The following is a 241,654-nucleotide window of genomic DNA, read 5'->3' as shown; positions in this document are numbered from 1 at the left end:
ACCCCAACTGGTTGCAGTAGATGGTTGTCCCTCCCTGAGCCTGGTTCCTTCATGTTAAAGGGGAATTTTTCCTTTCCACTGTTGCGAAAGCGCTTGCTCATAGGGGGTCATATAATTGTTGGGGTTATCTCTATTGTATCATTGTAGGGTCTACCTTACAATATAAAGTGCCTTGAGGTGACTGTTGTTATTTGACGCTGCATAAATAGAAGTGAATTGAATTTTAAAAAGCAAAACTTGTGGAAGTTGTTTCATGGAATGAAATTGATATTTTACTGCTCACACCAGAGACCCAAGTTTGAGTCATACGTGTCACAGATTTTCACGCATAATTTGTCCGTCCATTCAGCTCTTTCTGCTTATCTAGCTCAGGGTCTGGGTGGGAGCAGTAGTCTTTTCTGTTCAAATACAGAAAACACACAGACACATCCAAATTTGCACCTAGAGCAAATTTAAAGTCACTAGTTAACCTAGAATGTATGTCTTACATCTGTGGAATACAGCTTGAGTTTATGCATTGTATGTCTGTGAAGGTTCTCAGTCATCCAGGTCATCGTAGTCTAAGGAGCTTGCAAAGAAAAGCGTCTGGACTTCTTTAAGTTGCTAGATGACGTCTTACCTCTCATCTGAGAAGCTTCTTCAGTTCTAAGGTCAAATGGGGGAGAGTCCCAGATTTAAACCCAGTGGGAGTTTCCCCCCAAAGAGATATTCTATTCTATTCTATTCTATTCTATTCTATTCTATTCAAAAGGACCCCTATCCTCTAATCCAGGGGTAGGCAACTCCAGGCCTCAAGTGCCGGTGTCCTGCAGGTTTTAGATCGCACAATGGGTTAACACACCTGAATCAAATGATTAGTTCCTTACCAGGCCTCTGGAGAACTTCAAGAAATGCTGAGGAGTCATTTAGCCCTTTAAATCAGCTGTGATGGATCATGGACACATCTAAAACCTCCAGGACACCGGCACTCGAGGCCTGGAGTTGCCTACCCCTGCTCTAATCACATGAGCCAAGGTGTGAAAACGGGTGTGGGTCCCAATCAGCCAGAATTTCGGGTGAGCTCATTGTGAAACCTGACCCCACCTTATCATGTGATTTCCTGAGGTCAGATGGCCCAGGATGTTAGTGGGCGTTAAGGTGTCTGGGGAGGGAACTCAAAACTGGATTATACAGTGGGGCAAAAAAGTATTTAGTCAGCCACCGATTGTGCAAGTTCCCCCACCTAAAATGATGACAGAGGTCAGTAATTTGCACCAGAGGTACACTTCAACTGTGAGAGACAGAATGTGAAAAAAAAATCCATGAATCCACATGGTAGGATTTGTAAAGAATTTATTCGTAAATCAGGGTGGAAAATAAGTATTTGGTCAATAACAAAAATACAACTCAATACTTTGTAACATAACCTTTGTTGGCAATAACAGAGGTCAAACGTTTACTATAGGTCTTTACCAGGTTTGCACACACAGTAGCTGGTATTTTGGCCCATTCCTCCATGCAGATCTTCTCGAGAGCAGTGATGTTTTGGGGCTGTCGCCGAGCAACACGGACTTTCAACTCCCGCCACAGATTTTCTATGGGGTTGAGGTCTGGAGACTGGCTAGGCCACTCCAGGACTTTCAAATGCTTCTTATGGAGCCACTCCTTTGTTGCCCGGGCGGTGTGTTTTGGATCATTGTCATGTTGGAAGACCCAGCCTCGTTTCATCTTCAAAGTTCTCACTGATGGAAGGAGGTTTTGGCTCAAAATCTCACGATACATGGCCCCATTCATTCTGTCCTTAACACGGATCAGTCGTCCTGTCCCCTTGGCAGAAAAACAGCCCCATAGCATGATGTTTCCACCCCCATGCTTCACAGTAGGTATGGTGTTCTTGGGATGCAACTCAGTATTCTTCTTCCTCCAAACACGATGAGTTGAGTTTATACCAAAAAGTTCTACTTTGGTTTCATCTGACCACATGACATTCTCCCAATCCTCTGCTGTATCATCCATGTGCTCTCTGGCAAACTTCAGACGGGCCTGGACATGCACTGGCTTCAGCAGCGGAACACGTCTGGCACTGCGGGATTTGATTCCCTGCCGTTGTAGTGTGTTACTGATGGTGACCTTTGTTACTTTGGTCCCAGCTCTCTGCAGGTCATTCACCAGGTCCCCCCGTGTGGTTCTGGGATCTTTGCTCACCGTTCTCATGATCATTTTGACCCCACGGGGTGAGATCTTGCGTGGAGCCCCAGATCGAGGGAGATTATCAGTGGTCTTGTATGTCTTCCATTTTCTGATGATTGCTCCCACAGTTGATTTTTTCACACCAAGCTGCTTGCCTATTGTAGATTCACTCTTCCCAGTTTGGTGCAGGTCTACAATACTTTTCCTGGTGTCCTTCGAAAGCTCTTTGGTCTTGGTCTTGGCCATGGCGGAGTTTGGAGTCTGACTGTTTGAGGCTGTGGACAGGTGTCTTTTAAATCAAATCAAATCAAATCAAATCACTTTTATTGTCACGTCACATGTGCAGGTACATTGGTACAGCACATGTGAGTGAAATTCTTGTGTGCGAGCTTCACAAGCAACAGAGTTGTGCAAAATACAATAATGTAAACAAGCAAAATACAAGAATGGCTACATCTGAAACTAATAAATATATGTACAATATATAATAGTATATGCATTTCTGGATGTGTATACTAAATATTTTTCTACGTGTGTGTGTGTGTGTGTGTGTGTGTGTGTGTGTGTGTGTGTGTGTGTGTGTGTGTGTGTACACATATTTTACAAATTAAATAGAGTAAACAATAAATAAAATATATAAAAATATACAGAGTTGAGACATGTGCAAAACAGTGGCATTACTGTACAGTATGGAGTGCATAATGTTAAAGTTCCAGTAGTGAAGGTGAGGTGTCTATGACGTGTTCAGCAGTCTGATGGCCTGGTGGAAGAAGCTGTCTCTCAGTCTGCTGGTACGGGACCGGATGCTGCTGAACCTCCTTCCTGATGGAAGTAGTCTGAACAGTTTATGGCTGGGGTGACTGGAGTCCTTGATGATCCTCCCCGCTTTCCTCAGGCACCGCTTCCTGTAGATGTCTTGCTCACCTCCAATTATCCTTTCAGAGCACCGCACTACTCGCTGGAGAGCTTTGCAGTTGTAGGTGGTGCTGTTGCCATACCAGGTGGTGATGCATCCAGTGAGGATGCTTTCAATGGCACAGTGATAGAAGGTCCTGAGGATGCGGGGGCTCATGCCGAATCTTTTCAGTCTCCTGAGAAAGAAGAGGCGCTGCTGAGCCTTCTTCACTGTTTTGTTTGTGTGTACTGACCACGTAAGATCCTCAGCCAGATGTACACCAAGGAACCGGAAGCTGCTCACTCTCTCCACAGCAGCGCCGTTGATGGTGATGGGGGTGTGTACTTCTCTGCACCTCCGGAAGTCCACTATCAACTCCTTTGTCTTTGCGACGTTGAGGGTGAGATGGTTGTCTTGACACCAGTGGGTCAGGGCGCTGACCTCCTCCCTGTAAGCCGTCTCATCACCATTGGTGATAAGACCCACCAGTGTAGTGTCGTCCGCAAACTTCACAATGATGTTGGAGTTGTTAGTGGCTGTGCAGTCGTAGGTGTAGAGTGAATATAGGAGAGGGCTCAGTACACACCCCTGTGGAGCACCAGTGTTCAGTGTGATGGGGGATGAGGTGATGCTGCCCAGTCTGACCACTTGGCGTCTGTCAGACAGGAAGCTAAGGATCCAGCTGCAGAGGGAGCTACTCAGTCCTAGATTTTATGCAGATGATGAGTTCAAACAGGTGCCATTCATACAGGTAACGAGTGGGGGACAGAAAAGCTTCTTACAGAAGACGTTACAGGTCTGTGAGAGCCAGAGATTTTCCTTGTTTGAGGTGACCAAATACTTATTTTCCACCCTAATTTACGAATAAATTCTTTACAAATCCTACCATGTGGATTCATGGATTTTTTTTCACATTCTGTCTCTCACAGTTGAAGTGTACCTCTGGTGCAAATTACTGACCTCTGTCATCATTTTAAGTGGGGGAACTTGCACAATCGGTGGCTGACTAAATACTTTTTTGCCCCACTGTAGATGGCAGACAGTTGGTGTTGTAAACCACCGCCTCTGTTCAAAGATGGTCGCTCACAGTGGACATAGATGGCTTCTTTCACTCCTCTTTCAAACCATCTGTCCTCTCTGTCCAAAATGTGAACATTGGCATCCTCGAAAGAGTGTCCTTTATCCTTAAGATGCAGATGAACTGCTGAGTCTTGTCCTGTGGTGGTGGCTCTTCTATGTTGTGCCATGCGCTTGTGAAGTGGCTGTTTGGTCTCTCCAATGTAGAGGTCTGGGCATTCCTCGCTGCACTGTACAGCATACACCACATTGTTAAGACTGTGTTTTGGAGTTTTGTCTTTCGGGTGAACAAGTTTTTGTCTGAGTGTGTTGCTGTGTCTGAAATGTACTGGGATGTCGTGTTTGGAGAAAACTCTTCTGAGTTTCTCTGATACACCGGCTACATAGGGGATGACAATGTTGTTGCGTCTGTCTTTCTTATCCTCCCTCGCTGGTGTCTGATCTTCTTTTCTGTGCATCTTTGCTGACTTTGTGTTAGGAAATGTTAGTTTGCAGTACTGTGGTGAAAATTTCAGTATTGTACTATGCTGGGCTGCTACTGGTACAGTACATAGAAAATAATCACAATTTAGGTTAAAGTGCAACAGTTTTTTTTAAGTTCTGTTTTCTTGGTTGCCATGTTGATGTTTCCTCATTTTGTCTGGACGACATACATGTTTCAGGCACAAATATACTCCCTATTAAAATACATAACTTACAAATCTGCTGACTGTCATGAACAAGGTCACAATTTATGTGACAGTTTGTGAACAAAAACAGATTTTGTGACTTTTTCACATTTAGTTATGTGAGGGCCTAGACTTCACAGTAACACCTCTCTGGCTGTCAACAGAGACTTCAGGAAGCGACTTCAACACAATTGTGGAATCCAAGAAGATTCAAATTACACTTTCTCTACAGAAATGTATGCTAAATTTTAGCATACTCAAGAGAACAATGCCATATAACTATAATTGTTTTGTTTTTTAGCTCAGCACCATCAGCATTAACAGGGTTGCTATGTTTTTGTGTCAGAAATCTCCAGATGATATTGATTTATGGAGTCAACGATGATGTATGGAGTCAACAACATTACAAAACTCCTCCTATCACCTAATGTTGTTGTGTGGTGTCTACAAATGTGACCAACAACCTATTTTATGAGCAAAACAAAGCTAAAAGTAGTGTAGTGACTGAAGTAGTGAATGAACCATAGTCTGGTAGGTATGGAGATACCAGTTATGATTAATGTATTGACCGTATTTTATAACACAGCTGTTTCCATGTTCCTTTTCCACAGATGCTGTCATTAAGACCATTGTTTCTCAGACCATACCAAACTAAGAAATGATTTCCGTGTCACTGACTCTATGAAGTGAAATGGAAAACAGCACTCTGTCATTTTACTTTCGCTTCACCATGTTTGCAAACATTGGACATTACCGCTTTATAGCCTTTATTTTTTGTCTTCTGCTCTTCATCTTTACCATCTTTACTAATTTTCTCATGATAGTGGTAATATCCCAACAAACAACATTACATGAGCCCATGTATATTTTCATTGCATGTTTATCTGTTAATGCTTTGTATGGGTCTTCAGGTTTCTTCCCCAGATTTCTCATGGACCTTCTGTCTGACACTCATTTGATCTCACGTCCTGCTTGTTTCACTCAGATCTATGTAATTTACTCATATGCATCCTGTGAACTGACTGTTCTCAGTATTATGGCTTATGACAGATACATAGCTGTTTGCCTTCCTTTACACTATCACACAAAGATGACTCTTGAAACTGTTGTGAAGTTGACAGCACTGGCTTGGATTTTTCCTGCATTTTCTCTTGCAGCATGTCTTTGTTTGTCTGCCACACTTCCTTTATGTGGTAATGAGATCCACAAAGTGTTCTGTGCTAACTGGAATGTAGTCAAATTGTCTTGTGTTAACACTGCTGTCAACAATGTTGTAGGTATGCTTTTGACTGTAGCCACAATTTTCCTTCCCCTCTTTTATATCCTCTACACCTATTTACGAATTGTGTCTATTTGCTGGAGAAGCTCAGCAGAATTTAAGGGTAAGGTATTAGAGAGCTGTCTGCCACACACAATTTCATTTGTGATTTATTCTATTGCTGGATTTTGTGATGTTGCCTTGAGCCGGAATAATCTTGAAGTGACTAATCCATTTATAGCTGTCATTTTATCACTGGTGTTTGTTGTGATTCCTCCAGCTTTAAATCCTCTTGTGTATGGCCTTAAATTACCAAAAATTAGAAAACATATTTTAAGGTTGTTCTAGTATGAATGATGATCATTTGGAAGACTATGATTCTACATACATAAATGATTTATGACCCCATTATATTTTGAAACAGAAAGACTTTTTTTGTGGCAAATCTTGTGTTTATGATGCCTACACCTTTTTCTTTATATATGAAACAACCTGAAATATGATCAGTCTGTCTCTGTTAGTGGGCTGCTTACCACAGGTTAGCAGTAGTTAAACTTGACCCACCTGTCTTAGCTAATTATAGGTAATAGCTAATTTTAACCTTCAACCTTTCTTTTAGTGGAAAAATTCTTGAAATAGTAGTTTAGTAGTAGTAAATGATGATGAAAGCTAACTGATCATCTGCAGAGTAATGGTTTGTGAAGAGTTTCAATCAAGCTTCAGAACATCACAGTACAAAAAACAGCATTAGTAAAGATTGAAAATTATGTTCTTATGGCCTCTGACAGCGGAATCATCTCTGTGCTCGTTCTTTTAGATGTCAGTGCAGTGTTTGATAATGTTGACCATAATATTTTATCACAGCAATTTGAGAGTACCATAGGTATTACAAGTACTAGGCTGCAGTGCCTTAAATCATATCTATCTACCAGACTGGAATTTGTTCATGAAAATGTGGAGTCCTATTCACACTCTAAGGGTAATGATAGAGTTCCACATGGTTCTGTGGTAGGACAAATTCTTTTTATATTCCACGTTTCTCTTAAGCATATCATACATTATCAGTGCTATGAAAATTATAACTAGCTCTATCTATCAATGAATGCCACATACCATATTTTAGTGATTCTAAATTGATATGAAACTGAGCTTATTATACTTGGCCATAAAATGTTAGAAATTGGGTATCCAACTAGATACTCATTCTATATAAACATGCAACAATAAAACCAGAGGTTAAGTAAGTAACTATTAATAATAGTGAATTTACTTATACAGCAATTTTCAAAACAGAATTACAAAGTGCTTCACATTTTGAATAAAAGCCACAGATACATGTGTTAGGGTCCCTGGGTCGTTGACCCAGTGTTTTGTGTTTTTGGTTCTTTGATTTTGTTATTTCATTATATTCTAGCTTTGTTTTATGGGTTTTAGGATTATTCTTAGTTAAGATTCTCTGGGTGGGGTTTGGTTAGAGTTTTAGTGTTCTGGTTTTCTGTCTGTGTTCCATAGTTGCTGTCTCCCCTGTCTGCTGTATCCCCACGTCCAGTCAGTGTCTGTGTCTGCCCTGGTCCCACGTCTCTGTTCCCTTTGTTATAGTGCCTGCCTGTGAGTCTGTGTTATGTTTCCTGTTTTACTTTGAAAGTCCATGTCTGATGTTAATGTGTCTGGTTTTGCTTCCCCTTGTCTCGTTAGGCCTGATTTGCCCCACCTGTGTTTCCCTCCTGTTACCCATTCCCTGATTGCTCCCTCTATGTATTTAAGCCCTGTGTTTCTTTGTGTCTGTGTTGTGATCTACTCTCATTTATGCTGTGTGGTCCGTCTGCCTGGTCATGTAAGTTTATTTGGATTTTTGTATTTTTGTTATGTTTTGCCACTTTTTGCCATCCAGCAATAAAAAGCTGAGTTTGAGTTACTTTCCGCCTCTGAGTGTCTGCACTTTGGGTCCTTCTACTTCCACTCCTACCTGCACACAGCCTTAATCTGACAATTTTTTTTGCACATGTCGAGGAGCGTGTCAGGCTACATTTCACTGTGTGTTATACTTGTATAACTATGCATGTGACAAAGAACCTTGACATGTTTTAGCATACAGATATAAAGACACATAATCAACCATGCGGTCAGACATTCCCAAATAAAGCTAAGGAATGCTGTTCCAGGTTTTTTTTTTTTTTTTTTTTTTTTTGTAATGCCAAAGATGAAAAAGCACTGTCAGCTCGGGGTTTAAAATTAGAGTGTGGGACAGTTAGGAGACTCTGGTTAGTGGATCAGAGAGCCCTGCTGCAGTGATAAGGTCTTATATAGATGAGCTTATAAGTATGGGCCTGTTCATGCACACAGCAAATCCAGCATGTCCAAATTAACACTGTCGGATTTGATTTCAACACTATTAAAGTGTCTATATGAGTCCACACCAGAGAGTGTTAATTTAACTCTTTTTGGAGAGTTGGTACGTTAACTCTGATTTAGTGTTAAACACCAAATCTGTCTGGAGTTGATAATTTAACACTTGGTGTTAAGAGTTTATATATTAACTCTCAGAGTATTTTAGTTTAGCTACGTAAGAGTTCTTCTAATTAATTCTAAAAAGCAGGAATTTTACTGTTCTGAACTTCTAGAAATTTCTTTTGGAAATAAACATTTACTAAAAAGACTGGTTTTTGAAAAACATTTATTCTGAACTGTGCACCACAATTTCAAAACATTTTCTGAAAGATGTAACAGTACACAGCAAATTCAAAAGTGTTAAATGTTTTGGTGTTAATAGTCTTCTTGCAAAAGTAGAGTTAATTTTACTCTAAGTAGAGTCACATTCTTTCAATGTAACTCTGAGGTGTAAAATGATAGTAGTTAAAATCGAGTGTTAAAAATGAGTGTTTCTCTGTCAAATCTGGAGGTGTTAACAATGGAAACATTAACTCTTGACCTCTTAACTCTGAACTCCTACAGGGGCTATGACACCAACAAAGTAAATTCACAGACTCCGCCCCCAGCACCATAGCCTCCAATCGAAGCTGAAGTGAAGCTGTTTCAGAACCTTTTGCTCTACATATTTGAGTTGTTTGCCATGCTTGGTAAGTCACTTTTTCAAAGATTGTTTCAATTATTTCTATTAGCTTTTACTTCTGTTGCTCTTTGGAGTTGAGACAAAGCTGTGTGAAAGGTATTAGCCATGTTGCTCGGTGATAGCATAATATTCTGTTTTAGCTAGCTGAAAGGTATTGTTTGCGGGCAAATACCACAGCCTTGAAAAAAAGCTTGCATGTGAATTTTCAGTCAAACCTTAGGTCAAATACACCTAAAACAATGTCTAGAATGTGAAATGTTGGTATAATGGTGCTACTTGAAGCCTGAAAACGATCGCCCATAAAAAAAAAAAATAAAAAAAAAACCACACACACGAGCAAACAGCAGTAGCTGACGTCCTGACTGGGTTCTACGTTAGCATAGATCCCTCCAGAGTTTTGTGCACACGGTTTAGGTAAAAATTAAAAAGATTGAGGTTTTACATTTAGTTCAGTATTACCTGTTGCCTGTGTCTTTGTCTTTTGGGAAAATACTTTACACAAGTAATGGCTCAGAGAGGATTCTTTTTTTTTTTTTTTTTTTAAACTGTGCTGCAATTGTTTACTGGATTATTTGTGCCATTAATTAATGTCAACTAATTTTTATTCAATCTCCGCACAGGATATGCTTGTGAAGATGGAATATGGGGGAGAGCAGAAGTGCGTTGAAGTTCCACAAAGTGATGAATGAAGGACATGCATATTGTATTGAAGAAATAAGTGTTGAGAATGCTGTTATTTGCATTTACCAGCTCACCTATGTCAGACCTTTTGATAAACACAATTCTAATGAAAGTGAGAACATGTACACTGTTACATCTTTCAGAAAATGTTTTGAAATTGTGGTGCACAGTTCAGAATAAATGTTTTTCAAAAACCATTGCGTCTTTTTAGTAAATGTTTATTTCCAAAAGAAATTTCTAGAAGTTCAGAACAGTAAAATTCCCGCTTTCTAGAATTAATTAGAAGATAACTCTTACGTAGTTAATATATAAACTCTTAACACCAAGTGTTAAATTATCAACTCCAGACTGATTTGGTGTTTAACACTAAATCAGAGTTAACGTACCAACCCTCCAAAAAGAGTTAAATTAACACTCTCTGGTGTGAACCCATATAGACACTTTAATAGTGTTGAAATCAAATCCGACAGTGTTAATTTGGACATGCTGGATTTGCTGTGTACACATGTTCTCACTTTCATTAGAATTTTGTTTATCAAAAGGTCTGACATGGTAAATGCAAATAACAGCATTCTCATCACTTATTTCTTCAATACAATATGCATGTCCTTCATTCATCCCTTTGTGGAACTTCAACGCACTTCTGCTCTCCCCCATATTCCATCTTCACAAGCATATCCTGTGCGGAGATTGAATAAAAATTAGTTGACATTAATTAATGGCACAAATAATCCAGTAAACAATTGCAGCACAGTTTTTAAAAAAAAAAAAAAAAAAAAGAATCCTCTTTGAGCCATTACTTGTGTAAAGTATTTTCCCAAAAGACAAAGACACAGGCAACAGGTAATACTGAACTAAATGTAAAACCTCAATCTTTTTAATTTTTACCTAAACCGTGTGCACAAAACTCTGGAGGGATCTATGCTAACGTAGAACCCAGTCAGGACGTCAGCTACTGCTGTTTGCTCGTGTGTGTGGTTTTTTTTTATTTTTTTTTTTTTATTTTTTTTTTTTATGGGCGATCGTTTTCAGGCTTCAAGTAGCACCATTATACCAAAATTTCACATTCTAGACATTGTTTTAGGTGTATTTGACCAAAGGTTTGACTGAAAATTCACATGCAAGCTTTTTTTCAAGGCTGTGGTATTTGCCCGCAAACAATACCTTTCAGCTAGCTAAAACAGAATATTATGCTATCACCGAGCAACATGGCTAATACCTTTCACACAGCTTTGTCTCAACTCCAAAGAGCCACAGAAGTAAAAGCTCATAATAATAATAATTGAAACAATCTTTGAAAAAGTGACTTACCAAGCATGGCAAACAACTCAAATATGTAGAGCAAAATGTTCTGAAACAGCTTCACTTCAGCTTCGATTGGAGGCTATGGTGCTGGGGGCGGAGTCTGTGAATTTACTCTGTTGGTGTCATAGCCCCTGTAGGAGTTCAGAGTTAAGAGGTCAAGAGTTAATGTTTCCATTGTTAACACCTCCAGATTTGACAGAGAAACACTCATTTTTAACACTCGATTTTAACTACTATCATTTTACACCTCAGAGTTACATTGAAAGAATGTGACTCTACTTAGAGTAAAATTAACTCTACTTTTGCAAGAAGACTATTAACACCAAAACATTTAACACTTTTGAATTTGCTGTGAGAGCTTTATATGTTACTAACAGGGTTTAAAGTGGATTCTGAATTTCACTGGGAGCCAGTGAAGGGATGCAACAACAGGTGTAATATTTGAGTCGTGGTTTGATTCTTGGTGGTGTGTTCTGCACCAACATGTGACCAGTGGTGTTCTATACTGCAAATTTTGATATTGATCCAATATCAAGTAAATACAGGGAGGGCATTGGCAATACCAATAGAGATACCAATCCTTTTAACCTATAAATAAGCTTATATAGTGAAAAGGAGTGTTTAATGATTTATGAGAATTATCATCAACATGCAAGTTCTGAACAAATTTCAATGATGACTAAATCTCTGTGATCACTAAATCACAAAACACACCTTTCAGCTTTTCGTGTATTTTGAAACTGTTATGGAGAGCTGGCATCTAAATGTGCCTGTCTCGATAGCACTTTGGGGCAAATTCTGTTGTTCAGATGTGCTCTAAGCTATAAATAAAGCAGACGTGACAACAGTGACTTGATGTTACTGATGAGGGGGCTGATGTACCGGCTGACTTCCTTTTAGAAATTGTGAGAGCCAAACATAAGAACCTTAAAGATAACTTGTTACTGTTTAGGCTACATTTGTTTTCTGTAAAGAAATGTAACCACAGTACATACTAACGGGGTTTGGCGGCGTAACCCAACGCTGAACGCTAGTCGTTGCACGTGCAAATCCGCAAAAGATGCAAAAACGCCCCCTCAAAAAAATTCTCATCCATTCATTCATATTATAAAATGAAACATATATGGCAAAACAATTTCTGTTGTATGTGTGAAAAAAGTGCAGAAATTGTATTTTCAAAAGTAAATGAAAAAAAAAACAAGAAAAAAAAACAAGAAATGAAAGCATCCCTAGCTTGATGCACCACTTCAAGCTAACTGCGTAATGCCGTTAACCCAAAGCGTATATAAACCTCTGGTGACATACTCTTTGAGGGAGACAGTCGACAGACAGTCTTCTTTTTACTGTGACACTAATTTCTACAAATGTAATGTTCTCTTGTTGGAAGTGTGAAATGACACCTTAAAAAGGTAAACTATTTTATTATGGATAATGTGTCAGTGGTTACTGTTTTTACTCTCTCAGGTTTAAGTGGTATAGCAAACTACAAGATCACTATCTTTATTTTTACTTTACTGTGTTACTGTGTGATTTGGCTGGTAAATTTGACGATAATTGTGACAGTCATTGTGGATAAAAGCCTTCATGAACCCATGTACATCTTCCTCTGCAATCTGTGCTTCAATGGACTCTATGGGACAGCTGCATTTTATCCCAAGTTTCTCTACGATCTTCTGTCCACCACTCATGTCATCTCTTATGCAGGATGCCCTTTACAGGGTTTAATGGTGCACTCTTCAATTTGTACGGACTTCTCTCTTCTAGCTCTCATGGCATATGACAGATACGTGGCTATATGTCGACCTCTTGTGTACCACTCTCTGATGACTACACAAAGAGTTTGTATCTTTGTATTTTTTGCTTGGATTACTCCCTTTTACCTGATATTAATGAGTACAATAACAACAGCAACATCGAGGTTATGTGGCTCACACATACCAAGAATTTACTGTATAAACTGGTTAATTTCTAATCTAGCTTGCTCTGCCTCTGTAGCTACAATTATTATTCCTGCTTTTAATTACACCTTTTATTTTGGTCATGCCGTTTTTGTTTTCTGGTCTTATGTACATCTGATCAAAACGTGTCAGTCATCCAAAGAAAACTGGAACAAATTCATGCAGACATGTGTACCACATTTATTCTCTTTAGCAGTCGTTGTTGTGTCTTTTCTTTTTGATATGTTATACATGCGATTTGGCTCAAAGGAAATACCACAAAGTTTTGAGAATTTCATGGCAATGGAGATTCTCTTCATTCCACCAATTATTAATCCCCTCATGTATGGATTCAAACTGACACAAATTAGAAACAGAGTTTTGAATTTTATATGTGGTAAAAGTTCAGCTTTTATATTAAAGTCATGAGTGTGTCTGTTTATATTTGTACATATTTAATTCAAGAGAAATGTGAACTACATTGTTAATTAATAGACACTGTGACATAGGCATATTATTTCTAGGTTGTCTTCATTAATTGAAATATAAGCATCAGACCTCCCTTTGGGTTTGAACATATAAACTAAACACATTTCCTGTACATTCATTTATTTACACTTTTTTCTTTTCTAATAAAATGAGTTTTATTTAGTTACATCTTACTTTGAAGTCCAGCTTCTTTTTCTGGTTGACTGAGATGTTTTCTTTCACCTATAGTTATACATACCTACCTTTGGTCCAGAATTGCATTGTCGGGTAATTACTGAAAATCTCAGCCACTAATTTATTTACTAAAATAATAGTGTTGTTTTTTTCTTTCAGTCTCTTTTTGAGCTTGATGGTTCACTTCACACCTGGGGTTCACTGTTCAGGGTTGCCACCACAACAGGCCCTTACAACTGTACAGGCCACAGATCAGTACATGTTCCTTACCTCAGCAACAGAGGTGAGAAACACAATCCATTCAGGCTTAATGACCCCAGCCACACTTGTGATGCTGCTGAAGCTCTGTCAAGTTAAAAAAACTTCCTGAACTAGGCCTCTCCATACCTTAAGTCTGAAAATAGTCTTTTTTCTTTACATATAAAATTAAGTAATAATTGGATTTATATAGCGCTTTCAAGGCACCCAAAGCGCTTTACAATTCCACTATTCATTCACTCTCACATTCACACACTGGTGGAGGCAAGCTACAGCCACAGCTCCCCTGGGGCAGACAGAAGTGAGGCTGCCATATCGCGCCATCGGCCCCTCTGGCCATCACCAGTAGTTAGTTGATCAATCATTTGTATGAATTGTGAAAAGGATTAATGAACTGGCACCAACAGTTGAAAGCAACTAACTGGAACCGAGTGTTATTGATTTTTAACCCAGTGAGTTGTCTTTATTAAAACAGAATGACACACTTTATTCGAGGAGTGTACAGACTTGCTTTAGCTTTTGAATTAAAATAAAAAGGCTAAATAGTATTAAACACCAAGATAAAAATCAATATAAAGCAGCTAAGCATACATTGTGGGGGTATTAAAACTAGAGATGGACCGATCCGATATTACGTATCGGTATCGGTCAGATACTGACATAAATGACTGGATCGGATATTGGAGGGAAATAAAAAATATAATCCGATCCATTAAATATCAAAAAAGCACCTCACAAAACTTGCGACACACCGTAACTCGGCTCATAACTGTAGCACGTTGGAGCAGTGTGCTCACATGATAGAGCAGCTGTGTGTATTTGTAGCTGCCCTACCAAACCAGCATTTCATCTCCGAGGAAGTTATCCCAGAGAGAAGTAAAGCAAGTGTGTAAGTTCGTCTCTGAATGTTTGTAAAGCATTCCCACGTTAAGCTTAACAACCGATATATGGAGCGACTGCCTCTTCTCTCTCCCTCCCTCTCCTGCTGCTACTTCAATCACGAAACTGATTAATGATCAGCTGATCGGCTTTTCTGTCGCGAGTCCGTCTGTCTTTGTTTTTGGCCCACTTTGCACCAGAAAGAGGAAACCAGCGGCTGAATAACAGCAGCACGTTTAAGCTTGATAAGCTGTTGTTAGAATTTATTTAATATTACTTTCTATACCAAGATCCTTTTCTACATAGCTGACAGCTGGTAACTGCGCAGGGGCGGATCTAGCAAAGTTTAGCCAGGGGGGCCAATACGGCATGAACAGGGAAAAGGGGGCACAAAGACATACTTTTCTTTCTTATTCTCATTTAAAATGTCTAGCTTTTAATAAATAATTATCTGAATCTTAAACCAAAGTTTTAATCTGATGTAAAATGTATAGAAGTCCATTACTGTATATAGTAACTGTTAAGTCTAATATACCCTAGTGAGCTAGTACTTTTTCCTTTGGGAAGACACCATCTGTGCAGTCTGCAAGTCTGCAAAGATGTTGAATCTATTTAATTATTCTTGAAAAGTAATTTAATTCTGTGCATTTTTTTTCCACACTGCATCAAATTAAAGTTGATTACGTCGATTAAGCATCATGAGGGTGGGCCCCTTTTTTTTTTTTTTGCTGGGAGTTTGCAACCCTATTAGTTAGGTTGCTTAATATTTCTGCTAAGTACTCTGTAAAATACCAGAATAGGAAGGATGGAGTAGGTTTAAGTTTATTAGATTGATATTGCTGAACTATGAAATATTTTGGGTGCAGTGTATTTTTTACATACAGGTATAACAGAATAGATTTAGTGTTGTTGTTTATTTAAACGTGAGTATGAACTCATACAAAATGCAGCAAGATATTAATAAACAGTTTTATTGATTAAAAAACACACTATATCGGATTCATATCGGTATCGGCAGATATCCAAATTTATGATATCGGTATCAGACATAAAGTGGTATCGTGCCATCTCTAATTAAAACCAAACATTATACTATTTATAGTATCAACTGAACCTTATCCTTGCAAACTACAAATATTGCTCACAAAGATTTAGACAGATTTGTGAACAATATTTGAGAGTAATTGGTCTTCTGTGCATGTAGAAAATGTTTCAGATCTTTGAGTTCAGCTCATAAGAAATGGGAGCAAAAACAAAAGTGTTGCATTTATATTTTTATTCAGTGTATAATGAATCTTGTCTTCTATTTACATTTCCCTTAAGACACCCAAAACACACTTCTGAAAACATTTTATTACAAATGATGGTACTGATGGAACCAGTCTTTACTTTCAGCTGGATGGGTGAACTGGGGCTGACCGAACCCCCAGCAGTGGAGCCTTCAGTGGCGTATCACCTTCACCCTAACCGCAGGGCAATTTCAGCTTCTTCTAGCATTTCTTTGCCCAACAAGATAGATCGCCTCACGGCATCTATTTATCAAAGGACGTACAAATATGTTGCACAGTCAGTATGCTCGCTTAATGCAGTCACACTGCTATCAGCATATCAGGCAGAAATTCTGGAAGACATGGGCCTTGACTCGGGTTCCCCGAACCCAGCCCTCTAGGATGAAATCTGCATGGTTAATGATCTCATTCTTCGCTCCTCCAGGGGAGCAGTCCAAGGGTGTGGCCGCGTTATGGGCCTTGCAGTCTCGGGTGAGAGAGCCTTGTGGCTAAACCTGTCAGGCCTAGGTGATGCTCAGAAGGCTGAGGTCATGGATGCAGCCTATGACCCAACCAAGGGTCTCTTTGGCCCAGCCCTGGAGAGAATGAGAGAAACAAGCACCCGCAGAAAGCAGGAGGGAGAAGTATTCAACCTCTGCTTACCCAGAAAACCTAACTCTCAGCCCCAGCAGGTGCCAAGAGCTGGCTTTGCAGCAACAGCAGCAACTGTGAGAGGGAGACAGAGTGGGGTCAGAATGCAGAGAGGAGCAGGAGGCCAGCAGGGTGCCCACCAGGCCAAGGTAGAGAACCTTGGGGCAAGCATTCCTTTGCAGCAGTTGCTGCAAAGAACAAGCCGTCACACCCCGGAGAGGGGAAAAAGAAGCGGTCAGCCTAGCACACCTGCAGCATTCTGTGTCACCCCTCTTTTCTTCCCCAAAGAGAAGGAAGGTTTTAGAAGGAGTAACCAAATCACTCCAAAGTTCAGGGTCTCCGGAAGTTTCCAGTTCACCAGGAGCACCCTCTCAGTCTCCTCCTGCAGTTCAGGGAGGACAGACTTGTGGACAAATGGCGCAGTGTCACCAAACACTTCTAAGCACTCTGTCTGTGTCACCAAGCACTGCCCAGAGTCATCAGACACTTCACTGTGGTTTGGGGGTAACAAAGGAAATAAAACGTGTATTTCTGCAGCCAGGCAGTTTGCCAAGGGCAGAATGTCCCCCAAGTTTCAAAATAAGGGACAGTGACGTCATCAGCGAGAAAGCGGTGACCAGCATCGCGGAGCATGACGTCCGAGCGGCACTGAGGAGAGTGAACACAAGGAAAGCGGCGGGGCCAGACGGCATCACCGGCCGTCTGCTGCGCTGCTGTGCTGACCAGCTAGCAGGTGTGTTCACTTACATCTTCAACGAGTCCCTGGCGAAGTCTGTGGTCCCCACATGCTTCAAAAGATCCACCATCATCCCTGTGCCCAAGAACAGCAAACCCTCATCCCTGAACGATTACCGGCCAGTTGCACTGACCTCGGTAGTAATGAAGGTGTTTGAGAGGCTGCTGAAGAACATCATCTCCTCCTCCGTCCCATACACCACAGATCTGCTGCAGTTCGCCTACAGATCCAACAGATCCACAGAGGATGCCATCGCCCACGTCCTACACACCACTCTCAGCCACGTGGACAAGAAACAGGGTAACTATGTGCGAATGCTGTTTGTTGATTACAGTTCAGCGTTTAACACAATAGTGCCCTGCAGACTGTTCACAAAGCTGAGGGATCTGGGACTTAACAGCCGTCTGTGTGCATGGGTGTTGGACTTCCTCACTGGCAGAACTCAGGTGGTGAGGGTGGGCAGGTGCTTCTCCAACAGCATCACCATCAACACAGGAGCACCTCAGGGATGTGTCCTCTCGCCACTGCTCTACTCCCTCTACACTTCAGACTGTGTGGCCACCCATGGCTCCAACACCATTGTGAAGTTTGCTGACGACACAGTGGTGTTGGGTGCCATCTCCAACAACGATGAGGCGGCCTACATGGATGAAGTGAAGAATCTGGCATCGTGGTGCCAGGACAACCACCTCCAGCTGAACGTCAGCAAGACCAAGGAGCTGGTGGTGGACTTCAGAAGGGGTCAGCACAGAGACTACAAGCCCATCATCATCAATGGAGCTCCAGTGGAGAGGGTGCAGTCCTTCAAGTATCTTGGTGTCCACATCTCCTCAGACCTGACATGGGCTGCCCACATTCAGGTCCAGACCAAAAAGGCTAGGCAGCGCCTGTATCACCTACGACAACTGAGGAAGTTCAGGGTCTCTCCAAAGATCCTCAGGATTTTCTATACAGGCGCTGTGGAGAGCATCCTCACACAGAACATGACATCGTGGTTTGGGAACAGCTGTGTGAAGGACCAAAAAGCTCTCCAGAGAGTGATCCGTACAGCAGAACGCTGCTGCAGGATTGCTCTCCCCCCGCTTCAGGACACCTACACCAGGAGATGCCGGACTAGAGCAGCACAGATACTGAAGGACCCGTCCCATCCAGGCAACAAACTGTTCCAACTTCTGCAATCTGGTAGAAGGTTCCGCATCTTCCGGGCAAGGACAGAGAGACTCAAGAGGAGCTTCTATCCCCAAGCCATCCGTGCCCTAAACACACACACCCGCCCTCTCACATCATCTATAATTGACTGAGACAGGACTCTCTTCCAGACACTCTAAACCAAGGCACAATGTACATTTCAATTCCTTTAATTTTAAATATGTTTATATTGTCTATCCTGTAAAATAGTCAGATGTCTATTCATATTAATGTACAGAATTCACCTGCTTGCTGCTACTACTGCACATTATTCACCCAGTGTATATACTATATGTATGTATATATATATATATATATATATATATATATATATATAGATATAGATATATATAGATATAGATATATATATATATATATATATATATAGATATATATAATGTTCTTCCTCTACACCCCCCCCCCCAATTTTTGCACATGTCGAGGAGCGTGTCAGGCTACATTTCACTGTGTGTTATACTTGTATAACTATGCATGTGACAAATAAAGAACCTTGAACCTTGAACCTTGAAATAAAAACAAAAGAAAATCACTGCAATTTGTCTTTGTTCCCAGCGGGGGGAGCTCACGCTCTTCCCGAGGGGGAGAGCCCCAACTCCTTCCGGGAGACAGGGGTGACGTCACGCTACCGCGTCTTCAGAGGCCCACTCGCAGCGCGGCTGGAGCGGTGGCGCGCATGCGCAGTTCATCCCTGAGTCTTGTCAACCATTTCCCATGGTTACAGACTACAGTTTGCGGCAAAACCACCGAGATTTGGTGGAGTGTTGGCTTCTGTGGCCAGTCGTGATTCAGCCAATGTGCTGGAGGAGGAAATATCCTCCCTGTTACACAAACAGGCGATTGGAGCGGTTCCGAGCGAAGAAGCTCAGCAGGGCTTTTACTCCCGCTATTTCCTCATCCCGAAAAAGGACGGAACGTCGCTCCGTCCTATTCTGGATCTGCGTGTGTTAAACAAGCATTTGAGAAAGTACACGTTCAGAATGCTCACACACAAGACGCTTTGCCGCTCAATTCACACAGGCGATTGGTTTGTTACAATCGACCTATCAGACGCATATTTTCACATCGCCATTTATCAGGAAATATCTCAGGTTCGCTTATCAGAGCGTAGCATACGAGTTTCAAACTATCCCATTCAGGCTATCCTTAGCTCCAAGGGTGTTCAGCAAATGTGTGGAGGCAGCGCTGTCTCCGTTAAGGAACAGCGGCATCAGAATATTCTCTTACATAGAATATGTAATATGTAATGTAATATGCTCACGATCGCGCGAGCAGGCGATCAAAGACTCCGAGGTGGTAGTGAATCACCTCATGGAGCTTGGGTTCACAATCAACCTGGAAAAGAGCCACTTGGAACCCGCACAGCTCAGAATAGACTCCATCTCTTATCGTATCGCACTTTCAGAGCGGAGGATCGCATCCTTCACTCACTGTCTTTCCCGTTTTCAGCTGGGGAAAGTCGTGCAGTTCCGACTCTGTCTCCGCCTCCTTGGCCTCATGGCCTCGGTGATATCGGTGGTACATTTGGGGCTGCTTATGATGAGAGATTTTCAGCGGTGGGTCGCTTCTCTGCAGCTGTGCCCTCACCGACATCTCAGTTGTGGTGTAAAAATAACGCAGCCGTGTATCGCGGCTCTCTGGCCTTGGAGGAGCCCGACAGCTCTCGCGGCGGGGGTACCGCTCGGGGCAGTATCATCCAGGGTGATGCTGACAACAGATGCATTCCTGTCAGGTTGGGGTGCAACTATGATGGGCAGAGCAGTGAATGGCGTTTGGTCACAGAGACTCGCTCTGAATCACATAAATGTGCTGGAGCTCCACGCGGTGCTCCTAGCCTTACGGCATTTTCTGCCGTATCTCCGGGGTCAACATGTTTTAGTGAAAACAGACAACTCCACTGTAGTTGCTTATATCAACCGCCAGGGCGGCACCCGTTCCCGGCAGCTACACAGGTTAGCCAGGGAAATAATTATGTGGAGCAGCACTCGGCTCCTCTCCCTTCGGGCAACTCACGTGCCAGGAATTCTGAACAGGGGGGTGGACCTCCTGTCCAGAGGAAATCCACTGTTCAGAGAATGGAGGCTTCACCCACAGGGGGTGGAGCAGATTTGGCAGAGATACGGCCGGGCTGCCGTAGATCTCTTCGCCTCGCGAGAAAACACACAGTGCCCTCTGTTTTTCTCCCTGCCAGACACACACGCGCCACTGGGTGTGAATGCGCTGGCCCATCCATGGCCGAAAACTCTGCTGTATGCTTTCCCTCCCCTCAGCCTGATCTCCCCAACACTGATCAGAGTGAGGGATTAGGGGCTGTCTCTGATTTTAATAGCTCCACGGTGGCCATCCAAACACTGGATAGCAGAAATCATCCAGCTTCTGGTGAACGAGCCATGGCCACTCCCCATCCGCAGGGACCTTCTGTCTCAGGCGCAGGGGGGAGATATACCATCCCCATCCAGACCAGGTTGCTCTCTGGGCCTGGCCCGTGAAAGGTGGACCACTGGTCCCTTTATGGGATCTGTCAGTCGTTTTAGACGCCCTCTCCCACCACCCCTTTGAGCCTATTGGGGCAGTGGGGTTGAAGTTTCTCTCTCTTAAAACCACTCTGCTGTTGGCTCTAACCACAGCCAAGCGAGTTAGTGAATTACAGGCTCTGTCTATTCACCCCTCTGGTCTACAGTTGGCCCCGGGACTCACTAAAGCACTCCTGAGGCCTAACCCAGCCTTTGTCCCTAAAGTGTTGGAAACGTCATACAGGTGCTCTACAGTAGAGCTCCTAGCTTTTCACCCCCTCCATTCTCTTCAGAGAGGGAGCAGAGGCTGAACACTTTGTGCCCTGTCCAGGCCTTGGGGACTTATGTTGACAGAACAGCTGGATTCAGGAAGTCGGATCAGCTGTTTGTTTCCTGGGCCTCCCCTCACAAGGGCAGGCCCGTATCACGCCAGAGGCTAGCTCATTGGATTGTAGAGGCCTTAGCTCTGGCTTATAGCTGTAAGGGCTTGCAGGCCCCCCCCGGGACTCCGAGCACACTCCACTAGGGGTGTGGCCACATCCTGGGCGTTGTTCAGAGGAGTATCAGTCCAGGATATTTGTGCGGCAGCAAGCTGGGCTACGCCGCACACGTTTGTCCGGTTTTATCGGCTGGATGTTGCACAGTCATTGTTACGGCTGCACAGCAGTCGTGTGGTGTATTGAAAAAAAGGATCCAAAATGCAGGTACCGGCTGGGGTGCGAGTGAGTGTTTATTTACAGCGGTGAGAAGGTGACAAAACAGGAAGAGCAGAGCGGGGAGTAAACAAACCTAAACTGGGAAAACTAAAGAACAAAACTTAAACCAGACACTCACGGGAGGAGGAGCGAAATGCACAAAGAGAGATGGCAGAGAGACGCAGAATGAATACCAGGTAACAGAATAATGCAGACTGACATGGAACTAAACAGACGACGCGACAGAGAGCACAGGAAAACACAGGGCTTAAATACACGGGGAGTAATCAGGGAATGGGCCACAGGAGGGAGACACAGCTGGGAGCAATAAGGCTAACGAGACAGGGGAGAGGTAAAACTGAACACACTGACATGAGACATGAACTTTCAGAATAAAACAGGAAACTAACAGACACAGAGAACCAGACAGGACACTGAACTTGACAGGCAGACTCATGAGCAGACACAATAACACCATGGACAGACAGAGGGAACACAGAGAAGTGGGAGCAGGCAGGCAAAGAACAGAAACCTAACAAATGGCAAAATCACAACAGAATACACACTCGGAATGAACAAAAGCATAAGGAAACACAAAACACTGAGTCCTCAGACTCAGGACCATGACAGTCATCCCTGGCTCAGACGGTGCTGAATTCGGGTGCCTCAGGTTCGACCTGAGATCCTGGAGTAGCACTGGAAAGTAGCTTCGGGAGCTGGCGCAATCCGGGAGTGGGCCATATCTCCCATAGTGAAACACCGAGCGAAGTTAGAAAAAGTACGTTGGGTTACTTAACGTAATCCCTGGTTCTTTGATAACAGAGTGAGGTGTTTCACCAACACATCCCTCCTTGCTTAGGCACGGAAAGAAATCTGCTTGGAATGAGTTAGGAGGAGCTGGTCGGCTGTGTTAGTATGAGGGGGCGGAGCCCTGAGCACGGCTCGACAGGTCTGTCATAGACAGACGTGGTGTCATTGGAGCTTCTGTAGTTGGTCACGCCGAGACGATTCCCATAGTGAAACACCTCACTCTGTTATCAAAGAACCAGGGATTACATTAAGTAACCCAACGTTTTGAAATGACAAATTTTTTCCTTAATTTAATATTGATAATAAAGCTTTCAAAACCTTCCTGGCCCTACGTGGAAAAAGTAATTGCCCCATATCTCCAAAAGTTGATTCTGTTCATCTGGACGTAGCGTTTTGTGGGAGAAACGTTTCGTCACTCATCCAAGTGACTTCTTCAGTCTCAGCTGACTGCAGGTTTCCCCAAATCTTATAAACAGTAAATTTGCATAATGACCAGTGTTGGGACTAACGCGTTATTAAGTAACGCGTTACAGTAACTACGTTATTATTGTGGTAACGAGCACGGTAACTAGTTATTATGCCAAAATCAGGAACGCGTTAGTCGTTACTGGGATTTAGATAGGGTCGTTACTCATTACTTCGTGTGGTGGCTATCGCGGAGCTTCCACAGATTCAGTAACATTACAAAGTGGTGGAGGCCAGCAGGTGGATGAAGGAAAAGGGACGCAGAAGGAAAAGAGACCCGAGGCGGCTGCCGGTCCAAGTGTGAACTGAACTTCAGGTAAGAAGTTATGACCTGCAGTCTCTCTGGGTCAGATATGAACCAAGTTTAGGTGGAGTTTATTTTCGTTATTCTGACTTTTTCCGTACTGCGTGCTAGCTAGCATGACAGAGTTTCTATACAGCTGGGTGGGTGCTATGAAGTTAATGATGCTGAACTTTATTTTGTTCATAAGTTATTAGAGTTGCCAACCGTCCCGTCTGGTATTCAGAGAAAATATTACGTGTTTCTTATTGAGGTGAAAAGGAACAGTTTGTCCCGTAATTCAGCTACAATGAAAAAGGCACAAAGCTGGAGTTATTCTGTGTTTACGCTGCACAGCTGCCTCTTCTTCTTTCATTCTCCCCCCTCCCTCTCCCATTTCTACTTCAATCATGAAAACTGATCAATGATCAGCTGATCGGCTCTCTTGTTTGTTTATCGCCCACTTTGCGCCGAAAGAGGAAACCAGCGGATGTCGCGCTAAACAACAGCAGCACGTTTAAGCTTGATCAGCTGTTGTTAGAATTTATTTAATATTAATTTCTAGTATCAGCTGATGTTTGCTGGAGCCACAGCTGCAAAAAAGCTGCTGGTCATTATATCGGTTTGGTTATCTGGTGAGAGGGAAACATGAAGATGAAACCAGGAGATGTCCTTACTGAATCATCAGAGCTGAACAGGTGATGGAGAAACAGGTTTACCTTTTAGGTGACATGAATGAGTTGAAGGGAAGTTATGAACTGTTTCTGAGAGATAAATAACACCAGGATCCTTTTTTAGGTAGCTGACAGCTGGTAACTGTGCAGGTGCAGATCTAGCAAAGTTTTGCCAGGGGGCCAGGTAGGGCATTAACAGGGAGAGGGGGGCACAAAGAAATACTTTTCTTTCTTATTCTCATTTAAAATGTCTAGCTTTTAAAAAATAATTATCTGAATCTTACAACAAACAATTGATAGATTGATGCATATATACCATCAAAACAGTGTACATCACTGTCACAACAGTGTTTATTTTCATTCAAAGGCTTTATGATTTTTCCTATAATGGTGGGCCAGTCTCTAGTTAAAATGCTCGGGCCAATTTTCTGTCCCAGTCCAGCCATGTATGCAGCTCATCTGCAGTCTGGTGTTGCCTACATCTTCCTATTCAGAAGGCAGAATTTCCGAGTTCTGAGTACAATCGAAAGCACCACGACTGCAGTTTTTGTGTTGGATGTAAAAGGCGCACATGACGCTGTGACGTAGGCTAGAATCATGGCAGCAGTCAATGACAGTCCAGGCGTGGGATTTCTCTCGTGGAAATATGCACATTATCTTTTCCTTTCTATTGGTAGGTGGCACAGTGCACTTGTGGCAAGTAAGCAAGCTAGAAGACTGGCAAAGTTATGGAAGCAACACATTAACAAGAGAATTCTGAGTAAAACCAAAGTTACTTTCCCTGGTAACTAGTTACTTTGAAAGTAACGAGTAACTTGAAGTAACTGAGTTACTTTTGAGAGAAGTAACTAGTAATGTAACTAAGTTACTATTTTAAAGTAACTTACCCAACACTGATAATGACTGAAACCAGCCCACTGAAGGAACAATGGGCTGGGAGGTCAGTTCCTTAATCATAATTATTCAAATTCTCATGACCATTGATCAACAACCACTGACCAAAACCCACTGATCAATGGCCATGAGTACCATTCACAGAGAGTTGGGTACTGGCTGCAATCACAGCATTGTAAGATGGCGAAAAGGTACTGCCAAATCAAAAGAACAGTTCCCTCAAGGTGCTTTATTGTAAGGTAAAAACCCTACACTAAACTCAAACATTCAGATAACCCCCTATGAGCAAGCAGTTGGCGACAGTTGGAAGGAGAAACTTTTAACAGGAAGAAATGCCAAGAAAAGGCTCAGGGAGGGGTAGCCAACTGTTGTGACCGATTGGGGGTGATGGGAGTAAGACAAGTCAAAGACAAATAATAACGTTAATAATAACTAATGCATAACTGATTAATAAAGATAGGCTGATCATATTTAAGATTGAAACATTAATAATTGGTAGGACTTCGTAGAGTAGTCTTGTAGGAAGACAAGTTGGTGGTTTGGAGGAAGTAATCACTGACATTAACTCAGAAAAATCAATTGGCGAGACAGACTCTAAATAACTATCAATAGCATTGAAATAATAATTATATAATATGATTATATCATGAAATATAGTCTTTCAGTAATTTTATTCTCTAAAGGTAAAGATTTGTGAAGAAATCCATGAAGTCAGAATCAGAATCAGAATCAGAATACTTTATTGATCCCTGGGGGAAATTATTTTTTGTTACAGTGCTCCATTTTAAACCAACATTAAGACAAGACAGACAATACGCTAACTAAGAATAGTACAATATATACATATATATACATACATACATACATAAGTCACTTATAAATAAATATTTTGGAAAAGAAGTCATTGCTAATTAATATTATGCTATGACTTTTTTGTCACCCTGGCTACAGTGCTGACAAGAAACCTAAGGTTGTTTTCTTTTTTTCTTAACTTCACTGGAAATATCTGCCGTAGTCCTTGGTTCAAGAGATCTTCAATTCCCACCTCTGTCAGAGCTTCAATAGCATTCAGCAGGAGGGCTGTGACACTGAGTCTGAGGACCTTAGACCCTAGGGTCCCCTAGGCTCATTAATTATTTCACTCAAGGAGTTAAAACAGCACTTACATCATGTTAACTATGCAACTGTTCCTGCCACAAACACTATATCAACCCTGGGTCCAAACCCTGCAAGGTATGTGCAAGACAGTCTTCTTTTCCCGTCTAACATTAATTTGTAAAAATTTAATTTACTTATGCAGGTCTGAAATGACACCTAGTAAGGTAAACTAATATTTTACTATGGATAATGTTTCAATAATTACTGTTTTTACTCTCTCAGGTTTAAGTGATATTGCAAACTACAGGGTCATTCTCTTTGTTCTCACTTTACTGTGTTACTGTGTGATTTGGCTGGTAAATGTGACGATAATTGTCACAGTCATTGTGGATAAAAAACTTCATGAACCCATGTACATCTTCCTCTGCAGTCTGTGTTTCAATGGACTCTATGGGACAGCTGCATTTTATCCCAAGTTTCTCTACGATCTTCTGTCCACCACTCATGTTATTTCTTATGCAGGATGCTTTTTGCAGGGTTTTGTATTGCACTCTTCAGTTGCTGCTGACTTCTCTCTCCTAGCTCTCATGGCCTATGACAGATACGTGGCTATATGCCGACCTCTTGTGTACCACTCTCTGATGACTAAACAAAGAGTTTGTATCTTGATATTTTTTGCTTGGATTATTGCCTTTTATTTTCTGCTTATGAGCACAATAACAACAGCAATATTGAGGTTATGTGGCTCACACATACCAAAGATCTACTGTATAAACTGGTTAATTGCTAATCTAGCTTGCTCTGCCTCTGTAGCTAAAATTGTTATTCCTGCTTTTAGTTACACCTTTTGCTTTGGCAATGTCTGTTTTGTTTTCTGGTCTTATGTACATCTGATCAAAACATGTCAGTCATCCAAAGAAAACATGGGCAAATTCATGCAGACATGTGTACCACATTTATTCTCTTTAACAGTTGTTGTTGTGTCGTTGCTTTTTGATTTGTTATACATGCGATTTGGCTCAAAACAAATAGCACAAAGTCTTCAGAATTTTATGGCAATGGAGTTTCTCCTTATCCCACCAATCATGAATCCCCTCATGTATGGATTTAAATTAACAAAAATTAGAAAAAGAGTTTTGAATTTTATATGTGGTAAAAGTTCAGCTTTTAGATTTAAGTCATGAGTGTTTCTGCAGAGAGGGGGAAAAAACTGTTTATAATGTACATATGTAATTCAAGAGAAATGTGAACTGTATTGTTAATCAATAGAAAGTGTAACATGTACATAATCTTTCTAGTCTCGAGATATAGGATGCATTATTTAACTTGGAACACAAATAAAGGCAATTTAAAATAATATTTCGTGTTTTTCTTAGTTTGCATTTTAACGCTACTTTTATCTAAGTTTCTTAGTTAAAATCAAATACAAAATACAAAATCAATTTTCAATTTTATTTAAAACATTTAAATTTAATTTCTATTTTTGATTAACAGCAATATTTTGTTGCAACTAGTTTACCTGTATTTACCTATAATACCCTTAATCCAAAGTTGGTGTTTTACACTGTGTTAACAGTATTCAAATGTACGGTGAGGTTATTGTTGAAATTTTCAAGCAGTTAGTCAGTTCTTACTGCTTCTTTTCAGGGTTATATATATATATATATATATATATATATATATATATATATATATATATATATATATATATATATATATATATATATAACCACAACGCATAAAACAGGCGCTTGTCCGTCTGTAGTGTGGTTATATTAAATATAAGAGAAAGAGAGAACTTTAAGAAATGAATATAGCCACTAGAGTGACCATCAAAACCATGAAAAAATATTGCCGTAAACAGTTTATTTTGCGATAGCGTAAAATTAAACGATAGATGTTTTTATATCGTCATCCGATATATATCGTTATATCGAACAGCCCTACCTACAACATCATCTTGCAGCAGATGGAGTCACTGTGCATCATTCAACCATTCGGCGCATTTATGTATGCGAGAGTGATGCAGAGGAAGCCTTTTCTCCGCCCACAGCACAAATAGAGCCGCTTAAGGTTTGCTAAAGCACATTTGGCCAAGCCAGCTTCATTCTGGAATAAGGTGCTGCGGACTGATGAAACTAAAATTTAGTTATTTGGGCATAACAAGGGGCGTTATGCATGGAGGAAAAAGAACACAGCATTCCAAGAAAAACATGCTGCCTACAGTAAAATATGGTGGTGGTTCCATCATGCTGTGGGGCTGTGTGGCCAGTGCAGGGACTGGGAATCTTGTCAAAGTTGAGGGACACATGGATTCCACTCAGTATCAGCAGATTCTGGAGACCAATGTCCAGGAATTAGTGACAAAGCTGAAGCTGCACCAGGGTTGGATCTTTCAACAAGACAACGACCCGAAACACTGCTCAAAATCCACTAAGGCATTCATGCAGAGGAACAAGTACAACATTCTGGAATGGCCATCTCAGTTCCCAGACCTGAATATTGTTGAAAATCTGTGGTGTGAGTTAAAGAGAGCTGTCCATGCTCGGAAGCCATCAAACCTGAATGAGCTAGAGATGTTTTGTAAAGAGGAATGGTCCAAAATACCTTCAACCACAATCCAGACTCTCATTGGAACCTACAGGAAGCGTTTAGAGGCTGTAATTTCTGCAAAAGGCGGCTCTACTAAATATTGATTTCATTTCTTTTTTTTTGTGGTTCCCAAAATTAATGCACCTGCCTGATTTTGTTCATTTTTTTTATTGTAACAACCAACGATTTATACAGGGAAATAATGACTATTAACAAGGTTGCCCAAACTTTTGCATCCCACTTTATTTATAGATAGATAGATAACAATGTCACAGTGTGGAGAGAGGAGAATGTGGAACCAAGAGCACATGATGGAAGCGGAATCTGAATTTACACTAAAGGCATGTCATTTATTTAGGCAGAAAAACAAAACAGGGAAAAACATGGCTCTATAACTAAACAGAGCAATGCCTGACCTGGGGAAAACTATGCAAATACACCCAAAATCAGAACACTAGAAAAACCTTGGAACCTCGGGAAAAAACATGGAGGAATTACAAACGCAATAACAACAGGTAAAGGAAGACAAAGGACTACATACACAAAGGATAATGAGGGGGCGGCAACAAGGAGGGAAACACAGCTGGGGCTAATCTTACACACACACATCCACACATGAGACCAGGAGGAAAACCTGAATACACTATACTGTATACAAGACAAGGAACTATCAAACTAAAACAGTAAAGATGAGAGAAAAACAGAAACATGGACTAGATGCTGGAACCGGGGAAAAGCAGACATGAAAACTTAACTAGACATGATACATGGAACACAGGAGGAGGCACAGGAATAAAACCTGGGAACAAGAAATCACTAAATACAAAAGAACTAAGGAAGCTAGAAGTACAAGACACTGAACTAAGTATATAAACACAAAAAGCGGAACACTAGAAAAACCTTGGAGTATCGGGGAAGACACGGAGGAAACACAGATGCAATGACAACAAGACAAGGAAGACAAAGGATTAAATACACAGCTGGGGCTAATCACACACAAGATGTTGAGGAAGCAAAACTGAACACGCTACAGTGATCCCTCGCTATAACGCGGTTCACTTTCCGCGGCCTCGCTGTTTCGCGATTTTTCTTTGGGGGGGGGGGGGGTTTACAGCGCATTGTGTTCTTCGTCCTGATCGGCTGTAGACCATCGTCAATCAATCTCCTCCGTGCCGTGTCTCCTATCCACAGTATTTCTGATTTCGCGCCATTACCCCGATTCATAGCGGAAGCCGGTTTTTTTACTTCCGCTTGCGCTGTTGTTGACAGTTGCCGGGTTACACCTTCACTGTTGATAAAGATTTCTCTCACTGCAGTTTGTTTTACCTGGAGTAAATGGCAACACATCGAAGGTGGATACACAGTAGAGATGTTTTAAAAAGCAGCGAGGACAGTTCAGTTGCAGTGCCTCACCCGTCACTTCTCACGGAGTGGGTAGATGACATGAAACTATGGCCCGATGTTAGCTACATCGACATTATTAATTACCTTGTATTTTCCGAAGGCGTTGATGGCGAGGAATTACGTAATTACAAGAGCACCGAGGCGTATAATTACCTGCACAGCAACAAAATTGATAAAGTACTGCTCAACAAACAAGGCGACTTTATTTTTCTTAAAGCAGCTGTAGAGCCGAGCCAGAGTATTAATCAAGCGAAACACTTAGCATGGGCAATGCTAAGAGAAAGTGGAGTAGTGGAGACAGTCGGCTGTTCCTGTATCGCCGGATTAGGGAGATCATGTAGTCATGCGGCTGCTATTCTGTGGAAGGTATATCACTTATCTGGATATCACAATGTTTAAATCACTGAAACAGAAACACTGGACTGGTCAAAGGCTGTGATTAAGGAGTCACGCTACTGCCATCTAGCCAAGTATTACGTGGAGCACTGTTTACATGTGAAAGCCACTCGTTAACTTTGTGTGGGCTGTATGCTGTACAATCACATGAAGATAAAATATAAAAAAAATAAAAGACTGCACATTAAGGTCAAATTTACAAGACAAGAACAACTATAGTTATAAGAAGTGACACAGAGTAGTATAATACATGTTTGTTTATATATATGTATATTTGTACACACACACTACTTTGAAAAAAATTAGACTGTGGATGTATATTTCTGCATCAAAAAGTAACTGACTATTAATATGAAATGGATAATATGGGTGACTTTGCCAGTGTTTATATCTGTTTTGGATATGATTCAGGTGTATTGACCCAGGGTCATATCTATAACATGCAGGACACCAACCGTGTACTGCTTTTGTTAGTGTAAACTTCCTCATTATGTTAAATCTTGAGTATTGACAGTGAGAAAAAACTATTAATGTTTGTTACAGGTGCAGAATGCTGCGATCAGTGGAAAGACAGGGCTTGCGTGTACAGACGAGCAGCGCAGGTGGAATGCAGGGACAGCAAAGAACCTTGAACCTAAACGTCTAAGCCAGATAAACTTCAGACATCACAGGGCAGAGCAGCAGTACGATGTGAACTCCCGGACTGCAGTGACACAATCTCTCCCTAACACACCATATCACCTTACACATCAAGACTTTATTGACAGTGTTAGCAAAGCACCAGTGAAGCCACTTTTCCTCCTCAAGAACACATTAATTGGAAAGTGTTGCAATGGCTCGCCATCTGCAGGTCCTCACCGCAACAGTAAAGTTGATCAGCAATTTTTTCAGCCACACCAAGCACACAGTTACAAACTAAGCTGTAATCCATGCAGGGCATTCTACCAGGCATACATTCAAGTTTCTGAAGAGCAAGCAGAACAATTACAAGAAGAAACAAAAGAGCAAAGTGCATCTGATTTGTGGCACAACTGCAGGAAAATCAGACTTACAGCAAGCTCCGCTAAAAAAGTTCCAGTACGTGCCACCACAAAAAATGACAAATTTTTATCTGAGCACATGTACCCTTCCTTTTGTGGGAATTATGAAACAAACTATGGTAAAGAAAATGAAGTTAAAGCTTGTCATCAGCTGAAAGAACAGGGTATGAACATCCTTCACATGGGTAGTGTTATTAGCATCCAGGAGCCATGGCTCTCTGCGAGTCCTGACGGGGTCATTGACTCAGATGTGCTTCTAGAAATAAAATGTCCTGTGCAGACTTATCCTTCACTCACGGAGCAGCTTACCCAGAAATGCAGCGATATCAAACTGGTAGATGGAGAACTGCAGCTGCAGAAAACTGGCAGCAGAGGCTATTACATGCAAGTGCAACTTACAATGTTTTGCACAGGGCTCAAGACTGCCACACTTGTGATCTGGACACCTACTGAGCATGTTTCATTTACAGTGCAATATGATGAAGCATTTGTAAAGGAACAAGTAAAACGCTTGAGAGGGTTTTACTTCTCATATTTCTTACCTCGACTTGTAGAGGAGTATGCAGCAGGACGGTTTCAGTTAAATGAGAGATACTTGAAGATAATGGGCAAGGTTTAATACATGTTACAACTATAAATGGGACAGTCAGACACCAACATGTCTGCAGAGTTTGGTCTCTGTCTTGTGAATGAAAGGAGACATTCAATATGAAATCTGTTAAATATTTCGATACAACTAAAATGTACGTAGTTGTAACATATGGTGGGAAATGAATGACAAACTGACAACATTAAATGTTGTGAATAGTTCTGTATTTCTGTAATCTTCCAACACAAAAAAATGTCAAGAATGCACAACTAATTATTGTAGATTTGAGAAAAAAAATTTTTTTTCATTTAAGAAATTTATCACATTGTGGTTGAATAAAAAAGTAATAATTGTTCAATTGATTGATTGCAATTGTTTTATATATACACATACATACATACATACGCACACACACACTGTATCACATAACCTTTCATCTAGAACACAAGATAAAAAAGTGAGACCTGGAATTATTTACTCTCTACATATATGTACATCAAATTTTAAAATAATTACATTACACTACACAACTTTATGTCCTGAGTGACCATCTTAATATCCCCGAGTCCACAATTGTATCACGAATGAGATCCTCTCTGAAGTTCACTAGAGCAGCACATATTCTCAGTATCTTGTCTACTTTAGGAGCCATGCTTATAGGAACAATTTGTGAAAGTATTTTGTAGACTTTCAAGCGTCTGATTGCTCTTTCAACATGGATTCTTACATTTGCAATCCGACGTGTGTATGTTACCTGTTCCTCAGTTAGCGGTCTACGTTTTTTTGTGAAAGCGGGTATTACTAATCTAACTTTTCTCTCAAAGAGTAAGTCTTTAATTGTAAAACCTCTATCTGCCATGACTTCATCACCAGGTTTTAGGTATGTTAATATTCCAGAGTCCATTGTGATAAATTTGTCACTACATCGGCCGCCATATGCCTAATTTTCACCAGCATGTTACCTGTCCCACCAGGGGAAACAACACACTGGACCACTGCTACAGTCCATTTAAAGGCGGCTACAAAGCCATCTCCCTACCGGCTTTTGGGAAATCGGACCACGCCGCCATTTTACTCGCCCCGGAATATAAACAAAGGCTTCATCAGGAAGCTCCGGTGACGCGAGAGGTCAAACGTTGGACTGTCCAATCAGAGGCGACGCTGCAGGACGTACTCGGTGATGTAGACTGGGACGTATTCCAGGATACTTCCGCAAACATTGACGAGTTTGCGGACACAGCGATTAGCTTCATTGGAATGCTAGTGGATACCATCATCCCCTCGACTACAATTCGGACCTTTCCCAATCAAAAACCTTGGGTTGACTCTACTGTCAGGAGAGCTCTCAAAGCACGGACCACGGCCTACAATATGGGGCTCACATCGGGCGATATGACCAACTATAAAGCAGCTTCTTATGGTTTAAGGAAGACTGTGAAAGCGGCTAAAAGGCGTTACAAGGACAAGGTGGAGTCGCATTTCCAATATGGCGACTCCCGACGTATATGGGACGGGCTACGAACAATCACAGATTATAAACCCAGCACGGTGAGATGTACGAAACCGGAGTTAGCTGATGAACTCAATGCTTTTTTTGCGCATTTTGAGGCGCCTCAGTTTCAATCTCAGAGCCCTGCACCCGCCCCCGCTGCTGAACCAGCACCACTGATACTCTCTGAGCATGACGTGAGGAGAGCTCTGAGGGCAACCAAGATAGCATACCGGGACGTGTGCTAAGAGTATGTGCAGATCAGCTAACTACAGTTTTCACTAACATCTTCAATGCCTCCCTGGCCCAGCAGGTAGTCCCCACCTGCTTTAAAACATCAGTGATTGTTCCGATCCCTAAGGACACCCGCCCAGCCAGCCTAAATGATTATCGCCCAGTGGCCCTAACATCTGTAGTGATGAAATGTTTTGAGAGGCTCATGAAACCCTTTATTAGTTCTTTCCTCCCTCCCGACTTGGACTCATTGCAGTTTGCATACCGGACAAATAGATCCACTGGAGATGCTGTAGCACAGGTCCTGCACACCACACTGAGCCATCTAGATGAGGGACGTGGGAACTATGTGAGAATGCTGTTTATAGACTACAGCTCAGCGTTCAACACCATAGTGCCCCACATCCTTACGGATAAGCTCCGGGATCTGGGATTCAGCACATCCTTGTGCAGGTGGATTCACAGCTTTTTGACTGCGAGACCACAGTCGGTGAGAATAGGGGATGTGTACTCTCATACCCTTTCACTGAACATAGGGGCCCCCCAGGGATGTGTGCTTAGCCCTCTTCTTTATTCCCTCTACACCGCGGACTGCACGGCCAGATACCCCACTAACTCCATTGTGAAGTTCGCTGACGACACAGTGGTGGTAGGACTCATCTCCAGGAATGACGAGAGGGCCTACCGAAGCGAGGTGGACGGATTAGCAAAGTGGTGTGTGGCAAACCACCTCTCCATGAATATCAGCAAAACAAAGGAGATGGTGATTGATTTTAGGAGACAGAGAGGCGAGAAAACTCACACCCCAATTCAGATCAATGGAAACCCTGTGGAGAAAGTCTCTAATTTTAAATACCTCGGTGTTTATATCAACGAGGACCTTAACTGGAACACACATACGGACTTCCTCATCAGCAAAGGCAGACAGCGCCTCTATCATCTGAGGCGTTTAAAGAGGTTTAAGATCTCCAAGAACATCCAGAGGAGATTCTACACCGGGGTCATTGAGAGCATCCTGTGTAATAACATCACGGTGTGGTACGGGAACTGCACAGTACAGCAACAGAAAGCCCTGCAGAGGGTCGTGCGCACAGCTGAACGCACTATGGAACATCTTTACCAACACTGCAGGACATCTACGCTGAAAGGTGCAGATCCCGGGCCATCAGGATCACTAACGACTCCAGCCATCCCGCTTACAAACTGTTCAGGCCACTGAGGTCAGGGAAACGCCTCTGTAGCCTGAAAACAAGAACTGAAAGGTTCAGGAGGAGTTTTTACCCACAAACAGTGAGACTCCTCAATCAAAACATAAATCGGACAACATGATGGACAATTCCATACACAGTATATAATTTTCTTTTGAGTTTTATCCTTATTTTTATTTGTATTTTATCATTTACATCTGTATTTATGTAAATACGTACACTATAGCTCTTAACTATTACAGCGTAATATTTTGCACGATATTATACATTTTTATACTTTTATATAGATATTTTTTTATTATAAGTTTAGTAAGATGCACAGTCGGGGGGGGAGTACTTTTTAGCCAGAAAAAACATTTCACTGTGTGTTGTACTAGTTATAACTACATGTGACAAATAAATAAAGAATTGAATTTAATTGAATGCCGCAGACACAAACATGATTAGTCCACTTGGTGCAACAGCAACCAAATATTTGACTGTGTTGTGTGAATAATAATGGCTGTATGATTCCCCTCTTGAGCCCAGATTTCTGGGTTTCTGTAAAAGGGTCTCACTGCAGTCTATAATGCATGTACTATTTGGAAAGTTCTTCTTGAAGGCTTCAGGCATAGTTGCTTGAATAGTTTCTTTTGGCAGCCATGGAATTAATGGTCGGAGAACTTCCTCCAGCTTGTCTAACCAGTGTGAGATGATCTTGCTGGCCATGCTTTGTGATATATGAAACTGGCGGCTTAGGTCACCTATTACACGGTTACTCTTTAATTTCATAAGTGTCATGAGGACTTGATCTCGGACAGGCATGGTAAATTCATTGTTGTCATATCCTTCCAGTGTCGACACAAGTGTGTTAAATGTTTCTAAGGCTATCCCAGTGTACAGCAAAGCATCTGCATCATTTTGAAGAATGAAATATGCAACTTCATCACACTGAGTCATCTTATCCTGCACATCTTTTCTGCGAGACCTGTTGCAGTATTGATGGTCTTGTTGCGAAGGATCCTCCCACTGTGTGTGGACTGAGTGCAGATGTGGCTCAGGGGGTTGTGTGGAGATGCTGGCCTGGTCTAATTCCACTGAACGTAACACTGTGGAGTCTGAATAAGACAAAAATATGATGTACAGTCAAACTGTTAGCATAAGAGAAACTGTAAAGTGTCACTTAGCTTATTATATTTTTGAGTGAAATTTCTCATTCTACATTTTTTCACACAAATGCAAAATCATAAATGTCAACATAAAATGTTCCTAAGTCCCCTAAAAATTTGTCACAATTTTATTCAATTAATGTGATTAGATTTTATTTTACATTCTTAAAAAAGTCACAACTGTTGGTATTTTTGCAAAGGTTTCCTTTAACGTTTTTACTTGAGTTTTCTCGACTTGAAAAAACATGTTCTTTATAAACACAAACCTAAGACTTTTACAGCCCTTGGAGCTAATCTTTTGGCATTATTATTATTATTATAAACTTTCGTTAAAATTTAGACTTTGCTGCTAATAACCAGCTAGTGCTGATACTAACGCCATTCACCATAGGCTATTATTTAGTAAAAGTAAAGAATTGCGTGTTTAAAATGCGAAACGGTGGCAAACCACATTTACACTTTCACTTACCGGGTACAGATTCTGTGTTTTTGTTCGTATTACTGGAAGCTGTCACACTCAAAGTGGTCCGAGTGAGCCTTCTTCTTTTCTTCGGTGGGGGTCGGTCATAGCCCAGATAAAGCTCCGGGTCGGGGTGTAGCTCTGTGGGCTTTTTATCGATAAAATGAAAGGAGCAAACATAAACTCTCTTTGGAGGGTGTTTGAGTCTTAAAGCTGCCAGCCACGCCAGTTTCCGATCCTCCTTCCGCGGCATAGAGTGCAGTGCGTAGGGCGGTGGGCACGGACAGGCCTTTCTAAGTTGTTGATGCTCAAGGCAAAATGTTTCTAATGCGTTTTTCAGTTTTCTTGAATTATTGTGGCAGCCGACGACAGCACACGTTGAACCCGAGCTCATCTTTGAACAGGTAAAGCCACTTATTACCGCACAAAGTAACTGATTTTGTTGTTAGCAACGACTGAACGCTGGGTCTCGCTTTGAGTAACCGGAAGTATAAAACCGGACAACGGAAGTAGTGGTCTGTCATGGCAGCCTACGTACGCTCTTACAGAAACCTGGGGGGGAATTATGTTAAAATGCTCTTCATAGACTACAGCTCTGCATTTAATACCATAATTCCCTCCACACTCACCACCAAGCTGGAGCATCTGGGACTCAGCTCATCTATGTGTCAGTGGATCTCCAACTTCCTAACTGGCAGACCACAGGCAGTAAGGATGGGCGGACATGTCTCAGCCTCCACCACTCTCAGCACTGGAGCCCCCCAGGGGTGTGTTCTGAGCCCCCTGCTGTACTCTTTGTACACATATGACTGTGTGGCCACTACCAGCTCCACCACCATCATCATTTTTGCTGACGACACCGTCGTGGTGGGCCTGATCTCTGATAACAACGAGACGGCCTACGTGAAGGAGATTAGGAATCTGGAGAACTGGTGCCAGAGGAACAACCTCCTTCTAAACGTCAGTAAGACAAAGGAGCTGATAGTGGACTTCAGCACTAAGCAGGAGAGGAACTACCAGACCCCCGTCATCAACGAGTGCCCAGTGGAGAGAGTGGACAGCTTCAAATACCTCGGAGTTCACATCACGCAGGACCTGTCATGGTCCTGTCACATCAACACCGTGGTGAAAAAGGCCCGACAGCGTCTCTACCACCTCAGACGCTTGAGAGACTTCCAACTGCCCTCCAAGGTGCTCAGGAACTTTTACTCGTGCACCATAGAGAGCATCCTGGCGGGAAACATCTTAACCTGGTTCGGGAACAGCACCATGCAGGACAGACGAGCTCTACAGAGGGTTGTGCGGTCAGCTGAGCGCACCATCCGCTCCGAGCTCCCTGACCTGCACTCAATCTACAGCAGGCGGTGCTGGACTAAGGCCAGGAAGATCGTGAAGGACCTCAGCCATCCCAACAACAGACTGTTCTCTCTGTTGAGGTCAGGAAAGCGATTCCGCTCCCTGAAGACCAACACGGAGAGACTGAGGAGGAGCTTCTTCCCGCAGGCGATACGGTCTCTCAATCACACCACCACACAGTACTGACCCACACATATGGTTCTTACACACACACTGGACTTTCTGGACATTGTTTTTGCACAACACTGGTCACTATATTCTTCATTTCCAGTTAATACTTGTACAGCTGCTGTTATTGTGTATATATTTATTTATATTTAGATTTCTTCATACATTCTTATATAGTTCTATATTGTGTATTGTGTATTTTGTTGTACAGTTATTTTATTTTCAACTTTAATTTATATATTTTATCTTATTCTTCCCAGTTAAATTTACCCTTCATTCTAATTTGTGTTGTACAGTTATTTCATTTTTAACCTTAATTTATATTTTATTCCTTCCTAGTTAAATTTACCCTTTTTAATTTTTCATATTTATTTCCTATCTTATTCATAGCCTTTCCTTTTTTGTTTTCTTTAGGTCACGAGCAGTTGTCCAAGCATTTCACTACATATCGTACTGTGTATGACTGTGTACGTGACAAATAAAATTTGAATTTGAATTTGGATACAGTACAGAGTGTGTTCAAGAAACTCTTCTTGCAATCTCTTCTTCTTAAAAACTCCTTTGTCCCACACGCCATCAGACTGTTTAACTCCTCTCTGGAGGGGAGAGGGAGGGGAAACAGGAGGACAAAGGAGGGGGGAACAACTAAGCTGTAGTGCCTCTTCACCTCACTGTGCAATACCTTTTGTGCAATACTTTTGTAAATAGTCAACAGTGCAATAGACCTCAATACTTGAAATGTGCAATTCACTTGTATTTTTATTTTTTATTCCTATTTATTCTATTTATCCCCTTCGTATATTTTATTTATATTGTCTCTGTATTTATATATGTGTGTGTGTGTGTGTGTGTGTGTGTGTGTGTGTGTGTGTGTGTGTGTGTGTGTGTGTGTGTGTGTGTGTGTGTATATATATAATATTCTGTAACTCTGTAACTTCTGTCGGTGCTGTGCTTTTTTGGAAATCGAATTTCCCAGAGGAACCCACCCGAGGGATTAATAAAGTTCTATCTCATCTTATCTTATCTTATCTTATCTTATCTTCTTAAACTAAATGCATTAATTTATCTTACTCCTCATCATTTGCTCAGACTTGTTTGTAGAACTGGTATTTTAATTAATTTATTTTTTTAAGTTAACTCAACTCAAGGAGTGAAAGCACCACTTACATCATACTAACTACGTAATTGTTGCTGACAAGAAGTGTATATGAACCTCTGGTGACATACTTTGTCAGGGAGACAGTACACAGACAGACTTCATTTCACCCTGACTTTAATTTGTAAAAATGTCATTTGCTCTCAGTTTGGAATGACATCTACTAAGGTAAACTACAAATATTATAATGGATAATGTTTCAGTAATTACTGTTTTTACTCTTGCAGGTTTAAGTGATATTGCAAACTACAGGGTCACTCTCTTTGTTCTCACTTTACTGTGTTACTGTGTGATTTGGCTGGTAAATTTGACGATAATTGTGACAGTCATTGTGGATAAAAAACTTCATGAACCCATGTACATCTTCCTCTGCAATCTGTGTGTCAATGGACTCTATGGGACAGCTGCATTTTATCCCAAGTTTCTCTACGATCTTCTGTCCACCACTCATGTCATCTCTTATGCAGGATGCCTTTTACAGGGTTTTGCATTGCACTCTTCAATTTGTGCTGACTTCTCTCTCCTAGCTCTCATGGCCTATGACAGATACGTGGCTATATGTCGACCTCTTGTGTACCACTCTCTGATGACTAAACAAAAAGTTTGTATCTTTGTATTTTTTGCTTGGTTTTTTCCCATTTATCGTATGCTCTTGAGCATGATAACAACAGCAGTGTTGAGGTTATGTGGCACACACATACCAAAGAATCTACTGTATAAACTGGTTAATTAATAATCTGGCTTGCTCTGCCTCTGCAGCTAGAATTGTTATTCCTGCTTTTAATTACACCTTTTATATCGGCCATATCCTTTTTGTTTTCTGGACTTATGTACATCTGGTCAAAACATGTCAGTCATCGAAAGAAAACTGGAACAAATTCATGCAGACATGTGTACCACATTTATTTTCTTTAATAGTTGTTGCTGTGTCTTTTTTGTTTGATATGTTATATGTGCGATTTGGCTCAAAAGAATTTCCACAAAATGTTGAGAATTTCATGGCAATGGAAATTCTCCTCATCCCACCAATTATTAATCCCGTCATGTATGGATTTAAATTAACAAAAATAAGAAACAGAGTTTTGAATTTTATATGTGGTATAAGTTCAACTTTGAGACTAAAATTATAAGTGTTTCTGCACAGAGGAAACTTTTTTTTAATATATGTACATATGTAATTTAAGAGAAATGTTTATATTTCTATGCTTAAGATAGAAGATGTGTTATGTAACTTGGAACACAATAAAATAAAATTTACAAAAATAATATGTTTGTTTCTTAGTTTAAATTAAAGTTTCTTAGTTAAAATCAGACAACTATTTTCATACCTGAAGCCTTTCACACATCTATGCTATGCATTATATTTGGTGTCCTATATTTATCAAAAGTTTTTTTCTTTTTATCTTTTAACATCTGAATCTCTGTGAGTTATAAAGAAGAACATGAGCACACAAGGCTAGATGCCTGATAGCTAGATGCCCACCAACTGTCACAGCAGTGTCAAAAATGTTTTACCAGTGGATTTATAGTTTTTATATCTTTTTCATTAGCTTGCATGTATTGCATGAATTAATCACATATATTAAACTACAACCACTTAAGATCATATAGACATTGCAGTCTACAGAAGCATATGCATCAGATCGTTCTCCTGGATTTTAAACATTTAATAACAATAAAGGAGTGAAACTACGCACACTTTCTACACAATTTTTATGTATTTAAGTCTGTGAACGCACACAGTCTCCCTAAAACCCCCAAAGTCCAAAACAAAATGCTTCCGGCCCAGTTCGATAACCCTAAACGGGCCGTCATACAGTGGATGCAGTGGTGTCCTGTGGGCATCGTGCCTGAGAAAAACAAACTTAGCAATCTCTAAAGTCTTCGGGACAAAGGTGTCAGGCAGGCAATGGTGCACATGACTAGGAACGCGAAGCGAGCGTAATTGAACGTTAAGAGACAGCACTGATGGTTCGAAGCACGGGGGAGGGGCTCTCGAGCAAGAATTCACTGGGAACGTGGAGGAGCTGACCAAGAACCACTTCAGCTGGAGACACGCGATCCTTCTTAACTGCAGAGCGCAGCCCAAGCAAAACCCACGGGAGGCAGTCAACCCAGTTGTCATCCTTTAAGGAAGCACGAAGCGCAGCTTTAAGTGACCTGTGGAACCAACCGCTCACACATCCCGGTAGCTTGCGGTTTGTATGCAGTGGTGCAATGGACCCTGACCCCCAGTCTATCGGCTATGGCCGACCAAAGCTCCAAAACAAACTCAGGGGACCGGAATGCGAAACCCAAGTTGACAAAAATGCTCTGGCCACCACTGCTACAGTCGCGGACACCAGAGGTATCGCTTCTGGCCACTGGGTGGTGGGTGCAGTCAACGATGGTCAAAAGGTGCGTGAAACCTTGTGACTGCAGCAGGGGGACCCACCAGATATACATGCACATGATCAAAACATTTGCCGGGGATGAGGAACTGCTCAAGGGGTGCCTTAGTGTGTTTATGGACCTTCGCATGCTGGCATGGAGCACACGTTGCTGCCCATTCCTACACAGATTTATGATGGCCTGGCTAAACAAAGTTAGACCTGACCAGTTTAACAGAGGCCCGGATCCCTGGATGAGGTAGAGCATACATCGAGTCAAAAACGCGACAACGCCATGAAAAGGAAAACACCGGGCGTGGGTGGCCGGTGGAAACGTCACAGACCAGGAGAGGACCGCCATCCTGCATGGGTCTGTCCTCCAGCATGAGGCCTGTCTGCACAGATTTAAGTGCAAGGAAGTCTGGGTCACCACTCTGATCAGCAGCCATGGCGGAGTAGTCTATGCATAAACTGGAGAAACCAGCGCATGGGACAGTGAACCACGTGGTTGGACTTACCAGCCACATGTTGAATGTCCGTGGTAAACTCATAAATGGCTGCCAAATGGCGCACTCCACGTGTGTGGTAAAGTTATGACCTTAGAGAAAAAAACAAAAATGACGCATCGCCAGGTGGAGAGCCAGTAGCTCCCTGTTGAAAATGCTGTATTTGCGCTTGTTGTCGCGCAGCGTGCGGCTGAAAAAGGCAAGCGGTTGCCAGCAACCTGACATTCGCTGTTCTAGCACAGCACCCACCACTATGTCCGACGCATCGGCGTTCAACGCAATCTGCGCCGATGGGTGGGTCAGTAGGGCAGCATCAGTTAATGCATACTTAGCATCGGAAAATGCCGGGACATGTTCCGGGAGCCAGTCAACAGAGTCATTAGCCTTTTTACAGTGTACAGTGGCTGCAGCAGGTGCACTGCTCTGGGGAGAAAGCGGTTATAAAAGTTCATACGCTTTTTTCAGTGTCAATTTGAAGTACATTTTAAGCACTTTCAAGGTCCCTTTTCAAGCTTTTAAAAACTGTTTATCTTGCCAATCTGTTATTTTCTCATTTTGACATACTGTATCAGCACAATTTATCTAAATTCAGGCAAAATTTAAAATATGAGTAGAAAGTGATGTTTTTGACTGTAAAAACCACAAGCATGTTTAACAAATCATTGTCATAAATGCAAATAGAAATTGTACATTTTTAAAAAATATGCACAAGTTTTGCAAACAACAAAGTTATATGGTACTATTTACCTAAAAATTCAGCCAAAGCTCAGACGTTTTTTATATAACCATTTAAAAGCATTTACAGAACAATCAGCTGTTCTGCATCAAATAAGAAGGCACACAAATTGTTTATGTAACTCCAAAAAATAGTTTGTGTCCACTATAACACTGATGAGAACAGCACAGGGATAAATCCTGCAGGTCTGACAGCAGGTGTGTCACTCAGCATTTACACTGCAATCTGCCTTTGGTGGCTTTTTTGCAGCAACTGTGACGTTCACTAGTAGAACTGACACACAAAACAAAACACCCTGGTTCCATTGCCAGACAAAGTCCGGGCTGTTTCAGATTTTCCGTGTATGACATCTGTTAAGGCACTGCAGGAATTTTGAAATAAATGGTGGTGAAATAATGGTGGTGTTCTTTCTTTAGTGTGAACCACTGCATGTCAATTTTACAGTCGTCTAATGTCCATCACTGGTCTCTCATCATTCCCGTTGGAGAGCTGTGAGCCTCTCCACGATGTTATCCATCCATACTGAGATGTTATCCAGCTTGCTCATAGAGCATGAGGGTCCACAACAGCTGTGAGCTTGTCCAAGATGTTGTCAGATGTTATCAGATGTTGTCAGAGTCTCAGTACTCACAGCAGCCGCAAGCCCCTCCAAGATGTCATCCGTGCTGCGTCTAATGACCCCATTCTGAGAAGCCACGGCTCGCTCCATCGTTCCAATCAACATAGCGGGCAGCCTTGTGGGGATTTGGACAGCCGTTTCCGCTTTCTTTAGTCTTGGATAAGCCAGGGATAGCAAGGACAGCATGCTCTCCATGAGCTTGAGAGCAGTATCATAACCCAGGCCAGAGAGAGAGAGGAGTTTCTCGGCCCGCTCTGCATCTGAGAGGGAGTAGTGCCACAGCAGCAGTGCCTCGAGAGGAGTGTATTTCACTTGGGTGGGGGGATCCCAGAGGAGGGTCATAATGCAGCGGGTGGACAGTGGATCCAGCGAGTCCACCACATGATGGTATTTCGTGTCGTTGGCTGAAACGCCACGAAAATCAAACTGAGCTTCGATGTGCACGAACCATGAAGGAAGGTTGTAAAGCCAAAAATCCGGCAGCTTAACCACAATAAATGCAACTATAGGTGGAGGTGGAAGTCTGGCAGCCGCCGATGCTTCCAGGCTGGAGCTGGCTCCGTGTGCGAACTTTTGCATGTTCGCCTCAGATGTCACCAATGTGGAGGTAGGTAAGGACAACACGAGATATCTCAATGTTTCATTCAATTCAATTCAATTCAATTCAATTTTATTTATATAGCGCCAAATCACAACAAAAGTCGCCTCAAGGCGCTTCATAGGTACAGAGAAAAACCCAACAATCATATGACCCCCTATGAGCAAGCACTTTGGCGACAGTGGGAAGGAAAAACTCCCTTTTAACAGGAAGAAACCTCTGGCAGAACCAGGCTCAGGGAGGGGCGGCCATCTGCTGCAACCGGTTGGGGTGAGAGAAGGAAGACAGGATAAAAGACATGCTGTGGAAGAGAGACAGAGGTTAATAACAGATATGATTCAATGCAGAGAGGTCTGTTAATACATAGTGAGCGAGAAAGGTGACTGGAAAGGAAAAACTCAATGCGTCATGGGAATCCCCCGGCAGCCTACGTCTATTGCAGCATAACTAAGGGAGGATTCAGGGTCACCTGCTCCAGCCCTAACTATATGCTTTAGCAAAAAGAAAAGTTTTAAGCTTAATCTTAAAAGTAGATAGTGTCTGTCTCCCGAATCCAAACTGGAAGCTGGTTCCACAGAAGAGGGGCCTGAAAACTGAAGGCTCTCCCTCCCATTCTACTTTTAAATACTCTAGGAACAACAAGTAGGCCTGCAGAGCGAGAGCGAAGTGCTCTAATAGGGTGATATGGTACTACAAGGTCATTAAGATAAGATGGGGCCTGATTATTTAAGACCTTGTATGTGAGGAGCAGGATTTTGAATTCAATTCTGGATTTAACAGGAAGCCAATGAAGGGAAGCCAAAACAGGAGAAATATGCTCTCTCTTTCTAGTCCCTGTCAGTACTCTTGCTGCAGCATTTTGGATTAGCTGAAGGCTTTTCAGTGAGTTTTTTTGGACATCCTGATAATAATGAATTACAGTGGTCCAGCCTGGAAGTAATAAATGCGTGAACTAGTTTTTCAGCGTCACTCTGAGACAGGATATTTCTAATTTTAGAGATGTTGCGCAAATGGAAGAACGCAGTCTTACATATTTGTTTAATATGTGCGTTGAAGGACATGTCCTGGTCAAAAATGACTCCAAGGTTCCTCACAGCGTTACTGGAGGCCAAGGTAATGCCATCCAGAGTAAGAATCTGGTTAGATATCATATTTCTAAGATTTTCAGGGCCGGGTACAATAACCTCAGTTTTATCTGAATTAAGAAGCAGAAAGTTAGCGGCCATCCAGGTCTTTATGTCTTTAAGACATTCCTGCAGTTTAACTAATTGGTGTGTGTTATCTGGCTTCATGGATAGATAGAGCTGGGTGTCATCAGCATAGCAGTGAAAATGTATGCTATGTCTTCTAATGATGCTGCCTAAGGGAAGCATGTATAATGTAAACAGAATTGGTCCTAGCACTGAACCCTGTGGAACTCCATAATTAACCTCAGTGTGTGAAGAGGACTCCCCATTTACATGCACAAATTGGAGTCTATTAGATAGATATGATACAAACCACTGCAGTGCAGTACCTGTAATACCTACAGCATGTTCTAATCGCTCTAATAGGATATTATGGTCGACAGTATCGAATGCTGCACTAAGGTCTAGCAGGACAAGCACAGAGATGAGTCCACTGTCAGAGGCCATAAGAAGATCATTTGTAACCTTCACTAAAGCTGTTTCTGTGCTGTGATGAGCTCTGAAACCTGACTGAAACTCTTCAAATAAACCATTCCTCTGCAGATGATCTGTTAGCTGTTTGACAACTACTCTTTCAAGGATTTTTGATATGAAAGGGAGGTTGGAGATTGGCCTATAATTAGCTAAGACTGCTGGGTCTAGAGATGGCTTTTTGAGTAAAGGTTTAACTACAGCCAGCTTGAAGGCCTGTGGTACATAGCCGATCATTAGAGATAGGTTGATCATATTTAAGATCAAAGAATTAATTAATGGCAGGACTTCTTTGAGCAGTTTTGTAGGAATGGGGTCTAAAAGACACGTTGATGGTTTGGAGGAAGTAATTATTGAAGTTAAAAGAAAAAGAGTCTAACTTAACATCAGTGGTACTAAGAGTAGCTGTAGATAATATTACATCTGTGGGATGATTATTGGTAATTTTTTCTCTAATGATGAAAGTTCATGAAGTCATTACTAGTTAACGTTAAAGGGATGGTTGACTCAAAAGAGCTCTGACTTTTTGTCAGCCTGGCTACAGTGCTGAAGAGTAACCTGGGGTTGTTCTTATTTTCTTCAATCAGTGATGAATAGTAAGATGTTCTGGCTTTGCGGAGGGCTTTCTTATAAAGCAGCAAACTATTTCTCCAGGCTAAATGATAATCCTCTAAATTTGTAACACGCCATTTCCTCTCCAGATTACGAGTCATCTGCTTTAGGCTACGTGTTTGAGAATTATACCACGGAGTCAGGTACTTCTGATTAGAGACCTTAGTTTTCACTGGAGCTACAGTATCCAGAGTCGTACGTAGTGAGGAGGTGAAATTATTAACAAATCAAATCAAATCAAATCACTTTTATTGTCACATCACATGTGCAGGTACATTGGTACAGCACATGTGAGTGAAATTCTTGTGTGCGAGATAATCGACCTCTGTTAGGGTAGCGTTCAGATAGCTGCTCTGCTCTGTGTTGGTACAGGGCATTGAAGATGATAACAGTGGGTGGATTATATTCTTAAACTTAGTTACAGCGTTTTCAGAAAGACATCTACTTTGATAAAGTCTACTCTCCACCGCTGTGTAATCAATTATTGTAAATGTAAATGTTATCAGGAAATGATCAGGCAGGAGAGGGTTTTCAGGAAACACTGTTAAATGTTCAGTTTCTATGCCATATGTTAAAACAAGGTGTAGAGTGTGATAAAAGTGGTGGGTGGGTTCTTTTACATTTTGAGAGAAACCAATTGAGTCTAATAACAGATTAAATGCCATGTTGAGGCATGTTATTAAGTCATGTACTTACAGAGACTTGGAGGAGAGAGACCTAATATTTAATAATCCACATTTCACTGTTTTACTCTTTGGTTCAGATGTGGATACTGTATTGTTCTTTCTTTGTAATTGTTTATGTTTAAGTTGTTTGTTGCTGGTTTTTAGTTTATTATTTGTCTTTTTGGAAGCTGACACAGTCTCTATGGAGATGCGTTTTTGGGGGGGTAGCAGGAGGAGAGAAGCTGCAGAGAGGCGTGTAAGACTGCAACTCTGCTTCCTGGTCCCAACTAGGGATGGGTACCGGTGTCCGGTGCCATGATGGCACCGGTTCTGACATAAACGGTAGTAACCAGACCGAAAAGCAGCGCACATTTCGGTGCTTTATTTCGGTGCTTTTTTTTCCTGAGCTGTGATACACTTTAGATTCTAGCCAATCATTTTACGTTTCCGAGGATAGTAGGCGGGGCCAGGTACGTACGTACGTTCTGTTAAAGCAGAGCTACAGATTAAAAATGTCCAAGGCGAAGCGGTTAAAAGTCTGGCTGTACTTCATAGCAAAATATGCAAACTCAGCAGCCTGCAACAAGTGCTTTAAGCTGATACTGTGATACTGTCAAAGGAGGTAACACCTCAAATCCGATGAAACACCTGGCGACGCATAGCGTTTTTTTAAAAGCCCAGAAATGCGCCGTATTTGATAGCTTGCTGCGAGACCTCACACCGAGCACATCTACTGCGGGTGGGTTGCCTGTTATGCAACATCCCCCAAAAACACGAAGAGGAGAGTCCTGGCCCCTAGCCCTGCCAGTGTAGCAGAAATGATGACGGATGATGATGGCAGCAGCAGCCGTTCTTCTCTGCGTGAGTAGGCTAACCACGTTATTACATTAATGCATGTAAGGTGAACTAGCAAACATCATCATAGCTACATGCTGCTGTCTTCTTGTTTGATGGCAGATACTCCCTTCACCCTGGCTAAAAAGGCTAAAATGACCAAAGAAAAAGTAGAAAACAGTTAAACATGAGAGGTTTAGGACAAAGTTTGTGTTTTTTCCATTGTTTAAGCACTGCTTCCAGCCAAGAGTGATACCATATATGCCCCATAGCTGCAGAAAAGGCTAACATTGTTATATTTTTACAAAAAACAGCTGAACATGAGAGGTTTTTGGACCAATTTTGTGTTCTCCATTCTTTAAGCACCGGTTTGAGCACCGTTTGAGCACCGGCACCGTTTCAAAAGTACCGATTTGGCACCGGTATCGGATAAAACCTAAACGATACCCATCCCTAGTCCCAACTCTGGATAGTCATATTTTGGGGGGTTTAATAAATTTGTCCATATTTCTAGAAATGAGAGCTGCTCCATCCAAAGTGGGATGGATGCCGTCTCTCCTAACAAGACCAGGTTTCCTCCAGAAGGTTTGCCAATTATCTATGAAGCCCACATCATTTCTGGGACACCACTCAGACAGCCAGCAATTTAAGGAGAACATGCGGCTAAACATGTCACTCCTGGTCTGATTGGGGAGGGGACCAGAGAAAACTACAGAGTCCGACATTATTTTGGCAAAGTTGCACACCGATTCAATATTGATTTTAGTGACCTCCGATTGGCGTAACCGGGTGTCATTACTGCTGACGTAAATTATGATTTTACTGAATTTACGTTTACCCTTAGCCAGCAGTTTTAAATTTCCTTCAATGTCGCCTGCTCTGGCCCCTGGAAGACAATTGACTATGGTTGCCGGTGTCTCTAGCTTCACATGTCTGAGAACAGAATCGCCAATTACCAGAGTTTGACCCCCGGCGGGTGCGTCGCCGAGTGGGGAAAAACGGTTAGACACATGAACGGGTTGGTGGTGTACCTGGGGCTTCTGTTTAGGACTATGCTTCCTCCTCACCGTGACCCAGCTGCCCTCTTTCCCCAGCTGTTTGGGGTCTGCCGGGGAACAGCTAGCGGGGCCTATGCTATCTTCGGCTGCACCAGCTACAGGGGCCTGGCTAGCTACGGGTGAATGAAGGGTGCGAAGCCGAGTCTCCAATTCAGTAATCCTGGCCTCCAGAGCTGCAAATATGCTACATTTGTTACAGATATCATTACTGCTAAAGGAGGCCGAGGAGTAACTAAACATCTGACACAATGAGCAAGAAAGTGCAGGAGGGACAGGTGAAGTAGCCATGGTGCTAACGAGTTGGCTACGAGCTAAGCTAAGCTAGCGAAACAGTACAGAGACAGTGAGTGAATACTTTGGCTATAACTTAGGTAGTGAGTACACAGAAAGTGTGCTTTGGATGAAGCACGTGAAGATTATACTATGAAAGAAGAATGTATTTAAAGGCTGTGAATTAAATTGCTAAGCAAATAAGCTACTCAGAAACACCACTGTGTTTGAGCAGGAACAGGAAGTGATACTCTACCGTAGAGCGAGCGAACATCATTGATAAGTATTTGAAGGAGTAGCAACAGAAGGCTGAAGGCAGCTTGAAGCATTAGACTGTGAGGTGAGGCAGCGTTTAGGAGACTGTTCCAACTTTAATCACTGCTTTACACAACTGAACATAGAAAGCGCCAAAACCTTCATCCCCTCACTTCCCCTAACCCTGGGTGTGGGTGGAGCCACCTGGTGGTCCGCCCCAGTGCGTCCTGAGATTTGATTTTCACCCAGGTGTCATCCACATATCTGAACCAATGACTTGGTGGTGTTCCAGGGTAGGATAACAAAGCCATCTTTTCCACTTCTTCCATCTAATTGGCCAGTATAGGAGAAACTGGGGAACCCATGGCACACCCATCGTTCTGCCTGTAGTACTGACCCTTGTATGTGAAATAGGTGGAATTAAGACACAGTTACAAAAGCAAACACACTTGGTCGGTGCTGAGACTGGTCCTGTTGCTGAGGTTGGGGTCATCCTTTAATCTCTTACGAACTACCACCACTCCAACTGAAGAGCTCTCAAACTAAACATGAGAATCCCTAAACTGGGGAAACCAAGCAAATAAAAACAAAATCTGGAACACTTGAAAAACCTTGGAACTTTAGGAAAAACATGGAGAAAACGCACACAAACAGGTAAAGGAAGACAAAGGACTAAATACTCAAAGGATAACAAGGGGATGAGAACCAGGAGGGAAGCAAAGCTGGGGCTAATTACACAAACACACATGAAACTGTGAGGAAGCAAAACTGAACGCAAGACGGGGAACTATCAAATTAAAACAGGAAACATGAGAGAAAGACAGAAACGTGGACTAGACGCTGAAACTGGGGAAGAGCAGACATGAAAACTCAACTAGACATGACACATGGAACACAGGAGGAGGCACATGAATAAAACCTGGGAATAAGAAAACACTAAATGCAAAAGAACTTAAAGAAAAACACTCAATCAAAGAATATACAAAACCCAGAATTACAAAAACAACTGGGTCCCAGAACCCATACCATGACAAACCAGCTTTTAGATTAAAGTCATGAATTTCTCTGCACACAAAAAAAATGTTTTTGTGTATGTGCATATCTCATTGTTGTTGATAAACAAACACTGTGACCTGTATGTTATATGGCTAGATGCACTTCATTAGTTTGCAGATATTGCACTGATTGAAATACAAGTATCAGAGCTTCCTTTTGGTTTTTACATTTGTGAATCAAAAATACTAATTTTACTTGATTTTGTTTTGTAAGTGAAAAAAAGGTTTCAGTTAGTTTTTTTTCTGAAGTTTACCTTCATATGTTTAAGTACAATGTTTACTTATACTTAACTGTAACAACCTTAGCCACTGTGTTGCTGTTTTGCACCGAAAATGAAGGTCTTAATGCATGTGTAGAGAGTTTGAATAGACTGTACCAACAAACTCAATACCCCATGAATCACCCCCCAAAATTCCTCGGGATGCTGCTGAAGCTGTTCTTGCAAGCCCTTCTCCTTAAACTAAATTTATTAATTTATCTTACTCCTCATCATTTCCTCACACCTGTTTGTATTTTATGCAACTGCTGAGATCTGGGAAATGACTACAAAGAGCTTGTATTTTAAAGCTCTCATGGCCTATGACAGATTACATCATGCTAACCAGTTCATTGTTGCTGACAAGAAGAGTATATAAACCTCTGGTGACATACTTTGTCAGGGAGACAGTACACAGACAGACTTCATTTCACCCTGACTTTAACTTGTTTAAATGTAATTTGCTCTCAGTCTGGAATTTTATTATGGATAATGTTTCAGTAATTGCTGTTTTTACTCTCTCAGGTTTACGTGATATTGCAAACTACAGGGTCATTCTCTTTGTTCTCACTTTACTGTGTTACTGTGTGATTTGGCTGGTAAATGTGACGATAATTGTGACAGTCATTGTGGATAAAAAAACTTCATGAACCCATGTACATCTTCCTCTGCAATCTGTGTGTCAATGGACTCTATGGGACAGCTGCATTTTATCCCAAGTTTCTCTATGATCTTCTGTCCACCACTCATGTCATCTCTTATGCAGGATGCCTTTTGCAGGGTTTTGTATTGCACTCTGCAGTTGCTGCTGACTTCTCTCTCCTAGCTCTCATGGCCTATGACAGATACGTGGCTATATGTCGACCTCTTGTGTACCACTCTCTGATGACTACACAAAAAATTTCTATTTTTGTATTTTTTGCTTGGCTTATTCCCTTTTACCTTCTCTTAATGAGCACGATAACAACAGCAACATCGAGGTTATGTGGCTCACACATACCAAGAATCTACTGTGTAAACTGGTTAATTGCTAATCTAGCTTGCTCTGCCTCTGTAGCTAGAATTGTTATTCCCAGAGGTGTGGACTCGAGTCACATGACTTGGACTCGAGTCAGACTCGAGTCATTAATTTTATGACTTTAGACTTGACTTGAAAAAATGTTCTAAGACTTGTGACTTGACTTGGACTTTTACACCAATGACTTGGGACTTGAATTGGACTTGAACCGGTTTACTTGAAAAGACTTGATATTTCACCCCAAATATAAAATTTAACACGCATATTATATAGAGATTGAAAATGTGACGTCATTCACGGGTAGAACCGCAAAGGATTCTGGGAACTCGTGGCAAGAAGTACTAGCGCACGCAGGCTTTCAATTAAAATCAGTTACACAGAGATAAAAAGAAACACAAAAATGTCAAGAAGCTGTTGTATTATTAACTGCAATAGCCGGTCGCATGACAGCCACGGGAAGCCGACGGGTAAAGAGATCGGTTGTTATCGGATTACGACGTTTAAGAGAAATTGTTCGAGCCATGTTTCCGAAGTGACAAACAGGCGACGGATGGCCTGGATTGCAGCCATTCAAAGATCAAATATAACGTCCCAGAACACTCCAGCTCACAGGTTAGTCTGCTCCAAGCATTTCCACAAAGGTCAGTCTGCTGTTGTAGTTAATACGTCATTTTCATAACATAATTGGTGATATAGGTTACAAGCAAGTCTGGCGCTGAACAGAAATTGTCGCGCTATGCTCCTTTGTTTATTGTGCATAAATAGTGAATTGTCCTGACACAATATTGCGTTTCGCTTCTGTTATTATGGTACATTGACAAAAACATATACTTTTATTCACAGGATAAAACAGGTTTTTTGTATCACTAATTGCCCAGTACGATTACAGCATACAGTATTATTGTCACTGCTACATTTCTGTGATGCGTACCAGAAATTATTTCCACTACTAATTAATTACCGTTGAGCTCAAAGGTCCTATTAATAAACGGTTAACGAATGTGTATTTATGAAGACGATTTGTGAGACTGGTAAACTTATATGATACGTACGATGGTCTTTCGTTCTACACTGTGCGTTTCAAGGTCCTGTACCCATCCGGCGGTAAACTGTACCTGGGCTTGTTGCAGTGACCGGAAGTTACTAAACTTCATGAGTGTATGCACTCACTCCAAGAACCGTATGATTATAAATATGCATATAAATATGAGATAGCTGACTTCATCTAACTAGCAAATGTTTTCCAGGCTACGTTGGTGATGCAGTTTTTTTTTAATGTGTGTGATATTTTTGTCATGCGATTTTAAAGCCGGTCCTACAACCGCATCCAAGAATAACATGCAGCTTATCTCAGAACTGTCGGTGAAAATTATTCTTGGAGCTAGGTTTAATTGAGCTGCATTCTAAAGAGGTGCAATTTCACAATTTGTGTATATTTTCTAAGTTCACTATTTTGTCATGTGTTGAGAAAAACACAGATTTAAAAATTACATGGTCTAATATTTACATTTAGCATAACTGCAACATGCTTTTTTTTGTTTTTTTTAATGACTCGAAAGGACTTGAAATTCAAAATTTCAGACTTGTGACTTGACTCGGACTTTTACACCAGTGACTTGAGACTCGACTCTGACTTGCCTGACATTACTTGAGACTTGACTTGAGACTTGAGGATAAAGACTTGAGACTTACTTGAGACTTGCAAAACAATGACTTGGTCCCACCTCTGGTTATTCCTGCTTTTAATTACACCTTTTATGTTGGCCATGTTGTTTTTGTTTTCTGGTCTTATGTATATCTGATCAAAACATGTCAATCATCCAAAGAAAACTGGAACAAATTCATGCAGACATGTGTACCACATTTATTCTCTTTAACAGTTGTTGTTGTGTCTTTGCTTTTTGATATGTTATACATGCGATTTGGCTCAAAAGAAATAGCACAAAATGTTGAGAATTTCATGGCAATGGAGTTTCTCCTTATCCCACCAATCATGAATCCCCTCATGTATGGACTGAAACTAACAAAAATAAGAAAAAGAGTTTTGAATTTTATATGTGGTAAAAGTTCAACTTTTAGATTAAAGTCATAGGTGTGTCTGCACAGAGGGGAAAAAGTGTTCATATATGTACATATTTAATTTAAGAGAAATTTGAATTACATTGTTAATCAATAGACAGTGTAACATGTACATGACCTCTATAGCATAGGTGTCAAACTCTGGCCCGTGGGCCAAATTTGGCCCACAGCCTAATTACATTTGGCCCGCGAAGCCATACCAAATTATTATCAAAGCTGGCCTACTGGTATTATACAGCTAATATATATATTGTTTAGTATTAAGCTTTGGTTGTTCCATATTCAGTTTTTCAGCAAAACGTGTTTGAGTCCATAAGAAAAGATTTATTCTTATATCTGGAGGAAGATTTTTTTTTCAATGAATATAAATGTTAGCCCACGACTTTGTTCCAGTTTTGAATTTTGGCTCACTTTGTATTTGAGTTTAAAACCCCTGCTCTATAGTTTATAGATAGAAGATGCATTATGTAACTTGGAACACAAAAAAAGAAAATTTACAATAATATTTTGTGTTTTTCGTAGTTAAAATTTCTAAATCTGATTTTAAGTAAGTTACTTAGTTAAAATCGGACTTTTAGTATTTTCATAGTTGTGGCCTTTCAGACACATTATACTTGGTTTCTCAAAACATATTTATCAAGTTTATTTCTATATTTCTATCTTAAAAAATCTGAATCTCTGTGAGGAAATTCAGGAGAACATGAGCATACAAGACCAGATGCCCACCATCTATCATAGCACAGTCAAAACTAGTTTATAGTGGATTAATAGTTTTATATAATTTTCATTAGGTAACACTCTGGAGGCTCGGGAGAACCACCACAATCACTACTACAACCAATACTTCAGTCATTAGCTCAGTTCGTAGCTCAAGCATCTGTTCAGTTACCAGTTCAGTCTTCAACTCAGCCATCTGTTTGGTCAACAGTTCAGCTATCTGTTTTGTCTCCTGTTCAGTCTCTAGCTCTGTCTCTAGTTCAGTTACCAACTCTTCCTGCAGCTCAGCCATTAGCTTTGTCATCTGCTCCACCACCTGCTCAGCTACCTACCGAAGCTGGTAACCCCGGCTTCGTCTCAGCCAGGGGTCTTCGCACTTTCTGGCCTGCATCTGCTCCTGCTGGTGGCTCAGGTGAGCAATTCCAGCACTCTGCGGCTCCCATACCACGGAGTGTCTCATCAACTGGGGGTCTGGAGAACTGCTCCAGCCATTTTTCTTCTGTGCTGGGAGTTCAGAAGAACCGCTCCAGCCGTTCCTCGTCTCCACTGGTGGTTCAGGAGAACCATTCCAGCCATCTGCTTCATCTCTGCCAGAGGACTCCGTGTCCGCTGGTTCTGTTTTGTCTCTGCCAGAGTACTCTGCGCCTGCTGGTTCTACTTCGTGTCTGCCAGAGGACTCTGTGGCTGCTGATTCTGCTTCTGTTCCCACTGGGGGTTCTGGAGAACTGCGCCAGCCATTGTCCGTCTTCACTGGAGGGTTGAAGGAGCCGTTCCAGCCATCCTCTGCCTTTGGCTGGAGGGTCTGAGGGGCCCGTTTAGTCATCCGTTCCTGTTGGAGGCTCCACGGAGTCCATCCAGCCTGCAGCGCCACCACCTGCTCCATCGCCGGTGGCTTCCACACCGTCGCCTCCAGCACCAACACCTACGGTTTCCAGACTGTCACCTGCAGCGCCACCACCTGCTCCATTGGTTGCGGCTGCCAAGTCACTGTCTGGGCCAGTTCTGTCGCCTGTGGTTGCCCCGTCTGGTCCTGCCTCGTCTAGTCCTGCAGCTGCCTCGCTGCTTTCCAGGCACGTCCTGTTCGGAGAGCATGTCCACGTCTAGCACGGCTGGCTTGTCCACGTCTAGCACGGCCAGCTTGTCCACGTTTGCCACCTCAACATCACCGGCCACTTTCCAGGCCGCTGGCTGGACATCATCGCTGTCATGTGCGGCCTCCTGAACTGTGTCGCCGCCACTGCCTTCCGCATGGTCGTCCTCCAGATTTGCGTCGCCTGTGTCGCTACCGCTGTCTTCCACGCGGCCAGCCTCCGGACTGGCTCAGTAATGGACTGTTGTGTTGTCGACCTCGGGGTTGTCCCCCTGAACTTTTCTGCCATGGGTTCCTGTGATGTCAACCTCCGTGTTGGCCTCCTAAATTGTTTTTGAGCCCCGGCATCATTGGTGAGCATTTGGATTTGGACTTGATCTGACTTGATCGGATTTGAGCTCCAGCGTCTCTTGTGGACTTTCTGTTTAAAGTGCACTATTTGCTTTTGAAGGTCCTGCATATTGGATCCTTCTACTGCCTGCCTGCACACAGCCATGACAGTAACTCTTAGTGATGCTGCAGTGTTGGTTTGACTTTGGGACCCGAAGCGGAGTGTGGACCCGGATTACCCGGGGTGGCTGTAGCTCAGGTGGCAGAGCAGGTCAGCCACTAATCAGAAGGTCGGTGGTTCAATCCCAGGCTGCCTCCTGGCTGCATACCAAATATCCTTGGGCAAGATACTAACCCCACGTTTGCCTACTGGTTGAACGTCTGGTGTCCTGGTGCAGCCACAACAACCTGGTGCTGAATGCCCAGAAGACAGTGGAGATTATTGTGGACTTCAGGAAGCACACAGCCCCACTCCCCCCCATCATCCTGACTGACACCCCCATCACCTCTGTGGACTCATTCCGCCTCCTGGGTACCACCATCACCCAGGACCTGAAGTGGGAGCCCACCATCACCTCCGTCATTAAGAAAGCCCAGCAGAGGATGTACTTCCTGAGGCAGCTGAAGAAATTCAACCTGCCAACACGGACGATGATGCAGTTCTACACTGCAATCATCGAGTCCATCCTCACCTCCTCCATCACCGTGTGGTACGCTGGAGCCACTATCAGGGACAAACAGAGACTGCAGCGTGTTGTGCGCTCTGCTGAGAAGGTGATTGGCTGCAGACTCCCATCTTTGCAGGACCTGTACACCTCCAGGACATTGCGGCGTGCAGCTCGGATCTCAGCTGACCCTTCTCACCCTGGACACAGTCTGTTTGACCTGCTCCCCTCAGGCAGGAGGCTCCGGTCCATTCGCACCAGAACCTCTCGCCATAAGAACAGTTTCTTCCCCTCTGCTGCTGGACACATGAACAATAACCATATGACTGTTCCCGCTACTAACACATGACCCTACGCTGTGTTCACTGCATCATTCCATGATTGGCACTGATCACCACCTGCACTCATGTATATATCTTTCAACGTAGCACTCTTAATTCTTATTCTCATGTATATATCTCATGTATAGCTCATGCACATATCTTTCTACGTAGCACTTTTAATTCTTATCCCTACTTTTATTTTTTTCATGTCTATTTAAGTGCTATTTATGACACTATGTTTGCACTGAAGCACCGCAGCAATTTCCTAATGTTGTAAACCTGCTCAACTTTTGGCAATAAACCCCTTTCTGATTCTGATTCTGATTCTGATTCTGGTGGTGGTCAGAGGGCCTGGTGGCGCCAGTGTCCGGCAGCCTCGTCTCTGTCAGTGCGCCCCAGGGCAGCTGTGGCTACAATGTAGCTTGCCATCGCCAGTGTGGGAATGTGTGTGTGAATGGGTGAATGACTGAATGTAGTGTGAAGCGCTTTGGGGTCCATAGGGACTAGAAAAGCGCTGTACAAATGCAGCCCATTTACCATTACTCAGTGAGGCTCCTGACAATGGCAGCAGTAATGCTCTGACTGTAGCTTACCAAAGTTGTACAAAAAACATTTTTTATAGATTTTTGAGCACTGTGTACCACATAAAATCGGTTTGAGGTCAGTAAGCACCCCCAGATACAAACCATAAAGTGCACTGGATTATAAGGCGCACTGTCAATTTTTGAGAAAATTAAAGGATTTTAAGTGCGCCTTATTGTGCAGAAAATGCAAGGCGGGCTCCGGTAACCCTATTCCGGGCAGGGTGAACTGTTCCCTTGGTCTTGTACTTATAGGGCTCTTCTAAATTGCTCTTTGTCTGGTCCCTCACCCAGGACCAGTATGCCATGGGAGAGCCTACCAGGGGGCAAAAGCCCCTGGACAACATAGCCCTGTGATTCTTGGGACACACAAACCCCTCCACCACGATAAGGTTGTTGGGTCTGCGCTTTGCAGGCCCAGCTGGTTTAGAGACTCTGTCTTGCTTTCCCGTGAACAAAGCAAGACAGAGCTCGATCCATTTTAACTTGCAAGGGGAGCTTATCAGACCAGGGTCTTGGAGCTGCAAGCTCCTCACCTGATCCCAGACAGCTCCAAAAACATCGGCCCCCTCTCGCAGCTCTTTTATTAACTCAGTGGTCACACATAACCCACTGTAAAATCCCCCCTATGGTGCGTCATAAAACAAAGGCATTCAGTGTATGTTTGTGTGTGTGTGTGTGTGTGTGTGTGTGTGTGTGTGTGTGTGCACGTGAATGAGTGTGTGCACGTGAGTGAGTGAGTGAGTGTGTGTGAATGTGGGTGTTTCTGTTGGACTTCCTGCTCACAAAAGGGTCATCTCCCCTTACGATGTATATGGCTCAATTCCTGTAACGGTCTACCATACAGAAACGCAGGTGAGGGGATAAAGAGTAAGAACTAAAACATCCCCACTAAATAACAAAGCAGAACACACATAGGCAGTGTTGGGGAGTAACGGAATACATGTACCGCTGTTACGTATTTAAAATACAAAATATGAGTAACTGTATTCCGTTACAGTTACCGTTTAAAAAGGTGGTATTCCGAATACAGTTACTTTGTTGAAATAAATGGATTACACTGCGGTACTTTCCTGTTTCATTTCGTCGCGGGTCAGGACTGTTTGGATTTTGTTTGACAGCTATGTTCTGTTGTTCCAGGCGGCAGCGTTACGGTTGCCATGGTTACAGGGTGACGCTCTCTTTCTCTCTGCGACTGTGTGTTTCCTGGGTGAGAGAGTGCCTTTTCGTTGTTGTTGTTGTTGTTGTTGTTGTTGTTGTGCTAAGCTAACAGGCAGAATGCTACAAGCATAGCTCTAAAGAATGTAGCATCATGGGCAGTGTAGTCCGTGTTGCAGGGAGAATGGACTGCCATACACGTTATGGGTCTGTGAGCGCGAGGAGGGAGAAAAAGGGGAGTGGAAAGGTACGAGTTGTCATCGAGCAAAAACGGGAGCTGGAAGCATGTAAATATAATAATAACCACTGCAGCCAAGAAGAGTGTCTGACGAGCCCAGTTGTAAGTAAGCTATTAAGACTCGACTGTACACCGTGTTCGTGTTTTCCTCCGAAAACAATAAGTTCTGTTGGAGCAGCCTTTCAACGCCTCTCTCTGTCTCTCGCAAGAAAAATTGACCCACACAACAAAGTAAAGCTATTTTTCGGCTACAAGCCGACAGGGACCCCGCCGTATTAGTCAGAGGTCCCTTTACTACAGTTCGGAGTCGTGGACCTTCAGTAATAGTAATAAATCACACAGCAATAGTACATTCACGTTGTTGTAAAAAGCATGATAATATATTAAGTAATCCAAAGTATTCAGAATACGTTACTGTCATTGAGTAACGTAACGGAATACGTTACAGAATACATTTTGGGGCATGTATTCTGTATTCTGTAATGGAATACATTTTAAAAGTAACCTTCCCAACACTGCACATAGGATGTTCCTACAGTTACACTATAGCCCCCCCTCACCATTCAACAGGCTGGGGAGGGGAACAGAAACAGAACAATGTCTTTTATCCTAAAGCTTGAACTAAGACTTACAAATTTAAGTAAAGCAATGACAGCATTTAACTATTTCAACCAAACAAGGTAACATTTCGCGGAGGAAGCATAGCCAAGTGACAGAGCCTTACACTTGGGTGGTCTCAGAATCTCATCTCTGCTTTTTCAGATGATGTGGTTTTGTTGGCTTCATCAGGTTATTGGCTCCAGCTCACAATGGAATGGTTGACATGGGCTGCCCACATTCAGGTCCAGACCAAAAAGGCTAGGCAGCGCCTGTATCACCTACGACAACTGAGGAAGTTCAGGGTCTCTCCAAAGATCCTCAGGATTTTCTATACAGGCGCTGTGGAGAGCATCCTCACACAGAACATGACATCGTGGTTTGGGAACAGCTGTGTGAAGGACCAAAAAGCTCTCCAGAGAGTGATCCGTACAGCAGAACGCTGCTGCAGGATTGCTCTCCCCCCGCTTCAGGACACCTACACCAGGAGATGCAAGGACAGAGAGACTCAAGAGGAGCTTCTATCCCCAAGCCATCCGTGCCCTAAACACACACACCCGCCCTCTCACATCATCTATAACTGACTGAGACAGGATTCTTCCAGACACTAAACCAAGGCACAATGTACATTTCAATTCCTTTAATTTTAAATATGTTTATATTGTCTATCCTGTAAAATAGTCAGATGTCTATTCATATTAATGTACAGAATTCACCTGCTTGCTGCTACTACTGCACATTCACCCAATGTATATACTATATGTGTATATATATATATATATGTGTATATATATATATATATATATATATATATATATATATATATATATATATAATGTTTTTCCTCTACACCCCCCCCCCCCAATTTTTTTGCACATGTCGAGGAGCGTGTCAGGCTACATTTCACTGTGTGTTATAGTTGTATAACTATGCATGTGACAAATAAAGAACCTTGAACCTTGAACCTTGACAGCTGAGTGTGAAGCGGTAGGAGTGAGAATCAGCACCTCCAAATCGGAGGCAATGGTCCTTAGCCAGAAAACGGTGGAGTGCCCACTCTGGGTCAGGGATAAGTTCCTGCCCCAAGTGGAGGAGTTTAAGTATCTCGGGGTCTTGTTCGCGAATGATGGGAGAAGAGAGTGGTAGATCAACAGATGCATTGGTGCTGCAGCAGCAGTGATGCGGATGTTGCACCACTCCATCGTGGTGAAGAGAGAGCTGAATGTAAAAGCGAAGTTGTCAGTTTATCGATCGATATACGTTCCTACCCTCATCCTATGGTCATGAGCTATGGGTAGTGACTGAAACTGATACAAGCAGTGGAAATGGGTTTCCTCCCTTAGAGATAGGGTGAGAAGTTCAGCCATCCGGGAGGGGCTGATAGTAGAGTGGCTGCTCCTCTACAGTTCAGGAGGTTAGTTGCGAGAACACCGGCTGAAACAATGCATTTCAGGGTGGCAACCCAAGGTCGACGGCACAACAGTCACGGCTGGGGCAGCAGTCGTGTGGTGTTGTCAAGAAGGACCCAAAATGCTGGCACTTGCTGTGATACATGGGAGCTTTCTTGTGGACAGTGAAAATAAGAAAAGCCAGGACAGAACTAAACATTAACCTAAAATGGGGAAACTAATAGCAAACAAAACCCGAAACCATAACTCATGGAATAACGCACAGGGAAAAACATAAGGAGGTGACACCAGGGATGACGAGCAGAGAATGGAGAGCTGGAATAAAGGGCAGAGAGATGCTGGAATTATCAAGAAACAGATGACGCGACAAGGAACACAGGCAGACACACACTATAAATACACAGAGGGACACTGGGAAATCACACACACAGGTGGGAGACACAGCTGGACCTGATTAACCTGACGAGACAGGGGAACACTAACACCAGGCCAATCCCCTTCACCAGCTGTGAAGGGGATTGGCTCTGCTCAGGCAGCGACAGCAGGGTGCAGTCCTCAGTAGTGATGGTAAATTTGATTCTTTTTACTGAATCGAGTTTTAATGAGTCACTCACCAAAGTGCAAAAAATGTACATTTTCACTCAAACTTAATTTGTTTCTCTTTTCATGTAAATCCTACTGCTAAGATGAATGATTCTAAAAGAAAACAACTATTTTATAGAGCAAAAAAGAGCAAAAACATTTCTAAAATTAAGCAATTAAGCAAGGGGGTTAGTGAGTGAGTGAGTGAGTGAGTGATTCGTTAGCTCTATGATTCAGCAGAGGAAGGAGGGGGTGAGCGAGTCCTGAGTGATTCGCTTTCGCTTACGATTCAACACAAGAAGGGAGGGGGTGAGTAGCTCGAATGTGCTGTTAGCATGTTAGCAGAGCGATGCTACTGTGAACCGAGGAGCTATTTTCTTGATGTGAGCTTCTACTCAGGGTTTTTTCTTCCAGTTCAGAGCAGAAATTTTTTTGTTCAGATACTGGATGTTGTGTTTTTCTTCACAATTTTAATTAGAAGCTAGATATATTGCTGCTAACAGCAACAGGGATGAGTCAGTGAGTCAGTTGGGCTTGTGAATGATTCATGAGTCAGTAAAGTGATTTGTTCATGATTTGCGCATCACTAGTCCTCAGTTGGCTCAATGAACTCACCGGAGCTTCCAGCAGAGGATGGGGGTGGCTCGCCCGAGATCTCAGTGGAGACAGAAGGCTAAGATGGTTTGATAGAGCTTCAAGTGGAGGCCGCCGTAGACAGCTGAGATGGCTTGCCTGAACTCTCAGCAGAGACAGGAAGCTGAGACGACGCAAGTACGCTGTCTCAGCTTCCTGTCTGCATGCAGACACATTTATACAACCACATTTGCACATGACTATAAAAAGGCGGAAGAGGAAGTAGTTCCTTCCAATGTAGACAGTCCTAATGATATAGTTTCTTTCCACTGTGTTCCTGTTAATGATAAACTACAAATCTACCCTAAATTACTAAAATATCGATATTTTAATATGAGAATCGATTCTAGAACATAAATGACTGGCATCAGAGGAATCAATATTTCAGTATCGATCCACACATTACTAGTACTTACAGTATACTTGTTTCATTGTCTCTTGCAAAAAACCCGACTTGTTGCCTGAAAAATGCCCGCAAGTACACGGTACTGCACCTTAACAAGACCCACGCCCCAGAAAGTACAGTGTACTTACGGTGTTCTTGTTTCGCTGTTTCTTGCAAAAACCTACCTTTGGTGTCCTCAAATTGCACTTGTACAGGGTACTTCCGCCATAGTGGCAGATCATGTTATAAAGTGTTACCTTTCATTAGTTTGCATAAATTCATTACGTATATTAAACTATAAACACTTAAAATCATATAGACATCACAGACTCAATGGTTTTTACACAATTAAATAAAAAAAATGAGTGAAACTAAGCACATTTCCTGCACATTATTATTTTTGTTTGTTTGTTTTGTAAATGCAAACATTAAGTTTAATATCTCCTTTTGAAAACTGAAAAGTTTTGTTGCATCTAGTTTACTTGTAGTTACCTATAATACTCTCAGTCCAAAGTCGCTGTTTTACACTGTGTAAACAGTATTCAAAAGTATTCTGAGGTTATTGTTGAAAATTTCAGGCAGTAAGTATGTTTTTTTCTGCTTCTTTTCAGGTTTAAACATTATAAAGAGGCCTGGTTGTTAGGGTAAAATACATTTTCATTTACAAAATATGTTTCACTGGATTCATTTCTTTTACAATCTAAAAAGAAAAGCAAGACTCAATATAACCCAGCTGTATTATGTTTTTTTGAGGGAAGGGAAGAATGCATTGCTTATCAAATGTATAATAGCCTTAATCACTGTGTTGTCTTTTACACTGAAAATTAAGGTCTTGTTGCATATAGAGAGCTTGAATAGATTGTAACAACAAGCTTGAAACTCATGAATCACCCCCTAAAATTCCTCGGGATGCTGCTAAAGCTCTTCTTGCAAGCTCTTCTTCTTAAACTAAATGCATTAATTTATCTCACTGCTCATCGTTTGCTCAAACCTGTTTGTAGTCATTTCCCAGATCTCAATAGTTACATAAAATACAAAGAAATTAATTTTTAACTCAACTCAAGGAGTGAAAGCATCGCTTACATCATACTAACTACATAAATGTGGCTGACAAGAAGTGTATATAAACCTCTGGTGACATACTTTGTCAGGGAGACAGTACACAGACAGACTTAATTACACCCTGGCTTTAACTTGTAAAAATGTCATTTGCTCTCAGTTTGAAATGACACCTAGTAAGGTAAACTAATATTTTATTATGGATAATGTTTCAGTAATTACTGTTTTTACTCTCTCAGGTTTACGTGATATTGCAAACTACAGGGTCACTCTCTTTGTTCTCACTTTACTGTGTTACTGTGTGATTTGGCTGGTAAATTTGACGATAATTGTGACAGTCATTGTGGATAAAAAACTTCATGAACCCATGTACATCTTCCTCTGCAATCTGTGCTTCAATGGACTCTATGGGACAGCTGCATTTTATCCCAAGTTTCTCTATGATCTTCTGTCCACCACTCATGTCATCTCTTATGCAGGATGCCTTTTACAGGGTTTTGTATTGCACTCTTCAGTTTGTGCTGACTTCTCTCTTCTAGTTCTCATGGCCTATGACAGATACGTGGCTATATGTCGACCTCTTGTGTACCACTCTCTGATGACTAAACAAAGAGTTTGTATTTTTGTATTTTTTGCTTGGCTTATTCCCTTTTACCTTCTCTTAATGAGCACGATAACAACAGCAACATCAAGGTTATGTGGCTCACACATACAAAGGATCTACTGTATAAACTGGTTAATTTCTAATCTGGCTTGCTCTGCCTCTGTAGCTAAAGTTATTATTCCTGCTTTTAATTACACCTTTTATTTTGGTCATGCCGTTTTTATCTTCTGGTCTTATGTACATCTGATCAAAACATGTCAGTCATCCAAAGAAAACTGGAACAAATTCATGCAGACATGTGTACCACATTTATTCTCTTTAACGGTTGTTGTTCTGTCTTTTCTTTTTGATATGTTATACATGCGATTTGGCTCAAAGGAAATAGCACAAAGTTTTGAAAATTTCATGGCAATGGAAATTCTCCTCATCCCACCAATTATTAATCCCCTCATGTATGGATTTAAATTAACAAAAATAAGAAAAAGAGTTTTGAATTTTATATGTGGTAAAAGTTTAGCTTTGAGATTAAAGTCATGAGTGTTTCTGCAGAGAGGGGCAAAGAAATCTGTTTACATATGTACAGTATAGTGTTAATCAATATACATATTACCAGACTGTCTTCATTAATTGAAATATAAGTAGAATTTTCTTTTGGTTTGTACATGTCTAAATTAAAAACACACACACACACACACACACACACACACACATTGAAATTAAACACATTTCCTGTACATTATTCATTTCTGTCTTGCATTTTAAAAGGGGTTTAATTTCGTTACATCTTTTTCTGACGACTATCTTCTTTTTCTGGTTGACTAACATGTTTTTTCTCACCTAGTTTAGTTACACTTAACTATAATACCCTTGGGTCTAAAATTTTATTCTCAGGTAATTATCAAAATGCTACTAAAGCTCTGCCAGAGGTGGGAGTTGAAAAACTCTCTGACCTAGGCCTCTGCACACCTTTACTCTGAAATCAGTCTTTTGGGTTTTCTTTACATCCCAAATTAAGTGGCTGTCATCACACCAGGCTACAAACCACTGTATATCAAAAAAGCAAATGCTTATGTTCTCTTCCTTGTGAAGCAAATTGTGAAAAGGAGTAACCTGACCTGTGCCTGGGACGATCTTAAAGGAGCGCTGGTACTTAAGCAATTAAAATTAGTAATACTGTTCCAGCTGATAGCAATGAGTTCTGTTTGTACAAATGATACCATTTATTTGAAACGTCGCCACTCAATTTCATTTGCTTTTGAATAAAAATAAACAAATAAATGAAAAACAAAAGGCTGGATAGTCCCAAATGCAGAGCAAAAATCAACAAAAGCAGCCAAGCATAAGTTGTGGGTCTTCAATGCAATTTAAAAATAAAAATGTCATGCTATTTACAACAGCAGCTGTACCCTACCCCTGCAAACTGTAATAGATCTTGCCTTCTGTTTACATTTATTTTCCTTTAAGACACCCAAAACACATTTATTATTATTTATTTCTGTAAATTCAAAAGGTACTTTTACTATAGTCACTTACCAGAGTATTGCTTTGTTGATTTTCAGGGGATTTTTTTTTAAATAGATCAACAGAGGTTGAATTCCCAGGTGTGTTTTGTTGTTGAACAAAAGGCAATAATTAAGAGGAGGTGTAGAGGCACAGCAGATAATGATAGAGATGTAGATGCAGTAGCTCTATTTTCTGTACACTCACATATAATCACACACACATATTTTTAAAATGATAAGGCATTTGAGTTCTCTGATCATGGATAATGTGTCTAATGTAAAAAGTTTTGTTCTATTAGGATTTAATGACACGATGAATTTCAGAGTACCCCTCTTCATAATAACTTTACTGCATTATTGTGTGATTCTGTTTTTCAATATCTCTCTTGTGCTGCTCATTGTCTTGGATGAAAGTCTCCATGAACCTATGTACATTTTTCTTAGTAGCTTTTGCATTAATGCACTTTATGGGTCCACAGGTTTCTACCCAAAATTCCTTTCAGACTTACTGTCATCTTTTCATCACATCTCATATGAAGGATGCATGCTACAAGCTTTTATCATGTACTCATTTTCCTCCTGTGATTTGTCCATTTTAGCTGTCATGGCCTTTGACAGGTATCTGGCTATATGTCGACCTCTGCACTACCACTCTTTCATGACTATGAGGAGGCTCTCTCAGCTGGTGTGTTTCTCCTGGCTGACACCTTTCTGCATTTTCTCCATCAATATCCCAATAACATCAAGAGTCAAGTTATGTGGTATAAACATTCAGAGAGTCTTATGTCCAGACTGGTTAATTGTTAAACTTGCTTGTCCTGAAGTCAAAAGCAATTTCCTAATGTTGTAAACCTGCTCAACATTTGGCAATAAAACCCTTTCTGATTCTGATTCTGATTCTGAAAACCTTTTTTAAAAAAAATACTGGTCCATATGCAACACTTATTGTTTATATATTTCATGGCTTTTTCATAATTTGGATTTACACGCATCTTATTAAAACATGCATGAGGTCCAGTGAAGACAGGGTAAAGTTTATGCAGACATGTGTGCCCCATCTGACCTCTTTGATCATATTTCTCTTTGTAATGGTTTTTCAGTCGATATATGGGCGATTTGACTCCACAGATTCATCTCGAATCTTCCAAAATTTGATTGCTATTGAGCTTCTCACTATTCTTCCAGTTATGAATCCTCTCATATATGGATTCAAACTCACCAAAATACGAAACAGAATCCTGACTTCAGTTTATCTTAACATAAAATAACAACACACCCATCCAATATACATTCTGCAAAAAAGAGCAAGAAGGATAATAAATAAAGCTACTTCAAGAGAACCATTAAAATCCACTTTTTATCAAATTAAATATTCTCAAATTTAAAGATTTGGTTGACCTCAGAACTGCGGAAACAATGTACAAAGAAGCGAATAAATCTTTGCCCCACAACATTCAGAACCTGTTCCAAATAAGACCAAATACTCATGACCTGAGAGAAATCCTTATGTTCAGCAAGCCAGTAGTAAGGACAAATGTAAAATATCAGAGCATTGCAGTCAGAGTTAGTGTGTGGAACACCTGTACAGATGAAATCAAGACAAGTACATCAATACAAAAATTCACACGATTATTCAAAAATAATAAATTGCATGAATATAGGAAATCTTCCTCTCAGTGACTGAGTTGTCTAATTGTGTCCTCATTTTTTATAGATCAAGGCCTTATTACCCCAAGCTTAAGTGTTCATTAAGGTGTTTGTCAATAATAATAATAATGGATTGCATTTATATAGCGCTTTCACATAGATATAAAATAAGCTCAGAGAGTAAGCGGGTGTTAAGGACAGGGTGATTAGTTTATGTAAAAATGAAGTTTGTTGTTATTCTGGTTTACATGCTGAAAATGGTTTTATTTGTGTATGTTCAATGTGTTAGACTTGTACATAGTGTAGAATGTTTAGCTTATTTTAGAGTTTAGAAATGTGTTATCATAGAATGTAGAACTATTGTAGAGACATTGATACTGCCCTTAAAGGGGAGGAGCTTCTTCCCCCAGGCTATTCGGGGCCTGAACCAGGTGTAGGACTGGACTCTCCCAAACACGTCACTATAAGACTGGACTCTCACACACGTCACCACACGCACCACCACACATTTCCTATAATCCTATAATTTATAATCCTTATCTTTATAATCTCTTCTGCTATTTGCACATTCTTTACTGTAAATTCCCAAGTTAATTTGTAAATTTTTGTAGTAAACTGTAAATTGTAAATATTGTAAAACTTTTCTTCTGTCATTTAATGGTCGGGCATTGTACAGCTACAAGCATTTCACCCCCATGTCATACTGTGTATGGTTGTGTGTGTGTGACAAATAAAATTTGAATTTGAATTTAAAGTAATAAAGGCCTCACTGTGTTGTGAACTTAGGAGTAGATTGTAGGAGGCCTCTCCCCCACTGAGTGGAAATTCCCCAGAGGATGTTTTAGGGTGGGGGTCTCAACATTTATAACTGGGTAACTGTGGTCTGGAAGGGAGAGGGGTTTTATGACCTCTAGGGAGTTACCTACACCCACAGTGTTTTAACTGTCACGCACACACATCCACACGCACACTCACTCGTGTGCACTCACACATACACACAGGTATGTGTACACAGTCACACACGAGCACTCATATAGGCACGCGGGAACGCGCACATGTAGGCATTCACAGGCTCGCACACACACACAAGTGAAAGTATGTAAACATAGTACTTAGTTTTATGGCACCTTGTAGAGGGTTTAGAAGGGGGGTCACTGATACAAAACTGCATGTAACAGACAAAGGAGTTGAGATCTGCAGAGGAGTTCCAGGGTCCTGTACATCTCCCTTCTAGAAGGTGTAATCAATAGGTATAATCAATAAGTGTGGTCAATGAGTGTGAATTAATAAGTGTTGTGAATTGACTACTGAGTCCCCAGTGTTCTTTCTGGAGGCCTGAGGAATCTACGAACCGGGTGAAACTGTGAAAAAGTAACAGTTTTGGTGCCGAAACCCGGGATTCGCTCGAGGTTCAGAGAGGACGAATTGGCAGTGCTGAGGTCGTGAAACGAGGCGAACAGAGAGCCGGCTCAATCATCTAAAAGGTAAGCACCACCTGTTTATTTTTGAAGTGTGCATATTGAATAAATTCTAAATTATCTGTTCTCTAAGTTGAACGTATCACAGTGTAAATTCACTCAGTAGAAAAAAAGGCGGCTAGCGTCCGCCTCAGTGCGTTAAAGCAAGAGACTTTTGCTAAGAACTCAGGTTGATGTTTAGCGTACTGTGAGCGACTAAAGCAAGAGACTTTTGATAAGAACTCAGGTTGATGTTTAGCGCCCCGTAAGGACATCTCGGTGCGTTAAAGCAGGAGACGTTTGTTACGGATTAATAGAATCTGTGTTTCATCCATGGCGGTGTCTGATCCGTCTTAGTTATTAGGAAAAAAGTGGCGGTGCTGTGCTCGTCCTCGTGTGTTAAAGCAGGAAACTTGTGTTACTATTAGTTAGAAAGCGGGGCTGAAAGGCTTTGTCGCCGGCTAAGGGCCATGTGCGCTCCGAGTTTGGCAACTCCACCCTTGGTCGGACGCGTCCTTGGGATTTGCCGGGCACCGGGGGCGCCCTAAATAACTAAAGCTAGGTGTTGGATCCTAGTCACGGTTGATAACATGCATGAGAGTGGGGGCAAGTTGCTTTGTTAGTGAGAGAACGACTGCTTGGCTCAGCCCACTGACTGCAGTGTGTGTAGACTGTGTAGTTGTGTGAAAGCGCCGTTAGAGTCGGCGTCTCGTCTGAAGTACGGGAGTCAATTAAAGTAACAAAAAGAATTCGTGTCTAAAAGTGTGTGTTTGTGGTGTGCAGAAATCGCGGAAGGAGGCCGTGTCGCGAATTGTTGCAAACTGTGAAGTCAATTGGGGGGTTTAATTTGGTTTTATATTTTTTAGGGGAAGAGAAACTGCGGTATCGAGTCCGTGGCGCAATTTGAATAATTTGTGAGGTGTACAAGAGCGGACGGCACCCGCTCTGTGTACCGCTTAGGGCGTTGTCCGGAATAAGCAGAGGAGGAAGTGTCCTGCTGTGAGTTGAGAACTGGACTGCGAGAAGTAGGTGTGTGAGTGCCAGCCTTAAGGGGTGGGCTCGTAGGTGAAACGAAGGAGGAGTAGTAAGGAGGAGCTCGGAGGGTCCCGATGAAAACAAACGACGACATCTGGTGGTAAGTAACGGAATTCCAGGTGAGTTAAAAATAATGGCTGAACAAGAGGAGATTATTGGACTTGGACTCAGCCATTCTGTTTTCTCGGTTGTTGATTGGACAGGCAAACGGTGTGCAATTTCCTCCAGGCCCCCAGGTGGAGTCTTCTCCGTCTTTGTGGTGAGCTTTTGTGGAGTCTTCACTGGTCAAGGCCGGTTTCTCTACTGGCCAGGCCGGTTTTTTACTGTCAAGTGTTCCTCTGACTGTGAGGTGTCCACACTTGAAAAAGACCAGACTTTGAATTTCACTCAACTTTATTTAGACCAACTAGTTTGATAGCTGGTAGGTAGCAGCAGGTAAAAAAACTTTCAACACAAAAATAAAGAACATTTCATTAACCATTCAGATAAATTACACAGAAGACAGATGAAATAACAAAATACACTTCAGTAAAGCCATTTACCATGTGGTTAACTGTGTTAATTTAACTGTGGTTCTTAAATAAATATACACAATGTGTCTTCTTTGCATTTAACACTTTTTTATAAACAATTGTATTTTAAAGTATACATTTTAGAGTTCACAAACATTTTAATAGACTTTAACTAAGGATTTTCTTTACAAAGAATTATTTTCTTTAAATCAAAACCAAACATTTATTCACTAGTTTTACGATCCACCCAAGGATTTGGGGTAACTATTTTTAATATTAATTAACATAAATATGTGGGAACACTAACTGCACAAACAATTTATTCAAACTTAAACATTCATTTTTGTCAATATAATTAAACTTAAATGCAGCAACTATTTCCCTAAGCGTAAAACATTTGCACAACTGAGCTTCCATAGTCCCAGATACATCTGCAAAAGCAAAATGTGAACTCAAGAGCTTACCGATAGCCTGTCTTGTTCAAAGTCTTCCTCACAGTGGAAAAGTGCTTTGTTTGCCGTCCTCTCAGTATGTTGCACCCGGGTCAAATGACTGCTGCATGCATTTAAAGGTTTACTCGGCACGCCCACCCTTGATTGCTCTAATGTGGCTCACCTGGCAGGGCGGCGCACACCAGGCCGTGCTTAGTTGTTGATTGCACCCAAGGTCTAATCAGCGGCCATGGGTAAGCAGCAGCACCGAACAGGTAGAGGGCAGGAGGAGGGAAAAGAGGAATAACAGCCACACCTACTAGGTCAGCGCGACAATTAGAGAAGGAGTGAGGAGTCCAACAGAGGGAGAAATGCAATGGAAAACTGTTGATAAGCAAAAAGAGAAATTAGGGAAGCATTGAAGATCACCATGACTGGACATCTGACAGGTAAGAATGATAAAATACTGGAAATGGGGAAGGAAATAATGAGTGTATGTGATCAAGCTGGAATAAAAGGTGATATGCGATGTTCTCTCGCAAAGGCTTTATTGGAAGCGGCCAAGGCATCCGAGGAGAAGGAGGAGAAACTCAGGAGAGAGTTGGATGGAGCACATACTTTGGAGAAGAGGGGAGTTAAGAAACAAATAAAAGAGGAGGAGGAGAAACGAGCCAGGCTGGCTGTATGGGGAATCAGCTGCCAAGGACTGGAGCACTGGATGAGGGAACCTGTGGAAGAGGAAGGTAAGTTGAGACCTGGTGGTCTTCCACACCCTCACCCCACATCCCCTCTTTTTTCAGCACGTCCTCCACCATATTGTGGTAATTATCCAACATTGAGTATTGAGGATGGCAGGATGGAGAATGAAGAGGGAACAGTGCTGCGCCTAACTGGAGGGCAGGCGGAGTGTGATTATGAGGACCAGCACCGCCCTAAGCCGCAGCAACAAAATATAGTAATAGGACCTACAAAGACAGTGCTACCTGCTGGTCATACTCAGACCAACTTGGAACAAAAAGATGGGGAGGACGAAGAAGGAGAGGAAGAACAGCCTGGTGCAGCCGGAGCAACAGCTAGGACTCCTCTGGAATTATTACTTGAAGAGGTAGAGAAACTGGTGGACATGGTGAGTACACGGTTCGATGAAGAACAATTTTGGGAAAAATTTAAGAAGCAAAAGGTAAAAGCTAAAGGGAGTGGTGTTTTAGGTCCAGATGTGAGGAAGAAGGTGTATTTTAAGGCGCAAACACCTAAGGTAAGAGCTGTTGACACCTGGGATGGATGGATACAGGGCACTCTGGAAGAGGATATAGATGAGTGTAGTGTGATTCAGAGTGCAGGAGGGGATGAAGATGACTCAAGAGGATGGCCCGCATTTGGATCTCGAAGAGAACGAGAGGAGATGGAGGACCAATGGCTTCGCAGTGGAGGAGAGCTTGGAGGTCATCCGATGTGGAGAAGAAGTCAAATGAAAGCGGCAGAAAATCCCCAGGGGGAAGTCCTGCGACACCCCAGTTCTGCATTAGGAATGCCCCTAGTGGTTGCAACAGGAGGTGAAAGAAGATATAAACCATACGGGGTAGGGGATGTTACATCCCTGGGGCAGATGCTCCCACCCATCATTGATGGAGGCGCGGGTTGGCTGAGATAACTTGATAGAGTGACATCAGGCACACAGCTCGCCCTGGGGGATTTTTAACCCAAATATTTATCCAATGAATCCCTAGACATATTATGATGGTTTGCAGAGTGCACCCATGGCCAGCTGGGGAGGTAATGTGTGGGCCGGTAGAGGAAGGGCAAGAGGTCGTGGTGGCTCGGTGGGTGTGAGAGGCACCCTGGGGTATGGAAGGGGAGCACCTGGAGCGGGTCGTGGGCCTAGAGGTGTCTGTTGGGTGTGTTGTCAGCCTGGGCACTGGGCCAGAGACTGTCCACAGCAGCCACAAATACAGCAGCAAATGGGCCCGCCTCAAGCAGGAAGGGGTGGTCCATACTATCAGGCTCCAAACCCACACATGGTCCCCGGACCAAGACCTCAAATGCCGACCTGGGGGGCCGGCTGGGGCAGCCAGGACTGGCAGCAGTGACACACCCCACAGGGAGGCCGAGGAGAGGGGGGAAAGGCAGACCCCTTACTCTCACTGACGGTGAATGGACTGACTCTGCCATTCCTTGTTGATACAGGAGCTACTTATTCAACCATCCAAGAAGTTCCTGAGAACATTAAACTATCTGGGGACGAGGTCAGCGTGGTTGGCTTCTCTGGGGTTCCAATGACATTGCCAGTGACTGTTCCGTTAAAGACTGAAATTGGAAAGCAAGCAGTGGCTCATCCATATGTTATTTCAGCGCAGGTGCCTGTGAACTTGATGGGGCGAGACCTGCTCATCAAACTGGGAGCTGTGATCATTTGTGGGCCCGATGGTTTAACAATGACTTTGAAGGATGGCACACAGCTTCCTTGTGTGGCCACAAGTACGAGAGGACAGTGGCTGCTGTCTGAGGACATTGATCGTACAGCAGAAATTTACTGGGCCCGGCTGACGACCTCTGACGGCATCCTGGCACACTTCCAGCTCTGGCGGCCCTGGATCATGGCCCTGGACATGTATGCTCCACCTATTGACCCATACCACGTGACACTTTTTTACGATCGCGAAAATACTGAGTGGTACGAAGACCTGTTCCATGAATTCCTGGAAGGGAAACAATGGCAGGTCTCTACCAGGGGTATTTATGTTGGACCGCAGGGGGTAGCAGCCCTGGTCCACTTGGCGGAGGAACAAAAGAGCTGGTTCCGAATGGGTGATGAATCTGTGCCTCATGTGTCTCTAGCGGTTCATTCTGGACATCAAGCAAAGGACTTGGGTCCCATGATACGTGTAGCTTCACGAGCAATTGATTGGCAACTCACACAGATTCCTGATGTTTCCTTCTCCCCAAGTACTAAAACTTACAGAATTTCAACATCCCACACAGATGACACTATATTGGAACATCGTCACATACGTAGGACACATGGCAGGGAACTGACAGATCATCCAGAGGCGGTTAAAGGCCTCTCACAGTTGCCTCACACACTGTGGTCACAGGGGCCTACGGATGTTGGCTTAACCACCTGTTCGCCTGTGACCTTTGAACTTAAATCTGACATTCCAATATGGCGTCCGCAGTACCGACATTCACCACAGGCAGAGGAAGGCATTGCAGAGACTATTGAAGGGCTGTTAAAGGTGGGGGTGTTGGAGCCTTCCACGTCTCAATGGAACACGCCCATTTTGCCAGTGGAAAAGCATGGCACAGGTAAATACCGTATGGCTCATGATTTGCGGGCTATTAATGCAATTTTGAAAACTAAAACTGTGGCAGTTCCTAATCCATTTACTGCATTGACTAATCTCTCCCCATAGCAGCGTTGGTTTACATGCATTGACCTGGCAAATGCCTTTTTTTGTTTACCTTTGCACCACTCTCTGCGTGATGTGTTTTCTTTTTCTTACAGGGGTCAACAGTTAAGGTATACTCGGTTGCCACAGGGATTTGCTCTGTCACCGGGGATTTTTAACCAAGTGTTGAAGCAGATGTTGGAACCGTGTGTGATGCCGGCTGGCTGCACTCTGGTTCAATATGTGGACGACCTCCTGATTGCCGCTCCCACGGCAGATGCTTGCTTTCAGGCCACCATGACCGTGCTCAGGAGACTGGCGGAGGCGGGTTTTAAAGTGAGTAAAGACAAATTACAGTTGGTGAGACCACAGGTGACTTTTTTAGGGAGAGAGGTGAAACAGCATATGGTGGGGTTGATGGCTGCTCATAGAAGTGCCATTCTCTCCCTCTCGCGACCGGAGACTGTGAAAGAGATGCTTTCTTTTTTAGGTCTCACAGGCTACAGCCGGCAGTACATTCCAGACTATGTGGGCCGTACTAAGCCTTTGCGTGATTTGGTGAAGCAGCATGGCATGAGGGACCTGACTGCTAAGTTGAACTGGACTACTGAAGCTGAACAATGCTTCATTTCTTTGAAACAGGACCTTTCTCGTGCAGTAGATTTAGCTGTGCCAGATTACAACAGGGACTTCTTCTTAGATGTTTCTGAAACAAAAGGGGTGGTGAATGGCGTTTTGTTTCAGAAAAAAGGGGGAGGCAGACAGGTTTTAATGTACATTAGTGTATGTTTAGACAACATGGAGAAAAGGCACCCTACATGCACTCAGCATGTAGCTGGAGTGGCAAAGGCCATCCAGAAAGTAGCACATATAGTCAGAGGACACCCACTGAGAGTTTTAACAACACACAGTTGTTAAAACTGTGTTGTTAACATAAGCCACCACGGCTTATGTTAACTCACAGGCCTTCACCATGACCCCACTTAGACAACAGAGGCTCAGCAAAGTGCTGGAGGCTCCAAAATTGACTTTCATACATGAAGGGATAAACATGGCAGACCAAATGGGGTCAGGGGAACCGCATGATTGCGCCCAGGCGGTCTGGAGAGAAGAGAAAACGAGACCAGATCTCAAAGCGGAAGCCATGGAAGGAGCAGAGGATCTCTTCACAGATGGCTGCTGCTTTAGGGATGAGAAGGAGGGGCTCAAGGCAGGCTATGCAGTGGTAAGTAAGAGAGGGGAGCAGCTGGAGGTGATCAAAGCAGCAAAGCTGGAAGGGCAGCAGTCAGCGCAGAGAGCAGAGGTGGTTGCACTGATTGAAGCTCTGAAATATGCTCAAGGAAAAAGGATAAACATTTACACTGATTCAGCCTATGCCTTTGGAGCTGCACATGTGGAGCTGAGTCAGTGGAAGAGAGCGGGATTCCTCACTACCAATCAACAACCAATCAAACATGAGAAGGAGATGAAGGCCCTGGAAGAAGCCCTGGAAGGACCCCTGGAGGTAGCAATCATAAAGTGCAAGGGACACGATGATTCAGCCACTTGGGTTGCTCGGGGTAATCGAGCAGCGGATGAAGCAGCCAAAAAGGTGGTTGGCTACACGGGGATCAGACAAATGGTAAGTGTGGGAATGGATTGGGAAGAAAATCCAGGGCTGGAACGCGAAGAGATCATAAAAGAACAAGAGAAGGCCTCTCCAGAAGAAAAGTCACTCTGGAAGGAGAGAGGAGCCATAAAGGTAAGCAACATTTGGAGGGGGCCAGATGGAAGACCAGTGCTGACTGCAGATTTGGCAGAGAAAAAGATCAGAGAGGCTCATGGCCTTGGGCATGTGGGTGTCGCCCAGATGGAGAGGAATCTCTTTCATTGGTGGCACCCATTCCTGAAGGACATGTTGAGGGAACATGTGCGAACCTGCCTTATCTGTGGCCAACACAATCCTAAACCTACAGTGAAACCAGAGATGGGTAAGTTTCCCCTGACACAGAGGCCGGGTCAGGAAATAGTGATTGTCTACACAGACATGGTGACACCAGTGAGGGGTTTTAGATACCTGCTGGTATGTGTGGATAGTTTGACAGGGTGGCCAGAGGCGTGGCCAGCCCGGAGAGAAGACAGCACAACAGTCATTAAGTGTTTGGTAAATAATTATGTTCCCTGGCATGGATTCCCAGAGAGAATTAGATCAGATAATGGGACGCATTTTAAGAATAAACATTTGCAGGAAGTGGAATCCATGTTAGGGTTGCAACACAGGTTTGGGACAGTTTATCATCCACAGTCTCAAGGTAAGGTTGAGCGAATGAATCAAAATGTAAAAAATAAATTGGCTAAGATCTGTGCACAGACTAAAATGGATTGGGTTGATGCATTACCAATAGCGCTCATGAGCATTAGATGCTCAGTAAATCAGTCCACCAGGTTTACTCCTTATGAGTTGTTCACTGGGAGACAATTTCCTGGCCCCACTGCAGGGGTGCCAGCTTTAAGACAAGAAATGCCTACATTTGAACATTTAAAGCAATTTAAAACACTGAAAGCTCTTGTCTTAAGTTTTACATCACCGGTGACTGCAGGCCAAGGACAGGAGCAGACGGTGCCAGAGGCAAAGTGAGTGTGACTGAAGGTCTACAAACGAAAGTGGAACGAGCCCAGGTGGAAAGGTCCATTCGAGGTGGAAACCAGGACCTCACACGCGGTCCGACTGAAAGGGAAAGGCGAAACCTGGTACCACTGGAGCCAGTGTGCTGTAGCGGAAGAGCCTAAGAGGTCGGAAAGGCTCTCTGCAAAGGAAAAGAGGGGGAACTCGGCTGAGACCCCCCACATGGATCCCAGCCCAGGGACAGAATAAATCCCTGATCCATGCAACGACTGAAGACCCCGGAAGTTGAAGAAAGAAGAGTAAGAGAGAATCACCCGACTCAGAAGATAAAGGGTTAAAATAATAACAACAATAACAACAAAAAACAAAAGTAAATAAAAAAGCAAAAAAACGTAAGTAAATAAAAAAGCAAAAAAACAAAAGCAAAAAAACAAAAAAACCCCAAAAAAACCCCATAAAGAACAAGTGAAATTAAATTGGATAAAAAGCGATGACAGAAATAACCAAAATGGGGTTATGGGGAAAGTGGAGAGCAATGGTAGTGTTAGGAGTGATAACTGTTGTAATTGTAATTGTGATTTTTCTTGAAAGTGAATTGCCCAGAGACAGATCTGAGTCCACTCCAGGGATACCCCCTTCACAGGCCACGGCGGAGCGAACCAAACGCAGCGAAACAGGTAAATCTGATGAGTGTTTGGATTATTATGGCGGTATAGAGCTGGACTACGTTAAAGGGTCCGCTACTTCACAACACAAAAATGTACATTATTCTCTTGTACATGACAGCAAATGAAGGCCTCATAACATTAACTATAAATGCACCAAGACAACCAAGTCTCAGTAAAAAGCATTATTGTTTACTTAAATTTGACCTTTAGACTATCAAAGATCTAAAGACAACTAACACATATTTTACCTTTTAAAAATTTATTAATATTGTTTTTTGTTTTTTACATTTTTTCAGATGTAAACTAAAATGCATTTCCACTTCTGGTTTTAGCTTTAATCCAGGTCATCTTATCGTTTGAACTTGAGGTGTCATAATGCCATATCTCTAACACGTTCCATTAAGATGTAAATTGTTCAATTTATTGTCATTTACAGTAAATAGGTTTATGTTTCTCAAATAACAGACTCATATTTATATCCTTTTTTCAAGCATAAAATGTTTGAGTCTCATGAGTGACGTGTTTACTGTGGCTCAAAGTTTAGCCAGTTTTTCGGGTGCCTCTGTAGTCTTGCTCATTGTACACTTATATCACAAGGCTAATTCAGAAAATATAACTGACATGATGTCTATATTTAAGAGAATATCAGTTTCACAGTTTGCAAATTAATTCAAAGACAGGGGAAGAAAGAAGTGATTGCTTAGTAGGTTATAGATTCATGCTGCTTTAAAACTACCTTCTTTCCACAGAGCTGCTGTTAAAAAATAAAGGCCTGATAGTACTATATACACAGCAAGTGTGTTTTTGTTTATGAGTTGGCACCACACATTGTACAAGGTTCATGTTAGCACAGAATTCTGGGCCCTATGTATAAAAAGTCTCTATATATGTGACACAATGTGATGCGTGGAAGGAAGAGAGGACTCAAACACAGGACTCGCAGGCTGGTGAAGGATGTGGATGATGTTTGTTGTGAAGCCAGGATGAACAGAACATGAGAAGACGGACTGACTATACCAATTGAATAAATGAATGAATGAGTGAGGGAGTGAGTGAATTAATAAATTAATGGTTGGCTGGCTGACTGGATGGACTGAACTGAAAACACACATGAGGAATGGACGGAATGACAAGACTGGGAACTGAGGGCTTAAATACACAGTGTGGAGTTGTGATATGATGTGATGACATTAGGTTGCTGCATTATAATGTGAATGTATAATATTGTTGTCAGGCCTCTGTGTAACTGTAGGAGAAAAATAGTTTGATAGAAACAGCACTGCTGAGCCTGTTAGGCCTGAACACCTCCCTCTGCAACTGGATCCTGGACTTTCTGACCGGAAGGCCTCAGTCAGTACGGATCGGGAACTGCACCTCCAGCACCACCACACTGAGCACTGGGGCCCCACAAGGCTGTGTGCTCAGTCCTCTGCTGTTCACACTGCTGACTCATGACTGTGTAGCAACACACAGTTCAAATCACATCATTAAATTCGCTGATGACACGACCGTGGTGGGTCTCATTAGCAAGAACGACGAGTCAGCGTACAGAGAGGAAGTGCAGAGACTAACGGACTGGTGTAAGGACAACAACCTGTCTCTGAATGTTGACAAGACAAAAGAGATGGTTGTTGACTTTAGGAGGACACGAGGCGACCACTCACCGCTGAGCATCAACGGCTCCTCTGTGGAGATCGTTGACAGCACCAAATTCCTGGGTGTACACCTGGAGAAGGACCTCGGCTGGTCCCTCAACACCAGCTCCCTGCACAAGAAAGCCCAACAGCGTCTCTTCTTTCTGAGAAGACTGAGAAAGGCCCGGCTTCCACCACCGATCCTGACCACCTTCTATAGAGGAACTATTGAGAGCATCCTGAACGGCTGCATCACTGTCTGGTTTGGGAGCTGTGCCATATCAGACCGCAAGACCCTACAGCGGATAGTGGGAACAGCAGAGAAGATCATCGGGGTCTCTCTACCCTCTATTGAGGACATCTACACCACACGCTGCATTCGCAAAGCCACCAGCATTGTGGCTGATCGGACACACCCCTCTCACACACTCTTTACACTCCTGCCATCTGGAAAAAGGTACCGAAGCATTCGGGCACGCACATCCAGACTGTGCAACAGCTTTTTTCCACAAGCCATCCGTCTCCTCAGCAAAAAGGGACTGACTGATAAACACGCACACACACACATACACTAACATTATCACTCAGCTTAACTCAAATACCTCAAAACATTGAGTCTGGACTGACTAACCAACACAAAGCGCAAACACACTGACCTACACCACCAAACCATCGCACACACCAACCTGTAAATGCTCTTTTGCACAATATTATTACTAGATATATTATATATTATTTTTTTTTTTGCACTAACTTGTCTTGTAGCACCTTGGTTTCTGGAGGAACGTTGTTTCGCCTCACTGTGTATTTTTAAACTGTATATGGTTGAAGTGACAATAAAGTTGAACTTGAACTTGAACTTGAACTTGATTAGAATAGAATAGAATAATCCTTTAATTGTCCCACAAGGGGAAATTTGCTTGTAACAGCAGCCAGAAAGACACATATAGAAACAAACAGGACACAGAACACAAACATACACTTATCCCTGCTGGACAACATCTCCCACCCCATGCAGGAGACTGTGACAGCACTGAGCAGCTCCTTCAGTGGCAGGCTGCGGCACACACGGTGTGGGACGGAGAGATTTCGCAGGTCTTTCCTCCTCACTGCTGTCAGACTCCACAACAAAGACTTTAACTGATCAAACACACACATCCACACACTCTGAGTGCAATACTCTTTTTCTGACAAAGTTGTATTTTTACTCAGTTGTATAAAGCATTTGCATTCTATTTCTATCCTAATGTATATTTTATTCTATTTATTGTACTGTATATAGTATTTTATTTTATTCTATAATTAATGGGAGGTGAAGAGGGACAGCAGACATTAGTCAGGTACAGACGCAGCAGCTCAGTGCTCTGTTATGTTGTTATTTTAAAAAGGTAGATGTGCCCTCTGATCATGGATAATCAGTCTAATGAAAGAAGTTTCATTCTGTCAGGATTTAATGAGATAATGAATTTCACAGTACCCCTCTTCTCAGTTACTTTACTGTATTACTGTGGGATTTTGTTCTTCAATATTTCTCTTGTGCTGCTCATTGTCTTCGATGAAAGCCTCCATGAACCTATGTACATTTTCGTGAGTAGCCTTTGCATTAATGCACTTTATGGGACCACAGGTTTCTACCCAAAATTCCTTTCAGATTTACTGTCATCTTCTCACAGAATCTCCTATGAAGGGTGCCTTTTACAAGGTTTTGTCATGTATTCATTTGCTTGTTGTGATTTGTCTATTTTAACTGTCATGGCCTTTGACAGGTATATGGCTATATGTCGACCTCTGCACTACCACTCTTTCATGACTAAGAGGAGGCTTTCACAGCTGGTGTGTTTCTCCTGGCTGACACCTTTCTGTGTTTTTGCCATCCACGTCCTGCTTACAGCAAGACTCAAGTTATGTGGTATAAAGATTCAGAGAGCCTTGTGTCTAAACTGGTTAATTGTTCAACTTGCTTGTCCTGAAGCTGACACTTTTTCAAATAACATCAGTGCATATGTGATAATTGTCATTTATCATTTTCATTGGCTTTTCATAATTTGCACTTACATATATATTATTAAAACATGTGTGAGGTCCAGAGAGGACAGAGTAAAGTTTACGCAGACCTGTGTGCCCCATCTGACTTCTGTGATCATAAATGCCACTGTACTGGCTTTTGATGCGATGTACTTGCGCTTTGGCTCCAGAGATTTATCCCAAAGCCTCAAAAACTTCATCGCTCTTGAATTTCTCATCATCCCTCCAGTTATGAATCCTCTCATGTATGGATTTAAACTCACCAAAATACGAAACAGAATCTTGAGTTTAATTTATTTGAAAGGGAAATGATTTACATTAAGGTTAGATTTCCTTATTTAAAATAATTCAAAAATATTCAAAACAGATGCAGCAATATAAATACAAGTCTTTCTGAAGGCACTTGATTCAGAAACATTTAGTCATGTTTGCCTTGTCTAAGGAAAAAGGATTCTGCATGAGTTTTTAAGTACTGTTGTAAAATTCATCTATATACCATTCAGAAATCATCACAAATTGATATTTCATTTCTTTGCCTTGCTGTGTCTTGATGTTCAAGGTATATTAGCTGATATATGTGCAAGTTGATTAAACAGGTTTATTTCAAAGTGTTTTAGGTTTAAAGTAAACAAAATATTGTATGAAATATTCTGTTGTAAAGGGCTGGTTAGTGCAGGCATCCCTGTGTGTTACATCTCAGTTTATCACAAAGGTCAGTTAACAATGCTTAATGTTTCTTTTTTTCAATAAACACATTACATGTATAAATATAAGGATCAGTGTTATTAGGTTGTATTTTTTCAGTAGTATTTATGTATTTATATGGGGTTTTTTATTATTATTATTTTGGAAAAATAGTAATAGTAATTGAACTGTTACCTACTTTTATTTGGCTTTTTTTTTTGTTTTTAAATTTATATGTAAATTTCTCTCTGTACATTAATTAATGACACCATAATTCTGAATTTTTAAAATCTGATCAAATATCCCCATTGCTTGACATACTGTAGTATTTACTACTTTAAAAATTAAAGTTTTGTTTAGCATATCAAGCATAAAATTGTGCTGTTGTTTTTTTGAAGTTTTTCAATCCCATAGCATAAAAAAACCCCAACAAAAACCAATGCAATAATAGTATTTCAACAGTAACTCCCTTCTCTTCTACTCCTTCCTCGCCTTAACTAGGAAGGAGGCTCTCTCAGCTGGTGTGTTTCTCCTGGCTAACACCTTTCTGCCTTTTCTCCATCAATGTCCTGCTAACATCAAGACTCAAGTTGTGTGATATAAACATTCAGAGAGTCTTGTATCTAAACTGGTTAATAATTAAACTTGCTTGTCCTGATGTTGACACCTTTAGAAAAAACATCAGTGCAAATGTAACACTTATTGTTTATCTGTGTCATTGGCTTTTTAGAATTTGGATTTGGATAAAAGAACTTCAAAATTAAGAGTTTCTTGTTCACCAAATAAAAATAGAGCAAAATAAAATTTCAAAAATGTACATTATTCTCTTGTACATGACAGCAAATGAAGGCCTCATAACATTAACTATAAATGCACTAAGGCAACCAAGTCTCAGTAAAAACATTATTGTTTACTTAAATTTGACCTTTAGACTATCAAAGATCTAAAGACAACTAACACATATTTTACCTTTTAAAAATTTATTATTATTGTTTCTTGTTTTTTACATTTTTTCAGATGTAAACTAAAATGCATTTCCACTTCTGGTTTTAGGTTTAATCCAGGTCATCTTATCGTTTGAACTTAAGGTGTCATAATGCCATATCTCTAACATGTTCCATTGAGATGTAAATTGTTCAATTTATTGTCATTTACAGTAAATAGGTTTTTGTTTCTCAAGTAACAGACTCATATTTATATCCTTTTTTCAAGCATAAAATGTTTGAGTCTCAAGAGTGACGTGTTTACTGTGGCTCAAAGTTTAGCCAGTTTTTCGGGTGCCTCTGTAGTCTCGCTCATTGTACACTTATATCACAAGGCTAATTCAGAAAATATAACTGACATGATGATGTCTATATTTAAGAGAATATCAGTTTCACAGTTTGCAAATTAATTCAAAGACAGGGGAAGAAAGAAGTGATTGCTTAGTAGGTTATAGATTCATGCTGCTTTAAAACTACCTTCTTTCCACAGAGCTGCTGTTAAAAAATAAAGGCCTGACAGTACTATATACACAGCAAGTGTGTTTTTGTTTATGAGTTGGCACCACACATTGTACAAGGTTCATGTTAGCACAGAATTCTGGGCCCTATGTATAAACAGTCTCTATATATGTGACACAATGTGATGTGTGGAAGGAAGAGAGGACTCAAACTCAGGACTCGCAGGCTGGTGAAGGATGTGGATGATGTTTGTTGTGAAGCCAGGATGAACAGAACATGAGAAGACGGACTGACTATACCAATTGAATAAATGAATGAGGGGGGTGTAGAGGAAGAACATTATATATATATATATATATATATATATATATATATATATAGCAGCTGGATAGCGTAGTGGTTAGACTACACGCCTTTGGAACAGAGGATCGCAAGTTCGATTCCTGCCTGGGGCGTCTGTATCCAGTAAGGGTCCTAAGGCTAGACCCCCTATGCTAAGCAAGCCTACCGCAGACATGAGCGAGACAGATAAATATGAAGGCATGCCGGCTCGGACGTCGCCCGGATCAACAAGGTCCGCGTCAGGTGTTGAGGAACCAGGGCACCCTGACGAAAAGTGGGCTACTGGAACAAGAAGGCATCGGTGGGCAAGGGACGAAAACAGGGCGTTGTTGGAATGCTACTACGCAAGTAACCCCGGCGGAAGGGGCTACATGAATAGGATGAGGGACCTATGGATTCTTCGATACCCAACATCCACAATGACGGCGAAACAACTAGTAGCTCAGTGTTCCAACATTCGAAAGAAGGGACTGCTCTCACAGCTAGAGATTGACGAGGTACAACACAAATGCTACGGCAAGGAGGAGTCAGGACGCCAGGTCATGGGGGAGATATCATCACCCCCACCCGAGATTGGGTACATAGCCCCAAGTGTGATAGGAGAAGGATCGTTGAGTGCGAGAGGAACTGACCTGAAAAATAGGATCATGGCCAAGCTTGAAACCTGGATCCCCCGTAGCCGGTTACCAAGATTACGTGAAGTACCCTCAGAAGGTCTGCTAGATGATGTTAATGCAGCACTACGGGCAATACCTACAACCACGATTACCGACACTAACAAGCTGATCTACAATACGGCAGCAGTGATCAGTGAGATGCTTGGCTACAAGTTGAACAGCCACAAGGGGCAGTACCCTCCATGGAGAAGGAGGCTAGAGGGCAAGATCAAAGTAGCACGGAGAGAGGTTAGCCAACTAACGGAGTTGCAGAAAGGTGCGACGAATAAGGTGCCTAAGAAATACAGCAAGCTGTCCATACCTGAGGCCTTGGAAACTGCCAAGCAAAGACTCACAGCCTTGGCCAGCCGCTTGAGGAGGTACACCAGAGAGATAGAAGGCAGGAGAATAAACCAGCTGTTCTCCACAGAACCAGCAAAGGTGTACTCTCAGTGGCAAGGGAACAATAAGAGAACAGCACCACCAAGGCTGGAGACGGAGCAATACTGGAAGAGCATATGGGAGAAGGATGCAACCCATAACGGCAATGCTCAGTGGCTAGAGGATCTGAGGGCAGACCACAGCGACCTCCCTGAACAGGGTCCAGTAACCATCACAGTGGCGGATATCCAAGAAAGGGTCTCCAGTATGAAGAGTTGGACAGCACCAGGGCCCGACATGGTTCACGCCTACTGGCTGAAGAAGCTAACTGCACTCCACGAGCGTCTGGCAGCACAAATGAACCAGCTGCTAGTTAACGAGAGACACCCGGAATGGCTAACCGAAGGTCGGACGGTCCTGATCCCCAAGGACCCCAAGAAGGGACCGGTCCCCTCCAACTACCGACCAATAACCTGCCTCAGTACTACATGGAAGCTCCTGTCAGGCATCATATCGGCTAAGATGAACAGGCACATGGGTCAATACATGAACGGGACACAGAAAGGAATTGGCAAGAATACCAGAGGCGCAAAACACCAGCTACTGGTAGACAGAACAATCAGCCGAGACTGCAAGACCAGACTGACCAACCTGTGCACTGCCTGGATTGATTACAAGAAGGCCTATGACTCAATGCCCCACAGCTGGATACTGGAATGCCTAGAATTGTACAAGATCAATGGGACCCTAAGAGCCTTCATCAGGAACTCAATGGGGATGTGGCGTACAACACTAGAGGCCAACTCCAAGCCCATAGCACAAGTCACCATCAAGTGCGGGATCTACCAAGGAGATGCTCTGTCCCCACTGCTGTTCTGCATAGGCCTGAACCCCCTCAGTGAGATCATTAACAAGACTGGCTACGGATACCGACTACGGAACGGAGCAGTTGTCAGCCACCTCCTGTACATGGATGACATCAAGCTGTATGCCAAGAGTGAACGAGACATCGATTCACTGATCCACACTACCAGGCTATACAGCAATGACATTGGAATGTCGTTCGGACTGGAGAAGTGTAGTCGGATGGTAACAAAGAGAGGGAAGGTAGTCAGAACTGAGGGGATTGAACTACCAGAAGGCAACATTGCAGACATAGAGGACAGTTACAAGTACTTGGGGATCCCGCAGGCGAATGGGAACCATGAAGAGGCCGCTAGAAAAGCTGCAACCACCAAGTACCTGCAGAGGGTCAGGCAAGTCCTGAGGAGTCAGCTGAATGGTAAGAACAAGATCCGGGCCATCAACACGTACGCCCTGCCCGTGATCAGGTACCCTGCTGGGGTAATAGGCTGGCCAAAGGAGGAGATAGAAGCCACTGACATAAAGACAAGAAAGCTCCTTACCATGCATGGAGGGTTTCACCCCAAGTCCAGCACCCTGAGGCTGTACGCTAAGCGGAAGGAAGGGGGCCGGGGACTGGTGAGTGTCAGCACCACAGTCCAGGATGAGACAACGAACATCCAAGAATACATTGGGAAGATGGCCCCAACTGACCGAGTGCTCAGTGAATACCTCAGGCAGCAGAAACCCAAGAAAGAGGAGGGAGACGAGGAACCATCATGGAAGGACAGAGCCCTGCACGGTATGTACCACCGGCAGATAGAGGAGGTGGCTGATATCCAGAAATCCTACCAGTGGCTGGACAAAGCTGGACTGAAAGACAGCACAGAGGCACTAATCATGGCAGCACAAGAACAAGCTCTGAGCACAAGATCCATAGAGGCTGGGGTCTATCACACCAGGCAAGACCCCAGGTGCAGGCTGTGTAAAGATGCCCCAGAGACAATCCAGCACATAACAGCAGGGTGCAAGATGCTAGCAGGCAAGGCATACATGGAACGCCATAACCAAGTGGCCGGCATAGTGTACAGGAACATCTGTGCCGAGTATAACCTGGAAGTCCCGAGGTCAAAATGGGAGATGCCCCCAAGGGTGGTGGAGAATGACCGAGCTAAGATCCTGTGGGACTTCCAGATACAGACGGACAAAATGGTGGTGGCTAACCAACCGGACATAGTGGTGGTAGACAAACAGAAGAAGACGGCCGTAGTGATCGATGTAGCGGTTCCGAATGACAGCAATATCAGGAAGAAGGAACACGAGAAGCTGGAGAAATACCAAGGGCTCAGAGAAGAGCTCGAGAGGATGTGGAGGGTGAAGGTAACGGTGGTCCCCGTGGTAATCGGAGCACTAGGTGCGGTGACTCCCAAGATAGGCGAGTGGCTCCAGCAGATCCCGGGAACAACATCGGAGATCTCTGTCCAGAAGAGCGCAGTCCTGGGAACAGCTAAGATACTGCGCAGGACCCTCAAGCTCCCAGGCCTCTGGTAGAGGATCCGAGCTTGAAGGATAAACCGCCCGCAGGGGCGTGCTGGGTGTTTTATATATATATATATATATAGTATATACACTGGGTGAATGTGCAGTAGTAGCAGCAAGCAGGTGAATTCTGTACATTAATATGAATAGACATCTGACTATTTTACAGGAGACAATATAAACTAGAGATGGACCGATCCGATATTACGTATCGGTATCAGTCCGATACTGACCTAAATTACTGGATCTGATATCGGAGAAAAATAAAAAATGTAATCCGATCCATTAAATATCACGAAAGCACCTCACAAAACTTGCAACACGCCGTAACTCACCTCAGAACGTTAGCACGTCGGAGCAGTATGCATCACGTGATAGAGCGGCTGTGGCATGTGGGACCTGTCGGTGGTCTGGATAGCATGTGGAGCTTCGCTAGCAACCCGGCATTTCATCTCCGACAAAGTTATCCCCGAGAGAAGTAAAGCAAGTGTGTAAGTCCATCTCTGAATGTTTGTAAAGCATTCCTGCGTTAAGCTTACCAAACGATATATGGAGCGACTGCCTCTTCTGGCTGCTACTTCAATCATGAAACTGCTTAATGATCAGCTGATCGGCTTTTCTGTCGCGAGTCCGTCTCTCTGGTTTGTTTTTGGCCCACTTTGCACCAGAAAGAGGAAACCAGCGGCTGAACAACAGCAGCACGTTTAAGCTTGATCAGCTGTTGTTAGAATTTATTTATTATTACTTTCTACTCGAGGATCTTTTTCTACGTAGCTGACGGCTGGTAACTGTGCAGGGGTGGATCTAGCAAAGTTTAGCCAGGGGGGCCGATAGGTCATGAACAGGGAAAAGGGGGCACAAAGACATACTTTTCTTTCTTATTCTCATTTAAAATGTCTAGCTTTTAATAAATAATTATCCGAATCTTACACCCAAAGTTTTAATTTGATGTAAAATGAATAGAAGTCAATTACTGTATATAGTGACTATTAAGTCTAATATATATACCCTAGTAAGCTATAGTACTTTTTCCTTTGGGAAGGTACCATCTGTGCAGTCTGCAATTTTGTTGAAGAAAGATGTTGAATCTATTTAATATTTCTTGAAAAATAATTGATTTCTGTGCTTTTTTTTCACACTGCATCAAATTAAGGTTGATTACGTTGATTAAGCATCATGAGGTGGAGCGTGAGGGGTGGTTCCCTATTTTTTATTTATTTATTTTTGTTGTTGCTGGGAGTTGGAACCCTATTAGTTAGGTTGCTTAATATTTACGCTAAGTACTCTTTAAAATACCAGAAAAGGGAGGATGGTGTAGGTTTAAGTTTATTAGATTGATCAGTATTGCTGAACTATGAAATTTTTTTTTTTTGCATACAGGTATAACAGAATAGCTTTAGTGTAGTTGTTGTTTTAAACTTGAGTATGAACTTATACAAAATGCAGCAAGATATTAAAAAAAAAAACAGTTTTGTTGATTAAAAAACACTATATCGGATTCATATCGGTATCGGCAGATATCCAAATTCATGATATCGGTATCGGTATCGGACATAAAAAAGTGGTATCGTGCCATCTCTAATATAAACATATTTAAATTTAAAGGAATTTGAAATGTGCATTGTGCCTTGGTTTAGAGTGTCTGGAAGTTGTGATATGATGTGATAACATTAGGTGGCTGCATTATAATGTGAATGTATAATATTGTTGTCAGGCCTCTGTGTAACTGTAGGAGAAAAATAGTTTGATAGAAACAGCATTAGAATAGAATAGAATAATCCTTTAATTGTCCCACAAGGGGAAATTTGCTTGTAACAGCAGCCAGAAAGACACATATAGAAACAAACAGGACACAGAACAGAAACATACACTCATCCCTGCTGGACAACATCTCCCACCCCATGCAGGAGACTGTGACAGCACTGAGCAGCTCCTTCAGTGGCAGGCTGCGGCACACACGGTGTGGGACGGAGAGATTTCGCAGGTCTTTCCTCCTCACTGCTGTCAGACTCCACAACAAAGACTTTAACTGATCAAACACACACATCCACACACACTGAGTGCAATACTCTTTTTCTGACAAAGTTGTATTTTTACTCAGTTGTATAAAGCATTTGCATTCTATTTCTATCCTATTGTATATTTTATTCTATTTATTGTACTGTATATAGTATTTTATTTTATTCTATAATTAATGGGAGGTGAAGAGGGACAGCAGACATTAGTCAGGTACAGACGCAGCAGCTCAGTGCTCTGTTATGTTGTTATTTTAAAAAGGTAGATGTGCCCTCTGATCATGGATAATCAGTCTAATGAAAGAAGTTTCATTCTGTCAGGATTTAATGAGATAATGAATTTCACAGTACCCCTCTTCTCAGTTACTTTACTGTATTACTGTGTGATTTTGTTCTTCAATATTTCTCTTGTGCTGCTCATTGTCTTGGATGAAAGCCTCCATGAACCTATGTACATTTTCCTGAGCAGCTTCTGCATTAATGCACTTTATGGAACCACAGGTTTCTACCCAAAATTCCTTTCAGATTTACTGTCGTCTTCTCACAGAATCTCCTATGAAGGGTGCCTTTTACAAGCTTTTATCATGTATTCATTTGCTTGCTGTGATTTGTCTATTTTAACTGTCATGGCCTTTGACAGGTATCTGGCTATATGTCGACCTCTGCACTACCACTCTTTCATGACTAAGAGGAGGCTTTCACAGCTGGTGTGTTTCTCCTGGCTGACACCTTTCTGTCTTTTTTCCATTAATGTCCTGCTTACAGCAAGACTCAAGTTATGTGGTATAAAGATTCAGAGAGCCTTATGTCTAAACTGGTTAATTTTTAAACTTGCTTGTCCTGAAGCTGACACTTTTTCAAATAACATCAGTGCATATGTGATGATTGTCATTTATAATTTTCATTATGTTTTCATAATTTGGACTTACATATATCTTATTAAAACATGTGTGAGGTCCAGAGAGGACAGAGTAATGTTTATGCAGACCTGTGTGGCCCATCTGACTTCTGTGATCATAAATGCCATTGTAATGGCTGTTGATGTGATGTACTTGCGCTTTGGCTCCAGAGATTTACCCCAAAGCCTCCAAAACTTCATCACTCTTGAATTTCTCATCATCCCTCCAGTTATGAATCCTCTCGTGTATGGATTTAAACTCAGCAAAATACGAAACAGAATCTTGAGTTTAATTTATTTGAAAGGGAAATGATTTCCATTAAGGTTAGATTTCCTTATTTAAAACAATTCAAAAATATTCAAAACAGATGCAGCAATATAAATACAAGTCTTTCTGAAGGCACTTGATTCAGAAACATTTAGTCATGTTTGCCTTGTCTAAAGTTTACATATATCTTATTAAAACATGTGCGAGGTCCAGAGAGGACAGGTTAATGTTTACGCAGACCTGTGTGCCCCACCTGATCTCTTTGATTACTTTCCTGTTTTTTCTTGATCCAGTGTACATGATATCTGGCTCTACACGTTTACCTCAAAGCCTCCAAAACTTCATCACTATTGAATTTCTCATCATCCCTCCAGTTATGAATCCTCTCATATATGGATTTAAACTCACCAAAATACGAAACAGGATATTGGGTTTATTTTATTTTAAAAGAACTTCAAAATTAAGACTTTCTTGTTCACCAAATAAAAATAGACCAAACTAAAATTTCAAAAATGTATATTATTATCTTGTACATGACAGCAAATGAAGGCATCATAACATTAACTATAAATGCACCAAGACAACCAAGTCTCAGTAAAAAGCATTATTGTTTACTTAAATTTGACCTTTAGACTATCAAAGATCTAGACAGCTTACACATATTTTACCTTTTAAAAATTATTGTTTTTTGTTTTTTACATTTTTTCAGATGTAAACTAAAATGCATTTCCACTTCTGGTTTTAGGTTTAATCCAGGTCATCTTATCGTTTGAACTTAAGGTGTCATAATGCCATATCTCTAACACGTTCCATTGAGATGTAAATTGTTCAATTTATTGTCATTTACAGTAAATAGGTTTTTGTTTCTCAAGTAACAGACTCATATTTATATCCTTTTTTCAAGCATAAAATGTCTGAGTCTCATGAGTGACGTGTTTACTGTGGCTCAAAGCTTAGCCAGTTTTTCGGGTGCCTCTGTAGTCTCGCTCATTGTACACTTATATCACAAGGCTAATTCAGAAAATGTAAATCAAATCAAATCAAATCACTTTTATTGTCACATCACATGTGCAGGTACATTGGTACAGCACATGTGAGTGAAATTCTTGTGTGCGAGCTTCACAAGCAACAGAGTTGTGCAAAATACAATAATGTAAACAAGCAAAATACAAGAATGGCTACATCTGAAACTAATAAATATATGTACAATATATAATAGTATATGCATTTTTGGATGTGTATACTAAATATTTTTCTACGTGTGTGTGTGTGTGTACACATATTTTACAAATTAAATAGAGTAAACAATAAATACAATATATAAAAATATACAAAGTTGAGACATGTGCAAAACAGTGGCATTACTGTACAGTATGGAGTGCATAATGTTAAAGTTCCAGTAGTGAAGCTGAGGTGTCTATGACGTGTTCAGCAGTCTGATGGCCTGGTGGAAGAAGCTGTCTCTCAGTCTGCTGGTACGGGACCGGATGCTGCTGAACCTCCTTCCTGATGGAAGTAGTCTGAACAGTTTATGGCTGGGGTGACTGGAGTCCTTGATGATCCTCCCCGCTTTCCTCAGGCAGCGCTTCCTGTAGATGTCTTGGAGGGAGGGAAGCTCACCTCCAATTATCCGTTCAGAGCACCGCACTACTCGCTGGAGAGCTTTGCAGTTGTAGGCGGTGCTGTTGCCATACCAGGTGGTGATGCATCCAGTGAGGATGCTCTCAATGGCACAGTGATAGAAGGTCCTGAGGATGTGGGGGCTCATGCCGAATCTTTTCAGTCTCCTGAGAAAGAAGAGGTGCTGCTGCGCCTTCTTCACTGTTTTGTTTGTGTGTACTGACCACGTAAGATCCTCAGCCAGATGTACACCAAGGAACCGGAAGCTGCTCACTCTCTCCACAGCAGCGCCGTTGATGGTGATGGGGGTGTGTACTTCTCTGCACCTCCGGAAGTCCACTATCAACTCCTTTGTCTTTGCGACGTTGAGGGTGAGATGGTTGTCTTGACACCAGTGGGTCAGGGCGCTGACCTCCTCCCTGTAAGCCGTCTCATCACCATTGGTGATAAGACCCACCACTGTAGTGTCGTCCGCAAACTTCACAATGATGTTGGAGTTGTTAGTGGCTGTGCAGTCGTAGGTGTAGAGTGAGTACAGGAGAGGGCTCAGTACACACCCCTGTGGAGCACCAGTGTTCAGTGTGATGGGGGATGAGGTGATGCTGCCCAGTCTGACCACTTGGCGTCTGTCAGACAGGAAGCTAAGGATCCAGCTGCAGAGGGAGCTACTCAGTCCTAGATCCTGCAGTTTCCTGTCCAGCTTCGAGGGAACGATGGTATTGAATGCTGAGCTGTAATCTACAAACAGCATCCTCACATACGTGTCTCTCTTCTCCAGGTGTGACAGGGCAGTGTGTAGTGTCAGGGCTATGGCATCATCAGTGGACCGGTTGTGGCGGTACGCGAACTGTAGAGGGTCTAGTGAGTCGGGTAGTGCAGAGCAGATGAAGTCCCTGACCAGCTTCTCGAAGCATTTGCTCACGATGGGGGTCAGGGCTACAGGTCGCCAGTCGTTCAGTGAGGAGATGGTGGAGGATTTGGGTACAGGGACGACGGTGGCCATTTTGAAGCAGGCTGGGACTACAGACAGAGAGAGGGAAAGGTTGAAGATGTGCGTGAACACTCCAGCCAGCTGAGCCGCGCATGACTTGAGGACGCGGCCGGGAATCCCGTCCGGACCTGTAGCTTTGCGTGCATTCACCTTCCTGAAGCACTTCCGCACATCCTCCTCAGACACAGTGTGCGCACTGATGTCATCCGTGGTGCGCACACTGTCCGGTCTCATGGTGTTCGCTGTGTCGAATCTAGCGTAGAATACGTTTAGATCCTCACACAGAGAGGCCGTGGTCTGCGGTGTGCTGGTTTTCCCTCTAAAGTCTGTGATCGTGTTTAGTCTCTGCCACATACTCCGAGAGTTGTCAAACTGTTGCTCCACCCTGTCCCTGTACTCACGTTTGGCTGCTTTGATCGTCTTCCGGAGTTGGTAATGTGCGTGTTTGTAGTCCGATGTGTTCGCGGAGGCAAAGGCGGTGCTCCGTGCCGTGCGAACATCTCCGTTAATCCAGGGTTTTTGATTTGGGAAGGATTTAACTGTTCTGGATGGGACGACATCTTCCACGCATTTCCTGATAAATCCGCAGACTGAGTCTGTGTACTCATCAATGTCCCTAGCAGCCACGTGAAACATTTCCCAGTCCGCGTGATCAAAACAGTCCCGCAGCGCAGACACTGATTGGTCCGTCCAACAGTGCACCGCCCTCCGGGTTGGAGCTTCCTGTTTCAGCTTCTGCCTGTAGGCGGGCAGGAGCAGGATGGAGCGGTGATCTGATTGGCCGAATGGGGCGTGGGGGAGGGCTTTGTACGCATCCCGGAAAGAGGTGTAGCAGTGGTCAAGTAGCTGGTCTCCATGAGTGTTAAAATGGATGTGTTGGTGGAGTTTGGGTGAGACTTTCTTCAGGTTTCCCTTATTAAAGTCTCCGGCTGTGATAAACGCTGCCTCTGGGTGTGCGGTTTCCTCGCTGCTGATCGCGCTGTACAGTTCCCTGAGTGCTCGGTCAGTGTCGGCTTGTGGGGGAATGTAAACAGGCGTAATAATCACTGCTGTAAATTCCCTCGGTAGCCAGAATGGCCGGCACTTAATCATCAGGTACTCCAGGTCCGGTGAGCAGAAGGATTTGACCGGGTGCACGTTCGCATAATCACACCAGCTGTTGTTGATCATGAAACATACACCACCGCCTCTGCTTTTCCCAGTAAGATCCTGTGACCTGTCCGTGCGATGCACGGAGAACCCCGGTAGTTGTATTGCGGAGTCCGGTACCTTGTCCGATAGCCAGGTTTCTGTGAGGCAGATCACGCAGCAGTCCCGCATATCTCGCTGGAATGAGATCCGTGCCCGAAGCTCGCACAGCTTGTTCTCCAGAGACTGCACATTAGCCAGTAATAAACTGGGTAACGGTGGTCTGTTAGTGCGCCGTCTCAGTCGAACCAGAACGCCAGATCTTCTCCCTCTGCGTCGGCGTTTGCGGCCTCCAGGGCCAGAGAACAAAGGCGTCTCAGGTGAGATGAATGGGGGGTCTGCAAACGGAGCGTCCGTGTTGCAAAACTTGAACTACGGAAAGTTATAAGAAAGACCGTCTTTTATGTCCAGTAAGGTTTGGGAAGGCAGGGGAAGAAAGAAGTGATTGCTTAGTAGGTTATAGATTCATGCTTCTTTAAAACTACCTTTTTTCCACAGAGCTGCTGTTAAAAAATAAAGGCCTGACAGTCAAGGCTGGACTGGGACAAAAAATCGGCCCGGGCATTTTGACTAGAGACCGGCCCACCAGGATAAAGATTGAAAATGTGACGTCATTCAGGGGTAAAACCGCAAAGGATTCTGGGAACTTGTGGCAAGAGGTACTAGCGCACGCAGGCTTTCAATTGAACTCAGTTACACAGCGATAAAAAGAAACACAAAAAATGGCAAGAAGCTGTTGTATTATTAACTGCAATAGCCAGTCGCATGACAGCCACGGGAAGCCGATCGTTTTTTTTTTTTTTTATCGGATTACATCGTTGAAGAGAAATTTTTTAAGCCATGTTTCCGAAGTAAGAGCCGACGGATGGTCTGGATATACCAAATATAACATCCCAGAACACTCCAGCTCACATGTTAGTCTGCTCCAAGCATTCCCACAAAGGTCAGCGTTTTGTAGTAGTTAATACGTCATTTTTCTTAACATAATTGGTGATATAGGTTACAAGCAAGTCTGGCGCTGAACAGAAATTGTCGCTCTATGCTCCTTTATTTATTGTGCATAAATAGTGAATTGTCCTGACACAATATTGCGTTTCGCTTCTGTTATTATGGTACATTGACAAAAACATATACTTTTATTCACAGGATAAAAAAGTTGTTTTGTATCACTAACTGTCCAGTGCGATTACAGCATACAATATTATTGCCACTACTAATTAATTACCGTTGAGCTCAAAGGTTATATTAATAAACGGTTAACGAATGTGTATTAATGACGACGATTTGTGAGACTGGTAAACTTACCTTTGTTCGTACGATGGTCTGTCGTTCTACACGGTGCGTTTCAAGGTCCTGCACCCATCCATCGGTAAACTGTACCTGGGCTTGTTGCAGTGACATGAAGTTACTAAACTTCATGAGTGTATGCACTCACTCCAAGAACCGTATAATTATAAATCTGCGCGTGGTGAAAGTTGGGCAGCACGCTAACGTATTTTGTCCCTTTGCGTGCTCGTAAGGGTCTGACCCTTTCACTCCTTTGATTTTTTCCTCGTATCTTTTCTTTGTCTTTTCGTCGAGTCTGTCTTTGTACGGACCGGCATTGTTCTCCTTTTGTTTTGTACATTCCTTTTTTGTGCGGCAAAGAAAAAACAAGAAGGTATTGGAACCGGAGAATGAACGTTTTGCGGTGCTGCAAATGCTTGCATTTGATGCGGTACTTGGATTGTTTTGCCACTAATTCCCGGCATGCAATGCGCGAAAATCACGTGATTGCTAAACAAGGGGGCGGGTGCATTCGGCCTCCTCGGCTGTAATTGGTCCAGCCCAGAGTCGATCATGACCAATTGGCCAATCCAACACCTTTCATTATATATACCCTTCCTAAAAAAAAAAAAATCGCGAGCGGCCCACCGGGCAAGTGCCCGGTATGCCCGATGGCCAGTCCAGCTATGCTGACAGTACTATATACACAGCAAGTGTGTTTTTGTTTATGAGTTGGCACCACAGATTGTGCAAGGTTCATGTTAGCACAGAATTCTGGGCCCTATGTATAAACAGTCTCTATATATGTGACACAATGTGATGTGTGGAAGGAAGCGAGGACTCAAACTCAGGACTCGCAGGCTGGTGAAGGATGTGGATGATGTTTGTTGTGAAGCCAGGATGAACAGAACATGAGAAGACGGACTGACTATACCAATTGAATAAATGAATGAAGGAGTGAGGGAGTGAATTAATAAATTAATGGTTGGCTGGCTGACCGGTGTAGGAGTGTTTAGCTTATTTTAGAGTTTAGAAATGTGTTAACATAGAATGTAGTACTATTGTAGAGATACTGACACTGCCGTCAATATAATAAAGGCCTCACTGTGTCGTGAACTTAGGAGTAGATTGTAGGAGACCCCTCCCCCACTTGAACTGTGAAAGTAAAACAGAGAGGAGTGAATGCTGAGTGGAAATTCCCCAGAGAATGTTTGGGTGCGGGTCTCAACATTTGTAACTGGATAACTGTGGTCTGGAAGGGACATGGTTTTATGACCTAGGGAGTCACCTACACCCACAGTGTTTTAACTGTCACGCACACACATCCACACGCACACTCACTCATGTGCACTCACACATCCACACGCACACTCACTCATGTGCACTCACACATACACACAGGTATGCGTACACAGTCACACACGAGCACTCACATAGACACGTGGGAACGCGCACATGTAGGCATTCATGTGCTCGTGCACATAGACACAGACACAGAGTTTGCAGCACACCGTGGGGGGTTTTATGATAGGGTCGCCCCTACAAAACTGTGTTTCACAGACAAAGGAGTGAAGATTTTTTGCAGAGGGACACACGGGCCTCGTCTTCCCTTCTAGAAGTGCATGCTTAAATGAAGATGAATAAAGATGAATAAAGGTTTTGTAAAATGACTACTGAGTTCCGGTGGCGTCTCTGGAAGTTTCGATGAATAAAAGAACTGGGGTAAAACTAATTTCGTAACAGTTTTGGTGCCGAAACCCGGGATTCGTTCGAGGCCCAGAGAGGATGAATTGGCAGAGCTGAGATCATGAAACGAGGCGAACAGGTAAGCACGACCTAATTATTTTCGAACCGTGCATATTGTCCATCCATCCATCCATCCATTCGCTTCCGCTTATCCTTTTCAGGGTCGCGGGGGGCGCTGGAGCCTATCCCAGCTGTCATAGGGCGAAAGGCGGGGTACACCCTGGACAGGTCGCCAGTCTGTCGCAGGGCTAACACATAGGGACAGACAACCATTCACACTCACATTCACTCGCACATTCACACCTAGTGGCAATTTGGATTATCCAATTAACCTATCCCCACAAGCTGCATGTCTTTGGACGGTGGGAGGAAGCCGGAGTACCCGGAGAGAACCCACGCAAACACGGGGAGAACATGCAAACTCCACACAGAAAGACCCCGGCCTGATGGTGGAATTGAACTCAGGACCTTCTTGCTGTGCGGCAACAGTGCTAACCACCGTGCCACCGTGCTGCCCTGTGCATATTGTTTAAAGCCTAAATTATCTGTTCGCTAAGTTGAACGTATCTCAGTGTAAATAATAGCATCGGTGTTTCATCCGTGGCGGTGTGTGATCCGTCTTTAGTTATTAGGAAAAAGTGGCAGTGTGTGATCCGTCCCCGTGCGTTAAAGCAGGAAACTTGTGTTACTATTAGTTAGAAAGCGGGGCTGAAAGGTCTCGTCGCCAGCTGAGGGCTGTGTGTGTCACGGGTTTGGTTACCCCACCTAGTCTCGGACGCGGGGCTAGGACCTGAAGGCAGGAGATCCAGGGTGGTGACCTGGGGATTCGTGGCTCCTTAAATAACTAAGTCGGGGAGAGTTCCCTGTCACAGTCTGAAGTATGCATAAAAGCAGGATCGGTTGCTTTCGCCGGTTAGATTCCGAGCTGAGTGTAACCAGTGCCTGATGCAGAAGGAGGACGGTGTAGTGTGTGTGAAAGTGCCGTTAGAGTCGGCGTCTTGTCTGAAGTACGGGAGTCAATTAAAGTAACAAAAAGAATTTGTGTCTAAAAGTGTGTATGGTGTGCAGAAATTGCGGCAGGAGACCGTGTCGCGAATTGTTGCAAACTGTGAAGTCAATTGGGGGTTTTAATTTGGTTTTATTTTTATGGGGAAGAGAAACTGCGGTATCCAGTCTGTGGCGCATTTTGAATAATTCGTGAGGAAAATGTGGCGCGATCTGAAGATCGTGAGCCTAAATTATCCTAGTTAGGTTGAGGTGTATAAGAGCGGACGGCACCCGCTCTTTTTTCTGATTAGGGCGTTGTCCTGAATCAGCAGAAGTGTCTCGCAGAAAGTTTGAATGGGACTGCTAGAAGCATGAGGTGTGTGTGAGCCAGCCTCGAGGGGCGGGTTCACAGGTAGAACGAACGAAGAGTAAAATGTGCGTGTGTGTGAGAGAGAAAGAAAAGGTGAGGGCTAGTGACCAGCCTGTGAGTGTGTGTGAATTGATGACAAAGAGGGAGACAAAGTACATTAGTTGATTTTTTGTGAAATAATAAATAGTCAAGAAATCATAGTGATCAAATAGGAGAAAAATGAACTAAAGTAAATAAAAAATAAACAGTGGATTAGTGTTAAAGTAATGATAAATAAATTGATAAAATTAACAGTGCCATTTAAAGGTGATCAAGTACTCAAGGATGAATGGAGAATTTGATTGTTGACGGTATGAGAGCTGTTGGGGTGAAAGGAAAATGAGGTTGGAGGAGTGAGTTAACAGGTTAATGTGTGGGTGTAAAACAATGGGGTAATAAAAAAAGAGAAAGAAAATCGTGAAAACAAAGAAAATAAAAAGTGTGGAAGTGTGAGTGGGAAATTGTCTCCAACTGGGGGAAGCAGTGACACTACAGGTCACCTTCTTCCCCTGCTGGACACAAAAGAAAACATAATTTGGAGTGTTGTGGATGAAAATAATTAACAGCAACATCAAGAAGGTTTTTGTGTTTGCGGTTAAGACCAAATAAAAATTTCATTTTTGGGGTTTAAAGTCAGTAGAGTTCAAAACAAAATAAGTAGAGATGTGTTGCTTTAGGAGTGATGAAAACATATGCAGTCACAGTGAATAATGAAAGTCTCTCAGTCTGTCGATTACAGGTGGGGAACGGACCTGGATCAATTCTCCATGGGCAGCAGTCGGAAGAAAATTATAGGTTAAAATTATTAGAAAAAAAATAGAAACACCCAGCCAGAATTTTTGGCTGAATTGTTTTGTAGCTTCCCGTTCTCATCCTGAACGAGCAAGCTCCAGGGAAGCTAATCTCTCCCTGAAGACACAGAGTGCAGTTTCAGAAGCACGAGCATGAACATCAACAGTGGACAGGAGTCCAAGAGACAATACCAGAGTTCTGAGCAGAGAGTTCCAGCAGCACTATGGGCAAACGGCATCAGAAAGAGAAGACCCACCATCTAGATTGGATGGAGATGCGTTTCCAGCAAGCTGCAACCTCACTGTGTGTGAAGGACTTTTGAGAAGACTGTCTGAGTTTGACATTTGCCATGTTTGGAGTGAGATGGCAATGAAAGAGATAGTGGGACAAAGAGATACACGGGACAAAGCTGAAGAAAACTGACTGCCATTGGACTGAAAAGTGGGAGAGAAGAAAAGGAGCAGAAGAGGGCTGAGGCTGCGGTTTTAGTGTGGGGAATCAAATTGGGTTAAAGCATCCGGGGAGACAAGCGACTGCCTGGAAGTGGAGGATTGACACAGTGTCCAGACCACCACAAAAGGGGGAGGAAGACAAGCACTGAGGTATGCAAGTGTACTGTTAGAAAAATGGAAAGGTGACACCACACATGCAGATAATATGCACCAGAGATAACAAAAAATCATACACAAAGTGTTACACATTAAAAGATGGTATTTGTAGAAGGGGTTGACAACACTCAGCGTGGTTGCCTATGGTAACCTGCAAGCATTTGGGGTTTAGCTGTGCCTGCCTATGACAGAGTTTTTCATTTAGATGTTTCTGAAACAAAATTTGGAGTGAACGGAGTTTTGTTTCAGAAAAAAGGGGGAAGGTACATAAAAGGATACATAAAAACAGAAAATGTATTAACCCGACTAACACACAGACACACACACACGTAATGAAGATCAAACACAATTTTAAGTAGGTGACACTGTTACCGTCATCCTGTCTGGTTTATTGAGTGGGTTGAGAACTGATACATAGATGACTGAATTTGTATTATTTTGGGGAACATGATAGCAGGGGTGAACAGAATCCTGCAGCCAGAGTTTAAATGAGTGAAACTAGCAGATTTTTTGGGGTTTTTTTTGTTTTGTTTTGTTTTGTTTTTGTTTCTGAAGTATGGGGAAGGTTTTACCATGGCACCATGTTTTAGATTTGGTGTTTTCTCACCTATAAGAGAAAGAATATTCTGTGACAAGTCTTAAGACCGGGCTTCTGTATTTTTTCTTTTCTTTTGTTTTTCAGTTTTATTTGTCATTTTTCAGTTTATTTTTATTTTTTGAACAGTGCACTGATTTCTGTTTGTGAATCTCTTTTCTTTAAGCAGATCTGCATGTCGAGAATTAAAAGTGCTACACGTCGTCGAGAAAATTGTTGCAAGTGAGTTTCTCCACATTAAAATGGGCTCTGGAGAAAGCCACTTATTTGGGACAATTAGAAAATGAGAGTCCCTGCCTAAAAAGGATTCAGCGTAGTAATCCGATCTAAAGTTCTTTTCTTTTGAAATGACGTCATTTTGCTGAGAGTGGAAACTAAATGCGACGATAGGTTCCACTATCAGCAAAGAAAGAAAGAATGGATGAATGAATGAATGAATGAATGGAAATAAAAACAAACTGACTGACTGGTAAAATCTGACAAGACTTGACCACGACTCAAGGTTAACCTCCACCTAGACAGGATAAAAGGGTGGATAAATTTATCTGTTTCCTTTTACAGGAGCAGAAAGATGACAGCAACATCTGAGGTTGTGTGACGGTTTAACCTTTTAAATTTTCTATGTTTGTGAATCTACCAGGGGTGTGTTGCTCACAGAAGTTACTGTGAGAAAGTGTGTACACACCTGCGCAGCGCTAACATTTGCATTCTCTTTTCTACAGCATTACAGTTCTTCATGTGATTTGATGATGTGATTTCTAACAGAACAATTGGTGGATGTTTGTTTCTCTACTACAGGTTATGAGTTGGTGATGCTGTTACACTGTGTTGTTGGGAAAATGTTGAAAGTTACTTTGACGATGTGAATAATGTGAGAAATTTCCTGTGTTGAAACCAGTGTCATTCTTTTTACAGCAGGCTTAATTTTATGGCCTTTTACAGCACCTCTGGAATGTGGATGGCCGACGCCTGCCCACCACACGATCCATGTGTGTTGCTAATGTTTGTTTTTTCTTTAAGAGTGCATGTGGAGGATTCAGCAGAAGTGGACAAGTGACATGAGAAAAACAAATAAGGGATGCAGTGTTTATGGAATAGTTGAATATGGGCTCATTAGCCTGCCACTATTGAACTCATAGTGATAAAATGGGTGGAGTGACATTGTTTAAGGAAAGTCACAGATTAAATTATGGAATAAATTGGGATGATTCATGATTTGGGACAAATTATGGTAATAATAGTGATTTAATGATTGGAGAAAACCTGCACATGATACTTGTCTGTTATGCTGAGTACTTTATCACTCTTATGATCTATAGTTGGTTGCAAATGTGAAGTTTGATTTAACAGATTTGTCTTCCAGGTTATAGGCTCCAGGTGGAGCTGGGAATTAAACAAGCTTAACATGTGACCGCTGGTTAATGTTTTTACACAGGGTTACAGGTTGGAGTATGGCTGCTCCAAGTGGGAAACCCTGGAGATTGTTTTAGAGAGAATGTGCAACATTCTTGTGCATGTCTCATTGGGGAGTTGACACATGGTGAAAGCCATGAGGCAAGAGGAGTGTTATTTTTTCATCTGTAGATGTCGTGAGGTGCCATGACGAGAAGGAGTGGCTGAGAGGATCGTCCAAAAGATGGGAGCTGAGGCCAGGAGAGAGGCTTCAGGAGGATCAGAGATCATCTTCAGCACAGCAGACATCACACAGAGAGCTGTGCTGCTGAGCTTCCAGGAGATCAAGAGGAGACTTCCCACAGCAAGATTTTAAATAAAATGAAAGATTCAATGTTGACGCTGAGGAAGACAACTAAGGTGTATGACGTGCTCTGCCTTAAATCTTCAGCAGCGTTGGAACATGAGAACCTGAGGGATGGAGAGAGCGTGCCAAGCTCTAAAAGTGACAGCGCAGAGGAACTCCAGCGATGGAATTGTGATTCTGTGTGAGGCACAAATACTAGGAGACTGGGAAATAGTTGACACCACTTTTCCCAAGGATGAAGATTACCTAAAGTGTGTCACTTTGCCATGCAGATTTGATGCTCTGCAGAGAAGCCTTCTGTGAGGGAGAGATGTAAACAGACGAGCCTTTTATCTACATTTAATTTATGTCAACTTCTCTAGGCTGGTTGAGGCGGAATTGGAGAGAAACGGTAGTGTTAGGTGTGACTGTGGTTATTGTAACTATGATTTTTTTTTTATAAGTGAATTGCCCAGAGACAGACCTGAATCCATTCCAGCGACTCCAACGTCACAGGCCACGGTGAAGCAAACCAAACGTAGTGAAACAGGTAAATCAGATGAGTGTTTTGATTATTATGGCGGTATAGAGTTGGACTACGTTAAAGGGTCCACAATCTCGTATACATTTGATCTTTGTGCTGTCATTAAATGCAAGTGCTTGCTGAACAGTTGAGTCCAACATCTTTAATGGCAGTACAAAATCGGATGGCGTTAGATATGTTGTTGGGAGAAAAAGGGGACGTTTGTGCGATGTTTGGGGATATGTATTGTACTTTCATTCCAAATAACACAGTTCCCGACGGCTCTGTGACCCGAGTTCTGGAAGGCCTAAAGATTTTGTCCACCGCAATGTATGAGCATTCGGGATTAGATGACCCGCTGGAAGCGTGGATGACCTCTGTCTTTGGGCAATGGAAAGATTTCATTATGTCAATTATGGTTTCTTTGTCTGTTTTTATTGCAGTATTAGTGACGTGTGGGTGTTGTGTGCTTTGTATCAGAGCTTTGTTCGTAAGACTCATCAATCGTGCTGTGGGAGAATCTGATACAAAGGCAGACACCATGATGCCACTTTTGGGAAATGGGGAGTCACAGTATGAAAACATTATGGTGAGAGATTTAGTTTAGTTTTATCTGCCATATGGCAGATAAAAAGGGGGATTTGTAGGAGTGTTTAGCTTATTTTAGAGTTTAGAAATGTGTTAACATAGAATGTAGTACTATTGTAGAGATACTGACACTGCCGTCAATATAATAAAGGCCTCACTGTGTCGTGAACTTAGGAGTAGATTGTAGGAGACCCCTCCCCCACTTGAACTGTGAAAGTAAAACAGAGAGGAGTTAATGCTGAGTGGAAATTCCCCAGAGAATGTTTGGGTGGGGGTCTCAACATTTGTAACTGGATAACTGTGGTCTGGAAGGGACATGGTTTTATGACCTAGGGAGTCACCTACACCCACAGTGTTTTAACTGTCACGCACACACATCCACATGCACACTCACTCATGTGCACTCAGACATCCACACGCACACTCACTCATGTGCACTCACACATACACACAGGTATGCGTACACAGTCACACACGAGCACTCACATAGACACGTGGGAACGCGCACATGTAGGCATTCATGTGCTCGTGCACATAGACAAAGACACAGAGTTTGCAGCACACCGTGGGGGGTTTTATGATAGGGTCGCCCCTACAAAACTGTGTTTCACAGACAAAGGAGTGAAGATTTCTTGCAGAGGGACACACGGGCCTCGTCTTCCCTTCTAGAAATGCATGCTTGAAGATGAATAAAGATGAATAAAGGTTTTGTGAAATGACTACTGAGTTCCGGTGGCGTCTCTGGAAGTTTCGATTAATAAAAGAACCGGGGTAAAACTGATTTCATAACACTGGATGGACTGAACTGAAAACACACATGAGGAATGGACGGAATGACAAGACTGGGAACTGAGGGCTTAAATACACAGTGTGGAGTTGTGATATGATGTGATGACATTAGGTTGCTGCATTATAATGTGAATGTATAATATTGTTGTCAGGCCTCTGTGTAACTGTAGGAGAAAAATAGTTTGATAGAAACAGCATTAGAATAGAATAATCCTTTAATTGTCCCACAAGGGGAAATTTGGTTGTAACAGCAGCAAGAAAGACACATATAGAAACAAACAGGACACAGAACAGAAACATACACTCATCCCTGCTGGACAACATCTCCCACCCCATGCAGGAGACTGTGACAGCACTGAGCAGCTCCTTCAGTGGCAGGCTGCGGCACACACGGTGTGGGACGGAGAGCTTTCGCAGGTCTTTCCTCCTCACTGCTGTCAGACTCCACAACAAAGACTTTAACTGATCAAACACACACATCCACACACACTGAGTGCAATACTCTTTTTCTGACAAAGTTGTATTTTTACTCAGTTGTATAAAGCATTTGCATTCTATTTCTATCCTATTGTATATTTTATTCTATTTATTGTACTGTATATAGTATTTTATTTTATTCTATAATTAATGGGAGGTGAAGAGGGACAGCAGACATTAGTCAGGTACAGACGCAGCAGCTCAGTGCTCTGTTATGTTGTTATTTTAAAAAGGTAGATGTGCCCTCTGATCATGGATAATCAGTCTAATGAAAGAAGTTTCATTCTGTCAGGATTTAATGAGATAATGAATTTCACAGTACCCCTCTTCTCAGTTACTTTACTGTATTACTGTGTGATTTTGTTCTTCAATATTTCTCTTGTGCTGCTCATTGTCTTGGATGAAAGCCTCCATGAACCTATGTACATTTTACTGAGCAGCTTCTGCATTAATGCACTTTATGGAACCACAGGTTTCTACCCAAAATTCCTTTCAGATTTACTGTCGTCTTCTCACAGAATCTCCTATGAAGGGTGCCTTTTACAAGCTTTTATCATGTATTCATTTGCTTGCTGTGATTTGTCTATTTTAACTGTCATGGCCTTTGACAGGTATCTGGCTATATGTCGACCTCTGCACTACCACTCTTTCATGACTAAGAGGAGGCTTTCACAGCTGGTGTGTTTCTCCTGGCTGACACCTTTCTGTGTTTTTGCCATTAATGTCCTGCTTACAGCAAGACTCAAGTTATGTGGTATAAACATTCAGAGAGCCTTATGTCTAAACTGGTTAATTGTTCAACTTGCTTGTCCTGAAGCTGACACTTTTTCAAATAACATCAGTGCATATGTGATACTTGTCATTTATCTGTCTCATTGGCTTTTCATAATTTGTACTTACATATATATTATTAAAACATGTGTGAGGTCCAGAGAGGACAGAGTAAAGTTTACGCAGACCTGTGTGCCCCATCTGACTTCTGTGATCATAAATTTCACTGTACTGGCTTTTGATTCGATGTACTTGCGCTTTGGCTCCAGAGATTTATCCCAAAGCCTCCAAAACTTCATTGCTCTTGAATTTCTCATCATCCCTCCAGTTATGAATCCTCTCATGTATGGATTTAAACTCACCAAAATACGAAACAGAATCTTGAGTTTAATTTATTTGAAAGGGAAATGATTTGAATTCAAAAATATTCAAAACAGATGCAGCAATATAAATACAAGTCTTTCTGAAGGCACTTGATTCAGAAACATTTAGTCATGTTTGCCTTGTCTAAGGAAAAAGGATTCTGCATGAGTTTTTAAGTACTGTTGTAAAATTCATCTATATACCATTCAGAAATCATCACAAATTGATATTTCATTTCTTTGCCTTGCTGTGTCTTAATGTTCAAGGTATATTAGCTGATATATGTGCAAGTTGATTAAACAGGTTTATTTCAAAGTGTTTTAGGTTTAAAGTAAACAAAATATTGTATGAAATATTCTGTTGTAAAGGGCTGGTTAGTGCAGGCATCCCTGTGTGTTACATCTCAGTTTATCACAAAGGTCAGTTAACAACGCTTAATGTTTCTTTTTTTCAATAAACACGTTACATGTATAAATATAAGGATCAGTGTTATTAGGTTGTATTTTTTCAGTAGTATTTATGTATTTATATGGGGTTTTAATTATTATTATTTTGGAAAAATAGTAATAGTAATTGAACTGTTACCTACTTTTATTTGGCTTTTTTTGTTTGTTTTTAAATTTATATGTAAATTTCTCTCTGTACATTAATGACACCATAATTCTGAATTTTTTAAATCTGATCATATATCCCCATTGCTTGACATACTGTAGTATTTACTACTTTAAAAATTAAAGTTTTGTTTAGCATATCAAGCATAAAATTGTGCTGTTGTTGTTTTTTGAAGTTTTTCAATCCCATAGCATAAAATAAAAAAACAAAAAAACAAAAGTATTTTAACAGTAACTCCCTTCTCTTCTACTCCTTCCTCGCCTTAACTAGGAAGGAGGCTCTCTCAGCTGGTGTGTTTCTCCTGGCTAACACCTTTCTGCCTTTTCTCCATCAATGTCCTGCTAACATCAAGTTGTGTGATATAAACATTCTGTCACGGCTGTCGAGGCGAGCCATGTGGTATTGACGGGAGAAAGGACCCAAATCGCAGGCAGTAGATGATAATGCTGGTGATGTTATATTTACACAGTGGTGAGATGACAAAACAGGCAAGAGGGAAGACAAAACTAAAGACCTAAACTGGGAAAGCTAAATGACAAACCTGAGAGGGTACCAGAATGGGGTGAGAGGCAGAGAGACACTGACGAGGGACAGGACACCGTGGACCACAGAGTAACGCAGACTGACACGGCGTAACGCAGACGAACCGGCAACAGGCAGGAGAACACACAGGGCTTAAATACACACACCAGTAATCAGGGGATGAGAGACAGAAGGGCAACACAGCTGGGAGAAATCAGAGCTGACGGGACAGAGGAAACGTAAACTGAACACACTCACATCAGACAGAGACCTTCACAATAAGACAGGAAACTCAGACACAGGGAACAAAACAAGACACAGAACTAAACAGACAGATTCGCATAAAGACGGGGTGACACCATAGACAGACAGAGACACAGACCGGATATAACACATAGAACTCGAACAATAATCATCATCATAATAAACTAAAAGCGCTGGGTCACCGACCCAGGACCATGACACATTCAGAGAGTCTTGTATCTAAACTGGTTAATAATTAAACTTGCTTGTCCTGATGTTGACACCTTTAGAAAAAACATCAGTGCAAATGTAACACTTATTGTTTATCTGTGTCATTGGCTTTTTATAATTTGGATTTACATATATCTTATTAAAACATGTGTGAGGTCCAGAGAGGACAGGTTAAAGTTTACGCAGACCTGTGTGCCCCACCTGATCTCTTTGATGACTTTCCTGTTTTTTCTTGATCCAGTGTACATGATATCTGGCTCTACACGTTTACCTCAAAGCCTCCAAAACTTCATCACTATTGAATTTCTCATCATCCGTCCAGTTATGAATCCTCTCATATATGGATTTAAACTCACCAAAATACGAAACAGGATATTGGGTTTATTTTATTTTAAAAGAACTTCAAAATTAAGAGTTTCTTGTTCACCAAATAAAAATGGAGCAAAATAAAATTTCAAAAATGTACATTATTCTTTTGTACATGACAGCAAATGAAGGTCTCATAACATTAACTATAAATGCACCAAGACAACCAAGTCTCAGTAAAAAGCATTATTGTTTACTTAAATTTGACCTTTAGACTATCAAAGATCTAAAGACAACTAACACATATTTTACCTTTTAAAAATTTATCATTATTGTTTTTTGTTTTTTACATTTTTTCAGATGTAAACTAAAATGCATTTCCACTTCTGGTTTTAGCTTTAATCCAGGTCATCTTATCGTTTGAACTTAAGGTTTCATAATGCCATATCTCTAACACGTTCCATTAAGATGTAAATTGGTCAATTTATTGTCATTTACAGTAAATAGGTTTTTGTTTCTCAAGTAACAGACTCATATTTATATCCTTTTTTCAAGCATAAAATGTTTGAGTCTCAAGAGTGACGTGTTTACTGTGGCTCAAAGTTTAGCCAGTTTTTCGGGTGCCTCTGTAGTCTCGCTCATTGTACACTTATATCACAAGGCTAATTCAGAAAATATAACTGACATGATGATGTCTATATTTAAGAGAATATCAGTTTCACAGTTTGCAAATTAATTCAAAGACAGGGGAAGAAAGAAGTGATTGCTTAGTAGGTTATAGATTCATGCTGCTTTAAAACTACCTTCTTTCCACAGAGCTGCTGTTAAAAAATAAAGGCCTGACAGTACTATATATACAGCAAGTGTGTTTTTGTTTATGAGTTGGCACCACACATTGTACAAGGTTCATGTTAGCACAGAATCCTGGGCCCTATGTATAAACAGTCTCTATATATGTGACACAATGTAATGTGTGGAAGGAAGAGAGGACTCAAACACAGGACTCGCAGGCTGGTGAAGGATGTGGATGATGTTTGTTGTGAAGCCAGGATGAACAGAACATGAGAAGACGGACTGACTATACCAATTGAATAAATGAATGAATGAGTGAGGGAGTGAGTGAGTGAATTAATAAATTAATGGTTGGCTGGCTGACTGGATGGACTGAACTGAAAACACACACGAGGAATGGACGGAATGACAAGACTGGGAACTGAGGGCTTAGATACACAGTGTGGAGTTGTGATATGATGTGATAACATTAGGTGGCTGCATTATAATGTGAATGTATAATATTGTTGTCAGGCCTCTGTGTAACTGTAGGAGAAAAATAGTTTGATAGAAACAGCATTAGAATAGAATAGAATAATCCTTTAATTGTCCCACAAGGGGAAATTTGCTTGTAACAGCAGCCAGAAAGACACATATAGAAACAAACAGGACACAGAACAGAAACATACACTCATCCCTGCTGGACAACCTCTCCCACCCCATGCAGGAGACTGTGACAGCACTGAGCAGCTCCTTCAGTGGCAGGCTGCGGCACACACGGTGTGGGACGGAGAGATTTCGCAGGTCTTTCCTCCTCACTGCTGTCAGACTCCACAACAAAGACTTTAACTGATCAAACACACACATCCACACACTCTGAGTGCAATACTCTTTTTCTGACAAAGTTGTATTTTTACTCAGTTGTATAAAGCATTTGCATTCTATTTCTATCCTAATGTATATTTTATTCTATTTATTGTACTGTATATAGTATTTTATTTTATTCTATAATTAATGGGAGGTGAAGAGGGACAGCAGACATTAGTCAGGTACAGACGCAGCAGCTCAGTGCTCTGTTATGTTGTTATTTTAAAAAGGTAGATGTGCCCTCTGATCATGGATAATCAGTCTAATGAAAGAAGTTTTATTCTGTCAGGATTTAATGAGACGATGAATTTCACAGTACCCCTCTTCTCAGTTACTTTACTGTATTACTGTGTGATTTTGTTCTTCAATATTTCTCTTGTGCTGCTCATTGTCTTGGATGAAAGCCTCCATGAACCTATGTACATTTTACTGAGCAGCTTCTGCATTAATGCACTTTATGGGACCACAGGTTTCTACCCAAAATTCCTTTCAGATTTACTGTCGTCTTCTCACAGAATCTCCTATGAAGGGTGCCTTTTACAAGGTTTTGTCATGTATTCATTTGCTTGCTGTGATTTGTCTATTTTAACTGTCATGGCCTTTGACAGGTATCTGGCAATATGTCGACCTCTGCACTACTACTCTTTCATGACTAAGAGGAGGCTTTCACAGCTGGTGTGTTTCTCCTGGCTGACACCTTTCTGTGTTTTTTCCATTAATGTCCTGTTTACAGCAAGACTCAAGTTATGTGGTATAAACATTCAGAGAGCCTTATGTCTAACCCGGTTAATTCTTAAACTTGCTTGTCCTGAAGCTGACACTTTTCCAAATAACATCAGTGCATATGTGATAATTGCTATTTGTTATTTTCATTATGTTTTCATAATTTGGACTTACATATATCTTATTAAAACATGTGTGAGGTCCAGAGAGGACAGAGTAATGTTTATGCAGACCTGTGTGGCCCATCTGACTTCTGTGATCATAAATGCCATTGTAATGGCTGTTGATGTGATGTACTTGCGGTTTGGCTCCAGAGATTTACCCCAAAGCCTCCAAAACTTCATCACTCTTGAATTTCTCATCATCCCTCCAGTTATGAATCCTCTCGTGTATGGATTTAAACTCAGCAAAATACGAAACAGAATCTTGAGTTTAATTTATTTGAAAGGGAAATGATTTCCATTAAGGTTAGATTTCCTTATTTAAAACAATTCAAAAATATTCAAAACAGATGCAGCAATATAAATACAAGTCTTTCTGAAGGCACTTGATTCAGAAACATTTAGTCATGTTTGCCTTGTCTAAGGCAAACATATATTTGGACTAGACTAATTTTACTAATATTCTTTGTTATATTTATCATAATATCACATAAATTTGTCATATGTGTCATATTTTCTCAATCCAGCACGAACGTTAAATGAAAACAACATTTTTTTCATGTTTTTGACTAAGAATTTCATTTGAAAAGGATTCTGCATGAGTTTTTAAGTACTGTTGTAAAATTCATCTATATACTATTCAGAAATCATCACAAATTGACATTTCATTTCTTTGCCTTGCTGTGTCTTGATGTTCAAGGTATATTAGCTGATATGTGTGCAAGTTGATTAAACAGGTTTATTTCAAAGTGTTTTAGGTTTAAAGTAAACAAAATATTGTATGAAATATTCTGTTGTAAAGGGCTGGTTAGTGCAGGCATCCCTGTGTGTTACATCTCAGTTTATCACAAAGGTCAGTTAACAACGCTTAATGTTTCTTTTCTTTTTTTTCCTATAAACACGTTACATGTATAAATATAAGGATCAGTGTTATTAGGTTGTATTTTTTCAGTAGTATTTATTTATTTATATATAAAGGTTTTTTTATTATTATTTTGGAAAAATAGTAATTGAACTGTTACCTACTTTTATTTTGCATTTTTTTTGTTTTTAAATTTATATGTAAATTTCTCTCTGTACATTAATTAATGATACCATAATTCTGTACTTTTTGAAATCTGATCATATATCCCCATTGCTTGACATACTGTAGTATTTACTACTTTAAGAATTAAAGTTTTGTTTAGCATATCAAGCATAAAATTGTGCTGTTGTTGTTTTTTGAAGTTTTTCAATCCCATAGCATAAAAAAAAAAACCAACAAAAAACAATGCAATAATAGTATTTTAACAGTAACTCCCTTCTCTTCTACTCCTTCCTCGCCTTAACTAGGAAGGAGGCTCTCTCAGCTGGTGTGTTTCTCCAGGCTAACACCTTTCTGCTTTTTCTCCATCAATGTCCTGCTAACATCAAGTTGTGTGATATAAACATTCTGTCACGGCTGTCGAGGCGAGCCATGTGGTATTGACGGGAGAAAGGACCCAAATCGCAGGCAGTAGATGATAATGCTGGTGATGTTATATTTACACAGTGGTGAGATGACAAAACAGGCAAGAGGGAAGACAAAACTAAAGACCTAAACTGGGAAAGCTAAATGACAAACCTGAGAGGGTACCAGAATGGGGTGAGAGGCAGAGAGACACTGACAAGGGACAGGACACCGTGGACCACAGAGTAACGCAGACTGACACGGCGTAACGCAGACGAACCGGCAACAGGCAGGAGAACACACAGGGCTTAAATACACACACCAGTAATCAGGGGATGAGAGACAGAAGGGCAACACAGCTGGGAGAAATCAGAGCTGACGGGACAGAGGAAACGTAAACTGAACACACTCACATCAGACAGAGACCTTCACAATAAGACAGGAAACTCAGACACAGGGAACCAAACAAGACACAGAACTAAACAGACAGATTCGCAAACAGACAGGGTGACACCATAGACAGACAGACCGAATATAACACATAGAACTCGAAAAATAATAATCATCATAATAATAAACTAAAAGCGCTGGGTCACCGACCCAGGACCATGACAGTACCCCCCCTCAAGGGCTGGCACCAGACAGCCCAACACAAGAAAACGAAAGAAAAACACAAAAACCGCCCAAAACAGAAAACAACCCGAACAGGGCGGGCAGCGGGGGTCCAGGAAGGAGGGCTCGAAACAAAACACCGAAGCACAAGAAAGCCCCAAAACAAAAGAGGAGTCCAAAAAAGAACAGTTCAGGGGGCCGGCCGTGCGGACGGCAACGGCGGCGACGTGGAAACAGTTCAGGGGGCCGGCCGTGCGGAAGGCAGCGGTGGCGATCCGGGGGCCGGCCGTGCGGAAGGCAGCGGTGGCGACTCAGGCGAAAGGGGTCCAGGGGCCGGCCGTGCGGAAGGCAGCGGAAGGCAGCGGAAGGCAGCGGAAGGCAGCGGCGGCGATTCAGGCGAAGGGGGTCTGGGGGCCGCCCACGACGGAGATGACGCCCGACCAGTGGCCTGGAAGGCGGCCAATAAACCACAGACCCAGACGAGGCTGGACCAGGCGACGCCGAAGGCGAAGACACGGAGGCTGGGCCAGACGAGGATGAAGCAGCTGAAGCGGAGGATGAAGCCGGAGCTGGCGACGCTGACGATGCTCCTCGGGCCCCCCAGCTGACGAGGCAGGAGGCTGGACGGGCTCCTCGGGCCCTCCAGCTGACGAGGCAGGAGGTTGGATGGGCTCCTCGGGCCCTCCAGCGAGAACAGTCTCAGGACCAGTGGGCACAGGGACCTCTGGCAGGCACAGAAGAGAACCAGCAGGTGCACGGGCCCCTGGCAGGGACAGAACAGAACCAGCAGGCGCACGGGCCCCTGGCAGGGACAGAACAGAACCAGCAGGTGCACGGGCCCCTGGCAGGCACAGAACAGGACCAGCAGGCGCACGGGCCCCTGGCAGGCACAGAACAGAACCAGCAGGTGCACGGGCCTCTGGCAGGCACAGAACAGAACCAGCAGGTGCACAGGCCCCTGGCAGGGACAGAACAGAACCAGCAGGCACACGGGCCCCTGGCAGGCACAGAACAGGACCAGCAGGCGCATGGGCCTCTGGCAGGCACATAGCAGGCTGCAGCTGCACAGAGCATTGACTCTGCTCAGGCAGCAACGGCCGGGTGCAGTCCTCAGCTGGCTTCTTAACCTCCAGGGGTCCAGAGTCAGCTGGGGGCTGAAACCCAGTGTGGAGTTGTGATATGATGTGATAACATTAGGTGGCTGCATTATAATGTGAATGTATAATATTGTTGTCAGGCCTCTGTGTAACTGTAGGAGAAAAATAGTTTGATAGAAACAGCATTAGAATAGAATAGAATAATCCTTTAATTGTCCCACAAGGGGAAATTTGCTTGTAACAGCAGCCAGAAAGACACATATAGAAACAAACAGGACACAGAACAGAAACATACACTCATCCCTGCTGGACAACCTCTCCCACCCCATGCAGGAGACTGTGACAGCACTGAGCAGCTCCTTCAGTGGCAGGCTGCGGCACACACGGTGTGGGACGGAGAGCTTTCGCAGGTCTTTCCTCCTCACTGCTGTCAGACTCCACAACAAAGACTTTAACTGATCAAACACACACATTCACACACACTGAGTGCAATACTCTTTTTCTGACAAAGTTGTATTTTTACTCAGTTGTATAAAGCATTTGCATTCTATTTCTATCCTATTGTATATTTTATTCTATTTATTGTACTGTATATAGTATTTTATTTTATTCTATAATTAATGGGAGGTGAAGAGGGACAGCAGACATTAGTCAGGTACAGACGCAGCAGCTCAGTGCTCTGTTATGTTGTTATTTTAAAAAGGTAGATCATGGATAATCAGTCTAATGAAAGAAGTTTTATTCTGTCAGGATTTAATGAGATAATGAATTTCACAGTACCCCTCTTCTCAGTTACTTTACTGTATTACTGTGTGATTTTGTTCTTCAATATTTCTCTTGTGCTGCTCATTGTCTTGGATGAAAGCCTCCATGAACCTATGTACATTTTCCTGAGTAGCCTTTGCATTAATGCCCTTTATGGAACCACAGGTTTCTACCCCAAATTCCTTTCAGATTTACTGTCGTCTTCTCACAGAATCTCCTATGAAGGGTGCCTTTTACAAGCTTTTATCATGTATTCATTTGCTTGCTGTGATTTGTCTATTTTAACTGTCATGGCCTTTGACAGGTATATGGCAATATGTCGACCTCTGCACTACTACTCTTTCATGACTAAGAGGAGGCTTTCACAGCTGGTGTGTTTCTCCTGGCTGACACCTTTCTGCATTTTTGCCATCAATGTAGTGCTTACAGCAAGACTCAAGTTATGTGGTATAAAGATTCAGAGAGTCTTATGTCTAAACTGGTTAATTGTTAAACTTGCTTGTCCTGAAGCTGACACTTTTTCAAATAACATAAGTGCATATGTGATACTTGTCGTTTATCTGTCTCATTGGCTTTTCATAATTTGGACTTACATATATCTTATTAAAACATGTGTGAGGTCCAGAGAGGACAGAGTAAAGTTTACGCAGACCTGTGTGCCCCATCTGACTTCTGTGATCATAAATTTCACTTTAATAGCTTTTGATTGGATGTACTTGCGCTTTGTCTCCAGAGATTTACCCCAAAGCCTCCAAAACTTCATCACTCTTGAATTTGTCATCATCCGTCCAGTTATGTATCCTCTCATGTATGGATTTAAACTCACCAAAATACGAAACAGAATCTCGAGTTTAATTTATTTGAAAGGGAAATGATTTGAATTCAAAAATATTCAAAACAGATGCAGCAATATAAATACAAGTCTTTCTGAAGGCACTTGATTCAGAAACATTTAGTCATGTTTGCCTTGTCTAAGGCAAACATATATTTGGACTAGACTAATTTTACTAATATTCTTTGTTATATTTATCATAATATTACATATATTTGTTATATATGTCATATTTGCTCAATCCAGCACGAACGTTAAATGAAAACAACATTTTTTTCATGTTTTTGACTAAGAATTTCATTTTAAAAAGGATTCTGCATGAGTTTTTAAGTACTGTTGTAAAATTCATCTATATACCATTCAGAAATCATCACAAATTGATATTTCATTTCTTTGCCTTGCTGTGTCTTGATGTTCAAGGTATATTAGCTGATATATGTGCAAGTTGATTAAACAGGTTTATTTCAAAGTGTTTTAGGTTTAAAGTAAACAAAATATTGTATGAAATATTCTGTTGTAAAGGGCTGGTTAGTGCAGGAATCCCTGTGTGTTACATCTCAGTTTATCACAAAGGTCAGTTAACAATGCTTAATGTTTCTTTTTTTTCAATAAACACGTTACGTGTATAAACATAAGGATCAGTGTTATTAGTTTGTATTTTTTCAGTAGTATTTATTTATTTATATAGTGTTTTTTTTATTATTATTTTGGAAAAATAGTAATAGTAATTGAACTGTTACCTACTTTTATTTGGCTTTTTTTTTGTTTCTAAATTTATATGTATATTTCTCTCTGTACATTAATTAATGACACCATAATTCTGTACTTTTTGAAATCTGATCATATATCCCCATTGCTTGACATACTGTAGTATTTACTACTTTAAAAATTAAAGTTTTGTTTAGCATATCAAGCATAAAATTGTGCTGTTGTTGTTTTTTTGAAGTTTTTCAATCCCATAGCATAAAATTAAAAAAAAAACAACAACAACAAAAAACAATGCAATAATAGTATTTTAACAGTAACTCCCTTCTCTTCTATTCCTTCCTCGCCTTAACTAGGAAGGAGGCTCTCTCAGCTGGTGTGTTTCTCCTGGCTAACACCTTTCTGCCTTTTCTCCATCAATGTCCTGCTAACATCAAGACTCAAGTTGTGTGATATAAACATTCACAGAGTCTTGTATCTAAACTGGTTAATAATTAAACTTGCTTGTCCTGATGTTGACACCTTTAGAAAAAACATCAGTGCAAATGTAACACTTATTGTTTATCTGTGTCATTGGCTTTTTATAATTTGGACTTACATATATCTTATTAAAACATGTGCGAGGTCCAGAGAGGACAGGTTAATGTTTACGTAGACCTGTGTGCCCCACCTGATCTCTTTGATTACTTTCCTGTTTTTTCTTGATCCAGTGTACATGATATCTGGCTCTACACGTTTACCTCAAAGCCTCCAAAACTTCATCACTATTGAATTTCTCATCATCCCTCCAGTTATGAATCCTCTCATATATGGATTTAAACTCACCAAAATACGAAACAGGATATTGGGTTTATTTTATTTTAAAAGAACTTCAAAATTAAGAGTTTCTTGTTCACCAAATAAAAATAGACCAAACTAAAATTTCAAAAATGTACATTATTCTCTTGTACATGACAGCAAATGAAGGTCTCATAACATTAACTATAAATGCACCAAGACAACCAAGTCTCAGTAAAAAGCATTATTGTTTACTTAAATTTGACCTTTAGACTATCAAAGATCTAGACAGCTTACACATATTTTACCTTTTAAAAATTATTGTTTTTTGTTTTTTACATTTTTTCAGATGTAAACTAAAATGCATTTCCACTTCTGGTTTTAGGTTTAATCCAGGTCATCTTATCGTTTGAACTTAAGGTGTCATAATGCCATATCTCTAACACGTTCCATTAAGATGTAAATTGGTCAATTTATTGTCATTTACAGTAAATAGGTTTATGTTTCTCAAGTAACAGACTCATATTTATATCCTTTTTTCAAGCATAAAATGTCTGAGTCTCATGAGTGACGTGTTTACTGTGGCTCAAAGCTTAGCCAGTTTTTCGGGTGCCTCTGTAGTCTCGCTCATTGTACACTTATATCACAAGGCTAATTCAGAAAATGTAAATCAAATCAAATCAAATCACTTTTATTGTCACATCACATGTGCAGGTACATTGGTACAGCACATGTGAGTGAAATTCTTGTGTGCGAGCTTCACAAGCAACAGAGTTGTGCAAAATACAATAATGTAAACAAGCAAAATACAAGAATGGCTACATCTGAAACTAATAAATATATGTACAATATATAATAGTATATGCATTTTTGGATGTGTATACTAAATATTTTTCTACGTGTGTGTGTGTGTGTACACATATTTTACAAATTAAATAGAGTAAACAATAAATACAATATATAAAAATATACAAAGTTGAGACATGTGCAAAACAGTGGCATTACTGTACAGTATGGAGTGCATAATGTTAAAGTTCCAGTAGTGAAGCTGAGGTGTCTATGACGTGTTCAGCAGTCTGATGGCCTGGTGGAAGAAGCTGTCTCTCAGTCTGCTGGTACGGGACCGGATGCTGCAGAACCTCCTTCCTGATGGAAGCAGTCTGAACAGTTTATGGCTGGGGTGACTGGAGTCCTTGATGATCCTCCCCGCTTTCCTCAGGCAGCGCTTCCTGTAGATGTCTTGGAGGGAGGGAAGCTCACCTCCAATTATCCGTTCAGAGCACCGCACTACTCGCTGGAGAGCTTTGCAGTTGTAGGCGGTGCTGTTGCCATACCAGGTGGTGATGCATCCAGTGAGGATGCTCTCAATGGCACAGTGATAGAAGGTCCTGAGGATTCAGTCTCCTGAGAAAGAAGAGGCGCTGCTGCGCCTTCTTCACTGTTTTGTTTGTGTGTACTGACCACGTAAGATCCTCAGCCAGATGTACACCAAGGAACCGGAAGCTGCTCACTCTCTCCACAGCAGCGCCGTTGATGGTGATGGGGGTGTGTACTTCTCTGCACCTCCGGAAGTCCACTATCAACTCCTTTGTCTTTGCGACGTTGAGGGTGAGATGGTTGTCTTGACACCAGTGGGTCAGGGCGCTGACCTCCTCCCTGTAAGCCGTCTCATCACCATTGGTGATAAGACCCACCACTGTAGTGTCGTCCGCAAACTTCACAATGATGTTGGAGTTGTTAGTGGCTGTGCAGTCGTAGGTGTAGAGTGAGTACAGGAGAGGGCTCAGTACACACCCCTGTGGAGCACCAGTGTTCAGTGTGATGGGGGATGAGGTGATGCTGCCCAGTCTGACCACTTGGCGTCTGTCAGACAGGAAGCTAAGGATCCAGCTGCAGAGGGAGCTACTCAGTCCTAGATCCTGCAGTTTCCTGTCCAGCTTTGAGGGAACGATGGTATTGAATGCTGAGCTGTAATCTACAAACAGCATCCTCACATACGTGTCTCTCTTCTCCAGGTGTGACAGGGCAGTGTGTAGTGTCAGGGCTATGGCATCATCAGTGGACCGGTTGTGGCGGTACGCGAACTGTAGAGGGTCTAGTGAGTCGGGTAGTGCAGAGCAGATGAAGTCCCTGACCAGCTTCTCGAAGCATTTGCTCACGATGGGGGTCAGGGCTACAGGTCGCCAGTCGTTCAGTGAGGAGATGGTGGAGGATTTGGGTACAGGGACGACGGTGGCCATTTTGAAGCAGGCTGGGACTACAGACAGAGAGAGGGAAAGGTTGAAGATGTGCGTGAACACTCCAGCCAGCTGAGCCGCGCATGACTTGAGGACGCGGCCGGGAATCCCGTCCGGACCTGTAGCTTTGCGTGCATTCACCTTCCTGAAGCACTTCCGCACATCCTCCTCAGACACAGTGTGCGCACTGATGTCATCCGTGGTGCGCACACTGTCCGGTCTCATGGTGTTCGCTGTGTCGAATCTAGCGTAGAATACGTTTAGATCCTCACACAGAGAGGCCGTGGTCTGCGGTGTGCTGGTTTTCCCTCTAAAGTCTGTGATCGTGTTTAGTCCCTGCCACATACTCCGAGAGTTGTCAAACTGTTGCTCCACCCTGTCCCTGTACTCACGTTTGGCTGCTTTGATCGTCTTCCGGAGTTGGTAATGTGCGTGTTTGTAGTCCGATGTGTTCGCGGAGGCAAAGGCGGTGCTCCGTGCCGTGCGAACATCTCCGTTAATCCAGGGTTTTTGATTTGGGAAGGATTTAACTGTTCTGGATGGGACGACATCTTCCACGCATTTCCTGATAAATCCGCAGACTGAGTCTGTGTACTCATCAATGTCCCTAGCAGCCACGTGAAACATTTCCCAGTCCGCGTGATCAAAACAGTCCCGCAGCGCAGACACTGATTGGTCCGTCCAACAGTGCACCGCCCTCCGGGTTGGAGCTTCCTGTTTCAGCTTCTGCCTGTAGGCGGGCAGGAGCAGGATGGAGCGGTGATCTGATTGGCCGAATGGGGCGTGGGGGAGGGCTTTGTACGCATCCCGGAAAGAGGTGTAGCAGTGGTCAAGTAGCTGGTCTCCATGAGTGTTAAAATGGATGTGTTGGTGGAGTTTGGGTGAGACTTTCTTCAGGTTTCCCTTATTAAAGTCTCCGGCTGTGATAAACGCTGCCTCTGGGTGTGCGGTTTCCTCGCTGCTGATCGCGCTGTACAGTTCCCTGAGTGCTCGGTCAGTGTCGGCTTGTGGGGGAATGTAAACAGGCGTAATAATCACTGCTGTAAATTCCCTCGGTAGCCAGAATGGCCGGCACTTAATCATCAGGTACTCCAGGTCCGGTGAGCAGAAGGATTTGACCGGGTGCACGTTCGCATAATCACACCAGCTGTTGTTGATCATGAAACATACACCACCGCCTCTGCTTTTCCCAGTAAGATCCTGTGACCTGTCCGTGCGATGCACGGAGAACCCCGGTAGTTGTATTGCGGAGTCCGGTACCTTGTCCGATAGCCAGGTTTCTGTGAGGCAGATCACGCAGCAGTCCCGCATATCTCGCTGGAATGAGATCCGTGCCCGAAGCTCGCACAGCTTGTTCTCCAGAGACTGCACATTAGCCAGTAATAAACTGGGTAACGGTGGTCTGTTAGTGCGCCGTCTCAGTCGAACCAGAACGCCAGATCTTCTCCCTCTGCGTCAGCGTTTGCGGCCTCCAGGGCCAGAGAACAAAGGCGTCTCAGGTGAGATGAATGGGGGGTCTGCAAACGGAGCGTCCGTGTTGCAAAACTTGAACTACGGAAAGTTATAAGAAAGACCGTCTTTTATGTCCAGTAAGGTTTGTCGGTCGTACACAAGGAGACATGTGCTACTCGCGAAAAAATGAAGGAAAAGTAAAATTAAACACAGAAAAAAGCTGTTGCTTGGGGGAGCTCGCGACGAGGCTGCCATACTCGGCGCCATCTTGACTCAAAAAAAAAAAAAAAAAAAACCTGACATGATGTCTATATTTAACAGAATATCAGTTTCACAGTTTGCAAATTAATTCAAAGGCAGGGGAAGAAAGAAGTGATTGCTTAGTAGGTTATAGATTCATGCTGCTTTAAAACTACCTTTTTTCCACAGAGCTGCTGTTAAAAAATAAAGGCCTGACAGTCAAGGCTGGACTGGGACAAAAAATCGGCCCGGGCATTTTGACTAGAGACCGGCCCACCAGGATAAAGATTGAAAATGTGACGTCATTCAGGGGTAAAACCGCAAAGGATTCTGGGAACTTGTGGCAAGAGGTACTAGCGCACGCAGGCTTTCAATTGAACTCAGTTACACAGCGATAAAAAGAAACACAAAAAATGGCAAGAAGCTGTTGTATTATTAACTGCAATAGCCAGTCGCATGACAGCCACGGGAAGCCGATCGTTTTTTTTTTTTTTTATCGGATTACATCGTTGAAGAGAAATTTTTTAAGCCATGTTTCCGAAGTAAGAGCCGACGGATGGTCTGGATATACCAAATATAACATCCCAGAACACTCCAGCTCACATGTTAGTCTGCTCCAAGCATTCCCACAAAGGTCAGCGTTTTGTAGTAGTTAATACGTCATTTTTCTTAACATAATTGGTGATATAGGTTACAAGCAAGTCTGGCGCTGAACAGAAATTGTCGCTCTATGCTCCTTTATTTATTGTGCATAAATAGTGAATTGTCCTGACACAATATTGCGTTTCGCTTCTGTTATTATGGTACATTGACAAAAACATATACTTTTATTCACAGGATAAAAAAGTTGTTTTGTATCACTAACTGTCCAGTGCGATTACAGCATACAATATTATTGCCACTACTAATTAATTACCGTTGAGCTCAAAGGTTATATTAATAAACGGTTAACGAATGTGTATTAATGACGACGATTTGTGAGACTGGTAAACTTACCTTTGTTCGTACGATGGTCTGTCGTTCTACACGGTGCGTTTCAAGGTCCTGCACCCATCCATCGGTAAACTGTACCTGGGCTTGTTGCAGTGACATGAAGTTACTAAACTTCATGAGTGTATGCACTCACTCCAAGAACCGTATAATTATAAATCTGCGCGTGGTGAAAGTTGGGCAGCACGCTAACGTATTTTGTCCCTTTGCGTGCTCGTAAGGGTCTGACCCTTTCACTCCTTTGATTTTTTCCTCGTATCTTTTCTTTGTCTTTTCGTCGAGTCTGTCTTTGTACGGACCGGCATTGTTCTCCTTTTGTTTTGTACATTCCTTTTTTGTGCGGCAAAGAAAAAACAAGAAGGTATTGGAACCGGAGAATGAACGTTTTGCGGTGCTGCAAATGCTTGCATTTGATGCGGTACTTGGATTGTTTTGCCACTAATTCCCGGCATGCAATGCGCGAAAATCACGTGATTGCTAAACAAGGGGGCGGGTGCATTCGGCCTCCTCGGCTGTAATTGGTCCAGCCCAGAGTCGATCATGACCAATTGGCCAATCCAACACCTTTCATTATATATACCCTTCCTAAAAAAAAAAAAATCGCGAGCGGCCCACCGGGCAAGAGCCCGGTATGCCCGATGGCCAGTCCAGCTATGCTGACAGTACTATATACACAGCAAGTGTGTTTTTGTTTATGAGTTGGCACCACAGATTGTGCAAGGTTCATGTTAGCACAGAATTCTGGGCCCTATGTATAAACAGTCTCTATATATGTGACACAATGTGATGTGTGGAAGGAAGAGAGGACTCAAACTCAGGACTCGCAGGCTGGTGAAGGATGTGGATGATGTTTGTTGTGAAGCCAGGATGAACAGAACATGAGAAGACGGACTGACTATACCAATTGAATAAATGAATGAAGGAGTGAGGGAGTGAATTAATAAATTAATGGTTGGCTGGCTGACCGGTGTAGGAGTGTTTAGCTTATTTTAGAGTTTAGAAATGTGTTAACATAGAATGTAGTACTATTGTAGAGATACTGACACTGCCGTCAATATAATAAAGGCCTCACTGTGTCGTGAACTTAGGAGTAGATTGTAGGAGACCCCTCCCCCACTTGAACTGTGAAAGTAAAACAGAGAGGAGTGAATGCTGAGTGGAAATTCCCCAGAGAATGTTTGGGTGCGGGTCTCAACATTTGTAACTGGATAACTGTGGTCTGGAAGGGACATGGTTTTATGACCTAGGGAGTCACCTACACCCACAGTGTTTTAACTGTCACGCACACACATCCACACGCACACTCACTCATGTGCACTCACACATCCACACGCACACTCACTCATGTGCACTCACACATACACACAGGTATGCGTACACAGTCACACACGAGCACTCACATAGACACGTGGGAACGCGCACATGTAGGCATTCATGTGCTCGTGCACATAGACACAGACACAGAGTTTGCAGCACACCGTGGGGGGTTTTATGATAGGGTCGCCCCTACAAAACTGTGTTTCACAGACAAAGGAGTGAAGATTTTTTGCAGAGGGACACACGGGCCTCGTCTTCCCTTCTAGAAGTGCATGCTTAAATGAAGATGAATAAAGATGAATAAAGGTTTTGTAAAATGACTACTGAGTTCCGGTGGCGTCTCTGGAAGTTTCGATGAATAAAAGAACTGGGGTAAAACTAATTTCGTAACAGTTTTGGTGCCGAAACCCGGGATTCGTTCGAGGCCCAGAGAGGATGAATTGGCAGAGCTGAGATCATGAAACGAGGCGAACAGGTAAGCACGACCTAATTATTTTCGAACCGTGCATATTGTCCATCCATCCATCCATCCATTCGCTTCCGCTTATCCTTTTCAGGGTCGCGGGGGGCGCTGGAGCCTATCCCAGCTGTCATAGGGCGAAAGGCGGGGTACACCCTGGACAGGTCGCCAGTCTGTCGCAGGGCTAACACATAGGGACAGACAACCATTCACACTCACATTCACTCGCACATTCACACCTAGTGGCAATTTGGATTATCCAATTAACCTATCCCCACAAGCTGCATGTCTTTGGACGGTGGGAGGAAGCCGGAGTACCCGGAGAGAACCCACGCAAACACGGGGAGAACATGCAAACTCCACACAGAAAGACCCCGGCCTGATGGTGGAATTGAACTCAGGACCTTCTTGCTGTGCGGCAACAGTGCTAACCACCGTGCCACCGTGCTGCCCTGTGCATATTGTTTAAAGCCTAAATTATCTGTTCGCTAAGTTGAACGTATCTCAGTGTAAATAATAGCATCGGTGTTTCATCCGTGGCGGTGTGTGATCCGTCCCCGTGCGTTAAAGCAGGAAACTTGTGTTACTATTAGTTAGAAAGCGGGGCTGAAAGGTCTCGTCGCCAGCTGAGGGCTGTGTGTGTCACGGGTTTGGTTACCCCACCTAGTCTCGGACGCGGGGCTAGGACCTGAAGGCAGGAGATCCAGGGTGGTGACCTGGGGATTCGTGGCTCCTTAAATAACTAAGTCGGGGAGAGTTCCCTGTCACAGTCTGAAGTATGCATAAAAGCAGGATCGGTTGCTTTCGCCGGTTAGATTCCGAGCTGAGTGTAACCAGTGCCTGATGCAGAAGGAGGACGGTGTAGTGTGTGTGTGAAAGTGCCGTTAGAGTCGGCGTCTTGTCTGAAGTACGGGAGTCAATTAAAGTAACAAAAAGAATTTGTGTCTAAAAGTGTGTATGGTGTGCAGAAATTGCGGCAGGAGACCGTGTCGCGAATTGTTGCAAACTGTGAAATCAATTGGGGGTTTTAATTTGGTTTTATTTTTATGGGGAAGAGAAACTGCGGTATCCAGTCTGTGGCGCATTTTGAATAATTCGTGAGGAAAATGTGGCGCGATCTGAAGATCGTGAGCCTAAATTATCCTAGTTAGGTTGAGGTGTATAAGAGCGGACGGCACCCGCTCTTTTTTCTGATTAGGGCGTTGTCCTGAATCAGCAGAAGTGTCTCGCAGAAAGTTTGAATGGGACTGCTAGAAGCATGAGGTGTGTGTGAGCCAGCCTCGAGGGGCGGGTTCACAGGTAGAACGAACGAAGAGTAAAATGTGCGTGTGTGTGAGAGAGAAAGAAAAGGTGAGGGCTAGTGACCAGCCTGTGAGTGTGTGTGAATTGATGACAAAGAGGGAGACAAAGTACATTAGTTGATTTTTTGTGAAATAATAAATAGTCAAGAAATCATAGTGATCAAATAGGAGAAAAATGAACTAAAGTAAATAAAAAATAAACAGTGGATTGGTGTTAAAGTAATGATAAATAAATTGATAAAATTAACAGTGCCATTTAAAGGTGATCAAGTACTCAAGGATGAATGGAGAATTTGATTGTTGACGGTATGAGAGCTGTTGGGGTGAAAGGAAAATGAGGTTGGAGGAGTGAGTTAACAGGTTAATGTGTGGGTGTAAAACAATGGGGTAATAAAAAAAGAGAAAGAAAATCGTGAAAACAAAGAAAATAAAAAGTGTGGAAGTGTGAGTGGGAAATTGTCTCCAACTGGGGGAAGCAGTGACACTACAGGTCACCTTCTTCCCCTGCTGGACACAAAAGAAAACATAATTTGGAGTGTTGTGGATGAAAATAATTAACAGCAACATCAAGAAGGTTTTTGTGTTTGCGGTTAAGACCAAATAAAAATTTCATTTTTGGGGTTTAAAGTCAGTAGAGTTCAAAACAAAATAAGTAGAGATGTGTTGCTTTAGGAGTGATGAAAACATATGCAGTCACAGTGAATAATGAAAGTCTCTCAGTCTGTCGATTACAGGTGGGGAACGGACCTGGATCAATTCTCCATGGGCAGCAGTCGGAAGAAAATTATAGGTTAAAATTATTAGAAAAAAAATAGAAACACCCAGCCAGAATTTTTGGCTGAATTGTTTTGTAGCTTCCCGTTCTCATCCTGAACGAGCAAGCTCCAGGGAAGCTAATCTCTCCCTGAAGACACAGAGTGCAGTTTCAGAAGCACGAGCATGAACATCAACAGTGGACAGGAGTCCAAGAGACAATACCAGAGTTCTGAGCAGAGAGTTCCAGCAGCACTATGGGCAAACGGCATCAGAAAGAGAAGACCCACCATCTAGATTGGATGGAGATGCGTTTCCAGCAAGCTGCAACCTCACTGTGTGTGAAGGACTTTTGAGAAGACTGTCTGAGTTTGACATTTGCCATGTTTGGAGTGAGATGGCAATGAAAGAGATAGTGGGACAAAGAGATACATGGGACAAAGCTGAAGAAAACTGACTGCCATTGGACTGAAAAGTGGGAGAGAAGAAAAGGAGCAGAAGAGGGCTGAGGCTGCGGTTTTAGTGTGGGGAATCAAATTGGGTTAAAGCATCCGGGGAGACAAGCGACTGCCTGGAAGTGGAGGATTGACACAGTGTCCAGACCACCACAAAAGGGGGAGGAAGACAAGCACTGAGGTATGCAAGTGTACTGTTAGAAAAATGGAAAGGTGACACCACACATGCAGATAATATGCACCAGAGATAACAAAAAATCATACACAAAGTGTTACACATTAAAAGATGGTATTTGTAGAAGGGGTTGACAACACTCAGCGTGGTTGCCTATGGTAACCTGCAAGCATTTGGGGTTTAGCTGTGCCTGCCTATGACAGAGTTTTTCATTTAGATGTTTCTGAAACAAAATTTGGAGTGAACGGAGTTTTGTTTCAGAAAAAAGGGGGAAGGTACATAAAAGGATACATAAAAACAGAAAATGTATTAACCCGACTAACACACAGACACACACACACGTAATGAAGATCAAACACAATTTTAAGTAGGTGACACTGTTACCGTCATCCTGTCTGGTTTATTGAGTGGGTTGAGAACTGATACATAGATGACTGAATTTGTATTATTTTGGGGAACATGATAGCAGGGGTGAACAGAATCCTGCAGCCAGAGTTTAAATGAGTGAAACTAGCAGATTTTTTGGGGGTTTTTTTGTTTTGTTTTGTTTTGTTTTTGTTTCTGAAGTATGGGGAAGGTTTTACCATGGCACCATGTTTTAGATTTGGTGTTTTCTCACCTATAAGAGAAAGAATATTCTGTGACAAGTCTTAAGACCGGGCTTCTGTATTTTTTCTTTTCTTTTGTTTTTCAGTTTTATTTGTCATTTTTCAGTTTATTTTTATTTTTTGAACAGTGCACTGATTTCTGTTTGTGAATCTCTTTTCTTTAAGCAGATCTGCATGTCGAGAATTAAAAGTGCTACACGTCGTCGAGAAAATTGTTGCAAGTGAGTTTCTCCACATTAAAATGGGCTCTGGAGAAAGCCACTTATTTGGGACAATTAGAAAATGAGAGTCCCTGCCTAAAAAGGATTCAGCGTAGTAATCCGATCTAAAGTTCTTTTCTTTTGAAATGACGTCATTTTGCTGAGAGTGGAAACTAAATGCGACGATAGGTTCCACTATCAGCAAAGAAAGAAAGAATGGATGAATGAATGAATGGAAATAAAAACAAACTGACTGACTGGTAAAATCTGACAAGACTTGACCACGACTCAAGGTTAACCTCCACCTAGACAGGATAAAAGGGTGGATAAATTTATCTGTTTCCTTTTACAGGAGCAGAAAGATGACAGCAACATCTGAGGTTGTGTGACGGTTTAACCTTTTAAATTTTCTATGTTTGTGAATCTACCAGGGGTGTGTTGCTCACAGAAGTTACTGTGAGAAAGTGTGTACACACCTGCGCAGCGCTAACATTTGCATTCTCTTTTCTACAGCATTACAGTTCTTCATGTGATTTGATGATGTGATTTCTAACAGAACAATTGGTGGATGTTTGTTTCTCTACTACAGGTTATGAGTTGGTGATGCTGTTACACTGTGTTGTTGGGAAAATGTTGAAAGTTACTTTGACGATGTGAATAATGTGAGAAATTTCCTGTGTTGAAACCAGTGTCATTCTTTTTACAGCAGGCTTAATTTTATGGCCTTTTACAGCACCTCTGGAATGTGGATGGCCGACGCCTGCCCACCACACGATCCATGTGTGTTGCTAATGTTTGTTTTTTCTTTAAGAGTGCATGTGGAGGATTCAGCAGAAGTGGACAAGTGACATGAGAAAAACAAATAAGGGATGCAGTGTTTATGGAATAGTTGAATATGGGCTCATTAGCCTGCCACTATTGAACTCATAGTGATAAAATGGGTGGAGTGACATTGTTTAAGGAAAGTCACAGATTAAATTATGGAATAAATTGGGATGATTCATGATTTGGGACAAATTATGGTAATAATAGTGATTTAATGATTGGAGAAAACCTGCACATGATACTTGTCTGTTATGCTGAGTACTTTATCACTCTTATGATCTATAGTTGGTTGCAAATGTGAAGTTTGATTTAACAGATTTGTCTTCCAGGTTATAGGCTCCAGGTGGAGCTGGGAATTAAACAAGCTTAACATGTGACCGCTGGTTAATGTTTTTACACAGGGTTACAGGTTGGAGTATGGCTGCTCCAAGTGGGAAACCCTGGAGATTGTTTTAGAGAGAATGTGCAACATTCTTGTGCATGTCTCATTGGGGAGTTGACACATGGTGAAAGCCATGAGGCAAGAGGAGTGTTATTTTTTCATCTGTAGATGTCGTGAGGTGCCATGACGAGAAGGAGTGGCTGAGAGGATCGTCCAAAAGATGGGAGCTGAGGCCAGGAGAGAGGCTTCAGGAGGATCAGAGATCATCTTCAGCACAGCAGACATCACACAGAGAGCTGTGCTGCTGAGCTTCCAGGAGATCAAGAGGAGACTTCCCACAGCAAGATTTTAAATAAAATGAAAGATTCAATGTTGACGCTGAGGAAGACAACTAAGGTGTATGACGTGCTCTGCCTTAAATCTTCAGCAGCGTTGGAACATGAGAACCTGAGGGATGGAGAGAGCGTGCCAAGCTCTAAAAGTGACAGCGCAGAGGAACTCCAGCGATGGAATTGTGATTCTGTGTGAGGCACAAATACTAGGAGACTGGGAAATAGTTGACACCACTTTTCCCAAGGATGAAGATTACCTAAAGTGTGTCACTTTGCCATGCAGATTTGATGCTCTGCAGAGAAGCCTTCTGTGAGGGAGAGATGTAAACAGACGAGCCTTTTATCTACATTTAATTTATGTCAACTTCTCTAGGCTGGTTGAGGCGGAATTGGAGAGAAACGGTAGTGTTAGGTGTGACTGTGGTTATTGTAACTATGATTTTTTTTTTATAAGTGAATTGCCCAGAGACAGACCTGAATCCATTCCAGCGACTCCAACGTCACAGGCCACGGTGAAGCAAACCAAACGTAGTGAAACAGGTAAATCAGATGAGTGTTTTGATTATTATGGCGGTATAGAGTTGGACTACGTTAAAGGGTCCACAATCTCGTATACATTTGATCTTTGTGCTGTCATTAAATGCAAGTGCTTGCTGAACAGTTGAGTCCAACATCTTTAATGGCAGTACAAAATCGGATGGCGTTAGATATGTTGTTGGGAGAAAAAGGGGGCGTTTGTGCGATGTTTGGGGATATGTATTGTACTTTCATTCCAAATAACACAGTTCCCGACGGCTCTGTGACCCGAGTTCTGGAAGGCCTAAAGATTTTGTCCACCGCAATGTATGAGCATTCGGGATTAGATGACCCGCTGGAAGCGTGGATGACCTCTGTCTTTGGGCAATGGAAAGATTTCATTATGTCAATTATGGTTTCTTTGTCTGTTTTTATTGCAGTATTAGTGACGTGTGGGTGTTGTGTGCTTTGTATCAGAGCCTTGTTTGTAAGACTCATCAATCGTGCTGTGGGAGAATCTGATACAAAGGCAGACACCATGATGCCACTTTTGGGAAATGGGGAGTCACAGTATGAAAACATTATGGTGAGAGATTTAGTTTAGTTTTATCTGCCATATGATATGATGTGATAACATTAGGTTGCTGCATTATAATTTGAATGTATAATATTGTTGTCAGGCCTCTGTGTAACTGTAGGAGAAAAATAGTTTGATAGAAACAGCATTAGAATAGAATAATCCTTTAATTGTCCCACAAGGGGAAATTTGGTTGTAACAGCAGCCAGAAAGACACATATAGAAACAAACAGGACACAGAACAGAAACATACACTCATCCCTGCTGGACAACATCTCCCACCCCATGCAGGAGACTGTGACAGCACTGAGCAGCTCCTTCAGTGGCAGGCTGCGGCACACACCGTGTGGGACGGAGAGATTTCGCAGGTCTTTCCTCCTCACTGCTGTCAGACTCCACAACAAAGACTTTAACTGATCAAACACACACATCCACACACACTGAGTGCAATACTCTTTTTCTGACAAAGTTGTATTTTTACTCAGTTGTATAAAGCATTTGCATTCTATTTCTATCCTATTGTATATTTTATTCTATTTATTGTACTGTATATAGTATTTTATTTTATTCTATAATTAATGGGAGGTGAAGAGGGACAGCAGACATTAGTCAGGTACAGAAGCAGCAGCTCAGTGCTCTGTTATGTTGTTATTTTAAAAAGGTAGATGTGCCCTCTGATCATGGATAATCAGTCTAATGAAAGAAGTTTCATTCTGTCAGGATTTAATGAGATGATGAATTTCACAGTACCCCTCTTCTCAGTTACTTTACTGTATTACTGTGTGATTTTGTTCTTCAATATTTCTCTTGTGCTGCTCATTGTCTTGGATGAAAGCCTCCACGAACCTATATACATTTTCCTGAGTAGCCTTTGCATTAATGCACTTTATGGGACCACAGGTTTCTACCCAAAATTCCTTTCAGATTTACTATCGTCTTCTCACAGAATCTCCTATGAAGGGTGCCTTTTACAAGCTTTTATCATGTATTCATTTGCTTGCTGTAATTTGTCTATTTTAACTGTCATGGCCTTTGACAGGTATATGGCTATATGTCAACCTCTGCACTACTACTCTTTCATGACTAAGAGGAGGCTTTCACAGCTGGTGTGTTTCTCCTGGCTGACACCTTTCTGCATTTTTGCCATCAATGTAGTGCTTACAGCAAGACTCAAGTTATGTGGTATAAACATTCAGAGAGCCTTATGTCTAAACTGGTTAATTGTTAAACTTGCTTGTCCTGAAGCTGACACTTTTTCAAATAACATAAGTGCATATGTGATACTTGTCGTTTATCTGTCTCATTGGCTTTTCATAATTTGGACTTACATATACCTTATTAAAACATGTGTGAGGTCCAGAGAGGACAGAGTAAAGTTTACGCAGACCTGTGTGCCCCATCTGACTTCTGTGATCATAAATGTCACTGTAATGGCTTTTGATTCGATGTACTTGCGCTTTGGCTCCAGAGATTTATCCCAAAGCCTCCAAAACTTCATCGCTCTTGAATTTCTCATCATCCCTCCAGTTACGAATCCTCTCATGTATGGATTTAAACTCACCAAAATACGAAACAGAATCTTGAGTTTAATTCATTTGAAAGGGAAATGATTTCCATTAAGGTTAGATTTCCTTATTTAAAATAATTCAAAAATATTCAAAACAGATGCAGCAATATAAATACAAGTCTTTCTGAAGGCACTTGATTCAGAAACATTTAGTCATGTTTGCCTTGTCTAAGGCAAACATATATTTGGACTAGACTAATTTTACTAATATTCTTTGTTACATTTGTCATAATATGACATATATTTGTCATATATGTCATATTTGCTCAATCCAGCACGAACGTTAAATGAAAACAACATTTTTTTTCATGTTTTTGACAAAGAATTTCATTTTAAAAAGGATTCTGCATGAGTTTTTAAGTACTGTTGTAAAATTCATCTATATACCATTCAGAAATCATCACAAATTGATATTTCATTTCTTTGCCTTGCTGTGTCTTGATGTTCAAGGTAGATGAGCTGATATATGTGCAAGTTGATTAAACAGGTTTATTTCAAAGTGTTTTAGGTTTAAAGTAAACAAAATATTGTATGAAATATTCTGTTGTAAATGGCTGGTTAGTGCAGGCATCCCTGTGTGTTATATCTCAGTTTATCACAAAGATCAGTTAACAATGCTTAATGTTTCTTTTTTTTCAATAAACATGTTGCATGTATAAATATAAGGATCAGTGTTATTAGTTTGTATTTATTTTTTCAGTAGTATGTATTTATTTATATAGAGTTTTTTTTATTGTTATTTTGGAAAAATAGTAATAGTAATTGAACTGTTACCTACTTTTATTTGGCTTTTTTTCTTAATTTATATGTAAATTTCTCTCTGTACATTAATTAATGACACCATAATTCTGTACTTTTTGAAATCTGATCATATATCCCCATTGCTTGACATACTGTAGTATTTATCCATTCATCCATCCATCTTCATCCGCTTTATCCGAGGCCGGGTCGCGGGGGCAGCAGCCTAAGTAAAGAGGCCCAGACCTCTCTCTCCCCAGCCACGTCCTCCAGCTTATCCGGGGGAACACCAAGGCGTTCCCAGGCCAGCTGAGAGATATAATCTCTCCAGCGTGTCCTGGGTCTGCCTCGGGGCCTCCTCCCGGTGTCATATGCCCGGAACACCCCAATCCGTCTGTCGATCTCCGGCTCCCTTCTCCCATCACTCGTGAACAAGACCCCGAGATACTTGAACTCCTCCACTTGGGGCAGGAACTCATCCCCGACCCGGAGTGGGCACTCCACCCTTTTCCGGCTGAGAACCATGGCCTCAGATTTGGAGGTGCTGATCCTCATTCCCGCTGCTTCACACTCAGCTGCGAACCATTCCAGTGCGAGCTGGAGGCCATCACCCGATGAAGCCAACAGAACCACATCATCTGCAAAAATCAGAGATGAGATTCTGAGGCCACCAAAGCGAAAGCCCTCCGCCACTTGGCTGCGCCTAGAAATCCTGTCCATAAAAATTATGAACAGAACCGGAGACAAAGGGCAGCCCTGGCGGAGCCCATCACCCACCGGGAACGAGTCCGACTTATTGCCGGCAATGCGAACCAAGCTCTTACAACGGTTGTATAGGGATCGAATGGCCCGTAGCAATGGGCCAGACACCCCATACTCCCGCAACACCTCCCACAGGACACCCCGAGGGACACGGTCGAATGCCTTCTCCAAGTCCACAAAACACATGTAGACTGGTTGGGCAAACTCTCATGCACCCTCAAGTATCCTCGAGAGGATAAAGAGCTGGTCCAGTGTTCCGCGACCAGGACGAAAACCGCATTGTTCCTCCTGTATCCGAGGTTCGACTAGTGGACGAACTCTCCTTTCCAGCACCCTGGCATAGACTTTCCCAGGGAGGCTGAGGAGTGTGATCCCCCTGTAGTTGTGTTGGGATTCAGAGATTCTTTTATTGCTACCATATAATTTGCCTTATGAAGAATGTATTAATAACATGTTTCACAGTATCATTTATCAGTAATATTTCCTACAGGGTTTATATTGCATTGAATATGTCTGTCATCACATTGACCTTTCTATTTTTATAGGTTGAGTTCATTTTATACACAATGCATAAATGTGCTTGGTTAGAGTTGATGTTCCATTCTAGAAGGTTTTAAGCTTCACTGGTGAAAGGGTCCAGATGATACATGCTGAGGGGAGATGAGAACATAGCAGGTTAATTGCATGCACGCTTACGATACACATATTAATCTAGTAGCAGGTCTGAGCGAAGGCCTAAGCGTCTTCTGCTTCAGTTTGAGACTGGCTGCAAAGTACTCTACTTAGTGATTAATGACGAGGGTCCATTATTAGCTCTCAGAGATGCTAAGACCTGAAGTTATTACCTTAAAAGGCAAGTAATGTAGAAAGGAGAAGTTATATGTCGGTGTAAGGTTATATGTACGTGATGTACCCTTGTCTGCACGAGTTGAACTTTTGCCCATCTGTCACCATGTATTTTTGAACTGTATTGACGTAGGTGTGATATTTTGTCCTATAAAACCAGAACCCAATGTATTCTTGTCAGAGCAACCCATTCCGTATGCTGACGGTTGGTTGTTCTCCTGTGATAATAAAACTCATCGTTTGATTGCACTTTTCCGGAGCCTCCGTAGTTTGTTGTCTGGTCTAAAGTTGATCGATCTCGCAGCAGTTGGAACACACCCTCCGGTCCCCCTTCTTAAAGATGGGGACCACCACCCCGGTCTGCCAGTCCACAGATACTGCCCCTGATCTCCATGCAACATTGCAGAGGCGTGTCAACCAGGACAGCCCTACAATGTCCAGAGCCTTCAGGAACTCGGGGCGGACCTCATCAACACCAGGGGCTCTGCCACCAAGGAGTTGTTTAACTGCCTCAGTGACCTCACCCCCGGAAATTGGCAGGTCATTCCCCTCATCCCCAGACTCTGCTTCCTCCTCGGAAGACGTGTCAGTGGGATTAAGGAGGTCATCGAAGTATTCCTTCCACCGCCTGACAATTTTCTCAGTCGACGTCAGCAGCGCTCTGCCAGCACTATACACAGTGCAGGTAGAGCACCGCTTTCCCCTCCTGAGACGCCTGACAGTTTTCCAGAATCTCTTCGAGGCAGTCCGAAAGTCTTTTTCCATGGCCTCTCCGAACTCCTCCCACACCCGAGTTTTTGCTTCAGCCACTGCCCGAGCCGCATTCCGCTTGGCCTGTCGATACCTGTCGGCTGCCTCCGGAGTCCCACAGGCTAACCAAGCCCAATAGGACTCCTTCTTCAGCCTGGTGGCTCCCTTCACCTCTGGTCTCCACCATTTGGTTCGGGGATTACCACCACAGCAGGCACCAACCACCCTGCGGCCGCAGCTCAATGCAGCAGCTTCGGCAATGGAGACGCTGAACATGGTCCATGTCCCCAGTCTCCCTCGGAATGCTGTTGAAGCTCTGCCGGAGGTGTGCGTTGAAGATCTCGCGGACTGGGGCCTCTGCTAGACGTTCCCAGCACACCCTCACTACGCGTTTAGGTGCACCAGGTCTGTCCAGCATCCTCACCCGCCACCTGATCCAACTCACCACCAGGTGGTGATCAGTTGACAGCTCAGCCCCTCTCTTTACCCAAGTGTCCAGAACATATGGTCGCAGGTCTGATGATACGATTACAAAATCGATCATCGACCTACGGCCTAGAGCGTCCTGGTGCCACGTGCACTTATGGACACAGGGTGTTCGTTATGGCCAAACTGTGATTAGCACAGAAGTCCAATAACAAAACACCGCTCGGGTTCAGATCAGGGAGGCCGTTCCTCCCAATCACGCCCCTCCAGGTCTCGCTGTCGTTACCCACATGAGCATTGAAGTCTCCCAGCAGGACAACAGAGTCTCCAGGTGGAGCACCTTCCAGCACCCCCCCAGGGACTCTAAGAAGGCTGGGTACTCTGAACTTCCACTCAGCGCATAAGCGCAGATGACAGTCAGGACCCATTCTCCAACCCTAAGGCGCAGGGAACAAAACCTCTCGTCCACCGGGAAAAACCCCAACGTACCGGCAGCAAGCCGAGGGGATATTAGAATACCCACCCCAGCCCGTCGCCTCTCACCAGGGGCAACTCCAGACTGAGACAGAGTCCAGCCCCTCTCCAGGAGACTGGTTCCAGAGCCCAAGCCATGCGTAGAGGTGAGCCCGACTATATCTAGCCGGTACCTCTCAACCTCACGCACTAACTCAGGCTCCTTCCCCACCAGAGAGGTGACATTCCATGTCCCTATTGCCAGTCTTGGCAGCCGGTGGTCAGTCCGCCAGGGCCTCCGCTCCTGGTCGCCACCCGGCACACAATGCACCCGAACCCTATGGCGCCTCCTGCGGGTGGTGGGCCTGCGGGAGGATGGGCCCATGTCTCCTTTTCGGGCTGTGCCCGGCCGGGCCCCATGGACTAAGGCCTGGCCACCAGATGCTCGCCCTCGGGCACCCGTTATCGACTCTGCTTCTAGATTAATTAACCAGTGGTTAGAGCATGAGGGAGAAGCCTCTCTTTACACTGTGGAAGCCAACCTACAATACCTTATTTCCGGTTATCCCTGGCTATTGGACTCTCTGCATCCGCTCGTGCAGAATTTTGTTCTCCACGAGCTTCACCTACACCCCCCCGCCGCTACCGCTTGCCTGCTCGCTTCAACGGAGGACGTGCCGTCCGAATCGCCGGACGAGGGATTACCCGGCCTGTCGGAGCCATCTCCAAGAAAGAAGCGACGTTTGCGCCGTCGGCGTGGCACCCCACAGCCGGATGTCGGGACATGTAAGCAATCGGCTGTGGTGAATGAAAGGAAAGCTTTTTCTGCTGCGTCAGACTCTGTGACTGTGTTTTCTGGAGCTATTTTTTGTGTTTCTACTGAGGATAACAATGATTTCTCACCCATGGCCATAGCTTGTAAGACTGCCTGTTCTGAACCCTCGTTCCATGTTTATGACCGTGTCCGCTCCATTGTCTCATCCTCACTTCCATCCCAGTCAAATGCCACGCTGCCCTCAGTTCAGTCAGTTCAGTCAGCAGCCGCGCTGCCCTCAGTTCAGTCAGCAGCCGCGCTGCCCTCAGTTCAGTCAGCAGCTGCGCTGCCCTCAATTTAGTCAGCAGCCGCGCTGCCCTCAGTTCAGTCAGCCACTCCACCACTTATTACGACTCCACTACAATCGTCTCCGCTACCTGTAGGTCAGTCTGTAGCCGCTTCGCTGCCTATTGCACTGTCCCCACCAGTGCAGCTGTCTGCCCGCTCATTTACTCAGCCACCATCCTCACTGTCTCATTCAAAGCAGGGAACACACTTCACCAGAATATCTGCTGGTTCTCTTAAGCTGGCCATGTCAGAGACAGTTGCTTCCTCTAGGGCCTCCCCAGAGGCTGGGTGTCAGTCACCAGCCAACTCTGGACCCCTAGAGGTCAAGACGCCAGCGCCAGCAGCCTCACCGGAGAACTCACCAGAACAGTGTCAGCTCTCAGCACCCCCTGAGAGCTCAAGTGAGTTCACCCGTCCGCCTCCGTCCTCTGCTGAGTGTATTGGGGAACACTTTCAGCCCTCTGAGGACTGCTTAGTCCCAGCCAGGGTCCACACTGGCAGAGGTCTCTGTACCTGCTGCTTCAGTGTCTGTTTCCACTGGAGGGCCAGAGGAGCCCGTCCAGTCTCAAGCCATGTTAGCTGGGGGTTCAGGTGAACCCAGCCAGCCTCAAGTGTCGTCTGCTGGAAGGCCCGAGTCACCTGTCCAGCCTCAAGTGTCGTCTGCTGGAGGGCCCGAGTCGCCCGTCCAGCCTCAAGTGTCGTCTGCTACACAGCAAATTCAAAAGTGTTAAATGTTTTGGTGTTAATAGTCTTCTTGCAAAAGTAGAGTTAATTTTACTCTAAGCAGAGTCACATTCTTTTAATGTAACTCTGAGGTGTAAAATGATAGTAGTTAAAATCGAGTGTTAAAAATGAGTGTTTCTCTGTCAAATCTGGGGGTGTTACAATGGAAACATTAACTCCTGACCTCTTAACTCTGAACTCCGACAGGGGCTATGACACCAACAGAGTAAATTCACAGACTCCGCCTCCAGCACGGCTCCAGTCGAAGCTGAAGTGAAGCCGTTTCAGAACATTTTGCTCTACATATTTGAGTTGTTTGCCATGCTTGGTAAGTCATTTTTTCAAAGATTGTTTCAATTATTATTATGAGCTTTTACTTCTGTGGCTCTTTGAAGTTGAGACAAAGCTGTGTGAAAGGCATTAGCCGTGTTGCTCGCTGATAGCATAATATTCTGTTTTAGCTAGCTGAAAGGTATTGTTTGCGGGCAAATACCACAGCCTTGAAAAAAGCTTGCATGTGAATTTTCCAATCCAATCCAATCCAATTTTATTTATAAAGCACTTTAAAATACCCAGCACAGGAACAAAGTGCTGTACAGAAAATAAGTTAAAACAATAGAATAACAAAAAACAGCAAATTAAATAAATAAAACACATAAGACATAAAATTAAAACAGCCCTATGTTAAAGCAAAAACAAGATAAAACAGCATCGAATCACCTAAAAACAACTAAAATAAAAATAAAAAACCAACATCTCACGTGGTGTCAAAGGCCAAGGTAAAGAGGTGGGTTTTCAAGAGTGACTTAAAAACAGATAAAGAAGTGGCCTGTCTAATCTCTAAAGGAAGCTCGTTCCACCGTTTTCAGTCAAACCTTTGGTCAAATACACCTAAAATAATGTCTAGAATGTGAAATGTTAGTATAATGGTGCTACTTGAAGTCTGACAACGATCGCCCATAAAAAAAAACAAGCAAACAGCAGTAGCAGACGTCCTGACTGGATTCTACGTTAGCATTTAGATCCCTCCAGAGTTTTGTGCACACGGTTTAGGTAAAAATGAAAAAGGTTGAGGTTTTACATTTAGTTCAGTATTACCTGTTGCCTGTGTCCTTGTCCTTTGGGAAAATACTTTACACAAGTAATGGCTCAAAAAGGATTCCTTTTTTTTTTTTTTTTTTTTTACTGTGCTGCAATTGTTTACTGGATTATTTGTGCCATTAATTAGTGTCAACTAATTTTTATTCAATCTCCGCACAGGATATGCTTGTGAAGATGGAATATGGGGGAGAGCAGAAGTGCGTTGAAGTTCCACAAAGGGATGAATGAAGGACATGCATATTGTATTGAAGAAATAAGTGATGAGAATGCTGTTATTTGCATTTACCAGCTCACCTATGTCAGACCTTTTGATAAACACAATTCTAATGAAAGTGAGAACATGTACACTGAACACAGTTCAGAATAAATGTTTTTCAAAAACCATTGCGTCTTTTTAGTAAATGTTTATTTCCAAAAGAAATTTCTAGAAGTTCAGAACAGTAAAATTCCCGCTTTTTAGAATGAATTAGAAGATAACTCTTACGTAGTTAAACTAAAATACTCTTGAGAGTTAATATATAAACTCTTAACACCAAGTGTTAAATTATCAACTCCAGACAGATTTGGTGTTTAACACTAAATCAGAGTTAACGTACCAACTCTCCAAAAAGAGTTAAATTAACACTCTCTGGTGTGGACCCATATAGACACTTTAATAGTGTTGAAATCAAATCCGACAGTGTTAATTTGGACATGCTGGATTTGCTGTGTAGAGGGCCCGAGTCGCCCGTCCAGCCTCAAGTGTCGTCTGCTAGAGGGCCCGAGTTGCCCGTCCAGCCTCATCCAAGTGAGATGAGAGAAATGTTTCATTCATCCAACTGACAAAACATTTCTCCCACTGAAAACGCAACGTCCAGATGAACAGAATCTACTTTTGGAGATTTACTTACCTGGACGATTGAGCATGCATGAAGACGATATTATATTATATTATATTATATTATATTATATTATATTATATTATATTATATTATATTATATTAACTTGTGCCATCATCAATTTTATAACTTTTTTGCCCTTCAATCAACAGAGGTCAAATTCCCAGGTGTGTGTTTGTTGTTGAGCCAAAGGCAGCATTTAAGGGAAGGTGACGAGGGAGAACAGATACTGTTAGGGATCTAGATACAGCAGCTCTGTGCTCTGTACACTTACATATTGTTACACAAAGAAGGTAGATGTGTTCTCTGATCATGGATAATGTGTCTATTGTAAGAATTTTTATTTTGTCAGGATTTAATGAGACAATGAATTACAGAGTACCACTCTTGTTAACCACCTTACTGTATTATTGTGTGATTTTGTTCTTCAATATTTCTCTTGTGCTGCTCATTGTCTTGGATGAAAGCCTCCATGAACCTATGTACATTTTCCTGAGTAGCCTTTGCATTAATGCACTTTATGGAACCACAGGTTTCTACCCCAAATTCCTTTCAGATTTACTGTCGTCTTCTCACAGAATCTCCTATGAAGGGTGCCTTTTACAAGGTTTTGTCATGTATTCATTTGCTTGTTGTGATTTGTCTATTTTAACTGTCATGGCCTTTGACAGGTATCTGGCTATATGTCGACCTCTGCACTACCACTCTTTCATGACTAAGAGGAGGCTTTCACAGTTGGTGTGTTTCTCCTGGCTGACACCTTTCTGTGTTTTTGCCATCAATGTTGTGCTTACAGCAAGACTCAAGTTATGTGGTATAAAGATTCAGAGAGCCTTATGTCTAAACTGGTTAATTGTTCAACTTGCTTGTCCTGAAGCTGACACTTTTTCAAATAACATCAGTGCATATGTGATAATTGTCGTTTATCTGTCTCATTGGCTTTTCATAATTTGGACTTACATATATATTATTAAAACATGTGTGAGGTCCAGAGAGGACAGAGTAAAGTTTACGCAGACCTGTGTGCCCCATCTGACTTCTGTGATCATAAATGCCACTGTACTGGCTTTTGATGCGATGTACTTGCGCTTTGGCTCCAGAGATTTATCCCAAAGCCTCAAAAACTTCATCACTCTTGAATTTCTCATCATCCCTCCAGTTATGAATCCTCTCATGTATGGATTTAAACTCACCAAAATACGACACAGAATCTTGAGTTTAATTTATTTGAAAGGGAAATGATTTCCATTAAGGTTAGATTTCCTTATTTAAAATAATTCAAAAATATTCAAAACTTGTCTAAGGCAAACATATATTTGGACTAGACTAATTTTACTAATATTCTTTGTTATATTTGTCATAATAGGACACATATTTGTCATATATGTCATATTTGCTCAATCCAGCACGAACGTTAAATGAAAACAACATTTTTTTCATGTTTTTGACTAAGAATTTCATTTTAAGTACTGTTGTAAAATTCATCTATATACCATTCAGAAATCATCACAAATTGACATTTCATCTCCTTGCCTTGCTGTGTCTTCATGTTCAAGGTATATTAGCTGATATATGTGCAAGTTGATTAAACAGGTTTATTTCAAAGTGTTTTAGGTTTAAAGTAAACAAAATATTGTATGAAATATTCTGTTGTAAAGGGCTGGTTAGTGCAGGCATCCCTGTGTGTTACATCTCAGTTTATCACAAAGGTCAGTTAACAATGCTTAATGTTTTTTTTTTCCTATAAACACGTTACATGTATAAATATAAGGATCAGTGTTATTAGGCTGTATTTTTTCAGTAGTATTTATTTATTTATATATATAGTTTTTTTTTATTATTATTTTGGAAAAATAGTAATAGTAATTGAACTGTTACCTACTTTTATTTGGCATTTTTTTTTGTTTTTAAATTTATATGTAAATTTCTCTCTGTACATTAATTAATGACACCATAATTCTGTACTTTTTGAAATCTGATCATATATCCCCATTGCTTGACATACTTTAGTACTTACTACTTTAAAAATTAAAGTTTTGTTTAGCATATCAAGCATAAAATTGTGCTGTTGTTGTTTGAAGTTTTTCAATCCCATAGCATAAAATTAAAAAATTAAAAAAAAAACAAAAAACAATGCAATAATAGTATTTTAACAGTAACTCCCTTCTCTTCTACTCCTTCCTCGCCTTAACTAGGAAGGAGGCTCTCTCAGCTGGTGTGTTTCTCCAGGCTAACACCTTTCTGCCTTTTCTCCATCAATGTCCTGCTAACATCAAGACTCAAGTTGTGTGATATAAACATTCTGTCACGGCTGCCGAGGCGAGCCATGTGGTATTGACGGGAGAAAGGACCCAAATCGCAGGCAGTAGATGATAATGCTGGTGATGTTATATTTACACAGTGGTGAGATGACAAAACAGGCAAGAGGGAAGACAAAACTAAAGACCTAAACTGGGAAAGCTAAATGACAAACCTGAGAGGGTACCAGAATGGGGTGAGAGGCAGAGAGACACGGACGAGGAACAGGACACCGTGGACCACAGAGTAACGCAGACTGACACACCGTAACACAGACGAACCGGCATCAGGCAGGAGAACACACAGGGCTTAAATACACACACCAGTAATCAGGGGATGAGAGACAGAAGGGCAACACAGCTGGGAGAAATCAGAGCTGACGGGACAGGGGAAACGTAAACTGAACACACTCACATCAGACAGAGACCTTCACAATAAGACAGGAAACTCAGACACAGAACCAAACACGACACAGAACTAAACAGACAGATTCGCAAACAGTGGGGGGGGGGCACCATAGACAGACAGAGACAGACCGAATATAACACATAGAACTCGAACAATAATAATCATCATCATAATAAACTAAAAGCGCTGGGTCAAGGACCCAGGACCATGACAGTACCCCCCCCCCCCCCCCCCCCCCCTCAAGGGCTGGCACCAGACAGCCCAACACAAGAAAATGAAAGAAAAACACAAAAACTGCCCAAAACAGAAAACAACCCGACCAGGGCGGGCAGCGGGGGTCCATGAAGGAGGGCTCGAAACAAAACACCGAAGCACAAGAAAGTCCCAAAACAAAACAGGAGTCCAAAAAAGAACAGTTCAGGGGGCCGGCCGTGCGGAAGGCAACGGCGGCGATGTGGAAACAGTTCAGGTGGCCGGCCGTGCGGACGGCAACGGTGGCGACGTGGAAACAGTTCAGGGGGCTGGCCCTGCGGAAGGCAGCGGCGGCGACTCAGGCGAAAGGGGTCCGGAGGCCGGCCGTGCGGAATGCAGCGGCGGCGATTCAGGCGAAGGGGGTCTGGGGGCCGCCCACGACGGAGATGACGCCCGACCAGTGGCCTGGAAGGCGGCCAATAAACCACAGACCCAGACGAGGCTGGACCAGGCGACGCCGAAGGCGAAGACACGGAGGCTGGGCCAGACGAGGATGAAGCAGCTGAAGCGGAGGCTGGGCCAGACGAAGGCGAAGCAGCTGAAGCGGGGGCCGGGCCAGACGATGGCGAAGCGGGAGAAGCTGAGGCGGAGGCCGGACCGAGCGAAGCGGGCGAAGCTGAGGCGGAGGCCGGACCGGGCGAAGCTGAGGCCGGACCAGGCGAAGCTGAGGCCGGACCAGGCGAAGCTGAGGCCGGAGCTGGACCAGGCGAGGATGAAGCCGGAGCTGGACCAGGCGAGGATGCAGCCGGAGCTGGCGACGCTGACGATGCTGATGAGGAGGCTGCTGGTGGAGCAGGCGGCGGCAAGGATGAAACTGCTGCTGCAAGCGTGGATGAGGCTGCTGGTGGAGCAGCTGGTGGCTGGACGGGCTCCTCGGGCCCCCCAGCTGACGAGGCAGGAGGCTGGACGGGCTCCTCGGGCCCTCCAGCAAGAACAGTCTCAGGACCAGTGGGCTCTGGCAGGCATAGAACAGAACCAGCAGGCGCACGGGCCTCTGGCAGGGACAGAACAGAACCAGCAGGCACACGGGCCCCTGGCAGGCACAGAACCGGACCAGCAGGCGCACGGGCCTCTGGCAAGCACATAGCAGGCTGCAGCTGCACAGAGTATTGACTCTGCTCAGGCAGCGACAGCCGGGTGCAGTCCTCAGCTGGCTTCTTAACCTCCAGGGGTCCAGAGTCAGCTGGGGGCTGAAACCCAGCCTCAGGGGAGGCCCTGGAGTGCATCTCAGTCTCAGAACTGGCCAGCCTTTGAGGAATGCTGACATTATTAAATTTGTCTCTCTGCTTGGAATGGATGGGCGAAGAACAGTGTTTTTCAGGTTGAATTGACTTGTATTGTTGTACAGGTGGAGAAACTGACACAGGATGCAGGGCTGGTGGCTGCTGAACAGGAGGCTGAACTGAGGGTGACTGACATAATGGTTGTGATGACAATGGTGGTGGAGTGGGAGACTGAACGGATGATAAGGCTGATGATTCTTCTGCCAACTGGGCTTCTGACTGGGCTAGGGATTGCAAAATAGTTTGCAGTAAGTCTGGCTGTGACTGTAACTGAGCTACGGGTGGTGAGGCTGAATGTGGTGGAGGTGGCGACTGAGCTTCTGGCCAGGCGGCTAACCGAGCTTCTGGCCGGGCGGCTAACCGAGCTTCTGGCCGGGCGGCTAACCGAGCTTCTAGTAGATAGTCTTTTTTATTTTCAGATTCCGGATTAAAAGTCCTGGTTAGCATAACACAGGACTCGGAAGAGGCAGAATGAAAGCAGTCCTTTAAATCCTCAGAGCATGTGTTAACGGACCTTGGAGTATCTGACAAAGAATTAACCGTTTCTGAATTAATCTTTTCACATTTGAATAAACCTGAGTTGACTGGCATTGAACTACTAGACTCAGGATCAACTGACAGAGTGGTCATGAATGCAAGCTCAGATGGAACAGAAAAAACACTGTGTTCCTGACTCACAGAATCTGCCGGTAACTGACGGCCGCGTGGACGTCGCTTCCACCTGGGAGAAGGGGCTAGAGCGGCAGGGGAAGCGGGCGGTGATATGAGCCAGCTCTGAAGTGGCTGCTCCTGCTGTGGGGTGGATAGGCTGGGTGGAATGAGGATGATTCCCAGTGCTTTGTAAAAAGCCTGGGCTGGTGTGAGCTGGCCACTGGGGGGCTGCATGTACATGAAACAGTCACTCTAGCTGACCCCGAGGGCTTGCTTGGCGAGCGAAGGATGACGACGGCGTGACCGCCGTTTTGCCCAGAAGGAGGGAGAAGCCGAATGAACGGGCGGCATTTTGTCCGGCTGAGAGTCCTCTGGTGGACTGGGGAGAGGATCTTCCGGTAAGCCAGGCAGGTCAGCTGTCGCAGTTGGGGGGTGAAGATGAAGCGTGTTGAGGATGAAGTCCTGTACGAGTGGGTTAAGTGAGTCCAGCAACCAGGAGTGATTGGAAACTAGCCGCTGTAGTCGGGCCTCCAGAGCATGACGAAGTTCCTCCCCCTCATGCTCTAGCCACAGATTAGTCCATCTTGAAACTGAATCGGTTAATTCCTCCCGAAGCTCCTTGGAAGGTGCGAATGCCGCTGGGTCCATGTTTGGCTGGTTCGTACTGTCACGGCTGCCGAGGCGAGCCGTGTGGTATTGACGGGAGAAAGGACCCAAATCGCAGGCAGTAGATGATAATGCTGGTGATGTTATATTTACACAGTGGTGAGATGACAAAACAGGCAAGAGGGAAGACAAAACTAAAGACCTAAACTGGGAAAGCTAAATGACAAACCTGAGAGGGTACCAGAATGGGGTGAGAGGCAGAGAGACACGGACGAGGAACAGGACACCGTGGACCACAGAGTAACGCAGAGTGACACGGCGTAACGCAGACGAACCAGCAACAGGCAGGAGAACACACAGGGCTTAAATACACACACCAGTAATCAGGGGATGAGAGACAGAAGGGCAACACAGCTGGGAGAAATCAGAGCTGACGGGACAGGGGAAACGTAAACTGAACACACTCACATCAGACAGAGACCTTCACAATAAGACAGGAAACTCAGACACAGGGAACCAAACAAGACACAGAACTAAACAGACAGATTCGCAAACAGTGGGGGTGACACCATAGACAGACAGAGACAGACCGAATATAACACATAGAACTCGAACAATAATAATCATCATCATAATAAACTAAAAGCGCTGGGTCACCGACCCAGGACCATGACACATTCAGAGAGTCTTGTATCTAAACTGGTTAATAATTAAACTTGCTTGTCCTGATGTTGACACCTTTAGAAAAAACATCAGTGCAAATGTAACAGTTATTGTTTATCTGTGTCATTGGCTTTTTATAAGTTGGACTTACATATATCTTATTAAAACATGTGCGAGGTCCAGAGAGGACAGGTTAATGTTTATGCAGACCTGTGTGCCCCACCTGATCTCTTTGATGACTTTCCTGTTTTTTCTTGATCCAGTGTACATGATATCTGGCTCTACACGTTTACCTCAAAGCCTCCAAAACGTCATCACTATTGAATTTCTCATCATCCGTCCAGTTATGAATCCTCTCATATATGGATTTAAACTCACCAAAATACGAAACAGGATATTGGGTTCATTTTATTTTAAAAGAACTTCGAAATTAAGAGCTCCTTGTTCACCAAATAAAAATAGAGCAAAATAAAATTTCAAAAATGTACATTATTCTCTTGTACATGACAGCAAATGAAGGCCTCATAACATTAACTATAAATGCACCAAGACAACCAAGTCTCAGTAAAAAGCATTATTGTTTACTTAAATTTGACCTTTAGACTATCAAAGATCTGAAGACAACTAACACATATTTTACCTTTTGAAAATTTATTATTATTGTTTCTTGTTTTTACATTTTTTCAGATGTAAACTAAAATGCATTTCCACTTCTGGTTTTAGCTTTAATCCAGGTCATCTTATCGTTTGAACTTAAGGTGTCATAATGCCATATCTCTAACACGTTCCATTAAGATGTAAATTGGTCAATTTATTGTCATTTACAGTAAATAGGTTTATGTTTCTCAAGTAACAGACTCATATTTATATCCTTTTTTCAATTATAAAATGTTTGAGTCTCGTGAGTGACGTGTTTACTGTGGCTCAAAGTTTAGCCAGTTTTCCGGGTGCCTCTGTAGTCTCGCTCATTGTACACTTATATCACAAAGCTAATTCAGAAAATATAACTGACATGATGTCTATATTTAAGAGAATATCAGCATTATAATGTGAATGTATAATATTGTTGTCAGGCCTCTGTGTAACTGTAGGAGAAAAATAGTTTGATAGAAACAGCATTAGAATAGAATAGAATAATCCTTTAATTGTCCCACAAGGGGAAATTTGCTTGTAACAGCAGCCAGAAAGACACATATAGAAACAAACAGGACACAGAACAGAAACATACACTCATCCCTGTTGGACAACATCTCCCACCCCATGCAGGAGACTGTGACAGCACTGAGCAGCTCCTTCAGTGGCAGGCTGCGGCACACACGGTGTGGGACGGAGAGATTTTGCAGGTCTTTCCTCCTCACTGCTGTCAGACTCCACAACAAAGACTTTAACTGATCAAACACACACATCCACACACACTGTGTGCAATACTCTTTTTCTGACAAAGTTGTATTTTTACTCAGTTGTATAAAGCATTTGCATTCTATTTCTATCCTATTGTATATTTTATTCTATTTATTGTACTGTATATAGTATTTTATTTTATTCTATAATTAATGGGGGGTGAAGAGGGACAGCAGACATTAGTCAGGTACAGACGCAGCAGCTCAGTGCTCTGTTATGTTGTTATTTTAAAAAGGTAGATGTGCCCTCTGATCATGGATAATCAGTCTAATGAAAGAAGTTTTATTCTGTCAGGATTTAATGAGACGATGAATTTCACAGTACCCCTCTTCTCAGTTACTTTACTGTATTACTGTGTGATTTTGTTCTTCAATATTTCTCTTGTGCTGCTCATTGTCTTGGATGAAAGCCTCCACGAACCTATGTACATTTTCCTGAGTTGCCTTTGCATTAATGCACTTTATGGAACCACAGGTTTCTACCCAAAATTCCTTTCAGATTTACTGTCGTCTTCTCACAGAATCTCCTATGAAGGGTGCCTTTTACAAGCTTTTATCATGTATTCATGTGTGTGCTGTGATTTGTCTATTGTTGCTGTCATGGCCTTTGACAGGTATATGGCTATATGTCGACCTCTGCACTACCACTCTTTCATGACTAAGAGGAGGCTTTCACAGCTGGTGTGTTTCTCCTGGCTGACACCTTTCTGTCTTTTTGCCATCCACGTCCTGCTTACAGCAAGACTCAAGTTATGTGGTATAAAGATTCAGAGAGTCGTATGTCTAAACTGGTTAATTGTTAAACTTGCTTGTCCTGAAGCTGACACTTTTTCAAATAACATAAGTGCATATGTGATACTTGTCGTTAATGTGTCTCATTGGCTTTTCTTAATTTGGACTTACATATATCTTATTAAAACATGTGTGAGTTCCAGAGAGAACAGAGTAAAGTTTACGCAGACCTGTGTGCCCCATCTGACTTCTGTGATCATAAATTTCACTTTAATAGTTTTTGATTCGATGTACTTGCGCTTTGGCTCCATAGATTTACCCCAAAGCCTCCAAAACTTCATCACTCTTGAACTTGTCATCATCCGTCCAGTTATTAATCCTCTCATGTATGGATTTAATCTCACCAAAATACGAAACAGAATCTTGAGTTTAATTCATTTGAAAGGGAAATGATTTACATTAAGGTTAGATTTCCTTATTTAAAATAATTCAAAAATATTCAAAACAGATGCAGCAATATAAATACAAGTCTTTCTGAAGGCACTTGATTCAGAAACATTTAGTCATGTTTGCCTTGTCTAAGGCAAACATATATTTGGACTAGACTAATTTTACTAATATTCTTTGTTATATTTGTCATAATATGACATATATTTGTCAAATGTGTCATATTTGCTCAATCCAGCACGAACATTAAATGAAAACAACATTTTTTTCATGTTTTTGACTAAGAATTTCATTTTAAAAAGGATTCTGCATGAGTTTTTAAGTACTGTTTTAAAATTCATCTATATACCATTCAGAAATCATCACAAATTGACATTTCATTTCTTTGCCTTGCTGTGTCTTGATGTTCAAGGTATATTAGCTGATATATGTGCAAGTTGATTAAACAGGTTTATTTCAAAGTGTTTTAGGTTTAAAGTAAACAAAATATTGTATGAAATATTCTGTTGTAAAGGGCTGGTTAGTGCAGGAATCCCTGTGTGTTACATCTCAGTTTATCACAAGGATCAGTTAACAATGCTTAATCTTTCTTTTTTTCAATAAACACGTTACATGTATAAATATAAGGATCAGTGTTATTAGTTTGTATTTTTTCAGTAGTATTTATGTATTTATATAGGGTTTTTTATTATTATTATTTTGGAAAAATAGTAATAGTAATTGAACTGTTACCTACTTTTATTTGGCTTTTTTTTGTTTTTAAATTTATATGTAAATTTCTCTCTGTACATTAATTAATGACACCATAATTCTGTACTTTTTGAAATCTGATCATATATCCCCATTGCTTGACATACTGTAGTATTTACTACTTTAAAAATTAAAGTTTTGTTTAGCATATCAAGCATAAAATTGTGCTGTTGTTGTTTTTTGAAGTTTTTCAATCCCATAACATAAAATAAAAAAACAACAAAACAACAAAAAACAATGCAATAATAGTATTTTAACAGTAACTCCCTTCTCTTCTACTCCTTCCTCGCCTTAACTAGGAAGGAGGCTCTCTCAGCTGGTGTGTTTCTCCTGGCTAACACCTTTCTGCCTTTTCTCCATCAATGTCCTGCTAACATCAAGACTCAAGTTGTGTGATATAAACATTCAGAGAGTCTTGTATCTAAACTGGTTAATAATTAAACTTGCTTGTCCTGATGTTGGCACTTTTAGAAAAAACATCAGTGCAAATGTAACACTTATTGTTTATCTGTGTCATTGGCTTTTTATAATTTGGACTTACATATATCTTATTAAAACATGTGCGAGGTCCAGAGAGGACAGGTTAAAGTTTACGCAGACCTGTGTGCCCCACCTGATCTCTTTGATGACTTTCCTGTTTTTTCTTGATCCAGTGTACATGATATCTGGCTCTACACGTTTACCTCAAAGCCTCCAAAACTTCATCACTATTGAATTTCTCATCATCCCTCCAGTTATGAATCCTCTCATATATGGATTTAAACTCACCAAAATACGAAACAGGATATTGGGTTTATTTTATTTTAAAAGAACTTCAAAATTAAGAGTTTCTTGTTCACCAAATAAAAATGGAGCAAAATAAAATTTCAAAAAATGTACATTATTCTCTTGTACATGACAGCAAATGAAGGCCTCATAACATTAACTATAAATGCACCAAGACAACCAAGTCTCAGTAAAAAGCATTATTGTTTACTTAAATTTGACCTTTAGACTATCAAAGATCTAAAGACAACTAACACATATTTTACCTTTTAAAAATTTATTATTATTGTTTTTTGTTTTTTACATTTTTTCAGATGTAAACTAAAATGCATTTCCACTTCTGGTTTTAGGTTTAATCCAGGTCATCTTATCGTTTGAACTTAAGGTGTCATAATGCCATATCTCTAACATGTTCCACTGAGATGTAAATTGGTCAATTTATTGTCATTTACAGTAAATAGTAGGGGTGCAACGATATTCGTATCGATATTGAACCGTTCGATACAGTGGTTTCGGTTCGGTACGCATATGTATCGAACAATACAAAATTTTTAATTTATTTTATCAACTTTCCTTCTGACGATGCTGTCTGTGTTGAGCGCTCAGTGAATACGCGTTCGACTACTCCGCCTAGGGTCAACAGTGCAGCCTAGGCGGAGTAGTCGAACGCAGATTCACTGAGCGCTCAACACAGACAGCGTCGTCAGAAGGAAGAGCGCAGGGCAAGCTAGCGAGACAGAAGTTAAGCTCTCCTTACAACATGGACCTCCCCCACCCTCATTCAGATCTGGCGTTTGGAATTATTTTTCATGTGACGTATGACCCTGAAGGTAAGCGAGTCATGGACTAAAGTAAAACAGTATGTTGGATGTGCCATGCAATGCTCAATTACATGGGTGGGAACTAGTGTGTTAGCGCAGTTAGCTCGTTAACGTGTTGGCCGTCTAGCCCCATGCACGGGGTGATCGGCGGTAGCTCGTTAACGGAGATTTGCCGTGTTGTGGCGTTAAGGTCATTTCAACGAGATTAACCTGAAAGCACTAGTGGGAACACAACGAATATGACTGCACATTTACGCCGACATCATCCTAGTGCAAAGACAAGTGGAAGCAGAAAAGAAACAAGCAAGCATGCTACTAACTTTAGCCGAGTCATTTAGACAGCTGTTAGCACAGGATTCTCCTTATGCTGCTGAGAATATAGCCCAGAAGAAGCGTATAGTATAGCTTTTATTTTGGAAAGAGACATTTCTCTGTAATAAACTCTCTTTTCCAAAGATGAGTGATTCCTCAATCAGATACAGGGCTCGCAATATCGCTAGCCCGACGTCCCGGAGCTAGCGATTTTTTCAGTCGGGGTACCAAAATCTATCTCTGCCCTGCCCGTCGGGCTATCGTAGGAAGGAAAAATATATGTCAATGCTTTTGCATTCTTTCGGAAATGTAGCTGGGTAATTATGTCATTGGCATCGGTGAGCCACTGTCAATATGTGACATATTGAAATCGCGTTTGAATTTGCGCTTGTTTTTTTGCTTTCACTTTGCAATCGCAAGAGCGACAGCACTGATCTGTGAGTGATGATAATTTGTGCACCAATTCCTATGACATCGTCTTATTAATTGTTAGCTTACTATGCAAACATGACAAGTGAAATCTCCCGCAGCAAGCATAAACATGTGAGAGGTTGATCGCGCAGAGCATCGCTGAGCTTATGTGAGTGCGTGTGTAAAAGCAACAGGATATATATTTCAGTTCTGCTGAGCCAAATAAGACAGGTCAGGGTGAAGAAGTGACAGCCAAAGAAAAGCTTACCACAAAACGGAGAAGTTATGACAAATCAGACTATAAGGCAAAAAGAAAGTGCAGCTTTATGGTTTCATGGACAAAAGAATTTCTGTGGCTGCAATATGACGAGCTAAATAACCAGGGCTGCACATAAATGGTCGGCAGGTGCGTATTCGCTGTCAAAATAAAAAACACGCACAAGGGTTAGGGTTAAATTTAAAAACTGTACTTTTGAGTTAAAATATATATTTATAATTTTAATAAATGACAAATTAAAAAGGCATGAACATTTTTTTTGTATCGAAAAAATATCGAACCGTGACACCAAAGTATCGAACCGAACCGAACCGTGAATTTTGTGTGTCGTTGCACCCCTAGTAAATAGGTTTATGTTTCTCAAATAACAGACTCATATTTATATCCTTTTTTCAAGCATAAAATGTTTGAGTCTCATGAGTGACGTGTTTACTGTGGCTCAAAGTTTAGCCAGTTTTTCGGGTGCCTCTGTAGTCTCGCTCATTGTACACTTATATCACAAGGCTAATTCAGAAAATATAACTGACATGATGTCTATATTTAAGAGCATATCAGTTTCACAGTTTGCAAATTAATTCAAAGACAGGGGAAGAAAGAAGTGATTGCTTAGTAGGTTATAGATTCATGCTGCTTTAAAACTACCTTCTTTCCACAGAGCTGCTGTTAAAAAATAAAGGCCTGACAGTACTATATACACAGCAAGTGTGGTTTATGAGTTGGCACCACACATTGTACAAGGTTCAGGGATGTTAGCACAGAATTCTGGGCCCTATGTATAAACAGTCTCTATATATGTGACACAATGTGATGTGTGGAAGGAAGAGAGGACTCAAACACAGGACTCGCAGGCTGGTGAAGGATGTGGATGATGTTTGTTGTGAAGCCAGGATGAACAGAACATGAGAAGACGGACTGACTATACCAATTGAATAAATGAATGAATGAGTGAGGGAGTGAGTGAGTGAATTAATAAATTAATGGTTGGCTGGCTGACTGGATGGACTGAACTGAAAACACACATGAGGAATGGACGGAATGACAAGACTGGGAACTGAGGGCTTAGATACACAGTGTGGAGTTGTGATATGATGTGATAACATTAGGTGGCTGCATTATAATGTGAATGTATAATATTGTTGTCAGGCCTCTGTGTAACTGTAGGAGAAAAATAGTTTGATAGAAACAGCATTAGAATAGAATAATCCTTTAATTGTCCCACAAGGGGAAATTTGCTTGTAACAGCAGCCAGAAAGACACATATAGAAACAAACAGGACACAGAACAGAAACATACACTCATCCCTGCTGGACAACATCTCCCACCCCATGCAGGAGACTGTGACAGCACTGAGCAGCTCCTTCAGTGGCAGGCTGCGGCACACACGGTGTGGGACGGAGAGATTTCGCAGGTCTTTCCTCCTCACTGCTGTCAGACTCCACAACAAAGACTTTAACTGATCAAACACACACATTCACACACTCTGAGTGCAATACTCTTTTTCTGACAAAGTTGTATTTTTACTCAGTTGTATAAAGCATTTGCATTCTATTTCTATCCTAATGTATATTTTATTCTATTTATTGTACTGTATATAGTATTTTATTTTATTCTATAATTAATGGGAGGTGAAGAGGGACAGCAGACATTAGTCAGGTACAGACGCAGCAGCTCAGTGCTCTGTTATGTTGTTATTTTAAAAAGGTAGATGTGCCCTCTGATCATGGATAATCAGTCTAATGAAAGAAGTTTTATTCTGTCAGGATTTAATGAGACGATGAATTTCACAGTACCCCTCTTCTCAGTTACTTTACTGTATTACTGTGTGATTTTGTTCTTCAATATTTCTCTTGTGCTGCTCATTGTCTTGGATGAAAGCCTCCATGAACCTATGTACATTTTACTGAGCAGCTTCTGCATTAATGCACTTTATGGGACCACAGGTTTCTACCCAAAATTCCTTTCAGATTTACTGTCGTCTTCTCACAGAATCTCCTATGAAGGGTGCCTTTTACAAGGTTTTGTCATGTATTCATTTGCTTGCTGTGATTTGTCTATTTTAACTGTCATGGCCTTTGACAGGTATCTGGCAATATGTCGACCTCTGCACTATTACTCTTTCATGACTAAGAGGAGGCTTTCACAGCTGGTGTGTTTCTCCTGGCTGACACCTTTCTGTCTTTTTTCCATTAATGTCCTGCTTACAGCAAGACTCAAGTTATGTGGTATAAACATTCAGAGAGCCTTATGTCTAAACTGGTTAATTTTTAAACTTGCTTGTCCTGAAGCTGACACTTTTCCAAATAACATCAGTGCATATGTGATACTTGTCGTTTGTTATTTTCATTATGTTTTCATAATTTGGACTTACATATATCTTATTAAAACATGTGTGAGGTCCAGAGAGGACAGAGTAATGTTTATGCAGACCTGTGTGGCCCATCTGACTTCTGTGATCATAAATGCCATTGTAATGGCTGTTGATGCGATGTACTTGCGCTTTGGCTCCATAGATTTACCCCAAAGCCTCCAAAACTTCATCACTCTTGAATTTCTCATCATCCCTCCAGTTATGAATCCTCTCATGTATGGATTTAAACTCACCAAAATACGAAACAGAATCTTGAGTTTAATTTATTTGAAAGGGAAATGATTTCCATTAAGGTTAGATTTCCTTATTTAAAACAATTCAAAAATATTCAAAACAGATGCAGCAATATAAATACAAGTCTTTCTGAAGGCACTTGATTCAGAAACATTTAGTCATGTTTGCCTTGTCTAAGGCAAACATATATTTGGACTAGACTAATTTTACTAATATTCTTTGTTATATTTGTCATAATATGACATATATTTGTCAAATGTGTCATATTTGCTCAATCCAGCACGAACATTAAATGAAAACAACATTTTTTTCATGTTTTTGACTAAGAATTTCATTTTAAAAAGGATTCTGCATGAGTTTTTAAGTACTGTTTTAAAATTCATCTATATACCATTCAGAAATCATCACAAATTGACATTTCATTTCTTTGCCTTGCTGTGTCTTGATGTTCAAGGTATATTAGCTGATATATGTGCAAGTTGATTAAACAGGTTTATTTCAAAGTGTTTTAGGTTTAAAGTAAACAAAATATTGTATGAAATATTCTGTTGTAAAGGGCTGGTTAGTGCAGGAATCCCTGTGTGTTACATCTCAGTTTATCACAAGGATCAGTTAACAATGCTTAATCTTTCTTTTTTTCAATAAACACGTTACATGTATAAATATAAGGATCAGTGTTATTAGTTTGTATTTTTTCAGTAGTATTTATGTATTTATATAGGGTTTTTTATTATTATTATTTTGGAAAAATAGTAATAGTAATTGAACTGTTACCTACTTTTATTTGGCTTTTTTTTGGTTTTAAATTTATATGTAAATTTCTCTCTGTACATTAATTAATGACACCATAATTCTGTACTTTTTGAAATCTGATCATATATCCCCATTGCTTGACATACTGTAGTATTTACTACTTTAAGAATTAAAGTTTTGTTTAGCATATCAAGCATAAAATTGTGCTGTTGTTGTTTTTTGAAGTTTTTCAATCCCATAGCATAAAAAAAAAACCCAACAAAAAACAATGCAATAATAGTATTTTAACAGTAACTCCCTTCTCTTCTACTCCTTCCTCGCCTTAACTAGGAAGGAGGCTCTCTCAGCTGGTGTGTTTCTCCAGGCTAACACCTTTCTGCTTTTTCTCCATCAATGTCCTGCTAACATCAAGTTGTGTGATATAAACATTCTGTCACGGCTGTCGAGGCGAGCCATGTGGTATTGACGGGAGAAAGGACCCAAATCGCAGGCAGTAGATGATAATGCTGGTGATGTTATATTTACACAGTGGTGAGATGACAAAACAGGCAAGAGGGAAGACAAAACTAAAGACCTAAACTGGGAAAGCTAAATGAGAAACCTGAGAGGGTACCAGAATGGGGTGAGAGGCAGAGAGACACTGACGAGGGACAGGACACCGTGGACCACAGAGTAACGCAGACTGACACGGCGTAACGCAGACGAACCGGCAACAGGCAGGAGAACACACAGGGCTTAAATACACACACCAGTAATCAGGGGATGAGAGACAGAAGGGCAACACAGCTGGGAGAAATCAGAGCTGACGGGACAGAGGAAACGTAAACTGAACACACTCACATCAGACAGAGACCTTCACAATAAGACAGGAAACTCAGACACAGGGAACCAAACAAGACACAGAACTAAACAGACAGATTCGCAAACAGACGGGGTGACACCATAGACAGACAGACCGAATATAACACATAGAACTCGAACAATAATAATCATCATAATAATAAACTAAAAGCGCTGGGTCACCGACCCAGGACCATGACAGTACCCCCCCTCAAGGGCTGGCACCAGACAGCCCAACACAAGAAAACGAAAGAAAAACACAAAAACCGCCCAAAACAGAAAACAACCCGAACAGGGCGGGCAGCGGGGGTCCAGGAAGGAGGGCTCGAAACAAAACACCGAAGCACAAGAAAGCCCCAAAACAAAAGAGGAGTCCAAAAAAGAACAGTTCAGGGGGCCGGCCGTGCGGACGGCAATGGCGGCGACGTGGAAACAGTTCAGGGGGCCGGCCATGCGGACGGCAACGGCGGCGACGTGGAAACAGTTCAGGGGACCGGCTGTGCGGAAGGCAGCGGCGGCGATCCGGGGGCCGGCCGTGCGGAAGGCAGCGGTGGCGATCCGGGGGCCGGCCGTGCGGAAGGCAGCGGCGGCGATCCGGGGGCCGGCCGTGCGGAAGGCAGCGGCGGCGACTCAGGCGAAAGGGGTCCAGGGGCCGGCCGTGCGGAAGGCAGCGGAAGGCAGCGGAAGGCAGCGGAAGGCAGCGGAAGGCAGCGGCGGCGATTCAGGCGAAGGGGGTCTGGGGGCCGCCTACGATGGAGATGACGCCCGACCAGTGGCCTGGAAGGCGGCCAATAAACCACAGACCCAGACGAGGCTGGACCAGGCGACGCCGAAGGCGAAGACACGGAGGCTGGGCCAGACGAGGATGAAGCAGCTGAAGTGGAGGCTGGGCAAGACGAAGGCGAAGCGGAGGCTGGGCCAGACGAGGATGAAGCAGCTGAAGCGGAGGATGAAGCCGGAGCTGGTGACGCTGACGATGCTCCTTGGGCCCCCCAGCTGACGAGGCAGGAGGCTGGACGGGCTCCTCGGGCCCTCCAGCTGACGAGGCAGGAGGTTGGATGGGCTCCTCGGGCCCTCCAGCGAGAACAGTCTCAGGACCAGTGGGCACAGGGACCTCTGGCAGGCACAGAAGAGAACCAGCAGGTGCACGGGCCCCTGGCAGGGACAGAACAGAACCAGCAGGCGCACGGGCCCCTGGCAGGGACAGAACAGAACCAGCAGGTGCACGGGCCCCTGGCAGGCACAGAACAGGACCAGCAGGCGCACGGGCCTCTTGCAGGCACAGAACAGAACCAGCAGGTGCACGGGCCCCTGGCAGGGACAGAACAGAACCAGCAGGCGCACGGGCCTCTGGCAGGCACAGAACAGGACCAGCAGGTGCATGGGCCCCTGGCAGGGACAGAACAGAACCAGCAGGCACACGGGCCCCTGGCAGGCACAGAACAGGACCAGCAGGCGCATGGGCCTCTGGCAGGCACATAGCAGGCTGCAGCTGCACAGAGCATTGACTCTGCTCAGGCAGCAACAGCCGGGTGCAGTCCTCAGCTGGCTTCTTAACCTCCAGGGGTCCAGAGTCAGCTGGGGGCTGAAACCCAGCCTCAATGGAGGCCCTGGAGTGCATCTCAGTCTCAGAACTGGCCAGCCTTTGAGGAATGTTGACATTATTAGATTTGTCTCTCTGCTTGGAATGGATGGGCGAAGAACAGTGTTTTTCAGGTTGAATTGACTTGTATTGTTGTACAGGTGGAGAAACTGACACAGGATGCAGGGCTGGTGGCTGCTGAACAGGAGGCTGAACTGAGGGTGACTGACATAATGGTTGTGATGACAATGGTGGTGGAGTGGGAGACTGAATGGATGATAAGGCTGATGATTCTTCTGCCAACTGGGCTACTGACTGGGCTAGGGATTGCAACATAGTTTGCAGTAAGTCTGGCTGTGACTGTAACTGAGCTATGGGTGGTGAGGCTGAATGTGGTGGAGGTGGCGACTGAGCTTCTGGCCGGGCGGCTAACCGAGCTTCTAGTAGATAGTCTTTTTTATTTTCAGATTCCGGATTAAAAGTCCTGGTTAGCATAACACAGGACTCGGAAGAGGCAGAATGAAAGCAGTCCTTTAAATCCTCAGAGCATGTGTTAACGGACCTTGGAGTATCTGACAAAGAATTAACCGTTTCTGAATTAATCTTTTCACATTTGAATAAACCTGAGTTGACTGGCATTGAATTACTAGACTCAGGATCAACTGACAGAGTGGTCATGAATGCAAGCTCAGATGGAACAGGAAAAACACTGTGTTCCTGACTCACAGAATCTGCCGGTAACTGACGGCTGCGTGGACGTCGCTTCCACCTGGGAGAAGGGGCAAGAGCGGCAGGGGAAGCGGGCGGTGATATGAGCCAGCTCTGAAGTGGCTGCTCCTGCTGTGGGGTGGATAGGCTGGGTGGAATGAGGATGATTCCCAGTGCTTTGTAAAAAGCCTGGGCTGGTGTGAGCTGGCCACTGGGGGGCTGCATGTAAATGAAACAGTCACTCTCACTGACCCCGAGGGCTTGCTTGGCGAGCGAAGGATGACGGCGGCGTGACCGCCGTTTTGCCCGGAAGGAGGGAGAAGCCGACTGAACGGGCGGCATTTTGTCCGGCTGAGAGTCCTCTGGTGGACTGGGGAGAGGATCTTCCGGTAAGCCAGGCAGGTCAGCTGTCGCAGTTGGGGGGTGAAGATGAAGTGTGTTGAGGATGAAGTCCTGTACGAGTGGGTTAAGTGAGTCCAGCAACCAGGAGTGATTGGAAACTAGCCGCTGTAGTCGGGCCTCCAGAGCATGACGAAGTTCCTCCCCCTCATGCTCTAGCCACAGATTAGTCCATCTTGAAACTGAATCGGTTAATTCCTCCCGAAGCTCCTTGGAAGGTGCGAATGCCGCTGGGTCCATGTTTGGCCGGTTCGCACTGTCACGGCTGCCGAGGCGAGCCGTGTGGTATTGACGGGAGAAAGGACCCAAATCGCAGGCAGTAGATGATAATGCTGGTGATGTTATATTTACACAGTGGTGAGATGACAAAACAGGCAAGAGGGAAGACAAAACTAAAGACCTAAACTGGGAAAGCTAAATGACAAACCTGAGAGGGTACCAGAATGGGGTGAGAGGCAGAGAGACACGGACGAGGAACAGGACACCGTGGACCACAGAGTAACGCAGACTGACACGGCGTAACGCAGACTGACACGGCGTAACGCAGACGAACCAGCAACAGGCAGGAGAACACACAGGGCTTAAATACACACACCAGTAATCAGGGGATGAGAGACAGAAGGGCAACACAGCTGGGAGAAATCAGAGCTGACGGGACAGAGGAAACGTAAACTGAACACACTCACATCAGACAGAGACCTTCACAATAAGACAGGAAACTCAGACACAGGGAACAAAACAAGACACAGAACTAAACAGACAGATTCGCATAAAGACGGGGTGACACCATAGACAGACAGAGATACAGACCGGATATAACACATAGAACTCGAACAATAATCATCATCATAATAAACTAAAAGCGCTGGGTCACCGACCCAGGACCATGACACATTCAGAGAGTCTTGTATCTAAACTGGTTAATAATTAAACTTGCTTGTCCTGATGTTGACACCTTTAGAAAAAACATCAGTGCAAATGTAACACTTATTGTTTATCTGTGTCATTGGCTTTTTATAATTTGGATTTACATATATCTTATTAAAACATGTGTGAGGTCCAGAGAGGACAGGTTAAAGTTTACGTAGACCTGTGTGCCCCACCTGATCTCTTTGATGACTTTCCTGTTTTTTCTTGATCCAGTGTACATGATATCTGGCTCTACACGTTTACCTCAAAGCCTCCAAAACTTCATCACTATTGAATTTCTCATCATCCGTCCAGTTATGAATCCTCTCATATATGGATTTAAACTCACCAAAATACGAAACAGGATATTGGGTTTATTTTATTTTAAAAGAACTTCAAAATTAAGAGTTTCTTGTTCACCAAATAAAAATGGAGCAAAATAAAATTTCAAAAATGTACATTATTCTCTTGTACATGACAGCAAATGAAGGTCTCATAACATTAACTATAAATGCACCAAGACAACCAAGTCTCAGTAAAAAGCATTATTGTTTACTTAAATTTGACCTTTAGACTATCAAAGATCTAAAGACAACTAACACATATTTTACCTTTTAAAAATTTATCATTATTGTTTTTTGTTTTTTACATTTTTTCAGATGTAAACTAAAATGCATTTCCACTTCTGGTTTTAGCTTTAATCCAGGTCATCTTATCGTTTGAACTTAAGGTTTCATAATGCCATATCTCTAACACGTTCCATTAAGATGTAAATTGGTCAATTTATTGTCATTTACAGTAAATAGGTTTTTGTTTCTCAAGTAACAGACTCATATTTATATCCTTTTTTCAAGCATAAAATGTTTGAGTCTCAAGAGTGACGTGTTTACTGTGGCTCAAAGTTTAGCCAGTTTTTCGGGTGCCTCTGTAGTCTCGCTCATTGTACACTTATATCACAAGGCTAATTCAGAAAATATAACTGACATGATGATGTCTATATTTAAGAGAATATCAGTTTCACAGTTTGCAAATTAATTCAAAGACAGGGGAAGAAAGAAGTGATTGCTTAGTAGGTTATAGATTCATGCTGCTTTAAAACTACCTTCTTTCCACAGAGCTGCTGTTAAAAAATAAAGGCCTGACAGTACTATATATACAGCAAGTGTGTTTTTGTTTATGAGTTGGCACCACACATTGTACAAGGTTCATGTTAGCACAGAATCCTGGGCCCTATGTATAAACAGTCTCTATATATGTGACACAATGTAATGTGTGGAAGGAAGAGAGGACTCAAACACAGGACTCGCAGGCTGGTGAAGGATGTGGATGATGTTTGTTGTGAAGCCAGGATGAACAGAACATGAGAAGACGGACTGACTATACCAATTGAATAAATGAATGAATGAGTGAGGGAGTGAGTGAGTGAATTAATAAATTAATGGTTGGCTGGCTGACTGGATGGACTGAACTGAAAACACACACGAGGAATGGACGGAATGACAAGACTGGGAACTGAGGGCTTAGATACACAGTGTGGAGTTGTGATATGATGTGATAACATTAGGTGGCTGCATTATAATGTGAATGTATAATATTGTTGTCACGCCTCTGTGTAACTGTAGGAGAAAAATAGTTTGATAGAAACAGCATTAGAATAGAATAGAATAATCCTTTAATTGTCCCACAAGGGGAAATTTGCTTGTAACAGCAGCCAGAAAGACACATATAGAAACAAACAGGACACAGAACAGAAACATACACTCATCCCTGCTGGACAACCTCTCCCACCCCATGCAGGAGACTGTGACAGCACTGAGCAGCTCCTTCAGTGGCAGGCTGCGGCACACACGGTGTGGGACGGAGAGATTTCGCAGGTCTTTCCTCCTCACTGCTGTCAGACTCCACAACAAAGACTTTAACTGATCAAACACACACATCCACACACTCTGAGTGCAATACTCTTTTTCTGACAAAGTTGTATTTTTACTCAGTTGTATAAAGCATTTGCATTCTATTTCTATCCTAATGTATATTTTATTCTATTTATTGTACTGTATATAGTATTTTATTTTATTCTATAATTAATGGGAGGTGAAGAGGGACAGCAGACATTAGTCAGGTACAGACGCAGCAGCTCAGTGCTCTGTTATGTTGTTATTTTAAAAAGGTAGATGTGCCCTCTGATCATGGATAATCAGTCTAATGAAAGAAGTTTCATTCTGTCAGGATTTAATGAAACGATGAATTTCACAGTACCCCTCTTCTCAGTTACTTTACTGTATTACTGTGGGATTTTGTTCTTCAATATTTCTCTTGTGCTGCTCATTGTCTTCGATGAAAGCCTCCATGAACCTATGTACATTTTCGTGAGTAGCCTTTGCATTAATACACTTTATGGGACCACAGGTTTCTACCCAAAATTCCTTTCAGATTTACTGTCATCTTCTCACAGAATCTCCTATGAAGGGTGCCTTTTACAAGGTTTTGTCATGTATTCATTTGTCTGCTGTGATTTGTCTATTTTAACTGTCATGGCCTTTGACAGGTATCTGGCTATATGTCGACCTCTGCACTACCACTCTTTCATGACTAAGAGGAGGCTTTCACAGCTGGTGTGTTTCTCCTGGCTGACACCTTTCTGCATTTTTGCCATCCACGTCCTGCTTACAGCAAGACTCAAGTTATGTGGTATAAAGATTCAGAGAGTCTTATGTCTAAACTGGTTAATTGTTAAACTTGCTTGTCCTGAAGCTGACACTTTTTCAAATAACATCAGTGCATATGTGATGATTGTCATTTATCAGTCTCATTGGCTTTTCATAATTTGGACTTACATATATCTTATTAAAACATGTGTGAGGTCCAGAGAGGACAGAGTAAAGTTTACGCAGACCTGTGTGCCCCATCTGACTTCTGTGATCATAAATGGCACTGTACTGGCTTTTGATACGATGTACTTGCGCTTTGGCTCCAGAGATTTATCCCAAAGCCTCCAAAACTTCATCGCTCTTGAATTTCTCATCATCCCTCCAGTTATGAATCCTCTCATGTATGGATTTAAACTCACCAAAATACGAAACAGAATCTTGAGTTTAATTTATTTGAAAGGGAAATGATTTCCATTAAGGTTAGATTTCCTTATTTAAAATAATTCAAAAATATTCAAAACAGATGCAGCAATATAAATACAAGTCTTTCTGAAGGCACTTGATTCAGAAACATTTAGTCATGTTTGCCTTGTCTAAGGAAAAAGGATTCTGCATGAGTTTTTAAGTACTGTTGTAAAATTCATCTATATACCATTCAGAAATCATCACAAATTGATATTTCATTTCTTTGCCTTGCTGTGTCTTCATGTTCAAGGTATATTAGCTGATATATGTGCAAGTTGATTAAACAGGTTTATTTCAAAGTGTTTTAGGTTTAAAGTAAACAAAATATTGTATGAAATATTCTGTTGTAAAGGGCTGGTTAGTGCAGGCATCCCTGTGTGTTACATCTCAGTTTATCACAAAGGTCAGTTAACAATGCTTAATGTTTCTTTTTTTCAATAAACACGTTACATGTATAAATATAAGGATCAGTGTTATTAGGTTGTATTTTTTCAGTAGTATTTATGTATTTATATAGGGTTTTTTATTATTATTATTTTGGAAAAATAGTAATAGTAATTGAACTGTTACCTACTTTTATTTGGCTTTTTTTTTTGTTTTTAAATTTATATGTAAATTTCTCTCTGTACATTAATGACACCATAATTCTGAATTTTTAAAATCTGATCAAATATCCCCATTGCTTGACATACTGTAGTATTTACTACTTTAAAAATTAAAGTTTTGTTTAGCATATCAAGCATAAAATTGTGCTGTTGTTTTTTGAAGTTTTTCAATCCCATAGCATAAAAAAAACAAAAACAAAAAACAATGCAATAATAGTATTTCAACAGTAACTCCCTTCTCTTCTACTCCTTCCTCGCCTTAACTAGGAAGGAGGCTCTCTCAGCTGGTGTGTTTCTCCAGGCTAACACCTTTCTGCCTTTTCTCCATCAATGTCCTGCTAACATCAAGACTCAAGTTGTGTGATATAAACATTCACAGAGTCTTGTATCTAAACTGGTTAATAATTAAACTTGCTTGTCCTGATGTTGACACCTTTAGAAAAAACATCAGTGCAAATGTAACACTTATTGTTTATCTGTGTCATTGGCTTTTTAGAATTTGGATTTGGATAAAATAACTTCAAAATTAAGAGTTTCTTGTTCACCAAATAAAAATAGAGCAAAATAAAATTTCAAAAATGTACATTATTCTCTTGTACATGACAGCAAATGAAGGCCTCATAACATTAACTATAAATGCACTAAGGCAACCAAGTCTCAGTAAAAACATTATTGTTTACTTAAATTTGACCTTTAGACTATCAAAGATCTAAAGACAACTAACACATATTTTACCTTTTAAAAATTTATTATTATTGTTTCTTGTTTTTTACATTTTTTCAGATGTAAACTAAAATGCATTTCCACTTCTGGTTTTAGGTTTAATCCAGGTCATCTTATCGTTTGAACTTAAGGTGTCATAATGCCATATCTCTAACACGTTCCATTGAGATGTAAATTGTTCAATTTATTGTCATTTACAGTAAATAGGTTTTTGTTTCTCAAGTAACAGACTCATATTTATATCCTTTTTTCAAGCATAAAATGTTTGAGTCTCAAGAGTGACGTGTTTACTGTGGCTCAAAGTTTAGCCAGTTTTTCGGGTGCCTCTGTAGTCTCGCTCATTGTACACTTATATCACAAGGCTAATTCAGAAAATATAACTGACATGATGATGTCTATATTTAAGAGAATATCAGTTTCACAGTTTGCAAATTAATTCAAAGACAGGGGAAGAAAGAAGTGATTGCTTAGTAGGTTATAGATTCATGCTGCTTTAAAACTACCTTCTTTCCACAGAGCTGCTGTTAAAAAATAAAGGCCTGACAGTACTATATACACAGCAAGTGTGTTTTTGTTTATGAGTTGGCACCACACATTGTACAAGGTTCATGTTAGCACAGAATTCTGGGCCCTATGTATAAACAGTCTCTATATATGTGACACAATGTGATGTGTGGAAGGAAGAGAGGACTCAAACTCAGGACTCGCAGGCTGGTGAAGGATGTGGATGATGTTTGTTGTGAAGCCAGGATGAACAGAACATGAGAAGACGGACTGACTATACCAATTGAATAAATGAATGAATGAGTGAGGGAGTGAGTGAGTGAATTAATAAATTAATGGTTGGCTGGCTGACTGGATGGACTGAACTGAAAACACACATGAGGAATGGACGGAATGACAAGACTGGGAACTGAGGGCTTCGATACACAGTGTGGAGTTCAAGGTTCAAGGTTCAAGGTTCTTTATTTGTCACATGCATAGTTATACAAGTATAACACACAGTGAAATGTAGCCTGACACGCTCCTCGACATGTGCAAAAATTGGGGGGGGGGGGGGGGGGGTGTAGAGGAAGAACATTATATATATATATATATATATATATATATATATATATATATATATATATATACATATAGTATATACACTGGGTGAATGTGCAGTAGTAGCAGCAAGCAGGTGAATTCTGTACATTAATATGAATAGACATCTGACTGTTTTACAGGAGACAATATAAACTAGAGATGGACCGATCCGATATTACGTATCGGTATCGGTCCGATACTGACCTAAATTACTGGATCGGATATCGGAGAAAAATAAAAAATGTAATCCGATCCATTAAATATCACGAAAGCACCTCACAAAACTTGCAACACGCCGTAACTCACCTCAGAACGTTAGCACGTCGGAGCAGTATGCATCACGTGATAGAGCGGCTGTGGCATGTGGGACCTGTCGGTGGTCTGGATAGCATGTGGAGCTTCGCTAGCAACCCGGCATTTCATCTCCGACAAAGTTATCCCCGAGAGAAGTAAAGCAAGTGTGTAAGTCCATCTCTGAATGTTTGTAAAGCATTCCTGCGTTAAGCTTACCAAACGATATATGGAGCGACTGCCTCTTCTGGCTGCTGCTTCAATCATGAAACTGCTTAATGATCAGCTGATCGGCTTTTCTGTCGCGAGTCCGTCTCTCTGGTTTGTTTTTGGCCCACTTTGCACCAGAAAGAGGAAACCAGCGGCTGAACAACAGCAGCACGTTTAAGCTTGATCAGCTGTTGTTAGAATTTATTTATTATTACTTTCTACTCGAGGATCTTTTTCTACGTAGCTGACGGCTGGTAACTGTGCAGGGGTGGATCTAGCAAAGTTTAGCCAGGGGGGCCGATAGGTCATGAACAGGGAAAAGGGGGCACAAAGACATACTTTTCTTTCTTATTCTCATTTAAAATGTCTAGCTTTTAATAAATAATTATCCGAATCTTACACCCAAAGTTTTAATTTGATGTAAAATGAATAGAAGTCAATTACTGTATATAGTGACTATTAAGTCTAATATATATACCCTAGTAAGCTATAGTACTTTTTCCTTTGGGAAGGTACCATCTGTGCAGTCTGCAATTTTGTTGAAGAAAGATGTTGAATCTATTTAATATTTCTTGAAAAATAATTGATTTCTGTGCTTTTTTTTTCACACTGCATCAAATTAAGGTTGATTACGTTGATTAAGCATCATGAGGTGGAGCGTGAGGGGTGGTTCCCTATTTTTTATTTATTTATTTTTGTTGTTGCTGGGAGTTGGAACCCTATTAGTTAGGTTGCTTAATATTTATGCTAAGTACTCTTTAAAATACCAGAATAGGGAGGATGGTGTAGGTTTAAGTTTATTAGATTGATCAGTATTGCTGAACTATGAAATTTTTTTTTTTTGCATACAGGTATAACAGAATAGCTTTAGTGTAGTTGTTGTTTTAAACTTGAGTATGAACTTATACAAAATGCAGCAAGATATTAAAAAAAAAACAGTTTTGTTGATTAAAAAACACTATATCGGATTCATATCGGTATCGGCAGATATCCAAATTCATGATATCGGTATCGGTATCGGACATAAAAAAGTGGTATCGTGCCATCTCTAATATAAACATATTTAAATTTAAAGGAATTTGAAATGTGCATTGTGCCTTGGTTTAGAGTGTCTGGAAGTTGTGATATGATGTGATAACATTAGGTGGCTGCATTATAATGTGAATGTATAATATTGTTGTCAGGCCTCTGTGTAACTGTAGGAGAAAAATAGTTTGATAGAAACAGCATTAGAATAGAATAGAATTATCCTTTAATTGTCCCACAAGGGGAAATTTGGTTGTAACAGCAGCCAGAAAGACACATATAGAAACAAACAGGACACAGAACAGAAACATACACTCATCCCTGCTGGACAACATCTCCCACCCCATGCAGGAGACTGTGACAGCACTGAGCAGCTCCTTCAGTGGCAGGCTGCGGCACACACGGTGTGGGACGGAGAGCTTTCGCAGGTCTTTCCTCCTCACTGCTGTCAGACTCCACAACAAAGACTTTAACTGATCAAACACACACATCCACACACACTGAGTGCAATACTCTTTTTCTGACAAAGTTGTATTTTTACTCAGTTGTATAAAGCATTTGCATTCTATTTCTATCCTATTGTATATTTTATTCTATTTATTGTACTGTATATAGTATTTTATTTTATTCTATAATTAATGGGAGGTGAAGAGGGACAGCAGACATTAGTCAGGTACAGACGCAGCAGCTCAGTGCTCTGTTATGTTGTTATTTTAAAAAGGTAGATGTGCCCTCTGATCATGGATAATCAGTCTAATGAAAGAAGTTTCATTCTGTCAGGATTTAATGAGATAATGAATTTCACAGTACCCCTCTTCTCAGTTACTTTACTGTATTACTGTGTGATTTTGTTCTTCAATATTTCTCTTGTGCTGCTCATTGTCTTGGATGAAAGCCTCCATGAACCTATGTACATTTTACTGAGCAGCTTCTGCATTAATGCACTTTATGGAACCACAGGTTTCTACCCAAAATTCCTTTCAGATTTACTATCGTCTTCTCACAGAATCTCCTATGAAGGGTGCCTTTTACAAGGTTTTATCATGTATTCATTTGCTTGCTGTGATTTGTCTATTTTAACTGTCATGGCCTTTGACAGGTATCTGGCTATATGTCGACCTCTGCACTACCACTCTTTCATGACTAAGAGGAGGCTTTCACAGCTGGTGTGTTTCTCCTGGCTGACACCTTTCTGTCTTTTTTCCATTAATGTCCTGCTTACAGCAAGACTCAAGTTATGTGGTATAAACATTCAGAGAGCCTTATGTCTAAACTGGTTAATTGTTAAACTTGCTTGTCCTGAAGCTGACACTTTTCCAAATAACATCAGTGCATATGTGATAATTGCCATTTGTTATTTTCATTGGCTTTTCATAATTTGGACTTACATATATATTATTAAAACATGTGTGAGGTCCAGAGAGGACAGAGTAAAGTTTACGCAGACCTGTGTGCCCCATCTGACTTCTGTGATCATAAATTTCACTTTAATAGCTTTTGATTGGATGTACTTGCGCTTTGTCTCCAGAGATTTACCCCAAAGCCTCCAAAACTTCATCACTCTTGAATTTGTCATCATCCGTCCAGTTATGTATCCTCTCATGTATGGATTTAATCTCACCAAAATACGAAACAGAATCTCGAGTTTAATTTATTTGAAAGGGAAATGATTTGAATTCAAAAATATTCAAAACAGATGCAGCAATATAAATACAAGTCTTTCTGAAGGCACTTGATTCAGAAACATTTAGTCATGTTTGCCTTGTCTAAGGCAAACATATATTTGGACTAGACTAATTTTACTAATATTCTTTGTTATATTTGTCATAATATTACATATATTTGTTATATATGTCATATTTGCTCAATCCAGCACGAACGTTAAATGAAAACAACATTTTTTTTTCATTTTTTTGACTAAGAATTTCATTTTAAAAAGGATTCTGCATGAGTTTTTAAGTACTGTTGTAAAATTCATCTATATACCATTCAGAAATCATCACAAATTGACATTTCATTACCTTGCCTTGCTGTGTCTTCATGTTCAAGGTAGATTAGCTGATATATGTGCAAGTTGATTAAACAGGTTTATTTCAAAGTGTTTTAGGTTTAAAGTAAACAAAATATTGTATGAAATATTCTGTTGTAAAGGGCTGGTTAGTGCAGGCATCCCTGTGTGTTACATCTCAGTTTATCACAAAGGTCAGTTAACAATGCTTAATCTTTCTTTTTTTTCAATAAACACGTTACATGTATAAATATAAGGATCAGTGTTATTAGGCTGTATTTTTTCAGTAGTATTTATTTATTTATATAGTGTTTTTTTTATTATTATTTTGGAAAAATAGTAATAGTAATTGAACTGTTACCTACTTTTATTTGGCTTTTTTTTTTGTTTCTAAATTTATATGTAAATTTCTCTCTGTACATTAATTAATGACACCATAATTCTGTACTTTTTGAAATCTGATCATATATCCCCATTGCTTGACATACTGTAGTATTTACTACTTTAAAAATTAAAGTTTTGTTTAGCATATCAAGCATAAAATTGTGCTGTTGTTGTTTTTTTGAAGTTTTTCAATCCCATAGCATAAAATTAAAAAAAAAAACAACAACAACAAAAAACAATGCAATAATAGTATTTTAACAGTAACTCCCTTCTCTTCTATTCCTTCCTCGCCTTAACTAGGAAGGAGGCTCTCTCAGCTGGTGTGTTTCTCCAGGCTAACACCTTTCTGCCTTTTCTCCATCAATGTCCTGCTAACATCAAGACTCAAGTTGTGTGATATAAACATTCACAGAGTCTTGTATCTAAACTGGTTAATAATTAAACTTGCTTGTCCTGATGTTGACACCTTTAGAAAAAACATCAGTGCAAATGTAACACTTATTGTTTATCTGTGTCATTGGCTTTTTATAATTTGGACTTACATATATCTTATTAAAACATGTGCGAGGTCCAGAGAGGACAGGTTAATGTTTATGCAGACCTGTGTGCCCCACCTGATCTCTTTGATGACTTTCTTGTTTTTTCTTGATCCAGTGTACATGATATCTGGCTCTACACGTTTACCTCAAAGCCTCCAAAACTTCATCACTATTGAATTTCTCATCATCCCTCCAGTTATGAATCCTCTCATATATGGATTTAAACTCACCAAAATACGAAACAGGATATTGGGTTTATTTTATTTTAAAAGAACTTCAAAATTAAGACTTTCTTGTTCACCAAATAAAAATAGACCAAACTAAAATTTCAAAAATGTACATTATTATCTTGTACATGACAGCAAATGAAGGCATCATAACATTAACTATAAATGCACCAAGACAACCAAGTCTCAGTAAAAAGCATTATTGTTTACTTAAATTTGACCTTTAGACTATCAAAGATCTAGACAGCTTACACATATTTTACCTTTTAAAAATTATTGTTTTTTGTTTTTTACATTTTTTCAGATGTAAACTAAAATGCATTTCCACTTCTGGTTTTAGGTTTAATCCAGGTCATCTTATCGTTTGAACTTAAGGTGTCATAATGCCATATCTCTAACACGTTCCATTAAGATGTAAATTGGTCAATTTATTGTCATTTACAGTAAATAGGTTTATGTTTCTCAAGTAACAGACTCATATTTATATCCTTTTTTCAAGCATAAAATGTCTGAGTCTCATGAGTGACGTGTATACTGTGGCTCAAAGCTTAGCCAGTTTTTCGGGTGCCTCTGTAGTCTCGCTCATGATGATGGTGATGGGGGTGTGTACTTCTCTGCACCTCCGGAAGTCCACTATCAACTCCTTTGTCTTTGCGACGTTGAGGGTGAGATGGTTGTCTTGACACCAGTGGGTCAGGGCGCTGACCTCCTCCCTGTAAGCCGTCTCATCACCATTGGTGATAAGACCCACCACTGTAGTGTCGTCCGCAAACTTCACAATGATGTTGGAGTTGTTAGTGGCTGTGCAGTCGTAGGTGTAGAGTGAGTACAGGAGAGGGCTCAGTACACACCCCTGTGGAGCACCAGTGTTCAGTGTGACGGGGGATGAGGTGATGCTGCCCAGTCTGACCACTTGGCGTCTGTCAGACAGGAAGCTAAGGATCCAGCTGCAGAGGGAGCTACTCAGTCCTAGATCCTGCAGTTTCCTGTCCAGCTTCGAGGGAACGATGGTATTGAATGCTGAGCTGTAATCTACAAACAGCATTCTCACATACGTGTCTCTCTTCTCCAGGTGTGACAGGGCAGTGTGTAGTGTCAGGGCTATGGCATCATCAGTGGACCGGTTGTGGCGGTATGCAAACTGTAGAGGGTCCAGTGAGTCGGGTAGTGCAGAGCAGATGAAGTCCCTGACCAGCTTCTCGAAGCATTTGCTCACGATGGGGGTCAGGGCTACAGGTCGCCAGTCGTTCAGTGAGGAGATGGTGGAGGATTTGGGTACAGGGACGACGGTGGCCATTTTGAAGCAGGCTGGGACTACAGACAGAGAGAGGGAAAGGTTGAAGATGTGCGTGAACACTCCAGCCAGCTGAGCCGCGCATGACTTGAGGACGTGGCCGGGAATCCCGTCCGGACCTGTAGCTTTGCGTGCATTCACCTTCCTGAAGCACTTCCGCACATCCTCCTCAGACACAGTGTGCGCACTGATGTCATCCGTGGTGCGCACACTGTCCGGTCTCATGGTGTTCGCTGTGTCGAATCTAGCGTAGAATACGTTTAGATCCTCACACAGAGAGGCCGTGGTCTGCGGTGTGCTGGTTTTCCCTCTAAAGTCTGTGATCGTGTTTAGTCTCTGCCACATACTCCGAGAGTTGTCAAACTGTTGCTCCACCCTGTCCCTGTACTCACGTTTGGCTGCTTTGATCGTCTTCCGGAGTTGGTAATGTGCGTGTTTGTAGTCCGATGTGTTCGCGGAGGCAAAGGCGGTGCTCCGTGCCGTGCGAACATCTCCGTTAATCCAGGGTTTTTGATTTGGGAAGGATTTAACTGTTCTGGATGGGACGACATCTTCCACGCATTTCCTGATAAATCCGCAGACTGAGTCTGTGTACTCATCAATGTCCCTAGCAGCCACGTGAAACATTTCCCAGTCCGCGTGATCAAAACAGTCCCGCAGCGCAGACACTGATTGGTCCATCCAACAGTGCACCGCCCTCCGGGTTGGAGCTTCCTGTTTCAGCTTCTGCCTGTAGGCGGGCAGGAGCAGGATGGAGCGGTGATCTGATTGGCCGAATGGGGCGTGGGGGAGGGCTTTGTACGCATCCCGGAAAGAGGTGTAGCAGTGGTCAAGTAGCTGGTCTCCATGAGTGTTAAAATGGATGTGTTGGTGGAGTTTGGGTGAGACTTTCTTCAGGTTTCCCTTATTAAAGTCTCCGGCTGTGATAAACGCTGCCTCTGGGTGTGCGGTTTCCTCGCTGCTGATCGCGCTGTACAGTTCCCTGAGTGCTCGGTCAGTGTCGGCTTGTGGGGGAATGTAAACAGGCGTAATAATCACTGCTGTAAATTCCCTCGGTAGCCAGAATGGCCGGCACTTAATCATCAGGATTTGACCGGGTGCACGTTCGCATAATCACACCAGCTGTTGTTGATCATGAAACATACACCACCGCCTCTGCTTTTCCCAGTAAGATCCTGTGACCTGTCCGTGCGATGCACGGAGAACCCCGGTAGTTGTATTGCGGAGTCCGGTACCTTGTCCGATAGCCAGGTTTCTGTGAGGCAGATCACGCAGCAGTCCCGCATATCTCGCTGGAATGAGATCCGTGCCCGAAGCTCGCACAGCTTGTTCTCCAGAGACTGCACATTAGCCAGTAATAAACTGGGTAACGGTGGTCTGTTAGTGCGCCGTCTCAGTCGAACCAGAACGCCAGATCTTCTCCCTCTGCGTCGGCGTTTGCGGCCTCCAGGGCCAGAGAACAAAGGCGTCTCAGGTGAGATGAATGGGGGGTCTGCAAACGGAGCGTCCGTGTTGCAAAACTTGAACTACGGAAAGTTATAAGAAAGACCGTCTTTTATGTCCAGTAAGGTTTGTCGGTCGTACACAAGGAGACATGTGCTACTCGCGAAAAAATGAAGGAAAAGTAAAATTAAACACAGAAAAAAGCTGTTGCTTGGGGGAGCTCGCGACGAGGCTGCCATACTCGGCGCCATCTTGACTCAAAAAAAAAAAAAAAAAAACCTGACATGATGTCTATATTTAACAGAATATCAGTTTCACAGTTTGCAAATTAATTCAAAGACAGGGGAAGAAAGAAGTGATTGCTTAGTAGGTTATAGATTCATGCTGCTTTAAAACTACCTTTTTTCCACAGAGCTGCTGTTAAAAAATAAAGGCCTGACAGTCAAGGCTGGACTGGGACAAAAAATCGGCCCGGGCATTTTGACTAGAGACCGGCCCACCAGGATAAAGATTGAAAATGTGACGTCATTCAGGGGTAAAACCGCAAAGGATTCTGGGAACTTGTGGCAAGAGGTACTAGCGCACGCAGGCTTTCAATTGAACTCAGTTACACAGCGATAAAAAGAAACACAAAAAATGGCAAGAAGCTGTTGTATTATTAACTGCAATAGCCGGTCGCATGACAGCCACGGGAAGCCGATCGTTTTTGGTTTTTTTTATCGGATTACATCGTTGAAGAGAAATTTTTTAAGCCATGTTTCCGAAGTAAGAGCCGACGGATGGTCTGGATATACCAAATATAACATCCCAGAACACTCCAGCTCACATGTTAGTCTGCTCCAAGCATTCCCACAAAGGTCAGAGTTTTGTAGTAGTTAATACGTCATTTTTCTTAACATAATTGGTGATATAGGTTACAAGCAAGTCTGGCGCTGAACAGAAATTGTCGCTCTATGCTCCTTTATTTATTGTGCATAAATAGTGAATTGTCCTGACACAATATTGCGTTTCGCTTCTGTTATTATGGTACATTGACAAAAACATATACTTTTATTCACAGGATAAAAAAGTTGTTTTGTATCACTAACTGTCCAGTGCGATTACAGCATACAATATTATTGCCACTACTAATTAATTACCGTTGAGCTCAAAGGTTATATTAATAAACGGTTAACGAATGTGTATTAATGACGACGATTTGTGAGACTGGTAAACTTACCTTTGTTCGTACGATGGTCTGTCGTTCTACACGGTGCGTTTCAAGGCCCTGTACCCATCCATCGGTAAACTGTACCTGGGCTTGTTGCAGTGACATGAAGTTACTAAACTTCATGAGTGTATGCACTCACTCCAAGAACCGTATAATTATAAATCTGCGCGTGGTGAAAGTTGGGCAGCACGCTAACGTATTTTGTCCCTCTGCGTGCTCGTAAGGGTCTGACCCTTTCACTCCTTTGATTTTTTCCTCGTATCTTTTCTTTGTCTTTTCGTCGAGTCTGTCTTTGTACGGACCGGCATTGTTCTCCTTTTGTTTTGTACATTCCTTTTTTGTGCGGCAAAGAAAAAACAAGAAGGTATTGGAACCGGAGAATGAACGTTTTGCGGTGCTGCAAATGCTTGCATTTGATGCGGTACTTGGATTGTTTTGCCACTAATTCCCGGCATGCAATGCGCGAAAATCACGTGATTGCTAAACAAGGGGGCGGGTGCATTCGGCCTCCTCGGCTGTAATTGGTCCAGCCCAGAGTCGATCATGACCAATTGGCCAATCCAACACCTTTCATTATATATACCCTTCCTAAAAAAAAAAAAATCGCGAGCGGCCCACCGGGCAAGTGCCCGGTATGCCCAATGGCCAGTCCAGCTATGCTGACAGTACTATATACACAGCAAGTGTGTTTTTGTTTATGAGTTGGCACCACAGATTGTGCAAGGTTCATGTTAGCACAGAATTCTGGGCCCTATGTATAAACAGTCTCTATATATGTGACACAATGTGATGTGTGGAAGGAAGAGAGGACTCAAACTCAGGACTCGCAGGCTGGTGAAGGATGTGGATGATGTTTGTTGTGAAGCCAGGATGAACAGAACATGAGAAGACGGACTGAATATACCAATTGAATAAATGAATGAAGGAGTGAGGGAGTGAATTAATAAATTAATGGTTGGCTGGCTGACCGGTGTAGGAGTGTTTAGCTTATTTTAGAGTTTAGAAATGTGTTAACATAGAATGTAGTACTATTGTAGAGATACTGACACTGCCGTCAATATAATAAAGGCCTCACTGTGTCGTGAACTTAGGAGTAGATTGTAGGAGACCCCTCCCCCACTTGAACTGTGAAAGTAAAACAGAGAGGAGTGAATGCTGAGTGGAAATTCCCCAGAGAATGTTTGGGTGCGGGTCTCAACATTTGTAACTGGATAACTGTGGTCTGGAAGGGACATGGTTTTATGACCTAGGGAGTCACCTACACCCACAGTGTTTTAACTGTCACGCACACACATCCACACGCACACTCACTCATGTGCACTCACACATCCACACGCACACTCACTCATGTGCACTCACACATACACACAGGTATGCGTACACAGTCACACACGAGCACTCACATAGACACGTGGGAACGCGCACATGTAGGCATTCATGTGCTCGTGCACATAGACACAGACACAGAGTTTGCAGCACACCGTGGGGGGTTTTATGATAGGGTCGCCCCTACAAAACTGTGTTTCACAGACAAAGGAGTGAAGATTTTTTGCAGAGGGACACACGGGCGTCGTCTTCCCTTCTAGAAGTGCATGCTTAAATGAAGATGAATAAAGATGAATAAAGGTTTTGTAAAATGACTACTGAGTTCCGGTGGCGTCTCTGGAAGTTTCGATGAATAAAAGAACTGGGGTAAAACTAATTTCGTAACAGTTTTGGTGCCGAAACCCGGGATTCGTTCGAGGCCCAGAGAGGATGAATTGGCAGAGCTGAGATCGTGAAACGAGGCGAACAGGTAAGCACGACCTAATTATTTTCGAACCGTGCATATTGTCCATCCATCCATCCATCCATTCGCTTCCGCTTATCCTTTTCAGGGTCGCGGGGGGCGCTGGAGCCTATCCCAGCTGTCATAGGGTGAAAGGCGGGGTACACCCTGGACAGGTCGCCAGTCTGTCGCAGGGCTAACACATAGGGACAGACAACCATTCACACTCACATTCACTCGCACATTCACACCTAATGGCAATTTGGATTATCCAATTAACCTATCCCCACAAGCTGCATGTCTTTGGACGGTGGGAGGAAGCCGGAGTACCCGGAGAGAACCCACGCAAACACGGGGAGAACATGCAAACTCCACACAGAAAGACCCCGGCCTGATGGTGGAATTGAACTCAGGACCTTCTTGCTGTGCGGCAACAGTGCTAACCACCGTGCCACCGTGCTGCCCTGTGCATATTGTTTAAAGCCTAAATTATCTGTTCGCTAAGTTGAATGTATCTCAGTGTAAATAATAGCATCGGTGTTTCATCCGTGGCGGTGTGTGATCCGTCTTTAGTTATTAGGAAAAAGTGGCAGTGTGTGATCCGTCCCCGTGCGTTAAAGCAGGAAACTTGTGTTACTATTAGTTAGAAAGCGGGGCTGAAAGGTCTCGTCGCCAGCTGAGGGCTGTGTGTGTCACGGGTTTGGTTACCCCACCTAGTCTCGGACGCGGGGCTAGGACCTGTAGGCAGGAGATCCAGGGTGGTGACCTGGGGATTCGTGGCTCCTTAAATAACTAAGTCGGGGAGAGTTCCCTGTCACAGTCTGAAGTATGCATAAAAGCAGGATCGGTTGCTTTCGCCGGTTAGATTCCGAGCTGAGTGTAACCAGTGCCTGATGCAGAAGGAGGACGGTGTAGTGTGTGTGAAAGTGCCGTTAGAGTCGGCGTCTTGTCTGAAGTACGGGAGTCAATTAAAGTAACAAAAAGAATTTGTGTCTAAAAGTGTGTATGGTGTGCAGAAATTGCGGCAGGAGACCGTGTCGCGAATTGTTGCAAACTGTGAAGTCAATTGGGGGTTTTAATTTGGTTTTATTTTTATGGGGAAGAGAAACTGCGGTATCCAGTCTGTGGCGCATTTTGAATAATTCGTGAGGAAAATGTGGCGCGATCTGAAGATCGTGAGCCTAAATTATCCTAGTTAGGTTGAGGTGTATAAGAGTGGACGGCACCCGCTCTTTTTTCTGATTAGGGCGTTGTCCTGAATCAGCAGAAGTGTCTCGCAGAAAGTTTGAATGGGACTGCTAGAAGCATGAGGTGTGTGTGAGCCAGCCTCGAGGGGCGGGTTCACAGGTAGAACGAACGGAGAGTAAAATGTGCGTGTGTGTGAGAGAGAAAGAAAAGGTGAGGGCTAGTGACCAGCCTGTGAGTGTGTGTGAATTGATGACAAAGAGGGAGATAAAGTACATTAGTTGATTTTTTGTGAAATAATAAATAGTCAAGAAATCATAGTGATCAAATAGGAGAAAAATGAACTAAAGTAAATAAAAAATAAACAGTGGATTAGTGTTAAAGTAATGATAAATAAATTGATAAAATTAACAGTGCCATTTAAAGGTGATCAAGTACTCAAGGATGAATGGAGAATTTGATTGTTGACGGTATGAGAGCTGTTGGGGTGAAAGGAAAATGAGGTTGGAGGAGTGAGTTAACAGGTTAATGTGTGGGTGTAAAACAATGGGGTAATAAAAAAAGAGAAAGAAAATCGTGAAAACAAAGAAAATAAAAAGTGTGGAAGTGTGAGTGGGAAATTGTCTCCAACTGGGGGAAGCAGTGACACTACAGGTCACCTTCTTCCCCTGCTGGACACAAAAGAAAACATAATTTGGAGTGTTGTGGATGAAAATAATTAACAGCAACATCAAGAAGGTTTTTGTGTTTGCGGTTAAGACCAAATAAAAATTTCATTTTTGGGGTTTAAAGTCAGTAGAGTTCAAAACAAAATAAGTAGAGATGTGTTGCTTTAGGAGTGATGAAAACATATGCAGTCACAGTGAATAATGAAAGTCTCTCAGTCTGTCGATTACAGGTGGGGAACGGACCTGGATCAATTCTCCATGGGCAGCAGTCGGAAGAAAATTATAGGTTAAAATTATTAGAAAAAAAATAGAAACACCCAGCCAGAATTTTTGGCTGAATTGTTTTGTAGCTTCCCGTTCTCATCCTGAACGAGCAAGCTCCAGGGAAGCTAATCTCTCCCTGAAGACACAGAGTGCAGTTTCAGAAGCACGAGCATGAACATCAACAGTGGACAGGAGTCCAAGAGACAATACCAGAGTTCTGAGCAGAGAGTTCCAGCAGCACTATGGGCAAACGGCATCAGAAAGAGAAGACCCACCATCTAGATTGGATGGAGATGCGTTTCCAGCAAGCTGCAACCTCACTGTGTGTGAAGGACTTTTGAGAAGACTGTCTGAGTTTGACATTTGCCATGTTTGGAGTGAGATGGCAATGAAAGGGATAGTGGGACAAAGAGATACACGGGACAAAGCTGAAGAAAACTGACTGCCATTGGACTGAAAAGTGGGAGAGAAGAAAAGGAGCAGAAGAGGGCTGAGGCTGCGGTTTTAGTGTGGGGAATCAAATTGGGTTAAAGCATCCGGGGAGACAAGCGACTGCCTGGAAGTGGAGGATTGACACAGTGTCCAGACCACCACAAAAGGGGGAGGAAGACAAACACTGAGGTATGCAAGTGTACTGTTAGAAAAATGGAAAGGTGACACCACACATGCAGATAATATGCACCAGAGATAACAAAAAATCATACACAAAGTGTTACACATTAAAAGATGGTATTTGTAGAAGGGGTTGACAACACTCAGCGTGGTTGCCTATGGTAACCTGCAAGCATTTGGGGTTTAGCTGTGCCTGCCTATGACAGAGTTTTTCATTTAGATGTTTCTGAAACAAAATTTGGAGTGAACGGAGTTTTGTTTCAGAAAAAAGGGGAAAGGTACATAAAAGGATACATAAAAACAGAAAATGTATTAACCCGACTAACACACAGACACACACACACGTAATGAAGATCAAACACAATTTTAAGTAGGTGACACTGTTACCGTCATCCTGTCTGGTTTATTGAGTGGGTTGAGAACTGATACATAGATGACTGAATTTGTATTATTTTGGGGAACATGATAGCAGGGGTGAACAGAATCCTGCAGCCAGAGTTTAAATGAGTGAAACTAGCAGATTTTTTGGGGGGTTTTTTGTTTTGTTTTGTTTTGTTTTTGTTTCTGAAGTATGGGGAAGGTTTTACCATGGCACCATGTTTTAGATTTGGTGTTTTCTCACCTATAAGAGAAAGAATATTCTGTGACAAGTCTTAAGACCGGGCTTCTGTATTTTTTATTTTCTTTTGTTTTTCAGTTTTATTTGTCATTTTTCAGTTTATTTTTATTTTTTGAACAGTGCACTGATTTCTGTTTGTGAATCTCTTTTCTTTAAGCAGATCTGCATGTCGAGAATTAAAAGTGCTACACGTCGTCGAGAAAATTGTTGCAAGTGAGTTTCTCCACATTAAAATGGGCTCTGGAGAAAGCCACTTATTTGGGACAATTAGAAAATGAGAGTCCCTGCCTAAAAAGGATTCAGCGTAGTAATCCGATCTAAAGTTCTTTTCTTTTGAAATGACGTCATTTTGCTGAGAGTGGAAACTAAATGCGACGATAGGTTCCACTATCAGCAAAGAAAGAAAGAATGGATGAATGAATGAATGGAAATAAAAACAAACTGACTGACTGGTAAAATCTGACAAGACTTGACCACGACTCAAGGTTAACCTCCACCTAGACAGGATAAAAGGGTGGATAAATTTATCTGTTTCCTTTTACAGGAGCAGAAAGATGACAGCAACATCTGAGGTTGTGTGACGGTTTAACCTTTTAAATTTTCTATGTTTGTGAATCTACCAGGGGTGTGTTGCTCACAGAAGTTACTGTGAGAAAGTGTGTACACACCTGCGCAGCGCTAACATTTGCATTCTCTTTTCTACAGCATTACAGTTCTTCATGTGATTTGATGATGTGATTTCTAACAGAACAATTGGTGGATGTTTGTTTCTCTACTACAGGTTATGAGTTGGTGATGCTGTTACACTGTGTTGTTGGGAAAATGTTGAAAGTTACTTTGACGATGTGAATAATGTGAGAAATTTCCTGTGTTGAAACCAGTGTCATTCTTTTTACAGCAGGCTTAATTTTATGGCCTTTTACAGCACCTCTGGAATGTGGATGGCCGACGCCTGCCCACCACACGATCCATGTGTGTTGCTAATGTTTGTTTTTTCTTTAAGAGTGCATGTGGAGGATTCAGCAGAAGCGGACAAGTGACATGAGAAAAACAAATAAGGGATGCAGTGTTTATGGAATAGTTGAATATGGGCTCATTAGCCTGCCACTATTGAACTCATAGTGATAAAATGGGTGGAGTGACATTGTTTAAGGAAAGTCACAGATTAAATTATGGAATAAATTGGGATGATTCATGATTTGGGACAAATTATGGTAATAATAGTGATTTAATGATTGGAGAAAACCTGCACATGATACTTGTCTGTTATGCTGAGTACTTTATCACTCTTATGATCTATAGTTGGTTGCAAATGTGAAGTTTGATTTAACAGATTTGTCTTCCAGGTTATAGGCTCCAGGTGGAGCTGGGAATTAAACAAGCTTAACATGTGACCGCTGGTTAATGTTTTTACACAGGGTTACAGGTTGGAGTATGGCTGCTCCAAGTGGGAAACCCTGGAGATTGTTTTAGAGAGAATGTGCAACATTCTTGTGCATGTCTCATTGGGGAGTTGACACATGGTGAAAGCCATGAGGCAAGAGGAGTGTTATTTTTTCATCTGTAGATGTCGTGAGGTGCCATGACGAGAAGGAGTGGCTGAGAGGATCGTCCAAAAGATGGGAGCTGAGGCCAGGAGAGAGGCTTCAGGAGGATCAGAGATCATCTTCAGCACAGCAGACATCACACAGAGAGCTGTGCTGCTGAGCTTCCAGGAGATCAAGAGGAGACTTCCCACAGCAAGATTTTAAATAAAATGAAAGATTCAATGTTGACGCTGAGGAAGACAACTAAGGTGTATGACGTGCTCTGCCTTAAATCTTCAGCAGCGTTGGAACATGAGAACCTGAGGGATGGAGAGAGCGTGCCAAGCTCTAAAAGTGACAGCGCAGAGGAACTCCAGCGATGGAATTGTGATTCTGTGTGAGGCACAAATACTAGGAGACTGGGAAATAGTTGACACCACTTTTCCCAAGGATGAAGATCACCTAAAGTGTGTCACTTTGCCATGCAGATTTGATGCTCTGCAGAGAAGCCTTCTGTGAGGGAGAGATGTAAACAGACGAGCCTTTTATCTACATTTAATTTATGTCAACTTCTCTAGGCTGGTTGAGGCGGAATTGGAGAGAAACGGTAGTGTTAGGTGTGACTGTGGTTATTGTAACTATGATTTTTTTTTTATAAGTGAATTGCCCAGAGACAGACCTGAATCCATTCCAGCGACTCCAACGTCACAGGCCACGGTGAAGCAAACCAAACGTAGTGAAACAGGTAAATCAGATGAGTGTTTTGATTATTATGGCGGTATAGAGTTGGACTACGTTAAAGGGTCCACAATCTCGTATACATTTGATCTTTGTGCTGTCATTAAATGCAAGTGCTTGCTGAACAGTTGAGTCCAACATCTTTAATGGCAGTACAAAATCGGATGGCGTTAGATATGTTGTTGGGAGAAAAAGGGGGCGTTTGTGCGATGTTTGGGGATATGTATTGTACTTTCATTCCAAATAACACAGTTCCCGACGGCTCTGTGACCCGAGTTCTGGAAGGCCTAAAGATTTTGTCCACCGCAATGTATGAGCATTCGGGATTAGATGACCCGCTGGAAGCGTGGATGACCTCTGTCTTTGGGCAATGGAAAGATTTCATTATGTCAATTATGGTTTCTTTGTCTGTTTTTATTGCAGTATTAGTGACGTGTGGGTGTTGTGTGCTTTGTATCAGAGCCTTGTTCGTAAGACTCATCAATCGTGCTGTGGGAGAATCTGATACAAAGGCAGACACCATGATGCCACTTTTGGGAAATGGGGAGTCACAGTATGAAAACATTATGGTGAGAGATTTAGTTTAGTTTTATCTGCCATATGGCAGATAAAAAGGGGGATTTGTAGGAGTGTTTAGCTTATTTTAGAGTTTAGAAATGTGTTAACATAGAATGTAGAACTATTGTAGAGATACTGACACTGCCGTCAATATAATAAAGGCCTCACTGTGTCGTGAACTTAGGAGTAGATTGTAGGAGACCCCTCCCCCACTTCAACTGTGAAAGTAAAACAGAGAGGAGTTAATGCTGAGTGGAAATTCCCCAGAGAATGTTTGGGTGGGGGTCTCAACATTTGTAACTGGATAACTGTGGTCTGGAAGGGACATGGTTTTATGACCTAGGGAGTCACCTACACCCACAGTGTTTTAACTGTCACGCACACACATCCACATGCACACTCACTCATGTGCACTCAGACATCCACACAGGTATGCGTACACAGTCACACACGAGCACTCACATAGACACGTGGGAACGCGCACATGTAGGCATTCATGTGCTCGTGCACATAGACAAAGACACAGAGTTTGCAGCACACCGTGGGGGGTTTTATGATAGGGTCGCCCCTACAAAACTGTGTTTCACAGACAAAGGAGTGAAGATTTCTTGCAGAGGGACACACGGGCCTCGTCTTCCCTTCTAGAAATGCATGCTTGAAGATGAATAAAGATGAATAAAGGTTTTGTGAAATGACTACTGAGTTCCGGTGGCGTCTCTGGAAGTTTCGATGAATAAAAGAACCGGGGTAAAACTGATTTCATAACACTGGATGGACTGAACTGAAAACACACATGAGGAATGGACGGAATGACAAGACTGGGAACTGAGGGCTTAAATACACAGTGTGGAGTTGTGATATGATGTGATAACATTAGGTTGCTGCATTATAATTTGAATGTATAATATTGTTGTCAGGCCTCTGTGTAACTGTAGGAGAAAAATAGTTTGATAGAAACAGCATTAGAATAGAATAGAATAATCCTTTAATTGTCCCACAAGGGGAAATTTGGTTGTAACAGCAGCCAGAAAGACACATATAGAAACAAATAGGACACAGAACAGAAACATACACTCATCCCTGCTGGACAACATCTCCCACCCCATGCAGGAGACTGTGACAGCACTGAGCAGCTCCTTCAGTGGCAGGCTGCGGCACACACGGTGTGGGACGGAGAGATTTCGCAGGTCTTTCCTCCTCACTGCTGTCAGACTCCACAACAAAGACTTTAACTGATCAAACACACACATCCACACACACTGAGTGCAATACTCTTTTTCTGACAAAGTTGTATTTTTACTCAGTTGTATAAAGCATTTGCATTCTATTTCTATCCTATTGTATATTTTATTCTATTTATTGTACTGTATATAGTATTTTATTTTATTCTATAATTAATGGGAGGTGAAGAGGGACAGCAGACATTAGTCAGGTACAGACGCAGCAGCTCAGTGCTCTGTTATGTTGTTATTTTAAAAAGGTAGATGTGCCCTCTGATCATGGATAATCAGTCTAATGAAAGAAGTTTCATTCTGTCAGGATTTAATGAGACGATGAATTTCACAGTACCCCTCTTCTCAGTTACTTTACTGTATTACTGTGTGATTTTGTTCTTCAATATTTCTCTTGTGCTGCTCATTGTCTTCGATGAAAGCCTCCATGAACCTATGTACATTTTACTGAGTAGCCTTTGCATTAATGCACTTTATGGAACCACAGGTTTCTACCCAAAATTCCTTTCAGATTTACTGTCGTCTTCTCACAGAATCTCCTATGAAGGGTGCCTTTTACAAGGTTTTGTCATGTATTCATTTGCTTGTTGTGATTTGTCTATTTTAACTGTCATGGCCTTTGACAGGTATATGGCTATATGTCGACCTCTGCACTACCACTCTTTCATGACTAAGAGGAGGCTTTCACAGCTGGTGTGTTTCTCCTGGCTGACACCTTTCTGTGTTTTTGCCATTAATGTCCTGCTTACAGCAAGACTCAAGTTATGTGGTATAAACATTCAGAGAGCCTTGTGTCTAAACTGGTTAATTGTTCAACTTGCTTGTCCTGAAGCTGACACTTTTTCAAATAACATCAGTGCATATGTGATACTTGTCATTTATCTGTCTCATTGGCTTTTCATAATTTGGACTTACATATATATTATTAAAACATGTGTGAGGTCCAGAGAGGACAGAGTAAAGTTTACGCAGACCTGTGTGCCCCATCTGACTTCTGTGATCATAAATGCCACTATACTGGCTTTTGATGCGATGTACTTGCGCTTTGGCTCCAGAGATTTATCCCAAAGCCTCAAAAACTTCATCGCTCTTGAATTTCTCATCATCCCTCCAGTTATGAATCCTCTCATGTATGGATTTAAACTCACCAAAATACGAAACAGAATCTTGAGTTTAATTTATTTGAAAGGGAAATGATTTCCATTAAGGTTAGATTTCCTTATTTAAAATAATTCAAAAATATTCAAAACAGATGCAGCAATATAAATACAAGTCTTTCTGAAGGCACTTGATTCAGAAACATTTAGTCATGTTTGCCTTGTCTAAGGCAAACATATATTTGGACTAGACTAATTTTACTAATATTCTTTGTTATATTTGTCATAATATGACACATATTTGTCATATATGACATATTTGCTCAATCCAGCACGAATGTTAAATGAAAACAACATTTTTTTCATGTTTTTGACTAAGAATTTCATTTTAAAAAGGATTCTGCATGAGTTTTTAAGTACTGTTGTAAAATTCATCTATATACCATTCAGAAATCATCACAAATTGACTTTTCATTTCTTTGCCTTGCTGTGTCCTGATGTTCAAGGTATATTAGCTGATATATGTGCAAGTTGATTAAACAGGTTTATTTCAAAGTGTTTTAGGTTTAAAGTAAACAAAATATTGTATGAAATATTCTGTTGTAAAGGGCTGGTTAGTGCAGGCATCCCTGTGTGTTACATCTCAGTTTATCACAAAGGTCAGTTAACAATGCTTAATCTTTCTTTTTTTCAATAAACACGTTACATGTATAAATATAAGGATCAGTGTTATTAGGTTGTATTTTTTCAGTAGTATTTATGTATTTATATAGGGTTTTTTATTATTATTATTTTGGAAAAATAGTAATAGTAATTGAACTGTTACCTACTTTTATTTGGCATTTTTTTTGTTTTTAAATTTATATGTAAATTTCTGTCTGTACATTAATTAATGACACCATAATTCTGAATTTTTTAAATCTGATCAAATATCCCCATTGCTTGACATACTGTAGTATTTACTACTTTAAAAATTAAAGTTTTGTTTAGCATATCAAACATAAAATTGTGCTGTTGTTTTTTGAAGTTTTTCAATCCCATAGCATAAAAAAAACAAAAACAAAAAACAATGCAATAATAGTATTTCAACAGTAACTCCCTTCTCTTCTACTCCTTCCTCGCCTTAACTAGGAAGGAGGCTCTCTCAGCTGGTGTGTTTCTCCTGGCTAACACCTTTCTGCCTTTTCTCCATCAATGTCCTGCTAACATCAAGACTCAAGTTGTGTGATATAAACATTCAGAGAGTCTTGTATCTAAACTGGTTAATAATTAAACTTGCTTGTCCTGATGTTGACACCTTTAGAAAAAACATCAGTGCAAATGTAACACTTATTGTTTATCTGTGTCATTGGCTTTTTAGAATTTGGATTTGGATAAAATAACTTCAAAATTAAGAGTTTCTTGTTCACCAAATAAAAAAAGAGCAAAATAAAATTTCAAAAATGTACATTATTCTCTTGTACATGACAGCAAATGAAGGCCTCATAACATTAACTATAAATGCACCAAGACAACCAAGTCTCAGTAAAAAGCATTATTGTTTACTTAAATTTGACCTTTAGACTATCAAAGATCTAAAGACAACTAACACATATTTTACCTTTTAAAAATTTATTATTATTGTTTTTTGTTTTTTACATTTTTTCAGATGTAAACTAAAATGCATTTCCACTTCTGGTTTTAGGTTTAATCCAGGTCATCTTATCGTTTGAACTTGAGGTGTCATAATGCCATATCTCTAACACGTTCCATTGAGATGTAAATTGGTCAATTTATTGTCATTTACAGTAAATAGGTTTTTGTTTCTCAAATAACAGACTCATATTTATATCCTTTTTTCAAGCATAAAATGTTTGAGTCTCATGAGTGACGTGTTTACTGTGGCTCAAAGTTTAGCCAGTTTTTCGGGTGCCTCTGTAGTCTCGCTCATTGTACACTTATATCACAAGGCTAATTCAGAAAATATAACTGACATGATGATGTCTATATTTAAGAGAATATCAGTTTCACAGTTTGCAAATTAATTCAAAGACAGGGGAAGAAAGAAGTGATTGCTTAGTAGGTTATAGATTCATGCTGCTTTAAAACTACCTTCTTTCCACAGAGCTGCTGTTAAAAAATAAAGGCCTGACAGTACTATATACTAGAGATGGACCGATCCGATATTACGTATCGGTATCGGTCCGATATTGACCTAAATTACTGGATCGGATATCGGAGAAAAATAAAAAATGTAATCCGATCCATTAAATATCACGAAAGCACCTCACAAAACTTGCAACACGCCGTAACTCACCTCAGAACGTTAGCATGTCGGAGCAGTATGCATCACGTGATAGAGCGGCTGTGGCATGCGGGACCTGTGGTCTGGATAGCATGTGGAGCTTCGCTAGCAACCTGGCATTTCATCTCCGACAAAGTTATCCCCGAGAGAAGTAAAGCAAGTGTGTAAGTCCATCTCTGAATGTTTGTAAAGCATTCCTGCGTTAAGCTTAACGAGCGACTGCCTCTCGCTCTCCGGCTGCTACTTCAATCGTGAAACTGCTTAAATGATCAGCTGATCGGCTTTTCTGTCGCGAGTCCGTCTTTGTTTTTGGCCCACTTTGCACCAGAAAGAGGAAACCAGCGGCTGAACAACAGCAGCACGTTTAAGCTTGATAAGCTGTTGTTAGAATTTATTTAATATTACTTTCTACACCAGGATCTTTTTCTACGTAGCTGACGCTGGTAACTGTGCAGGGGCGGATCTAGCAAAGTTTAGCCAGGGGGGCCGATAGGGCATTAACTGGGAAAAGGGGGCACAAAGACATACTTTTCTTTCTTATTCTCATTTAAAATGTCTAGCTTTTAATAAATAATTATCTGACACACAAAGTTTTAATTTGATGTAAAATGAATAGAAGTCAATTACTGTATATAGTGACTATTAAGTCTAATATATATACCCTAGTAAGCTATAGTACTTTTTCCTTTGGGAAGGTACCATCTGTGCAGTCTGCAATTTTGTTGAAGAAAGATGTTGAATCTATTTAATATTTCTTGAAAAATAATTGATTTCTGTGCATTTTTTTTCACACTGCATCAAATTAAGGTTGATTACGTCGATTAAGCATCATGAGGTGGAGCGTGAGGGGTGGTTCCCTATTTTTTATTTATTTATTTTTGTTGTTGCTGGGAGTTGGAACCCTATTAGTTAGGTTGCTTAATATTTACGCTAACTACTCTTTAAAATACCAGAATAGGGAGGATGGTGTAGGTTTAAGTTTATTAGATTGATCAGTATTGCTGAACTATGAAATATTTTTTTTGTATACAGGTATAACAGAATAGCTTTAGTGTAGTTGTTGTTTTAAACTTGAGTATGAACTTGCAGACTTGCAAAATGCAGCAAGATATTTTAAAAAACAGTTTTGTTGATTAAAAAACACTATATCGGATTCATATCGGTATCGGCAGATATCCAAATTTATGATATCGGTATCGGTATCGGACATAAAAAAGTGGTATCGTGCCATCTCTACTATATACACAGCAAGTGTGTTTTTGTTTATGAGTTGGCACCACAGATTGTACAAGGTTCAGGGATGTTAGCACAGAATTCTGGGCCCTATGTATAAACAGTCTCTATATATGTGACACAATGTAATGTGTGGAAGGAAGAGAGGACTCAAACACAGGACTCGCAGGCTGGTGAAGGATGTGGATGATGTTTGTTGTGAAGCCAGGATGAACAGAACATGAGAAGACGGACTGACTATACCAATTGAATAAATGAATGAATGAGTGAGGGAGTGAGTGAATTAATAAATTAATGGTGGGCTGGCTGACTGGATGGACTGAACTGAAAACACACATGAGGAATGGACGGAATGACAAGACTGGGAACTGAGGGCTTAAATACACAGTGTGGAGTTGTGATATGATGTGATAACATTAGGTGGCTGCATTATAATGTGAATGTATAATATTGTTGTCAGGCCTCTGTGTAACTGTAGGAGAAAAATAGTTTGATAGAAACAGCATTAGAATAGAATAGAATAATCCTTTAATTGTCCCACAAGGGGAAATTTGGTTGTAACAGCAGCCAGAAAGACACATATAGAAACAAACAGGACACAGAACAGAAACATACACTCATCCCTGTTGGACAACATCTCCCACCCCATGCAGGAGACTGTGACAGCACTGAGCAGCTCCTTCAGTGGCAGGCTGCGGCACACACGGTGTGGGACGGAGAGATTTCGCAGGTCTTTCCTCCTCACTGCTGTCAGACTCCACAACAAAGACTTTAACTGATCAAACACACACATCCACACACACTGAGTGCAATACTCTTTTTCTGACATAGTTGTATTTTTACTCAGTTGTATAAAGCATTTGCATTCTATTTCTATCCTATTGTATATTTTATTCTATTTATTGTACTGTATATAGTATTTTATTTTATTCTATAATTAATGGGAGGTGAAGAGGGACAGCAGACATTAGTCAGGTACAGAAGCAGCAGCTCAGTGCTCTGTTATGTTGTTATTTTAAAAAGGTAGATGTGCCCTCTGATCATGGATAATCAGTCTAATGAAAGAAGTTTCATTCTGTCAGGATTTAATGAGATAATGAATTTCACAGTACCCCTCTTCTCAGTTACTTTACTGTATTACTGTGTGATTTTGTTCTTCAATATTTCTCTTGTGCTGCTCATTGTCTTGGATGAAAGCCTCCATGAACCTATGTACATTTTCCTGAGCAGCTTCTGCATTAATGCACTTTATGGAACCACAGGTTTCTACCCAAAATTCCTTTCAGATTTACTGTCATCTTCTCACAGAATCTCCTATGAAGGGTGCCTTTTACAAGGTTTTGTCATGTATTCATTTGCTTGTTGTGATTTGTCTATTTTAACTGTCATGGCCTTTGACAGGTATATGGCTATATGTCGACCTCTGCACTACTACTCTTTCATGACTAAGAGGAGGCTTTCACAGCTGGTGTGTTTCTCCTGGCTGACACCTTTCTGCATTTTTGCCATCAATGTAGTGCTTACAGCAAGACTCAAGTTATGTGGTATAAAGATTCAGAGAGTCGTATGTCTAAACTGGTTAATTGTTAAACTTGCTTGTCCTGAAGCTGACACTTTTTCAAATAACATAAGTGCATATGTGATACTTGTCATTAATGTGTCTCATTGGCTTTTCTTAATTTGGACTTACATATATCTTATTAAAACATGTGTGAGTTCCAGAGAGAACAGAGTAAAGTTTACGCAGACCTGTGTGCCCCATCTGACTTCTGTGATCATAAATTTCACTTTAATAGTTTTTGATTCGATGTACTTGCGCTTTGGCTCCATAGATTTACCCCAAAGCCTCCAAAACTTCATCACTCTTGAACTTGTCATCATCCGTCCAGTTATTAATCCTCTCATGTATGGATTTAATCTCACCAAAATACGAAACAGAATCTTGAGTTTAATTTATTTGAAAGGGAAATGATTTGAATTCAAAAATATTCAAAACAGATGCAGCAATATAAATACAAGTCTTTCTGAAGGCACTTGATTCAGAAACATTTAGTCATGTTTGCCTTGTCTAAGGCAAACATATATTTGGACTAGACTAATTTTACTAATATTCTTTGTTATATTTGTCATAATATGACATATATTTGTCAAATGTGTCATATTTGCTCAATCCAGCACGAACATTAAATGAAAACAACATTTTTTTCATGTTTTTGACTAAGAATTTCATTTTAAAAAGGATTCTGCATGAGTTTTTAAGTACTGTTTTAAAATTCATCTATATACCATTCAGAAATCATCACAAATTGATATTTCATTTCTTTGCCTTGCTGTGTCTTCATGTTCAAGGTATATTAGCTGATATATGTGCAAGTTGATTAAACAGGTTTATTTCAAAGTGTTTTAGGTTTAAAGTAAACAAAATATTGTATGAAATATTCTGTTGTAAAGGGCTGGTTAGTGCAGGCATCCCTGTGTGTTACATCTCAGTTTATCACAAGGATCAGTTAACAATGCTTAATGTTTCTTTTTTTCAATAAACACGTTACATGTATAAATATAAGGATCAGTGTTATTAGGTTGTATTTTTTCAGTAGTATTTATTTATTTATATAGGGTTTTTTATTATTATTATTTTGGAAAAATAGTAATAGTAATTGAACTGTTACCTACTTTTATTTGGCTTTTTTTTTTGTTTTTAAATTTATATGTAAATTTCTCTCTGTACATTAATGACACCATAATTCTGAATTTTTTAAATCTGATCATATATCCCCATTGCTTGGCATACTGTAGTATTTACTACTTTAAAAATTAAAGTTTTGTTTAGCATATCAAGCATAAAATTGTGCTTTTGTTTTTTGAAGTTTTTCAATCCCATAGCATAAAATAAAAAAACAAAAAAACAAAAGTATTTTAACAGTAACTCCCTTCTCTTCTACTCCTTCCTCGCCTTAACTAGGAAGGAGGCTCTCTCAGCTGGTGTGTTTCTCCTGGCTAACACCTTTCTGCCTTTTCTCCATCAATGTCCTGCTGACATCAAGACTCAAGTTGTGTGATATAAACATTCAGAGAGTCTTGTATCTAAACTGGTTAATAATTAAACTTGCTTGTCCTGATGTTGACATCTTTAGAAAAAACATCAGTGCAAATGTAACACTTATTGTTTATCTGTGTCATTGGCTTTTTATAAGTTGGACTTACATATATCTTATTAAAACATGTGTGAGGTCCAGAGAGGACAGGTTAAAGTTTACGCAGACCTGTGTGCCCCACCTGATCTCTTTGATGACTTTCCTGTTTTTTCTTGATCCAGTGTACATGATATCTGGCTCTACACGTTTACCTCAAAGCCTCCAAAACTTCATCACTATTGAATTTCTCATCATCCCTCCAGTTATGAATCCTCTCATATATGGATTTAAACTCACCAAAATACGAAACAGGATATTGGGTTTATTTTATTTTAAAAGAACTTCAAAATTAAGACTTTCTTGTTCACCAAATAAAAATAGAGCAAAATAAAATTTCAAAAATGTACATTATTCTCTTGTACATGACAGCAAATGAAGGCCTCATAACATTAACTATAAATGCACCAAGACAACCAAGTCTCAGTAAAAAGCATTATTGTTTACTTAAATTTGACCTTTAGACTATCAAAGATCTAAAGACAGCTAACACATATTTTACCTTTTGAAAATTTATTATTATTGTTTCTTGTTTTTACATTTTTTCAGATGTAAACTAAAATGCATTTCCACTTCTGGTTTTAGCTTTAATCCAGGTCATCTTATCGTTTGAACTTGAGGTGTCATAATGCCATATCTCTAACACGTTCCATTAAGATGTAAATTGGTCAATTTATTGTCATTTACAGTAAATAGGTTTATGTTTCTCAAATAACAGACTCATATTTATATCCTTTTTTCAAGCATAAAATGTTTGAGTCTCATGAGTGACGTGTTTACTGTGGCTCAAAGTTTAGCCAGTTTTTCGGGTGCCTCTGTAGTCTCGCTCATTGTACACTTATATCACAAGGCTAATTCAGAAAATATAACTGACATGATGATGTCTATATTTAACAGAATATCAGTTTCACAGTTTGCAAATTAATTCAAAGACAGGAGAAGAAAGAAGTGATTGCTTAGTAGGTTATAGATTCATGCTGCTTTAAAACTACCTTCTTTCCACAGAGCTGCTGTTAAAAAATAAAGGCCTGACAGTACTATATACACAGCAAGTGTGTTTTTGTTTATGAGTTGGCACCACACATTGTACAAGGTTCATGTTAGCACAGAATTCTGGGCCCTATGTATAAACAGTCTCTATATATGTGACACAATGTAATGTGTGGAAGGAAGAGAGGACTCAAACACAGGACTCGCAGGCTGGTGAAGGATGTGGATGATGTTTGTTGTGAAGCCAGGATGAACAGAACATGAGAAGACGGACTGACTATACCAATTGAATAAATGAATGAATGAGTGAGGGAGTGAGTGAATTAATAAATTAATGGTTGGCTGGCTGACTGGATGGACTGAACTGAAAACACACATGAGGAATGGACGGAATGACAAGACTGGGAACTGAGGGCTTAGATACACAGTGTGGAGTTGTGATATGATGTGATAACATTAGGTGGCTGCATTATAATGTGAATGTATAATATTGTTGTCAGGCCTCTGTGTAACTGTAGGAGAAAAATAGTTTGATAGAAACAGCATTAGAATAGAATAATCCTTTAATTGTCCCACAAGGGGAAATTTGGTTGTAACAGCAGCCAGAAAGACACATATAGAAACAAACAGGACACAGAACAGAAACATACACTCATCCCTGCTGGACAACATCTCCCACCCCATGCAGGAGACTGTGACAGCACTGAGCAGCTCCTTCAGTGGCAGGCTGCGGCACACACGGTGTGGGACGGAGAGATTTCGCAGGTCTTTCCTCCTCACTGCTGTCAGACTCCACAACAAAGACTTTAACTGATCAAACACACACATCCACACACACTGAGTGCAATACTCTTTTTCTGACAAAGTTGTATTTTTACTCAGTTGTATAAAGCATTTGCATTCTATTTCTATCCTATTGTATATTTTATTCTATTTATTGTACTGTATATAGTATTTTATTTTATTCTATAATTAATGGGAGGTGAAGAGGGACAGCAGACATTAGTCAGGTACAGAAGCAGCAGCTCAGTGCTCTGTTATGTTGTTATTTTAAAAAGGTAGATGTGCCCTCTGATCATGGATAATCAGTCTAATGAAAGAAGTTTCATTCTGTCAGGATTTAATGAGACGATGAATTTCACAGTACCCCTCTTCTCAGTTACTTTACCGTATTACTGTGTGATTTTGTTCTTCAATATTTCTCTTGTGCTGCTCATTGTCTTGGATGAAAGCCTCCATGAACCTATGTACATTTTCCTGAGTAGCCTTTGCATTAATGCCCTTTATGGGACCACAGGTTTCTACCCCAAATTCCTTTCAGATTTACTGTCGTCTTCTCACAGAATCTCCTATGAAGGGTGCCTTTTACAAGCTTTTATCGCGTATTCATTTTCTTTTTGTGATTTGTCTATTTTAACTGTCATGGCCTTTGACAGGTATCTGGCAATATGTCGACCTCTGCACTACTACTCTTTCATGACTAAGAGGAGGCTTTCACAGCTGGTGTGTTTCTCCTGGCTGACACCTTTCTGTCTTTTTTCCATTAATGTCCTGTTTACAGCAAGACTCAAGTTATGTGGTATAAACATTCAGAGAGTCTTATGTCTAACCCGGTTAATTCTTAAACTTGCTTGTCCTGAAGCTGACACTTTTCCAAATAACATCAGTGCATATGTGATAATTGCTATTTGTTATTTTCATTATGTTTTCATAATTTGGACTTACATATATATTATTAAAACATGTGTGAGGTCCAGAGAGGACAGAGTAATGTTTATGCAGACCTGTGTGGCCCATCTGACTTCTGTGATCATAAATGCCATTGTAATGGCTGTTGATGTGATGTACTTGCGCTTTGGCTCCAGAGATTTACCCCAAAGCCTCCAAAACTTCATCACTCTTGAATTTCTCATCATCCCTCCAGTTATGAATCCTCTCGTGTATGGATTTAAACTCAGCAAAATACGAAACAGAATCTTGAGTTTAATTTATTTGAAAGGGAAATGATTTCCATTAAGGTTAGATTTCCTTATTTAAAACAATTCAAAAATATTCAAAACAGATGCAGCAATATAAATACAAGTCTTTCTGAAGGCACTTGATTCAGAAACATTTAGTCATGTTTGCCTTGTCTAAGGCAAACATATATTTGGACTAGACTAATTTTACTAATATTCTTTGTTATATTTATCATAATATGACATAAATTTGTCATGTGTCATATTTGCTCAATCCAGCACGAACATTAAATGAAAACAACATTTTTTTCATGTTTTTGACTAAGAATTTCATTTGAAAATGATTCTGCATGAGTTTTTAAGTACTGTTGTAAAATTCATCTATATACCATTCAGAAATCATCACAAATTGACATTTCATTTCTTTGCCTTGCTGTGTCTTGATGTTCAAGGTATATTAGCTGATATATGTGCAAGTTGATTAAACAGGTTTATTTCAAAGTGTTTTAGGTTTAAAGTAAACAAAATATTGTATGAAATATTCTGTTGTAAAGGGCTGGTTAGTGCAGGAATCCCTGTGTGTTACATCTCAGTTTATCACAAAGGTCAGTTAACAACGCTTAATGTTTCTTTCTTTTTTTTCCTATAAACACGTTCCATATATAAATATAAGGATCAGTGTTATTAGGTTGTATTTTTTCAGTAGTATTTATTTATTTATATATAAAGGTTTTTTTTATTTTATTTTGGAAAAATAGTAATTGAACTGTTACCTACTTTTATTTTGCATTTTTTTTGTTTTTAAATTTATATGTAAATTTCTCTCTGTACATTAATTAATGACACCATAATTCTGTACTTTTTGAAATCTGATCATATATCCCCATTGCTTGACATACTGTAGTATTTACTACTTTAAGAATTAAAGTTTTGTTTAGCATATCAAGCATAAAATTGTGCTGTTGTTGTTTTTTGAAGTTTTTCAATCCCATAGCATAAAAAAAAAACCCAACAAAAAACAATGCAATAATAGTATTTTAACAGTAACTCCCTTCTCTTCTACTCCTTCCTCGCCTTAACTAGGAAGGAGGCTCTCTCAGCTGGTGTGTTTCTCCAGGCTAACACCTTTCTGCTTTTTCTCCATCAATGTCCTGCTAACATCAAGTTGTGTGATATAAACATTCTGTCACGGCTGTCGAGGCGAGCCATGTGGTATTGACGGGAGAAAGGACCCAAATCGCAGGCAGTAGATGATAATGCTGGTGATGTTATATTTACACAGTGGTGAGATGACAAAACAGGCAAGAGGGAAGACAAAACTAAAGACCTAAACTGGGAAAGCTAAATGAGAAACCTGAGAGGGTACCAGAATGGGGTGAGAGGCAGAGAGACACTGACGAGGGACAGGACACCGTGGACCACAGAGTAACGCAGACTGACACGGCGTAACGCAGACGAACCGGCAACAGGCAGGAGAACACACAGGGCTTAAATACACACACCAGTAATCAGGGGATGAGAGACAGAAGGGCAACACAGCTGGGAGAAATCAGAGCTGACGGGACAGAGGAAACGTAAACTGAACACACTCACATCAGACAGAGACCTTCACAATAAGACAGGAAACTCAGACACGGAACCAAACAAGACACAGAACTAAACAGACAGATTCGCAAACAGACGGGGTGACACCATAGACAGACAGACCGAATATAACACATAGAACTCGAACAATAATAATCATCATAATAATAAACTAAAAGCGCTGGGTCACCGACCCAGGACCATGACAGTACCCCCCCTCAAGGGCTGGCACCAGACAGCCCAACACAAGAAAACGAAAGAAAAACACAAAAACCGCGCAAAACAGAAAACAACCCGAACAGGGCGGGCAGCGGGGGTCCAGGAAGGAGGGCTCGAAACAAAACACCGAAGCACAAGAAAGCCCCAAAACAAAAGAGGAGTCCAAAAAAGAACAGTTCAGGGGGCCGGCCGTGCGGACGGCAACGGCGGCGACGTGGAAACAGTTCAGGGGGCCGGCCATGCGGACGGCAGCGGCGGCGATCCGGGGGCCGGCCGTGCGGAAGGCAGCGGTGGCGACTCAGGCGAAAGGGGTCCAGGGGCCGGCCATGCGGAAGGCAGCGGAAGGCAGCGGAAGGCAGCGGAAGGCAGCGGCGGCGATTCAGGCGAAGGGGGTCTGGGGGCCGCCTACGATGGAGATGACGCCCGACCAGTGGCCTGGAAGGCGGCCAATAAACCACAGACCCAGACGAGGCTGGACCAGGCGACGCCGAAGGCGAAGACACGGAGGCTGGGCCAGACGAGGATGAAGCAGCTGAAGCGGAGGCTGGGCCAGACGAAGGCGAAGCGGAGGCTGGGCCAGACGAGGATGAAGCAGCTGAAGCGGAGGATGAAGCCGGAGCTGGCGACGCTGACGATGCTCCTCGGGCCCCCCAGCTGACGAGGCAGGAGGCTGGACGGGCTCCTCGGGCCCTCCAGCTGACGAGGCAGGAGGTTGGATGGGCTCCTCGGGCCCTCCAGCGAGAACAGTCTCAGGACCAGTGGGCACAGGGACCTCTGGCAGGCACAGAACAGAACCAGAAGGTGCACGGGCCCCTGGCAGGCACAGAACAGAACCAGCAGGTGCACGGGCCTCTGGCAGGCACAGAACAGGACCAGCAGGTGCACGGGCCCCTGGCAGGGACAGAACAGAACCAGCAGGCACACGGGCCCCTGGCAGGCACAGAACAGGACCAGCAGGCGCATGGGCCTCTGGCAGGCACATAGCAGGCTGCAGCTGCACAGAGCATTGACTCTGCTCAGGCAGCAACAGCCGGGTGCAGTCCTCAGCTGGCTTCTTAACCTCCAGGGGTCCAGAGTCAGCTGGGGGCTGAAACCCAGCCTCAATGGAGGCCCTGGAGTGCATCTCAGTCTCAGAACTGGCCAGCCTTTGAGGAATGTTGACATTATTAGATTTGTCTCTCTGCTTGGAATGGATGGGCGAAGAACAGTGTTTTTCAGGTTGAATTGACTTGTATTGTTGTACAGGTGGAGAAACTGACACAGGATGCAGGGCTGGTGGCTGCTGAACAGGAGGCTGAACTGAGGGTGACTGACATAATGGTTGTGATGACAATGGTGGTGGAGTGGGAGACTGAATGGATGATAAGGCTGATGATTCTTCTGCCAACTGGGCTACTGACTGGGCTAGGGATTGCAACATAGTTTGCAGTAAGTCTGGCTGTGACTGTAACTGAGCTATGGGTGGTGAGGCTGAATGTGGTGGAGGTGGCGACTGAGCTTCTGGCCGGGCGGCTAACCGAGCTTCTAGTAGATAGTCTTTTTTATTTTCAGATTCCGGATTAAAAGTCCTGGTTAGCATAACACAGGACTCGGAAGAGGCAGAATGAAAGCAGTCCTTTAAATCCTCAGAGCATGTGTTAACGGACCTTGGAGTATCTGACAAAGAATTAACCGTTTCTGAATTAATCTTTTCACATTTGAATAAACCTGAGTTGACTGGCATTGAATTACTAGACTCAGGATCAACTGACAGAGTGGTCATGAATGCAAGCTCAGATGGAACAGAAAAAACACTGACTCACAGAATCTGCCGGTAACTGACGGCCGCGTGGACGTCGCTTCCACCTGGGAGAAGGGGCAAGAGCGGCAGGGGAAGCGGGCGGTGATATGAGCCAGCTCTGAAGTGGCTGCTCCTGCTGTGGGGTGGATAGGCTGGGTGGAATGAGGATGATTCCCAGTGCTTTGTAAAAAGCCTGGGCTGGTGTGAGCTGGCCACTGGGGGGCTGCATGTAAATGAAACAGTCACTCTCACTGACCCCGAGGGCTTGCTTGGCGAGCGAAGGATGACGGCGGCGTGACCGCCGTTTTGCCCGGAAGGAGGGAGAAGCCGACTGAACGGGCGGCATTTTGTCCGGCTGAGAGTCCTCTGGTGGACTGGGGAGAGGATCTTCCAGTAAGCCAGGCAGGTCAGCTGTCGCAGTTGGGGGGTGAAGATGAAGTGTGTTGAGAATGAAGTCCTGTACGAGTGGGTGAAGTGAATCCAGCAGCCAGGGGTGATTGGAAACTAGCCGCTGTAGTCGGGCCTCCAGAGCATGACGAAGTTCCTCCCCCTCATGCTCTAGCCACAGATTAGTCCATCTTGAAACTGAATCGGTTAATTCCTCCCGAACCTCCTTGGAAGGTGCGAATGCCGCTGGGTCCATGTTTGGCCGGTTCGTACTGTCACGGCTGCCGAGGCGAGCCGTGTGGTATTGACGGGAGAAAGGACCCAAATCGCAGGCAGTAGATGATAATGCTGGTGATGTTATATTTACACAGTGGTGAGATGACAAAACAGGCAAGAGGGAAGACAAAACTAAAGACCTAAACTGGGAAAGCTAAATGACAAACCTGAGAGGGTACCAGAATGGGGTGAGAGGCAGAGAGACACTGACGAGGAACAGGACACCATGGACCACAGAGTAACGCAGACTGACACGGCGTAACGCAGACTGACACGGCGTAACGCAGACGAACCAGCAACAGGCAGGAGAACACACAGGGCTTAAATACACACACCAGTAATCAGGGGATGAGAGACAGAAGGGCAACACAGCTGGGAGAAATCAGAGCTGACGGGACAGAGGAAACGTAAACTGAACACACTCACATCAGACAGAGACCTTCACAATAAGACAGGAAACTCAGACACAGGGAACCAAACAAGACACAGAACTAAACAGACAGATTCGCATAAAGACGGGGTGACACCATAGACAGACAGAGACACAGACCGGATATAACACATAGAACTCGAACAATAATCATCATCATAATAAACTGAAAGCGCTGGGTCACCGACCCAGGACCATGACACATTCAGAGAGTCTTGTATCTAAACTGGTTAATAATTAAACTTGCTTGTCCTGATGTTGACACCTTTAGAAAAAACATCAGTGCAAATGTAACACTTATTGTTTATCTGTGTCATTGGCTTTTTATAATTTGGACTTACATATATCTTATTAAAACATGTGTGAGGTCCAGAGAGGACAGGTTAAAGTTTACGCAGACCTGTGTGCCCCACCTGATCTCTTTGATGACTTTCCTGTTTTTTCTTGATCCAGTGTACATGATATCTGGCTCTACACGTTTACCTCAAAGCCTCCAAAACTTCATCACTATTGAATTTCTCATCATCCGTCCAGTTATGAATCCTCTCATATATGGATTTAAACTCACCAAAATACAAAACAGGATATTGGGTTTATTTTATTTTAAAAGAACTTCAAAATTAAGAGTTTCTTGTTCACCAAATAAAAATGGAGCAAAATAAAATTTCAAAAATGTACATTATTCTCTTGTACATGACAGCAAATGAAGGCCTCATAACATTAACTATAAATGCACCAAGACAACCAAGTCTCAGTAAAAAGCATTATTGTTTACTTAAATTTGACCTTTAGACTATCAAAGATCTAAAGACAACTAACACATATTTTACCTTTTAAAAATTTATCATTATTGTTTTTTGTTTTTTACATTTTTTCAGATGTAAACTAAAATGCATTTCCACTTCTGGTTTTAGGTTTAATCCAGGTCATCTTATCGTTTGAACTTAAGGTGTCATAATGCCATATCTCTAACACGTTCCATTAAGATGTAAATTGGTCAATTTATTGTCATTTACAGTAAATAGGTTTTTGTTTCTCAAGTAACAGACTCATATTTATATCCTTTTTTCAAGCATAAAATGTTTGAGTCTCAAGAGTGACGTGTTTACTGTGGCTCAAAGTTTAGCCAGTTTTTCGGGTGCCTCTGTAGTCTCGCTCATTGTACACTTATATCACAAGGCTAATTCAGAAAATATAACTAACATGATGATGTCTATATTTAACAGAATATCAGTTTCACAGTTTGCAAATTAATTCAAAGACAGGGGAAGAAAGAAGTGATTGCTTAGTAGGTTATAGATTCATGCTGCTTTAAAACTACCTTCTTTCCACAGAGCTGCTGTTAAAAAATAAAGGCCTGACAGTACTATATACACAGCAAGTGTGTTTTTGTTTATGAGTTGGCACCACACATTGTACAAGGTTCATGTTAGCACAGAATCCTGGGCCCTATGTATAAACAGTCTCTATATATGTGACACAATGTGATGTGTGGAAGGAAGAGAGGACTCAAACTCAGGACTAGCAGGCTGGTGAAGGATGTGGATGATGTTTGTTGTGAAGCCAGGATGAACAGAACATGAGAAGACGGACTGACTATACCAATTGAATAAATGAATGAATGAGTGAGGGAGTGAGTGAGTGAATTAATAAATTAATGGTTGGCTGGCTGACTGGATGGACTGAACTGAAAACACACATGAGGAATGGACGGAATGACAAGACTGGGAACTGAGGGCTTAGATACACAGTGTGGAGTTGTGATATGATGTGATAACATTAGGTGGCTGCATTATAATGTGAATGTATAATATTGTTGTCAGGCCTCTGTGTAACTGTAGGAGAAAAATAGTTTGATAGAAACAGCATTAGAATAGAATAATCCTTTAATTGTCCCACAAGGGGAAATTTGCTTGTAACAGCAGCCAGAAAGACACATATAGAAACAAACAGGACACAGAACAGAAACATACACTCATCCCTGTTGGACAACATCTCCCACCCCATGCAGGAGACTGTGACAGCACTGAGCAGCTCCTTCAGTGGCAGGCTGCGGCACACACGGTGTGGGACGGAGAGATTTCGCAGGTCTTTCCTCCTCACTGCTGTCAGACTCCACAACAAAGACTTTAACTGATCAAACACACACATCCACACACTCTGAGTGCAATACTCTTTTTCTGACAAAGTTGTATTTTTACTCAGTTGTATAAAGCATTTGCATTCTATTTCTATCCTATTGTATATTTTATTCTATTTATTGTACTGTATATAGTATTTTATTTTATTCTATAATTAATGGGAGGTGAAGAGGGACAGCAGACATTAGTCAGGTACAGACGCAGCAGCTCAGTGCTCTGTTATGTTGTTATTTTAAAAAGGTAGATGTGCCCTCTGATCATGGATAATCAGTCTAATGAAAGAAGTTTTATTCTGTCAGGATTTAATGAGATAATGAATTTCACAGTACCCCTCTTCTCAGTTACTTTACTGTATTACTGTGTGATTTTGTTCTTCAATATTTCTCTTGTGCTGCTCATTGTCTTGGATGAAAGCCTCCATGAACCTATGTACATTTTCCTGAGTAGCCTTTGCATTAATGCCCTTTATGGAACCACAGGTTTCTACCCCAAATTCCTTTCAGATTTACTGTCGTCTTCTCACAGAATCTCCTATGAAGGGTGCCTTTTACAAGCTTTTATCATGTATTCATTTGCTTGCTGTGATTTGTCTATTTTAGCTGTCATGGCCTTTGACAGGTATCTGGCAATATGTCGACCTCTGCACTACCACTCTTTCATGACTAAGAGGAGGCTTTCACAGTTGGTGTGTTTCTCCTGGCTGACACCTTTCTGTGTTTTTGCCATCAATGTAGTGCTTACAGCAAGACTCAAGTTATGTGGTATAAAGATTCAGAGAGCCTTATGTCTAAACTGGTTAATTGTTCAACTTGCTTGTCCTGAAGCTGACACTTTTTCAAATAACATCAGTGCATATGTGATACTTGTCATTAATGTGTCTCATTGGCTTTTCATAATTTGGACTTACATATATCTTATTAAAACATGTGTGAGGTCCAGAGAGGACAGAGTAAAGTTTATGCAGACCTGTGTGCCCCATCTGACTTCTGTGATCATAAATTTCACTGTAATGGTTTTTGATTCGATGTACTTGCGCTTTGGCTCCAGAGATTTACCCCAAAGCCTCCAAAACTTCATCACTCTTGAATTTCTCATCATCCCTCCAGTTATGAATCCTCTCATGTATGGATTTAAACTCACCAAAATACGACACAGAATCTTGAGTTTAATTTATTTGAAAGGGAAATGATTTCCATTAAGGTTAGATTTCCTTATTTAAAATAATTCAAAAATATTTAAAACTTGTCTAAGGCAAACATATATTTGGACTAGACTAATTTTACTAATATTCTTTGTTATATTTGTCATAATAGGACACATATTTGTCATATATGTCATATTTGCTCAATCCAGCACGAACATTAAATGAAAACAACATTTTTTTTCATGTTTTTGACTAAGAATTTCATTTTAAAAGGGATTCTGCATGAGTTTTTAAGTACTGTTGTAAAATTCATCTATATACCATTCAGAAATCATCACAAATTGACATTTCATCTCCTTGCCTTGCTGTGTCTTCATGTTCAAGGTATATTAGCTGATATATGTGCAAGTTGATTAAACAGGTTTATTTCAAAGTGTTTTAGGTTTAAAGTAAACAAAATATTGTATGAAATATTCTGTTGTAAAGGGCTGGTTAGTGCAGGCATCCCTGTGTGTTACATCTCAGTTTATCACAAAGGTCAGTTAACAATGCTTAATGTTTTTTTTTTCCTATAAACACGTTACATGTATAAATATAAGGATCAGTGTTATTAGGCTGTATTTTTTCAGTAGTATTTATTTATTTATATATATAGTTTTTTTTTTATTATTATTATGGAAAAATAGTAATAGTAATTGAACTGTTACCTACTTTTATTTGGCATTTTTTTTTGTTTTTAAATTTATATGTAAATTTCTCTCTGTACATTAATTAATGACACCATAATTCTGTACTTTTTGAAATCTGATCATATATCCCCATTGCTTGACATACTTTAGTACTTACTACTTTAAAAATTAAAGTTTTGTTTAGCATATCAAGCATAAAATTGTGCTGTTGTTGTTTGAAGTTTTTCAATCCCATTGCATAAAATTAAAAAATTAAAAAAAACAACAAAAAACAATGCAATAATAGTATTTTAACAGTAACTCCCTTCTCTTCTACTCCTTCCTCGCCTTAACTAGGAAGGAGGCTCTCTCAGCTGGTGTGTTTCTCCAGGCTAACACCTTTCTGCCTTTTCTCCATCAATGTCCTGCTAACATCAAGACTCAAGTTGTGTGATATAAACATTCTGTCACGGCTGCCGAGGCGAGCCATGTGGTATTGACGGGAGAAAGGACCCAAATCGCAGGCAGTAGATGATAATGCTGGTGATGTTATATTTACACAGTGGTGAGATGACAAAACAGGCAAGAGGGAAGACAAAACTAAAGACCTAAACTGGGAAAGCTAAATGACAAACCTGAGAGGGTACCAGAATGGGGTGAGAGGCAGAGAGACACGGACGAGGGACAGGACACCGTGGACCACAGAGTAACGCAGACTGACACGCCGTAACACAGACGAACCGGCATCAGGCAGGAGAACACACAGGGCTTAAATACACACACCAGTAATCAGGGGATGAGAGACAGAAGGGCAACACAGCTGGGAGAAATCAGAGCTGACGGGACAGGGGAAACGTAAACTGAACACACTCACATCAGACAGAGACCTTCACAATAAGACAGGAAACTCAGACACAGAGAACCAAACACGACACAGAACTAAACAGACAGATTCGCAAACAGTGGGGGGGGGGGCACCATAGACAGACAGAGACAGACCGAATATAACACATAGAACTCGAACAATAATAATCATCATCATAATAAACTAAAAGCGCTGGGTCACCGACCCAGGACCATGACAGTACCCCCCCCCCCCCCCCCCCCTCAAGGGCTGGCACCAGACAGCCCAACACAAGAAAATGAAAGAAAAACACAAAAACCGCCCAAAACAGAAAACAACCCGACCAGGGCGGGCAGCGGGGGTCCATGAAGGAGGGCTCGAAACAAAACACCGAAGCACAAGAAAGTCCCAAAACAAAACAGGAGTCCAAAAAAGAACAGTTCAGGGGGCCGGCCGTGCGGAAGGCAGCGGCGGCGACTCAGGCGAAAGGGGTCCGGAGGCCGGCCGTGCGGAATGCAGCGGCGGCGATTCAGGCGAAGGGGGTCTGGGGGCCGCCCACGACGGAGATGACGCCTGACCAGTGGCCTGGAAGGCGGCCAATAAACCACAGACCCAGACGAGGCTGGACCAGGCGACGCCGAAGGCGAAGACACGGAGGCTGGGCCAGACGAGGATGAAGCAGCTGAAGCGGAGGCTGGGCCAGACGAAGGCGAAGCAGCTGAAGCGGAGGCTGGGCCAGACGAAGGCGAAGCAGCTGAAGCGGAGGCTGGGCCAGACGAAGGCGAAGCAGCTGAAGCGGAGGCTGGGCCAGCCGAAGGCGAAGCAGCTGAAGCGGGGGCCGGGCCAGACGATGGCGAAGCGGGAGAAGCTGAGGCGGAGGCCGGACCGAGCGAAGCGGGCGAAGCTGAGGCGGAGGCCGGACCGGGCGAAGCTGAGGCCGGACCAGGCGAAGCTGAGGCCGGACCAGGCGAAGCTGAGGCCGGAGCTGGACCAGGCGAAGCTGAGGCCGGAGCTGGACCAGGCGAAGCTGAGGCCGGAGCTGGACCAGGCGAGGATGAAGCCGGAGCTGGACCAGGCGAGGATGCAGCCGGAGCTGGCGACGCTGACGATGCTGATGAGGAGGCTGCTGCAGGCGATGCTGATGCTGATGAGGAGGCTGATGCTGATGAGGAGGCTGCTGCAGGCGGCGCTGAAGCTGATGAGGAGGCTGCTGGTGGAGCAGGCGGCGGCAAGGATGAAACTGCTGCTGCAAGCGTGGATGAGGCTGCTGGTGGAGCAGCTGGTGGCTGGACGGGCTCCTCGGGCCCCCCAGCTGACGAGGCAGGAGGCTGGACGGGCTCCTCGGGCCCTCCAGCAAGAACAGTCTCAGGACCAGTGGGCTCTGGCAGGCATAGAACAGAACCAGCAGGCGCACGGGCCTCTGGCAGGGACAGAACAGAACCAGCAGGCACACGGGCCTCTGGCAAGCACATAGCAGGCTGCAGCTGCACAGAGTATTGACTCTGCTCAGGCAGCGACAGCCGGGTGCAGTCCTCAGCTGGCTTCTTAACCTCCAGGGGTCCAGAGTCAGCTGGGGGCTGAAACCCAGCCTCAGGGGAGGCCCTGGAGTGCATCTCAGTCTCAGAACTGGCCAGCCTTTGAGGAATGCTGACATTATTAAATTTGTCTCTCTGCTTGGAATGGATGGGCGAAGAACAGTGTTTTTCAGGTTGAATTGACTTGTATTGTTGTACAGGTGGAGAAACTGACACAGGATGCAGGGCTGGTGGCTGCTGAACAGGAGGCTGAACTGAGGGTGACTGACATAATGGTTGTGATGACAATGGTGGTGGAGTGGGAGACTGAACGGATGATAAGGCTGATGATTCTTCTGCCAACTGGGCTTCTGACTGGGCTAGGGATTGCAACATAGTTTGCAGTAAGTCTGGCTGTGACTGTAACTGAGCTACGGGTGGTGAGGCTGAATGTGGTGGAGGTGGCGACTGAGCTTCTGGCCAGGCGGCTAACCGAGCTTCTGGCCGGGCGGCTAACCGAGCTTCTGGCCGGGCGGCTAACCGAGCTTCTAGTAGATAGTCTTTTTTATTTTCAGATTCCGGATTAAAAGTCCTGGTTAGCATAACACAGGACTCGGAAGAGGCAGAATGAAAGCAGTCCTTTAAATCCTCAGAGCATGTGTTAACGGACCTTGGAGTATCTGACAAAGAATTAACAGTTTCTGAATTAATCTTTTCACATTTGAATAAACCTGAGTTGACTGGCATTGAATTACTAGACTCAGGATCAACTGACAGAGTGGTCATGAATGCAAGCTCAGATGGAACAGAAAAAACACTGTGTTCCTGACTCACAGAATCTGCCGGTAACTGACGGCCGCGTGGACGTCGCTTCCACCTGGGAGAAGGGGCTAGAGCGGCAGGGGAAGCGGGCGGTGATATGAGGCAGCTCTGAAGTGGCTGCTCCTGCTGTGGGGTGGATAGGCTGGGTGGAATGAGGATGATTCCCAGTGCTTTGTAAAAAGCCTGGGCTGGTGTGAGCTGGCCACTGGGGGGCTGCATGTACATGAAACAGTCACTCTAGCTGACCCCGAGGGCTTGCTTGGCGAGCGAAGGATGACGACGGCGTGACCGCCGTTTTGCCCAGAAGGAGGGAGAAGCCGAATGAATGGGCGGCATTTTGTCTGGCTGAGAGTCCTCTGGTGGACTGGGGAGAGGATCTTCCGGTAAGCCAGGCAGGTCAGCTGTCGCAGTTGGGGGGTGAAGATGAAGCGTGTTGAGGATGAAGTCCTGTACGAGTGGGTTAAGTGAGTCCAGCAACCAGGAGTGATTGGAAACTAGCCGCTGTAGTCGGGCCTCCAGAGCATGACGAAGTTCCTCCCCCTCATGCTCTAGCCACAGATTAGTCCATCTTGAAACTGAATCGGTTAATTCCTCCCGAAGCTCCTTGGAAGGTGCGAATGCCGCTGGGTCCATGTTTGGCTGGTTCATACTGTCACGGCTGCCGAGGCGAGCCGTGTGGTATTGACGGGAGAAAGGACCCAAATCGCAGGCAGTAGATGATAATGCTGGTGATGTTATATTTACACAGTGGTGAGATGACAAAACAGGCAAGAGGGAAGACAAAACTAAAGACCTAAACTGGGAAAGCTAAATGACAAACCTGAGAGGGTACCAGAATGGGGTGAGAGGCAGAGAGACACGGACGAGGAACAGGACACCGTGGACCACAGAGTAACGCAGACTGACACGGCGTAACGCAGACTGACACGGCGTAACGCAGACTGACACGGCGTAACGCAGACTGACACGGCGTAACGCAGACGAACCAGCAACAGGCAGGAGAACACACAGGGCTTAAATACACACACCAGTAATCAGGGGATGAGAGACAGAAGGGCAACACAGCTGGGAGAAATCAGAGCTGACGGGACAGGGGAAACGTAAACTGAACACACTCACATCAGACAGAGACCTTCACAATAAGACAGGAAACTCAGACACAGGGAACCAAACAAGACACAGAACTAAACAGACAGATTCGCATAAAGACGGGGTGACACCATAGACAGACAGAGACACAGACCGGATATAACACATAGAACTCGAACAATAATAATCATCATCATAATAAACTAAAAGCGCTGGGTCACCGACCCAGGACCATGACACATTCAGAGAGTCTTGTATCTAAACTGGTTAATAATTAAACTTGCTTGTCCTGATGTTGACATCTTTAGAAAAAACATCAGTGCAAATGTAACACTTATTGTTTATCTGTGTCATTGGCTTTTTATAATTTGGACTTACATATATCTTATTAAAACATGTGTGAGGTCCAGAGAGGACAGGTTAAAGTTTACGTAGACCTGTGTGCCCCACCTGATCTCTTTGATGACTTTCCTGTTTTTTCTTGATCCAGTGTACATGATATCTGGCTCTACACGTTTACCTCAAAGCCTCCAAAACTTCATCACTATTGAATTTCTCATCATCCCTCCAGTTATGAATCCTCTCATATATGGATTTAAACTCACCAAAATACGAAACAGGATATTGGGTTCATTTTATTTTAAAAGAACTTTGAAATTAAGAGCTCCTTGTTCACCAAATAAAAATAGAGCAAAATAAAATTTCAAAAATGTACATTATTCTCTTGTACATGACAGCAAATGAAGGCCTCATAACATTAACTATAAATGCACCAAGACAACCAAGTCTCAGTAAAAAGCGTTATTGTTTACTTAAATTTGACCTTTAGACTATCAAAGATCTGAAGACAACTAACACATATTTTACCTTTTGAAAATTTATTATTATTGTTTCTTGTTTTTACATTTTTTCAGATGTAAACTAAAATGCATTTCCACTTCTGGTTTTAGCTTTAATCCAGGTCATCTTATCGTTTGAACTTAAGGTGTCATAATGCCATATCTCTAACACGTTCCATTAAGATGTAAATTGGTCAATTTATTGTCATTTACAGTAAATAGGTTTATGTTTCTCAAGTAACAGACTCATATTTATATCCTTTTTTCAATTATAAAATGTTTGAGTCTCATGAGTGACGTGTTTACTGTGGCTCAAAGTTTAGCCAGTTTTCCGGGTGCCTCTGTAGTCTCGCTCATTGTACACTTATATCACAAGGCTAATTCAGAAAATGTAACTGACATGATGTCTATATTTAAGAGAATATCAGCATTATAATGTGAATGTATAATATTGTTGTCAGGCCTCTGTGTAACTGTAGGAGAAAAATAGTTTGATAGAAACAGCATTAGAATAGAATAGAATAATCCTTTAATTGTCCCACAAGGGGAAATTTGGTTGTAACAGCAGCCAGAAAGACACATATAGAAACAAACAGGACACAGAACAGAAACATACACTCATCCCTGCTGGACAACATCTCCCACCCCATGCAGGAGACTGTGACAGCACTGAGCAGCTCCTTCAGTGGCAGGCTGCGGCACACACGGTGTGGGACGGAGAGATTTCGCAGGTCTTTCCTCCTCACTGCTGTCAGGCTCCACAACAAAGACTTTAACTGATCAAACACACACATTCACACACACTGAGTGCAATACTCTTTTTCTGACAAAGTTGTATTTTTACTCAGTTGTATAAAGCATTTGCATTCTATTTCTATCCTATTGTATATTTTATTCTATTTATTGTACTGTATATAGTATTTTATTTTATTCTATAATTAATGGGAGGTGAAGAGGGACAGCAGACATTAGTCAGGTACAGACGCAGCAGCTCAGTGCTCTGTTATGTTGTTATTTTATAAAGGTAGATGTGCCCTCTGATCATGGATAATCAGTCTAATGAAAGAAGTTTTATTCTGTCAGGATTTAATGAGACGATGAATTTCACAGTACCCCTCTTCTCAGTTACTTTACTGTATTACTGTGGGATTTTGTTCTTCAATATTTCTCTTGTGCTGCTCATTGTCTTGGATGAAAGCCTCCACGAACCTATGTACATTTTCCTGAGTAGCCTTTGCATTAATGCACTTTATGGAACCACAGGTTTCTACCCCAAATTCCTTTCAGATTTACTGTCGTCTTCTCACAGAATCTCCTATGAAGGGTGCCTTTTACAAGCTTTTATCATGTATTCATGTGTGTGCTGTAATTTGTCTATTGTAGCTGTCATGGCCTTTGACAGGTATATGGCTATATGTCGACCTCTGCACTACCACTCTTTCATGACTAAGAGGAGGCTTTCACAGCTGGTGTGTTTCTCCTGGCTGACACCTTTCTGCATTTTTGCCATCCATGTCCTGCTTACAGCAAGACTCAAGTTATGTGGTATAAACATTCAGAGAGTCTTATGTCTAAACTGGTTAATTGTTAAACTTGCTTGTCCTGAAGCTGACACTTTTTCAAATAACATAAGTGCATATGTGATACTTGTCATTAATGTGTCTCATTGGCTTTTCATAATTTGGACTTACTTATATCTTATTAAAACATGTGTGAGGTCCAGAGAGGACAGAGTAAAGTTTATGCAGACCTGTGTGCCCCATCTGACTTCTTTGATCATAAATGTCACTTTAATAGCTTTTGATTCGATGTACTTGCGCTTTGGCTCCATAGATTTACCCCAAAGCCTCCAAAACTTCATCACTCTTGAATTTGTCATCATCCGTCCAGTTATTAATCCTCTCATGTATGGATTTAATCTCACCAAAATACGAAACAGAATCTTGAGTTTAATTTATTTGAAAGGGAAATGATTTCCATTAAGGTTAGATTTCCTTATTTAAAATAATTCAAAAATATTCAAAACAGATGCAGCAATATAAATACAAGTCTTTCTGAAGGCACTTGATTCAGAAACATTTAGTCATGTTTGCCTTGTCTAAGGAAAAAGGATTCTGCATGAGTTTTTAAGTACTGTTGTAAAATTCATCTATATACCATTCAGAAATCATCACAAATTGACATTTCATTTCTTTGCCTTGCTGTGTCTTGATGTTCAAGGTATATTAGCTGATATATGTGCAAGTTGATTAAAAAGGTTTATTTCAAAGTGTTTTAGGTTTAAAGTAAACAAAATATTGTATGAAATATTCTGTTGTAAAGGGCTGGTTAGTGCAGGCATCCCTGTGTGTTACATCTCAGTTTATCACAAAGGTCAGTTAACAATGCTTAATGTTTCTTTTTTTTCAATAAACACGTTACATGTATAAATATAAGGATCAATGTTATTAGTTTGTATTTTTTCAGTAGTATTTATGTATTTATATAGGGTTTTTTATTATTATTATTTTGGAAAAAGTAGTAATAGTAATTGAACTGTTACCTACTTTTATTTGGCATTTTTTTTTGTTTTTAAATTTATATGTAAATTTCTCTCTGTACATTAATTAATGACACCATAATTCTGTACTTTTTGAAATCTGATCATATATCCCCATTGCTTGACATACTTTAGTACTTACTACTTTAAAAATTAAAGTTTTGTTTAGCATATCAAGCATAAAATTGTGCTGTTGTTGTTTGAAGTTTTTCAATCCCATAGCATAAAATTAAAAAATAAAAAAAACAACAAAAAACAATGCAATAATAGTATTTTAACAGTAACTCCCTTCTCTTCTACTCCTTCCTCGCCTTAACTAGGAAGGAGGCTCTCTCAGCTGGTGTGTTTCTCCAGGCTAACGCCCTTCTGCCTTTTTTCCATCAATGTCCTGCTAACATCAAGACTCAAGTTGTGTGATATAAACATTCAGAGAGTCTTGTATCTAAACTGGTTAATAATTAAACTTGCTTGTCCTGATGTTGACATCTTTAGAAAAAACATCAGTGCAAATGTAACAGTTATTGTTTATCTGTGTCATTGGCTTTTTATAATTTGGATTTACATATATCTTATTAAAACATGTGTGAGGTCCAGAGAGGACAGGTTAAAGTTTACGCAGACCTGTGTGCCCCACCTGATCTCTTTGATGACTTTCCTGTTTTTTCTTGATCCAGTGTACATGATATCTGGCTCTACACGTTTACCTCAAAGCCTCCAAAACTTCATCACTATTGAATTTCTCATCATCCCTCCAGTTATGAATCCTCTCATATATGGATTTAAACTCACCAAAATATGAAACAGGATATTGGGTTTATTTTATTTTAAAAGAACTTCGAAATTAAGAGCTCCTTGTTCACCAAATAAAAATAGAGCAAAATAAAATTTCAAAAATGTACATTATTCTCTTGTACATGACAGCAAATGAAGGCCTCATAACATTAACTATAAATGCACCAAGACAACCAAGTCTCAGTAAAAAGCATTATTGTTTACTTAAATTTGACCTTTAGACTATCAAAGATCTAAAGACAGCTAACACATATTTTACCTTTTGAAAATTTATTATTATTGTTTCTTGTTTTTACATTTTTTCAGATGTAAACTAAAATGCATTTCCACTTCTGGTTTTAGGTTTAATCCAGGTCATCTTATCGTTTGAACTTAAGGTGTCATAATGCCATATCTCTAACACGTTCCATTAAGATGTAAATTGGTCAATTTATTGTCATTTACAGTAAATAGGTTTATGTTTCTCAAATAACAGACTCATATTTATATCCTTTTTTCAAGCATAAAATGTTTGAGTCTCATGAGTGACGTGTTTACTGTGGCTCAAAGTTTAGCCAGTTTTTCGGGTGCCTCTGTAGTCTCGCTCATTGTACACTTATATCACAAGGCTAATTCAGAAAATATAATATATACGACATGATGATGTCTATATTTAAGAGAATATCAGTTTCACAGTTTGCAAATTAATTCAAAGACAGGGGAAGAAAGAAGTGATTGCTTAGTAGGTTATAGATTCATGCTGCTTTAAAACTACCTTCTTTCCACAGAGCTGCTGTTAAAAAATAAAGGCCTGACAGTACTATATACACAGCAAGTGTGTTTTTGTTTATGAGTTGGCACCACAGATTGTACAAGGTTCATGTTAGCACAGAATTCTGGGCCCTATGTATAAACAGTCTCTATATATGTGACACAATGTGATGCGTGGAAGGAAGAGAGGACTCAAACACAGGACTCGCAGGCTGGTGAAGGATGTGGATGATGTTTGTTGTGAAGCCAGGATGAACGGAACATGAGAAGATGGACTGACTATACCAATTGAATAAATGAATGAATGAGTGAGGAAGTGAGTGAATTAATAAATTAATGGTTGGCTGGCTGACTGGATGGACTGAACTGAAAACACACATGAGGAATGGACGGAATGACAAGACTGGGAACTGAGGGCTTAGATACACAGTGTGGAGTTGTGATATGATGTGATAACATTAGGTGGCTGCATTATAATGTGAATGTATAATATTGTTGTCAGGCCTCTGTGTAACTGTAGGAGAAAAATAGTTTGATAGAAACAGCATTAGAATAGAATAGAATAATCCTTTAATTGTCCCACAAGGGGAAATTTGGTTGTAATAGCAGCCAGAAAGACACATATAGAAACAAACAGGACACAGAACAGAAACATACACTCATCCCTGCTGGACAACATCTCCCACCCCATGCAGGAGACTGTGACAGCACTGAGCAGCTCCTTCAGTGGCAGGCTGCGGCACACACGGTGTGGGACGGAGAGCTTTCGCAGGTCTTTCCTCCTCACTGCTGTCAGACTCCACAACAAAGACTTTAACTGATCAAACACACACATCCACACACTCTGAGTGCAATACTCTTTTTCTGACAAAGTTGTATTTTTACTCAGTTGTATAAAGCATTTGCATTCTATTTCTATCCTATTGTATATTTTATTCTATTTATTGTACTGTATATAGTATTTTATTTTATTCTATAATTAATGGGAGGTGAAGAGGGACAGCAGACATTAGTCAGGTACAGACGCAGCAGCTCAGTGCTCTGTTATGTTGTTATTTTAAAAAGGTAGATGTGCCCTCTGATCATGGATAATCAGTCTAATGAAAGAAGTTTCATTCTGTCAGGATTTAATGAGACGATGAATTTCAGAGTACCCCTCTTCTCAGTTACTTTACTGTATTACTGTGTGATTTTGTTCTTCAATATTTCTCTTGTGCTGCTCATTGTCTTGGATGAAAGCCTCCACGAACCTATGTACATTTTCCTGAGTAGCCTTTGCATTAATGCACTTTATGGAACCACAGGTTTCTACCCCAAATTCCTTTCAGATTTACTGTCGTCTTCTCACAGAATCTCCTATGAAGGGTGCCTTTTACAAGCTTTTATCATGTATTCATGTGTGTGCTGTAATTTGTCTGTTGTAGCTGTCATGGCCTTTGACAGGTATATGGCTATATGTCGACCTCTGCACTACCACTCTTTCATGACTAAGAGGAGGCTTTCACAGCTGGTGTGTTTCTCCTGGCTGACACCTTTCTGCATTTTTGCCATCAATGTCCTGCTTACAGCAAGACTCAAGTTATGTGGTATAAACATTCAGAGAGTCTTATGTCTAAACTGGTTAATTGTTAAACTTGCTTGTCCTGAAGCTGACACTTTTTCAAATAACATAAGTGCATATGTGATACTTGTCATTATTGTGTCTCATTGGCTTTTCATAATTTGGACTTACTTATATCTTATTAAAACATGTGTGAGGTCCAGAGAGGACAGAGTAAAGTTTATGCAGACCTGTGTGCCCCATCTGACTTCTGTGATCATAAATTTCACTGTAATGGTTTTTGATGCGATGTACTTGCGCTTTGTCTCCAGAGATTTATCCCAAAGCCTCCAAAATTTCATCGCTCTTGAATTTGTCATCATCCGTCCAGTTATGAATCCTCTCATGTATGGATTTAAACTCACCAAAATACGAAACAGAATCTTGAGTTTAATTTATTTGAAAGGGAAATGATTTCCATTAAGGTTAGATTTCCTTATTTAAAATAATTCAAAAATATTCAAAACAGATGCAGCAATATAAATACAAGTCTTTCTGAAGGCACTTGATTCAGAAACATTTAGTCATGTTTGCCTTGTCTAAGGCAAACATATATTTGGACTAGACTAATTTTACTAATATTCTTTGTTATATTTGTCATAATATGACACATATTTGTCATATATGTCATATTTGTTCAATCCAGCACGAACGTTAAATGAAAACAACATTGTTTTTTCATGTTTTTGACTAAGAATTTCATTTTCAAAAGGATTCTGCATGATTGTTTAAGTACTGTTGTAAAATTTCTGATGATTTCTGAATATACCATTCAGAAATCATCACAAATTGATATTTCATTTCTTTGCCTTGCTGTGTCGTGATGATCAAGGTATATTAGCTGATATATAACACGTTACATGTATAAATATAAGGATCAGTGTTATTAGGTTGTAATTTTTTCAGTAGTATTTATTTATTTATATAGGGGTTTTTATTATTTTGGAAAAATAGTAATAGTAATTGAACTGTTACCTACTTTTATTTTGGCAGTTTTTTGTTGTTTTTAAATTTATATGTAAATTTCTGTCTGTACATTAATTAATGACACCATAATTCTGTACTTTTTGAAATCTGATCATATATCCCCATTGCTTGACATACTGTAGTATTTACTACTTTAACAATTAAAGTTTTGTTTAGCATATCAAGTATAAAATTGTATTTTTCAATCCCATAGCATTAAATTAAAAAAAAAACAAAACAAAACAATGCAATAATAGTATTTTAACAGTAACTCCCTTCTCTTCTACTCCTTCCTCGCCTTATCCTTCCAACCAACCCTCAGCTCTATCATATCTTCTTTCTAATAGCAGATCCTCTAAATTCAAAGTGAAATATATTTCTAAAGCACGTTTAAAACAATAGCTTTTGACTAATGTGCTATCATGTAATAATAATAATCAAATGACAAAAAAAAAACGGGACAAAATGACAGAATTTAAGGAAGGAAAAATAAAAAGAGAAAACATGAGTAAGAAATACCACAAAAAAGTAATCAAATCTTCTGATTTAAAAGACAAAAAATAAAAGTGGCTTTTCAAATGGGTTTTAAAAATGTCTAATGTTGGGGTGATCCTGATGTGAAAGGGCATTTTGTTCCACAGTTTAGGAGCAGCCACAGCAAAGGCCCGATCTCCTCTGTGCCTTAATCTGGACCTCAGGAAATGTAGGAGCATGTGGTCTGCAGACCTCAGTGATCTTGAAGAATTGTACAAATTAAAAATATCAGAAAGGTACGAAAGGGCGATAATCCATGAAATACCTTAGAAACAATTAATGAGCTAAATAAAGCTTCTACAAGGATAAAGATCTGATATGATCCATTCATCTCACCTGCTGTATTATACTATTTCCAAACTGTTTGGTACAAAGATAAATCAGAGGTCAAACCAGATCATCAAGGAACTATTATTTGTAAATATAGTTTCATTTTAAAAATGTAATAATTTTAATCATTTTGAACAATTAAAACGCTTAAAATGTAAGACTTCCCTCAAAAAGAATGAAACCATCACTACCGCTACTCCTTCCATCTTCACAGTCATATCTATCTCCTGCTCCTTCACACACATGTATTCTATACATGCTATACATATGCATACTATACATTGCATCTAAAGTGCTCTTTCTTGTCATGAAGCCTGAAGTCATACTACTGCTCACACATCACTCTTCCACCTTTACAGTGCACCTGTTTTATTGTTTATTGCAAAAACCTGACTTGTTGCCTGCAAAACGCAAGTAAGTACAGGGTACTGCACCTTAGTCACTCCATAACAAGACCCGCACCCCAGAAAAGTACAGGGTACTTACAGTGTACTTGTTTCATTGTTTGTTGCAAAAGCCTGACTTGATGTCCTCAAATTGAACTTAAATACAGGGTACTTTCACCTTTGTGGCAGGTTGTGTTATAATGTGTTACCTTTCATTAGTTTACATAAATTCATTACATATGTTTGTGACACACGCTAGGCACAGATACACCCACACACAGGTCGTTGTCATCAGATCCCACATTTATTAAGAGTGTGCACTGAATTACAACAGAACACCGTCTGACAGCGGTCGGTTTCCCCAGCGTCTCTCTCCTCCGCTCCTCTCCACCTCACTATATAAAGGAAAGGAAAACCACCATCAGTCCAAAATCGCCATCAGCTGTTCTTACCAGCACCGCCCCGTTGAGCTCACTGCACCACTCCTCCCCTGCAGCTGCGCCCCGGACCACACCTCCGCCACAATGTTAAACTATAAACACTTAAAATCATATAGAGATCAGTCTCAATAAGCATATGCATCAGCGCGTTCTTCTGGTTTTTACACATTAAATAAAAAATGAGTGAAACTAAGCACATTTCCTGCACATTTTTTTAGGTTTGTGGTGGCAGATTTCTTTTCTCATGTATTAGTCACATATTTAATCATATCACATTAGTTACAGTAATATCACTTTCTCACTTTATTATAGTAAGAGCACTCCTGTCACCAGGTGCATGTGGAATGTTAGCACAATGAGGCCATTGTAATGGGAGACATTAAATATATAGAGGGACTCTATATCTAGAGTATCAGGGATGTAAATCCGGCTGCAAATCCTTAGGTGACAGCCAAGTAGAAAACAAGGTTATAATTCTCTCTGTGAGGGAGAAGGTATACACCCCCGTCCTTGGGAAGGACTCTTCTGTCCTTGGGTTTATTGTTTTTAGCACTTTGTACCAAAGCAAAGGCTGCAATGCCACTCTGTCTGTCTCTCTCATCATGGTCACCTAAATGCAGCGCACAGTAATGGCAGGTTTTGTAATATGCACTGTTAGTTGATTATTTACCTGCTGCATTAACGGGAGAGGACGTGCAAACGTTACCGCTGCTGCTGGGTTGAGTTACATGAGTTCGGAGCGGAATTAAAAACACAACATTCATTTAAGGTTATCGCGTGTTTTGTGAACAAATGCTTTTGCATATTCGTAGTGTTTCCTCCCTTAAATGAAATATCTACTTTGCAAATATTGCAAGTTGCCCTGTTGTCATCCGTTCTCGTAAAGTATAACCAAACTTTTGAGTGTTTGAGCCACTTAGGCGCCGTGTTTCCTGCCAGGTAAATGAAGCTCCGCAACGTGGTGACATCATTCGGGGCGACTGGAATCGATAAGGGAATCGTTTGTTAAAATGGCCAACAATTCCAAGGAATTGAAACAGTGGGAACCGGTTCTCAACAAGAACAGGGTTTCGATACCCATCCCTAGATGTAAGCATCAGTTATTAATTAAAGCCAGAAGCAGTGACTGCAGCACTGCGTGGCAAGTTCTAATCCCTATAGCATGTTGTTTCACCTAAAAGCAAAACTTTTCCTGTGATGTTTCTGGCTGATTTTAGGGTTTTGTTTTAGTACCAGGCTGATTCTGCCAGTTAGGTTTGTTTTCTTTTTCTAAGAGAAAGACTGTTTTGTTTTTTTACACTCAGACATGTCTGGAACTGTGCCTAATATGTTTTTGGGGGTTTTTTTGCAACAGTGCACTTAGGAAAAAACCTGCCAGGTATTATCCCTCTGGTGGTGATATTTTGTGTGCTGATGATTTAAAAGCAGGCTTGCAAGATTGGGAGTAAAAGCGCTATAAAACACTTTAATTGAGAGCAAATATATGGTGAGCTTCTCTTTAAATTACAATGGGCTTCTGAGGAAATTCACCTAAAGGGGCGCTGACCATATTAGATGGTAAGACCTGTGTTTAAAAGGATTGTAGCAATTCAATCCATTTCAAAAGCAAAAAGAATTGATTTTATTTTTGGAATGACGTAATATTGCTGTCAGTGGATACTTAAATTAGGGCGCGGTTTTCCACTATCAGCAACGATTGGTAAAAACTAAGTCAACTAAGAGTGACCTAGACAACGCTAGGATGCAGCTGAACAGCTGAGGCAGTGGGGAGGTGGAAACTGGACTATGAAGTGGCCGGGGCACTGTAATGAGAGGAGAGCACAGTCAACTGGATCCGGCAGACAATCAGTGATCCTCCACAGTTAAACTGAGTTGCCTTACTTGGTTTTAGGTGGAGGTGACAGGTGGGGCGGAAGGCCCGGATACAGTCGAGGCGTGGGGAGGCAGGCAAGTGAGTGGCGGGCCAGTTGGCAACGTCGTACCAGCAGCAGGTGGCCCAGGTCCAGGAAAGCGGGGATGAGGGAGCCAAGACCCCCACTCCAGGAGCTACCTCTGAGGACAAGAAAAACAGGTAAGTCTTCACACGGGTTCTGGACAAAGCACTCAAACACCACTTGACTAACATGGGATAGCAGATACTCAGGCGATGAACGGTTGAGTGCGCAGGTCTTATATGCTGCCGGAATAATTGCCCACAGGTGGTCAGCCAGGGAGGAGCAACCAATCTCCGCCTAAAGGAGGAGGAGCCGCTGTTGGAGACCTGCAGGTACCCACCCAGACCATGACAATAACAGGTGCAGTGGCCAGAGTATTGCTGGAAAAAAATCATCCCAAGGGTGGAATCTCCAGACTGAGATTGAGACTGGGTGCTGATCAGAAGTCTTCAGAGACCCAGCGAGAAGTAGGAAATATTCATGGCATAGCTGACAGCCCAAGCAGTGGTTGAGGTCAAAGGTCCTACTAGTGATCATGAGAAGATTCAGGAACCACAGCAATAACCATAAAGCTGTGCTGGAACGAGAGAGTGAGGGGTGAAAAGAGCACCCTCCTCCAACAAGGGCGTGCTAAGCTCCAACTAAGCGACTGCAGAGCGAGTCTCTGTGCCAACCAAGAGGGATCAGCGAATGAATACAGATGACAACTGATTAATCAGTCAGGCAGTTACATATGTTAAACTATAAACACTTAAAATCATAGAGACATCAGTCTCAACAAGCATATGCATCAGTGCGTTCTTCTGGTTTTTACACATTAAAATAAAAACTAAGCACATTTCCTGCACATTTTTCTTAAGGTTATTGTTGAAAATTTCAGGGAATAAGTCATTTTTTCTGCTTCTTTTAGGGTTAAACATTATACAGAGGCCAGGTTGTTAGTGTGAAATACATTCTCATTTACAAAATATTTAAATATTCTTATCTTTTACAATCTAAAAACCAAAGGAAGACTCATTATAACACAGCTATATTGTGTATTTTTGAAGGAAGGGAAAAGTATGTTGCTTATCAAACATATAATAACCTTAGTCACTGTGCTGATGTTTTACACTCAAAACAAAGGTCCTAATAGACAATCTATTAAAGCTCTATAGAGAGCAGTTACATAAGACACAAAGAACTTTATTCGTAAAAGTGAATTTCTTTTTTTTTTTATTATTCAGCTCAACAAGTGAAAGCACCACTTACATCATGCTGACCACGTAATTGTGGCTGACACACAGAGTATATAAACCTCTGGTGACATACTTTGTCACTTAGACAGTACACAGAGAGATTTCATTTCACCCTGACTTTAACTTGTAAAAATGTCATTTGCTCTCAGTTTGAAATGACACCTAGTAAGGTAAACTAATATTTTATTATGGATAATGTTTCAGTAATTACTGTTTTTACTCTCTCAGGTTTAAGTGATATTGCAAACTACAGGGTCATTCTCTTTGTTCTCACTTTACTGTGTTACTGTGTGATTTGGCTGGTAAATTTGACGATAATTGTCACAGTCATTGTGGATAAAAGCCTTCATGAACCCATGTACATCTTCCTCTGCAATCTGTGCTTCAATGGACTCTATGGGACAGCTGCATTTTATCCCAAGTTTCTCTATGATCTTCTGTCCACCACTCATGTCATCTCTTATGCAGGATGCCTTTTACAGGGTTTTGTATTGCACTCTTCAGTTTGTGCTGACTTCTCTCTTCTAGTTCTCATGGCCTATGACAGATACGTGGCTATATGTCGACCTCTTGTGTACCACTCTCTGATGACTACACAAAAAATTTGTATTTTAGTATTTTTTGCTTGGCTTATTCCCATTTACCTTCTCTTCATGAGCACAATAACAACAGCAGTGTTGAGGTTATGTGGCTCACACATACCAAGAATCTACTGTGTAAACTGGTTAATTAATAATCTGGCTTGCTCTGCCTCTGTAGCAAGAATTGTTATTCCTGCTTTTAATTACACCTTTTATATCGGCCATGTCCTTTTGGTTTTCTGGTCTTATGTACATCTGATCAAAACATGTCAGTCATCCAAAGACAACTGGAACAAATTCATGCAGACATGTGTACCACATTTATTCTCTTTAACAGTTGTTGTTCTGTCTTTTCTTTTTGATATGTTATACATGCGATTTGGCTCAAAGGAAATACCACAAAGTTTTGAGAATTTCATGGCAATGGAAATTTTCCTCATCCCACCAATTATTAATCCTCTCATGTATGGATTTAAATTGACACAAATAAGAAACAGAGTTTTGAATTTTATATGTGGTAAAAGTTCAGCTTTGAGACTAAAGTCATGAGTGTTTCCGCAGAGAGGGGCAAAGAAATCTGTTGATATATGTACATATGTGATTTAAGCGAAATGTGATCTGTAGTGTAAATGAATAGATACTATGACAGATACACATTTCCAGACTGTTTTCATTAATTGAAATATAAGTAGAATTTCCTTTTGGTTCTGAAATTTAAAAAAGAAAACAACACACATTGAAATTAAACACATTTCCTGTACATTATTAGTTTCTGTCTTGTATGGACAAAAAAAAGGTTTCATGTGGTTACATCTTTTTCTGATGTTTAGCTTCTTTTTCTGGTTGACTACAATGTTTTTACTCACCTAGTTTTGTTACACTTAATTATAGTATCCTTGGGTCTAAAATTTTATTCTCAGGTAAGTATCAAAATGGTACTAAAGCTCTGCCAGAGGTGGGAGTTGAAAAACTCTCTGACCTAGGCCTCTGCACACCTTTACTTTGAAAACAGTCTTTTGGGTTTTCTTTACATCCAAAATTAAGTGGCTGTCATCACACCAGGCTACAAACCACTGTACAGGGAGTGCAGAATTATTAGGCAAGTTGTATTTTTGAGGAATAATTTTATTATTGAACAACAACCATGTTCTCAATATCAAAGCTGAATGTTTTTGGAAGTAGTTTTTAGTTTGTTTTTAGTTTTAGCTATTTTAGGGGGATATCTGTGTGTGCAGGTGACTATTACTGTGCATAATTATTAGGCAACTTAACAAAAAACAAATATACCCATTTCAATTATTTATTTTTACCAGTGAAACCAATATAACATCTCCACATTCACAAATATACATTTCTGACATTCAAAAACAAAACAAAAACAAATCAGCGACCAATATAGCCACCTTTCTTTGCAAGGACACTCAAAAGCCTGCCATCCATGGATTCTGTCAGTGTTTTGATCTGTTCACCATCAACATTGCGTGCAGCAGCAACCACAGCCTCCCAGACACTGTTCAGAGAGGTGTACTGTTTTCCCTCCTTGTAAATCTCACATTTGATGATGGACCACAGGTTCTCAATGGGGTTCAGATCAGGTGAACAAAGTGGCCATGTCATTAGTTTTTCTTCTTTTATACCCTTTCTTGCCAGCCACGCTGTGGAGTACTTGGACGCGTGTGATGGAGCACTGTCCTGCATGAAAATCATGTTTTTCTTGAAGGATGCAGACTTCTTCCTGTACCACTGCTTGAAGAAGGTGTCTTCCAGAAACTGGCAGTAGGACTGGGAGTTGAGCTTGACTCCATCCTCAACCCGAAAGGGCCCCACAAGCTCATCTTTGATGATACCAGCCCAAACCAGTACTCCACCTCCACCTTGCTGGCGTCTGAGTCGGACTGGAGCTCTCTGCCCTTTACCAATCCAGCCACGGGCCCATCCATCTGGCCCATCAAGACTCACTCTCATTTCATCAGTCCATAAAACCTTAGAAAAATCAGTCTTGAGATATTTCTTGGCCCAGTCTTGATGTTTCAGCTTGTGTGTCTTGTTCAGTGGTGGTCGTCTTTCAGCCTTTCTTACCTTGGCCATGTCTCTGAGTATTGCACACCTTGTGCTTTTGGGCACTCCAGTGATGTTGCAGCTCTGAAATATGGCCAAACTGGTGGCAAGTGGCATCTTGGCAGCTGCACGCTTGACTTTTCTCAGTTCATGGGCAGTTATTTTGCACCTTGGTTTTTCCATACGCTTCTTGCGACCCTGTTGACTATTTTGAATGAAACGCTTGATTGTTCGATGATCACGCTTCAGGAGCTTTGCAATTTTGAGACGGCTGCATCCCTCTGCAAGATATCTCACTATTTTTGACTTTTCTGAGCCTGTCAAGTCCTTCTTTTGACCCATTTTGCCAAAGGAAAGGACGTTGCCTAATAATTATGCACACCTGATATAGGGTGTTGATGTCATTAGACCACACCCCTTTTCATTACAGAGATGCACATCACCTAATATGCTTAATTGGTAGTAGGCTTTCGAGGCTATACAGCTTGGAGTAAGACAACATGCATGAAGAGGATGATGTGGACAGAATACTCATTTGCCTAATAATTCTGCACTCCCTGTATATCAAAAAAGTAAATGGTTATGTTCTCTTCTTTGTGAAGCAAATTGTGAAAAGGAGTAACCTGCCCTGTCCCTGGCACGACCTTAAGGAGCACTGGTACTTAATCAATTAAAATTAATAATACTGTTCCAGCTGATGATTTGTACAAATGATACCATTTATTTGAAATGTCTCCACTCAATTTGATTTGCTTTTGAATAAAAATAAATAAATTAATAAATAAAGACTGGAACGTCCTAACCACAGAGCAAAGATCAACAAAAAGCAGCCAAGCATAACTTGTGGGTCTTCAAGGTAATTTAAAAACAAAAATGTCATGCTATTTATAACATCAGCTGTACCCTATCCTTGTAAACTATAATGGATCTTGCCTTCTGTATACATTTTCCTTTAAGACACCTAAAACACATTTATTAAAACATTTTATAACTAAAGGTGTTACTGTTGGTACGAGTCTAGAGTCATTTCTAAGAGTCAATGGAATTTGGACTGAGTAGCCACATAGCCACCAGTAGCTTTCCCTCACTCTCACGTTCTCGTGTGACGGATTGTTATCATCCTCATCTAAACTACATACTGGTTGACTATTTTCATCCTCTCTCTCGGCTTGCTCTGGTTCAAACTGGAAAGGTTGAAAAGAAGCCATTTCCAGTGCACTGCTAACTGTGAACTCGATGCGGTACAACCGTGTGACGTCACTACCCAGAATGCATTGAGAAGTAAATGACAATGGCGACCTACTGGTAAATCGGTTTTATATAAAATGTGCGTAAAAGGAAAACATTTGACGTATTTTAATGCCACATATATGTTGTTGAAAGCACAGTGCATATTTTAGCGCAAACATGTGTTAATAGGGTTCCCTTTAAGGGTGTCCTACTCCCTACCTTTACAGGGACTTCATTCTTCTATGTAGCGTCATATAAAATAATTTATTAACAACAGTCTGTGGTTCTCTCATGAGGCTGGATGAAGTGGGCAGGATGGAGGATCTAAAGTGCAGACTCTCATACGAAAAATAAATTAAAAAGCGGCTTCATTGCTGGACTTAAGAAATACAAAAAATAAACTGGAATGAACTGGAAATTAATCAAACAGTAAAACAGTGTTTTCCAAAACAGAAAGCACTGGATACAAGACCCAGGAACATGAGAGAATTTTATTTCTCTGCTTATTGAAATAATGAAAAGCTTCACCCCTTAATACTTATGGTTGAAGTAAAATGCAGCACTTTAAGCATTTCACATGGTGAAGAGCAACTGCGTATTATTCAATCTAACCAGTAAGTAAAGTCTATAGAGTAAGGCGTGTGCTGCTGTCATCACCATGGCACCATGAACAACTACAAAATTGAACTTAAATCCATCTTGTCTTGTCCTTTAGTCATTTTTTTTCTTGTTCCATAGACCAACAGAGGCTGAATTCCCAGGTGTGTGTTTTGTTGTTGAGCCAAAGGCAGTAATTAACAGGAGGTGTAGAGGAAGAGCAGATAGTGTTAGGGATGTAGCTACAGCAGCTCTTTCCTCTGTACACTCACAAGTTGTTACTTGTGAGTGTACATCAGAAAGTCTACATCAGAAAGTACGTGGTTTTTCATATCATGGATAATGTGCATAATGTAAGAAGTTTCATTCTATTAGGATTTAATGAGACGATTAATTTCAGAGTACCCCTCTTCTCGGTTACTTTACTGTATTACTGTGTGATTTTGTTTTTCAATGTCTCTCTTGTGCTGCTTATTGTCTTGGATGTAAACCTGCATGAACCTATGTACATTTTTCTAAGTAGCTTTTGCATTAATGCACTTTATGGGTCCACAGGTTTCTACCCAAAATTCCTTTCAGATTTACTGTCGCCTTCTCAGACAATCTCCCATGAAGGGTGCCTTTTACAAGCTTTTATCATGTACTCATCTGTCTGCTGCAATTCATCCATTTTAGCTGTCATGGCCTTTGACAGGTATCTGGCTATATGTCGACCTCTGCACTACCACTCTTTCATGACTAAGAGGAGGCTCTCTCAGCTGGTGTGTTTCTCCTGGCTGACACCTTTCTGCATTTTTGCCATCAATGTCCTGCTTACAGCAAGACTCAAGTTATGTGGTACGAAGATTCAGAGAGTCTTATGTCTAAACTGGTTAATTGTTAAACTTGCTTGTCCTGAAGCTGACACCTTTTCAAACAACATCACAGCATATGCAACAGTTATCATTTATGTGTCTCATGGCTTTTTTATCATTTGGACTTACACCCATCTTATTAAAACATGCGCAAAGTCCAGAGAGGACAGGGCAAAGTTTATGCAGACCTGTGTGCCACATCTGACCTCTTTGATCACATTCCTGTCTGTAGTTGTTTTTCAGTTTGTGTACATGCGATTCGATTCCACAGATTTGCCTCAAAGCCTCCAAAATTTCATCGCTACTGAATTTGTGATCATCCCTCCACTTATGAATCCTCTCATATATGGATTCAAACTCACCAAAATACGAAATAGGATTTTGGGTTTAGTTTGTTTTAAAAGAAAATGAAACACCTTCAGAGTTAAGAGTTTCAAAAATAAAAAGACAGCAAAATCACAAAAATGTACATTATTTTGTTGAATATGACTGATAAGAGCGGGCCTCGCAAAACCAGCTAACAATGCAACATCTTATAGAACTGTTTTACATGTTATATGTGTGAATACAATAGACTTTTGTATATTAAAAGCTTAGGTTTAGTGTGGTCAATTCTTTCAGTGTTAGCTTTTGTATTAATATTATTTTGTAAAGGTTTTTATCAAGAGGAGAGATGCAACACCATTTGACCTTAGAACTGAAGAAGCTTTTCGGATGAGAGGTGAAACGTCTTCAAGCAACTTAAAGAAGTCCAGACGCTTTTCTTTCCAAGCTCCTTAGACTACGATGACCTGGATGACTGAGAACCTTCACAGACAAACCAGGGTTTATAGGGTAACTCTAGGGTTTATCTATATATTCCCTTATTTAAAAAGTGTCTGTGTGTGTTTTATTGCTCTCATTTTATATAAAATGGAGATGTGATGTATTAGACACAGAAAGGGTTCATGTTCATATTTGTTTACCGTAGGTAGTTTAAAAATAAACTATAAACTGAGATAATTGACAATTTAGTCAAAATTAATTGAACAGTAATGTTGTTGACTGAGAATCTGTGTCTTCAGAAAGAGTTATATTTTTATTGTTGCATGTAGTTTAAACATTTTCCCCTTGAGAAACACCACCACTAATAATAATAGACCCAAGCTTTTAATTAGATAATAATAAAACTGGAGAAAACAAACTGGAAATGAACCAAAAAATGGCATTTTAAAAAGTAAAAAAAAATAAAAAATGAAATGAATGAAACATACAAAGCATATAGCATACATTATCTGAGGTGGTATATTTACACATACAACATGCTAATAAAATGCTATAAGATGCTGCATTTTAGTGTATCTTATGAGGCCTGCTCTTATCACTCGTGCAACAGAGTAATGTAAATTTTTGACATTGAACCTTATTATCTTTTTTCAAATTTGAAAATAAAAAATCTATCCTCTTTAAGAATTTCCACCTTACTATGGTGAAGTGGATTGTGTGTCCCATTGACTTCAGGGGCTATGTGCCTGGCTGTGTTTTTGCCTGCTGGCTGTTTGAAGGGCCAGGCAAAGAACGATTCAGATGAAACCTTATAAGAGGAAAATCAAAGGAACAGTTTACGAATTCCCAGGTGTTTGTTTTATTGTTGAGCCTAAAGCAGTACTTAACAGGAGATGTAGAGGGAGGGCAAACATTGTTAGGGATGTAGATCCAGCAGATGTGTGCTCTGTACACTCACATTTTTATTCAACTAAGAAGATAGATGTGTTCTCTTGTCACGGATAATGTGTCTAATCTAAGCAGTTTCATTCTGTCAGGATTTAATGAAACAGTGAGAATATAATACCCCTCTTCTTATCCGTAAGGCCAGTTATGTTGTGGGGATGGAGCTGGACTCCCTCAAGGTGGTGTCGGAGAGGCGGATGCTGTCCAAGATAAAGACAATGTTGGATAACACCTCCCACCCACTCCATGACATGCTGGTCAGTCACAGGAGCACATTCAGTGAGAGACTGAGATTACCGAAAAGCACCAGCCTGTGGCTATCTCCCTGTACAACACATCCACTTAACACACTGTTTACTGCTACAGCTACACATGTTTCTTTTTCAACAATTTATTAATAAGTGATTTTATGTATATATATACATATATATATATATATATATATATATATATATATATATATATATATATATATATATATATATATATATATATATATATATATATATTGTACTATTCTTAGTTAGCGTATTGTCTGTCTTGTTAATGTTTGTTTATAATGGAGCACTGTAACAAAAAATAATTTCCCCCAGGGATCAATAAAGTATTCTGATTCTGATTCTGATATCCTTTAGTTGTTACTGTGTGATTTTGTATTGCAATATCTCTCTTGTGCTGCTCATTGTCTTGGATGAAAACCTGCATGAACCTATGTACATTTTACTGAGCGGTTTCTGCATTAATGCACTTTATGGGACCACAGGTTTCTACCCAAAATTTTACACTTTCCTTTATAACTTCTGTATTAACATATATGCATATAACATTAAACTGGCATTGACTCCGAGCTACATCGTGACCGATTCATTTCTGTGCTTCCTATTGTCACAAACATGAAACCATAAAATGCAAGTAGGATAAGGATTGATTTGAAAAGCTAAAATCTCAAAAAAGGCAACTTGTATGAATGACTGCTGTATGCTGTGAGCTTTTTATGTACTTCTGTAACCTTGCTCACACTGATATTAAAAAGCTAGTTTAGATAAATATAGAATACCTGACATCTATATATAACAGTTCACAAAATAGATATAGATAATAGAACCAAAGATAGAACAATATTTTCTATGAATTTGGAATCCACACAGTGGGTGGCTGCTGCTTTAAAAGCTGCCTCCCTTTTTTCAGATAGGGTGCTGTTGCAGAAGGATATAGACGTATAGCACGAAATCCTATAACCAAGTAGCCAGTATAGTATACAGGAACATCTGCACTGAGTATGGCCTGAAGGTCCAAAAGTTAAACATGAATCCAGCAGGCAGAACAGTGTGTGGTAGGGGTGGGAGAGGTCACGTATGTGTTTGTTTGCTTTGGTCAGGCATCATCCCAGATGTGGGGAAGTGGAGTCCCATAAGTATTCTCTGCTGTCCCCACCACTATATTCAGGGATTGCCAGTCTAAAGCAAAGCAGGCTCTTGACCAATCAGAGATGCAAAGAGAGTAGTAGAGATGGGAAAGGGAAGGTGACCTTTTCTTAATTGGGGCAAAAGGCTCTCTTTTACAAGAGCTCCACTGTGCAGTGAACAGGACAGGTCTATCTGTACGCCCAGGAGTTTCGTGCTGCTGGCCATCTTCACTGTGGTGTTGTTGAAAAGAAGTGATATGTGACTGTGCTGGCTCATGCTGATCTCCTTTTTTTATTCAGTATTTAGTGTTAAGGTGTTATTACAGTTCTGCAGTTGGTTCACCTGCTAACTTATTCATTGATGTCCTGGATGAGACTCACAATAAATTATTATTCTATTCTATTCTATTTTATTCTATCAGCATTCTTCACAATTTTGTTAGTGGGCCTCGCCTCAGACCCACTAACAAAAATGCCGGACTGGTACTTGTGTTTTTACCTTTTTAATATTACACACTAAAAAAAAAAAAAAAGGTAAAAACACTCTGTGTGTATGACTGAGTGAATGAGATGAGTACAAAGTGTTTTGAGTGCTCAAATTGAGTAGAAAGCCACTATGTAAGTACCAGTCCATTTAAAAGTACCAGTCTGGGTCACCTGTATGGAGAAAAAAAAAAAAAAAAAACAGAAGAGAAAGCAAACAACAAAGAGCAACATAATAAATAAATAAATAAATAAATAAATAAATAAATAAATAAATAAATATTAATATTACACACTAGGGCAGCACGGTGGCACGGTGGTTAGCACTGTTGCCGCACAGCAAGAAGGTCCTGAGTTCAATTCCACCATTTCTGTGTGGAGTTTGCATGTTCTCCCCGTGTTTGCGTGGGTTTCCTCCGGGTACTCTGGCTTCCTCCCACCGTCCAAAGACATGCAACTTGTGGGGATAGGTTAATTGGATAATCCAAATTGTCACTAGGTGTGAATGTGCGAATGAATGTGAGTGCGAATGGTTGTCTGTCCCTGTGTGTTGGCCCTGCGACAGACTGGCGACCTGTCCAGGGTGTACCCTGCCTCTCGCCCTATGACACCTGGGATAGGCTCCAGCGCCCCCCGCGACCCTGAAAAGGATAAGCGGAAGCGAATGGATGGATGGATATTACACACTCTGATGGATCCATTGGGGGCAACTCGGGAGGAATCTGGGGGAATCAGGGAACAATCCATCGATCTTCCAATTGATAAACAATCCAGTTTAACAACAGAGCCCGAGAGCGCCTGAGCAACAGTATCTGCTAACCTCTGCTAACTAGTGTTGCTGAACTAGTATTTAGTCTAGTATTGAGCACTAAATGGCCTGAGGGGAGAAGGAAGCCAAGAGTGTACAACCTGGTCTTAGGGTATTTGCTGGTGTGGTGGCCTCAGCCTCTATGGATCTTGTACCTAGGGCTTGTTCCTGTGCTGCTATGATTAGTACCTTTGTGCTGTCTTTCAGTCTCGCTTTATAGGATTTCTTGATACCAGTCACCTCTTCTATCTTCCAGTGGTACATACCATTCAGGGACCTTTGCTTCCATGATGATTCCTCTTCTTTTATCTCGGGTTTCTGCTGCCTGAAGTATTCACTAAGCACTCTATAGGTCGTGATCATTTTCCTGATGTACTCCTGGATCTTTGTTGTTTCATCCTGGATAGTGGTCCTGTAATTCTCTAATTCCTTTCACTTAGTTTAGTCTCAGGGTTGGGGTGGACTTGTGGTGAAACCATTCATGCCTTGTTAGGAGCTTCGATGTTTTGGGGTCCGTGGCTTCTTTCTCCTCCTTTGTCTCACTGATTATCCCAACAGGGTATTTGATGAGATGTTGATTGCCTAAATCTTGCATTCTTCCCATTCAGCTGTCTCCTCAGGACTTGCCTTACTTTCTGCAGATATTTGGTGTTTGCTGCCTCCCAGGGACTTGTTACTTTCCAGCTCTTTATTCTTGAGACTATGCCTTGGATATCTGCCACTGTGATGGTTACTGGAGCCTGTTCAGGGAAGCTGGTGTGGTCTTCACTCCGATCTCTCTAGTATACCTCTTCAAACGGCAAGCCAAGGTTGTGAGTCTTTGCTTGGCAGTTACCAAGTAGGAATGGGTACTGGTATCCAGTGCCATGATGGCACAGGTTGTGACATAAACGGTAGTAACCAGACCGAAAAGTAGAACACATTTCGGTGCTTTATTTCAGTGCTTTTTTTTTCCTGAGATGTCATACACTTCAGATTCTAGCCAATCATTTTACCTTTCCAAGGATAGTAGGCGGGCCCAGGTACGTACGTTCTTTTAGAGCAGAGCTACAGATTAAAAATGCCCAAGGCGAAGCAGTCAAAAGTCTGGCTGTACTTCACAGCAAAATATGCAAACTCAGCAGCCTGCAACAAGTACTTTAAGGTGATACTGTGCAAAGGAGGTAACTCCTTGAATCTGACGACGAACCTGGCGACTTATAGTGTTTTGTTAAAAGCTGAGAAATGAACCGTATTTGATAGCTTGCTGCGAGACCTCACACCGAGCACATCTACTGCGGGTATGGTGCCTCGGACCCGGGGTTAGCAACATCCCCCAAGAACCCGCAGAGGAGAGTCCAGGCCCCTAGCCCTGCCGGTGTAGCAGAAATGATGACGGATGATGATGGCAGCAGCAGCCGTTCTCCTCTGGGTCAGTAGCTTAATGTAGTTCGTGTTTAATTTACGTTGTGTAGGCTAACCACGTTATTAAATCAATGCATGTAAGGTGAACTAGCAAACACTGTCGTAGTTACATGCGGCTGTCTTCTTGTTTGATGGCAGGTACTCCCTTCACCCTGGCCAAAAAGGCTAAAATGACCAAAGAAAAAGTGGGAAACAGCAACAACAACATGAGAGGTTTTTGGACAAAGTTTGTGTTTATTCCATTGTTTAAGCACTGCCTCCAGCCAAGAACGATACCATATATGCCCTATAGCTGCAGAAAGGGCTAACATTGTTATCTTTTTACAAAAAACAGCTGAACATGAGAGGTTTTTGGACAAAGTTTGTGTTTTCCATTCTTTAAGCACCGGTTCGAGCACCGGTTCGAGCACCGTTTAAGCACCGGCACCATTTCAAAAGTACCGGTTTGGCACTGGTTTCGGGTAAAACCTAATACCCATCCCTATTTCCAAGGCCTCAAGTATGATTTTATTTCTTCGTCACACCTTTTTGCAGCTCCGATGTTTGGCTCACTTCCCTCCATCTTGTCTTGGCTTCTAGTCTCCTTCTACAAGGAGGGTACTGCTCCTTGTAGCTGTTCATCTTGTAGCCAAGCACCTCACTGATCACTGCTGCCATAGTGTAGATCAGCTGGTTGGTTTCGATGATAGTCACAGTAGGGATTTTCCATAACCTTCAGATGGTTCTTCATATGGGCTTTGTAATCAGCCATAGAGGGTCCAGGTTTCCAGCTTAGCAATGATCATATCTGTCAAGTCAGGTGTTCTTACAATAAACACCTCACACACATCAGTTGGCCTTGGCACTTGATACCCAATCTCGGAGGGTCGAGATGATATCACCCCCCTGACCTGACGACCTTGTTCCCCCCTGGTGTAGCATTCGTGTTGTACCTTGTCGATCTTTAGTTGTGATAGCAGTTTTTTCTTCCAGATGTTGAAACACTGAGCAACCAGTTGTTTCGCCATTAGTCCAGATGTTATGTGTAGTGGAAGTGCAAAATAAGTTGCAGGTGCGGATAATCACCACATCATAGGAGGGAAAGTAGCACAAAACACAAGACAGGGCCTAAGTAAAATAGGAAGTTAGCAATAATAACTAAACTGAGAAACACAAAGTAAAAGTATAAACTATAAATAATAAACTGATCTAAATAGTAACTGGAACAATTAACTCAATACTTAAAATACTAATACAAGAAAAAATACAAGATGAAAATGTAAACAAACAAACTAGGCATTAAACAAAGAATATTTAATAATAACAGAACAAAATTCTATACACTGAACCCAGGACCAGAACACCTTAACCACTGTACACTGCAAAAATCAAATTTATAAAACACTACAGGCCAGACATCTAGAGTTAACATAATCTAATTTTTACAGCAATTTTTACATAATTCATAGTTAGAAAAAATATTACTTAACAAGTTAACAATTCACAAATTCTTAAAGTTTTCTAATATCAAAAACACTCATCTGTGAAGGTTCTTCAGTTCTAGGCTAGACCTGAAGAAGCTCTCGGATCAAATCAAATCAAATCACTTTTTATTGTCACATCACATGTGCAGGCACACTGGCACAGCACATGCGAGTGAAATTCTTGTGTGCGAGCCCCACAAGCAACAGAGATGTGCAAACACAACAACACAAACGAGCAAAATACAAGAATGGCCAACCTGAAACTAATAAATATATGTACAATATATAATAGTGTATGCATTTCTGGATGTGTATACTAAATATTTTCCTGCGTGTGCGTGTGTGTGTGTGTGTGTGTGTGTGTGTGTGTGTGTGTGTGTGTGTGTGTATACACATTTTTACAAATTAAATAGTAAAAAAATAAAATAAAATAATAATAATAATAAAATATATAAAATATACAGAGTTGAATATGTGCAAAACAAGTGGCATTTATATACAGTGTGGAGTGCATAATGTTGAATGAGATGGATGAGAGGTGCAACGTCTTCAAGCAACTTAAAGAAGTCCAGAAGCTTTTCTTTCCAAGCTCCTTAGACAATCAAAAATACTCAATTACTGAAACTGAATGCAATTTTTTTTATACGTACGGAAACGAGTTATTAGAGGACCGGCAATATGAGTTTGAATTCCCAGCTGTTGTGCTGTCATCATCAAAGCGTTTATTAATAGACGGTGCTGAATGAGAGCGGAGTGAGAATACACAGCACAGTGTAGCTGCTCACTCTGCATTTTGAACACTCGTCAGGTATAATCTGAACATTTGAAATTGTGAGTATTGCTCTCTGATTATGGATAATGTTTCTGTTGTGAGAATGTTCACTCTCTCTGGATTTAATGAGACAAGGAATATCAGACTTACCATCTTCTCACTCACATTAATGTATTACTGTATGATCATATTAATCAATGTGTCTCTGATTGTGCTCATTGTCTTGGATGAAAACCTCCATGAACCTATGTACATTTTACTGAGCAGTTTTTGCATTAATGCAATTTATGGGACCACAGGTTTCTACCCAAAATTCCTGTTAGATCTGCTGTCGTCTTCTCAAGAAATCTCCTATGAAGGGTGCCTTTTACAAGCTTTTATCATGTACTCATTTGCTTGCTGTGATTTGTCCATTTTAGCTGTCATGGCCTTTGACAGGTATCTGGCTATATGTCGCCCTCTGCACTACCACTCTTTCATGACTAAGAGGAGGCTCTCTCAGCTGGTGTGTTTCTCCTGGCTGACTCCTTTATGCATTATTTCCATCAGTATTCTGCTAACATCAAGACTGACCTTATGCAGATCAAAAATTGAGAAGGTCTTCTGTGTGAACTGGGTAATTGTTAAACTTGCTTGCTCTGACACAGACACCCTTTTAAATAGTGTTGTTTCATATGCAACAATTATCATGTATATTTCGCATGGGTTTTTCATAATGTGGACGTACATGCATCTTATTAAAACATCTGTAACGTCCAAAGAAGACAGGGCGAAGTTTATGCAGACCTGTGTGCCCCATCTGACTTCTTTAATCACATTTTTGATTGTAATACTTTTTGATTTGATGTATATGCGATTTGGCTCTGCAGATTTACCCCAAAGCCTCCAAAACTTCATCGCTATTGAATTTCTCGTCATCCCTCCAGTTATGAATCCCCTCATTTATGGATTTAAACTTACCAAAATACGAAATAAAATTCTGAGTTTTGTTTACCGTAAACAAAAATAACCACTTTAATAAAGTTTAATCACTCAATGTTTTTCTCATTATTTCTTTGTTCATAGACAGTGACAAAACAGGGTGCAAATTCATGTTTCAGTATTTTGTCAGGGATACATCCCTGAGCCCCATCATTTATCCAGGAAAATAATGGGGATTTGTTTCAGCTCATTGTTCATTTTTATTGAAATTATTTGTTGTTATATGAAGTACAAGATGTTTTTCTGCTGCTGTATGCAAATCAAATTGAAAATAGACACACAAATACACATGTGGGATGTAAGAGAATTAAAAACATTTGTCTTAAACTGAAGCTTTTTTGTGTCATAGCATAAATAGAACGGAAAAGGGTTTGAGGAACTATTTCACTATTTTATTTTAAAATGTTCTTGGAAAAACATTTTTTCCATCAATAGGATTTTTGTCAGGCATGTGTCAGGTCAGAGATCAGGTTTCCTTATTAGAAGCATACAATCATACAATTGAATCAGTAAGACTAAGGAAAATTTCAGGCTTTTATCTTTAATAGTTTTTGAGATATTCATATTAATTCAAACTTTGCTTTAGATTTCCATGTGTGAAAAAAGACCTTGTATAAGTCAAACTTTGGAACGTACAATTTTCAGGCACAGAGTTGGGTGAGCAGAAAATCTTCTAAAAGTCTGATAGTTTAAGATGCCCCAACATTTCTGCCATATCCTGTACAATATATATTTTATTTTACCATCTATTTCCATACAGAGGACTTATGTTCAAACTACCAGTTATTCAAAGCCAAAATAAAGCACAAAAACTGTTGTGATGTGAGTATAATTTTGGCATCTGCATCTAGTTACTCAGTTGCTGTTAACATTCAGCAGATCAAAGTGTACAGCTGACATTATTTCCAATGTGGCATTAAAAAAATCAAATAAATGCACTTTGGGTTACTGAGTTTCACGTACAGAACACAAAAGCAGTAGAAGCCAAGACCATATTTCGTCTGTACACTGAACATGGTCATATAATAGATCTTAGGTCTCTTGAATCAGGTATCTAATTTATTGGACCAATAAGCTGCCCAGGAGAGCCCCAGCTGCAGCCCAGCCAGCTGACCTGGCATTCATCCCTGTGCCCACCCTGGATGAGGCCACAAAGGCTCCAGCTGCTGCTCCGAAGGCTGCACATCCGGCTCTGAGCCATGATGAAGTCAAGCCTGCTTCATGTCTGCTTGCTGGGTTCGCAGACTCTTTCTGTTGGGGAAAAAAGGGACTGTACTAGGCAATCTTTCAGTTATTTAATACACTGTGGGTTGTATTCCAGTACAGTGTGTTAGCATACTTGATTTTTGCAAGAATAAGTAAAGGACGTAGTAGCATTGGAGTAAACACACTTAAATGGATTTGGGCAGTAGTTTGGGAAAATGGGAAAACAGCTAATCTAAAAAATCCTGATGACAATGCATCTGCAAAACATTTTGGATGCGTATAATATTCCTGAAACTTAAAATAACTTTTTCAGGTAAGTGATGTGAATTTAGTGAAATAAATTGTATTTGTGGAGTCAAATACCTCAACCCAGCGTGAAATATTTACATAATTTACTTCTGGTTGATTGCCATTAAATTAGGGAGGCCCAATGAATTAATCCTTATCATAATTTGAATGAATTGTCATACATGTTCCACTCTGATGCTTCAAATGAAGCACAAATAAATAAATCAAACTGATGTGTTATGGATATAAATGAGGCTGAGATGCATGAAAAACTTTAGGAATGTATTTTAGGAAAGCTGTAAAGACCTTTGTGTTCACATAAAAGAAACTTAGTCTTATCTAGAGCGTTTTGTGCGTTCATCATGGTCGGACTGTCAACTCCATTTTTACTCACCTTGTACTGGACATTGGCACCACTGTCCGGCACAGCCAGGCTCTTCTGCTCTGCTTCTGGAACTTAATGAGTGACATTTTGACTTTGTTCTTACAGAGTATACTCATTATTGTGTAACCACACTCAGGATCACTTTCTCATACTCACAGTGGTTGATGACATGTCGATGATGACTTGAAGGTATTGTGAATGCCCATTTTGGTCTTCTGCTAAGCTCCTCCAGCAACTTTAGGTCTGCCACAGTTTTTCCATGATCACCTTTATTAAAGTGCACGGTGTTCATCTTATTTGTCCCGTTAGTTTCCGTCTCTTTGTAGTGCCTCTGCATCCTACTGATCGCCACTTTCAACATTTTCTTTGCATCTTCATTTTCTTTTTTCAGCTGTTCCGTCATCTCTTTGAGCTTCATCACTTCTTGCCTGTGATCCATCAGCATTTGCTCCGTGTCTTTTTCTTTCTTTACACACAATTTCTTTAAGCCTGCAATTTCTTGCTCTTGTGCCTTCATCTTTTCCTCAAGCTTTTCTTTGTCCCCTTCACTCCTTTGCTTTGTAGACTTTATGAAATGTCTTTTCACTGCACACAGCTCTTTTATCACCCTGTCTTTTTCCATAATGTCCTTCTTGAGTTGAGTGTTTTCAGTGTTTAGAATGCTTATCTTTTCTTCATAATCTTTCTTTAACCACTCCTTCTCATCTTCTGTTGTCACCTTCAAAGCCCGAACCTGTCCATCTTCCTCTTTAGCTATCTTGATCATATCTTCTACTGTCCTTTCCCTCTCCTCAACTGTCTTTTTCAGGACATTATTCTCTGCTTTAACCTTCTTCAGTTGCCTCACAGTCTTTTTGGAGCTCTTTTCCAGCTTTTTGTTGCTTTCCTGGAGATTCATGAAACTCTGTACCAAGTATCTGGCATCGTTCTCCACCACCGTCTCCTCAATCTTCTCCAGTAGTGCTCTAACCTGGATGTCTCCGACCCTGTTTAAGTTATCAAAAACATGATATCTGTTTCCACATTTGTCCACAAGCTGCTGCAGAGCTGGCCATCTTTCAATGTGCTCTTCAATGGGAGTGACTCCCAGTTTGTCTCCCCAGGTGAACAACACAATACTTCGCATCCACACCCAGAGACCGAACAAGCTTAAGTGTTCCTCCGCTCTAATTCTGTCGGTTTCAGTGAAGGTCTCATCGGCACGTACAACCACCAGGACAGCATGAGGAGTAGGAGCCCACGGGGATGCACTGCTAGTAATTAGATCCTGTACTTCCCTTGGAGTGTCCTCGGAACAGTATCGTCCATGCCATCCTGGAGTGTCCACAACAGTTATTTGCAGTTTGCCAGCACCACCCTCCCTCTCAGTGACCTGTGATGTTGACTGTCCCACAGCAAAGACTTCACCACCAAGAAGATTGTTTCCAGCTGAGCTTTTCCCAGCCTGCTTCGGTCCCACTACCAGAATTCGAAGCGCTGAAATTGGGGGAAACTCTCCTGTATTGCAGAAATGCAAGATTTAGGTAATGATGTTAGCTTTGCAAATGTATATTTCCATCTTGCAGTTGTTTCAGGTAAATGAGAATGATGAATTTTAGATGTTTCCACAATGCTGGTTTGAATGAGAAGTTTCCTTCATTAGAGATTTTACTACTGTTAGTACTTGGAAGAACCATAATAGCTGATTTTCAGCAGCTTCAGGTATTCAAAGAGAACCTTTGAATACCTGACTTATTTTGATATCATGACACTGTTAGCATAAAGTTGTGTATGAACACATCCAGCAGTAAAGAGCAATTTTGTCATTCAAATGATCTAATTTAGTGTCATACATTTAAATAAACATTTTGGCATTTTATGTATTTAAATGATTCTTGGTATTTAAAGCAGTATTTGCATTGTTCTTATTAAAAACAAACAAAAAGACAACCACAGAATCAAAGCATATTAATGGAAAGTTGACCAGAAGGGAAAAGCGTGGTAAGAAAAGTGCACAAGCAACACTGATGAATGCAGTCTTGAGAGGAGTCTCAACACGCAAAAAAGAGCATTATTGCCGTGAATCATGAATCAGGATTAAAACATCCAAACTGAGAGAAAACAGGAGCAGGAAGAAAGACACAGCTAGAGGGAGAAATGGGGGAAAGAAAACTGAACATAATATAAATGACACAAAAGACTAACAAAATAAAACAGTAAGTACAACCACAATGAAACACCTGGAACCAGAGACAACAGCAAAAATGTTTTACTTGGGCTAAGGAGAAATGAGTCCAGGTAATTTATCATATTACAAACATTAATGTTTGTAGTATTATAAAAATGATTGTACCCAATCTAATTTTCTGAGCTACATAAGTAATAACATCACAGTTTGTGGTGGATGGATGATTAGTCTGTTGAATGCAAATGTTGATATGTGTAAATAAATATCACTGAATCTCTGAGTGCTAATGATTGTATTTTTTTCCCCTTTCCACTAATGCCGTTATGCCTCACAATTGGTGAAGATGGCAGTTATGGGCCTGGGAGGGGGGTATAATTTAAATCATTTTGATTTATTTTTCTTTTTTTTCTACTTTTTTTTTTATTTTCACATTTTGTTTTGGTTCAATTATTATTATGTCTTGAAAAAACAAATATGATAGGTGCATGAAGTGACGCTTACCCAGTAGAAATGTGAGGGTTCTTTTAACCATATGCACATTCATTCGCCTTAAAGTCGCCCTCTCCTCCACCTTTTTCCTTTGGCTCTCTGTTATCCTGGACAGTTTGTCATTTCTAGTCACATAACCAACTCCTCCTGCTTTTATATTTTCTTCAACCACTGCATCAATCTTCTCCAAAAGTTCTTTAACCTGAGTGGGATCATCTTCTCCCCAAGTGCTTGTATCTAAAAGGTGGTATCTATACATGCATTTGTCCAAAAGGCTTTTCAGAAACTTGTATTTTGCAATGTAACTCTCCACAGACATCCCTCTCAGCTGCTCATATCTCGTGAATATTACTATCGTGTTCCTCCACAGGGTGTCATTTAACTGCTCCAGAGGTCCCTCTACTGTCCATTCCCGACCTCTGTGCGAGCTGATCGGTATAACCATGAGGAAAGCATGAGGTCCCGGTGGGCACATGGCCACGCAGGCTGCTGTGTTCATATTTACCAGGCTGGGGTCTTGGACAGAATAGTGAATCCATCTTTCAGGGGTACTGACCACAACCACTTTAAGTCCTTCATCAAGAATAGTTTGTCTCTTAACACACATCTTCACATCTCTGCTGGTGTCAAACATCTGTCTGCTGAGGATAGTGTTTCCTGTCAAACTCTTCTCCAGCCAGTCGTGTCCCAAGAGCACAATCCTGAGCTCCTGGAGAATGTGTTTGTTCTCTGCCAGCAGAGAGGACAACATGTCACTGAATTACCACAACTCTGGCATGCAAGCAGCTGATGTGAGACAAAGCCCTCCCACTGGTTTCACAACTTTCCTCTGAACTATGCAAAATGCTGAAATTCTCTTAACTGCAATGAATTATGTACAGAATAAGAAAATAGAACAAATTGGATTTAATATACTAAAATCAATCAGCCTTGCAAATGTTGTATGGATACATTTAAGACATATAAAAGTATAAGTCGGGAACATACCTTTATGGTGTCTGTGAGCCATTAAAACTTTATCAGTCACTTTAAAGATGATTCACTACAGTTAAAAACCCTGTTTTCCCAAAAACAAAGCGAAGTGGAAAAATATCGTCCAGCCCAGTGTCAGCCTGAGCTTTAATGCTTGACTCAGCTCTCTGTCTGATGAAAGGTCAAAGTCCAGCCCGTACCACTCTGCTAGTGGAAGATATCATCTAATTAGCTCACACAGGTAACATTTCTGTAACAGTATAATTACATCAAGGAGCCAAGGAAGCCAAGGCCTAAGTTCAGTGAGTGTATTTGAGGATCTTTTCTGTGTTCTTACATAGTAGTTAAACATGCTGTTAGTCCTCCAAAAAAGGTCCAAACTACTGAGGGAGGAACTCTTTTAAGACATCTGTGTATGCAGAACCCCAACGTCCTGTATACATAATATATTGCATACAAAAGCCAATATGTGTGCAATTCCAGTAATCTAAAGTTTACTGAAGTATATTTTAGCATTTGATTGATTGCTGTGAGATAATCATTTCCGTAATTTAGCAAAATCAATACATTAAATAGATCGTTTAATTGTAATCTTGGTAAAGGGCAGTATTGTAGTGTCTCCTTGTATGTTTTCGGGTCAGTTCATTTTCATTGAGAAATCTGAAATCTAAAACTGTTAAAATGCATTAAACACCCTTGCTTCCTGATTAACACCAGATAAACCTAGTTTTCTTACATGTGCATTACTGATGATTGAGTGGATCAGCTCTTCTGACACAGCCGAACCCTGATATTCACATTAGATTAACAATGCTGTTAGGACCAGGGTGAATCATTTTGGGGCCCTAGTTAAGATTAAGATTTTGTTCTAAACTAAGAAACGTGAATTTTGTCATCTACTTACATCTTATGCTCTTTACTGCTTTCCATTTATGTATGCTGTATATTGCACTAAGTAGATTAGACAAGAATACTTCACTTTTTCCCTCTCCCTCACCTTCTGAGACCTTATGCCTTAGCCAATCCTCTCTCTCTCTGTCTGGCCTACCTGATCACTAGAAGACCGCTAAGGCCAAATGTTAGCTTAAAAAGTTGTCTAGCAACCACATCAGTAGCAGCTTGAAACTTAATGCAGCATTGTTTGATAAAAGTAAAATCCAAAATGTTCATGTTATCTAGTTTGGCTTACTGAGATGTTTTATTGGTATGTGATGTGTCTGAGGCTGAGAGACCACGGAGCCCGAAAAACATGATTATTAGGCTGCAAAAATATTTTAACATAATAATAATAATAATAATAATAATAATAATAATAATAATAATAATAATAATAATAATAACAATTGGATTTATATAGCGCTTTTCAAGGCACCCAAAGTGCTTTACAATGCCACTATTCATTCACTCTCACATTCACACACTGGTGGAGGCAAGCTACAGTTGTAGCCACAGCACACAATATAAGCTACTAAACAACAGTTAGCTATTGTAGTTCATGAGATTAGTGTCCAGAAAATCCATAGTTGACATGTGGACCCTCAACATACTTTTGGTTTTACTCTCAAGTTTTTGATAAAAATCAATGCTTCATATTTTGTTTTTCGGTAAACCTGAAAAACCCACTTGTTATCATAGTTTTGGATTTTTTATTTGTTTTTATTGTTTATGTTTTAAATATTTAATTTAAAGTGCACAACAACTTGATTATACAACCACCCAATGCAAGGTTTATGCAACAGCTGATTAGATTTTTGATATAAGTGTACAATGTAACAATGTACAGGTAACAATGTAGCTAAAATAGCTTTCACTTGAATAGCATTCTACTTCCTACCCCTCTACTGCAAACAGCAACACAAATTTACATCGTAATGAATGTGATGATTAGAGTCAGACACAACGACACCTCAAGTTCAAATAAGATAAGATAAGATAAGATAAGATAAGATAAGATAAGATAAGATAAGATAAGATAAGATAGAACTTTATTAATCCCTCGGGTGGGTTCCTCTGGGAAATTCGATTTCCAAAAAAGCACAGCACCGACAGAAGTTACAGAGTTATACACACACACATATATATATAAATACAGAGACAATATAAATAAAATATACGAAGGGGATAAATAGAATAAATAGGAATAAAAATAAAAATACAAGTGAATTGCACATTTCAAGTATTGAGTCTAATAATAAGACAGAAAGGATTAAAGAATTAAAGATGAAAAATAAATGAAGGCTCATCTATCAGTCCACTGGCCTATCTAGTTCAGGGTTGCGAGTGACTGGATTCCATGCTGTATAATAGATGATTGATCATTATTCAATAATAACATAATTAATTTGTAAATGTGCAGAGAATTATGGATGCAAGTTTTTAAAATTTTGCAAAAGAAGATATGTAAGCAACAAGAGATGATCTTTTAGCATGATTATAGTCTATAAGAGCATGTCAATGCTATTGCTCTGGGATGAGCCATAGGCTTTGCTGACTGAAACATGGAGGAAATATTAACCACAGACGCTGTTTTATATATCTATTACCATTTATCTACAAAGTGCATAAATTAAAAAAGAAGTAAAAGGTAGAATATAAAAACTAAAAATACAAAACTCGATGTCACATTTCCTGAGAAAACAGAACATGGAACATTATCAATTGATCTTTGTCAAAAACAGTAAAACATAGTGTGGCCTTGTCCCTATAAGTCATCTACAACAGAATGGCTCACATAGTAAATTCTTTACTCTAAGGAAAATGCTGCATTTTACGCTTGTTTTTTTAAGTAAACTAAACTTGATGTAAGTTAGTTTCTTGTAAGATTTAAGTAAAGTCAGGATTCTGTTTTGTATTTTGGTGAGTTTGAATCCATATATGAGAGGGTTCATAAAAGGTGGAATGATGAGAATTTCAACTGTAATGAAGTTTTTGAGACTTTCAGAAAAACCTGTGTACTCAAATTGCACATATATCGACTGAAAACCAATCACAACTATAAATGTGATCAAAGAGGTCAGGTGGGGCAGGCAGGTCTGCATAAACTTTTCTCTGTCCTCTCTGGACCTCGCACATGTTTTAATGAGATGTGTGTAAGTCCACATTATAAAAAAGCCATGAGACACATAAATGATAACTGTTGCACATGCTGTGATGTGGTTTGTAAAGGTTTCAGCTTCAGGACAAGCAAGTTTAACAATTAACCAGTTTACACATAAGACTCTCCGAATGTTTATACCACATAACTTCAGTCTTGATGTTAGCAGGACATTAATGGCAAAAACACAGAAAGGTGTCAGCCAGGAGAAACACACCAGCTGTGAAAGCCTCCTCTTAGTCATGAAAGAGTGGTAGTGCAGAGGTCGACATATTGCCAGATACCTGTCAAAGGCCATGACAGCTAAAATGGACAAATCACAGCAGACAAATGAATATATGACAAAAGCTTGTAAAAGGCACCCTTCATAGGAGATTGTTTGAGAAGACCTTAGTAAATCTGAAAGGAATTTTGGGTAGAAACCTGTGGTCCCATAAATTGTGTTAATGCAAAAGCTACTCAGGAAAATGTACATAGGTTCGTGCAGATTTTCATCCAAGAAAATAAGCAGCACAAGAGAGATATTGAAAAATAAAATCATGCAGTAATACAGTAAAGTGAATGCGAAGAGAGGCACTCTGAAATTCATCGTCTCATTAAATCCTGACAGAATGAAACTTCTTACATTAGACACATTATCCATGATCAGAGAAACATCTACCTTCTTAGTGTAACAACATGTGAGTGTACAGAGGAAAGAGCTGCTGTATCTACACCCCTAACAATATCTGCTCTTCCTCTACGCCTCCTGTTAATTACTGCCTTTGGCTCAACAACAAAAAACACACACCTGGGAATTCTGTTGGTTGGGGGGGGGGGGATACGTGACTGGCTATTAGTGGAAGTTTTCCTTCTCTTTGCTGTTTATATTTGTCCATGTAACTGGATTCTCTTTTGCCAGAAGCCGAAAATGTCCACA

At 41.5% G+C, this 241,654-nt stretch overlaps 25 protein-coding genes across 28 annotated transcripts; 23 read left to right on the top strand and 2 right to left on the bottom strand.

The window, feature by feature from the left end:
- Positions 1-5,500: 5,500 nt before the first annotated feature.
- On the top strand, positions 5,501-6,415 carry LOC308409390 (olfactory receptor 6N2-like; the record flags this gene model as incomplete). The annotated part of the gene is made up of 1 exon (XM_080902092.1): positions 5,501-6,415. The coding sequence occupies one exon, from the start codon at positions 5,501-5,503 to the stop codon at positions 6,413-6,415; it is 915 nt and encodes a 304-aa protein (XP_080758218.1).
- Positions 6,416-12,547: 6,132 nt separating this feature from the next.
- LOC308409922 (olfactory receptor 6C4-like) lies at positions 12,548-13,489 on the top strand (the record flags this gene model as incomplete). Its single annotated transcript, XM_080902919.1, has 1 exon — positions 12,548-13,489. One exon carries the CDS (start codon positions 12,548-12,550, stop codon positions 13,487-13,489), a length of 942 nt encoding a protein of 313 aa, XP_080759045.1.
- Positions 13,490-25,895: 12,406 nt separating this feature from the next.
- Positions 25,896-27,603, top strand: LOC308409386 (olfactory receptor 11A1-like). Its single transcript, XM_080902088.1, has one exon. The coding sequence runs from the start codon at positions 26,393-26,395 to the stop codon at positions 27,332-27,334; it is 942 nt and encodes a 313-aa protein (XP_080758214.1). The 5' UTR covers positions 25,896-26,392; the 3' UTR covers positions 27,335-27,603.
- An 11,974-nt stretch (positions 27,604-39,577) lies between these two features.
- Positions 39,578-40,520, top strand: LOC308409921 (olfactory receptor 11A1-like; the record flags this gene model as incomplete). The annotated part of the gene is given in 2 exon segments (XM_080902918.1): positions 39,578-40,096; positions 40,098-40,520. Coding segments are annotated over 2 exon segments (942 nt in total).
- Positions 40,521-51,214: 10,694 nt separating this feature from the next.
- LOC308409920 (olfactory receptor 11A1-like) lies at positions 51,215-52,019 on the top strand (the record flags this gene model as incomplete). Its single annotated transcript, XM_080902917.1, is given in 2 exon segments — positions 51,215-51,517; positions 51,519-52,019. Coding segments are annotated over 2 exon segments (798 nt in total). The 5' UTR covers positions 51,215-51,220.
- Positions 52,020-63,945: 11,926 nt separating this feature from the next.
- LOC308409919 (olfactory receptor 11A1-like) lies at positions 63,946-66,845 on the top strand (the record flags this gene model as incomplete). Its single annotated transcript, XM_080902916.1, has 2 exons — positions 63,946-64,136; positions 66,300-66,845. The coding sequence occupies 2 exons, from the start codon at positions 63,946-63,948 to the stop codon at positions 66,700-66,702; spliced, it is 594 nt and encodes a 197-aa protein (XP_080759042.1). The 3' UTR covers positions 66,703-66,845.
- A 13,710-nt stretch (positions 66,846-80,555) lies between these two features.
- Positions 80,556-81,681, top strand: LOC308409379 (olfactory receptor 6N1-like). The gene has a single exon (XM_080902081.1). The coding sequence runs from the start codon at positions 80,620-80,622 to the stop codon at positions 81,562-81,564; it is 945 nt and encodes a 314-aa protein (XP_080758207.1). The 5' UTR covers positions 80,556-80,619; the 3' UTR covers positions 81,565-81,681.
- A 7,411-nt stretch (positions 81,682-89,092) lies between these two features.
- Positions 89,093-90,365, top strand: LOC308409384 (olfactory receptor 4B13-like; the record flags this gene model as incomplete). The annotated part of the gene is made up of 1 exon (XM_080902086.1): positions 89,093-90,365. Exon 1 carries the CDS (start codon positions 89,421-89,423, stop codon positions 90,363-90,365), a length of 945 nt encoding a protein of 314 aa, XP_080758212.1. The 5' UTR covers positions 89,093-89,420.
- A 12,633-nt stretch (positions 90,366-102,998) lies between these two features.
- Positions 102,999-106,354, top strand: LOC308409378 (olfactory receptor 6N1-like). The gene has a single exon (XM_080902080.1). The coding sequence runs from the start codon at positions 104,875-104,877 to the stop codon at positions 105,817-105,819; it is 945 nt and encodes a 314-aa protein (XP_080758206.1). The 5' UTR covers positions 102,999-104,874; the 3' UTR covers positions 105,820-106,354.
- Positions 106,355-109,557: 3,203 nt separating this feature from the next.
- LOC308409918 (olfactory receptor 4B13-like) lies at positions 109,558-114,985 on the top strand (the record flags this gene model as incomplete). The annotated part of the gene is made up of 2 exons (XM_080902915.1): positions 109,558-109,792; positions 114,276-114,985. The coding sequence occupies 2 exons, from the start codon at positions 109,558-109,560 to the stop codon at positions 114,983-114,985; spliced, it is 945 nt and encodes a 314-aa protein (XP_080759041.1).
- A 14,339-nt stretch (positions 114,986-129,324) lies between these two features.
- On the top strand, positions 129,325-130,971 carry LOC308409383 (olfactory receptor 10Z1-like). Its single transcript, XM_080902085.1, has one exon. The coding sequence runs from the start codon at positions 129,910-129,912 to the stop codon at positions 130,852-130,854; it is 945 nt and encodes a 314-aa protein (XP_080758211.1). The 5' UTR covers positions 129,325-129,909; the 3' UTR covers positions 130,855-130,971.
- A 7,932-nt stretch (positions 130,972-138,903) lies between these two features.
- On the top strand, positions 138,904-145,380 carry LOC308409917 (olfactory receptor 6F1-like; the record flags this gene model as incomplete). Its single annotated transcript, XM_080902914.1, has 3 exons — positions 138,904-139,750; positions 145,097-145,153; positions 145,355-145,380. The coding sequence occupies 3 exons, from the start codon at positions 138,904-138,906 to the stop codon at positions 145,378-145,380; spliced, it is 930 nt and encodes a 309-aa protein (XP_080759040.1).
- A 1,012-nt stretch (positions 145,381-146,392) lies between these two features.
- On the top strand, positions 146,393-147,337 carry LOC308409380 (olfactory receptor 2G3-like; the record flags this gene model as incomplete). The annotated part of the gene is made up of 1 exon (XM_080902082.1): positions 146,393-147,337. One exon carries the CDS (start codon positions 146,393-146,395, stop codon positions 147,335-147,337), a length of 945 nt encoding a protein of 314 aa, XP_080758208.1.
- Positions 147,338-147,641: 304 nt separating this feature from the next.
- LOC308409915 (olfactory receptor 4S1-like) lies at positions 147,642-149,240 on the top strand (the record flags this gene model as incomplete). The annotated part of the gene is made up of 3 exons (XM_080902912.1): positions 147,642-147,645; positions 148,381-148,872; positions 149,197-149,240. 3 exons carry the CDS (start codon positions 147,642-147,644, stop codon positions 149,238-149,240), a joined length of 540 nt encoding a protein of 179 aa, XP_080759038.1.
- Positions 149,241-152,387: 3,147 nt separating this feature from the next.
- On the top strand, positions 152,388-161,576 carry LOC308409914 (olfactory receptor 2K2-like; the record flags this gene model as incomplete). Its single annotated transcript, XM_080902911.1, has 2 exons — positions 152,388-152,668; positions 160,913-161,576. The coding sequence occupies 2 exons, from the start codon at positions 152,388-152,390 to the stop codon at positions 161,574-161,576; spliced, it is 945 nt and encodes a 314-aa protein (XP_080759037.1).
- Positions 161,577-165,802: 4,226 nt separating this feature from the next.
- LOC308409913 (olfactory receptor 10Z1-like) lies at positions 165,803-167,184 on the top strand (the record flags this gene model as incomplete). Its single annotated transcript, XM_080902910.1, has 1 exon — positions 165,803-167,184. Exon 1 carries the CDS (start codon positions 166,240-166,242, stop codon positions 167,182-167,184), a length of 945 nt encoding a protein of 314 aa, XP_080759036.1. The 5' UTR covers positions 165,803-166,239.
- A 6,431-nt stretch (positions 167,185-173,615) lies between these two features.
- On the top strand, positions 173,616-183,213 carry LOC308409377 (olfactory receptor 10Z1-like). Of its 3 annotated transcripts, XM_080902078.1 has the most exons (3): positions 173,616-174,414; positions 174,497-177,125; positions 179,303-183,213. In XM_080902078.1, the coding sequence occupies exon 3, from the start codon at positions 182,042-182,044 to the stop codon at positions 182,984-182,986; it is 945 nt and encodes a 314-aa protein (XP_080758204.1). In that variant the 5' UTR covers positions 173,616-174,414; positions 174,497-177,125; positions 179,303-182,041; the 3' UTR covers positions 182,987-183,213. The 3 variants fall into 3 exon arrangements, with proteins under 3 accessions (XP_080758204.1, XP_080758205.1, XP_080758203.1); XM_080902079.1 differs by lacking the exon at positions 174,497-177,125; XM_080902077.1 differs by having other exon boundaries at positions 174,497-183,213.
- A 4,286-nt stretch (positions 183,214-187,499) lies between these two features.
- On the top strand, positions 187,500-192,591 carry LOC308409912 (olfactory receptor 10Z1-like; the record flags this gene model as incomplete). Its single annotated transcript, XM_080902909.1, has 2 exons — positions 187,500-187,804; positions 192,021-192,591. The coding sequence occupies 2 exons, from the start codon at positions 187,500-187,502 to the stop codon at positions 192,589-192,591; spliced, it is 876 nt and encodes a 291-aa protein (XP_080759035.1).
- Positions 192,592-199,603: 7,012 nt separating this feature from the next.
- On the top strand, positions 199,604-200,548 carry LOC308409385 (olfactory receptor 6F1-like; the record flags this gene model as incomplete). The annotated part of the gene is made up of 1 exon (XM_080902087.1): positions 199,604-200,548. One exon carries the CDS (start codon positions 199,604-199,606, stop codon positions 200,546-200,548), a length of 945 nt encoding a protein of 314 aa, XP_080758213.1.
- A 6,759-nt stretch (positions 200,549-207,307) lies between these two features.
- On the top strand, positions 207,308-208,252 carry LOC308409911 (olfactory receptor 10Z1-like; the record flags this gene model as incomplete). Its single annotated transcript, XM_080902908.1, has 1 exon — positions 207,308-208,252. One exon carries the CDS (start codon positions 207,308-207,310, stop codon positions 208,250-208,252), a length of 945 nt encoding a protein of 314 aa, XP_080759034.1.
- Positions 208,253-211,444: 3,192 nt separating this feature from the next.
- LOC308409389 (olfactory receptor 4B13-like) lies at positions 211,445-223,519 on the top strand (the record flags this gene model as incomplete). Its single annotated transcript, XM_080902091.1, has 2 exons — positions 211,445-211,757; positions 222,885-223,519. The coding sequence occupies 2 exons, from the start codon at positions 211,445-211,447 to the stop codon at positions 223,517-223,519; spliced, it is 948 nt and encodes a 315-aa protein (XP_080758217.1).
- Positions 217,977-218,918, top strand: LOC308409869 (olfactory receptor 6C1-like; the record flags this gene model as incomplete). Its single annotated transcript, XM_080902870.1, has 1 exon — positions 217,977-218,918. One exon carries the CDS (start codon positions 217,977-217,979, stop codon positions 218,916-218,918), a length of 942 nt encoding a protein of 313 aa, XP_080758996.1.
- A 6,998-nt stretch (positions 223,520-230,517) lies between the features above and the next one.
- On the top strand, positions 230,518-232,191 carry LOC308409388 (olfactory receptor 6N1-like). The gene has a single exon (XM_080902090.1). The coding sequence runs from the start codon at positions 231,233-231,235 to the stop codon at positions 232,160-232,162; it is 930 nt and encodes a 309-aa protein (XP_080758216.1). The 5' UTR covers positions 230,518-231,232; the 3' UTR covers positions 232,163-232,191.
- Positions 232,192-232,309: 118 nt separating this feature from the next.
- Positions 232,310-237,793, bottom strand: LOC308409376 (GTPase IMAP family member 8-like). Of its 2 annotated transcripts, none has more exons than XM_080902076.1 (5): positions 237,657-237,793; positions 236,682-237,398; positions 234,170-235,510; positions 234,023-234,084; positions 232,310-233,385 (listed from the first exon to the last, which is right to left on the bottom strand). In XM_080902076.1, exons 1-5 carry the CDS (start codon positions 237,676-237,678, stop codon positions 233,194-233,196), a joined length of 2,334 nt encoding a protein of 777 aa, XP_080758202.1. In that variant the 5' UTR covers positions 237,679-237,793; the 3' UTR covers positions 232,310-233,193. The 2 variants fall into 2 exon arrangements, 1 of the variants encoding a protein (XP_080758202.1); XR_013974007.1 differs by having other exon boundaries at positions 233,347-233,385; positions 234,023-234,078.
- A 2,467-nt stretch (positions 237,794-240,260) lies between these two features.
- Positions 240,261-241,378, bottom strand: LOC308409910 (olfactory receptor 4B13-like; the record flags this gene model as incomplete). Its single annotated transcript, XM_080902907.1, has 2 exons — positions 240,261-240,269; positions 240,413-241,378. The coding sequence occupies 2 exons, from the start codon at positions 241,376-241,378 to the stop codon at positions 240,261-240,263; spliced, it is 975 nt and encodes a 324-aa protein (XP_080759033.1).
- Positions 241,379-241,654: the final 276 nt, after the last annotated feature.

This window comes from Rhamphochromis sp. 'chilingali' (genome assembly GCF_963969265.1).
Source record: "Rhamphochromis sp. 'chilingali' genome assembly, chromosome: 14".
Lineage (NCBI taxonomy): Eukaryota > Metazoa > Chordata > Actinopteri > Cichliformes > Cichlidae > Rhamphochromis > Rhamphochromis sp. 'chilingali'.
The sequence above is the reverse complement of the archived record's forward strand: the minus strand, read 5'-3'. Positions and strand labels throughout refer to the sequence as shown.

Coding starts and splice junctions, on each gene's coding strand:
- LOC308409388 (XM_080902090.1), top strand. CDS start 231,233: ATGGATAATGTTTCTGTTGTGAGAATGTTCACTCTCTCTGGATTTAAT.
- LOC308409376 (XM_080902076.1), bottom strand. CDS start 237,678: ATGGCTCACAGACACCATAAAG. Junction 235,511..236,681: donor AACCCTCACATTTCTACTGG/GTAAGCGTCACT, acceptor TCTGCAATACAG/GAGAGTTTCCCCCAATTTCA. Junction 233,386..234,022: donor GTGCCAATGTCCAGTACAAG/GTGAGTAAAAAT, acceptor TTTCCCCAACAG/AAAGAGTCTGCGAACCCAGC.
- LOC308409377 (XM_080902079.1), top strand. CDS start 182,042: ATGTGCCCTCTGATCATGGATAATCAGTCTAATGAAAGAAGTTTCATT.
- LOC308409383 (XM_080902085.1), top strand. CDS start 129,910: ATGTGCCCTCTGATCATGGATAATCAGTCTAATGAAAGAAGTTTCATT.
- LOC308409386 (XM_080902088.1), top strand. CDS start 26,393: ATGGATAATGTTTCAATAATTACTGTTTTTACTCTCTCAGGTTTAAGT.
- LOC308409378 (XM_080902080.1), top strand. CDS start 104,875: ATGTGCCCTCTGATCATGGATAATCAGTCTAATGAAAGAAGTTTCATT.
- LOC308409379 (XM_080902081.1), top strand. CDS start 80,620: ATGTGCCCTCTGATCATGGATAATCAGTCTAATGAAAGAAGTTTCATT.